The sequence below is a fragment of the Chaetodon auriga genome, chromosome 14 (assembly GCF_051107435.1).
Source record: "Chaetodon auriga isolate fChaAug3 chromosome 14, fChaAug3.hap1, whole genome shotgun sequence".
NCBI lineage: Eukaryota > Metazoa > Chordata > Actinopteri > Chaetodontiformes > Chaetodontidae > Chaetodon > Chaetodon auriga.
Window position 1 is genome coordinate 19,176,133 of NC_135087.1, and position 243,793 is coordinate 19,419,925.

The 243,793-nt window shown below is 42.7% G+C and overlaps 15 protein-coding genes, 2 long non-coding RNA genes and 2 pseudogenes across 28 annotated transcripts in view; 6 read left to right on the forward strand and 13 right to left on the reverse strand.

The window, feature by feature from the left end:
• Window positions 1-3,623, reverse strand: part of nrde2 (NRDE-2, necessary for RNA interference, domain containing) — an 11,012-nt gene extending 7,389 nt beyond the window's left edge. The window contains exons 1-7 of the mRNA XM_076749382.1: window positions 3,536-3,623; window positions 2,576-2,669; window positions 2,180-2,389; window positions 1,916-2,056; window positions 1,447-1,712; window positions 1,044-1,267; window positions 191-415 (exon numbers count right to left, since the gene is read on the reverse strand). Coding sequence (XP_076605497.1) covers window positions 191-415; window positions 1,044-1,267; window positions 1,447-1,712; window positions 1,916-2,056; window positions 2,180-2,389; window positions 2,576-2,669; window positions 3,536-3,608 — 1,233 coding nt within the window. The 5' untranslated portion in view covers window positions 3,609-3,623. The remainder of the gene's footprint in view (window positions 1-190; window positions 416-1,043; window positions 1,268-1,446; window positions 1,713-1,915; window positions 2,057-2,179; window positions 2,390-2,575; window positions 2,670-3,535) is intronic.
• A 3,826-nt stretch (window positions 3,624-7,449) lies between these two features.
• On the forward strand, window positions 7,450-10,780 carry LOC143331808 (tubulin beta-4B chain). The gene is made up of 7 exons (XM_076748980.1): window positions 7,450-7,573; window positions 7,788-7,896; window positions 8,528-8,638; window positions 8,841-9,085; window positions 9,188-9,510; window positions 9,610-9,954; window positions 10,038-10,780. Exons 1-7 carry the CDS (start codon window positions 7,517-7,519, stop codon window positions 10,183-10,185), a joined length of 1,338 nt encoding a protein of 445 aa, XP_076605095.1. The 5' UTR covers window positions 7,450-7,516; the 3' UTR covers window positions 10,186-10,780.
• A 9,078-nt stretch (window positions 10,781-19,858) lies between these two features.
• Window positions 19,859-20,653, reverse strand: LOC143331287 (uncharacterized). The gene is made up of 3 exons (XR_013078126.1): window positions 20,515-20,653; window positions 20,041-20,192; window positions 19,859-19,946 (listed from the first exon to the last, which is right to left on the reverse strand). It is a non-coding gene; the product is annotated as an uncharacterized LOC143331287 (long non-coding RNA).
• LOC143331286 (fibronectin type III domain-containing protein 5b-like) lies at window positions 20,125-31,839 on the forward strand. 2 transcript variants are annotated; one of them, XM_076748003.1, is made up of 3 exons: window positions 20,125-20,818; window positions 29,394-29,509; window positions 30,160-31,839. In XM_076748003.1, exons 1-3 carry the CDS (start codon window positions 20,665-20,667, stop codon window positions 30,571-30,573), a joined length of 684 nt encoding a protein of 227 aa, XP_076604118.1. In that variant the 5' UTR covers window positions 20,125-20,664; the 3' UTR covers window positions 30,574-31,839. The 2 variants fall into 2 exon arrangements, with proteins under 2 accessions (XP_076604118.1, XP_076604116.1); XM_076748001.1 differs by having other exon boundaries at window positions 20,248-20,818; window positions 30,094-31,838.
• A 43,279-nt stretch (window positions 31,840-75,118) lies between these two features.
• Window positions 75,119-79,503, reverse strand: LOC143331631 (uncharacterized). Its single transcript, XR_013078157.1, has 6 exons — window positions 79,367-79,503; window positions 78,022-78,109; window positions 77,359-77,906; window positions 76,697-77,243; window positions 76,019-76,581; window positions 75,119-75,903 (listed from the first exon to the last, which is right to left on the reverse strand). It is a non-coding gene; the product is annotated as an uncharacterized LOC143331631 (long non-coding RNA).
• LOC143331630 (fibronectin type III domain-containing protein 5b) lies at window positions 79,145-114,333 on the forward strand. 5 transcript variants are annotated; one of them, XM_076748710.1, is made up of 7 exons: window positions 79,619-79,940; window positions 80,100-80,560; window positions 100,791-100,902; window positions 102,474-102,672; window positions 109,073-109,162; window positions 109,310-109,500; window positions 109,876-114,333. In XM_076748710.1, the coding sequence occupies exons 4-6, from the start codon at window positions 102,489-102,491 to the stop codon at window positions 109,447-109,449; spliced, it is 414 nt and encodes a 137-aa protein (XP_076604825.1). In that variant the 5' UTR covers window positions 79,619-79,940; window positions 80,100-80,560; window positions 100,791-100,902; window positions 102,474-102,488; the 3' UTR covers window positions 109,450-109,500; window positions 109,876-114,333. The 5 variants fall into 5 exon arrangements, with proteins under 5 accessions (XP_076604824.1, XP_076604825.1, XP_076604823.1 ...); XM_076748707.1 differs by lacking the exon at window positions 79,619-79,940 and having other exon boundaries at window positions 80,407-80,560; window positions 100,787-100,902; window positions 109,310-109,443; window positions 109,876-110,474; window positions 110,590-114,333; XM_076748709.1 differs by lacking the exons at window positions 79,619-79,940; window positions 80,100-80,560 and adding an exon at window positions 79,145-79,410 and having other exon boundaries at window positions 100,787-100,902.
• A 15,063-nt stretch (window positions 114,334-129,396) lies between these two features.
• Window positions 129,397-132,795, reverse strand: LOC143331933 (uncharacterized). Its single transcript, XM_076749104.1, has 7 exons — window positions 132,747-132,795; window positions 131,756-131,901; window positions 131,211-131,330; window positions 130,937-130,964; window positions 130,692-130,730; window positions 130,033-130,132; window positions 129,397-129,935 (listed from the first exon to the last, which is right to left on the reverse strand). Exons 1-7 carry the CDS (start codon window positions 132,793-132,795, stop codon window positions 129,833-129,835), a joined length of 585 nt encoding a protein of 194 aa, XP_076605219.1. The 3' UTR covers window positions 129,397-129,832.
• An 8,321-nt stretch (window positions 132,796-141,116) lies between these two features.
• Window positions 141,117-144,315, reverse strand: LOC143332201 (uncharacterized). Of its 2 annotated transcripts, none has more exons than XM_076749515.1 (7): window positions 144,196-144,315; window positions 143,345-143,490; window positions 142,779-142,898; window positions 142,514-142,541; window positions 142,269-142,307; window positions 141,610-141,712; window positions 141,117-141,521 (listed from the first exon to the last, which is right to left on the reverse strand). In XM_076749515.1, the coding sequence occupies exons 1-7, from the start codon at window positions 144,224-144,226 to the stop codon at window positions 141,410-141,412; spliced, it is 579 nt and encodes a 192-aa protein (XP_076605630.1). In that variant the 5' UTR covers window positions 144,227-144,315; the 3' UTR covers window positions 141,117-141,409. The 2 variants fall into 2 exon arrangements, with proteins under 2 accessions (XP_076605630.1, XP_076605629.1); XM_076749514.1 differs by having other exon boundaries at window positions 142,779-142,901.
• Window positions 144,316-147,984: 3,669 nt separating this feature from the next.
• LOC143331308 (zinc finger MYM-type protein 4) lies at window positions 147,985-169,764 on the reverse strand. Of its 4 annotated transcripts, XM_076748037.1 has the most exons (29): window positions 168,283-168,359; window positions 165,723-166,332; window positions 163,134-163,186; window positions 162,896-163,042; window positions 162,730-162,793; window positions 161,376-161,572; window positions 161,125-161,249; window positions 160,639-160,873; window positions 160,258-160,473; window positions 160,010-160,160; window positions 159,666-159,781; window positions 159,199-159,561; window positions 158,927-159,077; window positions 158,543-158,718; window positions 158,252-158,429; window positions 157,746-157,859; window positions 157,504-157,547; window positions 157,158-157,296; window positions 153,160-153,293; window positions 152,938-153,055; window positions 152,573-152,824; window positions 152,325-152,401; window positions 151,870-151,999; window positions 151,590-151,741; window positions 151,349-151,463; window positions 150,952-151,203; window positions 150,750-150,867; window positions 150,557-150,625; window positions 147,985-150,357 (listed from the first exon to the last, which is right to left on the reverse strand). In XM_076748037.1, the coding sequence occupies exons 1-29, from the start codon at window positions 168,319-168,321 to the stop codon at window positions 150,207-150,209; spliced, it is 4,686 nt and encodes a 1,561-aa protein (XP_076604152.1). In that variant the 5' UTR covers window positions 168,322-168,359; the 3' UTR covers window positions 147,985-150,206. The 4 variants fall into 4 exon arrangements, with proteins under 4 accessions (XP_076604152.1, XP_076604151.1, XP_076604150.1 ...); XM_076748036.1 differs by lacking the exon at window positions 168,283-168,359 and adding an exon at window positions 169,689-169,764 and having other exon boundaries at window positions 150,750-151,203; XM_076748035.1 differs by having other exon boundaries at window positions 150,750-151,203.
• Window positions 169,765-169,779: 15 nt separating this feature from the next.
• adprs (ADP-ribosylserine hydrolase) lies at window positions 169,780-173,323 on the forward strand. Its single transcript, XM_076748040.1, has 6 exons — window positions 169,780-170,254; window positions 170,572-170,668; window positions 170,820-171,027; window positions 171,189-171,376; window positions 171,574-171,674; window positions 171,825-173,323. The coding sequence occupies exons 1-6, from the start codon at window positions 170,068-170,070 to the stop codon at window positions 172,208-172,210; spliced, it is 1,167 nt and encodes a 388-aa protein (XP_076604155.1). The 5' UTR covers window positions 169,780-170,067; the 3' UTR covers window positions 172,211-173,323.
• An 8-nt stretch (window positions 173,324-173,331) lies between these two features.
• LOC143331311 (b(0,+)-type amino acid transporter 1) lies at window positions 173,332-179,616 on the reverse strand. The gene is made up of 6 exons (XM_076748042.1): window positions 178,412-179,616; window positions 175,443-175,576; window positions 174,749-174,878; window positions 174,533-174,657; window positions 174,327-174,414; window positions 173,332-174,221 (listed from the first exon to the last, which is right to left on the reverse strand). Exons 1-6 carry the CDS (start codon window positions 179,105-179,107, stop codon window positions 173,991-173,993), a joined length of 1,404 nt encoding a protein of 467 aa, XP_076604157.1. The 5' UTR covers window positions 179,108-179,616; the 3' UTR covers window positions 173,332-173,990.
• Window positions 176,897-178,212, reverse strand: LOC143331312 (b(0,+)-type amino acid transporter 1 pseudogene; annotated as a pseudogene).
• Window positions 179,617-184,877: 5,261 nt separating the features above from the next.
• On the reverse strand, window positions 184,878-186,734 carry LOC143331935 (b(0,+)-type amino acid transporter 1-like). Its single transcript, XM_076749105.1, has 2 exons — window positions 186,039-186,734; window positions 184,878-184,958 (listed from the first exon to the last, which is right to left on the reverse strand). The coding sequence occupies exons 1-2, from the start codon at window positions 186,732-186,734 to the stop codon at window positions 184,878-184,880; spliced, it is 777 nt and encodes a 258-aa protein (XP_076605220.1).
• A 1,036-nt stretch (window positions 186,735-187,770) lies between these two features.
• On the reverse strand, window positions 187,771-188,502 carry LOC143331936 (b(0,+)-type amino acid transporter 1 pseudogene; annotated as a pseudogene).
• An 80-nt stretch (window positions 188,503-188,582) lies between these two features.
• On the reverse strand, window positions 188,583-195,862 carry utp25 (UTP25 small subunit processor component). Its single transcript, XM_076748041.1, has 12 exons — window positions 195,613-195,862; window positions 195,254-195,293; window positions 194,820-195,000; window positions 194,498-194,740; window positions 193,620-193,708; window positions 193,115-193,525; window positions 192,774-192,990; window positions 192,479-192,681; window positions 192,021-192,203; window positions 191,613-191,722; window positions 190,665-190,910; window positions 188,583-189,879 (listed from the first exon to the last, which is right to left on the reverse strand). The coding sequence occupies exons 1-12, from the start codon at window positions 195,711-195,713 to the stop codon at window positions 189,624-189,626; spliced, it is 2,280 nt and encodes a 759-aa protein (XP_076604156.1). The 5' UTR covers window positions 195,714-195,862; the 3' UTR covers window positions 188,583-189,623.
• A 4,172-nt stretch (window positions 195,863-200,034) lies between these two features.
• Window positions 200,035-204,469, forward strand: tmem151bb (transmembrane protein 151Bb). The gene is made up of 2 exons (XM_076749391.1): window positions 200,035-200,591; window positions 201,303-204,469. Exons 1-2 carry the CDS (start codon window positions 200,514-200,516, stop codon window positions 202,710-202,712), a joined length of 1,488 nt encoding a protein of 495 aa, XP_076605506.1. The 5' UTR covers window positions 200,035-200,513; the 3' UTR covers window positions 202,713-204,469.
• A 1,553-nt stretch (window positions 204,470-206,022) lies between these two features.
• mtres1 (mitochondrial transcription rescue factor 1) lies at window positions 206,023-208,543 on the forward strand. Of its 2 annotated transcripts, XM_076749332.1 has the most exons (5): window positions 206,044-206,077; window positions 206,195-206,244; window positions 207,005-207,458; window positions 207,539-207,611; window positions 207,713-208,518. In XM_076749332.1, the coding sequence occupies exons 3-5, from the start codon at window positions 207,025-207,027 to the stop codon at window positions 207,893-207,895; spliced, it is 690 nt and encodes a 229-aa protein (XP_076605447.1). In that variant the 5' UTR covers window positions 206,044-206,077; window positions 206,195-206,244; window positions 207,005-207,024; the 3' UTR covers window positions 207,896-208,518. The 2 variants fall into 2 exon arrangements, with proteins under 2 accessions (XP_076605446.1, XP_076605447.1); XM_076749331.1 differs by lacking the exon at window positions 206,195-206,244 and having other exon boundaries at window positions 206,023-206,077; window positions 207,713-208,543.
• On the reverse strand, window positions 208,369-212,944 carry bend3 (BEN domain containing 3). The gene is made up of 4 exons (XM_076749329.1): window positions 212,776-212,944; window positions 211,724-211,778; window positions 211,277-211,449; window positions 208,369-211,136 (listed from the first exon to the last, which is right to left on the reverse strand). The coding sequence occupies exons 2-4, from the start codon at window positions 211,773-211,775 to the stop codon at window positions 208,905-208,907; spliced, it is 2,457 nt and encodes an 818-aa protein (XP_076605444.1). The 5' UTR covers window positions 211,776-211,778; window positions 212,776-212,944; the 3' UTR covers window positions 208,369-208,904.
• A 7,091-nt stretch (window positions 212,945-220,035) lies between these two features.
• Window positions 220,036-243,196, reverse strand: pdss2 (prenyl (decaprenyl) diphosphate synthase, subunit 2). 2 transcript variants are annotated; one of them, XM_076748828.1, is made up of 9 exons: window positions 242,688-243,196; window positions 236,835-236,963; window positions 231,035-231,233; window positions 226,056-226,130; window positions 224,662-224,835; window positions 223,384-223,515; window positions 222,531-222,566; window positions 220,331-220,487; window positions 220,146-220,284 (listed from the first exon to the last, which is right to left on the reverse strand). In XM_076748828.1, exons 1-8 carry the CDS (start codon window positions 242,933-242,935, stop codon window positions 220,332-220,334), a joined length of 1,149 nt encoding a protein of 382 aa, XP_076604943.1. In that variant the 5' UTR covers window positions 242,936-243,196; the 3' UTR covers window positions 220,146-220,284; window position 220,331. The 2 variants fall into 2 exon arrangements, with proteins under 2 accessions (XP_076604942.1, XP_076604943.1); XM_076748827.1 differs by having other exon boundaries at window positions 220,036-220,487.
• Between the last annotated feature and the right edge of the window lie 597 nt (window positions 243,197-243,793).

Below are 243,793 nucleotides of genomic sequence, written 5' to 3' on the forward strand. Positions count from 1 at the left end.
ACAAGTCACTGACAAAAAGTAGGAATGTGACCATTTTGCAGGCTCACAGAAGCATTCAATGCTATAGAAGAAAATATGGAGGAACCTTTGCTTCTAAGACGGCAGTGTGTAACTGAATACAAAAAATACGTAATCGGGTTTTGAACGTGCAGCGCTGAGTTACATGGAAACACAAAGACTGTGCACTGACCAGTTTCTTCCATTCTTTAGCCAGAAGTGAGGGCTCCCAGAGCTCTTGACAGATCCTGAGCCTCTCCAGCTGCAGAGCGATGCAGCAGGGGTTGGTGGCCACTGCGCGCTCTGCGATGCTCAGCTTTTTCTCCAGGACCGCTCGCTGGGAAGAGCGACGGTGCTCAGCCGACTCGCTGCCATATTGCTCCTCGTTGCCTCCGAACGCTGTCGCATTCAGCTCATCCTGGAGAGAGAAGAGGAGATGGTGAGTTTAAAATACTGCTGCATCGGAATAATTCAAGGAATTACTTAATTGTTGAAGAGTCCATATATATTATTGGTTTTTCCTACCCACCATGTGACGGTCTACAGACAGTACAAATGGAGCTTAGTTTGCAATTTAACTTTCAAATTTCAACTTGAACTTTATTGTCCCCTTACGTGTGGCCCAAGGTAGCCAGTTGCTACTCAGTTGGGTTTTATTTGAGTATTATTTGCTAAAAAAAAAAAACTTCAGTGACCAGCTGTTTTTTGAGAAAGTACAAAGCCTTTTCAAAAAGCATATACGACACGTTCCAGATCTATTTTTTAAAGATTTATGTCTTCAGTAGTAATGAATGGTCTTTAAGTGCCACAGACAGGTAACACATTGTTCGTTTTGGTCTTTGGGATCTGGGATTTGTCGAGGATTAGAAGAATCTAGAATAAGGCTTCCCTTATCCTTTAATATCCTTATTACAATGCACATGGACAAACCCCTCACAAACACTGACACATAGACCTCCATACAAACACCGACATACTGTGTGGTGCATTATCCCAAGTTGATTGTAAAGGAAGTAAATATAGTGACAAAAGCAGAGTCTTTGTACCTGGTATTGTATGAATTTCACCCAGAGCTGCGTGTCTGCTGGCTGCTCTCTGAGTCGCCTGTTGAACTCTTCAGTCCTCCCGGCCAAAAGCACACTCTGCCCCGTCTGCGTGTCCTTCTTCTGCTGCTCTGTCTGCTCCGGCTGTCCCCTTCCCTGCAGCCACAGGGCCGTGGAGGAGTCATACACACCGAGGGGATTCACGGATGATGTCTGCACTCTGTCACCTGGATTGACACATTAAAGGTTTAGAGTAAGCGGTGAGGATTACAAATAAAATTGAAAATATAAAGGTATGCGTGGCTTTGTAAGTCATACTGAAATGACAACAGCTGTGGTTTTTGCTAGACTGTTTTGACCCAATAAAATCTGCATCTTCACAGCGTGTTGTGGCGAAAGCTCTTACCCGTCTCTCCTCCTTTGTTCTCCTCATCATCACCCAGTGGGAGGAAGGTTGTGGGGCTGAGGGAATCACTGCACTCGGGAATCTTGGGGATTGTAGGAACAGGGGGCTCGGACCTGAGCTGCTGGCAACTGACTGTCGAGAAGTATCTGTCGGCTGCTTCCTTCTTGGCCCTGCCTTTCTGTTTCTTATTTGACTCTGACTCCTCCCAGCTGACTCCCTGTCTGTGAGGGTCCAGTCCCAGGGACGAGCTGCCTTTCCTCTTATACCTGGAACACACAGACAGTTTCAAAATGATCTTTAAAATGATAGCCCACTACAAAAAAAAAAAAAAAAAAGTGCCAAAAAATGGTAGAACCAGGTAGCGACAGTATGAGCAGGGACAGTCACTAAGACAGACAATCCTTGAAAAATGAAAAGGTTAGGAGAAAGAGAGTGTGTGAATGGGTGTGTGTGTGTGTGTGTGTGTTACCTGGCAACATCTCCTCTGTACAGGGACTTGTACGTCCAGTTGGCTTGGTCTGCTTTACGGTCCACACAGAACAGCTGCTCTGTGGGCGACTGGAGGTCATCCAGCCAGGAGAAACGGCTTGCTAACGGAGCAGCTTGAGGCCTGCATGGATGTGCGCACACACACACACACATCAATCATAACCACAGAGCAGAAGTAAGGCAGCACTATTGTGTGTAAAATGTAGAGTGATAGAACGTGTGATGTACAAGCATGTGTCTATACCCATCTGCCTCTTTTTTCCTTTTGAGGTCACTGGGGTAAATCGTTTCAGAGTCAGATCCACTGCTGTCCGAATACGTCCCACTCTTCTTTTTGTGTTTTTTCTTCTTCTTCCTCTTCTTTTCACTCTTCTTTTTCTTCTTTTTGGGTGGAGCATAACCCTCTTTCTGCTCTTCTGTCTCCTCCTCCGCAGAGCTCAGCTCTCTGTCCACACTGAAGATTATAAGGTGAGCTCAACGTCAATGAGAGTTGCAAGAGAACACATTCAAACTAAACACCCGCCTCAAGCAAAATTAGACTTATTTGAATATTTCTCGAGTACTTGGAATAATGAAAAGCAACAGAAAAACTATTCATTTATGAGATTTCTAAACAGGGTTACAGAGTGCTTCATTGTACCTTGATTCCTTCTCATCAGTCTTCTTAAAATACTGCCTGTGAAGAGAGAGGGCATCTCCGGTCTGAAAACTCTTATTCTTCAGCCAGTCTAAATCTGAAAGGAGAGAGTGGTCATAAAAAGTGTTATTCAGTGGTCATGAGGATTGAGAGATCATGATGATTATTATCACTCACTGAGTGTGTTTACATGCAGTGTAGAATCATGTGTGTAACTTGTTTTTTTTTAAGTCATATCCTAATAATGTAGGGGATACATTTCCTCCTCTTTCATTCACAGTTAGATGGAGAAATGAAATCCAAAGGATGAGTAAATACAGCAAAGTCTAGGAAGCCTGAAACTAAACTGAGTTAATGCAGTCTGTGCAGAAAAGGCTGTTTTTCTGCATGTGGACGAGCCAAAGACATACCTCTGCTGCCAAAGAGGATCAGGATCCTGGAATAATGTTACAATCATGTCTCTGTGAAGCTAAATAACCACGTTTCTCTATGGTCCATGTCCCAAATATTATCAAAGCCAACAAGACTCAAAAACAGGAGAGTAGAGTGTATGTAAACACACTCATTGAGTTATGAAATAGTGATGTCAACGGGAAAAGGATAGCACCAACATCACGAATAAACCAGAAACCAGCAGTTAATCGCCAAGTGCCATGAAGTCTCCTGTCAAAGAACAGGTTATACACTGCACATATACACTGTAATTTAGGCGACGCAAACGCCCAACGACTGAGACACTATCATCACATATGAGGCAAACAAAAAGCCAGAGGAAACAGTGCAGCGGTATGTAAACCTCTTGATAAGACAGTAAGATAACGCTACAGTCTGCCATTCAGCACGACAGGCTAATACCAGCTAGCTCGTTGTTCACCAGATGTATCCTCAAAACTTAATGACGGCAGAGTACTGAGGCGCGTAACAGTCGATATTAAAACGGGTGCTACATGAAAGAGTGATAACCTTTGGACGAATCTTCAACTTTGTTGCTCTCTACTTCTGCGAAAGCTGGAAACAGCGCCATGATGATACACATAAACGGTCGCAGGATTATGACGTCGTTGACGGCCGGTTACCAAAATAAAATGACTTTTTTTTTTTTTTTTTTTTCTTTTTAAAGAAAAACCCCTGTTATGTTTGGGCCAGATTGTTATTATTATTTTTTGTTGTCTTATGCTTTGGCTCAAATGACCTGGAATAAGCTAGAAACGTGTGTGTCAGTACTGGAATCACTATGCCTATGCTTTGTAGCTACATTATTTCATTGTTTTTCTACTTTACTGTCCTCATCCTATCTTATTTTTGTTTTCTTGAAGACTGATTGTACTTCACATTTTAACATTTAAGACTTTGATTGTGATGAAATGGAAATGTGGAAGAAAAAAGTGAGCAATCTATTTGCAGCTTAAAGAAATCAGATGCAAATGAGTGCTTTACATAGAAATGAATATCTTCGTTATTCCTGCCAAATAGCATACACCAATGTAAAATGTTTAGTGTATTTGAAAATGAATTGATGCCCTACATTGTTTCCATCATGACCTCTTCTAATCAGAAAGAAACTAACTATATTTATTTATCTCTTTGGATATTCCCCAGTTTTACTCTGTAGTGTATTTGCCTTGAATTCTGAATGCTGTGTGTGTGTGTGTGTGTGTGTGTGTGTGTGTGTGTGATAATGATCAAATAAAGCTTTGGGAGAAAAAATTATCAGTTTTGTCTGATTTTACATATCGTATTCAGCAACATGCACGATTTAAATATCTGTAGCAGACAAGTTTACATGAGTTCTTATCTGACACAATTCCACCAAAGCAGAATGTAACTTAGACACATGCAGGGTTTTGTGAACGCCTGCTGTTTTGAATTGCTTTGCACAAGGGTTTCTTTTTTTTCTTCTTTTTTCAGGACTTTTTCTTTTTTTTTTTTTTTAACTAAAAATGTAATTATGTCAATACCATGACAGTCAGCTCCATGGCTCTCATACCTTGGATGCTTTACAGGTGCACATGTAGTCACTGTTCCAGAATCCCAAACACATTCTGCAATACTTATCATTGTTATTGTTTAGTGTATTACGTGTAGCTTTTGTAGTCCAACATCATATTATATAAAAAGAAAAACATCTACACATTAGTGTAAAGTGTAAATTATGTGTTATCCACTTTGAAAAAGACATTTATTATTTTTCCTTTTTTGCAGGTGATGCACAGAGTTCATGTTTTGTGCAGAGATTATAATCCTGCAAAGTGAACCGCTCCAGTCGTGGATGCATGGACAGGATTTGTGTCAAATTTAAGGGGAAATGCTTAAAATAGTAAGGAAATATATATTATTCTTACACAGATTTTCTGTTGGCATTATACCAAGTAATGTGTATTCTACATCAAGAATAAGAGGCAAAATTTATACCAGCAGATCACATGTTGAATAAGAGGGATCTTAGAAAAACACGGAAGAAGATGGAAGAAATAGCGTCATTGTGAAAAGCTCTCCTGTCATTTCAGATGCAGCCACTCCCTCCTGCCCTGCAGTAACCCCTTTCGTGCCAGTCCCATCACCTGACCTCCCCCACCCTTCTGCTCACATGCTCCCCGCTTCCCTCGTTAGTCTTTCAGCAGACATACCTCCCATTTCCGCTCACTCCTTGTCTAGTTTGCATTTGCCCTTTCCAGCCTTTGTTCTGCCTGCCTGAGCTACAGTTTGTTAATTCTCTGCCTAACCCCCTTTTGGATGCGTTTGCTTGTCCACCTGGTTTTGCCTGTTCTCTCTTTTTTTTTTTTTGGCAGACATCAACCTTTATTTCAACCTTTCTGCCTTTGAGTGTTGCTGTTGGGTTCCCTTACATCATCTTTGCACTTGGTTACAAAGATCTAAAGTAGAACAAAATGCATGACTCCTGTCTGTCCCTGTAAAGCAGTAACAGTGCTGTAAATGCATTATAATGCAACAACGTGTTAGTGATGGAGGTTGCACCATCCTGCAGCTTGATGAATGACACGAGCAGAATCTGAATCGAATGGAAGAGAACATGATGTCAGAGATGATCAGTCAGATGTGGGTTCCTCGTTGCAGCTAAGGACGTTAGGACTGACAGGCAGTCAAATACCTTCAGTTGCCCTGATGGCTGTTTCTCTTCGGTGGGGAAACATTTTTTTGAACTTGTGATCTGTATGTTGGAATTTTGAAATGTGCTTTAAAACTATGTTAATTGAGCGGCCAAGAGAAGCCTCTGAACTTTGCAGTTATTTTGCAATTACAAGTGAGCCCAGGCCTTCTAGTGTCCCACACTCAGGGCAATTACTCATCTTTACCATGTAGGGACAACATCAACTCCTGCAGGTCAGTCTGGGACAATAAACAGACATTCAAGTCTGACAACATTTGACTTCCGGCTTTGTCTGGAAGAACAAATTCCACTACATTAGAAGAGGTGACATGGTTGAAAGTACAGAAGAGGGCAACGTGAATACTGCTGATATTTTTCTTTTTATAAAGGGTGTTGTACAATTAAATAGCTTAATTCCTATTCTACATAGGGACTCCATCTGTGATGAAATAGGAGGAACAGACTTTCTATTATGTTTTGATTATGATTTAAACTGGCTGGTACTGGCGGTGAAAACAAATCTCTCTCTGGGATAATAAATGCAAACACAAACCACCTGTGACACTGGCAGTCTTTCACCTTTCACAGATTTGCAAACTGTCTTTTATTGTAACTTCATTCAGTAAATAAGCAAACAGTACACAACATAATACATTCAAATGGAGCAACAGGTATATACTTGCTAATCATATATCATTGATCTTGGGAGCTTTGATTGAAAGAAGAATATGCTCTGTGACCCACTTAATGCATGAATTTGGAAACTTAATACAGCACAGAGAAGTTTGGGATAAATGAAGACTTAACTGTTCTATTGGAGAATAAAATAAGGTGATCACCTCCAGTCCACTGATCATAATGGTTCAGCAGGCATTGGAGCACACTAGAAAAAGCCTTTTGTATCAGATCTGAGGCCACTCTGTATTGGAGATCTTCATTTAGTGAGCAGCATACAGCAAATATGTTCTCTAATAATTCAAAGATGAAGAGACGATACGAAAATGGTATATGTCTTATGTCCTAAGTGAGCTTTAGAATCTTGAATGGTGTCTATCCATCTGATCAGTGCTTGCAGAAAAGATTCAGCTTGGACAATGATTGTGAGGAAAACTTTGTGTTAAATAATTTGATTTGACTTAATAAACTTTTTCTTTCGATGAATCTTAAGATCAGGCCCCACGAGAGAGAGAACTGAAAACTATGCCAGCAAAATCCCTTCAGGAAACGCCCTTGTGCACCAGGTGAGTTGAGCATGTTAGAACAATGATTTGTTCATTCCTCTTCTTTCACGGAGGATTAGTTAGATAACCTACATGTGGCTTTATTAACACGAACCCACACAAAAATATGATATCATAGAGCAAATATGTATGCCATTGTTTGAGGGGATTTCCTGTTTTTCACAACATGTTCACAACAAAGCAAGGCGGTGGGGAAAGTGACGTTATATTTATGAAATAAGAGGTATAATTTTTGATAAATGTTGTCACAGATCAATCTACCACTCTCCTCTTTTTCGGCTTTCAATGTATTAATGCTGCGCAAAGGCGAGCGTTAGGCGTGTCTCTGCAAAAACGTTGTTGTGTATCGAATTCTATTTTGTATTACCAAGGCAACGCAGCCCCTGTACAACCATCCAATCAAAACTGGGAACCAAGTTTTCTCGACCAATGAGCTGTGTGATATGCTCTGACTGATACTTAGTTGGTCCAATTGCTTTTATCGGCCATCTGTAGCTGGATCGTCCCTGCCTTCTCAGGTTAGTCCGTTGCTGGAGTGTAAGAGCGGTAACAACTTTGTCTGTTGTTGTGAAGAAGTTTGAAATATCGACCAAAATGAGGGAAATCGTACACCTGCAGGCAGGCCAGTGTGGAAACCAAATTGGAGCAAAGGTGAGGATAGTTTTTTGAGTGAAGCGAGGTCTTAAGTCGCTGAAAAAGAGCGTGAATGTTTAAATTCGGATTGGGCGGGCAGATAACTTAGCTTACTTAGCAGCGAAGCTAATGATAGCCTCGGCGCCCACACCGCCGATGGGTTTGACTCGCTAAAGTATGTCATGCTAGTTAGCCGGCTAATTTAACGGTTCGTTTGTTTTTCTGTGTCTAGTTCTGGGAGGTGATAAGTGACGAACATGGCATCGACCCGTCCGGGACATACCACGGGGACAGCGACCTGCAGCTGGAACGAATCAACGTGTACTACAACGAGGCAACAGGTTAATTTCACTTGCTAAGCGTTCAGAGCTACCGAGTTCGATTACCGCATTTCTGTGGAAGCCAAGGTAGCTCAATGACACTGGGAAGGCTTGTTAGTACCGCAGCCATCCAGCAGAGGGCCGTTATCCCTCTGGAAGCCAGTAGAAATCGGCCCTGCTTCACTCTCCTTCCTAGTTACTGTCGCCCCGTTTCCAAGATACAACTGATCAACAAACCTCCAGCTAAGGAAACACTTTGCATTAGCTTTAACTTTAATATTAACTTAAATGTTTTCACACCTTATAAAAGCAAAACACATGGCAGTTAATGAGAGGCAGCAGAGGCTCATTATCTCATCATAGTTGTTCAAGATCCAGGATCAGATTAGGAAAGCAAAACCTGGCTGTATGACATGCAGTCTAACTGTTGTAGTAGTACTAGTAATAATGACAATAATGATAATAGTAATTTACAGTTATTGCTGAACAGGTTGCTCAGTGTCAAAACTGTTTACATTTAGTAAAATGATAAATGGTCACCATATCTTAGTTTAGGCCCACAAAATGCTTTTTTGCTTTGTTTGTGTAACATTGCAAAAGGTAAAGTGTTTAATGCATGCTAACTAAAAGGAGAATGTGTTTTCATCTCCAGGTGGCAAGTATGTCCCTCGTGCAGTGCTGGTGGACTTGGAGCCAGGCACAATGGACTCTGTGAGGTCTGGTCCCTTTGGACAAGTCTTTAGACCGGACAACTTTGTCTTTGGTGAGAATTAACATGTGAACATTCATGTGTGTTGTAACTCAGTAGCATTTCCACGGTCCTGTCAGAGTAAAGGAGCTGGCCTTTTTCAGTCCATGCACGGTGCACTGCAAGTTAATTGTGTGTGACTTTGCATGTATGATGCGGTCACGTTTCAAGTATCATTAGATCCAAGATTTTAATTTCTCTGTTTGCATGAACACAGGCCAGAGCGGAGCAGGTAATAACTGGGCCAAAGGCCACTACACTGAGGGGGCCGAGCTGGTGGACTCAGTCCTGGATGTGGTGAGGAAGGAGGCAGAGAGCTGCGACTGCCTCCAGGGTTTCCAGCTCACACACTCCCTGGGAGGAGGCACTGGCTCCGGCATGGGCACGCTGCTCATCAGCAAAATCCGAGAGGAGTACCCAGACCGCATCATGAACACTTTCAGCGTGGTGCCTTCACCTAAGGTTCATATAATGCACAAGAATATTTCCAAATAAACTGTGTTCCTGGTTTGCTTCTCTGTGCTTTAATGCCTCTTCCTCCCTTTGTCTCGTCTTTCCCTCCAGGTGTCAGACACAGTGGTGGAGCCGTACAATGCCACCCTCTCCGTCCACCAGCTGGTCGAGAACACGGATGAGACCTACTGCATTGATAATGAGGCCCTGTATGACATCTGCTTCCGCACACTGAAGCTCACCACACCCACCTACGGCGACCTCAACCATCTCGTCTCCGCCACCATGAGCGGGGTCACCACCTGCCTGCGCTTCCCTGGCCAGCTCAACGCTGACTTGAGGAAGCTGGCTGTCAACATGGTGCCCTTCCCCAGGCTCCACTTCTTCATGCCAGGCTTTGCCCCCCTGACCAGCCGTGGCAGCCAGCAGTACAGGTAGAGAGGCAGGAGCCTGCTTTTTAGAAGTCTTATCAGCCCCTCAAGTTGTATTTGAACACATTTGAAAGAAATCCTAATTGAATTGTCTTTTTGTAGGGCTCTGACAGTCCCCGAACTCACCCAGCAGATGTTCGATGCCAAGAACATGATGGCAGCTTGCGACCCACGCCACGGCCGCTACCTTACGGTCGCCGCCATCTTCAGAGGGCGCATGTCCATGAAGGAGGTGGACGAGCAGATGCTGAATGTGCAGAACAAGAACAGCAGCTACTTTGTGGAGTGGATCCCCAACAATGTCAAGACAGCTGTCTGCGACATCCCTCCCCGCGGCCTCAAGATGGCCGCCACCTTTATTGGCAACAGCACAGCCATTCAGGAGCTCTTCAAGCGCATCTCAGAGCAGTTCACCGCCATGTTCCGCCGCAAGGCCTTCCTCCACTGGTGAGTGAAAGATGTCAGGACAGTGGGGAGAAGTTGCCGTTCTTGTTCCTTTGTTCCTTTGAGTAATTCTGAACTTGCTGCAGGTACACTGGCGAGGGAATGGATGAGATGGAGTTCACAGAGGCTGAGAGCAACATGAACGACCTGGTGTCCGAGTACCAACAGTACCAGGACGCCACCGCTGAGGAAGAGGGCGAGTTCGAGGAGGATGGTGACGAGGAGCTGGCCTAGATACTACCCATGACCTTTTCTTCACTGCAACAGGCTGGACAACACAGTTGAAATCATCATCACGTTATTGATGATTGGCTTAAAATCAATTTGGACAAGAGTTAAACAACAACAGCAACAACAAAAATTCCACTTACTTTGTCCAGCCTGAGCGGGAGTGCAAATGGTTTTTCCAGCCTTGGTGTTTAAATGTTGTCTGTTCTGTTTTCACTCTCGTTTTTTCGCTGTTCCTCCTTTGTGTTTTGGATATGAATGTTTTCAACGTGTTCTGTTTCCTCACTTGTGTTGGCATTATTTTGTCCACTCAGTTGTGTTGTGAACTCATTTAAATGGTCACGCTTTGTCTGTTACGTCTTTGTTCAGCTCCAACTTTTGAATATATTTGTGTAAGTGAATATAACGTTGAGCAGTTCATGGCACTCGTTCCTGAATGTGCCCCTTGGCTCTGTTTGAGATTAGACTGTAGTCTTTTAGGAGAATGAAATCATTTCATTCATCAAAAAGAAAAACCTGTAAAATACACTCAACACTGTGGTTCTGGGATTTTATCCACATGAAAAGTGTAGTTGAAATTTTAATAAAGATCTTATGAGTTGGTGCTATGCTGTGGGTTACTCATACTGTGTGTACTGAGCAGTGTAACTGAAGTGAACTTACCATTACAGGTGGCTGACTGCCACTCAAATTAGAATCTACACGTTCAAATGCGTTAGCTTGACTAAATATCCTCAAGTGTGTAAATCTTCAGCTGCAGCCCACCGACTAGAGTAGCAACGTCAAGACTGAATCCAAATCCAAAGTGTTTTTTTTCGCTAATTCTTAATGTTTGAGACGGAAGTTCCATTTCTCAGTTTGTATCATTAGTATGTAGTTTCTGCAAATGTTCCTGATGCGACGTTCAGCGTCATCAGATATCCCTGCCCGAAGGTTGCTGCTGGTCAACTGGTAGCAGAAAACAAGTGGTTCAGTGCATCAGTGAACATTTAAGAGGCTGACAGCTTTAAGACTGAGCGTCATGAAATATTCACAGGGAACAGGTTGGTTTAGTTTAAATGCCAGGCAAGCTCAACTACACACACACACAAAAGAAAGAGGCTGTAGCCAGTGTTCAGCCTGTGGGGGAAAAAAACAACAACATATCCTTAAGATCAGTGGGAGATAAACGCCTGATAATAACATCCTTATATCTATGCAAAGTGAGCAGTGGATGTGTGAAGTGTCTGTGCTTCAGATCAGAGGAAGTTATCAGATGGCTGTTTTTCACTTTAACTCTCGTCAAACCACACGGGCGCACTTAGATTGTTTCACCTAAATCATTGACCACTGCTCATTCTGAAATTCTAACCTTTCTGAGTATTTGTTGATGTTTACGGTCTTGTGATGCTCTCATGAGGAGGACATCACCGGTCTTTGTGTCAAAGCATCACCTGCTAACTGCAGCAGAAGGAAAAGAGGCCTGAATATTTGACTAACAGATAACACACAGACCTCTTTATGATCTAAAGCTTCCTGTCACTTGAACTTTGTTTCTCTTGAAGGCTTAAATTTGTTTTCTGCTTCCTGCAAGAATATCATCCGACCACAGCAACATGTACGTTATATTGAACTACCTGTGGATGCTAACTTACACACAGAAAGGTTTAAGATGAGGGGGGTCGCCTTTTGCCCTCAGCCTTCATGAATATTTGGACATTTTAATACTTTGTGAGTTTTAATTTAATTTTCTTTGTTAACAAGGACACCTGATAGTCAGGCCACGCTGACTATGGCTACAAGCTGTGGAGCTCCTGCAGGTTTCTGAGAGCACAACATCGTCAGTGTGTGTTTAGAGTAGAGTCCTCTTATCGTGAGATGAAACACTGTGAGTGTGTGTTAACTGGAGGAGGTCCAGAGTCCTCAGGAGTCTTCTGTCATTGTCTCAACTGTCCACTGGGTGGAGCTGTTTCTCATCAGTGCTGAGGCCACTGAACCCTGACGGCTTGTTTGTGACTCATTTTCATGTTATTTCTTAATTACACATGACCTTTCTAGGTTCACAGGTGTCTTTTCTGTGTGTTCACCTGTGTCTTAGTAACAGTTTTAAAGTCTCAAATCTTTATTTTACTTTTTGTTTAGCTTCAAAGTGCAACATTTTCAGTGTGTACCTGTTGTCTGGAAGTCCCGACACTCATCATGACTTCATGACACCAAAACATTCATACTTCATGTTAAATAGGCCAGCCAGGGTTTTCTTTGGCCACCAGTGTGCTCAGGACACCGATGATCACAAAATATTTTTGATTTGAGGCTGAAACATCATTAACAATAGCTGTAATTATGCTCTTTTGCTCCATATTTATTTTTTAGTTCATGCACATGCATTAAAGAAAGTCTCAAGCTCTCCTAAAAGAAGAAAAGAGTGTTGGTGAATGCAGACTAGCTACTGAACACAATGTAAACAATCCAATCACAGTTCTTACTGAAGCATTTTCCCTCAGTCTTCATGGAAGAGACTGATGTTTGGTCAATCTGAGATGACAGCCTGGAGATGATAGATAACAGAAAGGGAATGTGAATAGAGGTGTTCTATACAATGTTAGTCCATTTAAAGATACTTGATGAAAACTCAATTTATTCTCATGGTGTCATTAGCTAAACAACCTGACATTTTCACCATTAGATGTTTCTGTTTGTGGGGACGTGTTTCACTGAAAATGTTCCCTTTTAGACACAGATGATCACATGAATATGTTAAGATGCTCTATGCATGAAAAGAACTTTGACTTTGTAACTGCTTTAACACTATGTTTCATCTCTAAATGTTAAACTTTAAATGTACTAAACTGAATTAGTTTCCCCTTGAAAGTTTAAATTGCCACTTTTTCCTGTTTTTCTGCAGGGCAGCAGATGAAAGGAACAAATGGCATGTTGCCATCATCAGAACTGGAACAGAAAATAATGAAAAAACAAAGTCTATGAACAATCTGAAGATAAAGTGGAAACTGGCTAGTACCGGCGGTGAAAACAAATCTCTCTCTGGGATAATAAATGCAAACACAAACCACCTGTGACACTGGCAGTCTTTCACCTTTCACAGATTTGCAAACTGTCTTTCATTGGAACTTCATTCAGTAAATACGTTAACAGTACACAACATAATACATTCAAATGGAGCAACAGGTATATACTTGCTAATCATATATCATTGATCTTGGGTAAAAAAATAAGGTGATCAACTCCAGTCCACTGCCCTGCTAGAAAAACCAGCATAGACCAGCATAGCAGGTCACCAGCAAAAACCAGCATTTGTTGTGTTTTGATGCTGGGATGCTGGTCTATGCTGGTCTATGCTGGTCACCAGCATAGACCAGCATGGGATGCTGGTTTATGCTGGTTTATGCTGGTCTATGCTGGTCTATGCTGGTCAACAGCATAGACCAGCTGGTGACCAGCATGGGATGGGATATGGCACAGGATGGGATACCAGTATACTAGAACCACATACAAACCAGAGTAGCTAAATTAGTGAAGGTAATGAAAATAAATTGAAATAAATGTTTAATCTCTAGTTAACATTCTTTTAATGATGTAATACAATAATAATAATAACAATAATAATAACAATAATATATATATATACACACACACACACACACACACACACACACACACACACACACACTGGCGAGGGAATGGATGAGATGGAGTTCACAGAGGCTGAGAGCAACATGAACGACCTGGTGTCCGAGTACCAACAGTACCAGGACGCCACCACTGAGGAAGAGGGCGAGTTCGAGGAGGAAGGTGACGAGGAGCTGGCCTAGATACTACCCATGACCTTTTCTTCACTCTGCAACAGGCTGGACAACACAGTTGAAATCATCATCACGTTATTGATGATTGGCTTAAAATCAATTTGGACAAGAGTTAAACAACAACAAAAATTCCACTTACTTTGCATTAGCTTTAACTTTAATATTAACTTTCATATTTTCACACCTTATAAAAGCGAAACACTTGGCAGTTAATGAGAGGCAGCAGAGGCTCATTATCTCATCATAGTTGTTCAAGATCCAGGATCAGATTAGGAAAGCAAAACCTGGCTGTATGACATGCAGTCTAACTGTTGTAGTAGTACTAGTAATAATGACAATAATGATAATAGTAATTTACAGTTATTGCTGAACAGGTTGCTCAGTGTCAAAACTGTTTACATTTAGTAAAATGATAAATAGTCACCATATCTTAGTTTAGGCCCACAAAATGCGTTTTTGCTTTGTTTGTGTAACATTGCAAAAGGTAAAGTGTTTAATGCATGCTAACTAAAAGGAGAATGTGTTTTCATCTCCAGGTGGCAAGTATGTCCCTCGTGCAGTGCTGGTGGACCTGGAGCCTGGCACAATGGACTCTGTGAGGTCTGGTCCCTTTGGACAAGTCTTTAGACCGGACAACTTTGTCTTTGGTGAGAATTAACATGTGAACATTCATGTGTGTTGTAACTCAGTTGCAAATGGTTTTTCCAGCCTTGGTGTTTAAATGTTGTCTGTTCTGTTTTCACTCTCGTTTTTTCGCTGTTCCTCCTTTGTGTTTTGGATATGAATGTTTTCAACGTGTTCTGTTTCCTCACTTGTGTCGGTCACCCCTAAGTGGCAACACTCATCATATGTCATCATATGTTCACATGGAAGAAGAAAACTTGGGAGCACACTGTAACAGTTTACTAGTTTTTGGGCTGCCGACTGCACAAACAGCCAATTGTCAAGATTACTTTCCTGGTATACATACATGTCAGGAAACTCTAGTTCTCATCATTTTCACATCACAGATCAATTTGACTCTATTACAGCTCGTCCCGTTCCTAGTGGGCTTGTGTTGGCATTATTTTGTCCACTCAGTTGTGTTGTGAACTCATTTAAATGGTCACGCTTTGTCTGTTGCGTCTTTGTTCAGCTCCAACTTTTGAATATATTTGTGTAAGTGAATGTAACGTTGAGCAGTTCATGGCACTCGTTCCTGAATGTGCCCCTTGGCTCTGTTTGAGATTAGACTGTAGTCTTTTAGGAGAATGAAATCATTTCATTCATCAAAAAGAAAAACCTGTAAAATACACTGAACACTGTGGTTCTGGGATTTTATCCACATGAAAAGTGTAGTTGAAATTTTCATAAAGATCTTATGAGTTGGTGCTATGCTGTGGGTTACTCATACTGTGTGTACTGAGCAGTGTAACTGAAGTGAACTTACCATTACAGGTGGCCGACTGTCACTCAAATTAGAATCTACACGTTCAAATGCATTAGATGCTCTATGCATGAATAGCTGGAACTTTGACTTTGTAACTGCTTTAACACTATGTTTCGTCTCTAAATGTTAAACTTTAAATGTACTGAACTGAATTAGTTTCCCCTTGAAAGTTTAAATTGCCACTTTTTCCTGTTTTTCTGCAGGGCAGCAGATGAAAGGAACAAATGGCATGTTGCCATCATCAGAACTGGAACAGAAAATAATGAAAAAACTAAGTCTATGAACAATCTGAAGATAAAGTGGAAACTCGCTTTGTCTGACCTCCTCAGTTCTCAGTGAAAACTGTACATTTGGATGACTTAGGTTTTAGAAGAAGAAATGGGGATCTGGGCAGAACATTTTCAACATTAGATCACAACAAATGAAGAAGGAATAACAATTAAACACTGGTCCTCCATTGTCTGAGGCACTGCGCTCAAAACCGGAGAAAGTGTTTCAATCAGGAGAGACTGATCAAGCTAATTTATTTGACATGGTGGAAAATAAATTGAAGAGTCTTTGGTCTTTGACCCCGTTGTGTCATCACATTCAGGCATTAGTGATGCTCAAATTTGATCAAACCCACAGATCACTTCAAAGATAAACAAAGGTCAATGCGTGTCCTGAGACTTTTATTCACACAACACTTTGCCTTTTTTTCTCACAGCTGTTGGGAATTTTTTGCCACATGAAGGTTTTGGCTCTGCAGCCGCACCGTGTGCCACTGGTCTGTGATCATTGCTCAGGCATGTCATTTCATCAAACTACTTTATTAATAGCAAACATGCCCAAGACATCAACTCTGTGAGTTAATTAATCCAAACATTTATCATCTTTGACATTAGTGTAAGTTTCATATTTATTCAGCCTTCCCCAACACAAAATGTGTCATACATGTTTCAGCCACAAGAGGTCAGGAGTGTGCAGAGTTCTCAACACATTTGTTAGACCTCAAGGAGTTTATCTTTGAGGTCTAACAAATGTGTTTAGGTGAGAAATGCTACATGTGAACATTATGAGGCTGCTTACAAGAAAACTAGCTGCATGTTCAGCCTCTGATTCTGTCACATGGCTCAGTATCCAAATGTCCATCACACTAAACAGCTAGAGAAGCAAGATTTGCTCAGATATTGACAAGCTGAGTGCAGGCTGGGACATGAGGGAATCAGACCTGGGAGCTCCTGACCTCGTGTGGTTGAAATTAGACTGAATATATAACATCCCATTTGTTGGAGCAAGAGAAGATTATTTCTGTTCAGTCGACCCTACTAAAATCCTTTTCTTGTGTTATGAAGTCAAATCAAAGTCAAAGGTTTTTATTATACAAAAATGTTGGTTCTCTGTATAAAATAGAAATAGAAAAAGAATGTGATGGTTTGCAAAACACTGAAACTCCATATTTGACTGAAAATAGCACAGAGACAGCATATCAAAAGTTGAAACTGAGAAATTTCATTGTTTTTTGAAAATTATATTGTCCACATGGCGGCAGAGACTCTTCCATTATTGTTCCTAATGCCTGCGTTCAGACGTGATGACACATCTTTATGGAACCAGCAGCGTGCTGTGTTATAATTGGCAGCAGGTGTGTGAGAGGGAGCAGAGAGAGAGAGGGAACAGCAGTGAGTTCAAAAAGTTCTGACAGCGAGGCAGAAGACAGTTTTCTGCTCCTTCTCAGGCTGCATCGCTGACGAGTTTTAAAAGCTTTTTATCTGTTGAAGCCTAAACGATAGTCATGAGTGTGAAGGACCGCTGCCTCTAACAGCAAAACCACAGATACAGTTTTATATCAGTTTCATCATTTCGTGTTATTTGATGGAGAATTCTGTGTCCTGCTGTACAATATCCAACAGTGCACTGAATGACAGGGCGTGAAGTTATGACTCTTGCTGAAGGAAGTAAAAAATGACAGTACAGAAATAGCAAAGATATGTTGAAGATCATTTAGAAACAGACTCACTGTTATGTGGTTTGTCCACCAGAGAGTGTTGACAAGTTTATTTTTGCACTTAAAAATGTCCTACTCAGCACACATGGTCACAGTTGGCTGTTATTTTATTTCTGTCTGCTTTTATATCCATAGTATAAGTGTATCTCTCTGACAGTGAGGTGAATTACATGGTCCACCTTTATAAGGACCAAAAATTTCCTGCACTGTAACATACAGTGAATGCAGCTTACACTTCCTGTTTGATGATGTTTTCATTCATGTTGCATTAGTTCACAATGCAACACAGAAAACAGTTTGACACCCACAAGTTGCTCCTTGCACAAGTGAGATACATCAGTGAGCTGAGCAATTTTCAAGTGTCCGAAGGTAAGACAGTGCTAGTATCAACATAGTACCTGCATTTACCCCCCCACTCATCTTTGCCTTGCTCTCTGTCCTCTCTCTTCTCTGACTGCAAGGATTTCATCAAAATATGTTTGGCTGTAGACCCACAGGAGTGGGCCCCCCTGGAGGCGATGCAGCAGCCCTGATGGTTCACCTAATGCTGCACAGAACTCAACTTCCTGTGTCCACATGAAGCGAGAACGTGTCACGTTGTGTAGATCTGCTGCTGGTGATCACCTCGCGCCCGCATTTTAGGAAATATCTGATCAGTTGTATAATGTGATGCATGCACAGCATCAAGGACTGACAGAGCTGCAAGAAAAGGAGAGAATTTCTTCCACAGCAGTCTGACAAACATCTGCTGTTTACACAAAGACGTTGACTGGATAAGTTCTCCTGTGCAGACTTGGGATCAGCTGGTCATGTTACTGTTACATTAGTCATGGTGACTGGTCAGAATGTGTTGGTTTTTGTGTTTTATTGTGTGTTTCTAAGGGTATGATATCATGGACGTTCAAAACGTGTGTTAATACAATATTTCTTATTATTGCGTATTATTCCAAATTATAACATGAATAAAATATGTTTATTATGTATGACACAGTTGGGTGAAAATATATGTTTGAATTAGAAAATTTCATTATTGTGCTTTTTATCAGAGCATGCTGAAGCTTGATGAATTCTTGGCAGAGATGTCAAATTCACCAAATCCCAGTGTAGCAGATGAGGACTCCAGTGCTAAGACCCTAATGATAACCCTCTCCACTTACACACAGACACTTGTCTCAAGAACGCTCCCACACGTCTTTTTAGTGTTCCACTCAAAGATGAGCCAAAAGTATTACAGTGCCTTTATTTTTCAAGCCTGCAGTCCAGCAGCCACTATTACTCGTCAACTTTGTCTCCATGAACTACTGTCGTCTGATGACAGAGGGAACACAGAGAGAGCAGCAACGATGCTCGGCTGTCAGCTGGGTTCTGCAGGTATTTTCCACTCAGTTGTGTACTGAGAATAATAATAATAATAATAATAATAATAATAGAATATTAATGACAGAAGTGTCAACTAGCAGTAGAAAGACAAAAACATGCCGCTAGATTTTAATACATAGCAACCTTACCTTTTAAATTTGAATAGCCAATGACTTTGTGAACATGGTGATATGCCATGTCAGGAAGTTATTTACAGCTCCAGACACAAACAGGACTATTTATTAAGATATATAAAGTCAATGTCCAGGTACAGATACTTTAAATATGAATATAGATGGCCAAAATTTAGATTTCATGAATACAGATTTAGATATTTGTGTAGATAAATATACAGTAAATTGCCTTTTTTTGGAGGATGCCTACAGCGACTGCTAATAAAGAACATGTTTGTCTGAGTAGTGGGCTGAGTTCTGTGACACGTTGGTAAAAATCCATGCTTCAGCCCGGATGCCTTGTTAACTGTTAACTAGTTAACTGGTAACACAGATGTTTTCCCACTAGTTAACTAGTGGGGGACATTTTGTCTCAGTGGTCAGATTTTGTGCTGAGCATGCTGGACATATTTCTCACGTGTTGGGTATTTCAGCTCTAGTGAATACACACAACTAGTGAGGCATTTATTCAACATGTCGGGTGTTGAGCATTTGGCTTTTACGAGTATGACTCGTAAACATTTTGGACATCACCAATTGACTACCAGTGGACATTTTGGATCTCCCAAGTTAACTCATAAGGTCAGATGCTTTAACTCGTTAACTAGTGCTTGAAATTACACGCCACTAGTTTACTTTTGAGCTGAATCCATGTTGGACTAGTTAACATGTCCAGAGGGCCACTAGTGCTTCAAAAAGCTGACTGTTTGGGACCTCGGTGCCGCTAGTGTGACACACTGAGATACTAGTAAGGCTTCAGTTGGACAAAAGAGCCACGAGTTGCTGGAAAGGAGTGACTAGCTTTTGCCTGATGAATTTGTTTGGACCCAAAGAAGCAGACCTGAAACAGGAATCAGATAAAAGAGAATTTATTAACAATAAACTACAACAAAAAGCGCACTCATAAGGAGTGGAGAATAAACAAACCAAAGGCGTACTCAGGAGGAGGGGAAGAGAACAATGGGAGCTCCGACGAAAGGGGTTTGAGGCAAGGCACGCGCTGAAGCGGCAGGTAGGCACTGTAACACAGGAGCACACGATAAGTGGCAGTTTTGGGATAGTTAGCATTAGCAAACTTCACGAGGAGAGGAGATAAAGAAGCGCAGTACTCACACTGGGAACAAACAGACCCCGCCGTGGATGGAGGAATAATCCAGCACAGGGCGAAGAGAGCTCTCTCCTTCAGTACTGTGCCTTATCAGGAACATACCTCTCAGGTGAGCCCCTGAAGGGGCGGAGCTGACTGGGTGTAGGGGAACATCCAGCTGCACAGACAAGGGAGAACAGACAGACAACAATAACACTAGGAAAAGGGCAAGGAGACACACTAGAACAGGTCAGTAGGCTCATAACAGAACTAGTGGAAGAAACTGATGTCTGATAGCAGGCTCAGTCCAGGCGCTCATAAAGCCAGCACGTTTCACTCTGCAGCAGTAGCAGCAGCTGAGCGGTGCTGAGCACCACCTCCAGCATCACCACCACCACCACCACCACCTCCAGCATCACCACCACCACCACCACCACCTCCAGCAGCGTCACATCGGGGAGACTCCAGACTGGAGTCCAGTCTGTGGTGCTCATGCTCACCGGCTGCTCGCTGCTCGCCGGCGGCTCGGGGACAGTCGAGGCTGCTGAATGAGCGGAGGTGCCGCTGAAAGCGCTGTCCGAGGTGCTGAGACGCCGACAGACCGTCGTTGCTCCTTTTCCAGTCGAGACGATACGCATGAACTGACGTGAATGCCGAGCAGCACAACACGGCACAGCAGCCCGCCGGTGAACGCAGCACCCTCGGCCAGAGTCAATGGGACCGCACGTCGTCCGAGCGTCAGAAAGATGGAGAGATTTTTGCTGCTCGTTCTCGGCTGTCTCTGCGTCTCTCCAGTCACGGCGGGTAAGTTTATGTTTATGTGCAATTAGGGGGGATGTTTCCATGGATTGTGGAGCAGCAGCTCACACAGTGGTATTTTATTGGCTGATGAAACGAGCCGTGGAGGGATTGCAGAGGCATGTGTGTGAAACGCTGCTGTCTCGTGTTGTTCAGGCTTTAGAAATGAACGTTGCGTAGTCTGTAGTGTTTGTGGAGAGGCTGACTGTGTTTGCTGCTGGAGGCTTTTCTGTGTTGCCATCTAATGAAACAAACATATGAAGGGTCACAACTGACGGTTTGAACTATTCACATGTGAGACAGCTTCACGTGCGTTGATGAAGATCACTGGGGCTAATCTGACCAATGACAAACCGTATTGTTGTCTGTCTCTCGAAGCAAAGCAGTCTCTCTGTGAGTGTGTGTGTGTGTGTGTGTGTGTGCTTGTGTGTGTGTGTGTGTGTGTGTGTGTGTGTGTGAGCCAAGCTGACCTTTGAGTCTAATTTCAGGCAGGTACTATGAACTGCTGCACACACACACACACACACACACACACACACACACACACACACACACTACTTGCACACTCTGTGTTTTGTGTTTTTTTGTCTTCACACTTCTGTACTTAATTCACACTGTAAAGAAACTATATTACAATGTGATATTCAGACTCTTTAAGCTCTCAGCATTTCTCCTGGCAGGCAGTGAGATGTTTATAAAGGACGCTGACACTTGATTTTTTGAGCTCCACTATATTAAAGGCTGAAGTGAATGGCTTTATTGAACTAGCTGTATTTAACCATTATAAGCAGTATATTAACACTTCATGACACATGGTAACACACTCTGACATAAGATTACCTTGTTATATATGTTTTATGTGTTTATTATTGTATTTGTTACTTTCCTTGTGAAGTATCCACAAGTGATTAATGAACAATTGAAGAATACCTTAATAAACACTTCAGAGAGTCATGTCTCCAAGAAATGACGTTTATGTACAACTAATAAGTAACAGCAAATATGTTTTGAAGGAAATGTAATGCAGATTAGGTTTTGTATTAACATAATTAGGAAATGTTATTGATTAATTTACCTGTAAATATGTTTACAGTTGACATTTTTTTTTTCTATCAGATTAGGCAATCATTTAGTGCACTATCTATTCTTAGTGACTCCAACATTATTCATCTTTTTATGGTTTTGGTTAGGCACTTACAGCACTCAGTTAATGTCAGGGAAAGATCAGGCTGTTTTAACACAGAAAAAGTCAGCAGCAATCACAATCTTTGTCTAACCTTAACCGAGGTGCTTTTGTTGTCTAAATGTGATCACAGTCTGGACTTGATCCTTGGATTCTGGTGTCACAGTCCTGCACTTTGTGTGTCCAGAATCCACCCTGACCACCTCGCTGACACTCCGGCTCATAAAAAGAAGTGTTTCATTCAGTCAAACAAACGTTGACTCTGAACAGTGATTACGTTTGTCAGCACAATGTGATAATGAAAGCAAATTAGCTTCATATAAACAGAATTTTTAGTAGACAAGGTTGCTTCAAATGTCCTTTTATCTGCTTACAACTAAATTGTAGTTAAATGGGTTAAATGAAAGTATGACCTAATCATTTCAATCTCCATTGATTATTTGCAAAAAGATGCTTACAGATGTTTTTGTCTCAGAGTTTATTTAGTCAGACACCTGCAGCAGGAAAACCAGGCCAAATCGATGTCGAGGCAGAGAGGTGGACTGGCAGAAGTGAGTGGGTGTGCACCACGGCACCATAAACTGTACACTACAGTGACGTCTTTACTGTTTCTGTGTTTATAGTGACTCACAAACAGTCAGTTGATCCTGGGAAAGGAAAGGTAATGTTTCCATTTAACATGGAAATGGACTCTCTAACACATTCATCTAAATGAGGCCGTAAATCCCAGCAGGCAATTTCCCCTGGTCCGTAACAGTTCTGAGTTTGGAGGGAAAAAAAGAGAAAATCAATGAATCAATCAACAAATTGAACAGCGATGCAAGTTATGCAAAGGCTCCAGGCTGTTCTGTGTGTTTGAGAGATGCTTCAATAATGAGTGAAGGAAGCTGAGTCTTTCAAGAGCTCAGAGGTTGATTTTTTTATGCTGTAAAGCAAAAAAATCTTAAACTTTGACAGCCGCCTGCCAGGTGATGAATTCTCTGTGAGTACAGTTTGGTACAGTACAGTGCAGGAGGTTAACAGTAAGCACCCATCCCTCTGCTCTCCACCACCAAATTATCATCCAATAAGAAACAGACTGTTAATATTTCTGAGCAGCATCCAGTCAGTCAGAGAGACAAAGTCCAAATTAATGCAGTTTCATAAGATTTTCAGTGCTACTAGTCACACTTTGTGGCGGGAGATGCAAGTCGGGTTTAGGTGGGGGGCCTCAATACTCAGTCAGGGGCCAGTAGTCAGTCACACAACATGTGTTTCTCTAAGGGGGATATTTGCCAGAGACAGACACAGAGATGAAGGCAGTGATGGATAGAGAGAAAGCAAATGAATGTATGCGAAGAGAAGAAAGTGCTCGCGTTCGAGCCACAAGGGAGAAAGACAAAGACAGACAGAGAGAATGTGAGTGACAAAAGGAGAGAGTGAAACATGGAGGAATCAGAGCAGGAGGATTATTCACGTTCTCCACCTGCCTGTGACACCAACTCTCCCAGGCAGCTACTGTAGGCGTTACTTTAGCAGCTGTCCCCGAGTCCTCAGCAGGGCTGCAAGACCTCCACAGAGAGAAACAGACAGACAGACGCTACAGTAAGTCTGAAGGGAGACACAGATGAGACAGATGAAAGTTATGTATCAAACCCTAATATCATATTCATAACCTCACATCAAGCTGTGAGCTCCTTTAGCGTTATCAGCACCATCCCATATCACTGCTCATTCCCTGTCTGTTGTATGTGTGTGTCAGAGGGGTGGCGGGTTCGTAACTGATTTGAGAGTAGATTTCATTAGTAGCGGGCTTGTCAAATAATCAGCCTCACGGCACTCCTTTGCCTTTTTGAATTAGCTGGCTTGCATTCTCTCTACACACAATGCTGCATTGATTTTCATACCCTGCCTTTTGACATTTAATTAGAGAAAAGTGTGTGTGTGTGTGTGTGTGTGTGTGTGTGTGTGTCTGCGTGTCTATCTGATGGAAAGAGAGAAAGATTGTGTTTTGCAATCCCCCCCGCCTCCCCACCTCAGCATTCTCGTGGCCAGCAGGGCTGGAAAATTCATTTCCTTTGAGTAAATAACTCATTTCTCTACAAAGGGACAAAAAGACCCTTAGGTGTAATTATTTGACAGTGCTGGGCTGCTGTGCACAGAGGCAGAATGGACCACCGAGGACACACAGGCTCTGCTCAACATGCAAAACATGCAGAAAACATGCACATGCAGCCTCCCACACACACAAACAGGCGCTCTGTGGCTGTTAAAGGAGGACGTCCTTAATGAATTCAAAATTAAAATCTTTATACTGACTGCCTCAAACTGTTCTCCAATTTCTAAGCTGCACTGCCCGTATTGCATATCAGCTGATCAGCAGCCGGTGTGTGAGAGGCATGAGGCTAATCAATAGCAGAATAGTACATAAGTGAGTCACAGCTTTTCACCCACCATCTCCTTCCTGCACCCAGATTCCCATTGAAGTGTCAGTTACAGGCAGAGAGCTTTACACCCCAGGTATGGAGGAGCTGCCAAAAAGCCCCAGTGTAGTAGCTGTACAGAAATATAGTGAGGAGCGTTGGAGAGACAGACAGAGATGAAAAAGAGAGACAAAACCAGATAGACAGCAGGAGTGTGTGTGTGTGTGTGTGTGTGAGGGGCAGGTTCAACACAAGTGTCCATGACAGTCTCAAAGATGGAAAGCAAAAGTGAATAGAGGAAGAAATACAGGAAACTTATGTGTAACGGTACCACCAGAGCACGACTTTGATCTCAGGAGACACAGACGGATAAGCTGTAGCTCTGAACAATGTCCTGTTCAGAACTATTGAGAGTTTCTTGAAAAGTTTGGCGAATTAAACATTCAACAGTCACTGACAGTCAGAGACCCACCAAGTGCAGGACGAAACACTGAGAAAGATACTGAATGAGTGTGGAAGAGCTGCTGTTTGTGGTTTATGTAACATTTCAAGCAGTCATATGTTGGAACATTGTAAAGACAGTGGCTAATGAAAAAGGCAATATGTCCAGTCAATTCTAAGACACGACACAGCGTTACAGTGTGACTCCGATGTGAACACGTGTTTGATAGCACTTCTAAATTATTCAGATGCTTTAGCTTCTAAATGAGGCACATTAACGCCTCGTGTTTGCCTGCTCTCCAGAGCATCAGACTGTGATTTACCTAACTTCTGTATGTGTGTGTGTATGATTGTGTGCATCAGTGTGTGTATGCGTATCCACAAGGGCGAGACCATGTGCCAAGGTCTCCTCTGACACATGCAAGGGCAAACTCCAGATCAGCATCGTGATGGCTCTATCATGGCACATTAGCTATGAATGAGGGGAGAGCTGGCATCCCTGCCAGCTGTATGTATGCTAACCCCGGAGAGCACAGCGCCACCGCAGCTCACTGACACTCAATAAAAACAAGCGGCAAGCAGTCGTAATTCCCCCAACGCTATCGTTAGTTGTTGTACAAGACATCGGCATGCTAATCAACATGTGCTAATTTATAGCCTCTGATTCTGCTGTGACCGCACATCATGGCTGCAGCACAAAAGTTTATTTTTTCCCTCTTCCCAAAGTGTTCCTTCAAACGCTTTGATGTTCACTTTCACCTGCTGTTATTGCACCTTCCATACAAAGTGTCTGTTTACCTACTATTAGCAGTGAAATGAGCTAAAGCCGTTTAAGTTGCTAAACATTAATTAGTAGCAGCACAGTGATCCCCAAAGGGATTCAAAGACAGGAACAGGAAATAACAAACACCTGACTCTTGTGTCTGCCTCTAATATGCCAGATAACAGTGGAATGTGATGTTGCCAACAGGCAGTTTTAATGTTGTTTACCAGCCTGCAGACAAACTTGTTAGCTCAGAACTGGTCCAGGGGCCTGACTGTGAGAAATGCATTTCTAAGGATTGCAGAGCTGTGTTATGGTGCTCCAAATCAGGAATATCTGGAAGCTGGAACACCACCCTGCTCACTTTCATGCTCTCTCAGTTTCAAAGCCCCGGCCGTCTGCTCAGGTGTCACACTGCATCCGACTGTCTCAGCTGACTGGGGTCACAAGTGTCGCGCAGCTGAACTGGTTCCAGTCCGAGACTGCACATTCAAAGGTTTACTCATGGGCAACGTTACCAAAAACACAATCAAACAGGCCTTTGGTAAAAGGAAAGATAAACAACAAAACATTTTCCTCCTTGGAGCATATGATGATCTCCACATGACAACACCCCCATGTTACCTGCAATATTTCCCATCTATAAATCCACTCAGATGTTCTCTCCCTCAGCAGCAGTCAAGAGCAGTTTACCGAATTTGGGAAGTGCGTGGACACAAAACAAACTGAAAGAGATCCAGAGGAGGAGTCAGGAGGGAGGGAGGGATGGCAGCAGGCCTGGAGGAGGTGTGGGAGGAGTGTCGTGTCTTTCTGAGGTCGACGGAGAGAGGAGGAGAACGTTCATTAAATAATGATAGGCTTTATGGACTAAGACTGCGTGTGTGTGTCTTCCCAACATGTCTGGATTCCTCTTCTTGACCGTTTCACAGACACACACTTCTCACAGTAACCTCTCTAATGAACGTGGACATGAAGGAGCTGTCACCCTTCACACTCCTCAGCATGGGACAAACTACAAGCTGTCACTCTGGTCATCATTGGCCTAACAAAGGCACACACACACACACACACACACACCAGGGACATCCGTCATGGCTCAAAGTCACCCCCATCTCTCAGGGTGAGGCAGACTGTGTGCCACAGCGATGGGAGAGAGTTTATGAAGACATCTGTCTGGTGTTTCATTAGAGCTGACTCTCACGCCATGTGGATATTTAAGGCCCGCGGTCACAGCCAACGTCCACTCTCTTGTCCCACAGCGTAGTGCAATCATATGGGGGAGAGGAGACAAAGATGGACAGAAAGTGACCGGAAGCTGTCGGACGTGAGGACACTCAAAGAGATGGTTTAACATTATTTTGTAGAACACTGAGGAGAAATAACAAGGACATGTTGCTTTTCTTTTTCACTCCTCTCCCCACCTTGTTGCAATCTCCTGCAATCTATATGCAATAATGTTTTTTATCATCTGTCTCTTATTTAATCTCAGCGCATCTCAGAGGGAACAAAGTCTGTTTTCCAGGAGAGACTTAAAACAATAATTCACTTACAAGTTCAAACAGGCAGTCAGCAATATATACAATAAAAGAAAGAGAAAGCAACAGAAATGCTACGCTCTACTACACTTCACAGTCCAATGAGATATCATTATTTAAAGATCATCCAGTGGGGAAAAATTCTAATTTCAAAGAGCGTTGCAGCAGGAGAAAGAAAGAGAAAAAGATGTCGACACCACTCTCATGTCTGTACAATAACTACAAAGATACAGTGAGCAGCCAGCTAGCTTAGCATAGCATAAAGGCTGTAAAGAGCTAGCCTGGCTCTGTCCAAAGGTCAGAAAATCTGCCAACCGGCACCTCCAAATCTCTCTCATTAACAAGTTTTGTTTGTTTAATTTGTACAAAAACTGATTAAGTTCAGAAGGACAGAGCTGTTGCCTTCTGTTTCTGTTTTTTATGCTAAGCTAAGCTAATCGGCGGCTGGCTCTAGTACTTACTGTACAGACATAAGACTGGTATTGATAACTTCTCATCTAACTTGTGGCAAGACAGCAAATAAGCGTATCTCATAAGATGTCTAATTATATCTTCAACACATTACTCAGGTCTGTACTGTATGAATCATTTTGTGTCACATTTACAGGTGTAGTCTACTAGCTATTTTTACGAGCAGTTCATTTTGTAAATAAACGTAAAATGCACAAACTGATTAATAAAAAAAGTCTAACTGACTGAATGAATATCCTGAATTTGATATTAGGATTAAAACTGAACTTGGTTGGCTACAAATTCGAGTTGAAGTACGGCATCTTCAGATCAACTGATTTTATAAATTGATTATTTTCTGACCTCTTTTTTTTTTTTTTTTTTTTTTTTTTTTTTAGCAAATCTGCACATCAGCATCTTCAGGCAGTGGTTCAGACCTCTGATAATTCACAGTGTATTAAAATTTAATTAGGCTTTCAGGCAATATTTGCCGTCCACTTTGTAAGTCATAATTAATTTGATTCACATGAAGTAATGATCCACTTCTATTCCACAGCACAGACAGTCAGATTTTCATGTCAGATAAAATGAAGCCCGATGTTACACCTGTACTGCAAGGCAATGATGTCATGAGGCTGAAAGTGAACAGTCAGACATTTTTTTCTTTTTTTTTTCCCAAATGATTTTTAGAAGAAAACAAAACATACAGCAGTTGAGTTGGTGTAAACAGTGTGGAAGAAAAATCCATTTCACACTTATTTGAAGCAAACTGATGTGTGTATTGGTGCACATCATCCCATCTGCAAACACACTCATACAGAGCTGTAGCCATTAGGTAGGTTAAGTCTTATTATAGAGGCTTATTTGGTGGAAACTGAGGCCACCAATCAGCACATGCATATCACGTAATTATAGAGTCAAACCAAATCATTATTATCTCATTTTGTATTTTATTCTCATTCAGAAATTACCAAAATCTTTCAAAATACTGAAATAGGTCAGATATTGTGCACTTCCTGCAAAGAGTGAGTAGTAGAATTTAATGAGGACTTCCTGAAGTCCATGTTAAGACTTTCAATCTGTTCAGCTATGAAATAGTCTTTGCATTAAAAAGAGACCGAGATCAATTGATGAAGTCATATTACCGTCGAGCTTTGGACAAGATTTGAGAGGCTGAGTTAAATTAGAGTCTGTGCGATATTCAGATCTGTATTCTTTCCTTCCATTTGCAAGGATCTGTTGCACTGTTTTAATGAGATAAAGATGTACTGTAGAGTGTGTGTGTGTGTGTACATGCAATATGTTGTATTTGTTTGACATTAAAACGAAACATAGACGAAAAGAAAATGATAATCCAGACTGCAATCCAGCCACTAGCACGGCTAAAAACATTCAAATCCTACTTTATACTTTCAAAGACTATTTTTTTAAACTTGTTCAAGCTGAGTTTAAAATTTTAACATTTCAACTTTTAGTTTAAATTTCATGAAAGATGAGACTGACATCCCAGACTGCATTGATCCGTTCACATTATACATACTCGACTGTCTGCTGAGCCTTGGACACTACCACTGGAACACTCAACACAGAATTGTTTTGTGTTTCTATACTCTGTCGCTTCCACCTTACATAATGGATTCAGCTGAGCCATTTATTCACACCACTGAATTTGGCTTCCTGCCATATTGGTGGCCATTTCTGCACCCGGCAGAAACATAAAGGAGCTGAACTTCTCATTGGCTTCAGACTGCAGAAGATAAAACAAGCTTTTGTTTCCCTCTCTCTCTCTCTCTGTCTGTGTTTGCAGATAGCTTGTCGCCTCCTGTCAATGTGACCATCAAAGCGGTGAAAGCAAACTCTGCTGTGGTGACATGGGACATCCCCGAGGGAGACCCCGTCATTGGCTTTGCCATCACACAGCAGGTGAGTGGCACACATACAGTAAAGACACAGCTCCCAGTGGATATATAGTATGTGGAAATGTCACTGAATTAAGCTGCTCCCTTGCTCAGTCACTTTGCATTATGGGAATTATCACAGGATGCTGGATCCTGTCGGACTCCCTATGACAACAGCAGACTCTGACAGCTCTGTGAAATGGGGAAAAGTGATATTATCTGCTGCCATCATGCTCACAGAACATACAAACACACACACACACACACACACACACACACACACACACACACACACATACATACAGACATTCACAGGAGCTGGGAGTGACATGACTGAGGATGCTGCAGAGTCAGTGTGGGTCACTTTCTCACAGTGGTACTGAGGTGTGTTTGAAGAGGAAGGAGAAATGCTGTAGAACTGTAATGTGCAAATAGAAATGACATGTTCATTCTACCTATATTGTGACTTGTGTATACATTCAGTACTCTGATTTCCCTCATCTTGCTTTTCTGTACCTGTTGCACCTGCTGTAATTTCACAGCAGTAGATGATGTTTTTAAAGGAATAGTTTGATATTTGGTCAAATATGCTGATTTGCTGTCTCACAGACAGGTAACGATGAGACGATCAATGCTGCTCTTGGATCTGATCTCTCCCATGTCCTACTTCAACAGAAGAAAGACGTGCGCATGCTGCGATTCATCCAGGAAGTCAACATCAGCACACTTTCCTGTGCATCATGGGAGTTGGAGGAGGAGACAGACTACATTGTGCATGTCCAGTCCATCAGCATGTCCGGGATGAGCCCACTGAGCGAACCCCTGCGCTTCCGAACGCCGAAGGAGGCCGAGACTCAGGCCTCTAAGAGTAAAGGTGAAGTGGCACAAAGAGAAAACACACAGACACGGAAATACGAACACTTGCTCAGTCATCCAGCACATCCACACACAAGACCCTCAACACAGGAGCCATCCTTGGGCTGTGTTGTCAGCCCCCTCCTTTACTCCCTGTACACCCCAGACTGCATGGCCCCGCACAGCTCTAACTTGTTAGTCAAGTTTGCTGACGACACGACAGCGATCGGCTGATCACCTATGACATGAGACAACCTACAGGAGAGATGTCCACAACCTGACACAGTGGTGCCAGGAGAACAACCGTTGGAAGGACCAAGGAGCTGATGGTGGACTACAGGTGGAAGGGAGAGAGGCTGGACCCCATCACCATCCATGAGTCTGCTGTGGAGACAGTCAGCAGCTTCAAGCTCCTCTGCGTCCACATCACTGAGGACCTCAACGGGGATCAACACACCGGCCACGTGGTGAAAAGCACAGTAACATCTCTTTCACCTCAGGAGGCTGAAGAAGTTTTAGATCCTCTGGGCCCTCCACAGAGGCACAACTGAGGGCATCCTGACTGGATGCCTCACGGCCTGGTACAGGAAGTGCAAAGCGCTGCAGAGGGTTGTGTGAACTGCCCAGAACATCAGTGGATGTGAGCTTCCCTCCATCTGGATCTTTACAAAGAATGTTGTGTCAACAAAGCCCGTAGGATAATCAGAGACCCCAGCCACCCCAACCACAAACTGTTACAACTGCTGCCGTTTGGCAAGCGGCTCCGCAGCCTCAAGGCCCGAACCAGCAGACTCCAGAACAGCTTTTTCCATCAGGCAACCAGGCTTATGAACAATGGACACTAAGGGCCTGTTGCCTGTCTGTCTGTGACTCACAGAATGGCATACACATATGAATATTTATGTATCTATACACACACAGCACCTTGTACATTTAACTGCACATTATTTTTTGTTTTATTATTCACACACTTCTGTTTTACTATTCTTCTAAGCACCATTTTAATGCCCTTACTTTTAGTTTTATTGTTACTACTGCTGCAATGTCAAAGCACACCAAAGCATTTTACACTCTCTTATACAAGTTGTTGAAATAACAATAAAGTAACAAAGAAATCTTGAATCTTCAATCATTTTCTCTTGTTTCTGTCTTGTTGATTTTTGCTCATACGCAATTGTAAACAGCACAAAGACAATATATTTAATGTTTTACCTCATCGGTTTCATTATTTTTTTTGTAAATATCTGCTTATTTCAAACAATTTAGGACAGGAGCAACAAAAGTCTGGGAAAACTGTGGAATGAATGAACAGGTTCATTGGTAACAGGTGATAGTATCATGATTGAGTATGAAAGGGGCATCCTGGAAAGGCTCAGTCGTTCACAAGCAAGGGTGGAGAGAGGTTCACCACTCTGTGAACACATGATTGTATAAAGGATATTTCTACATGAGCTCAGGAACACTTTGTAAAACTGTTGTCATTAAACACAGTTCAAATGCAAATATCTGCATTCTGTTTCTATTCACCTTTTTCACAGTGTCCCATTTTTGGACTCAGAGTTGTAATTTGTTAATTAATGAACTTTAGAGGCGCTGGAGAGCAGATTCTGTTACCTCCAGACAGACCCAGGCTAGCTGTTTCCCCTAGTTTCCAGTCTGTATGCTAAGCTAAGTTAGCCAACTGCTGGTGGTAGCTTCATATTTAGTGCACTGATGTGAGAGTTGTATCATTCTTCTCATCTCACTCTCAGCAAGAGAGCAAATAAGCACATTACCCAAAATGTTGATTGGATTTAGATTTAGATTTATTCGTCCTTCTGCAAGGAAATTGTTTCCACATTCCGTACAACCTCGGAGTACACAAATACATCAAACCGGACAGAAAACATCAAATTTGACAGATATATACGTGAATCCCACACGATACACCCACTCCCACCACATTCTCAGACTTTACATACACAAACACACAAACTCAGAGGGGACAAAACTCCTGCTGAATTTCACTTACTTCCATGGCAGCGTCCTGTAACGGCGGCCAGATGGGAAGAGCACAAAGCGTGGATTGAGGGTCTTAAAAATGAGTAATGCATTGTGATGTCCCAGAGGACAACGGTTCAGCTTTTTAAATCAGGTTGTTGAGCCGAATGCAGGAGACGCCTTGATGAATGTTTGTTTACTTGTTTTATTTGGAGGGCTGTTAGAGGAAGCAGCTCTCTGCCTCACCTCACTCATCCATCTCCCAAAAATGTAAGATTCACACATATTGACAGGCTTCACACACACACATGCACACAAGCTCTGAGCCCAGACCTTTCAGTGTTGTTCCAAAGGCTAAGACGCTCATTGGAGATAGATGAAGAGTACTGGAGTCACTCATTTCCACTCTTCTCATGAATAATGCAGTGGAGACAGCTGAAGAGGCACACTTGGCTGTCGAGTTGAGAGGCAGGTACACAGTTACATAAGAGCCCTATGGCTGAGGATGTCTGACAAGCCTGCCTTTGAAGAAAGTACCCGCACCACCTTCACCTCCTTCACCTGGGATTCATCGTCATCCTCGCACGGCCTGGAGCTAAAGAGGATGCACAGGAATGATGAAACAAAGCAGCCATTTAAATGTCATTCAGCGGCTAAATTATCCCAGGAGGCTCAATATATTTGAATATTAATATGGTTGAAACGGAGGTCTACATTTGACTTTACCCTGGATGCTGTTCTGCTTTCATCTGAAGACACTTTAGGTGGTTATTATATTTTTTATTCAACTAAAAAAACCACATGGTTGTTTATTTATAGGTTGATAAAAGCAGACATTGTAAGCTCAAGGCTCTTCTCTCTCATTCACTTGACACTGACATCCTCTCTATCCAAATCTATCCGCTTCTTCTCATATCTATGCAGTGGACATATGGGCCTTTTTATATTTAATAATATCAGTGTGTTTTAAGAAGAGGCCCAGAGCGAGGTCGGCACGTGCCTTTTCAATCATTTATGAGAGTTAATGCAGGGAGCGAGGGCAAGCAGCAAAACCCTGCTCCCCCCGGAGACCTGCAGACTCAAGGAAATTACAAATCAGCAGCTGTATAAAACATGCTGCCAGCAGGGAAGAGCTGTGGGCTCCTCTGGCTTCCAACCTGCAAGGCTGCTTTCTTTATGCATATGGAAGAGAAACGCCGATAATCCCTGAAATACGGGGCCTCTTGTTTGTGCACTAACAGGCTCACAGCAGGTTTTTCAGGTGCTAATCTCTGACATTTCTGATTAAAGAACACCGACAGAAAGCTCTTTGTATCCAGCCCAACTTCCCTGTGGGTAATTTGTTCCCTCTGCAAGTGTGAATGTTGTGTAATTGCAAACTTTCTGTCACTTTTATTTATGTAGGAGACAGGAGAGACGTGTGAAAGCAGCAAATAAAGATTAAATTTCAAGAAGTCCTTCAAAAAGGACAAGAAGATCATCTACTCAACGTCAGTTAATTCCTCCCCACCTTTAAACAGCACGGCCTTGAGAAAAATGTCCCCATTCTTCCTGGTGAGAGCAGAAGGGGATTATTGAATCCCCCTCATATTTGCCAGATAAATTGTCATATTATCGCCTCCCATTTCTCTCTAAATCTGCTCTGAAGCTCCTCAGCTTTGGGGAAAGGAGACAGCGGCGATATCCTGGGGCTGAGGAAGCCACTTTCTCTCCTTTTCTCCTCCTCCTCCTCCTCCTCCTCCTCCTCCTCTCACTCTCAGAAAAGTCATTTAATTCTGCTGCCAGCTTATCCTGTGAATAAAAGAGATGATGAGGAGGAGAGGAAGAGCTCGAGGGGCTCACGGTTGTGTTAACTTTGTCCCTCCTCTTACAGCCTTTCATGCTAAATGAACAAAAGCTTGGAGCTATAACAAGTATGTCATGATCACAGCTACAGAATAGAGGTTGTGAAACATACAAATCCCACGTACCTCTGACTTTGTAACTCATGGGCTTTCAAATGTAACTCATCTGTTGTACATGGGCTCAGAAAAAGCCATTAAAATGCTCACACATGTGCAGATACATCACTAGTTTTTCAAATTACACCTGCGCATGACAAAATGCAGAAAAGAATACAAGGTTTAGACAAAGACAAGGAAGGTAATACAGAGACTTTTTCACATTTAGTATCAGTCATCCCACTCTGACCTTACTGAGTGTCTGTCTGGGGCGGCCTAACCACAGCCTGACAGAAAAGGTAAGCGCCTGATTAATGATATTTCTCAGCAGTGGAATATTCATCTGTGTACAATCTCATGCCTCCATCAGCGCTCTCGCCCCGGCTCAGCAATGTCACTGTGACTTTGTAAAAGCTGTCCCTACTTCAGGACCATCTATTTTATGGTGCATTTACAGGCAAACAAACATTACACGCCGTTTCAGTGAGCTCAAGGGCTGCAGAGAGCTGGACAGAGAGTCCAGAGACAGACGGAGAGGTGGGAGGTGAGGTACAGTGCTCGAGGGAGTTTATCGGCAAACGTAAATGCATCTCGTGTGTGTATTTGGCTGTTTTTCACGTGTGTGCATGTGAAGGTAACATACAGACACACAAGGACAAGGATTGGATTGCAATAAAGCACACCACAACCCACCATGACAGCTTTTTCACTCCTTTCTAATTTCAGTCTTGTACTGCCCTCAGCTTCTGACAGGGGGAGCTGTGGATCTCTTTTCTCGTCTGACTCCACCATGTGAACAGCAGCAGGTACAATGAGCAGACCTGGCATGTTATCAGCATCAGCATCTACCACATTACATGCTGTGCGACATCCTCTGCAGTGTACTGTAAGTGTGTTTTGATACATGCAACAATCCTTAGCAATCACATGTTTTTTTTCCAGCTTACATAATCGCTCATTGTGTTCACTGGTAGAGAGACAAAGACAGAGGGACAGGAAGAGGTAGCATGTTGTTATCAAGTATCTGTCTGTGGGAGGTTTTAAATCTCCTCAAACACCCAGCAGTACAGGAAAGCCGCTGGGCGTCCCTGGAGGCTGTTTTACCTGCACTGTGTGTAACAGAGGGAGAGGGATGAGGAGACAGACCTCACAGGTCACAAGATCAATCTGCTCAATCCTGAGACAACTGACAGGAAAGTTAAGCAGAAAAAGAACAGTTATGCAACAGTAAGTGACATTTATTTCTCCAGGTGTTCTTCCAATCTTTGCTTTTATCTTGTGATCTTCTTCTTTTTACATCTAAAAAATATGAAAGAAAACAGGAAAATTCACAGTGAAATGCAAAATATGCTCGCTGTCATTCAGAGAGTTTGATGAGAAGATCAATATCAGACTCATGCCTGTATGTATGTTGAATACAGATCTTTATGCTAGGCTAAGATAACCGCTTCATATATAACAGGCTCATCTTTCTCAGTTAATAGTGTGTTTTAGTGTATTTCCCAAAATATCAAACTGTTCTTAATCTTCTCTCAAAACGCTGCCTGGCTGCCTCAGCTTGGCCGGGTCCACAGACCTCCTGGAGTCTTGGAGTCTCGTAGTGACTCCAAGACTCCAACTAAAGGTGTGATTTTACCACCTTAAACAAAAACTGCACATTCTAACCTTCATGAAGGTGGGATTTGCTGCATGGCTGTTGTATTAGACTACGCTAGTTTTTGGCAGATTTTCAGCCTGCATAGCTTTCAGTCAAGGCGAAGTTGAACTTAAATGGCATCCTGAAGTTCCTATTGGCCTGAGGTCAATCACAGAAATGTCTTTTAGGATAAAAAAAGGAATTCAGCCCCCCTGGTGTGAGGTACTTTCAGTGCCTGCGCTGCTTCTTGGCTCTTGGCATTGTCACGTACGTTTCTCGGTTTACACCAGGCCACACATCTCTCATGAAAATCCCCCTCACACTCGCTCCTCCATAACAAGCCCAAGACACTGTAGCTTCTATTTTTACGAGCCTGTTAGGCAGAGGGCTTTTACTTATCCAGCGCACCAGCCCAACACAGTAACTGAAAGACAACTGAGAGCACATCTGGGAGGGAATTTGATTCATAATTTCACAGAAATATTGATCATTTCGGGGTGAAAGCAGCTCGGTATGAGCAGAGGAATTCAAGAGACAGTTTGTAGCTTCGCCAGAGAAAGGAGTGGAGCTGGAGCAGTTGTAATGTTGACTGTCAGCTTGAGTTAAGATGGCCATGTGTAGCTTTCAGTGGCCTTACGCCAGCCAGGCAGAAAAAGAAACACTGTTCCACTTTCATCTTCTGCTGTTTTGGCTCAGCGTTTCTGTGCCAATGCTCGATATGCCATTTTACTTTAAACCACATATATTTCAACGGTTAAAGGGCAGAATAAACTGTCTTACAGCACATCACATAGCATTTGTTTTTATTAACATCTACATGTTAAACAGGCATGTGATCAGTTCATAACAGACATCAGTGAATGAGCCACAGGCTAAGAATACAATTCAGCTGCCACTGCTCAGATGAAAGCTGCGGAAGGGCCCCTGGGTGTGCTCTACTGTATGATCTAAACATGTTGGTGTCACACTGCTGTGAGCTATATGAATAATTGTATTAGAGTTCATATAAAGCACACTCTCCATGTGCTGAGATGGAGATAAAATCGAGCCAACAGACAGATAGCGCACGTGGATGTGGTGATTCCTCCAGGGAGCCGAGGCTCAGTGGGAGCAGAGACAGACAGAATGAGAAGCAGAGTTCACTGTATCAACAGGAGAACATTTGATGTTGTTTCTGGGGAACAGATGTACAGTGATCGCTTCATGAGTGCAGCAGCATCAGTTCAACAATGTGTGATTGTGATCGGGTTTTTTATGTAGAGGTAAATATCATTGTAGGAGCAATGTGTTGATTTTTGCTCGACCCACCATCCTAACCCAAATGCATTCAATTGACAGTTTTACAATGTGACGCTGAAACCATCAAATCATTGACATTTCTGTTCGAATAACTAACAAAATAGTAATAAATAGTTGCCAGTAATCTGTCGGCAGACTCATCAATTAATGGTAAATGCCTTCAGCACCAATAATAATGATATTTAAATCTAGTAACATTTAATCTAAAGCCTAACAATAATAATTGTGCATAATAATAACGCCTGTTACTCTCTGTTGCCATAAAGTCACATTCACTACTTTCCATTTTGTTCAATAAAAGGTTATGAAAGAGGGAAGCTATAAAGCTACAGTATATGAGCTAATGGCTCAGGTATTAACTGACTCCTGTGTCATTACTGTCTGCACACCATTGCTCTGTGTGAAAGACTTTTTACTCTGACGGAGGAGGTTGAATCAATCTGAATGCTACAACACAGTTAATAAGCTAGTTTCACCTCCTCCTGCTCTGGTTCCATTGGAAAGAATTGATTCGCGGCAATTTGTTTAAATCCTGGTGTGTCCGGTCCTTAAAGATGCTGCTGTAGTCTTCCCGAGAGACATGAGGGGGGAGAGAGCTATATTCCATGGTGCTCAGTAACTTGAGCAGCATCCTTCTCTCTGACACCTCCATCAGCGAATCAAGCTTGACAGATCCGGGCCCTCCTGATAGGTTTGTTGATCCTGTTGGTGTCTGCTGCTCTCAGCCCGCTGACAACAAAGCAGAGGAGAAAACGCTGACCACCACCGAGGACAGAGCATCTGCAGACCCTGAATGACCAGAGCCTCCTCAGGAAGTGTGTGTGACTTAAAAAGCATTCACTGTATACGTTCAGATGTAAATCAGTTGGTCAAACACAAACTCCTAATTGGCTAAAGGCGAAATTAAAGCCAGAGCTTACACACACGAGCATCCCTGCCCTACAAATGAGTTAAAACACCATTGTAAAGGTTAGGTTAGGAGAGATAATAGCTCTCAGGAGAGGAGCTCTTCAGCTTACTGATAATGTGTCCCAGGAGGAAGCAGTTTGAATCTGTATTTGTCAGGATGTGTAGCGCATACGATACGCCGAGTGTTCAGGCAGAAGGATATATTATTTAGACTGTGATGGAAGATTACTGGGGATTATTAAGAAATGTTAGGATTTGTTGTACAATACTCACCAAAGGAACACTTACTGGTCTTTCTCTTAACAGAAGATGTTTTATTTTAGGGTCCTGATGGAGCCTTTTCATTGGAGGAAATCCATCTCTTAGAGGCAGTTAGCTGGTTGGTTCAGATGGGAGGCGGTCCAAACTGCTTCCATGTGTTTCTGACATGAAATCCCACCAATTTAATATACATGACACACTTTACTGTTGCATATAAGGCCCATGATGGCATTTAGGGCCGTCCACACCAAGAACCACAACCATCAAAATAACTATAAATATATTGTTTAAAAACTCTTCTAGACTAGAACTAGAACAACAATGATATCAGAGAAAGATATTGTTTGGATCACTTTCAGAGCGATTTGATGAACCATAGAAACACTGACAGCCAATCAGAATCCATCTGAATTGACAGGGCGTCACGTTCAATATGGCAGTTTCCCTTTGTGTCATGTTACTCTCTCCTTCGGTGTGTGTGGTGTGTGTGTGTGTGTGTATGCGACTGGGTGGCTCCCTGCAATCTTGCCTCACCTACACCTGCTCCCCATACCAATCAGCCACCACAGCTGCAGCCAATCCATAATCACCAGCCACAGAAAACCACCAGAAAACCTGCTGACTCAGCTCACCTGCCAGCCCGCTCCATCATGGATCGACATGGAATGCATCCCAGCGATCATATTCCTTTTACTGACAATAAATCCTTTTTATTATTCAAACCATCAGTATCTGTGTCCTGCATTTGGAGTCCAGCCATTTCCTCAGCCCATAACCATGAAATCAAGCTCAGTCTCAGAATCAGTGGTGTTTGATTATTGTTAACAGAGAGGACGAGACTTGGCGATCATGGCCAAAAATGCATTAAATGCTTATATAATGTAATATTAGGATGAAATTACACACGAAAACTTCATTTTACCTACGCTCTTTAGTGCTGATGGGTTCTCTGAAGTTCATTTTGTCCTTACTGATGTCCTCTTTGATGACTGCCAGGATCCCATCAAGTTGATGTTCACTCATATGAAAGCATGAATAAAATTTGTCTTCAAAAGACGACGACTCTCATGACAGACGTTGGATTGTCCTAACTCCTCTCATCTTTGAAGAATTTGGTGAACTCACATCCTTCCAGTTTGCTTTTTGTTCCTCTGTACCATACAGCCGTAACAGGTCATCAATCAATATCCATTTTCCTAAGCTGCCCACACAGCTGGAGTGTGCAGCGCTTGCTTGGTGCCACCGTTCACAGAACGTTATCAGTCATCAGTGTGGATGCTCACACCATTATCCTTATTGTTATAGTTAATGTTCTTGGTGTGGACGGCCCTTTACTCTGAGCTAATTTATGAAGTTATAGACAGAGTAGGAGGAGGTGAGAAACCCCATGGAGAAATCACACAAATATCAACAATAGAATATCACACAAGAGACTGGGTTGATTGAATAAATGAGCTTTGCAGGCAGTGTTGCTATGAGGAGAGCAGAGAAACCGTGAAGGTTTGTTTCTGCAAAGGAGGTAACGTATCCCAACCATGACTCAGGGGAGAAATCTGAACATGTTACAAGGGAAAATATCCCCTTTTACTTGTATTTCTTTTCTATTTTTCAGGTTTGACACAAAGCAATGTAGATAAAAAATGGGGAAAGGGTATTACACTGGTGTTGAAAATATAATAAAAACAAGTATCAAAGCTATCATCAAACAATGAAACTGAAAAGTTACCAGCCGTCGTGGAGAGATTTCAAATAAATGAGATGGTCAGAAACACTGTTTGATTGTGAGTCCCTAAAATAAAGTGCATCTTAACTTGAAACACTGAACCTGGGAATCATTGAAGTCTTTTGTCAGTGCAGGAGCGTAAGAGGCGTTCATAGGAATGTGCAGCAGCGAAAATGACTCCATTAGTGCAAATGATAATGCTGTGTTATTGGCGGATTCCTGCTCTGGTCCAATGCCTGTTGGGAGCAAACTGCTTGCTGGGTCTCCACGGTGATGAGAGGGAGACTGGAGGTATCCATGGGAGACAGTGGGTGTGATGGGATCCCCGGGGAGCTGTGGAGGAGGTGAAGGAGAGCTTAATGTCTCCACTGTGAGAGGAAGAGAGCTTCAAAAACCAAAAGGAGAAAAACAGGAGAAATGTGGTGCAGAAGTGACACATCAAACCACTCTACCATTAATCATTAATGACATAAATGCTAAACATGGCAGGGTGAAATATACCTGTCAAGAAGTCATTAACACCATTTCACTCGAAAACCATGAAGTGCTAACATGAAGCATTACTGCTGAAGGTCAGGCAGCCAGGCTGAGACAGGTGACATTGCTAACCTGAAGCTAAATGTTCATTTGTGTTAATGGGTTTTTATTCAAGCTCCATGAACAGTTGCTGGATTCAGCAGTGTTTCAGTGTTAATTATTGGAATTTTTAACTCATTTTTGGCTAATTTGGGGAAGTGTAACAAGCTGTAAACTCAACACTACAATATCACCACATTATTAAGTTGATATAGCTAACCTAACAGTTGCCTGTTTACACATCCAGCAGACATGCAGCAACATTAGCATTAATTTAGAGTCATGTTTCTGGCCACCTGATGAGTCCAATATTCACTCCGCTAACTCCCGAGGGAAATATGGGCTCTTTAGACTCTAAATATTTCACTTGTTCAGTCGCTATTTGCTCATTTTATCTGCCGTTTGATGCCCAAAACGTTGTGTACAGTGGTTTTATCAGAGCTTTATTGCAAAGCACAGCCGCCAATTCACCACTCTCTTGATGAGAGCAGTGAGACTCAAACAAGACAGTAAAGCTGTGGGCCAAACAACCAAGACAATCACCTAAAAGATGCCAAAACTCTGTAGAGCTGAGGGGAATGGCATAGTCTCACATTACATCGCTCATTTAAAAATATTGGCTGGTGCAGCTTTAAATAAACACTCAAATGCCTCGTCAATGTCCATTTTCATCTACACATCCACAGTGAACATTATGGTGCCTCCAACTCATAACAACACCATCCCAACTCACAGCACACACACTCATCAGTGGCTCTGTTGCCTTGTCATCTTGTGTGTGTTGGACCTGGGTTGGGTCTAATTGGCTGCCGTGTGTGTGGCTGCTAATACTCTCTGGAGCCCAGAGAGGTCAACTAAGTCAGGGTTCATTAGCAGCAGATCTGCTACCATATTCCCTCAAGGATCTGTAGGTTCTTCTTCCATACTCTGTCTTTCTTTAATGAAGCAGCCACTTACTGAACACGCAGGGAGAGAGCATTGCACCAAGCAGCCATTCATAATAGCATGTGACTGTCACTCTTACAGAGATACACATTAAAATACATGTGTCCACGATAGAGAGAAGTCTCTGAAAAACTGTATGAATCTGAAAGAATGTGTCATGGTAGCAGCAGTCACTGTGTGGTGTTTGGATCCTGATCTTTGACCCACCTCATTAAAGCTCATCTGATCTCTCAAACACACAGTATCTTGCTCCAGCAGGAGAGAATCGGTGGACACTCTGATCCCCTCTGCTATAATGCCCAGCCATGTCCTATTATTAGTTTTCTCATTTTCAGAGATGGGGATGGAGGAAGTCCCAGAGGCTCTACACTTTTCCCACCATCTTTCACTGATGGGCTTCTGGTGATGGATGAGGCGAGCCTTATCCAGAAGCAGAGAAAACGAAGCTTTCATTAGACGACCTAACAAAGCAGTTGTGAGTCATCTCTGGAGTCCCTCTGCCTGCACTCACACACATTACCTGAACCCAAACAACAGCACCTTTCAGGTAAAATCAGTGTGTTGTTCTCTTGCAGTCACCTCTGCACTTTCACTCACTGAACCTTGGAGTCAATTTCCAGGACTCTGTGCGAGAGGGAAGGACTGGTTCAGCTTTAGTAGCTGCTCACTGGTTTCAACTGTAATGTCCCTCTACTGGCTCTCTTAGGCAACTTTAATGTAAAAGAAATGTAGAGAAGAGAAGAGGAGAGGTTGGGGACATGAAACCTTATTGGCCATATGGCCAATGATTATTGATTGATAGGACCGAGATGTCCCTCAGGGATACAATCAATGGAAATCAGAGAGGAAGGCAGCTGTAAATCTGAGGTGACGAAGGGGCTCAGCTTTATATGGCTAATATTGTCTGTAGGGCTTTGCATGCAGGAATGATGTGAACCTGGTTCAGGGCATTCACACAGAAGTTACTGGAAATTTCACCGTCTGTCTGGCGACATCTCGGTTCCCCAAGGCTGTTTTTGTAGCTCAGTGTTAGCCATGCATGGTTCCTCCCTTTCCATCTGTGCACGGTTTGTGGTCATGTTTAATTGCAGCGTAACACTTCATGAATGAAAGTTTAATGCAGTTCTCTCTTGACAGCTTCATGGAAAAGTTCTTTGAGTCAAGTCCCAGTCCCTACGCCAGTTATCTGTTAGTGCGCCACGAGTTCAAGGTGAATGAAGTACCACTTTCTAAGAAGTTGGTGGAGAGACTCAGCTATAAATATCCTGTTTGAAGAGAAGAGAAGAGAAGAGAAGAGAAGAGAAGAGAAGAGAAGAGAAGAGAAGAGAAGAGAAGAGAAGAGAAGACCCCGTACTTCGCAGGAGATGAAAATTATGTAGCTGTTTAATTGCCACAGCTGTAATAAAATATTCAGCATATTATAATAAAGTTGAAACTACATTTTAAGAATCTTTTTACTCTTCTGTCTCACTCTCCTCACTCTCTCCCCCCATCAGTCAGACAGCCAATAAACCTTCCTTAAATATTGAAGGAAATTTCCTGTGATTTGCCTGGTTTATAAACACACTTTATCTTCACTCATTTGCTTTCTGTTGTGTTTTTCTCAAATATGTATTTTCCTCTTAAGGGCAGCAGCTGGGGTCATGTTGACATTTTGCACACTCACTCTCAAGTGCCTGTACATTATTACTGTAAAATAAAGGCTTGTGTTCTGCTGATGCACTGCGTGTGTGTGTGAGTGTGTGGGGTTAGGTGTTAAATCATGGTGGTTGTTACAGAAGCAATGAGGCAGTGTGGCCCCGCTGGCTCTTTCCTGGTCAAGTTCATCGCTCGAGACGCATTTTAATCAGACCCATTTAATCAGTGATACGTTCATGGACCCCGTCTGTCACCACAGGGCTTCATGTAACGACTTGATCATAGACAAGACACCTCACAGCACAGTTACACACAGACACTCCGCAGCCATCAATAAGTCACATGAACACCAGGCATGCAGTCGTCACTCCAGGGTCATAAACAATGCCTAATAAACTTCAGAGATTCACACACTGTGATGAAGAAAAGTGTCGTAAAACACACCCATGCAATCGCCTCAATGAAGAACAAGGCATGGCTGCAGTTTGATAAAATGTGAGGCATTGCATTCAGCAGTAATGAAATAAACACACTGGGTTGTAAAATGTGCGTCTATAACAAAGTGTTTTTTTTATGTTGTAGAACAGACTGTAGGTCACCCCTGTGCACACACACATATAAATGCATCCATTCCAGTAATTGCTTGAGCAAAAATAAAAGAGATGTTGGCTATACTATTAGACACAGACAATAGTGAATCAATAAACTGCTGCACACATACTGAGGAGAACAACCTCTCTGTCCTCATCATCACGCTCACTCCTCTCTCTTATAGACTGGGTTGCACCAACAATAAGTAAATCCATTACAAAGTTTGTGTGTAATGTCCTTCCTAAGCTGTTACTGACAAACAGGCGAGCTACTTTCAAACTCATAATTTCTCCACTGTGAAAATTATTAATTTTATTGGAGTAACTGTATTTTTACTTGACTGTTGAGTTTCATTCCCTGCCAGCGATGTCAGATTAAAAGGTAATGATATGTTAATGTTGTGTTCACTACTTGTTTCTGCTGCCCCGAGGAAGCCAAAAAAAAAAATCGATGACTTCACTTCAGAATGAGTGGAAAATATTAGCTGACAGCACTAAACATTTAGTTTGATGTTATTAGTACTGTATTAGTAAGATTTTATAATTTGAGGTTTATTTGTGTTTTTTTCCCAGTGTATTTCATTGTCAAATAGTCAGATATGTTGACTGCATTTCCTCTGACCTCTTTAACTCTTCAGTCTAAATGAGTCATCTGTGTATCAGCCTCACTTTAGCAAGCTATCATCACAGCTATGTGACAGCTGCACCTGGTAGTTACTGGGTGGAATTATTTAGTACTAATTTCTACCAAAGAACTAGTTTGTGTGATGCAAACCATTTTAATGTAGTGGTATAGACATTATATCTTCATTTAGTAAACTGTTAGGTTTTAATAGTTTAACAAGCTGGTACAGCCGGCTGTGCTTTAAATTCTCTGTGTGGGCATAATTCAAGAAAGGTGAGCTATGAGCTGTTTATTTGCAGTTTTCAGAGTGCAATATGTTGCACGGCTCTGGCTTTCTGGTGTCTCAACTCTTGTGGTTGTTAGATGTGAGCAGCTGGTCGACTGTTAGACTGATGAAAGACAGGATGACAGCAGGATGGAGGGATGGGAGATGGAGGTGAAGTGGAGAGCGAGGGGGGGTTTGTATCAAACGCTAGTCTAATGAGCCATCTGTAGTGGCAGCCCTGTGGAGGCCACTCTGACCTGCTCACTTCACAAACTGTGAGCCACCACGCAAGATGACACCCACATACCTGTACATGTATTCCACACGCTATAATGTACTATATAGTCTCCAGAATTACTACATGACTACAAACGGTCATCAGTCAATGTTAGCTCCTCCATGCAGTGAATGTTATTATTGGGATGTGCTTTAACACTGGTTATAGGAGCCACTAACTTACCTAAAATAATGATTTTTTAGGGAGACTTACTGATACATGAGCTTAATGCAAGGCTGTGAGTAAAATTAAATATTTTGTCTTTGGGAGTGTGAGTTTAACCCTTAAACACATACTTTGATCTTAAGAGGCCTCATCTGATTGATTCATTTTCTTCAGTTAAGACATAAGTCTCTTCTACTCCCTCAGCAATTTATTTTTAACAGTTTGGTGTCAAAATGTCAAACTGTTGAAAGTGTTTTTTTTTTTTTTTCTCCAAAGCCGGCAGGTAAATCATAGCAGGAACAGTGATGTGGTGTTTTCTGTTTTCCTGTCTACACTCATTTTGTGCCACTGATTCTATAAATGAAAGAAAACAAAATAATGGAGAACTTTCTTTGCTTTGGCTTCCTGCCACATCATATAACATGGTGGTGAAATGATAACACTGACTGCAGAGCAGCACTTTCTTTTGTACTGGAGTGCTATTATAAGTGTGACAATGCTATCTAACAGGACATAAGTCATGTTGCACTGACCACAAGACAGTAACTTCAATAGTGTGTGTTTTGCGTCAATAACGGAGCAGTTTCAGTGGCTATTAACACGGATCAATATGTATAGAATTATAAAATATATGGGACTAAACTGAAAGATATCAATATCAAAATCATGTTTTTGTGGTATGATTTATGAATGTTAACATATTCTGAAAAGTTTACAGACGTTTTTTATTAATTCATTACTCAATCTGAGTTATTTAAGTGACAGTGTGTTTGTTTGTGTGTGTGTGTGTGTGTGTGTGTGTGTGTGTGTGTGTGTGTGTGTGTGTGTGTATCTCAGTGTGTGAATCTCTGAACTGTTAAGATCTTTAGGCAAAAACTCCCATGCATGTGTTCATTTTAGATATATTGAACATCTGCTCAGAATATGAGCTACATTATAGCATCACAGAAAAACGGGTAAGGTGAAGGAACATTATGAGCTATATTTGAATGAATGAGCGCTGTAAACAACGCCATTTTCCCCTCGAAATATTATATCATTTCTTCTCTTTCCACTCCCTCATGCAGTCCTACATGCAGTATATCCATCAGCTTCACTGAGGCAGGGTTACAGCCCACTGACAAAGAATCATTTCCCCATTAAAGTCTTAATAATCATTGAACTGACACATGATATAGATGGACAGACAGTGCACCTAAGGGACTTAGTGTGCTCACACCTTCAGAGGCTGATGTGCATGTAGGTCACTGAGTCCATGCAGATGAGGGCAGTGAGTCAACTTTAAATGATTCAGTTTGGCAAACAGTGAATGTATAAATGAGCCCTTCTACATAATGTATCCAGAAAAAGTCCAGAGATTGAGGTAAAAGAAAGGAAATGTCATTTTACGGCATCATAGTAGCACCATACTTAACTGTGTTCCAGTGAACTGATGAAGAACACAGATGCACATTCTTAAATATCAATTCACTCAACTCCACTTTTGTGGAAACATGGTTAGCAGCCATCCCTGCTGTGCATGTGCACAGAGGCAAAAATAAGCATCGTCTCACAAGGAGAATAGGAGGAAGCTGAAGAGGCAAATGTCAGCCTCTGTGCTGATGCAGAGCTGAACACTTAATGGAATTATTGTGCTTGACACCCTCCAAGAGCAGCCAGCAGCCACATTATCAATGCTTAGGTTGAACAATTCGTCCTTCCGTCCAATGGCTGAATAACCCAAAGCTATGGAAATGGGGGGATTACACACAATGTGGCATGAAGGGATGCCGAGTGTTTTCTACTTTCATCTGGAGCCAGTAACAGAGAGAGAGGGAGGAGCAGGCGAGCGGGAGGGTAAGAAGTCGATTAGTCAGTCAGAGCACTGAATGGTCGCCTCATCGATTGAGGAATTGTGATGATTACGGGGTTCGCTGCTGTGTGGTGATGCAATAGGCGAAGCCATCACAGCCTTTACCAATACAGGCCGAATGATTTAGACCCTGCCCCGTTAATGACGGCCATCCATTCTGTTCAAATGGCTGGGAATTTATCTAACATGACTCTGTCACACATGAATAAACAGGAAAGCACACACACACACACACACACACACACACACACACACACACACACACATATTCTGTCCTGTCAGTGCTGACGTTGCTTTTTACATCTGAACATGTAATCCAAGAAGTCGTCATTGCCTCGAAGCTGTGAATGATAACAGGCAATGAGGGAAATTTACAGCATGCTAAACACAGTCATGTATGTTTGTAATGTGTGAACGTCCCCTGTGGAGCTGTCCTGCCTCTGGCAACATATCATCAGGGCCAGCAGGGCCTCTGGCTCGGTTTAAGAATAAGATAAACGATGATTCAGAGCACCCAGACCTCTCACACTTTAACAAAGGCTTCATGATTAAACACACATCCATTTTTTAAACAGCCTCCCCACAAATGAATTACCTCTCTGTCAAACAGCGTAAGTACTCCCTAAAGAAAGATGAAGGAGGCCGCAGAGTGGAGGGCCTTCAAAAAATGACATATTTGCGCATTGCTATTCATGGTTTTCTTCCTGTCCATTAATTATGCTCCAGAGCGGTCCTCCAAAAACAAGCCTGTGTGAAGAGCTTCTCCATGTTGGACAAAAAATTAGTCCTTCTCAGGATAAAAGCGTTGACTCACCACGGTCCACAAAGTAATTAAGGCTCAGGCATTAATAACTCTGGTGAGAGGAAGAAATTCAATGAAACACAGAGAGGATTTATTTCCTCATTCCAACTTCTGTAGTGAATCTTATTTAATCTGTTTCACGCCAGGGTCTATTTTTAAAAGTGCTCTCTCTGTTCCTCACTTCCTCTCTCATCCTGGAGTACCTTTAAGGAAAAACCCCAAACATTCCTCATCAATAATGTACCAGCAGTAAAAATTATTTATTCTGTCTTTTTCTGTTTTTTCCTTTGGTTTGCAGTTTGCTCAGATCAATGGATTTCAGCTGCAGCAGTGAGGCATCTGTGTCTGCGGCTGTCACACTCCCACAGTGGAGGCAGCAACAGCAGAATACAGTGATGGTCATCTCGATCGATGGCCACAACGATGATATACAGCTCCATATATACTGTACTGCACTGTGTTAGAGTAGAATAACAGTGTGGCTGATAGTTTTGTCCTGAGGGTTCATTAACTCGCCATCAACACAAATGCCCCCTCCTCACTGTTCCCTTGATATTCCAGTTAAAGCACCTTTATTCCTGCTGATGGAATAAGTGTATATTGTGAATAATGCTGGTGGCAGTGCTCCATTGTTGCTGCCAGAGAACCTGGGATTCGCTTATTATTTTGTGGAGCTGTCAGCTTGGAGTCCTCCCATCACAGGCTGCCGTTAGTATTCCTGTGCTGATGTTGGCAGCGATTAGAGGAGGGGTGAGAGCGTGGCTGGGGAAAATGCAGGGGTGGCTCAGAGAGGTAATGGGTGCTGACTTACAGCCAAAGATGAAGGAATGACAACATTAGCTGACAGGAGGTCTGGGACAGAGGCCGGCCTGATTGGACCAGGTACACACATTTGACTTCATCTACCAACACGGGGCTGGTGCAGGTGAACTGTGGAAGTTTTGTGGACTATTCTAATTTACGTCCAAGGCCAACATTCAGTGCTCATGCAGAGAACACATGACGAATATGTGGTGGGGCAGAGAGTAAGAGTGTGGAGGTTGGGGTGTTGGATCAATGTGCAGCATGTCAGATTTTCATGCGGGAGATGAAAGTTCATCACAGACTTGGATTTTTTTTTTTATGAAGTAATGCTTCTGAAGACTTTTTCCACAACTAGTTCCACCACTGCATTTTGTTCCCATAGGACATGCGAGTCCCCACAATGTGACTGTGTAAACAAGTTTATGTCCCACAACACTAATGTACATATAGTATATTTAATTCCATTTCATGACGAGTTCATGATAAATAGTATTCATGACATATTGTATTTAAATAATGATATGCAGTATGTCATTCATGATATATAGTACTTGAATCATGTTACATTTCTTGACCCCAGCAGTATTTTTCTACTGTGTTTTGGGGTTCTTCTTCCCTGTGTTGAATGTCATTATATTCCATCATAATAGACTTCATTTGTCTGATGAAAGTAATGAGTGACGAGCCCATTTAAATTTCAGAAATTAAAATTGCGTTATTGAATTTGAAAAAGTAATTTGTTATGTGTCTAGTTAGTGTCAAAATTAGTGGAATTACAGCGATGCTTTCTCCCATGTTTTTCTTTTGTCATTCTGCACAGATGTTTAACAGGGCCACAGAGGACATCAAGAGACAGAGGGAGGATGAGGGCCAAGAAAAGGAAGGACAGTTGAGGACCCCAACAAAGATCACGGTGCAGAAGGAAAGAGGATCTTTCAGAGGTGACAGACAGCAGCTTCAACAATGTGCAGAAGAAGTCACTGAGGAAAACAGAAGGCTGAAGGCAGACCTCCAGAAGGCACGAGGAGAGAGGCTGGAGAGATGAAGAGATCGTCTCTCTGCTCTGGAGGACAAATACGCCAAAGCTTTGATTAGTGTCAAAGGGCTGAGAGAAGAGCATGAGAAGGCATGGGTGGACACCAAAGAGAGAGATGAGCAGATTATCTCTCTTCATCAGAGCTTCCACACCCGGGAAAGAAAGACAACTAGAACCTCAGCAGAAGAAAAGACAGACTCCCCTGAAACTGAAGAAGACGGAAGAGAGGTGGCAGAGCGAGGTCAGCCAGCTTAAAGAGCTCCTCGCCAAGAAGGACAAAGAGATCAGCAGGGCCAATAAAAAGACAGAAGCTCGTTCCAGAGCTCACGTTGACACCTTGGCCCTGCTCAGAAGTGCAGAGTCAGCTCTGAAAGAACACACGCTGAGGAGTGATGCTCTGGTGGAGGAGCTCAGAAAGCAGCTGGCAGAGAAAGAGGAACGCCACCCGAAGGATCTCTCACAACAGCAGGAAGCATTGAAGAAAGAGCTCTCAGAGAGAGCAGAGAGCTTCCAGAAGGAGCTCTCTGAACTCTGTCAGAGCTGGGAAAGGAGAGCAAGAGAAGAGAGAGCTGGAAGAGCTGTCTCTCGTAACAGAAAAGAACTGGAACTGGAGGCCGAAATGAAAGAGGACATCCTGCTCCTCACGCAGGAAAACTGCCAACTGCTGCCTTCCCTTATCTTTTGGATTCTAGCAGTTTATTTTAAGAGACTTCAGACTTTTGGAAGTGAAATAAAAACACGCTGTATTTCTCTTTTCAGGTGCTCTTGAAGGAGCTGGTTTCATCTATAAAGAAGAGCTCCTTCATCCCTCGTCCTCCTTCATCCTAACCCTAACGCCTGCACAGAAAAATATTGTGAAGGTGTCATTTTGGTCTCTGGGTGATGGTGATGGCATTTCTCCCCATTTTCAGAATTTTAAAAAGCAATCAATTGATTAATAAAGAAAGTCATCGGCAGATTTTTCCAGAATGAAAACAAGTATTACCACTTGCAGGTGTCTGTCTCCACCAACCAGTCAAGTTGCATTCATGTCCATATCTTTCCAGACTCATAAAACAGATCTAGTGAACACTCTGAAGGGATTTAATAAATGGTTTTAAGTGTCTTTTGCTGAAATGGAAGTTCTCGCTGAATCATTTCCAGTGAGAGTCTCTAAGTGAAGACATAGAGAAGTCCAGAGGACTGATGGGAAGAAATTTCTTCAGGTGGTTCCTAAGATACCACGTTCACGAGAATGGGACGGACAGAAATACGTACATATGCACAGACAGACGAACAGACAACCCAAAGACATAATGCCTCTGGCTACAGCTGCTGCCGGCGAGGAGACATAATTAGTTGCAGTCTTTGGAAAATAGTTTAAAGTGAGCTCCAGCATAACCAACTACAACAGTTAAATCCTGCTCTTCCATGAATGCATGACTAATAATCTAATGAGATAATATATAACAGTCAGTCACAAGTCACTGCATTGACTTCTTTTCATACTTTAAGTCCATTTTCCTGATTGTACTCACAGATTTTTACTTTTATTTTTTAACTGTGGTAACAGCACTTTTTAATAAAAGGACCTGAAACGTTAAGTTTAGGAATAGACTCTCAATTGAGGTCAATGGCCTGTGACAGGCTACACAAATGTACCACTTTCCATCTAATGATGCTGCTGACAGAACACATGCTCCCCTGAGATTCACCATGAACTGGAACTAGAATCAGGTTTGCTGTGTATCTCATTAGTGGTGAAATTAACACGTGCCTAGTCTGCACCCTCTGCCACGTTCACGTCATTTGTGACGGATGGCAGAGATGGAAAAGGTTCCCATGTCATGCCAGTGTTCACATCAGCAAGATGGTTGTATGATTACAGAGCTGGGTGTGTGAGCTTTGAAAAGTGCATTAACAATATGACACAATATCCACTAAATTAGAGTTTGATCACATTGAACGATGGTCTTTGGCTGGAGTGAGACATCAATACTTGTTTGTCTTTTCAGGCACTTCCATATTAAACTATTAAACAGTGTTTTTAAAGTGTGCTAAATTGGTATATCAGTATGATAAAACTTGAACACAACATTAGCACCACCTGAAGCCTCCTGCAGTGTAGACAGTAACAGTCAGCATAGACAAACAAATCTAGAAATGAAGCAGGCAGACAAAAGCAAAAAAAAGGCAGGAGAACCAGGACCAGACAGACACACAAGAACAGAGGCAGGACACAGAGAGACCAGTATATATACACACTGAGGTTGATGAGGGACAGGTGAGGCTTCATGTGACAATGAGTAGCAGGTGTGCAGGTGGGTGTGGAGATTACCCACCCAGACCAACTCTCAGCTGGAAAAAATCTTTACTGTTAAAGGAAGATAACCATACCCAAACTTAAAAAACAAACATTTTTCTGCTAAGAACACAGTGATTGGAAAATCATTCTGAAGCCCTTTTGCACTTTCGACTTTGATTGTGTTGTCTCGGTTTGTTCAGGCCAATGTTCAGCCTGAGGATAAACCTGTGAGTGGATAATATAGTGTTGCTAATAATTCCCATCATTCCTCTCAGATAATCATGTAGTGTGGATGAACAGCCATTCAACTGCAAAATATTTCTTAAAATCCATCCTTTGAGCTTGTGAGAGAAGCGAGAGCCCTCTTCTTCAGTGGTGTGGGTGTTTTTAAATTAGCTGCATTGCTGCTGTGGTAAATAGAAAAAAAGCCAGATCTATTTAGAATGGCCATGTCATGTGTTACCAGACTGAGCATGTCATTTTTCCATTTGAGGGTATAAATATTAAAAGACCTACATGAACATTTGAACCCAGCAACATTCAAGTTTCAATGTTAGTGATTCCTCCATATATTCAATTAGTGCACATATGTTGACCTGCCTTTATTTCAGGCAAGAAACTGAGATGAAAAGATTAAAGTAGGCAATCAACTAAGAGCTGTCTCTGACCTGGCCTTTGTGTGAACTGTAAATCTGTTTGCATTAAACAGCACACCTGAAACATCCCTTTGTGCACAGCATCACATGAAACTTTGCAACATAAAAGTCCATGTGCACACACATGCAGGCACACATACTTTGTCGTGTACATTAATCAAACAAGAACAAGAGTCACATTGAAGTGTGCACGCAAACAGATGCTCACTGTGACAGAGCCATAATTTACTGAAGTAACATGGTGAAAGGTTCACTCCATCACCGGCTGGTAATAGAGGAAACACACACACACCTGCACATTATTTATCAACAACAGACACGACTCATTTTTTAAAAATTTGCCCACTGATACTTGGACTCATAAAATTGCACCAGTGATCACGGCTGCTGCAGTTTAAATCACATTAAAAGCCAAATGAGGTGCCAAGCAAACAGAACAGCTTCGAGTCTAACAGTGTCCTCATAAGCATATTAAACATTCACCTTCTAACATACAGCAGAGGTGAACCCTGGTTTATTCTACACATGTTGAAGTTATAGTTAGATGAGTTAGATAAGAAGATTGACACCATTTTGATGCCTGTATGTGGCAGACAGACGGTTATCTTAGCTTAGCATAAACTCTAAAGCTCACTTATTAGCAGGTTATCTTGTATGTTATCAAATGTAAAGAATTGTGATTTTATGGGGATTTTCAGGGAAACTTCTGCTGGATTATTTCCTGGCCAGGCACTGTGAGTCCCTGAAGTCACTATATGTTTTGCACAGATTGAATAAACAAGATAATTTGGGACCTTTAAAGGCGCTGGCAGGTGGATTTTACCTGTGAACAGGTGTAGGACAGCTGTTTCCTCCTGATTCCAGTCTTTATGCTCCGCTAAACTAAGTGTTTGCTGGCTGTAGCTTCACATTGAAAGAACGGACACTTTTCTCCAAAATGTTGACCTTGTCCTTTAAGGCAGCCGAAGTAATTTAACGTATAATTCATTGCTTTGCAGTCAGAAAGAGTAAGCACTGCAACGGCAAAGCTACATGACCAATTTATCTTTGGGAAAAAAGAGACTAATAAGATAAAGTTTATTACAGTTCCATCATTCATTTTAAAAAAAAGACAATTTCATAATCATACTTTTGTTTCAGAGGCAGAGAGGCTGGGTAGAAGATTTAAAGTAATTATCTACTGAACATTCAAGAACAGTCTGCTCCGTCCTCAGATCCCTTTTATTGGAAAAAAAAAAAATCACATTTGGACCCACCACTTGTGTTTATTCATTGATTATCGCTGTGAATAAATGCAGTTGATTCTCCTTTGAAACACGCCGACGCCTCTGTAAGACTTCCATCAGCAGCAGCAATTTCCTTCAGGCGGTGGCCACACCACAACCTTCCTCTGCACCGCAATTGAGTAAAGCTGGGCAGAGCTGCGGGCCTGCTGAAATCATTAAACCTGCTCTCCTCTAATTGCTAATATGTCATTAGGCTTTGCCAGCTAAATGCTGCAGGCAGGACAGCTGGCTATGTGAGACAGGGCAGAGCAAAGCCAGGGAGGTTAGGTGCAGGCCTGTGAGTATGTGGTAAGTGCGAAGTTACAATTTGCAGGTCACTCATTCGCTCACTCGGGGCAGAAAATGCTGTATTTATCCAGATAATGTACATAATGGCTAACCCTGTGGGTGCAGGTGGGTGCCTTCTAAATCCACCGCTGACATCCTTTTTCGTCTCATTCGATCCATTCTCCTTGTGTGTGGAGCCCATCAATAAGGAACCACCCATCATGCCTCCATCTGGCCCAGTGGCCTTTTGACGCGGTGAGGAGGAGGCTCATCCATCAGTGACAAATGCCGCACTGTCACCTGCCAGTCCTCAGCTGGGGTGGCTGGGCGGGTGTAGTGGCATTTTCACAGGAAAACACTCACAGGAGTTCAGATAAGACTATGTATTTAGATTTAGAGCATGGTTTTTACTTTTATTTTGTAGATGATTGTTTTTGATTCCTTCTTGGATTTCGTCTCTTACTCACCACTTTGAGTGTACTTGTGTGTCTAAGAGTCAGAGCTCACTCAGGGAAATGTCACTGGAGGGCGATTCCAGACAGAATTACACTGTGAATCTTTCTCTACTCTAAAGTTTCATCTTTGATCGCTCTGAAAATGCATCTATGAGGCTCAGTCTAGCTGTCTTGGCTGTCACTCTTTGCAGGTACCTAGAACAAAGCCACTGCCTGCTTCAGTTGCCTCTGTTTTGTCTTTACCTTTTACATTTGTAGCTGCACTGAAATTTAGACATGGCTGTATGGATGGCCTTTGGTCAGTCCACCACTTTGGTCCAGACTGAAATATCTCAACAGCTGCTGCATGGATTGCCTTGAAATTGTGTACAAACACTTGAGGGCCCTGGACAATGAATGCTAATGACTTTGGTGGTGCCTTGACTTTTTCTCTTGCTCCATCACCAGCTTCATATTTGGGGATTGTTCATGAAATTTGTCACAGATATTCATGTTCATCTTAGGATGTGCAAATATTAGCAGGATAACACACCAAACTAAGATGTGAACATGGTGATTATTGTACCTGCTGGACATCAGCATTTTAACATTGTCTTTGTTAGCATGAGAGCATGCTAATGTTGGCATTTAGCTAACATAATAGCAGTCAGTGACCATGAACATGACCATGAACCTTCCTCACATATTTGAATATTTTAGAAAATAAATGACTTTTCAGTATGTAATTACAGTTGAACTGCACACAGTCATACATATTGTACATTATGGACCTCATCCTTTCTCCACAGACACTTCACCTAACTGTCACTCAAGCCAACCTCATTTTCAACTTCCTTCTCATTCCCAAGACACTCTCCCACCCGCCTTCTCCTCTGACTCTCCCTCTCACTGTATTCCAGCCTTTTCCACCCCATAAATCATTTTAAGTGTGTGAGAAAAGTCTCATCTGCACCGCAGACAGATATAGTCTGCACCGCCCCCTCCATGTAATCCCTTCAGTGAATGGAAAAGTGCTAATCCCACTATTGTGCCATATGAATTGCATAGGGAATTGTCCATACCATCACATGCTCAGCCCTGTGTTATTTGTCTTACAGTTGAAACTATGTCATGCCTGTTATATAAATATATTTGCACTAAATGCTTTAAAAGTAAACATGGCTTCTGGGGAGTTTAGCCGATTAAAGCTCCTCAATGATCTTTATCAGACACGCTGGATGATTAGATTTCTTCTACTGAATGTTGGAGGAAAACTCTGACTTTGTTATTCACGCGGATCATTGAATTCTCCTGGAAATACCGCAGCTTGCAGATGTGTCATACTGCCAAATCTCCCATCAAGCATTACAGAATTGTAAAGGTACGAATACACTGTTGCAATACACGTGATAGATGATTGGCAGGAGAGGGATAGGAATGACAGACAGACCCAAATGATTTGTTTGGTTTGAGCAGCCTTTAAGAGAAAACTCGGTAAAGAATTGCTCATTTGTCCTCCTCATGGGTGATTTCTACTGTAACTTCAGGCAGAAAACAGCACAAACTGTCAATGCTTCTGAATATGGCATTCAGATTGCAGAAGAGTGGCTCTGCTCTGTGTAAGGTAAGAGCTGAGGAATCATATTCCCCAAGCTCAAAAATAGCTCATTTGCAAGCGAGAAACACATCAGGAAGCAAGTTATTGTCCTGTAGAGTGTGTCATTAAGTCTGCCAGGGTTAGTGGCTCACCTCTCACTGGGAGCAATCACACTGAAAATGCATGCGTTATGGCTTCTCTAATGTCACAGTGTAAGCCACATTATAATCACACTAAAACAGTCCTGGCTGCTGTTCTCTGGTTCAAAACAGCAAGCACAGAAAATGGAAGCTTTACCCTGATGTTTTCACAAAGATGATGTCAAAGTGAAGCATTGTGCATTAAAAAGTAAGATTGTGGTTGTTATTGAGGAATTGGACTCTTTGACAGATTTCATGGCTTCTGACAGGCACCCCCGGCTCACTAAAAGCTGCTTTTGTTGTGTGCTGGCACATCACTTTCCATTTTAGATGTTTCACAGGTGGTTCAACTTTTCCACAGTAGTAAAAGAACAGTTGAAGTTTTGTGTGATGCCGAATAAAGAGCAATTCAAATTGAGAAACTTGGTACAAATGTTTAGGTGTGAGCACCAAAGCCATGTGGCCCTGCTGAAATGCTGAAGTGCCTGTCATGTAAGGCCATGCGTGTTCTCCATTACTCTACATACAGCGTGTGCATGTCGAGCAGCATGTGCTGCACTGTACTGGTATTTTGTATGAGCTCTGTGTCGTGCTGAGCGCGGTACAGTGTGTGCTGCTTGGAGCTACCAGATGGAGAAAGTTCTGTTCCAGCCTGCCTGCTAATGAGCACAGAGTCACCAGAAGACACCGGCAGATGCTACATTGAGAGGTCACTTCTGAAAAACATTTTCTGGGATACACTGGATTACCCTGGACTGATGGCCAGACAACACTGTTACACTGGTAGCTGAGATTTACTGCAAGGGTTTGCCAGATTGATAGGAATGCTTTGATTATAGGTTGCACAACTGGTGTAATAATCACATCTTCTGCAAAGCAAAAATTCACCAGCTCATCATCAACATCAGCTCTGTAGATTTCAGCCTGTGATGCATCACACTGTCATGTTAAAGTGCTCATATTCAGCGCACTGAACCTGTATCCCTTTCCATCACATATTGCTCTCATCTCCTTGCTCTATCTGCAGTTTGCCAAACTGCCCTCTTGCCTCTTTCAGAATGGAGTCGGTGGGCTCCCCCTCCCTCTGCGGGATTAGATTTAGCCCGGCATGTCGCTCCCGCTCATAAATCATTCGCTTTATCATTTCTCCCGCCTCAATAAAACTCCTCTAAATGGAAATGCACCGCCATCGTCGCCGGGGCTTACTTTATGAGAATAACCATATAAATCAAGTTTGTTTAAAAACCCAGCGTCATAACTTGGCGTAAAGTTCTGTGGCCTACAGATGATCGAAACACACACACACACACACACACACACACACACACACACACACACACACACACACACAGGAGGAGGCAGCCAGTTCTCCTGCTCTAACCTGACTGACTTCCCTGTGGCATCTGTCCATACATGAGTGAATTATCCGATGGGAGCTCAATCAGACAGACATCACATGGCTACAGGTAGACTCTTACAAGTCTGACAATGTTATTATGTACAATACAATGTATTGTACAATTGCGTGCGTGTAGAAGAGGGAGAGCAAGAGGGGCTATATTTAGAGCCCCAGTCAGAAATTAGGTGGGGCAGGGTGTGTGGTGGATGGGGGTCATACTAAATGATTAATATGCTCAATTATAACATTGAAACTGCCCGAAGTAATATTCTTCAAGGCCACTTCTCTGAGATTTTCCCCCTCATTTAAACAGAGATACATCTGAGCTAATCACTGTTTCTGGATAACTCCTCAGTTAAATTGATTTGTTTTATGATTCTATGTGTATGGAGCTTTCTAAATGAACGAAAAATTCAAAAACTGTAAAAAAAATCTAAAAACTGTACTGCGTGTCTGAAAGACATAAGTCTTTGCTTGTGTCCTTTGATATTGAATGAATGTGACTTCTCCAGTTGATGCAGAGCAAAGAAAGAGCTGCATCTGCAAAGAAATATACATTTTGCATACAGCAAATGAGAGATTACTAGTGTGGCGCAGTGGCCTTGAAGCACAAAGGAACCAATCAGTTAAAGTGAGAGCTTAATACAGAGCTGGCATATGAGAAGAAAGACCTCCCAAAAGGGAGAAATAATTCACTGCTTGACCATTTATCACAGAGCTGAATGTTAAAGTGGTCAGATCGCCTCGACCGCCACGTCCTCTGAGTGTGCCCAATGTGGAACAAAAGAGCCACTTTCATCAGGGAAAGAGTCTCTTTATTAGTACAAAGGACCTACGCTCATAGTTTCCCCTCGCTTGCCTCCATCCTCTCCTCTCGCTGCCCCCCGTCCTCTAGTTCATTAGGCGCCGGGTGCTGATGAAATGACCGATCTGGGTCTGACATGGCCTGGCCTGGAGAGGATGCAGCCAGAGGGGCCGAAGCTTTTTGAGGCTGATGAGGCCAGTGCGGAGGTGGCGTCTCCGAGGACCTCAGAGAAAGACGTGCTTCATTAGGGCAATCGAAGCAGATGGCGGAGCGGCCGAGCGATGGGCAGGCAGGGTCGGCGGCTTTGAGGTGACCAATCATGAGCAAAGCTCCACTTGGAGAAAGCCACTTGTTTTGCCAAAGAGCAAATCTTTTGTTTCTCACATGAACAATATCAAGATCACAGCTGAAGTTTGGATTTTGAAATGATCCTGATGGATGGATTTCATAAAAAGATGAATCAGTGTAGATCAAATAAGAAAAGCAAACCTCAAGTCACCACCAAAGTAATGCAGCTTTGATATAGACGGGACCAGCAGACATCAAAAGCAAAGCCTTTTGTTTTGGCAGACGCCCTCATTAAACTCAGTGAGTCACTCAGCCACAAGACATCGCCGTCCTATTGAAGTTCGGCTCTCTGCTGCTCCCCTGTGCTTTAAAGACAACAAAGAAAGAGACACCCAGTGTATCAGAACTGGCAAGACAACACTCTGATGCCGTGCAGCAGATCATTTCTTATTTATGATTGGCAATCCTCTTTTCCCAGCCCCGGTGAAGCACTTCTTGGATGTGGCCTTCACTTGCTTCAATTACAGTAGTGGCCGTCTCAGTGGCCAGCAGCGCTCTCTTTCAGCTAAAGAGCCTGGAAAAGGAGGTCACGCAGGGCCAACCTCGTTCCACTGCCAAATTCCACTTTGCGATTGTGTTCCTCATCATTCACACAGTAGTCAGAGTGCGCTACAGTATATTTTAGCAGAGACGCTGACAGGTTGACAGCCTGGCGCACTATTTCAGCAACGTGCCTTTTAGGCCTCCTCAGCAGCTTCAAATGAATGACGGATTGATGGCCTGCCCGCCTGATAGATGTCATATCCATACTGTACATTGTTTATGACTCATATTAGACAGAGATGTACCTGTGATGGTTACGAACAACCCTTGTCATCCATCGCCTGCTAATGAGGACTTTATCAAGCTTGGACACATTAAATAAGAAGCACTCATCTTTGCTCTGATCAAACTGATCAAACTGAGATACTTCACTTTATAAATTACTTAAGCACTTCTCTTATTTATTTGCATATTTCTGAAGGCCACTGTTTCACCTAATGGAGAGAAGTATGCTTGTGGCACCAACAGGCTTTAAATATATTAGTGCTGCAGGTATTTAGATTAAAGGCCAACAGCCAAAGAGAAACTCCAATCAGTGAAATACATTTTGCGCAGCTTTATATCACAATGGTTTAAAGCAGTTCCTGCAGATAACTAAAGACACCTTTTGTTTACTTCTCTCTCTGCAGGAGGTTGTGCTACATGTGGTGTCTCTCTTTGTGGACTGGGTTCTCAACAGCTGCTGCTGGACCCGCATGTCACAGCCTGCATCACACTGTTCCACTGTGAAGGTGGTGTTAAAGCTGGGTTCTCACCCTTTTTTTCCTCCTCTGCTCTATGTTTTCAGTTTTACCGGTGAAAATGTTTACAAGGTGAATGATAAAAATGTTTCTACTGTGTCCACATGTGTGTGCTTATACACACAACGATTGATATATCTGCAAATATGTAAGACATTCTCATCCCAGGTCAACATACACCAACACTTTAGCGTCTGTGTGCACCGTGCAAAACCTTCCTGCCAGGAAACCTTTCTAACACGTCGTTAACCTGTGAAATTTCACAGTTTGGTTTGGTTTAGGCACCAAAACCACTTGGTTAGGTTAACCACCAGTCGCTCCTTCTACGATGTCAGGCGGAGCAGTCACCACGAGCATCTAATGTCTACATACGGAATTAATTGAAAGGCTCTGGGAATCTGGGACTGAGTCTGGGCTCAAATTTATGCTCCATTGCACATTCATGTGTGTACATACATCTATGCATGTCATGTACACCCTGAAATATTTCTATGTCTCATTTGGGAGTCTAGACATAATTTTACCGTGGAAGTACAGTTTGTTCCCTGTGAAGGTCCAGTGCGTAAGATTTAGGTGGATCTATGGGCAGAATATGATATATATACTGACTTTGGTAATGACTGATGACTCTGCTAACTTTTGCTCTAAAGCTATGCTGATTTCAAACCGCCATGCTGCTACACCAAGCTAAACAATGGCTGACTGGGATGGGGATGGAACACATTTTCTTCATCCTCCTCCTTTTTTAGCATGCTAAGACAGTGGGTGAGAAAAACATTTACATCAGATGAGGTGAAGCTGTCTGTTGCCAAAGAATACTCTGCCACGTTGAGCAGATACTGCATAATTCCAAACCCTCAGAGACCAAAGATCAAGACAGCTGGCTCCTGTGTGGGCTATCACAGCTGTCAAACAGTCCTCAATGTGCAGACAGAGGACATCTTGAGTGGGGACTTCACTCAGGTAACAGACTTGTATTTTGGACTGTGAGATGAGGTTGTAAGCATCTGACAGCTACAGGTTAGCAAGTTAGACCTAACATGGCTGGTTCTGATTTGTTCTCAGGTGCAATAAACTTCTTCTGATCCATATTTAGTAGTGTGGTCTCAATCTTTATTCACTCCTACTGTTACAATCTTACCCTGGTAGTGGGACAGGTTGTTAGAGTGGAACTCCTTGCATTTTTCTTTGTGCTAAGATTTGAGAGCTTTAACACAAAATTTCAGCGAGTGCTGAGACAAAAGGTGTTATTACCATCCCTGGTCTCCACAATAACAGCACAAGCATCGAGGTGCTCTGAGAAGTGTTGTGATATTTTTTAGCTGATGGGAAAATGACTGCAGCTTGGAGTTTCTTCTCTCCTCTCACACCTTCCTCAGTAAATCTACATTTAAATCCATTTAAGCTTCTTAAAATCCTTTGATCAAACTGGATCTGATTACTCAGCATTAAGTTGATGAATCACCATCTCAGTGTCATTTCTCATTCTTGTCTTTTGTATTCCTTATTTGTTCAGCCCACCCCTGCCTGCCACTTGATTTGTTTGCTGCAGGTACTGGAGGTGGGCGTAGCAGAGGCTCATCAGCAACACTGGCAGTGCCCGGGCCCTGTGTGCCAGTGCTCCTTTAAAAGCCCTCTTGGGGCTCAGTTGCTTGGTGCTCTCCTCCCTGAGACGCTCATTTGGTTTTCTTTGATTTTTGGTTTGTGTTGCTCCACCATTCAACATTGCACCCACCCACTTCTCCACTCGTGCACCCACCCACACTGCTGATCTTAGTGATTGCACACGGCACTGTTAGTTTAAATTCTCCTCCTCTGTTGTTCCTTTCTCAATCATTTCTTAAATGGCTCGGTCGTGTGCGTCTCCCTCTTCAGTCATGGCTGTGTAACCAGTTTGCAACACATTCCTTACAAACTATTTGCATATTGTTCGGTCCCTTTTGTGCTTTCCTCTTTGCCACATATTGCTAATGGTGTAGCTGCTCCACTGTGTGTGTCAGTCCATTCAGTGCTGATAAAGGTGAAAGTGGGTTGTGTGCGCTCACATACATGTCACACTCTTACAGCCAGGATGCACAGTGTGAAACTCACTTCCACTGACCCGACTGCTCAGGTTCATCTTCCACACCCCTCTCTCTCCTTCTTTTTTGTTCATCCCTCACTTTGCGGCCACCATCATCAGTATGTGTCACTTCAAAAACAATTCCCATCCTCTCATTTTTCACTGTCGCCCACCGTCTGTGTGCATCCATCACTGTCTGCTGCCCTTCTTCTGCCTCCAAATGCACTGCTATCCTCCTGTTGGCGGATCAGAATCTGTGTGTTTGTTCTTTTGTCCGCTGGAACTCGTTCACTGCTTTGTTCTCTGGCCAAGCAAATGAAATTATTTAGTTGTTAATGCTTCAATTCTGTCTGTCTTTCTCAGTTTCCACACACATCTTACTGCTCTAAATATAAAGAATTTATGGTGTGACGTGTGTGTGTGTGTCTGTGTGTGTGCATGGCGTAACATCAAAGAGGAGAGGCTGGAGCAGTGCTCTGTGGCTGTATCAGCATGCAGCAGGCAGGTCTTTGTCAGCCCCGTGCTGAATAATGTCTAATAGGAATAACCTGGGAGACACGAAGACAATGAGGGACAAAGAAAAGGATAAAAAGAGACTGACAGAGGGAGAGAGAGATAGAAAGAGAGGAGGATGTGAAAGTGTTGACATATTTGGTCTCTGTGAACGAGTGCAATAATGTTACATGACTTTATTTGTTACATAAAGAGCCGGTGTTTATCACCGCATCAAAACAGGCAGTGTGACTGAATTATGATGCAAATGTGCATAAAAAGATGATGAGAGAGAAAAAGTGGGACAGAATGTGAAAGAAAAACTGACAAGATAAGACATATAATGATAAGACATAATTAAAGATTTTACTGACTGACAATTAATTCAGGTTTTGCATATGACTGATTGGCCCTGGAAGTGTTTCCTGTTAACACTAAACATAAGGCTGCTAGGGCAGAATCTAATTACTCACTGTGATAAATGGTGACATCGTTGAACCGATCAAAGAAGTCTGCAACAGAAATTCTCTTCATTTTTATGTTTCAATCCTCTGCATCCAGCTGGAAACCATCCTATCTGTGTCTTCTTCTCCTTTTTTCACATGTTCCTCAGGATACTGAAATCAGTTGGTGATCTTACTGTCATGATTATCGTATCATTTCCCCAGCGAGCCTCTGATGTGGAATGTGTCTCTGTTCAGCTGTAACACAAAAAGCCATTAGAGCATGTTAACAATGTACATTAAAACCGCCAAATATTTGGAGCTGAAATCAGAGTGACAGGACCGCACTGTAAAATAATTCAACCCAACACAACAATGCAATCTATGGCTTTAAAGAATATGGTTTGTGATAATTTACATGTTTAGTGGCCAGGCCAGCAGCACAGCTCTAAGGATTCATGGTCCCCTGACCAGGAACTATAAGTTTAAGTTTCCTTTGAGTTATCACAGCAAGCAGCAACTGTGATAAATTTAACGGCGACTTTATTCCACAGAAACTAGGTCAGCTTAAGTATGAGGATTTTCTTGATATTACCTCTAGAGATCAGTGCGGCAGGTAAATAAAATGTGTGTTGGGTTCATCAGCAGTACTATGTGAATTGTCCCAGCAAGTATCTGTAGCAGGTCAGTATAAATATAGGACATGTTGAGTCTGATGCACCAAAATATGTCTTTTTTGGAGGAAAAAGGAAAGGAAAAAAATAGATGGTCCGACTGGACCAAAAAGGATCAAAATGCAGAAAGAAATATTGAAATTTAATATTCCAATAAACCATACCTATCAACGCTAGCTACAGGCCGTAGAGTGTTCCAACTTCGGACCACTTTCTGTCTGGCACTGCATTTCCATACTGAGCTGTAACACCATACAGCCCCTTCACGGGCCAGAGAGTGTTAAAATGGTCAAAGCTAAAATGCTCATAAATAAGATTCTTGAGAACTGATTGATGCAAACCATTTCAAGATATGACCAATAGAAACAACAAACAATTATGAAATTGAAGCAACTCTCCAATGAAGCCTCATAGTAATCCAACAATTGATAACACTGCGACAAAAACAGTCTGGTTACATTGGCAAAGGTCCAGATGATCCAATCCAGTGAAATATTCAGTCCAAAACATTCTAACAATCCATGTAAAGCTGTTTCATCGTTTCAAATTAGGCAGCAGACGTGCTAAACTTCCATGTTCCTCCGTTATAATTCCAGTTAGCGTGCACGTACAACCTGTTGACCGCCACACTGTGACCTTTTGAGTGACACATCACTTAACCAATTAGGATCTTCCATTTCATCTATACAGCCGAGAGGAGCCTACTGTTGTCCACAAGCCCAGGACGGGCCTTGTTCTGTTCAGTCATGTATAGATTGAATCAGTTGCAACTGATTGTACAGATGACTGACACGTCTTGTAGCTAATGAATTTCCTAAAAGGAGGATATGCTGCTTCAGTGGGTCATTTACAGCTAAATCAAGCAATTCCGTGCCAATAGAGATATTACACAGCATGCAATTAGGCATGCAAATTGTGAATTCAGCATAGCATATCTTGACATGCCATTAGAAAAACACAATTTGTTGCTCTCGGCCTCAAGCCACTGTATTTCTACAGGTTTTGAGCACTGCTGCAGTCCATCATTTCAAAAATAGATTAAAAATCAAGTTTTTTCTTTGCTAAATGTTCCTCCCTGAAATCAGACTCTGTTGCCAAAACACTTCCATATGAAGAGCTCATACTACTGCTGCTAGTACTACTGTGCGAGTGTGACCGACTCAAGTTCAATGAAGGATGAACAACAGGGTGTTAAAGAGTGTAGGTGTGTGAAAGTGACCTGTTACATCAGAGACTGGACTGAGGGGGCGTTCGGAGGGAGAGAGCCTTTCGATTAGAGGCCAACGTTCAACTCACACTTTGAAGTGAGCATCAGTGCTTTGCCCGCTGCAGCTCCCCAGCGGGCTGGCTTCCTTCAACACTCGAATGCTCCTCTCTCTCCCTACTATACACTCACACAGACAAACACAAGTGCTGCTGTGTGCCACCGGAAGCCACAAAAAGAAGGAGAAAAATGAGGAGGGGAGAAGAAGATGGAAGACAGAGGCGGTAATATCAAGAAACAAATCATGTTCAGTCTCTGTGAGGAAGCCAAGACATGTCATCACACACGAGTTTCATTTCAGATTCAAACAGTGTGCCTCAGCTCAGCTGTTTGCTTGATTTCACACGGGCTCAAAATCCTGATGTTAAACTCATTGGCTCAAATCAGATTTTTTCTCTTCATGTCGGCCTGAACGGGGTGAGCCCACACAGGATTGGATTTTTCCATGGTTAGACAGCCGTGAAAAGATCAGTGTCACTAAGGCTTGTAAGTCAGGTTTGCTGTTCCTGTTCGACTGCAGCTGTAGACAAGTACAAAAACATATGATCCGACCAGCCCGACAAACACAAACATATGTGTGCCTCTGCCCTGTGGCTCAGCCCTGCGGATCCACAGTCCCTCACCTCGGAGGAAATCTCTCATCTGAGATGAACACTGGTGCTTAGTGGTTCATTTCATTGAGAGAGGCACTGAGTGACAGGTGAAAAGGATGACGGCGAGGCTGCTGCCAGACTGAGGTGGGATGTGCAGGGTTCCTGCTCTGTGTAGATGCACTCAATTTACTGACCTGCCACGACCGCAAGGCAGAGAGAAATGACAAACAGATAGTTAGAGGCTGCTCCTCCAGCTCCTTTTCTGTCTGGAATGATTTTTTTACTTGCATAATGAGTGTCTGTCATGCAAATAATGCTGCTTTTCAGTGTCTTTAATGACTAAAAAGTGAAGTTCATATGGCGGGTTGCAAGGAAATCAGCATTAAAACTGCCTGTGTAAATTGAGCATACAGCAAGTTATCCAAATGAATGATGTTAAATCCATGTGTTACAATGAGTGTGTGTATATGCATATCAACTTGTGCACTGACAGAAGCAACAAGACACTTGTACACCTGTACACTCATGCATTTGTGTGTGTGTGTGTGTGTGTGTGTGTGTGTGTGTGTGTGTGTGTGTGTGGAGGCTAAACAATGCTCAGTTTATCAATGTCTGAGATGGAAAAGAGGGTGAGATGAAGCCAAAAGGCAGACAGAGTGAAAAGGGCGGCTAGCAGAACACAGCTGCAGCAGCATCCTTGCAGCATCTTCCAACAACAGGGCAAAGACACACTGACAAGCACAAAGGGCAGGGATGCTCTTAGTTTGCTGGGCAGCTCATCATATTAACAGGGAGACAAAGCACAATTTCAAGAGAGGCACTACAGAATGCAGCAGCTGATGCTGTTTGAGGAGGCAAATGAGCGCTGTGGTGCGTCAGTAATTGTGTTCTTCAAGCCAGTGAGTCCGCCCACACAAGCTCAGTGTGACTGCTTACAGTGCAGCATGGAGGGTGCTTTTCTATTCTCCTGTAGCTATAATTTGTGTTTATTCCTCCTGTGAGCTCCCCACTCGTCTCCTCCTGAGCTTCTTCTGTGTGTGTGTGTGTGTGTGTGTGTGTGTTACAATTAGTGTATCACGTAGCCTTACCGCTGGTTATTAAGTGTTCAACAGCTATCAACTGTCAACCCTTTAATGACATTCAACAAAAGCGACAAGAAGTCGAAAACAATGTTGTTCAGTTGGAGTCAAGAAACGTACCAACCACCTCACTAATGGGTAAAACTATAAACCAGCACAACAATGACAATTAACAGCATAAACCACATGTTCTGAACACGCACATTACAAACACTATTGTACAAACACGAATGTTACAAAGTAACATTTGCAGACAATAGCCTTGTTCACTAATATCACAACAGGGCATGGAGAGGGTCAATGTTTGCGCTGCTTTTTAATCCGCCATCGTAATGTGCTCGCTGCAGGTCTGCAGATCTCATGAGAGTGTGTTGCTGAGGCAGAGACAGGTCTCAAACTAAATGAAATTTCTCCTGATTTGTCTGTCTGAAAAATGACCTTTCAGTGTCACAATGTTTGGAAGACATGTGGCTTGTGAAAAATGCTTCGGTGACAACGGGGCCTAATGATCACTCATAATCTCTGCTCACGTTAACTTCTCCCGCTGGAGGGAACAGACTCAGGACCTGTGGCTGGTCTCCTAAAGGGGCAAGTCAGTGGCAAAACCCACATTATACAGTTAGAGGAAATCACTCTTGATTAGGCCATCTCGTTTCTGAACTGTCTCTCGATTTGCTTGATGCTAAAGTAGGCGCTAACAGCTGCTAACTATAGCTGCTTAGCTCTGTTAGCTGTGCAGCTGGCTGACTCTGCCTGGAGCAGACTGGGAGCTGGGAGCACCAGGGGAGTGTTGGTGTTTACATCAATATGTCCAGCCTGGAGGAGGAGGTATTCAGGCCAGGTGTGTGTGTGTGTGTGTGTGTGTGTGTGTGTAGGCATGTGTGGGGTCCTCATAATTAAGAGTTAGCTAACTGTGTATGTGTATGGTTGATGTAAATCAGGGTAGTCTTCATAAATCATAATTAAATCAGGAAACTTTCACTCCTGCCCTGTCCTCACAGTCCTTTATGGTGTCTGCTCTTTAAATCTCTGGACTGTTTAACTAGAATTGAATTCTGAGCAGTGGGATTTTTACCCCATGCCATAAGGATCAGTTTAATGTTTTTTTTATTAATCTCCATGACAAAGGGAAAGGTGGGTCCCCATAAAGCAGGATGGAACTGGTATGGGAAAAAAGTCCTGTGTGTGTGTGTGTGTGTGTGTGTGTGTGTGTGTGTGTGTGTGTGTGTGTGTGTGTGTCAGAAGGAGGCTCAGTGACGTCAGTAGATGTGACAGTCCCATCAGCACCAAGGAGGATGGGGTGACCTCTCTCCTGTCACAGACCACTGAGATGCTTGTCAAATGTGCACTTTCATTATGTCTCCCTCTTATTTGTGTACACACAGACACTCTCATGGACACACACACACAAATAACACCTCACCTCCTCCACCACTCCTCCTGCTTTCTGAATATTCATCAAACAGCGGAAGGTGATGTCAGCCTTTTTTTTTTCAGCAGCCGCAGTAGTTTTCCTGAGTGCTTTCTTGGAGCGCTGGAACTTCAGTGACATTACAGATCAAGAATCGGACTGGCAGAAACCAGATGCACAAGCAGCTCAGGGGATTTCTCTCAATCAGTCTCTGCTGTTTCATGTCAGATGATCTGTGCATGCTTTAAAGTTTTAGAAGTGGTGGATTTCGACGAACACAGAGAATTTGTAAAATTTTCGTTCGGATGTTGGATCATGGGCAGCGCTGGGTGTAAGAAGAACATTGTTTGACCGACTGAGCAGCTCAGAAAGTGAGAGGTTTTAATTACTGAGCTATGAATCAGAGAGTTCAGTGCTCGCTCGCCCACAGAGAGTTACCTAAGCTGCGCTGGTTCTTTTCTACTCCTCTAATGATCATTTAAGGGAACATCTGTCACTGTAATTTGAGCACACTACAAAGTTCTGCTCCCAAGAGCTAATGTAAAACAATTCAAAAATGAAAGGTGAATGACCGTGTCTGCACACAGGTAGCTCACCTGGTCGAACATGGGCTCCACGGTGCTGCAGCGGGAGTCGGAAAGCTTTATTCCAATGAGGCCAGAAACAACAGCTATGCAATTGTGCTCTGTGATGCAAAACATGACCAATTAAATTGACTTCTCCGCCAAGGGAAGAAATGCGCCCTCTCCACTCTAACTATTCCACCAAATCAAATCATTCGGCTCGAGCTGACCTGAGAGCAGGCGTCTGTAACACTCACTTCGCCACAAATAGTCTCTGCTTTAGTTTTATCGTCCGCTCGCAGGGTTAGTTAAAGGCTAAAGTGCTGACCGTGGTGCTGAATCCAGTGGCTGTCTCATTCATGGGTTGATTCATAGTGGTCATTATTTGGGTGGATGGCCTGATTACCTGCATGAGCAGCTGAATAGCTCTGACCTGCAGACCTGCTCTAAATCTCACTGACTCATATAGGCAAACGCTTAAAGGCTGCAAGATGGTATCAGAAAGCCTGTTTAAAAAGACTACAAAACCAAAAGTGAAGAAAGGCTGGGAGTGAACAGATGAAGCAGTGCCAAGAGTCAAAGATGATGAAAGAAAGAATAAAGGAGGAAAGACAATAAAAGAGGAGGACTAAACTCAAACAAGAGCCAGAGAGATAAGTGGTCAAGGGGAGACACTGATTTCATTAATGAGCCAGTGATTCCTCAGAGTCAGTCAAAGAGGATGTAGAGGTTGGGGAGGCAGGAGACAGAGGGAGGGTGGAGGCAGAGATGGCAGTGAGGAGGGAGGAAGCAGAAGACTGTAATTGCATCCCTGACCTGACTTCTTTTATCGGTCCCACAGAGAGCTGGGTATGGTCTTGTTGCTTAAGAGAGAAGTCAGCTCTACCTCCTGCCTTCAGTGATTTACAATCTTATGGTCTTCAGCCTCGTTCAGCCACTGCTGCAAAGCTAACACAAGCACACAGCTACACACATATACAGTAAACTACTGCATGGAAACACACTGCATAAGCAAGTGCAGGGCTGCTCTCAGCACTGCCAGGGCTCAGCACATGCACTGGCAGGACTATACTTTTTTGAGAAATGTACAGTGTCATCAGCATGGATGTTGGCAGCTATGCAAGAAGTACTACTTACTTAAAAAAAATAAGTTTAAATGAGATGTACAGCTCAAAATTGGCTGTTTGTTATCCTCAATAAGGAAGTTTATTGAGTGTGAAATACCTTTACTGAGACATATCTATCACAAAATGCTTATTCATAGGAAAGTTTAGATAGCCTGAGTCTGCCACTGTCTGACTGGACAACTGCAGTTCAGCTGAGGGGGTTAAGCGAATGGTCAACTGAACAATCACACATGCACACACACATTTACATACTGGGCCACAGGTCACTGTACTCACAGCCAATACATGCAAACCCAACAGCTTAATAATTTAACAGCAAAATAACCAGTAAACAAAGTAAAAAATAAGAAAAAGCCAACATCTGCACTGCAATCTAACACTGCCAGCCTGTGCTTTGCGATCATCTGTAGTTTCTCAAAGTGCAAGTGGAAGTCCTGAGAAACATTTTGCGTGTTCCCTCAACGTGACATGAAATGCATTATATTTTAATAATCCACATGTCCATTTCAGTACTTTCACTTTCAATATTCTACATTTAATACACGACTCCGCTACTGCTCCCCCACCAAACAACTGTCAGGTTAGGGATGACAACCTGTCAAAACCTGCTGGTTGCATGGCAACTTGTGGCACCTCTTGAGTGTGGCAGGGATTATGTTTTGTTGTTTTCAGAGGACAACGAGGCTCTTCAATGTAGAAGTGACATGGAAAGCCACCACTGAAAGAGTGCTGTACGGTGGAGGAGGAGGAAAGGTCCCCTCTTCATCAGGGACAAATAGTGATCTGCTTTATCTGCATCATGTGAATTCAGTGTTTTAGGAATGTAATGTTAAATGCCGTTAATCACAAATCCTCCAACATGGGTTTTCCTGCGTGGCCTTCAGTCATTTGCTGGTTCCCTAAATTGCCATAAAACAATGAGAAAGCCTGCTGTCATCCAATGAGCACGTGCTGTCCGTGGTCTCAACAAAGAATATTGACAGATACAACTGTCTTTCATCAAATAGTTACAAAAGCAACAAACAAGAGTAATTTGACTGAGTAGAGAGCACACTGACAAAGAAAGGTGTTTACTTTTTGCCTGTCAGAGATGGCTCTGCTTTCTGCTGCAGTTAAAATTAATTTATTTGAATTCTCGGTCAGCTGAAAAGCTTCATCTTCCATGTTCTGCTTTAAGAAGCTTTGAGTCAGTGAGCTGCTGCCAGTTCAGATTTTCCTCATTTTCATACGGGAGCATGTCTTCACACAAAGCTGCAAATGAACTCTGAATCTGCAGCGCTGTAATGGGATTATGAGCAGGAACTCAATCATCCACGTGTGAGCAGAGCCAACGCATTCGCTCCTCCGAACGTGTCAACAGAGGGTGCCAATCAAAGTGTTCAAACTAAGACTGAGGATGAGGAGAAAAAGTCAAGAAGTTTTTTGACCGTCTTCCACGTGTGAACTCTAATTCTTCTTTTCCTCTCGCAGGTTTAATCGTACTTTTGCCTGCTGTCACAGCTCAGTTTTGGTTGTGTCTCCTCTCCCTGGGCCTGAGTCCCAATCCTATCAAGCTGAAACAGGAACAAAGAGCGCTGTTCCTGCTCCCTCCATCCCCGCGTCCACACCGGTCTAAAAAAAATCTCCTCTTGGTCCTCGTCCTCACCTCTGAGCGACCTGCCCGAGCTCATAATCCAAACTCATTTTGAAAGGCAGAAAACTCCCGGTAAGCTCCAATGTCGCGTCAGGAAATATTGGTGCGTGTAAAATATTCATGCCGGGCTGTTCTGCTGTTTCAATCTGTGTTTAAGAAAAAAAAATAATGCTATATCAGGTTGTCAATTTTAACAACTGGGTTTTTTTCTAATCCTCTGTGGCTGTAGCGCTTAGTCAGATGGAGTTTTTACTCTGTGACTAAAAGTGATAATGGCTGAGCTTCGCGCCTCAGCAATTTCAAATGAAATGCATAACAAAATGTGTGAATTGTCTCAAACAAGCATGGACTAATGTCCCCTGGCTGCAATATACATAGGATTCTATTCTGTAGGTCAACTCTAAATGAACGTGTGGACCATAATCGAGGTCCAGCTTTGAGGTTACTGGGTAACATTTGAACAACTGCCTCATAACGTTGTCACAGTGGCAGCAGACTAAGCAAGATATCAAGATGTTTTTATCCTCTCAGCTAATCTTGGACTATTCTGATGGCATTCCCAGGCTGGATGGGAACACTAACTGTAATTTTACATCCAATCCATCATTTCTTTCCAATGTTTATTATCAACACATTCTGTGTTGTGTTTTTCAGCAATCAATCAAAAAAAACTTTTCAATGGATTCTTTTTTTTTATGATTAAATTGTTGCTTTTATCTTCATGTGCTCAGCCCTGTGGGCTACAGACTGTATAATTATTCAAAACAAAGGGGAAATTCAAAAGGCTTCACTTCCTGTGCTGCAGACAGGGCTTTGAACAACATGGGGGAGTTTATATTGTACAATTTCAGACTTATATATATCTTCAGTATTTTGTAGGCTACAGATTCCAGTCCTTCTAGTGCCAAGATGTCTAATTTAACCTCTATAAGGTCACAAATCTATGAAAAATGAACAACTTCTCCACCTGTTTATTCCTGGCCATGTGGAAAAAGCAGTATTTAGAGCCTAATATAAGTAATTAAAATTTACAGAAAACATCATTGATTTAACAATTCCAAGTTAAAAATCTGTGAAATGAAATGAAATGAAAATTTATCACACACACACACACACACACACTGAGATAAACAATGTCGTCCTCCACTGGGTGAAGCTCACAGGATCACAGATGAACTAGAATGTCCATAAAGACATCAGATTTATCGCTGATTTTCTGCTTGATCTGCATTTAATGTAGTTGACTGTTAAGTCTCAGCGAGGCCAATTTCCAGAAGCAAATTACTCGCTTGGGCTGAGTCCTTTATATGTTTGCTGAGTGCTGAATCTAAAGAACACTATCATTGTGTTGGCCCAGGAATTCCAGAGATCCCTGAGAGTTCCCCTGCACTGTGGAAACTGTTGACAATTCAGTGGGCTGTCTGTGCTGCCTGAACTTAAAATGAATGAAGTCAATTTGCTTTAGCTACAGTGTGTGTGCTCCTCTATTCTGCAGCAAATTTTCTCAGATTATCAGTCAGGTAGCACATAAGTGTTCTTCATATTTTGAAGTGGAAACACCTTCATGATGCTCACACGCATCTGATTTCCAACAGCATAAGCAAGTTTGTTTGCAGAAATGGTAAAACATGGCATTAAAAGCTGATCACAGGTCTTATATTTAAATCTTTCAGTTCATCAAGGACCATATTCATGAATGCAAATTAATGAATAGATAGCCAGAAAACTGTATTGTGAAAAATAAGGAAACTATGTCAAACCAACATCAGCACAGAAATCCTTCAACACTCGTCATCTGTAAAATGTGAAGTAGCTTCAGCTGCATTACGTCCTATCAGCTTCATATTTTAAAGCTTTGTGTTTTGTATTGATGTCACGGCATTAGTACAGAAGGACAGATCGATATTGAATAACTCTACAACAATCATATTAGCTGAACAAACAGAAAAACAACAAGAACCATGGACGTGTTTTTTTTATCTTACTGCAGTACATTTAAAAGCTTGAGTCCGCTGTGGGCAGAGATTAAAGAAGAGGACAATAATTACAAAGGAAGGAAGGAAGGAAGGTCGTGCATGCACTATTTTTAAGTCTTTTTTTTCCCTAATGCTTAATATTTCTTGCATGCTTGCAATGGTTACCATGAAACAGGACCGACTGCAGCACATCTGATCAGGTCTTCAAGTGAAGCAAACATCACTGATGATGATCAGACAACAAAGGGCCTCCAGGCTGAGCTTTCATTGTTCCAGTGTCCCCAAGCTGGAAAACACAGCAGGAACATCAGCTGTGTCATTATGGGAATTCAAACATCATGATTTATCACTGAATCCTCCGCTGGTTCAATAACAGGATGGCAGAATTCTGAGAGGATAACCTTGTTAACTTGGAGGCTGCTGCCTACAGTCAGAGCCAAAATAGATCTTTTTTTGTTATTGTGGTTATATAAATGTAATTTATGGTGCTGTTACATTGCTGTTAGACTGCCCCATTGATACAAGCGTGCGTTCTGTTCAGTACAGCAGAGTAAAATTAACAGTTTGAGATCGGTAAAGCAGCACCTTGACATTGGTAGGGACACATATCCACGTCCAGTCCTAAATCCCCATAATTATCACTCATCAAGTCATCATTATGAGATAATGTCTCCAATTTTAATTTTTTTCCACACTTCCGTACGACTGCATAAGTAGTACTGTGCTGTTGTTGCAGTAGTTATACAAAAAAACCAGTATGTTTTTTTAATGGTCATTGTTACTTTTTACCAATACAAAAGGATTTTATCTATGTCATGATTATGTCATGAGCAGACATGATTCTGCTCTTTCACATCAGGGTTAGTCAGGCAGGTCTAGCTGTAGCCCACAAATATCTTATATCTAACTTTATGGTGGCACGGTGGCAACACTGTCGCCTCACAGCAAGAAGGTCCTGGGTTTGATTCTCGCTGCTGGCACCGGGGGTGTGTCCTCCACCATGCCTTCGGTGCCTGCTGCTTGAGGAAAAGGGCCTTTCTGTGTGGAGTTTGCATGTTCTCCCCGTGTTCACCTGGGGTATCCTCCATAAAATATACCCCCACTAAAAACATGCAAGAAGATCAACACCTGACCAATGGTGACGAGGAGATGGGTCCCCGGGCGCCGGTCTGGCTGCCCACCGCTCCTGGTCTGCTGCGGAGGAGGGACGACCAGGATGGGTGAAAAGCGGAGGATAAATTTCACCTCGTGTGCAGTGTCCTGCATGTACATGTGTGTGACGAATAAAGGGGAATGTCTCCCCCCGATTCTTCTTCTTCTTCTTCTTCTTCTTCTTCTTCTTCTTTACACACGAGGTGTCCCAACAGAAAACGTTTGGGAATTAATATCAGGGATGGAAGTAACAAATTACATTTAGCATCATTTTTCAAACACACTGCTTGCACTTGAGTAAAATATCTTAAGTAGGAGTACTTTGACTTGAATAAAATATACAAACACTGTTTTTAGTTGCATTTCTCTTGCTCATAATACTGTACATCAAACTCATTTGTATTGGGTCATTTTTAGAGTGTGCTGATTTCATTGTGCAAATGAAACTGTAAATTACATCAATAGACCTTAATGATTTGCCATTTAGTATCAGGTTTATTTATTTATGTTATTTATTTAGGAACATTATTGATTATAATGCATTGTGCATTGTACATATAATCATTATATATTATATTATTAACTACTTATGCATTGATTCGTCCCATGTATAAAATCGTTCAGGCCCTTGCCAGTAAGCTTCCAACCCAGCTCGAGCTCTCTAAGAAGACGAGGAAAAACTCCTGTAAATCCTACGTGCATGAGGAAAACAGAAGAAACCTCGAGAGAGGCAATTCAAAGAGAGGCCCCCTCTCCACGGACAGCTGGGTGGTTGAAGCAGCAGCGTGGTCAAAGATTACGACTGACGAGAGTAGCTGAGTCCATTTTGAAGCTGGCAGTTGATCTACATCAGCTGCTGGCTTCACCATGAACATGGAGGCTACTCGTCTCTCAGTCCCACATCTGCTGCTTCAAAAAGGGCCACACATGGGAATGACAGCAGAGTTGATCCTGGACGTGAAGGAGAGCTAGACTTTCAGCTGTTTTCTTCTGAGGTTCAGTCTGGATCACATCAGCCAGGGTTGGTCCTTAAGTCTGCTCAGGGTTGGTCTGACCAGTGGGGTGGGGTGATAGGTTCCTATCCTGTCTGCGGCAGCCGGCAAAGAACGATCCGAAGCTTCCGTTTCCCATCAGTATCCTGAGTTGCTGTGGCTGAAGAGCAGATGTCCATGCAGTGTCCCAAACAGCAACTACACCCAGCTGCCACGCTGTCATCGGTTTGGCCCAGTAACGCTGGTACAGGAACCACTCGGGAGGGTATAGTGATAGGTTCCTACAATACACATGCAATGACAAAGGTTAATGGTGAGGAACAGAGGTAGAGAACAGGCACAGCAAAGACGGTGGATTGGCTCAGAGAACCAGATTAGTATAGAAAGATGGCATACCTTCATCTCTAGAGTATAGCCCCTGTTTCAGGCATGTGCCGCAGCCAAAATGAATAATCCTGAGGCGTAGAACGTCAGAGCCAGTCTCAATCACAATGTTGTCCAGCTTGATGTCCCTGTGGAACACATTTTGGAGTGGATCTCAATGAGGGCATTGACCCTGACCTGAGGGGAAGAGAAAGAGAAACACAGACATTCGCTGACCCTAGAAACATATAGAGTGGATACGTGTGTGTGTGTGTGTGTGTGTGTGTGTGTGTGTGTGTGCGTGTGTGTGTATGTGTGTGTGTGTGTGTGTGTGTGTGTGTGTGTGTGTGTGTTTGTGTGTGTGTTTGTGTGTGTCTTGCATAGCACGTCCTAGAGGATGACTGTTGCATCTGCGGCAGCCAGCAAAGAACGATCCAAAGCTTCCGTTTCCCATCAGTTTCCTGAGTTGCTGTGGCTGAAGAGCAGATGTCCATGCAGTGTCCTAAACAGCAACTACACCCAGCTGCCACGCTGTCATCGGTTTGGCCCAGTAACGCTGGTACAGGAACCACTCAGGAGGGTATAGTGATAGGTTCCTACAATACACATGCAATGACAAAGGTTAATGGTGAGGAACAGAGGTAGAGAACAGGCACAGCAAAGATGGTGGATTGGCTCAGAAAACCAGATTAGTATAGAAAGATGGCATACCTTCATCTCTACAGTATAGCCCCTGTTTCAGGCATGTGCTGCAGCCAAAATGAATAATCCTGAGGCGTAAAACGTCAGAGCCAGTCTCAATCACAATGTTGTCCAGCTTGATGTCCCTGTGGAACACATTTTGGAGTGGATCTCAATGAGGGCATTGACCCTGACCTGAGGGGAAGAGAAAGAGAAACACAGACATTCGCCTAGCCTACGAAACATATAGAGTGGATACGTGTGTGTGTGTGTGTGTGTGTGTGTGTGTGCGTGTGTGTGTATGTGTGTGTGTGTGTGTGTGTGTGTGTGTGTGTGTGTGTGTGTGTTTGTGTGTGTCTTCTATGGCACGTCCTAGAGGATGACTGTCGCATCTGCGGCAGCCGGCAAAGAACGATCCAAAGCTTCCGTTTCCCATCAGTTTCCTGAGTTGCTGTGGCTGAAGAGCAGATGTCCATGCAGTGTCCTAAACAGCAACTACACCCAGCTGCCACGCTGTCATCGGTTTGGCCCTGTAACGCTGGTACAGGAATCACTCGGGGGGTATAGTGATAGGTTCCTACAATACACATGCAATGACAAAGGTTAATGGTGAGGAACAGAGGTAGAGAACAGGCACAGCAAAGATGGTGGATTGGCTCAGAGAACCAGATTAGTATAGAAAGATGGCATACCTTCATCTCTACAGTATAGCCCCTGTTTCAGGCATGTGCCGCAGCCAAAATGAATAATCCTGAGGCGTAAAACGTCAGAGCCAGTCTCAATCACAATGTTGTCCAGCTTGATGTCCCTGTGGAACACATTTTGGAGTGGATCTCAATGAGGGCATTGACCCTGACCTGAGGGGAAGAGAAAGAGAAACACAGACATTCGCCTAGCCTACGAAACATATAGAGTGGATACGTGTGTGTGTGTGTGTGTGTGTGTGTGTGTGTGTGTGCGTGTGTGTGTGTATGTGTGTGTGTGTGTGTGTGTGTGTGTGTGTGTGTTTGTGTGTGTGTTTGTGTGTGTCTTGCATAGCACGTCCTAGAGGATGACTGTTGCATCTGCGGCAGCCGGCAAAGAACGATCCAAAGCTTCCGTTTCCCATCAGTTTCCTGAGTTGCTGTGGCTGAAGAGCAGATGTCCATGCAGTGTCCTAAACAGCAACTACACCCAGCTGCCACGCTGTCATCGGTTTGGCCCTGTAACGCTGGTACAGGGAGCGTATAGTGATAGGTTCCTACAATACACACGCAATGACAAAGGTTAATGGTGAGGAACAGAGGTAGAGAACAGGCACAGCAAAGATGGTGGATTGGCTCAGAGAACCAGATTAGTATAGAAAGATGGCATACCTTCATCTCTAGAGTGTGTGTGTCTTGTCTGATCCATGCTCGTCTGCCACCATCAGAAAGTGCGTCCTTCACCGTTGAAATGCTGGAACTAATAACGATTAAACTGAGTTTGTCTCTGCTTTTAAAGCTGGTGCACGGAATGCTGGAACCTCACTACATTCCGGGCACCAAATCTTCAAAGAGATCAAAGCCACAGCAGCAGATTAATGAAAAAAACAACTCAAAAATTCAAAAAAAAACAAAGACATAATATGATTTCATGGCACCTGAAAGACAAACAACAGTAACTGGATTCAGTCATATCAAAACATGGTTGGAGGCCAACTCTCATGATCTGTCTACAATCATTATATGAACCAACAAACCAGTTCAACAGTGCTGCTATCACCAGACAAAAACCACTTTTCATCTCGTCTTTTACTGTATGCAGCAAATGCAAGTTTGTCCTTTGTCCTGAACTGGACCAGACTGGCAAAACCAGAAATCGACCCAAATCTTTTTAGCTTGGGGTTAACTTGCACCCATGCAATATGCACCTTTTCTATATTAAAATGTCTAAAAAATGACTGACTGTCATATATTCATTTCAATGAATGATGAAAAACAAGAAAGAAGAGTTGAGACAGCAGACTTTCGGTACATGTAACGTGGCTTTTAGTGTATTGAACTTAAACTGCTACTTCGGTTATTATTTATACAGCCTCAATATCACAAATCACAGTTTGCCTCAAGGGCCCAGTTTTTTACCATTCAAATCAGTTTCACTCAAACCAATGAGTTCCTCTGTTATAATTACTCTCAACTGGTTGATGTTTTAAGTAAAGTCGGCTTGGCCTTGTTCACAGTGTATAACACTCACAGAGGGAGTATCATTTGTTATAGGAGTGGTTTTACTTTATTACTACTTGAACACAAGTAAACGATGTTAATACTTCATCCACCACTGCTGCTCGTGGATACATGGAGGTGTTTGGTACAGTCCATCTCCTTCTGTATCCAAACTGTCTGACTCCCCCCCTCTATCTCTCACTGACACAAACACACACAGAGAAAGAGAGACAGAGAGAGAGACAGAGAGAGAGAGACTGAGAGAGAGAGACTGAGAGAGAGAGAGAGAGATGGAGGGGAGAGCACGAGTCTATAGACGAGTGAAACATGCAAATAAATAAATAAAAACAGCACAATAACCCCTCCACCAGCAACAACAGTGTTCTTCTGAAGCTCGTGAGAGGCAGGAGGCTGTGAATCGAGGTGCACAGCAGGGTGAAGAAAACACTTCTTGGGGACACAGCTAGGGGAGAGTGGCGGTCTCCTGACTCGGGACTTATACTCCCCCTGCACACACCTGGAAAGCTTGAAGTCCACAGTGCACTGCAGGGACCCCACCAGGTACTGTATGCAGACTTTATCCACTTCTATAGCCACTGCACCATACACTCTCGGGCGGGGGGGGCAAGGGGTCAACTCAGTGGTAAAGTCAAGAGGCACGTGTTTGCTTTGGAAGTGAAAAAAGCAGTTCAAAGCAGAGACTTTATCTGTGCACAGGCGACTGTTTGCGTGGGCCAGTGTATGCATATTTAATCGAGGAGTGGGCAGCAATTCAGAGCACTGGCTCACCAAGTGGGCCAGTGAAGCAGGAGGATGACAGAGAGCAAGTAGCCACGCTCGATCAAAGGAGAGGGCTTCTGGTGACAAGTTTGCATGTGATCGGCTGCTCCCTCACTGCTGTGCTTCTGGAGGCAGAAGTTTGCAGACTAAATGGTGACAGCTGTTTGTTTGATGGCTGGCCCTTGAGTTTGAGGTGTGAAATGTGTGAGATGGAGAGGCTAGAGGACAGAAGAAATATTGGCCCAAGTCTGCCACTGAATTGAAAGTGTGCCTTCTTAACTGCTGAGCAATGGAGCAGCTGGACCAGACCTGTAAGTAAAGAAAACCTTTAAAGTTTCATTTCATGTTCATTGTCTTTTCGACATTTAATGGGTTCCATTGACGGATTATTTAGCCAGCTTGTCTTGACTGTAGGCAAGCAGGCTCAGTCCAGGCGCTCATATACAAAGCCAGCACGTTTCACTCTGCAGCAGTAGCAGCAGCTGAGCGGTGCTGAGCACCACCTCCAGCATCACCACCACCAGCAGCAGCAGCACATCGGGGAGGGTTTTGGAGCGCAGTTGGAGAACCGACGACGCCAACGAATCAGCTCCAGACTGGAGTCCAGTCTGTGGTGCTCATGCTCACCGGCTGCTCGCTGCTCGCCGGCGGCTCGGGGACAGTCGAGGCTGCTGAATGAGCGGAGGTGCCGCTGAAAGCGCTGTCCGAGGTGCTGAGACGCCGACAGACCGTCGTTGCTCCTTTTCCAGTCGAGACGATACGCATGAACTGACGTGAATGCCGAGCAGCACAACACGGCACAGCAGCCCGCCGGTGAACGCAGCACCCTCGGCCAGAGTCAATGGGACCGCACGTCGTCCGAGCGTCAGAAAGATGGAGAGATTTTTGCTGCTCGTTCTCGGCTGTCTCTGCGTCTCTCCAGTCACGGCGGGTAAGTTTATGTTTATGTGCAATTAGGGGGGATGTTTCCATGGATTGTGGAGCAGCAGCTCACACAGTGGTATTTTATTGGCTGATGAAACGAGCCGTGGAGGGATTGCAGAGGCATGTGTGTGAAACGCTGCTGTCTCGTGTTGTTCAGGCTTTAGAAATGAACGTTGCGTAGTCTGTAGTGTTTGTGGAGAGGCTGACTGTGTTTGCTGCTGGAGGCTTTTCTGTGTTGCCATCTAATGAAACAAACATATGAAGGGTCACAACTGACGGTTTGAACTATTCACATGTGAGACAGCTTCACGTGCGTTGATGAAGATCACTGGGGCTAATCTGACCAATGACAAACCGTATTGTTGTCTGTCTCTCGAAGCAAAGCAGTCTCTCTGTGAGTGTGTGTGTGTGTGTGTGTGTGTGTGCTTGTGTGTGTGTGTGTGTGTGTGTGTGTGTGAGCCAAGCTGACCTTTGAGTCTAATTTCAGGCAGGTACTATGAACTGCTGCACACACACACACACACACACACACACACACACACACACACACACACACACACTACTTGCACACTCTGTGTTTTGTGTTTTTTTGTCTTCACACTTCTGTACTTAATTCACACTGTAAAGAAACTATATTACAATGTGATGTTCAGACTCTTTAAGCTCTCAGCATTTCTCCTGGCAGGCAGTGAGATGTTTATAAAGGACGCTGACACTTGATTTTTTGAGCTCCACTATATTAAAGGCTGAAGTGAATGGCTTTATTGAACTAGCTGTATTTAACCATTATAAGCAGTATATTAACACTTCATGAATTCTTCACGACACATCGTAACACACTCTGACATAAGATTACCTTGTTGTATATATATTATGTGTTTATTATTGTATTTGTTACTTCCCTTGTGAAGTATCCACAAGTGATTAATGAACAATCGGAGAATACCTTAATAAACACTTCAGAGAGTCATGTCTCCAAGAAATGACGTTTATGTACAACTAATAAGTAACAGCAAATATGTTTTGAAGGAAATGTAATGCAGATTAGGTTTTGTATTAACATAATTAGGAAATGTTATTGATTAATTTACCTGAAAGTCAGAAATATATTTACAGGCGACACACACACACACACACATATATATATATTCTATTCTTAGTGACTTCAGCATTATTCATCTTTTTATGGTTTTGGTTAGGCACTTACAGCACTCAGTTAATGTCAGGGAAAGATCAGGCTGTTTTAACACAGAAAAAGTCAGCAGCAATCACAATCTTTGTCTAACCTTAACCGAGGTGCTTTTGTTGTCTAAATGTGATCACAGTCTGGACTTGATCGTTGGATTCTGGTGTCACAGTCCTGCACTTTGTGTGTCCAGAATCCGCTCGACCACCTCGCTGACACTCCGGCTCATAAAAATAAGTGTTTCATTCAGTCAAACAAACGTTGACTCTGAACATAATCCAGCCAGTGATTACGTTTGTCAGCACAATGTGATAATGAAAGCAAATTAGTTTCATATAAACAGAATTTTTAGTAGACAAGGTTGCTTCAAATGTCCTTTTATCTGCTTACAACTAAACTGTGGTGTGTTGTAAACATTAATTTTTTCTTTATATGCTGTTTATGAATGCTAAATAATAATTTGTTACCACTGATTTCTACAATATTACAAGAACAATGATTGCATGTGTAGTAAAAACAGTGAGCAAATTCCAACAGCAAACATGATTTGTCACCACAATCAACAACAACTCTATGTCCAAATGCGGACAGAAAGACAAAGCAACAGGGCACATCAGGTCATCAGTGATCATAGACGCAGGAAGGGAACCAGTGGCAGCAGCTTAGAATCTTAGATGTAACTGTGATCATTTAACCCCAGACCAGTTTCGTAAAAAGCAGCCTAATACACCTAATCAAGACATACCCAAAGTAAACTGATAGCTGTTCTTGAACCATTTGGAGTACATGCATGGTTTTAGTCTCTTTTGAAAGGTAGCACTCCAATTGGAATTTGGACACACTGAAGTGAAGACTGAAGAAGGGTTTTATTTTCACCTGAATATTTGTTTGCAAATACTGCACACTATTTGTGGGACTTAATAGCTGGAAAACACAATGGGTCACAGTGTGAAGTCTTACCTGAGTTCAAGTTCAATAAAAACTGATAACAATACTACAGAAATGGAACATTTTCATATTTCTCTAATGCTATATCTATGTGTCCTCCAACAAAGGGCAGTTTACTATATATATTTATCGACATACATGTCTATATTTCTGTTCATGAAATCTAAATTTCGTCCATCTATATTCATGTTTAAGACATCTATACCTACATTTACTCTATGTCTTTATATGGAGGCCATTTACTGTATTTATCATTTGAAATTATGTGTAATGTCCCTGTTATCAATGAAATCCTTGATTTGAGGTCACTGAAGCTGTGTTCAGATCTTCATTGGCTATTCGAAGCGTCAGTCTTTAGCAAAATTGGTTGCAATTGGCTCAATCTTCACATGGAAGAAGGCCTTTATTCAACTCAGACTGTTATTGGCTTCTCTGGTTGCTAGGCATATCGTGATTAGTGAAATGAGGTGTCATTTGAAACCTGAGACACTACAGAGTAACATCAGTCTGAAGACACTTCCAGAAGATGTAACGTACAAGTACATCACCTGCTAATCTGAAAGGAGTAAACATATTTCTATGGATTATAGTCATGTTTTTGACTAAATGCTTTACTGCAGTAGATTGTCTGGACCTTTGTCGTGTGTTATTGATCTGCAGATCACCGAGAGACAACATCTGGTAATTTACCTCAGTGTTGCGTCAGTTTTAAACACAGGTGTTTATCTGATGTTGCCATTTATTGCGCCTCTTGTTGTGATTTTATGTTGAAATTGTTTACATCAATCAATTCAGGTGAATGTTAGCTTTCTAAAGGTGTATAATATGAGTGCAAACATGAATGTCGTGTTTGTGTCAATAGACGGGAAGAATAAAAAAACAACAATAAATTCTCCAACTGCCTGCGGCCGGGCCGTTGGAACGGTAAGGAGCGGCTAACTTAAATTTATTGGTATGTGTGTTTCATTGAATATTCCTATAATAGGACACTATCAATCAGAGTGGGAAGAGTGTTCGACTTCTCTGCGTTGTGTTGCTTTGAGCCATTGGTCAATTGTTTACATTTGCTGTGACTTGATGCGAGCAGAACTGGAACTGGACTACGGACCGCTATGGTTGATAGGTTACATAGACTTTCCAAATGTGAACATGAAGATTGTTTTATGTGTGTGTGTGCGTGCATGGATGCTAGCCTAGTGAATTGTGCCTTGTGTTGTTGCCATTGTCATTGTTACTGTGGCGAGTGACATACAGAGCCACAGAGCCTCAATTATATAAAATACATGTCGTCACACTTGTATATTCAGTTGGCAGCCCCCCTCACTGAAACACAAATAACCTCATCCTACAGTCCATTTAGTCTCTCTTCTGATATCAAACAATCTTCATCTCTAACAATGACTGTCAAATTTTACGCAAACATGAGCGAGAGGTCCTGATAAAATCAACTTTTCCCACCCTGATCTGAAACCCTGTTCAACCACATGTCCAATGACAACTGTACACCTGATCTAGGTTAACTCTAGACTGTATGTGTTTGCCTTTTGTTTTTTGACTTTGATTTTTACTGATGAAAACAAAGTAGTTTCAAACTCTTTTTCCGATGGAGGTAGTCTGGCCGGAGACTTTGCTGCATCACTTTCTCCTTTGTTTCCTTTCATCTCTCCACTGTATCTAATAAAGGCATAAAATGTCCCAAAATGTGTTTAAAAAAAACCCCCATTTCATTACAATTAAATAAACTTTTTCTGCTGATGAAGATCATGTGAAATGACCCAAATCTTCAAAAAAGCTACTAAATGGACCTTGAGGTGAGATTACTTTGTCAACTGCTGTTTTCTAGGTCAAGAATAAATTCTGAATGTCAGTGAGTCAGAAAAGATTTGACCAGTTCAGAGAGTTGCAGGCTGAAGTGTAACTATGTCACTTTTGGGTTCATAATTCAATTCGATTCAAGTTTTTGTCTCAGAGTTTATTTAGTCAGACACCTGCAGCAGGAAAACCAGGCCAAATCGATGTCGAGGCAGAGAGGTGGACTGGCAGAAGTGAGTGGGTGTGCACCACGGCACCATAAACTGTACACTACAGTGACGTCTTTACTGTTTCTGTGTTTATAGTGACTCATAAACAGTCAGTTGATCCTGGGAAAGGAAAGGTAATGTTTCCATTTAACATGGAAATGGACTCTCTAACACATTCATCTAAATGAGGCCATAAATCCCAGCAGGCAATTTCCCCTGGTCCGTAACAGTTCTGAGTTTGGAGGGAAAAAAGAGAAAATCAATGAATCAATCAACAAATTGAACAGCGATGCAAGTTATGCAAAGGCTCCAGGCTGTTCTGTGTGTTTGAGAGATGCTTCAATAATGAGTGAAGGAAGCTGAGTCTTTCAAGAGCTCAGAGGTTGATTTTTTTATGCTGTAAAGCAAAAAAATCTTAAACTTTGACAGCCGCCTGCCAGGTGATGAATTCTCTGTGAGTACAGTTTGGTACAGTACAGTGCAGGAGGTTAACAGTAAGCACCCATCCCTCTGCTCTCCACCACCAAATTATCATCCAATGAGAAACAGACTGTTAATATTTCTGAGCAGCATGCAGTCAGTCAGAGAGACAAAGTCCAAATTAATGTGGTTTCATAAGATTTTCAGTGCTACTAGTCACACATGATGCAGTTTCTCAAACATACATTACAAATGCTTGTTTTTGCTTTCAGTATAGTTTGATAGACACAGCATTATGCATTATTTATTAAAAAAATAAACAAAGCCTTCGGGGCTCTGATGTTATTCTTTCCTCGTGGCAGGTTTGTCACATGCATGAAATCAGATGAGTGATCATCACTGAACACATTTGAAGTCCATCATTGGTGTCAGAGGAGAAGCAGACGGTGTGCTGGGCTCGTGTTCATGGTCCCTCACTGAAACAGTGATGTCATGAGTTCTACTGTACACATTAGAGGCAGCAGCAGAGAGTCTTGTGGTGTATTTTTAGTCCTCTAAATGCAACGCTTCTGCCCCAGTTTTATTCAAACGTGTGTCCTTTAGACCTGCTGGGTATCTGGGGCAGCTTCCTCATTTAAGGGCTGAATCATTACTGTTCCCTGTGAATAGGCTCTTTAACAAGGCACAGAGAGGATGGGAGGTGTGTGTCGCGGGGGATGCAGAATTTCGTAAGTGCATGTGATTATCTGTTCATTAGTTTCCCTCTAGTCCATTCTGTGAGCACAATTAGCGGTTTGTAATTATTAGCTGTTTGTAATCTTGTTTGCTGTTTGCAAGAAAAAGCAGTTTACTGCACTTTTATTTCAGGAGCTCACTGCAGCACAGTTACAGTTCACCAGAGAGCCACTACTTCTTCCAAATTTGGGGGTTGATGAGGAAATACCTTAATGTTTCAACTGCATGTAAAAATGCTGGAACAACACGTACATGTTTTGTGACTTTCACTGACAGCATTTGATGATTTCACAGTACTATTTCTACCATATTATTTAGAAGGCATAAATACTCACTGGCAATCTGCCACTACAATTAGCTTAAGTTTCAACAGTAAGGAAGGCTGCATCTCAGAAATTCACCAAGCCATCTCACCCACTCTCTAATGAAAAAAGCAAGTGATGACGGCTATTTGTTACTACTTTGCTACAGAATCAGAGGGCAGCTTTATTTTAAATAAACAATGAATGAATGAAGTGTTTATTAATGTGTCACGCCAAGACACCACAAAATCATAAAAGCCAGATCCAAACTGCTGATCATGCATGTAAAACAATACCTTCAAAAGGTTACAACATCCATAAATCACTGGCAGAATATGCTCTGTACTCACACAAAGTTAGCAAAACACAAATCAATCAAAACTGAACAACCAGTCCAATGTCTGATTGAATTGAATATTTTTGTCAGCCATTTTATGGGAAATGGACTCCCTGAAATCATCACAGTTTGTACAATACAAAAGAAAATGAATCATTATCCACATCTAACAAAATCACACCGCTCACACAATCTGTTTTTTATATATATATATATATATATATATATTCTGCCAACCTCAAAAGAAGATCAGTTTCTCAACAGTGCAGTTATACTTTTGTTTGATACGCAGCTTATATGAATAGTTAAATGTATATTGGTACTCTCTTATTTGATTTTTGGCTGCATGCACACAGGTATTTTTGGGTTGCAAGTAGATCTGCGTGTAAATACAGGATGAGCTTTAGAACACAAAGATGAAGCTGCAACTATTTTATAAGCTTGACAGAGTCAGTGTATTTCTGGAGTGCAGAATTGGGGCTGAGCGACAAAAAAGAAAAAGATACGTCCTCCTCGAAGCTTTGTGTTGTCAATACTGCCCAGATAATCTCCCTTTATCTTTCTCGCACCCTGCACATTTTAATTGTCACCTGTCCTCTTACATAAGTGCCAGTAATGCTTAGTGTTTGTATCAGCACCGTAGTGGTGCTGCTGCTCTTTCCTCTGGCACCTGTCTGCCTCTTCTTCGTTTCACAAAGCCTCTTTGAGTTCCTCTTTGAGAGCTCGCCAATGGCTTAGCGAGAAGCAGATGAATAAGAGCGATGGCCTTGTGGTTGATAGCGAGTGCTCATATGTGCTAAAGCTTTCAGATCTTGTGGCAACACAAGGATTTAAGGCCAAACAGCAGCAGCTTGAGAGAAATACTTTAGATTTTCATCTTTTTTTCCTGAGAATTTTTTTTTTTTTGGGAAATTGCACTAAAAAGCTTTTCTTTAACCGTGTTTGCCTTTGTTAAGTGATGTCAGGATGCCTCTTTTTTTTTGTTAAAATGGAATGAAACAGGCTTTAGAGGACAGATTGGTGCAAGCATCTGGACACCGGGCCTGTGGGAGAAAGCAGTGGCAATGTCCAAAGACTGACGTGGCAGTGGCAGCTTGCTGGCATGTCATGTGTGCAGGTGGAGGACGAGCTGAGCTGCCGCTTAGAGGGAAATCAATGCCAGGGATGTAAAGGTGTTTATGGGGTATTGAGTGTCACAGACCTATTTGTTTGTGTACATGAGTGTGTGTTGTGATTCTGTTCTCCATCCATTTGCATGTACAGACTCAGTTATACAGAAACTCTTTGAAAGTTCCAGTCGCATTAATGTAGAGTTATTTGTTGTGGACAAAAGCAGCCACAGAGAAAGACAAAGGAAGAAAACATCATGGACACATAAGATAAGACACTGTAGTGTCTTGAAAGCAGGCATGCAGGAAAGCTTCCCAGCATGCACTGGAGCAAAGCATTTATTGACAGAAGTCTCACTTTGTGTGTTCTTGCAATGGTGCTGATGTTATTGTATTTCATTGTGCTCTACAACATTTCCACTGTTTCCACTTTTCATTCCCTGTCATGCTGTTAGTTATTACAAACAAATGTGGTTACACCAAGAGTGGATTGGATGAAATGCTCTTGTGACTGTTAGTTCCATTAAAATACTGTATAATGGTAAACTTTGACTCTCTTGTTGTTTCTAGACTGAGTAATAACTGCAGTATTTAATGAAACTCAGTGAAACCAGACTGTATTATCTGACACATTTACTCATGCACAGATACAGTAAATAAACACTACAAAGATGCAGAATGGGGAGAAGTAAGAAAAAGTGATTTCACTTCATGCGATGGTCAAATAAAGAATAGATGCTGGGTGCAGAACCACTTCAGTGTAATTCATAGATGACAAATTTGCCTTTTAATTGCTTCATTTGTTTTAACAATTTCAACATAATGGAAAACAAATGAAAATTAAATTAATGTTGCCAAAATGCGACAATTCATTATAAATGCAGATTAATTAGAACTGAATGTCATTAACAGATTCGTGGTCTCTAGCCGTATATGAAGCCACAGGTGGTCTCAGCACAACAGAAAAGATTAAAACGAGTTCACTCTGAATAAATGATCTCTTTTTTTTCCAAATGAAAACACAAATATGTGCCTTCAGGAACAACAGTTTGCAGTATATCAATAAGGCTTACGTGGTTGACTGTTGAGGTGATTTGTGTGTCTGTTGTCTGGGTCTGTTGTCCCATTAGTACACCTGAGTACCACTGGAGGTTTGTTGTGTGAACTGTCATGTGTGGTTCTATATGTACACACATTGACAAGCAGGGAAAGAAATTGATTCATCTGACTCAATGTGTAGATACGAGCATATGCATATGCCCCCCATTTGTCTCCTCAAAAGTTTTGTCTCCTGTTCCAGAAGTTGTCGCTGACACAGATAAACCAGGATTGTGTTTCTTAATCTAAATGTGACCTGACGCCTACTCATGCTGAGGTGTAAACGTGTGTGTGTGTGCTTTTCAGCATGTATGTCAGTCAGTTTCCAATGATCAACCTTTGTGGCGGGAGATGCAAGTCTGGTTTAGGTGGGGGGCCTCAATACTCAGTCAGGGGCCAGTAGTCAGTCACACAGCATGTGGTTCTCTAAAGGGAATATTTGCCAGAGACAGACACAGAGATGAAGGCAGTGATGGATAGAGAGAAAGCAAATGAATGTATGCAAAGAGGGGAAAGTGCTCGCGTTCGAGCCGCAAGGGAGAAAGACAAAGACAGACAGAGAGAATGTGAGTGACAAAAGGAGAGAGTGAAACATGGAGGAATCAGAGCAGGAGGATTATTCACGTTCTCCACCTGCCTGTGACACCAACTCTCCCAGGCAGCTACTGTAGGCGTTACTTTAGCAGCTGTCCCCGAGTCCTCAGCAGGGCTGCAAGACCTCCACAGAGAGAAACAGACAGACAGACGCTACAGTAAGTCTGAAGGGAAACACAGATGAGACAGATGAAAGTTATGTATCAAACCCTAATATCATATTCATAACCTCACATCAAGCTGTGAGCTCCTTTAGCGTTATCAGCGCCATCCCATATCACTGCTCATTCCCTGTCTGTTGTATGTGTGTGTCAGAGGGGTGGCGGGTTCGTAACTGATTTGAGAGTAGATTTCATTAGTAGCGGGCTTGTCAAATAATCAGCCTCACGGCACTCCTTTGCCTTTTTGAATTAGCTGGCTTGCATTCTCTCTACACACAATGCTGCATTGATTTTCATACCCTGCCTTTTGACATTTAATTAGAGAAAAGTGTGTGTGTGTGTGTGTGTGTGTGTGTGTGTGTGTGTGTCTGCGTGTCTATCTGATGGAAAGAGAGAAAGATTGTGTTTTGCAATCCCCCCCGCCTCCCCACCTCAGCATTCTCGTGGCCAGCAGGGCTGGAAAATTCATTTCCTTTGAGTAAATAACTCATTTCTCTACAAAGGGACAAAAAGACCCTTAGGTGTAATTATTTGACAGTGCTGGGCTGCTGTGCACAGAGGCAGAATGGACCACCGAGGACACACAGGCTCTGCTCAACATGCAAAACATGCAGAAAACATGCACATGCAGCCTCCCACACACACAAACAGGCGCTCTGTGGCTGTTAAAGGAAGACGTCCTTAATGAATTCAAAATTAAAATCTATATACTGACTGCCTCAAACTGTTCTCCAATTTCTAAGCTGCACTGCCCGTATTGCATATCAGCTGATCAGCAGCCGGTGTGTGAGAGGCATGAGGCTAATCAATAGCAGAATAGTACATAAGTGAGTCACAGCTTTTCACCCACCATCTCCTCCCTGCACCCAGATTCCCATTGAAGTGTCAGTTACAGGCAGAGAGCTTTACACCCCAGGTATGGAGGAGCTGCCAAAAAGCCCCAGTGTAGTAGCTGTACAGAAATATAGTGAGGAGCGTTGGAGAGACAGACAGAGATGAAAAAGAGAGACAAAACCAGAAAGACAGTGGGAGTGTGTGTGTGTGTGAGGGGCAGGTTCAACACAAGTGTCCATGACAGTCTCAAAGAAGAAGGTGAATAGAAGACGAAATACAGGAAACTTATGTGTAACGGGTCGGTTTAGGACCCAACTGCAGTACCACCGGAGCACGGAAGTCACTTTCGCTGACTTTGCTCTCAGGAGTGACACAGATGGATATGCTGTAGTACTGAATGATGTCCTGTTCAGAACTAGTGTCTCTTAAAGTACAAGGCGCGGCAAGATCAATGTTCCGTTTGGAACCTTTGAGAGTTTCTTGAAAAGTTTGGCGAATCAAACATTCAACAGTCACAGTCAGGCAGAGATCTACAAAGTGCAGGATGAAACACTGAGTCAGATACTGAAAGCAGAGGTGTTTAACAGAGAACAGAAGATCATACCAAGTCAAAGGCAGGCAGGTCTGGTAACTGGACTGATTGGGAATGAATCTCAGGTGAGTGGGCAGGTAGACGTGGCTGGCAAAGGGAGTGAGAGTGGAAAAGAACTGACAGCACAGGTGAACAGAAGAGAAGACAAGGCAGCAGGTAAGAGACTGGAGGGTACTGTGACTGTATGAGGTGGAATTCCTCTGTGAAAGAGGTAGTGGATACAGATCCAAAAGCTCTGGCAGCTGTAAGAATCAAATGGTGGACAAAGAAGAAGGAAAGAGGATATCTGTGTTGGAGCTGCTGTTTGTGGTTTATGTAACATTTCAAGCAGTCATATGTTGGAACATTGTAAAGACAGTGGCTAATGAAAAAGGCAATATGTCCAGTCAATTCTAAGACACGACACAGCGTTACAGTGTGACTCCGATGTGAACACATGTGTTTGATAGCACTTCTAAATTATTCACCAGATGCTTTAGCTTCTAAATGAGGCACATTAACGCCTCGTGTTTGCCTGCTCTCCAGAGCATCAGACTGTGATCTACCTAACTTCTGTATGTGTGTGTGTATGATTGTGTGCATCAGTGTGTGTATGCGTATCCACAAGGGCGAGACCACGTGCCAAGGTCTCCTCTGACACATGCAAGGGCAAACTCCAGATCAGCATCCTGATGGCTCTATCATGGCACATTAGCTATGAATGAGGGGAGAGCTGGCATCCCTGCCAGCTGTATGTATGCTAACCCCAGAGAGCACAGCGCCACCGCAGCTCACTGACACTCAATAAAAACAAGCGGCAAGCAGTCGTAATTCCCCCAACGCTATCGTTAATTGTGGCACAAGACAGCGGCATGCTAATCAACATGTGCTAATTTATAGCCTCTGATTCTGCTGTGACCGCACATCATGGCTGCAGCACAAAGTTTTATTTTTTCCCTCTTCAAAAAAGTGTTCCTTCAAACGCTTTGATGTTCACTTTCACCTGCTGTTATTGCACCTTCCATACAAAGTGTCTGTTTACCTGCTATTAGCAGTGAAATGAGCTAAAGCCGTTTAAGTTGCTACACATTAATTAGTAGCAGCACAGTGATCCCCAAAGGGATTCAAAGACAGGAACAGGAAGTAACAAACACCCGACTCTTGTGTCTGCCTCTAATATGCCAGATAACAGTGGAATGTGATGTTGCCAACAGGCAGTTTTAATGTTGTTTACCAGCCTGCAGACAAACTTGTTAGCTCAGAACTGGTCCAGGGGCCTGACTGTGAGAAACGCATTTCTAAGGATTGCAGAGCTGTGTTATGGTGCTCCAAATCAGGAATATCTGGAAGCTGGAACACCACCCTGCTCACTTTCATGCTCTCTCAGTTTCAAAGCCCCGGCCGTCTGCTCAGGTGTCACACTGCATCCGACTGTCTCAGCTGACTGGGGTCACAAGTGTCGCGCAGCTGAACTGGTTCCAGTCCCAGACTGCACATTCAAAGGTTTACTCATGGGCAACGTTACCAAAAACACAATCAAACAGGCCTTTGGCAAAAGGAAAGATAAACAACAAAACATTTTCCTCTTCGGAGCGCATGATGATCTCCACATTACAACACCCCCATGTTACCTGCAATATTTCCCATCTACAAATCCACTCAGATGTTCTCTCCCTCAGCAGCAGTCAAGAGCAGTTTACCGAGCTTTGGGAAGTGCGTGGACACAAAACAAACTGAAAGAGATCCAGAGGAGGAGTCGGGAGGGAGGGAGGGAGGGATGGCAGCAGGCCTGGAGGAGGTGTGGGAGGAGTGTCGTGTCTTTCTGAGGTCGACGGAGAGAGGAGGAGAACGTTCATTAAATAATGATAGGCTTTATGGACTAAGACTGCGTGTGTGTGTCTTCCCAACATGTCTGGATTCCTCTTCTTGACCATTTCACAGACACACACTTCTCACAGTAACTTCTCTAATGAACGTGGACATGAAGGAGCTGTCACCCTTCACACTCCTCAGCATGGGACAAACTACAAGCTGTCACTCTGGTCATCATTGGCCTAACAAAGGCACACACACACACACACACACACACACACACACACACACACACACACACACACACACACACATACACACACCAGGGACATCCGTCATGGCTCAAAGTCACCCCCATCTCTCAGGGTGAGGCAGACTGTGTGCCACAGTGATGGGAGAGAGTTTATGAAGACATCTGTCTGGTGTTTCATTAGAGCTGACTCTCACGCCATGTGGATATTTAAGGCCCGCGGTCACAGCCAACGTCCACTCTCTTGTCCCACAGCGTAGTGCAATCATATGGGGGAGAGGAGACAAAGATGGACAGAAAGTGACCGGAAGCTGTCGGACGTGAGGACACTCAAAGAGATGGTTTAACTTTATTTTGTAGAACACTGAGGAGAAATAACAAGGACATGTTGCTTTTCTTTTTCACTCCTCTCCCCACCTTGTTGCAATCTCCTGCAATCTATATGCAATAATGTTTTTTATCATCTGTCTCTTATTTAATCTCAGCGCATCTCAGAGGGAACAAAGTCTGTTTTCCAGGAGAGACTTAAAACAATAATTCACTTACAAGTTCAAACAGGCAGTCAGCAATATATACAATAAAAGAAAGAGAAAGCAACAGAAATGCTACGCTCTACTACACTTCACAGTCCAATGAGATATCATTATTTAAAGATCATCCAGTGGGGAAAAATTCTAATTTCAAAGAGCGTTGCAGCAGGCTGCTCCATTGTAAGGAACAAATAGAAAGTGCTCTCACCAAGATCAGAAATTTAGAGGCTGTATAAAAGCAAACCTGTGCAAAATTACAGGATTATAATAGAATATAGGACTTGAACATTTTCTGTTCTGTGCATGTAATCAGCAGAAGTCATGTTAAAAGTCAAAATCAGTTCTCCCTTTCATTTATTTAACTTTCTTTTTCTCCTTCTTCTTGCCCCGCAAACAGGCAGTCCAGCCATTTTACAAATTAAGATGAGTTCACCAGTCACAAGGAGCACTCCTCATCCTTTGGAAACAGTTGGATAATGTCTTCCTCTTCTCCCCAATGATGGCATGGTGATGTCATCAGGGTTATCTCAGATTGAGCACGGAAACTACAAATTTAGAAGCACCTGTGTTACAAACTGGGAGGCGTGGAGTTCAAAGACATGGGCATTTACCCTATATAATGGTGTCCAGGGAAAACCAGGAATTTAACCCAAGTGCAGACCACATGGCAGAGCAGATGCAGTTCAACAAATTTATTAAGACCTAGATGCAGGTGAGGGGGGTGAGGTCAAAGCCACATTAAAAGTCTAAAGTAGCAAACAATATCCAAACCAAGGGAGCAGTCTAGGGAGTGTAGGGAACCAAAGCAAAGTCCAAAATCTTAGAACACCAGCAAAATACTCATAAACTGACAGGAAACTTGACACTGCATATGCAACCAACAAAAACAAACGGGAACACACTGACTTATACAGACAGGGAGGAGAACTAATTAGACACAGGTGAAATGAATCAGGCAATCACAAGGGCAGGAAAACACAGGAAGTAAAGTAAAATCTGACACTTGGGGTAAGACTACAAAATAAACAGGAAGTTACAACACTGAACAGACCAGATCATGACATTACCAGGCAGGGAGGGTCTGATGAAGAACAGATTAAGTTGAATTATGGGTGTTTTGAGTTTGAGTCATACGAGGGAACAAGGGTTCTTTGAAACCTAACCCGGATGGTGCACTTCTGGTGTGTTTGTCTATTTGGGTCAAATCATTTGTGCTGGTGCCGTAGATCTGAACAATTGGTCAGAGAATGCCTGAAAATGAGGGTCTCAGTGTGCTTTTAAGTGACTTTAGCATAGATTCAAAAGATAAACTACTTTCAAATCCGTCTTCTGGTCGTGAACTGCCAAGGAAGCAATCATATCTAAGTCTTAGAAGTGAAGGTCCTGCATTCAAAATTGAATCAGTAAAAGTACAAAAGTATTATCAGCAAAATGGTCTCAAAGTATTAGTTTGTCAAAGTTATATAGAAACAAGGCTGACAAAAAATAACTTAGGTCAGCTAATGTTAGCTTACTCATTAGCAGAGAGAGAAAAAGTTTTATCCCCTCCTTGAGCTGCGACATCATTTGTATCTGGACAATTTTTGCGCTCCATCCACTGGAGTTCATTTGCTTGCTGTGTGGTTGGAAGCGGCATAAAAGAGACTTAACTGAGACATAATGACTGATTTATGACTTCTTCAGTCCCCTCAGCCCCCTCTACCCAAGATGCCCATCCCTCAGGCCACTCAGGAAACAACAAACAAACAGAGGACAGTAAACAAAAGCAACGGCACTTCAAACATCCGAGTACCCGCTGATGAAGAGATGCAGCAGGTCACCATCCTGTCAGCTACTGTTAGTCAGGCCATTCATCAAAACCTCAGCAGCAGGCGGTTGGAGACATAACCCAGAGGCCTGCTTGGATACGGTGTGCTGTTTCTCAAAGTACAGTATGTCAGTGTATACACAAGTGCTACAGCGGCCCATCATCCTATAATTAGCAGCTGTGTGATCTGTCCTCATCGCAGGACAAGTGAGCGTTAACTTCTTCAATAAATCATTGACTGCGTTTGGTGGGTTGAATTAGATTTCTATCCCACTAAAGATGAAAGAGTTGCATCACTGATAGTGACCACTTTTCCTCATCGCTATTCATCTCTCTCAGGTCTGCTTCACATTACAAATATCAATCACCCCCAAAAGGCCACAGTTATTCCTAAGAGTTGCTGTCTGCTGCAGCAAGTATTCAGTGGATACAGGCTTCATGGTTCAACACAGTTACAATATTTGAACCGAATTTGAATGAAGGCAAACAGTAGTGAGTTGGACAGTAACACTTCCTGTTTCATTCATTCTCAGCTCCCTGCATGATAAACAGCCGAAGGTATACAGTAGTTTGACATTGTGCTCTCTTGCTTAGAGTTTGATAAGATGATATTGATACCCCTCTCATGTCTGTACAATAACTATGACGTTACTGTGAGCAGCCAGCTATCTTAGCATAAAGGCTGGAAACAGCAAGCCTGGCTCTGTCCAAATGTCACAAAATCTGCCAACCGGCACCTCCAAATCTCTCTAATTGACAAGTTATGTCTTGTGTGTTTAATTTGTACAAAAACTGATTAAGGTCAGAAGGACAGAGCCAGTCTAGCTGTTGCCCTCTGTTTCCAGTCTTTATGATAAGGATTATCATAATTCTAGCTCAAGTATCTTAAGATCAACTGATTTTATACATTGTTTTCTGGCCTCTTTTATAGTGAATCAGCATGTCAGCATCTTCGGGCAGGTGTTATGTTTCAGCAGAGTTACAGGACCCAAAATACCAGGCTCAAACAGAGAGACAGGAGGCGGATGAAAGTTTAACAATTCAATGAATGTTGAGGGACTATGCGAGGGACAAGTCCAGACGAAGCGAGTCCAACATTGCTGAGTCTAAGTAGAGACAGGTCCAGGTTCTTCAGTGAGAGCAGACAGACAGCTGAAGATTAGACACCTGAACACAGACAGGAAAAAGGTCAAGAAGGCAGGTGGCAGACAAAGAAAAAAAAAAAAAATTGGCTGGAAGTGACAGGTTTTAACTGAGAAACATGAAAGATGGGACGAACTTTCAATGTGGGCCTCAACTTTATGGCAGTAGGTTTAACAATGGAGTTGATAACAAAGGGACCCAAAAACTAGGGGGATAACTTCCTAGAGTCAATGTTAACGGGAAACTTTTTAGAGGAGAGCCAAACTTTCTGACTTGGTTTATACTCTGGGGCCTCTCTGTGGTAGTGGTCAGCAGTTCCCTTCTTCTCCTCCGCCAGTCAAAGCAGAGCCACACAAGCTCTTTTCCAGATCTTCCGGCAGCAGTGAAGATGGAGTTGGACTGACGGAACAGAGATCTCCCCTTGGGCCAGCAACAGGTATCTGAATGAGGCCTCAAATGGAGTTAAGCCTGTGGCAGAGCTAGTGGGAGAGTTATGAGCATTCCTACCCAAGGAGGATGAGTAGACCAGGAGGTGGGAATTGAGGCTGACACACACACACCTTAGGGCTGCTTCCAGGTCCTGATTAGTCCTCACTGACTGGACATTGGACTGTGGATGGAACCCCAAGCACAGGCTGACTGATGCTACTTGAAAGATGAATTGTGGACCTCTGTTGAAGACAATATCCAGAATGCCATGCAGGCAGAACACATGCTGGACCAGCATCTCTGCAGTTTCCCTGGCAGAGGGTAGTTTGGATAGAGCAATGAAGGGATAACTGTTACCTTGGGAAGGGGGTAGACTGGTGATGAAATCCAATGAAATATGTGGCCTAGAGCAGCCTGGAATGGCTAGCGGTCTGAGGAGACCAGCAGATACCTGATGTGACGCCCTCCCCTGAGCACAGTTGGAACAGGAGGCAACATATTCTCCGGTGTCCACCCTCGTTGAGGGCCTCCAAAAGTGTCTCTCCAGGACCTCTAAGGTTCTATTGACACCAGGGTCGCAGGCAAACCGGGACATGTGAGCCCACTGCAGTACCTGGGGACAGACAGAATCAGACACAAATAGGCAGTTAGGAGGACCTGGGTCAGGTTGGTGGCATTGAACCTTCTTGACAATGGACTCGATCTTCCATGAACTGGCTGCCACCACACAAGACAGCAGGATGGGCTCGGGCTGAGGACTGGTCTCATCAGCGCTGTGTTGCCAGGAGAGAATGTCAGATTTTATGTTTCTGGACTCGGTGAGGGTGAAATTAAACCGACTAAAGAATAAGGACCACCGGGCCTGTTGTGAATTCAGTTGTTTGGCGTACTGGATGTATGCCAGGTTCTTGTGATCAGGCCAAACCACAGAAGGCTGCTCTGAATCTGAAAATGGCTGGAGCATTGGTGAGCCCAGAGAGCATCACCAGATATTCAAAGTGCCTGACCAGAGTGTTAAATGCCATCTTACAGTCATCCCCCTCCCTTATCCTTACAAGATGGTAGGCATATCTGAGGTGTAATTGGAAAACACTAGCTCCCGGTAGTAACTCAAAGGCTGAAGAGATTAGTGGCAATGGGTATTTATTTTTCACTGTGGCATTGAGCCCCCTGAAGTCTGTACATGGGCGAAGTGATTTATCTTTCTTGGAGACAAACAAGAACCCAGCACCAACAGGAGAGGAGGAGGGACGGATTATACCTGCAGTGAAAGACAGGTTATACAGCTGACTGGTGGAAAGGGGAGCTCCAGGGAGGAGGCTGATGGCACAAGCGTAATGAGGAGGGTGAGAAACTGCTAGTTCCTTGCTGAATACCTCCCTCTGGTCATGGTATTCGGGTGGCATACCAGACGGATCTGGGAGAGACAGGGTCTTACAGACAGAGGACGCTTTTGCTGGAAATGAGGTGGACGTAAGCAATGGTAGAGGCAGAATGAACTCCAGGCAGCATTCTTGTGACTAACCTAGTCAATATGTGGATTGCGTTGCTTAAGCCGCAGGTAGCCCAGAACTAATGGAGTAGCAGACATAACACAAACCTTTTCACTGTGATTGACAGAGAGTGTTATGGTTACAGGTGCCATGAGGTGTGTTACCTCTGCAAAGAGGGTGCCATTTAAGGTGTTAACTGTGACTGGGGTGACTAAGGGCTCCAGCAGTAGAGATATCAGAGGGAAAGGTTGATGGTTTCTGACTGAACATCATGTTGCATTGGTGGAGAAAACCATTTATCTAACTCCCCAGGAAATGGCTCCGGGTCCATAATGTGGGACTCTCTGACAACAGGCTGGGCTGGAGCTGTGGCTGCCTGGACTGGGGGTTGCGTATTCAGCGGAGGGGGGGCTGGGTTGTGTGTTAACAGCAACAACAGGTGAGGAATAGGCACCTAACCACAGAGGAAAAAGTAGGTCAGGAAGGCAGGTAGCAAACAATACTGACAAGGACACTTAGTGATTCTCTGGTTTGGTTGTTACCACACAGCAAGGCAGATGATTCGACTAATACTGGTTGAAACCCTGATGCATATATACTGTGTTGGCAGGTGAGTCTTGATTGCTTGATTGAGTGCAGCTGTGCTCAGGGGGAGAGGAGGCTGGGCCCAACCTGTCGGCCACGCCCTGCAGTGACACTCAGACTCAACAGACAGGGGAGAGACAGAGAGGAGACAAAATGAGGGGAAAACACAGGAGGACAAAAAGGGGACAAAGGAGGGGAGACTGCAAACTTCCACAGGCAGCAGTTCAGACCTCTGTCAGTTCACAGTGTATTTAAATTTAATTTGCCTTTCAGGCAATAATTGCACCTAAATGAAAATGAAAGTCCACTTTGGAAGTCATAACGGATTCAATTCACATGAAGTTATGATCCATTTCTATTCACAGCACATACAGTCAGATCTTTGTGTCAGAAAATATGGAGCCCCATGTTACACCTACTGCAAGGTAATGATGTCATGAGGCTGACAGTGAACAGTCAGACATTTTTTGTCCATTGTGACTGACACAGTTTACATTTCCAAAGGTTTATAGTAGAAAAGAAAACAGAGTTGGTGTAAACAGTGTGGAAGAAAAATCCATTTCACACTTATTTGAAGCAAACTGAACTTCTCCTCAGGTGCACTTTGATCATCGGTGCGTGTGTGTGTGTGTGTGTGTGTGTGTGTGTGTGTGTGTGTGTGTGTGTGTGTGTGTGTGTGTGTGTGTGTGTGTTCTGGAGCAACACATACAATAATTAAAGAGTCTTATTTAGTGGAAGCTGAGGCCACTAATCTGCATAAGGACACACACACACACAATCTCAATTATATCGTGAAACCAAATCATTATTGTCTCATCGTGTATTTTATTCTCATTCAGAACTTCCCAAAATCTTTCAAAACACTGAAATAGGTCAGACACTGTGCACTTCCTGCAAAGAGTGAGTAGTAGAATTTAATGAGGACTTCCTGAAGTCCATGTTAAGACTTTCAATCAGTTCAGCTATGAAATGGTCTTTGCATTAAAAAGAGAACGAGATCGATTGATGAAGTCATATTACCGTCGAGCTTCGGACAAGATTTGAGAGGCTGAGTTAAATTAGAGTCTGTGCGATATTCAGATCTGTATTCTTTCCTTCCATTTGCAAGGATCTGTCGCACTGTTTTAATGAGATAAAGATGTACTGTAGAGTGTGTGTGTGTGTACGCATATATATTTAAAATACTGCAGCAATGTTCACTTGGGTTCTGGGGGACTGAATAAAGTGCAGAACTGGGAGCTTTTCTCACTGGCCATTATTGTAAGCTCATATGGAAAGACAGAGAGACGGAAAGATTTCATTGCTTTTCATTAGCACAAGGTTGACCTCTGTGACTGCGTTATTAGGAATCCATGCAAAGTTTTCAGTGTCTGACAGGTGTGTGTTGAATGTCAAAAAGAGAAGACTTTATCAAGCCACTAGCATGACTAAAAACATTCAAATCCTACTTTATATTTTCAAAGACTATTTTTGTTCAACTTGTTCAAGCTGAGTTTAAAATTTTAACATTTCAACTTTTAGTTTAAATTTCATGAAAGATGAGACTGACTTTACATCCCAGACTGCATTGATCCTTTCACATTATACATACTCGACTGTCTGCTGAGCCTTGGACACTACCACTGGAACACTCTGCAGAATTGTTTTGTGTTTCTATACTCTGTCGCTTCCACCTTACATAATGGATTCAGCTGAGCCATTTATTCACACCACTGAATTTGGCTTCCTGCCATATTGGTGGCCATTTCTGCACCCGGCAGAAACATAAAGGAGCTGAGCTTCTCATTGGCTTCAGACTGCAGAAGATAAAACAAGCTTTTGTTTTTCCCTCTCTCTCTCTCTCTCTCTCTCTCTGTCTGTGTTTGCAGATAGCTTGTCGCCTCCTGTCAATGTGACCATCAAAGCGGTGAAAGCAAACTCTGCTGTGGTGACATGGGACATCCCCGAGGGAGACCCCGTCATTGGCTTTGCCATCACACAGCAGGTGAGCGGCACACATACAGTACAGACACAGCTCCCAGTGGACTTATAGTATGTGGAAATGTCACTGAATTAAGTTGTGATTCATCACAGGTTGTTTGCTGCCATGTCCAGTTCTCTTTACATTGCCGCTCCCTTGCTCAGTCACTTTGCATTATGGGAATAATCACAGGATGCTGGATCCTGTCGGACTCCCTGCCTCCTCTGTGACAACAGCAGACTCTGACAGCTCTGTGAAATGGGGAAAACTGATATTATCCATTGCCATCATGCTCACATAACATACAAACTCACACACAGACATTATTTGCATCACTTTACAAGCTGCCACCTCGTGACTTTATGGACACAAACGCACACATAAACATTCATTCCACTTTTGGAGACCTTAGGAACCTTAAGTAAGCCTGCATTTTGGGAACACATTGTTCTAGTGGGGTAATAAGGCACTATGAGCTCTTTAAGATAAGATGGTGCCTGACAATTTATGGCTTTGAAAGTAAGGAGAGAGATTTTAAATTCTATTCTGAATTTTACAGGGAGCCAGTGCAGAGTGGCTAATATAGGAGAAATATGATCACTCTTCCTCGTTTTTGTCAGAACACATGCTGCAGCCTTGTGGAGCAACTGGAGAATATTGAGCAATGAATTTGAGCAGTCTGATAGTAAGGAATTGAAATAATCCAACCTGAAAGTAATGAATGCATGGACTAGTTTTTCTGCATCGTTTTGAGACAGGATGTGCCTGATTTTTCCAATGTTATGTAGGTGAATAAAGGTAGTCCTTGACATTTTTTTTTTTACATGGGACTTAAAAGACATATCCTGATCAAAGATAACTCCCAGATTCTTTACAGTGGTGCTGGAGGCCAGCATAATGCCATCCATAATTGTTATATCATCATGTTTAGGGCCTAGTATTATAACTTCCGTTTTGTCTGAATTTAGCAACAAAAAATTGCAGGACTTCCAGGTCTTTATGTCCTTAAGACATGCGTGAAGTCTAGTTAACTGATTGGCTTATTTCTTGCTTTATAGCTGGGTGTCATCTGCATAGCAATGAAAATTATGGAGTGCTTTGTGATAATGTTCCCTAAAGGACGTATATATAGGGTGAATAGAACTGGTCCAAGCACCGAACCCTGTGGAACTCCATGAATGGCTTTATCGTGCACAGAGAGGATATAGTTTGATACTTGGGAACATATGCTGATTTGCTGTCTCGCAGAGAAGAGAGAAGATCGATGCTGCTCTTGTATCTTAAACATGAAGCTGCAGCCAGGAGACAATTAACTTAACGTAGTGTAAAGACCAAAAGGAGCAGCTAGCCGGCTCTGCTCAGAGGTAAAAAGAAATTCACCTTCTAACTCCTAAATCTCACTGTATAACAAGTGCCCATAAATTCTCCACTGAGTGACCCGGTCACCCCTCCAGTTTGCTAAATTGTCATTCTCAGCCTAACCATAACCCTCTACAGTGTACACCACTGCTGGAGAGTATGACGACAGAACATAAAACATCTCTCTTCCTGCTATAATCAATGTTCACATTCTCTCCCATGTCCTACTTCAACAGAAGAAAGACGTGCGCATGCTGCGATTCATCCAGGAAGTCAACACCACCACACGCTCCTGTGCACTATGGGACTTGGAGGAGGAGACAGACTACATTGTGCATGTCCAGTCCATCAGCATGTCCGGGACGAGCCCACTGAGCGAACCCCTGCGCTTCCGAACGCCGAAGGAGGCCGAGACTCAGGCCTCTAAGAGTAAAGGTGAAGTGGCACAAAGAGAAAAAACACAGACATGTAAATACGAACACTAACTCTGTTAGAACAGAGAACTTGGCCTTTTGACAATATCTTGACTGATTTTGTCTAAAGACCAATAAAAATCAATAGACACACAAGGCGTGAAATGAAATTTCACAACAGAGTGCTTCTAAAGCTCACCCCTGCTGACCACAACTCGGTAATAAAACGTGTGTGTGTGTGTGTGTGTGTGTGTGTGTTGGGGGGGGTTACATGCTTCATTGTGCATGGAAGTGCCTCAACAGGCCTCACCCAGCATGCACCCAACACAACTGCACAGTAGACCAAAATGAAGAGAGGCATTTATCAGACAAAGGGAAGAGGTAGTCAGAGCTGTGCAGGGTGGCGAATCAATGTGCTTTTGGCTGAAACCTTGCTCCATCTATTCTTCCTCTCATTTACTCTCATCTCTCATGTGAGCTGCCTTTATACATCAATACTCCCCAGGCTGTGGAGCCAGAAGGAGTCTGAAATTCTGTTATGGTGGTGAGTGGGCTGGCAGAAACATGTACAGTATAAATACAAATATTGTCGAGCACTGAAGACATGCTGTTCTCACCACTGAGGCCTAATTAGTACAGGAAGTGTTGGCTATGTGTTGTTTATGCAAGGGGAAGAATTTACAGAAATCAATAACTGCACAGACTCCAGATATAAACAAGTGCTTTCTTTTTTCAGGATTCCTCCTTTTCTGTAGATGCATGTGCTTGTTTCCTTGAGGTTGCAGATACAGTTCTCTCTCCTGCTGTTTTCAAAAGCTCTGAAGTCAGAACAGTGGCTCCAACTGATGAACAGTGCACAGAAATAAACAGAGGTGCCTCATAACCACAAACATAACACACTCAGGAAAGCAAAAAGACACAGATATAGTTTTATGGAGAGTGTTAATTAATTTTTTATGAGGGATATAGTGACAGCAGGAAAGTCATACACTCCATAAAGGAACGTTTGACATTTACATTCATGGCAAGAGTCAGATGAGAAGATTGAAACCACTCTCATGTCTGTACGCTAAACATGAAGCTACTGCCAGCAGCCAGCTAACTTAGCTTAGCATAAAGACTGGAAACATATGGAAACAGCTAGCCTAACTGTTTCTGCAGGAAACCTGTTAGCACCTTTAAAGCTCACTAATTAACAAGTTGTATCTTATTTGTTTAAGAAAGAAAGCAAGAAAGCAAATACCAAAATGGTGAATTGTTTCCTTAAAAATGAGTAGTTCATTGTGATGTTCCAGAGGACAACGTTTCAGCTTTTTAAATCAGGTTGTTGAGGCGAATGCAGGAGACGCCTCGATGAATGTTTGTTTACTTGTTTTATTTGGAGGGCTGTTAGAGGAAGCAGCTCTCTGCCTCAGCTCACTCAAAAAACTCAAAAATGTAAGATTCACACAAATTGACAGGCTCTGCACACACACACACACACACACACACACACACACACACAGAAAAATAAAGATTTCCCCGCTCCTCCACCATGCACACAATCCACAAAGCAAATCTCCACAGCGGGCAGGTCTGTGATTCATCATCCTTCACTCGCACTCAACAACTTCACAGTTTAGCACAATAACACACTTTCTGAGTCTCATTTGCACTGCTTGCTCAAGGATGTCTGTTTAATTAGTTTATACGTTGAAACAGTGAAACCTTTTGATGACAGATGAGCAGATGTTCTCCAAGTCAACACTTTGTAATGCGGTAAAAAATCAGTGTCAGTTAGGATTCAGGATCCAGCGCAGTGTCAAAATGAATGTCAGTTCATTTTCCATGAGGGCAAGACAGTCGTTGGTTTAAATCCACCAGGATATGTTGGGCTTTTATGCTGCAGGGCTTTATTTTGTTGGATTTGCATCATTTTTACTTCTCCACTATGTGAGACCTTCTTAAGAGATTAAAACAATGATTCAGTGTGACATTACCCGCTCATCATTTTGCAAACCAACAGAACCAACGTAAATAGTAACACATCAGCGTAAACTGAGGTGATAAAAAAGTTGTGTTGAGCTGATAAATCTTTTCAGAGCTTACATTTTGTCAAAGGGGCAGCGAACCCAAACAGTGGGAGATGTGCTTTGTGGTTAAAGGACTGACACACAAAATGAGGCAAAAAGAGAGAAAAAAGTTTGTCTTTTACTGCAGATAATTGCACAGAGTAGAGCGCGTGGGAGAGTGAGTCTCAGTACAGCTGTTAGTCCATTGTCTCGATATGACAGGCGAACGTCCTGAGAAGAAAAGAGAGCTTTTCACCATCCTCGCTCAACTGCTCAGCCCTTCTGTTCTGCTGTATCATTGCTGATCTCAGTGGAAAGGATGAGCCCGAAATGCTGGATTATTCCGTGTTTGTTCTAATTTCCTCTTCCACAATGGGTTTAAGCTTCAGGAGATCAAAGGAAGCGAGAGAGATAAAAAAAAATAAAAAGTACAACCTGTGCACAAAACAGAAGGGAGACACAGAAAGAGAGGAGGGAGGAACCGAGCGTGACTGACAGAGAGGAGAAAAGTCCCAAAGGATGCAGAAATCCAGCCAGTGAGCAACAGACAGTGTGTTCCGGCACAAGTGTACAGTATGTCTCCACTCTCTCCGCACAAATTACTGGACACAAACATGGAAAATTAAAAAGTGCTGCAAACTAATGCTGTCACAAAACCAGAATTGTAAACTTCGATATTGTAGCAAAAAGACTCAGATCTGATAAACGGAGAACTTTCTCTCTCTGGCCCAACAAAAAATTCTCAAAACCAACACGTAGGAGTTTGATGTGTATGTGAAAACGGAGCTACGGTAAAACACTGTAAAACAGCATCCCTCAGCTCTGCTCCATCCCACAGGACAAATAAAATGGTTATGTCCTCAGAAGTGGTAGAAAAAGTTACATGTTTTAGTATCAAATTCTCTCACCAAAATCTAGCTAAAGTATCAAAAGTAAAAGTATTCATTCATTCAGTGTTTTACTATTGTATGTGATGTTTTTGCATTAATACACTGAATTAATGTGTATGTTACAGTTTACTGCTGCTATTTTCAGTTTATTTATCTTAAGAAAGGAGAGATTTTTTTCTCAGCCCATAAAGAAACATTCAATCGTTCAGTTTATCAGTAAAATTCAATTTCAAAATCATCAAATGTGGCGATACATGGTTTTCACTGGACAGGAAGGGTATTAAAATTGTAATCTGAAAAGTAACGAGTGACTAGCTGTCAGACAAATGTAGTAATAGTTACCTCTGAGGTGGAGTGGAGGACAAATATACTTAAGTACCGGCTTTTATTATTAAGTATTCAGGAAATATGGGGACCTGAGGTGCTGTTTCCATTTTGCAGTTCAAAGTAACACATGCATACACATACATATGCAAAATGCTACTATTTTTCTCCTTAAATTTTAGCATTTTTAGGCTCAAAAATGTAAAAGAACAGGAAAAAAAAATATCCAGATTAAAAGAAAACTCCAAAAATTCTAAAGGATCCTGAGGTGGAAGGACTCAGCTGCTCTCCTCCTCTGCAGCCATCCCGTCCCTGCGTACGGTTGCTGAACATAGGTTTTGGTCTCTGTGTACTGTGGTGCAGTCATCACGAAACCCCCTTGAGAACCCCAAAAGACTGCTGTGTTTAAATGTCTGCTTCTGTACGCACTAAACTGGCACAAACTTTAAAGCTGTGAATTCATAAAACCCAGAACCTCGCCGAGCGAATGGTCAATGTGCATCAGAGGTATTCCAGCTGACCAGTTAGCCCCAGTGAGGCCGGCTGGCAACAGTGTCAGCCGCTCTGGGCTGTTGTGCTTTGATTAGTTAAAACTGGGCAACAGAGGCCAATCGATCAGCAGAATTGCTTGTTGCTAAAAGCTACTGGAGCGTGGGGTTCCTGCCACACTGGGCCCTCCAAATGTCACCCACTGCATCGAATAAGAGGACAGAAGTGCTCTCTACGCTGCGGTGAACTTTAGATCAAGCTTCTGACATCCACAGCACTCAGCGGTGCAAGAAAAAGTTACCACGGGTTGTTTCTCCGTTCAGTAGAAACCTGCAGGCATCTGCAGGCAGACTGCTGCATGTGCAAACAAGCCTAAACCGCTCGCTTCTCTCTTTGATATTTCTCCTGACGGTCATACGGCTTCAAAGATGATGATGGAGTTTAATTGTGTGAGTTGATCCTGTCTGTTGTGGTTAACTTTTTCTCTCCATCACCCTCTAATACACAGAATCCCCGGAGGCCTAGAAGAAGCCTTAACTATTCTCTTCATGTTCTGCCTCGCTGTGATCCTTTGACTCCAGCACACACTCGCAGAATCAAGCCTATTAGTGATCACACAGAACACATCTCTATTTCTGCTCATGCCTGCCTGCGTTAACGTGGTTTAACATGCCTGCCCGTATGGAGTCGGTCTGTTGAAAATCATCACTTCTTTTCCTGCTGCAGCCAAGGTCCTTATCAGCACCTGTGCTACGGTTCCCTGCTGTTACTGTAATTTAAGACACAGTGACGACAGGAGACCAGCTGACAAGTGCCAGTTTTCGTTATGGGTGAACAAAAATAGACTGAGATCCGAATGAGTAAAAGCACTCAATTCAGAGAACATTCAGGGAATAAGACCCTCAAAAACTGTGTGAGCGAGTTTAAGATTTCCGGAGTGTGAATATAGACCTTGAACTGCAGCTGTCTGAAATAAAAGAGTATGGATGAAATGGCCGAGCAGTACAGTCGAATCAAGTCTGCTGGTGCTCGACAACAGCCTGCACTGACAACTTGGAAGGCGAAGAGGGAGAAAAGAATATCTTGTCAGTGACTGTAAGACCTATATGTGGAGATACAGAGAGACAGAAGTGAACTCTCCACGTTGGCTGGTCATTCTCAAGACTCCAGCAGAAGCAGCAGCTGAAAGGAGTAAAATGTTACAGAATTGATCCAATTACGACCATAAGAAGCTCTTTGGGTAGCCCCATAAACATTCAGATATGCCAGCCATGACATAATGAATCTTTCATCTTATATATCTAAATAATATTAATGAAATAATAGTTATTGATAATTATAATTCATATTTTCTTTGGACCCTCCCCTTAAAAATACAATGCCACACTCTTCCTCCAATATCTCAAAAGTCTCCACATGTCATCTCAAAGATTTGAAGATGGTGACATCTCATTTAATTTGTTCTATATTTATGTAAATAATCATTATATGGCATCATTATATGATTTGGAATTTTTCTGATCAACTGAAGGGATAAATGTTTCTTGATGGGTTGAGAAACCTCTCCTACTTCTTAAGCTTAATAAAGACTTTAAAAGCCCTCTTGGATTAGCTGAAAAACGCATCATCACAAAGCTGGAAACGGCTGTTTTTACAGATACATGGTTCTCACAGGACAGTGACACCACAAACATGTTGGATGATCTTATAGAATAGGATGCATCGCTGTAGTTTAAACTACCCAGCAGTATATAAAACAGTTAAAACTAGCAAAAGTGTAAACATCTGCAGCAGTAAAGTGCAACATACACATTAATGCAGCAGTAATACAATAACAAAACACTGACAGACACTGTTTCACTGCACAATGAGTACTTTTTGCTGATAATACTTGCCTACTTTTACTTAAGTGAGGTTTTGAGTGCAGGCCTTTTACTTTCTCTCTCTGCACAATAAAGCCATAATAACTATTTGATCTTTTTTGTTACTCTCACGAGGGAAGGCTGAAATAAAATCTAAATTTGTGGTGATAGAAAGTTAAAATACCGTCAGCTCGCTCAAAAGCAGTACCTCCCCCCCTCCTCCCCAGATTATTACCACACTCTCCCTTTATTACCATGGAGGAAGAAATGGATCTCAGAAGCTGTTTACCCTTCGATGTCTGAATGTGATATCAGCCGTGTCTCAAATTGTGAAGTTATTCAAAATCCATATCTCTTCTGTGATCACGACATCGTGACCTGTCAGGCGTGTCACCTCTGAGGAGGTGCTTGATGCAAAGCCGCACAGGATCCGTGTGCTCCCTCCGTGCTCGAGCAACCTGGCAACTTTCAAGAGCGCTGTACTGCAGAAACACACCAGTGCTGACTTATTTGCCTCCAAGCTCAGCGTGCTTGAAGTGTCAGTCATTAGACTCAGTGAAAACACTGATTTTACAGAAAAACGATGATGCTAAAACTTTAGAGTGTAAAAGGAAAGTTATCTAAATTTTAGGTCATCAAAGGCCATCTGAGACATTGAGATGATGGACAACTCTGACATGGCTGCAGTTTCCTCTGTTCATTTCTCCACTGTTTTTCAATCATAATCCAGAATTTGACATTCTTGGTCAATCCTAATCCACCTCCAGTAACAGTCAGATAAACATGTCGCCCTTTGGCTCCTTTAGACGAAGTGACGATGGAGGAAGTGGGCCAGACCACCCAGCTGAGGGCAGGGGAGCTCATCATCATCGTGGTGGTGCTCATCATGTGGGCAGGTGAGGACAAACACGTTTACTGAACCAGGATCAATCTTTCTGTCCGAATAACAGAAACCCCTGCTGTTACCAAAGAGGTGCGTTCGTATGTGTTCAGAGGATAAGCACAGTGGGCTGATCATGAATACACTCTGCCTCTCCTTCCAGGTGTGATCGCTCTCTTCTGCCGCCAGTACGACATAATCAAAGACAACGAGCCCAACAACAACAAGGACAAAGCCAAAAACTCCTCCGAGTGCAGCACTCCTGAGCATCCGACCGGTGGGCTGTTGCGCAGTAAGGTATAACCCACCCCCCCTCCTCCCCCTGGGTGCCTCCCCCTCAGCGGCGCCGGGCAGGTGAATGGTCCTGGCCACTTCTAGACTTCTTCCACTGACACTTCATGCAAAATCATTGTGTCATGTGAATGTCAGCTTCAGGCTTCGGCTAAACACTGCTTCAACATCAAACAGCAAACACACAAGTCATGGCTTCTGATGAGCTGCTTTTTGCTGCGTGCACAGAGCCCCATACCATATCCATTCCCTGTGTTCAAACCGGTGCAGAAAACAAAAGTCAAAACAAATCTTTCTTCCGTTCACTCTCTTGCTATGAACATCAATAAAACATCCGAGTGCAGAGGCATCCTCACGCTCATTGAAGAGGTTTATTGTATGATTCCTGTGGGTCCTCCAGTCTTCTCATACCTGCCATCTTCCTCTTTCCTCCCACAGTTTCCCAAGAACAACAACAACAACAATAGGATGCCATCTGTCAACATCATTGAGGTGTGACTGCCAGGACGTCTTCTCTTTATCCAAAAGACTTTGTGTTCTCACAAGCGGGCAACCTTTTTAAGCCCATCTGCTTGTCAGGATGAGGCCGGGACTCTGCGACCCTCGGCAGCACTTACTCTTCTTTGGCGCGGGGCCTGGAGCTGAAGCTGCAGGACTCCGGGGATCAGGCACGTCCCGGCCGGTGCTGGTCCGAGAGCAGAGTCGGCAGCGGAGTGACTGTGGCGAGAGTTCAGCGGCTGCACCGTGCTCAATATCTACTGTACCATGAGGCAGCAGAGATTAGGGCCAAATGGCTCCGGCAGTGGAGAGTCTGCAGATAAACAACTCCAGGGACCAAAGCCGAGGAGCAGAGCCAGAGACCTTTTCATTCTCTGTGTCACCTCTTCTTTCAATGCGTCATTAACGACCACAAACCGGGGTGTTTCCCCTTCCTGGGTGGTACTGAGATGCATCCACTTTGTCAGAATCGTCCCCTGTATTTTAACATCATCTCCTCCACCTTCCTTTCTTCACATCTGTTTTCTACGCTTTTTAAGGTGAGCGCTGTAGATTAGATGAAGTGTGTCACTGTACTTTGACTTCTTTGACTTTTAACAAGGTGCCACCAGAACACTCCTATTTTTCTGGCATCCTTTTTGTTTTTTTCTCCAGATCCCCCCTCCGGCAGAAAGTCTTTGCCGTCCTGTGGGAAATGTTTTCATTCTGGCGAACTCGTCCCCCCCCCCCACCTGGCTAATTTAGGAGCCATTTCTTAGACGTGCTGTGATGACGCCAGAGCAGCTTTAGAGGGATCACTCGGCTCACCACCAGAGCTGAATCACCCAGTCGTGTCAGAATACTCATTCACTCATATTGAAAGGCATCTCTGGTCTGAACACATAAATACAGTAAAGTCCATAAACAGGCCCGGTTTGGTATCATTTTGCTCACTTTCGCTTTTCTCCTCCAACTTCTTTGATGCTTTTATTATAGATTTCTGAAATGTTACATTCCACATCCAGGATGAGCCCTTTAGTATTTCCTTGTGTCTTTCTCTTTGATGGATTTCAGAGCGTTCAGCAGAGGAAAAAGGATCTGCCATAATGGAGTGCATTTGTCTGATTAATGAACTTTAAAAAGGGGCTGGACTCTGTGGATGACACTGAAGAGATCCCTGACAGCAGCAATAACAGCCTTAGGAGAAGCACGGAGGCAAGGACTCAAACTGTGCAGCCTCTTTGTCCAAAACTCCACCTCCCAGCATGCAATGTTCAGACAGATGAATGAACTGCACTTCGAATATGAGGGAATTAATCCTGAGCCTGATTTGCAGGTGATAATTCTCCTGAACTTTCAGACAAAAGTCTTTCAGCGCTGTTATAAAGACATTCTGATGAAGAGTGTGGAAAAAAAAAAATATGAGCCCGGCCTTCAACCCTGAGACATCCTTATGGCCTCCTGAACAGAAGGGCTTCTATCAAGACTTTTTCACAAATCGAAGTCAACATTTGCGTTAAAACTCCATGCTGAAGAGGATAAAAACAATAAGGGATCAGCACATGGTAGTGTGCACTGCATAGTGTAAGGGAACTCGTTTTTAAGAAGGCAAACGGTGTATTTGAGGGCTGATTCAAACTCAGTTGCGCTGCCTTAAAAATAATCTTATGATTTATCTAATAAGACGGAAAGCCCCGTATGTCACGTGTGTGTCGCATCCATTCGCTTTCACATGTAAATGTGTGTGCAACGTAAAGGGAAGCACGACAGATGGGTGACATGTAGAGCAAGCGGAGGCATTTAATGTGTAAATACATTTAAGATTTCATTCTTGTTTGGTGGTGTCAGTTTAAAGAGCATTTACTGAAATATGACAGTACTAATGTGGGAAATGTATAGACTTTAATGTAAAAGAGGAAAAAGGTGATTCTTATGTTAATCCACTGCTTTCATTAATAAGCGTTTTCATAACACTCTTGTACTATTCTGTATTTCTATTATGCATCATATCATTGTGCTGTTCATGTAAAACGAGAAAAGACTTTTTTTTATGAGGAAAATGATGAAAAAAAATATTTGAAACAGTCATCCAAACATAATGGCTGACAGCCATTCAGCTGCTTGAAATCTGTACTGACATGCAGAGCGATAAACACATCAGCGCCTCTTGTTCTGCATGGACTCATCTCAGTCTGTGATACTCTGGCTCGTCATTTATTGTCAACTCAAACAAACGTGATTGAGAGAAGAGGGGGCAGTGAAGGCTACGCTTGAGCAGAGTGGGTAGACTGATGACTAATGCAATGGCAGGCTTCTATCACTCGCTTTCTCCCTCTCCTTCCACTCCTAATGAGAGTGGAAAAGCTCAAGCCTGTGCTCGTCCAATAAGCACTGATTCATGTCAGAGGCTAGAGCGGCTTTAAAGTAAAGTCACAGAGTGGGGAAAGGCAGAGGCCCCTCTGACTGATTAACTCAGACGTTTAAGCTGCTGCCAGGACAAACTTAGTGAAGCATCGAAATGGTGATCAGCAGTTCACCGAAAACTTCTGTGGGCAAAGGTTGAATCCATTTTTCCACAGGAACACTGCAGCGTAGCCGACTCTCCAATCAATACACATCCATCCTCACGGTAATGGATAATGATGACTGCCTCCCTGGAAGATTTCTTTGAACTAGGGCCTTGTCTTAACTTTGTCAACAATATATTTCTCAACAGGATTCCCTGGAGGCATTCACTTTTCATTTATGTGCCTCTTCTTTGGTTGCTTAAACGAGTAAAACTCCCAACTAGCAACATAAGAGGTTCCACTGAATATAGTTCATTCTAAACTGAGTGTGTCAAACTCCAAATTATGGCGCAGTCTCATATTTTAGCACTGTGCGTACTGTATTCATGTTACTGATTTAAAAGTCCAGTGTGTAAAATTTAGGGGGGATCTATGGGCAGAATATAGCAGCAATTTAATATAACATTCATAATTAGGACTTAATCAGTGTAGCGTTTTTGTTATCTTACAATGAGCCCTTTATAGCTACAGAGGGAGCAGGTTCTCTTACACACTTGGAAAGGGAGTAGGGAGGTGATTTGTCGCCACTAAATCTTACACACTGCTCCTTTAAACATAGAGCTGCTGCAAACATCTGCTTTACTGTTAAAGGAGTAGTTTGACATTTTGGGAAAAAAAGTTTGCTGTCTTGCAGAGTTAGAGGAGAAGATCAAAACCACTCTCACATCTGTACAATAAATACGAAGCAACAGACAGCAAATAGTTAGGATAGCTCAGCATGAAGCCTGGAAACAGGAATTTTGTTACCTTTGGACAGAGCCAGACTAGCTTTTCCACTGTATCCAGTCTTTATGCTAAGCTACCGCTATGCTAACCAGCTACTGGCTCCAGCCACGTAGTGTGCATGAGTAATAATGATCTTCTCATTCGACTCTTGGCATAAAAGCAAGTAAGCGCATTTCCCAAAATGTCAAACTACTCATTTAAGGGTCTGCACGTAAGTAATGTGTCTGAGCAAGAGATAATGATAATTCAGCAGCCTCAGTTTGATGATAAATAGCTGTTTGATTTTACATGGAAGATGGCTTGACCATATTAAACAACTTCATGCATGTTGGGTGAATTAGTGGAAGACATCTGCGTATCTAATTAGAGGCCACATCAGTCACACCTGGTGGTGCAGTGCAGTGAGGATTGAAGTCAGTCATACATGGACCTAACCATTACGACCGCTAAAGAAGAAGAAAGTGATCGTTTGGTTTCAAGTTGTTTCTAGCTGTAAGGTCATCCAGCAACTATTGGGGCTTCCTTTTAGAACAGGTTCAACTGTCAACCACGGATGAAAAGTCTTTTTCCTTTATCACGCTCAACTAATGGTGACGACTGTACGGACTCAACATTCCACTTCAGCCCTGTGGTGGCAAACCAGTCTTAACAACTGAGGACTTTCAGTGTGAGAGGCCTAAGGGTTTTTCTCATGCTGCCGTTTGTATGATAGAATACCTGAAAAACACTGTATGCTTCGTCGCAGCAAAGGACTATTTTGCGACAACAGGGCAGTAGAGACACCAGATTTTTCAAAACAACTTACAAAATGTGTATTTTGTATGAGACTACAAACATGCCTGGAAACTGGAAAGCATCATTGTGATATTATAGAGAAGCTGACGATTTCATTATGGGTTCTTGAAATACAGGAATGAGATCCACAAAGAAGCATGGTTTAGAAAAATCGACTGCTTTATTAGTGCTATCATGTTTATATTCATTGTATGAAGTGTACAGCAGTCATTGCTTAATGAGGGCTAGCATGGTTTAACTATTATGCACAAGGTTACACAACTTCAGTTATGAAGTATATGGTGTATGCTTACTTGTGTATGCTAAAATAAAATAAAAATATCTAATATTTTCCAAAGAGGTCTGTGTTTGATCTTAATTGGGAACACTAATTGGTAACATTCAAAACAAAAAATATGTCTACAGCTGTCTGGACAAGTGACAGTGAAGTAGTTTCTCAAAGAAAACAGTTTTCTGCTTCAAAAATAATAATAAAAAAGACCTACAATTCAACCTCTTACTGTTACTGGGGAGGAAAGAAGCTTTGCCTGACAAACCCTCCTGAAACATTCACCCAACAACATGGATTCAGGCAACTACATTTACTGTTGAGTCAGCACCTTGTGTAAGAAAACGTGCCTGAATATGCAATGCCTTAGAAATCAATGAGTCTGAAATAGCAAAACATCACTTGGATCTAATTTAAGTCCCACATCAGATATGTTTATTTGTCTATGCATCAATACAAGAGCAATCATTGGCTTGACTGCTTGGCTGAGCTGCAGAAAAGGTGCTGGGATTTTGTAGCTGACATGCACATAGTACATACACACACACACAGCCGCAGAAGACCTGTGAGACCTGTCAGGGAAACACGAGCAGCTTCCCCACTGCTGAGATCCCGCTCGCGTCCAACATTGTTGGAAAACGTAGAGGTGCTCAGGCTGCACACGTGCCCTGCAGTCTGCACAGCATGTGTCACGAGGCCTTCACTGACACCCACACACCTCTGCCTTCTGGATGGCTGGACAGGGACAGGCTGTACAGACAAGATTACTTTAACAGCCTGAATTATTCAGCGGATGGGACCCATGCTGATACGTTCTATGTATTCCGGCTCCCTGGGCTCACTTCTCTAAGCCTGTACCTGTGCACAGCACTCATGTACTGTGAAGTAGACTCAGAAAAAAGCTAACAAAAATGCAGTATTATTCACCAAATATTAACATAGGATTTATTACGAGTGCCTCATCAGCAGCAGTGTCTTGTCCCCACACTGCCCTGCTCTAACTCCAGGGACCAAGTCCTCCAATCAGCATATGTAGCACCTTTCTTAGTGTTATATGGTTCAAATGAGACCACTGCACAGAGAATCCTCCAAGCAGCTGAGAGTACACAGTGCTCACTGCTGTTCTACAATTAAAGGGTCACTTCACACAAAAAACTGAAACGCTGGATTTCTGGGTTGCTAAGGATAATTCACAGACCTCGCTGTGAACAGGTTTCACATTTTTTATTCCAAAGGAACAATAATAGTAGTTAAATGTCTGCAAGTCTCTAGATAATTCAGATTAGCCAGAAGATTACTCATGTACTCATTTCCCCCATTGCAACGTAAGGTATGGTTGAAAAATGTGTGAATGATGTGGATGAACCGACCTTAATAAACTATCACTTCCAGCTGACACAAAACTTACTCAGAACACATCAAAAATTTAAAGCTGTGTTAACCGTAGTCACAAGTAGGAAGCAATCCATTATTTGTTTCTTCCATCTTGATTTAAATGTCCAGGGATGACGGTTTACATAAATCTCCAGAGGTACAGGGACACGCAATGTAACGGGAACACTTCACTCCAACAGGCCTGCTAACTGTGTTCAAGTTTAGATGTTTAATTCAGCTAGCTGCTACAAAAAGGGAGGCTGTCACAGGCCAAGAGCCAAGAAATCTTCACACCAACAAGAAACGTGTCAGCACAGGCCTAGATTATTTTAATTATGCATTAAGTAAACATGAATCTTGAATATCTTTGCACTCACAACAACAAGAAGTACAAAATTTCAAACATCGAAAGTACAAAATGTATTTAAATGCACATTAAAACAAGCAGTTTCAATACAGTAAAATGCTAAGGCATTTAAAGTGGTTGAAGCCCTTAAGCGCTTGTTAGTATAATTTTCAGAACACCAAAACTCTTAAAACATGCATTAATTTTCCAGATACAGGGACATGCAAAGTTGAAACAAAAACACTCAAACAACAACTGTCAAACTAGAAATTCTACTGACGAAAAACAGCCCAGAAATTGATATGAGACCCCCTTTGTACCTCAAACATTACATTTTCCAGCATGTTGAATTCGTTAGGGGTCAACTGCATCTCCCAATTTAGGGATACTGACTCCTTTGAAAAATTTTTGGGACCTTGGCAAAACGCTTGCATGTTGTAGAGTTCTTGGCCTGCCATTCATGGAGGGTCATTGTTGGTATCATGTTTCCAAATTGTCTTTGGTAGTTCCTGAAAGTAAGCCCAAATCCGGAGCCACATATGTTATTGTTGGTTGAAACAGGTCTGCCTCAGGACTATTTCAAATCCACTCCTCTTCATCGCTATAAAGTAACCCAGTGAGGATGACATACCTGCGGGTGAGGTCAGATGGATGCTGCCACTGCATCCCACTAGTGCCTGGTGTCTGGTCAGCAACATGGTCCATCAGGTTCCACAGCTCAGTTGTGACATCTTCTGGACACACAAATGTATTTTTTGAAACCAAGATTTAAAAATAAAAATGTATGATTTTCACAGACAGTCTAGGTTGTCTGGTGCTTCTGGTAAAGGTCAGGGTCATACCTCGATCTGCTTGTGGATTCTCATTTAGGTGTCTGGAGACCAAACGGAGATACGCCTGTTTTTTCTGCTCCAAGTCCACTTCCCTCTCCCTGCATAAGCTCACTGGCCTGAAAAAAGACAGTATCTGTCTACAAGCTAGAGCTGCAACTATTAATCGATTAGTTGATCAGAAAAAAAATGATTTGCTAACTATATTGATATTTGAGTCATTTTTCAAGCAAAACTGGCAAACTTCTGCTGGTTCTAGCTTTTCTCTGTCACTGACGCAATTTTGAAGACGTCACTTTGAGCTCTGGGAAATTCTAATCAGGATTTTTCACAATTTTCTGGTAATTTAAGACCAAACAATTAATCATGAAAATAACTGGCAGATAAATAATGCTGATAATTGTTTGTTGCAGCCCCAGTGCAAGCCACATTGAGCCATACAAGACATCTCATGCATCAAACAGCAAATTCAGTGAAAGCTGAATCATACATAAATATGGGTCTATCGACACTGATAACATAGAGGGGCTGACAGGTAAAAATATGAGGCTAAATGAAAACATAGATACAGTTGCCTTCACATCCACTAAGCCACAGTAAGAACCTCCACAGTGTTTTATATGGTCATACTGCTCCGCCTAGAGGTGATAGAGACCACTACAGTACCTGTGACTGCTGGCACTGCCGACACACTCGGCAGGCTGGGAAGCTCTGTTCTCCTTTGGGCTTGGCTTGGTTGGCTTAGCATTCCGCTTTGGCAGAGGAGGTGCTGTTGGCTTACTGCAGGAAGGTTGCTGCCTGGGAACCACTACAACTGACTTCACCTTGAAAAAGCACAGAGGCTGTGTGTGTGAACATGCAGTGTGCACACTGTATACTGTACAAAATAAGATAGACTGCATGCAGGACCACACCACGTCACAGCTTACCTGCACTTGGGGAGGTAATGTAGTTTCATAACTGGTGTCCAAAGTGGCTTCCTCTCCGCCAAGTGTTGCCTGACACTCAAGGACAGAGTCCATCATACCCCCCTGCACCTCATCGGACACCTGTCTACTCTGCTCACTACTAGCATTCAAAATCACAGTAACATTGTGACACATAGAAGACTGAAATATGGGGAGACCAATAGACCACACCTCTTCAACATCTCCTTCTAAAGACTCGATGGGAGAGTTTCTGGACTCCAACAGTGGGCCACTTACAATAGGACACAAATCCCTAATTTTAAAGGAAATGTGCTGTCCAGCCAGTGCTGCTTGTTCATGACATCTTGGTTCAGATGAACTTTCAGGATGACAATCATCCTCTAGCGCTTCAACCTCACCTCTCCTAAGCAGGGGGCTAGAGGTAGCTGGGGGCAGTTGAGGGTATCCTGACTGAGAGGGGTCCTTCCCTGTCTTAAGACCCTTTATATACGACATGGAGAAATAACCCTTATCCTCCTCTACATCTTTAACATTCAGATCCATTTCTTTCTTCAGCTCCTCTTGTTCTTCCTCCACTTGCCCATCTCCCCTTTTCAATTCTTGCCTGTGTGCCACAGCGGGAATTAAAAGTGCCGTATTTTGAACAGTGTTGCCACTTGGACTTTTGCAGCTCTCTACATTATCAGGACTGAGGCACAAGATGTTGCCAACATCACAGTCAAAGTCGGGTGCAACATTGAAGAGGACCTCCTCATACTCCAGACTGTGTGGTACAGTCCCTTTACTGCCCCCTGAATCTCCTGAGAAGACACATTCCACATGTTCCGACTGCAGCTGAGAGGTCATAGTTTGTTTTATTTCGCTCCTAATAGCTTGCGTCTCATTGAACAATGCAGGCTTAGAGATGGCATATGGGGACACCGAGTCCTGTCTTGCAGAAGGGCTGGAGTAGTCCATGAAGCCAAGGTCTGGGGACAAAGCCTTTAGATTAAACGTCCTTTTCGACGGAGTCCCATAACCATCATCAAGACATGAATCATCTGGTTTCCTTTTTCTCTCACAATTGTTCATTATCTCAACTTTAAAATTCACAAATGGATAACTAAAGCGATGCAGACCATCCTTTTGGTCACCAGCGATCATCCTTGAATACACAGAAAGAGGTTTCAAGTGCTCACATTTGGCTGGCTTGAGTCTACTGAAAACCTTGCTCTTTGCGTGGGTTTTTTCATCCATGTCTGTTAAAAACAAAAACACATCAGATCAGATGAGTTAACTACCTTCAGTAAGATTATCATTTAACAAATGGCAAAATAAAAATATTACACTGATTGGATCTAAAATTAAGTGTTTGAAAGAGTTTAGAGTTAAATGTTTTTATTTTATTAGTAGTTCATCTACTGAAAAAGAATGGTTGTGCTTGCAGTTACTTATGCATTCATTATTTTGATATCTTGAGAAAATTTGCTTTGTTTTCTTGTTTACCAGGGATCAGGTGATCAACTCTAGCATACATAGATGGCATCTTGACATCTGTAGCTACTGATTTAAGATTAAAATGTCAGATCAAGGAGTACTCATTATTGATTAGCTTTCTGAATTATTGTGGCATCGTAACTTACATCTTGAATCTTTATCAGACATCTCCAAGGAAATAAAACTTTCATGTCTTCATCGGTTGTGATCCATTTTAGCGTGATAATCAGCCTTGTTTTTCTTGAGATAGCAAACCTGTTATCGAAAGAAAACAAGCTTTGCAGTCTTAAGAAGGTGAAAAAATTTACTTCTTAAGATCTTGAGATGACCTTAAAATAATAATTACAAGTGGGGCTTCCTTACATAATCAGTTATTTCAAGAAAAGCAAAGATTTTTCTGTTCATTTGAGCCTCCATAAGATTCAACAATTTTCCCCTGAACAATTGAACCCACCAGTCCAAAAAGGTGACTTTTAGTCTTACTCACACTAACTGTTTGTGCAATGGCCACCCCCTCTCACATGGTGTAGGCACTCCTTATGTAAAGCCTAATGTCTGATACAGAGAACACAAACAGTCTCACACCATATCAGCTACTGACAACAGAGAAGGTCTCTTGCTGTTTCCTAAAACAAAAATAAAAAAGCTTTCAGATGACATGCTCGGATGAAAACTGTTGTCACAATGTTCTCACTCAAAAGAAAACATGGTCACTTTTGGTTCTAGTGTCATCATCATGTTTTGGCCTTGTTATTGTCCTTTTTCAATGCATGTTCAGGCCTCACTAATAAGAAGTACTTGCTATACTGGTTGGTTTATCTTCACAAACTCAGATTGCACAAGCTTTACTCAAAGCCACAGATGGGTTCTATTTGATTAAAAATAAAAAAAATAAAATAAAAAACAAAACAAACACTTGAAATGGCGGGAGCCTGAAAAATATAATGTTAATGTTTTATGTTTTAAACTATTGGTCATTATCAGCATAACTTTGTATTGAGTGATACACGTTAACGGTTGCATTACACGCAGTGTGTACTGTTCCCTGAAATTTACGAAAACCTTGTTATTTTTTTGGAACAAAGCTAAAAGTTTCAGAAATTAAATTTGACAACGTGCTGCTAGCTAAATTAATTAGCTCAATGTAACATTAAGTTGGAAGTTCGTTGCTAACGTTAGCCGAAACTTTTGCTTTGCTCCCTTATGTGAAAACTTAACTTGCAATTAGCGTTCGTGAAATTTGCAAGTTACAATAACTAACCAGCTTGATAACAATGAAAGTGTCCGACATTTGGCTAAGCAACGGTAAATACTCCGCGGGCATCAACGCTAAAGTTAGCTAGCAGCAATACTCACTTCAGACTTAAGCTAATATTAGCTAGCTAACTTCGTTGATGTCACAACTCACTTTCAAAGGTAAATCGTAACGTTAGGTGGCTAGTTACCTTGTGAAGTGAATGCCATGGCATTGCCATCCAACTGAACGTAGAATTAGTGCTCTATCAAAATGTAACAGCACTAAAACAAACCTACCTGCTTTCATGAAGCTGCGAACTTAACAAAAAAGAAAAAAAAAAACACCTGCCGCTCATCATCTGACGTACGCTTCCGTCTGTCAGCCACGCACGCGCTTGGTACAAGAACGTCTACGACGGTAAGTTGGGGGGTTCAAACTTTTGTCTTGTTTGTGCTGCATTGTTGTTGTTCTACATAACGTAAAAAAAGAAAAAAAAAGAAAAAAAAGAAAAACAAACAGATGTACCTCATCACAACTTGTCCAACATGCATGCAAACTAACGACACAAACATAAACTAAGAATGCAATCAATTTCAAGTCATGATGAAAAAAAGCAACAATAGTCAAATGTGACAGAAATGGATCTGTTGCTCACTTTACAATTTAAACATGAAAACACAGATGTTATATATTAGACCTAGGTGTAAACACGTAGTTTTGGCTCAGCGACATGGCACTGAAAGCTGATGAGTATGAGGATGTGGACACAGTGGAGGATTGCATCAGGTTCTGTTGCAGAGAAACTCTGGATGCACTTGGATCACTGAACTGCTGAATGACAATGAGGGCCTGTCTATCTCTTTGTGACCATTCAATCAAAGGCTTTGAGGTGTGTTAACAATAAAAGGTCTTAAACTAAAAAACCTGTATTTTAATCCATTTGAAAACTGATTAAAACTCCAGAGAACAGAAAACACGAGCTCACCATATTAGCTTTTTCCTCACCATGGTCAACGTGCCCTTCAGAGGCCTATCACACCTACTGCCAGCAGATGGCACTGCAGGCTTTGCAAAGCTGAGAAAAGTTTTTTAGGCTAATCGGCTCTAGTAGAAACAGTGTAAACTGTTTGGAGAGAGATCTGTGAATAGGCTCTGTGCACAAGCCTCGTGACGTACTTCCGATTCCGCCTGAAATCGGCAAACCAGTTTCCGGTTTACTTCCCTCTCCAGTCAAAACAGCGCTAAAATAAATACAAGGAATGAAAAATGAATCAACATCCACGAAAGAAGACGAAGTATAATGTGAGAGGGACTTTTAAGTTCCAGAAGACGGTGGGTGGCTCTAATGAGCACTGTTGTGTGCCACTTTGTGCCAGCTCAAGTCGCTGTAACAGCGAGCTTAGCTTCCACTGCTTCCCGAAGGACACCGAACTTCGTGCACAGTGGCTGCAGAAAATATGCAGGACGGGATTTTCGGTAACTCAGCATACGAAGGTATGCAGCCGACATTTCGAAAATGCCCAAATTCGAAATACCCCCAAAGGGAGACGGGTTTTAGCAGCAAACGCAGTGCCAACACTGTTTGAATGGAACAGTTACACAGCAACCAAGACAAGAGCCGGTGTTTGGGATCGCCGCCCTCGACTGACATCAAGCCCAGAAACATCACCTGTGCCCTGATCTTTGTCTGACACTGAAATGGACATAAAGTCAACACAGTTAGCACAACAAGTAACAGTAAAGAACATACGAAGCAAACACAAAACTAAAAAATTAGCACGTTGCTAACGTCAGCTAGTCAGCTAACGTCACCAATAAATCACTTATCCTCGTACTGGTGAACGTAACTAGAGATGTAGAGACGAAACCCTTTTTCCCGTTTGCTCTTCGGAGCAGGGGAGTGGGCATCCACGATACGATGAACATCGTTGATAGATATCTTTGACAGATTTTGCAGGCATCTTGTGAAGTTCATTGTGATGACTAGCTGACGTTAGCAACGTATGTTCTTTACTGTTACTTGTTGTTACTTTACTGTTACTGTTACTAACACAATGAACTTCACAAGATGTGACGTGCTAATTTTTTAGTTTTGTGTTTGCTTCGTATGTTCTTTACTGTTACTTGTTGTGCTAACTGTGTTGACTTTATGTCCATTTCAGTGTCAGACAAAGATCAGGGCACAGGTGATGTTTCTGGGCTTGATGTCAGTCGAGGGCGGCGATCCCAAACACCGGCTCTTGTCTTGGTTGCTGTGTAACTGTTCCATTCAAACAGTGTTGGCACTGCGTTTGCTGCTAAAACCCGTCTACCTTTGGGGGTATTTCGAATTTGGGCATTTTCGAAATGTCGGCTGCATACCTTCGTATGCTGAGTTACCGAAAATCCCGTCCTGCATATTTTCTGCAGCCACTGTGCACGAAGTTCGGTGTCCTTCGGGAAGCAGTGGAAGCTAAGCTCGCTGTTATAGCGACTTGAGCTGGCACAAAGTAGCACACAACAGTGCTCATTAGAGCCACCCACCGTCTTCTGGAACTTAAAAGTCCCTCTCACATTATACTTCGTCTTCTTTCGTGGATGTTGATTCATTTTTCATTCCTTGTATTTATTTTAGCGCTGTTTTGACTGGAGAGGGAAGTAAACCGGAAACTGGTTTGCCGATTTCAGGCGGAATCGGAAGTACGTCACGAGGCTTGTGCACAGAGTCTATTACCCTGAAAAACCAGGAGATGGCGACATTTGATCTTACCCTAGAAAACAACGATTTCCAGCTTATGGCACGCCTCGTTATGGGACACAAAACTGTTGATTCCACAAGTCCACAATGAGCGAACTGGTCTTCTTTGTCGGGACCTTTTGATTACTACTTGTGTTATGAGAATGATGGATCTGCACATGAGCTCAGAATTTCCATGTTAAACACATTTGTATTGACACTGATGGTCTACTGAACATAATGATGTTGGAGGGAGTGATGAAAACTTTCTGCTCTCCAGTAACAAAACTGAGACAACACAAATGATGAAATACCAGTAAACGCACTAATACTAGTTCACTGTACTTATTATTAGAGTCAAGTCTGACAATTTGATCACGATTTCATCCAACTATATTCCACATATTCTAGTCTTTTTATATAAAGTTCCTATAAAAGACTGTTTTACTGATGTTCTCTCATGTCTCAAGTAGACCTCTTGATTCTCAATCATGTTTGGTGACAGAAGGCTCACACTGTTGCTTCTCATGCTGTCTGTCCAGCTGACTGGAACAGACAACAGACTCCTGACACCTGATACAGGTGGATGTCTTAAGACATTTGGGCTTGTCTTGGTAAACTTAGCTTTTTTAAAACGTTACATTTTCATTTAAACTACACTTTAAAGGACTTTTTTTCAGGTGGTCTTAGAGTAAATGAATATGATATGATGCACAATTTTCCAATAAATGTACTGGGCTGTGTGTTTAGCTAAAAAGGTATTTTTCTTGGGTTTTAATGTCATACGTCAGTCGCTGTAAGCATGAGCTAATGTTAGCTATTAGCATTAGTGCCGCAACAAGTAGCTGGTGTTAGCTAACTTAGTTAATTTTAGATAAGTTAGAGAATATGTCTTCATATAAGTCACTATGTATATGTAGCCGGTCTGGCCTGACACGCCATACTGCTATACTCTCTGCGTTGTGTTTAAATGCAAAGTGAAGGAAGGAGGTGGGACCACAGATGTCTTGCAGCCAGAAGGATTTTTTAATTCTCTCCTCAAAAGCGCATCTGTGTAAAACACAGTAATATCAGTGCAGCACTTCACAAGCTCTGATTTCTCTCATGCATACCTCTCCTCAAGAGCGCATCTCGTGACTGAGGAAAGTACCGCTTATACATAGGAAATGACGTCACAACAGAAGATCCGGACCGCAAAATAAAACACCAATATCAATATAAAAGCTCCCTAATATGAATTATTTACAGAAAATAGTCATTTAATAGCAAAACATTAACAAAACGGGAACTAGGTGTTTTTTGGTGAAATATAATTATCAAATGAACACATGGGCTACATATACATACATTGTGTACATTTAGCTTAAGTGGCATTGCTGTTTGCTTATTAACAACTAACCTTACGCGGACACCCACAGATGTGTACAAAAGCACAGCCGAACTCACATGACTCCTGTGTTGACAGAATGCTATTCCAGTCTCAGCTGGTTTCCTGCTTCTTTGTGCGTTTCTTTTGAATGTCTTGTGTATGTGTGTGTGTGTGTGTGTGTGTCAGTGTATGTGTGTGGGTGGGCGTCTTTTTTTTTTTTTTTGCGTCTGATTATTAATGTCACTACTACTATTACTCATACCACACACTAGTCTCACTGCTGCTCCCAGTAGTAAAAGACTCAAAAGACTCAAAAACAAAGAGCTTCAGGGAAGTTGTTTACCAAACCAGTACTCACACATCAGATTTCCTTCCTTCGACATTTCTTAAGGTCTCAGTATTGTGACAGACTTGATACATACTGGCTGCTATTATGAGCCATTACATATTAAGTATACCTAAATAGTAATCTAGTAGTATGTTTTAAAGTGTGAAAATAATATAGAAATAGTAAACTTTAAGTATGACGTTAACTTCACTTAAAGTATGCTTGCAGTATAAAAACTATTAAACTAGTAGCTTACTGACTGTGTGTGTAGACTTGAAGTACACTTAAAAGTGGGGGTGCCCCTATAGCTCAGTTGGTAAGGTGCGTGCACCTTTTATACTTTTAGAAACTAAAAAGTGTGCTAGAAGTATATAACTAGTAAACTTAGAGTATATCTAATGTGGTATATTTGCAGTACAAAATAAAACTTAAAGGTAAACTATTTGTGTACTCAAGGTTAAATTTAAAGTATACTTTTAATAAACTAAAATTGTTCCAATTTAGTCCCAAGAAGTATTGAAAAAGTACACTTAGAAGTATACTACCAGTACATTGATATTTGTATACTTGCTGCATAAAGTATACTTACTTGCTAAGCTTTACGTAAGTATACTTAATAAAATGTACTTGAAGTATACTTCTTTTTCATAAGGGAAATGCTACATGTGAACATTCTGAGTTATTTTAAGATCTCTTCAACTGTTAACCACAGTCTACCTTTCATTCTCTAGACTTAGACTGTTTCTTTATTGATCCCAATTTGGAAAATTATTAAAAACATCTTTATGTCCAAATGGACATTCCCAGTGATGATATTTAGGAATAAGCACAGAGGGTGACGAGGCTTGGAGCTGCTTTTTCAGCCTCTGATTCTGTCACATGGCTCAGTATCCAAATGTCCATCACACTAAACAGCTAGAGACGCAAGGTTTGCTCAGACATTGACAAGCTGAGTGCAGGCTGGGACATGAGGAAATTAGACCTGGGAGCTCCTGACCTCGTGTGGTTGAAATTAGACAAAGACTGAATATAACATCCTATTTGTTGGAACAGGAGAAGATAATTTCTCTTCAGTCATTACATTAATGTATGCCGTGTAGGAAAAAACAGTTGGAATGCAATATTACCAGTCGACCCTCCTAAAGTAATTTTCTTGTTATGATTAAGTCAAATCAAAGTCAAAGTTTTTTATTGTATATATTTTTTAGTATTTATACTACTTACAAAAAGTCAGGGATATGCAGCTTTTGGGTGAAATTTCAGAATGAACCTACAATTAAGCAATAAATCACGACAGGCTGTGATATGCGCTCATTATATCACAGCTGAAGGGCGTAGTTAACTGAGTGAGTGGTCCGGAAGAATCCACCCAAAACCTCAATGAATGAGGTTTTTTTTTTTAGTTTTTTTTTTTTTTTTTTAAATAGTTTTAGCTTTGAGTGATCACTTTATTAAGCGACTATATGTGACAATTTCGTTAGTACATAATGTGAAGAATTGTAAAATATCATTTCCATGAGGCTGTTCAGTCAGACAGTGACAGATCACCCTGTAGAGCCCTAAGTGTCATAGTCGCTGTCAAGGTGCTGATCCTGTGACTGACCGTGAACATGTTTGAATGTTGTTAACGCCTTAAAAAAAGTAGACATCAAAACCGGCTACTTTTTGCTGCGTACTGTAATAGTTGGTTGTTGTCATGGAAACATTGTTGCTTCCCTGAGGCGGAGTGATACGCTGTGATAAGGCTTTTTAGAATAGTAGCTGTGATATACGCTCATTATATCACAGTTAACAGCCAATCAGATTGCCGGATTTCACCTTTCCGTTTTATAATGTCACTGTAGCTTGAACTTGTTACATTTTCCATAAAATTCACCCGAAAGCCAAATATCCCTAACTTTTTGTGAGTAGAGTATGTGTGTGTGTGTATGTGTGAGTGCTGATGATGTGTCATGTGGTCGAAAGTTGAAGAACATGCAAGTAGGTGGCCTTTATAGTGCATGAAATTTTATAGATGTAGAGGTATATGGACGAAGAATCCAATGGAGAATGGGAGACCAGACAAAACCAGGACGAGAGAATCTATGAACAGCCTGACTTTCCTTTTCCCTGATTACAGCTGTAACTGACACATTCCTTTATTACTTAGAAGTCTGACATCAACTACGTACAGCAGCGTCCCAAAATAAAACAAAGGTCTCTGAGAACGTGAGGATCAGAGATGAATTCACCATCGCCACAGCCACACACACAAACACGCTTTGCACATCCTGTGAATCAGAGCACAGTCACACTCTCATCGTCGCATTTCATTTCAGCCGTGCTTTTCTTAGAAATGCTCTCCCTAGCAGTCAAAGAAAGGAAGGAAGAAGGTAACTTTTTTAATACTTAATGGCAATACAGCATGTTGTGCATGACGATAAAACATCTGACTGTCTTTGGGCCTTTTCTGTCTCAACAAGCCTCAAACGGGTGTGATAATATCAATAATAGCAGTGATAATATTGAGACAGCAGTGACAGTGTGTTACAGCATTTTGTTTGAAGAAATTCACCAACACGTACAGAAGTCTTTGTCTGGATAACGGCTTCCCATCAGTCCGCAATGTGAATGCTAAATGTTGGAGCGCTGCAGAGATCAACCAGCTGCTCTCACATGAAGTGCTTCCAACTCATTTCCACTGTAACACAGGTTTTATATAAAGCATGAACATGAGGCAAAAGCAAAGTATAACACCTGAAACAACAAAACAGTGTTAGCAATGTTAGCTATTAGCATTAGTGCTGCAACAAGTAGCTGGTGTTAGCTAACTTAGTTAATTTTAGATAACTTAGAGAATATGTCTTGATATAAGTCACTATGTATACATATATTGTGTACATTTAGCTTACACATAGCATAACATACATCATTTCAGTCTCAGATGTTTCCTGCTTCTTTGTGCGTTATATTACTAAGCAGTAGTTTGAACATAAAGAAGCAGAGGCCTCATTTGTTGAGATGAAGCATTTCTAGCTCAAGACAGTTCATAAAGTCTAAAAGATATTCTCGTGTATAGCAAGTAGTTAATAAATCAACGCATTTATGATGTGAATACAGAAGTAGAATAATAAGATCCCATTTTATTGATCCAGAATATTCAGGTGTTACAGGAGCACAAGAAACAGACCACAGGGGTTAGTACAGATTAAAGACAATTACACAGCTTAATACAGAACAATACTGTTGTGTATGTAAATGTAATTATGTGCTCAAGCAGTTTTTGGACCAAAAACTGCTTGAGCAATGTGGCATTGCTGTTTGCTTATTAACAACTAACCTTACGCGGACACCCACAGATGTGTACAAAAGCACAGCCCGAACTCACATGACTCCTGTGTTGTGAACACACTTTTCAGTATTTTGATTACCTTACAAAGATTGGGGACTTGAAAAAAAAACGTGATTGCGTAATAGTCAGGAGGATCTGAGAGTTCTTTTGTAACAGAAGAAGAACAGGAAGTTAACAGTTAATGATAATGTGCTGTCTTCCTGTTGCTGTTGACCATTGGCTGCGGAAAGATGTGCACAGCTCATCTTCCAACTTTCACATTCAGTGAGTAAAGAGTAAACCCCATAGGGACATTAAAGGTATCTTATATAGATCCAGAAAAGCTCTCCACCACTTATGAGTAGAGTGTTCACTACTTTTAGAGTTTTCTTAACAAGCTTTTGTTTGATAAGGAAAGCAACTCACATGTAAACAGCTGAGAGCACTGACACAGAAAATGTGACTTGATTTGATGAATGATTCTAAAATATAAATGTCTCAAGGCAGACAGTTAATAAAAGCACTCATGGTGTGTAGTTTAAGACCAAAACACATACAAGGCCCTCACATATTCCAATATCATGATATGATGCAATCCAATGTAAGTCTGTCATATGCAGTCACATCTACAGCTGCGGACAACTGTGGTGGGTTTGACCAGCAACAATAAACAGTGAATGAAGCTTCCAATCCCAACTGCGCACCTGGCAATCAAATAACAGAATTCACTTAGCATTAAATTCACCTTTGATCCCCGGGTGGGGGCTTTCTGTGTGAAGTTTGGATGTTCTTCCCGTGCATGCGTGGGTTCTCTCTGGGTACTCCGGCTTCGTCCCACAGACCAAAAACATGCTCATTAGGTTAATTGGTGAGTCTAAAAATTGTCCTTAGGTGTGAGTGTGAGTGTGAATGGTTGTCTGTCTCTATATGTTGCCCTGCAATCGACTGGCGACCGGTTTAGGGTGTATCCCGCCTCTCACCCGTTGACAGCTGGGATAGGCTCCAGCCCCCCTGCAACCCCGAAAGGGATAGTCGGTATAGAAAATGGATGGATGGATTAAATTCACCTTAGGACACCACCTTTTGAAAGTGAAAAACTGATTGCCAATGAATGAATTTAGTTTCAATCTGAAGGCTGCTAACTAGCTCCAGACTCGTGCACACAGTGACTGTCATGATTCACACACACAAACTCACATAACAGGTTCTTTATGAATGAAAGGTTTATTACTCCTAACTACCTGTACACAAATAAATGAACAAATGAATGAGCATTAGACCATTAGACCAGGTCAAGTATTAAATCGTAATCAGATGCAACACATGTTTCATCTGTTGCTTGTTGGCCAGGGGACGAGGTCGCGCTGGAGGGAGGAGAGGAGGAGGAGCAACGCTGCTTCTCAAGTGTCCGGTCTCACGGAGCAGCACAGACAGCTGATGTGTCTCGTCCTGCATGCATGTCTTCATGTCTCTGCGCGGTGGAAGCGAGTTGGTCTGCGGATGAAGACGCCGGTGGCCCGATCGCCATGGATTAGGCTCTCCTCCTCATTAGTACTTGGCATTCCTCTGCTCATCCTCCTAGAATCTTGTAGGCCTGTCCTTGGACTCAGAAGCTATGTGGACTACAACTTCACGGAGGGTTTATTCTTATACAAAGTGTTCATCAGCACCCACGTTACACGTACCAGCTGCTTCTGGGACAGTGTCCTGCGTCTTCTGAGCAGTGTAAATGCATCTCATTTGGCGACAGCTGCATATCATACCAATGACAACAGAGCATTACTGAAAATGGGCCAGATGAGGGGAACACGTGTCACTTTCTGCATCAACGTAATGAGAACATATACCTGAGAATTTCATTTTTGAATTTGTAGAGCAGGAAACCAAAGGCCACCAGCAGCAGCAGCACGGGGACTATAATGGCAACAATGTGGTTGTTGGAAATCTCTGTCAGGAAAAAAGAGACTAAGAGTTAATCTGCCAACACACAACATTTTATTACTCATCTATACAACAGGGAGACATATTCCCTTTTACACTCATCTAAAAAGACCATAAGCAACAAACAATCAGTGGGAGGCAAATGAGCTTAGTTAAGTTAGCAAACATGTGGTTACTGTATAGAAATAACTGGTTGTCATAGTGTTTAATCTCTACACCGTCCTTTTGTTCTCTGCTGTCTTTCTTTGCTTCTGGAAAAGACAATGTTGCTTCTTAAATGACAACTAATTTCAGTCTACTATTGTGGTGTTCCATTGAGTTGAGGAACTTGTTGCTTTTTCTCCAACTCAAACAGGAAGTACTAACAAATGATGCAATGTTACATTAACATCATCTCAAACTTTGATTACAGACACTGAACAGACCCACTGAGGCCTTTCTGCCCACCTTAAATCATTTATGCCTGATTCTTGTCTATTTACAGAACTGTTCAGATCTTTTTTCGGGTGTAACCCACATATGATGCAGCACTTCATATAATTTGGAACATTCAGCTGATCCCTACCTTTGTCTTCGTGAAACCAAGCATTTTCAGTGCAGTTGACTGTAAAACGAAAACACTCTTACATTAGAACATTGAGCAAATAAAAAGATACATTTCAAAATAAATGAAGGAAGACGCTCAAAATTACCATCAAAGATACGAGTTGACAGGACAATCTGACACACGGTAAATGTTTACAATGACAGTGGAAATCAGTAAAACACCCCTCAGAGTCAAAGTTAAGTCTGAGAGGAAAAGTAACTCACTTGAACAGAGAGCAGTGTAAAGCACCCACTACAGAGAGGAGACAACAGGATAAAACAGTGACATTATTATCGTGTGGAGGTCAGCACAAACATGACACTTTATCTATCTTTGGCTCTAAGTTTAGTACCTCTGATGTCAAAGTTATCACAGCTTATCCATACCCTAATTTGATTCTCAGGGGGACTTACACCTAGCTCTTAAATCAGCTAAGCACACAGTATCATTTGAATCTACTTCATGGTTAATATTTTTCAAATGCTTAAAACGTAATACCTCTGGGGCACAGATTCGCTCATGGATGATCGTGTCGATGCATTCTGAGGTGACGAGAGTGTTGAGGCCATTGCTCATCACCAGTTCGGAGGTTTTGTTCTCGTTATGTGCGAGCATGTGCTCCTGAAGTTAACAGAGAAAGAGGAAGTAACAGAAATGGAAAAGCTTCCTGCACATGTCTGTTCCAGCAATGATACAGTCTTATGTTCATCAGAGCAACGTTCATCCAGTCACCAATCACTCACGTTTGTGAGTAAAAATGGATATGTGAGTGATATTTAGTCATATTGTAGCAGTGAATTCATCCTTTCACTGCAGATCATTTGTCATAGCACAGTATAAAACATCAGTAATGGCTGCACTCCATTCAGGTGTACCTGTGCATTCTGACCTATTAGCATTGCTTACTGGTACATTTAAATTGAATAGAACCATTAATACAGTGATAATAATAATATGCAACATGTCTGTCAGGAGACATATGGGAAAGACAGAAAATATATCAGAAAACACTGAGCTCAACTGTTCTGGCTTGTCTAACTTACACTTTCATTGGCCCAGGTGTACCCGCAGTCGGACGCCTTCACACCTGAGACATGAGCCGCGTCCGAGATGCTGTACGTTGTTTGCTTTTCATCCTGAGTGACAGTGCAGTTAATGCCCTGCACACTGCAAAATTGTAGAAAGGCATCTGGAGACACAAAGAGAAACACATCACCAGAGGCAAGATTTGTCAAAAGCAGCTCTGAGCACTTATGCTAGATAGACTGATAGTTCCTCCTTTTGGGTCTAAATGTGCCAGTGCCAAGTGAAAAAACAAGAAAACAATCAAACTACCAAAACAGCTAAATAAAATGTCTTAACGACAGAGGTCAGAAATCCATTCCTTGGACCTTATGACGAACATATGAAATTAAATGCTTTTTTTTTTTTTTTTTTTTTGCTTTTTTTTTTATATAGAGAGAAATTGTAAATCAGTCAGATCAGTCAACAGGAGTGTTGATGGTGAGACTGAGAACGGAGGGAACATACACACATTGCACCCGGCTTACACGTGCTGTTATATGCAACACGTTTTCTTTGTTTGTGCTAAAAACAAACAAATAAAAGCAGTTTCAGTCCTGCAATGGTGCCATGTTTCCTCCTGTTGTGGTACACTTGTCCAAGGAAGGTTTGCTATAAATGTGCGAAATAGTGGAAATACTTGAAACGCTGCATATTGTAATTTACCTCATAAACCAGGCAGAGGAATCCTGACCCCACCTGGGATTTAATGGTAAGGTTCCCGTCAGGGGAGGCGAACAAACCCACACAAGACGGGCAGCAGTAATATATAAAAAGGTATACTTTATTAATCTATTTACAAACGTTACTAAATAAGGGCGCAGGAATACCGAGACGCGGCCGGGCAGGCAGCCAGGAGGGAGAATTACAAGTCAGGCTACAGAGCTCCACCCCACACCGTAAGAGCTAGATAGACACTGGTCTAGCATTAAATCACAGCACGCCGCTGCACACTTCCATGACACAGCACACCATACACGCTGGAGCTACTGCCCGAATTAATCCCACCCAAGGTTGTCATCCACCCGTTGCCCCAATTCAGCCTGCCGGCTCCCCGCGCAATTTAAAATAAATTAATAACACAAATAAACTAACATAACCTAACACACAAGACACAGCTACAGCCTCCCCTCCTCACGGGAACGGCTCACCTGTCTTCCTGTCTTCGCGCCGGACTGCCAGCCACCAACCACACAAAACGTCTGTAGAAAGAGACCCCCCTCACAAAAATGACCGTTTTTTTGCGAGAGAAACTTAAGCAACGGGAAAAACAAAACAAAACAAAACAAAACAAAACAAAACAAAACAAAACAAAACAAAACAAAACAAAACAAAAACGGATGTGACAGGCTTTGAGTTAAATGATTTTCAATTTCATGAAACATTAGTACTCACATGCAAATAAGACGCAGCACAGCACAGACATCCTTTCTGTAAGGCTCTCGCGGGTGTCAGGTGGAGCCGCCAAGACATACTGTAGGTAACACGCATGAGATCACGTGTTTTCGATTATTATTATTATCCTTTCTGGTGTGGGAAACAAGTAACTCACGCCATACCTAAGGAGCTGGGCAGTCGGTCTCACGTGTGAACGTGCAGTGGCACTTGTCTCCCCCTTCAACCACACCTATCCTGAGCCGGTCAAATGGCTTTTATGGGCAAAGTTTGACAGAATGCTTGCTGAATATTTCAGTCTCAGGTGTTTTTCCGCTTCTTTGTGCGTTTCCATTGTGTGTCTTGTGTGTGTGTGTGTGTGTGTGTGTGTGTGTGTGTGTGTGTGTGTGTGTGGCTCTGTGTATGTGTGAGATAAACTCATTTCATACATTGCTGAGTGCGATCCTCTCTTGTTTTTATGGATACTGAAACAACTGGCATTAACCACTGAAGTATCATATATTACTAAGCAGTAGTTCGAACATAAAGAAGCAGAGGCCTCAAGTGTTGAGATGAAGCATTTCTAGCTCAAGACAGTTCATAAAGTCTAAAAGATATTCTCGTGTATAGCAAGTAGTTAATAAATCAACGCATTTATGATGTGAATACAGCAGTAGAATAATAAGATACCATTTTATTGATCCAGAACATTCACGTGTTACAGGAGCACAAGAAACAGACCACACGGGTTAGTACAGATTAAAGACAATTACACAGCTTAATACAGAACAATACTGTTATGTATGTAAATGTAATTATGTGCTAAAGCAGTTTTTGGACCAAAAGCTGCTTGATCAACGTGGCATTGCTGTTTGCTTATTAACAACTAACCTTATGCAGACACTGCAGTGACTTAATAAGCATGTTAATGTCAAAATGTGAAAATCTATAGGGACCCTATAGAACAAGGGTATGAAATGTAATATGAAAGATATGATAGAACAGATTTTTCTGAGACTTTTTTTTTGGATATTTTCCAGACAAGCTGAGCTGTAATAATGCATCATGTTGTTAGGGGGCTTCCAAGACAACCTCATACATCCTCTTTTATATAAACTGACCTGCCTGGGTGAGAGATCATTTATAATGAAGTCAAACTACATCACAGGTGCAATCACTGAATATGCTGACCTCATGGCCAGCATATTCAGTGACTTTTAGGTACCCCACTCATGAGACTTACAGTAAACCACACACACCCACAGATGTGTACAAAAGCATGGCCCAAACTCACATGACTCCTGTGCTATGAACACTTAATTTCCTGAAATCCCTTTGAGAAATCACTGTTGTCACGGCAACTACTGTAATACACATGGGTGGCTCGAAGAACAGCAAGAAAATACTGCACTGCTTTAACCTGAGTCATTGTCAGTCAATAAAAAAAAAAAAAAAAAAAAAAAAATGACAGAGGTCAGAAATCCATTCCTCGGAGACTCAATAAGGTAGTTACGTCAGAATATGACACCTCTGGCCAAAGGGCGAGGTTGTTCATCTACTTTGATGGAGGTGGACTGAAAGTACACTCAATCATTTGTTGAGTTATGTAAAAATCTAGATATAAAGTACACTCATTACACACACACACACACACACACACACAGAAGCCACTCAAAAGAAACGCACAAAGAAGCAGGAAAACCGCTGAGACTGAAATAGCATTCTGTCAACCTTAATCTAAAACTTTCCTTGCCCAAGTATGCGCTCACACACAAATTCATTGTTAATGATCGATCATTTCTGACCGGGAAGACCAAGTGTGTACACAAGTTCAATAGACGTGAAAAAAAAAAAAAAAGTGAAGGAACTTTATGACGAACAGATGAAATGAACTGCTTTTTTAGAGAGAGAAACCGTAAATCGCTCAGATTTGACCGCGAAGACAAGAGGAGGGTTAATGGAGAGTGTGAGGATGGAGAAGGGGGAGTCAGGGCCGAACACACAAGGGAAATGAAAGAAAAATGTTTGTTTCAAGCGATTACTGTGCTTGATTTTTAACCAATCACTTCTGCAAGTGCAAGTCAAAGTCTGCCCCATCTCTTTGGAAATATTTCTCTTATAGTTCATCCAAAGGAAAACAAACAAACAAACAATAAAAACCCCCTCACTTTTCACTTTCACTTTTACTGTACACCCAGTCACAGCGCCATGTATGCAGAAAATAAATAAGATGACCTGTGAGGAAACATAATTGTTTTACTGTACTTTATCTAGCACACTTTAGGCATTCATTTTTCTGTGGTTTATAAAAGTATGGTAAGTCAGAAAGACATTCTCAGCCGACTGACTAAATGCATAGTTCAAAAGCCATTACAGTATCATGAAACTGTCTGAGAAAATTCCGACTAAAACATTTGACTAAAATCAAACAAAAACTGGATTTCACGGAAAGAATCTTGACAAAAACAAGACTAAAATGTGACTTAAACCAACTACAATTTTCAGTTCAGCAACTTAGACTGAAACTAAATTTAAAATTCTTGTTAAAATTAACACTGATATATCCACTGCTCACCCTTTCTCACTCCCATACACAAAAATCTTTTTACCCATCGCTGCTTTAGGTACCCAAGTATGGACAGTAGGAGCTGCAGGAAACTTTTCAGCAGTGTGAAAGAAAGGACAGGTTGACAGTGGACAGCTGGATCAGACAGTGCAGTACATTACAGGTTATCATCATGCTTTTCTTGAGTGTGTCATTTGTGTCATTCTTTGTTTTAGTCCCAGATTTATATGATATGTAATGCTGTTAAATATATTATAGGCAGATACATATCAAATTTGAATTCAGAATATTTGTTGACAGCCTTAAGGCCTCGTAGGCTGAAACATCACTGACACAAGTGTCGCTAATGCTCATATCCTTACTCTTGATCGTGTCTGTATTCATTTTGAAGACCCGTTCTAGATTATATTGTTTCAAAACATTAGGATGGCTTGTTAATTCTCTGAGTGCGTCTGATTATTAATATCACTACTACTATTACTCATACCACCCACTACTCTCACTGCTGCTCCCAGTAGTAGTACTGTACTGTCATGCACTGATGACTTTTTCCTTTGTATTTGTTCCATCACCAGCTCTGCTGGTGAACTCACTCTAATGACTCATAACAGAAACAAAGAGCTTCAGGGACCCTCGCAAATTATAGGACTTCTCATACGAACTGACTAAGTTCCAATCTAAGGGTCGGTTTAATGGTTTATTGTGTTTTGAATTAGATTTCCCCTAGCTTTAATTGTGTAGTGCAGAACTAAAGCTTGGCGATAGTCGTTTACCAAACCAGTACTCACACATCAGATTTCCTTCCTTCGACATTTCTTAAGGTCTCAGTATTGTGACAGACTTGATACATACTGGCTGCTATTATGAGCCATTACATATTAAGTATACCTAAATAGTAATCTAGTAGTATGTTTTAAAGTGTAAAAATAATACAGAAATAGTAAACTTTAAGTATGACGTTAACTTCACTTAAAGAAAACTTTAAAGTATGCTTGCAGTATAAAAACTATTAAACTAGTAGCTTACTGACTGTGTGTGTAGACTTGAAGTACACTTAAAAGTGGGGGTGCCCCTATAGCTCAGTTGGTAAGGTGCGTGCACCTTTTATACTTTTAGAAACTAAAAAGTGTGCTAGAAGTATATAACTAGTAAACTTAGAGTATATCTAATGTGGTATATTTGCAGTACAAAATAAAACTTAAATGTAAACTAATTGTGTACTCAAGGTTAAATTTAAAGTATACTTTTAATAAACTAAAATTGTTCCAATTTAGTCCCAAGAAGTATTGAAAAAGTACACTTAGAAGTATACTACCAGTACATTGATATTTGTATACTTGCTGCATAAAGTGTACTTACTTGCTAAGCTTTAAGTAAGTATACTTAATAAAATGTACTTGAAGTATACTTCTTTTTCATAAGGGAAATGCTACATGTGAACATTCTGAGTTATTTTTATTATTTTCACAGTCTACCTTTCATTCTCTAGACTTAGACTGTTTCTTTATTGATCCCAATTTGGAAAATTATTAAAAACATCTTTATGTCCAAATGGACATTCCCAGTGATGATATTTAGGAATAAGCACAGAGGGTGACGAGGCTTGGAGCTGCTTTTTCAGCCTCTGATTCTGTCACATGGCTCAGTATCCAAATGTCCATCACACTAAACAGCTAGAGACGCAAGGTTTGCTCAGACATTGACAAGCTGAGTGCAGGCTGGGACATGAGGAAATTAGACCTGGGAGCTCCTGACCTCGTGTGGTTGAAATTAGACAAAGACTGAATATATAACATCCTATTTGTTGGAACAGGATAAGATAATTTCTCTTCAGTCATTACATTAATGTATGCCGTGTAGGAAAAAACAGTTGGAATGCAATATTACCAGTCGACCCTCCTAAAGTAATTTTCTTGTTATGATTAAGTCAAATCAAAGTCAAAGTTTTTTATTGTATATATTTTTTAGTATTTATACTACTTACAAAAAGTCAGGGATATTCAGCTTTCGGGTGAAATTTCAGAATGAACCTACAATTAAGCAATAAATCATGACAGGCCGTGATATGCGCTCATTATATCACAGCTGAAGGGCGTAGTTAACTGAGTGAGTGGTCCGGAAGAATCCACCCAAAACCTCAATGAATGAGGTTTTTTTTTTTAGTTTTTTTTTTTTTTTTTTTTAAATAGTTTTAGCTTTGAGTGATCACTTTATTAAGCGACTATATGTGACAATTTCGTTAGTACATAATGTGAAGAATTGTAAAATAGCATTTCCATGAGGCTGTTCAGTCAGACAGTGACAGATCACCCTGTAGAGCCCTAAGTGTCACAGTCGCTGTCAAGGTGCTGATCCTGTGACTGACCGTGAACATGTTTGAATGTTGTTAACGCCTTAAAAAAAGTAGACATCAAAACCGGCTACTTTTTGCTGCGTACTGTAATAGTTGGTTGTTGTCATGGAAACATTGTTGCTTCCCTGAAGCGGAGTGATACGCTGTGATAAGGCTTTTTAGAATAGTAGCTGTGATATACGCTCATTATATCACAGTTAACAGCCAATCAGATTGCCGGATTTCACCTTTCCGTTTTATAATGTCACTGTAGCTTGAACTTGTTACATTTTCCATAAAATTCACCCGAAAGCCAAATATCCCTAACTTTTTGTGGGTAGAGTATGTGTGTGTGTGAGTGCTGTTGATGTGTCATGTGGTTGAAAGTTGAAGAACATGCAAGTAGGTGGCCTTTATAGTGCATGAAATTTTATAGATGTAGAGGTATATAGACGAATGGGAGACCAGACAAAACCAGGACGAGAGAATCTATGAACAGCCTGACTTTCCTTTTCCCTGATTACAGCTGTAACTGATACATTCCTTTATTACTTAGAAGTCTGACATCAACTACGTACAGCAGCGTCCCAAAATAAAACAAAGGTCTCTGAGAACGTGAGAATCAGAGATGAATTCACCATCGCCACAGCCACACACACAAACACGCTTTGCACATCCTGTGAATCAGAGCACAGTCACACTCTCATCGTCGCATTTCATTTCAGCCGTGCTTTTCTTAGAAATGCTCTCCCTAGCAGTCAAAGAAAGGAAGGAAGAAGGTAACTTTTTAATACTTAATGGCAATACAGCATGTTGTGCATGACGATAAAACATCTGACTGTCTTTGGGCCTTTTCTGTCTCAACAAGCCTCAAACGGGTGTGATAATATCAATAATAGCAGTGATAATATTGAGACAGCAGTGACAGTGTGTTACAGCATTTTGTTTGAAGAAATTCACCAACACGTACAGAAGTCCTTGTCTGGATAACGGCTTCCCATCAGTCCGCAATGTGAATGCTAAATGTTGGAGCGCTGCAGAGATCAACCAGCTGCTCTCACATGAAGTGCTTCCAACTCATTTCCACTGTAACACAGGTTTTATATAAAGCATGAACATGAGGCAAAAGCAAAGTATAACACCTGAAACAACAAAACAGTGTTAGCAATGTTAGCTATTAGCATTAGTGCTGCAACAAGTAGCTGGTGTTAGCTAACTTAGTTAATTTTAGATAACTTAGAGAATATGTCTTGATATAAGTCACTATGTATACATATATTGTGTACATTTAGCTTACACATAGCATAACATACATCATTTCAGTCTCAGATGTTTCCTGCTTCTTTGTGCGTTATATTACTAAGCAGTAGTTTGAACATAAAGAAGCAGAGGCCTCATTTGTTGAGATGAAGCATTTCTAGCTCAAGACAGTTCATAAAGTCTAAAAGATATTCTCGTGTATAGCAAGTAGTTAATAAATCAACGCATTTATGATGTGAATACAGAAGTAGAATAATAAGATCCCATTTTATTGATCCAGAATATTCAGGTGTTACAGGAGCACAAGAAACAGACCACAGGGGTTAGTACAGATTAAAGACAATTACACAGCTTAATACAGAACAATACTGTTGTGTATGTAAATGTAATTATGTGCTAAAGCAGTTTTTGGACCAAAAACTGCTTGAGCAATGTGGCATTGCTGTTTGCTTATTAACAACTAACCTTACGCGGACACCCACAGATGTGTACAAAAGCACAGCCCGAACTCACATGACTCCTGTGTTGTGAACACACTTTTCAGTATTTTGATTACCTTACAAAGATTGGGGACTTGAAAAAAAACGTGATTGCGTAATAGTCAGGAGGATCTGAGAGTTCTTTTGTAACAGAAGAAGAACAGGAAGTTAACAGTTAATGATAATGTGCTGTCTTCCTGTTGCTGTTGACCATTGGCTGCGGAAAGATGTGCACAGCTCATCTTCCAACTTTCACATTCAGTGAGTAAAGAGTAAACCCCATAGGGACATTAAAGGTATCTTATATAGATCCAGAAAAGCTCTCCACCACTTATCAGTAGAGTGTTCACTACTTTTAGAGTTTTCTTAACAAGCTTTTGTTTGATAAGGAAAGCAACTCACATGTAAACAGCTGAGAGCACTGACACAGAAAATGTGACTTGATTTGATGAATGATTCTAAAATATAAATGTCTCAAGGCAGACAGAGTTAATAAAAGCACTCATGGTGTGTAGTTTAAGACCAAAACACATACAAGGCCCTCACATATTCCAATATCATGATGTGATGCAATCCAATGTAAGTCTGTCATATGCAGTCACATCTACAGCTGCGGACAACTGTGGTGGGTTTGACCAGCAACAATAAACAGTGAATGAAGCTTACAATCCCAACTGCGCACCTGGCAATCAAATAACAGAATTCACTTAGCATTAAATTCACCTTTGATCCCCGGGTGGGGGCTTTCTGTGTGAAGTTTGGATGTTCTTCCCGTGCATGCGTGGGTTCTCTCTGGGTACTCCGGCTTCGTCCCACAGACCAAAAACATGCTCATTAGGTTAATTGGTGAGTCTAAAAATTGTCCTTAGGTGTGAGTGTGAGTGTGAATGGTTGTCTGTCTCTATATGTTGCCCTGCAATCGACTGGCGACCGGTTTAGGGTGTATCCCGCCTCTCACCCGTTGACAGCTGGGATAGGCGCCAGCCCCCCTGCAACCCCGAAAGGGATAGTTGGTATAGAAAATGGATGGATGGATTAAATTCACCTTAGGACACCACCCTTTGAAAGTGAAAAACTGATTGCCAATGAATGAATTTAGTTTCAATCTGAAGGCTGCTAACTAGTTCCAGACTCGTGCACACAGTGACTGTCATGATTCACACACACAAACTCACATAACAGGTTCTTTATGAATGAAAGGTTTATTACTCCTAACTACCTGTACACAAATAAATGAACAAATGAATGAGCATTAGACCATTAGACCAGATCAAGTATTAAATCGTAATCAGATGCAACACATGTTTCATCTGTTGCTTGTTGGCCAGGGGACGAGGTCGCGCTGGAGGGAGGAGAGGAGGAGGAGCAACGCTGCTTCTCAAGTGTCCGGTCTCACGGAGCAGCACAGACAGCTGATGTGTCTCGTCCTGCATGCATGTCTTCATGTCTCTGCGCGGTGGAAGCGAGTTGGTCTGCGGATGAAGACGCGGCGGCCCGATCGCCATGGATTAGGCTCTCCTCCTCATTAGTACTTGGCATTCCTCTGCTCATCCTCCTAGAATCTTGTAGGCCTGTCCTTGGACCCAGAAGCTATGTGGACTACAACTTCATGGAGGGTTTATTCTTATACAAAGTGTTCATCAGCACCCACGTTACACGTACCAGCTGCTTCTGGGACAGTGTCCTGCGTCTTCTGAGCAGTGTAAATGCATCTCATTTGGTGACAGCTGCATATCCTACCAATGACAACAGAGCATTACTGAAAATGGGCCAGATGAGGGGAACACGTGTCACTTTCTGCATCAACGTAATTAGAACATATACCTGAGAATTTCATTTTTGAATTTGTAGAGCAGGAAACTAAAGAGCACCAGCAGCAGCAACAGCACGGGGACAATAATGGCAACAATGTGGTTGTTGGAAATCTCTGTCAGGAAAAAAGAGACCAACAGTTAATCTACCAACACACAACATTTTATTACTCATCTATACAACAGGGAGACATATTCCCTTTTACACTCATCTAAAAAGAGCATAAGCAATAAATCAGTGGGAGGCAAATGAGCTTAGTTAATTTAGTAAACATGTGGTTACTGTATAGAAATAACTGGTTGTCATAGTGTTTAATCTCTACACCGTCCTTTTGTTCTCTGCTGTCTTTCTTTGCTTCTGGAAAAGACAATGTTGCTTCTTAAATGACAACTAATTTCAGTCTACTATTGTGGTGTTCCATTGAGTTGAGGAATTTGTTGCTTTTTCTCCAACTCAAACAGGAAGTACTAACAAATGATGCAATGTTACATTAACATCATCTCAAACTTTGATTACAGACACTGAACAGACCCACTGAGGCCTTTCTGCCCACCTTAAATCATTTATGCCTGATTCTTGTCTATTTACAGAACTGTTCAGATCTTTTTTCGGGTGTAACCCACATATGATGCAGCACATCGTATAATTTGGAACGTTCAGCTGATCCCTACCTTTGTCTTTGTGAAACCAAGCATTTTCAGTGCAGTTGACTGTAAAACGAAAACACTCTTACATTAGAACATTGAGCAAATAAAAAGATACATTTCAAAATAAATGAAGGAAGACGCTCAAAATCACCATCAAAGATACGAGTTGACAGGACAATCTGACACATGGTAAATGTTTACAATGACAGTGGAAATCAGTAAAACACCCCTCAGAGTCAAAGTTAAGTCTGAGAGGAAAAGTAACTCACTTGAACAGAGAGCAGTGTAAAGCACCCCCTACAGAGAGGAGACAACAGGATAAAACAGTGACATTATTATCGTGTGGAGGTCATGACACTTTATCTATCTTTGGCTCTAAGTTTAGTACCTCTGATGTCAAAGTTATCACAGCTTATCCATACCCTTATTTGATTCTCAGGGGGACTTAAACCTAGCTCTTAAATCAGCTAAGCACACAGTAGCATTTGAATCTACTTCATGGTTAATATTTTTCAAATGCTTAAAACATAATACCTCTGAGGCACAGAGTCGCCTATGGATGATCGTGTTGATGCATTCTGAGGTGACGAGAGTGTTGAGGCCATTGCTCATCACCAGTTCGGGGGTTTCGTCCTCGTTATGTGCGAGCATGTGCTCCTGAAGTTAACAGAGAAAGAGGAAGTAACAGAAATGGAAAAGCTTCCTACACATGTCTGTTCCAGCAATGATACAGTCTTATGTTCATCAGACCAACGTTCATCCAGTCACTAGACGTTTGTGAGTAAAAATGGATATGTGAGTGATATTTAGTCATATTGTAGCAGTGAATTCATCCTTTCACTGCAGATCATTTATCATAGCACAGTATAAAACATCAGTAATGGCTGCACTCCATTCAGGTGTACCTGTGCATTCTGACCTATTAGCATTGCTTACTGGCACATTTAAATTGAATAGAACCATTAATACAGTGATAATAATAATGTGCAACAGTGCTTCTCTGCTGTGCCTAACCAACATGTCTGTCAGGAGACATATGGGAAACACAGAAAATATATCAGAAAACACTGAGCTCAACTGTTCTGGCTTGTCTAACTTACACTTGCATTGGCCCAGGTGTACTCGCAGTCGGACGCCTTCACACCTGAGACATGAGCCGCGTCCCAGATGTTGTACGTTGTTTGCTTATCATCCTGAGTGACAGTGCAGTTAATGCCCTGCGCACTGCAAAATTGTAGAAAGGCATCTGGAGACACAAAGAGAAACACATCACCAGAGGCAAGACTTGTCAAAAGCAGCTCTGAGCACTTATGCTAGATAGACTGATAGTTCCTCCTTTTGGGTCTAAATGTGCCAGTGCCAAGTGAAAAAAAAAAAAAAAAAACTACAAAAACAGCGGAGACTCAATAAGGTAGTTGTTTACGTCAGAATATGACAACTATGGAGGACTGAAAGTACACTCAGTCATTTGCTGAGTAATGTAAAAATCTAGATATAAAGTACACTCATCACACACACACACACACACACACGCACGCACGCACGCACACACACACACACACACACACACACACAAGTATGCGCTCACACACAAATTCATTGTTAATGATCGATCATTTCTGACCGGGAAGACCAAGTGTGTACACAAGTTCAATAGACATGAAAAGAAAAAAAGTGAAGGAACTTTATGACGAACAGATGAAATGAACTGCTTTTTTTTTAGAGAGAGAAACCGTAAATCGCTCAGATTTGACCGCGAAGACCACACAAGGGAAATTGTTTCAAGTGGTTACTGTGCTGCCGTAAGAAAACATGCACACAATGTGTCCACCTGTTACGTGTTGGTTAAAATATACTATAAATGTACGACACGGAGGAAATACTTGAAACGCTAATGACTTCCACAATCTGAAACTTAAGAAACGAGAAAAAAAACTAACAAAATACTTACATGCAAATAAGACGCAGCACAGCACAGACATCCTTTCTGTAAGGCTCTCGCAGGTGGAGCCGTCAAGGTATCCTGCAGGAAACACGCAAGTGGGGGAACAAGTGAGGCACCACCTGCGCAAGCAGCTGAGCGGACGGTCATTGTCTCAGTTGAAGTGAACATTCAGACTAGCTTCAACCACATCCTGATCCACCTATTCTGAGCGAGGGTGACAGACACACCTCAAATGATGTTTCTCCACATTCAAGTCTCCTCTTTCTCACTCATCTGCTTATGGTAGTTGGGGATATTTTCTGTCTTAGTGTAATCAGGTTTTCATTTTTAACCAATCACTTCTGCAAGTGCAAGTCAAAGTCTGCCCCATCTCTTTGGAAATATTTTTCTTATAGTTCATCCAAAGGAACACAAACAAACAATAAAACCCTCCCTCACTTTTCACTTTCTCTTTTACTGTACACCCAGTCACAGCGCCATGTATGCAGAAAATAAATAAGATGACCTGTGAGGAAACATAATTGTTTTACTGTACTTTATCTAGCACACTTTAGGCATTCATTTTTTCCTGTGGTTTATAAAAGTATGGTAAGTCAGAAAGACATTCTCTGACTAAATGCATAGTTGAAAATCCATTACAGTATCATGAAACTGTCTGAGAAAATTCCGACTAAAACATTTGACTAAAATCAAACAAAAACTGGATTTCACGGAAAGAATCTTGACAAAAACAAGACTAAAATGTGACTTAAACCAACTACAATTTTCAGTTCAGCGACTTAGACTGAAACTAAATTTAAAATTCTTGTTAAAATTAACACTGATATATCCACTGCTCACCCTTTCTCACTCCCACACACAAAAATCTTTTTACCCGTCGCTGCTTTAGATACCCAAGTATGGACAGTAGGAGCTGCAGGAAACTTTTCAGCAGTGTGAAAGAAAGGACAGGTTGACAGTGGACAGCTGGATCAGACAGTGCAGTACATTACAGGTTATCATCATGCTTTTCTTGAGTGTGTCATTTGTGTCATTCTTTGTTTTAGTCCCAGATTTATATGATATGTAATGCTGTTAAATATATTATAGGCAGATACATATCAAATTTGAATTCAGAATATTTGTTGACAGCCTTAAGGCCTCGTAGGCTGAAACATCACTGACACAAGTGTCACTAATGCTCATATCCTTACTCTTGATCGTGTCTGTATTCATTTTGAAGACCCGTTGTTTCAAAACATTAGGATGGCTTGTTAATTCTCTGAGTGCGTCTGATTATTAATATCACTACTACTATTACTCATACCACCCACTACTCTCACTGCTGCTCCCAGTGGTAAAACCAGATAGAGCTGGTGAAGGAACGAAACTCACTCTAATGACTCAAAAACAAAGAGCTTCAGGGAAGTTGTTTACCAAACCAGTACTCACACATCAGATTTCCTTCCTTCGACATTTCTTAAGGTCTCAGTATTGTGACAGACTTGATACATACTGGCTGCTATTATGAGCCATTACATATTAAGTATACCTAAATAGTAATCTAGTAGTATGTTTTAAAGTGTGAAAATAATATAGAAATAGTAAACTTTAAGTATGACGTTAACTTCACTTAAAGTATGCTTGCAGTATAAAAACTATTAAACTAGTAGCTTACTGACTGTGTGTGTAGACTTGAAGTACACTTAAAAGTGGGGGTGCCCCTATAGCTCAGTTGGTAAGGTGCGTGCACCTTTTATACTTTTAGAAACTAAAAAGTGCGCTAGAAGTATATAACTAGTAAACTTAGAGTATATCTAATGTGGTATATTTGCAGTACAAAATAAAACTTAAATGTAAACTAATTGTGTACTCAAGGTTAAATTTAAAGTATACTTTTAATAAACTAAAATTGTCCCAATTTAGTCCCAAGAAGTATTGAAAAAGTACACTTAGAAGTATACTACCAGTACATTGATATTTGTATACTTGCTGCATAAAGTATACTTACTTGCTAAGCTTTACGTAAGTATACTTAATAAAATGTACTTGAAGTATACTTCTTTTTCATAAGGGAAATGCTACATGTGAACATTCTGAGTTATTTTAAGATCTCTTCAACTGTTAACCACAGTCTACCTTTCATTCTCTAGACTTAGACTGTTTCTTTATTGATCCCAATTTGGAAAATTATTAAAAACATCTTTATGTCCAAATGAACATTCCCAGTGATGATATTTAGGAATAAGCACAGAGGGTGACGAGGCTTGGAGCTGCTTTTTCAGCCTCTGATTCTGTCACATGGCTCAGTATCCAAATGTCCATCACACTAAACAGCTAGAGACGCAAGGTTTGCTCAGACATTGACAAGCTGAGTGCAGGCTGGGACATGAGGGAATTAGACCTGGGAGCTCCTGACCTCGTGTGGTTGAAATTAGACAAAGACTGAATATATAACATCCTATTTGTTGGAACAGGAGAAGATAATTTCTCTTCAGTTATTACATTAATGTATGCCGTGTAGGAAAAACCAGTTGGAATGGAATATTACCAGTCGACCCTCCCAAAGTAATTTTCTTGTTATGAAGTCAAATCAAAGTCAAAGTTTTTTATTGTATATATTTTTTAGTATATATACTACTTACAAAAAGTCAGGGATATGCAGCTTTTGGGTGAAATTTCAGAATGAACTTACAATTAAGCAATACATCATGACAGGCCGTGATATGCGCTCATTATATCACAGCTGAAGGGCGTAGTTAACTGAGTGAGTGGTCCGGAAGAATCAACCCAAAACCTCAATGAATGAGTTTTTGTTTTTGTTTTTTTTTAATAGTTTTAGCTTTGAGTGATCACTTTATTAAGCGACTATATGTGACATCGCGGCAGGCACCTGGAGACGCAGCAGCGGCATCTGAATATCATGACTTTGAAAGCACCAAAATACTTGCCTTAACGAATTTCGTTAGTACATAATGTGAAGGATTGTAAAATAGCATTTCCATGAGGCTGTTCAATCAGACAGTGACAGATCACCCTGTAGAGCCCTAAGTGTCACAGTCGCTGTCAAGGTGCTGATCCTGTGACTGACCGTGAACATGTTTGAATGTTGTTAACGCCTTAAAAAAAGTAGACATCAAAACCGGCTACTTTTTGCTGCGTACAGTAACAGTTCGTTGTTGTCATGGAAACATTGTTGCTTCCCTGAAGCGGAGTGATACGCTGTGATAAGGCTTTTTAGAATAGTAGCTGTGATATACGCTCATTATATCACAGTTAACAGCCAATCAGAATGCCGGATTTCACCTTTCCGTTTTATAATGTCACTGTAGCTTGAACTTGTTACATTTTCCATAAAATTCACCCGAAAGCCAAATATCCCTAACTTTTTGTGGGTAGTATGTGTGTGTGTCAGTGCTGTTGATGTGTCATGTGGTTGAAAGTTGAAGAACATGCAAGTAGGTGGCCTTTATAGTGCATGAAATTTTATAGATGTAGAGGTATATAGACGAATGGGAGACCAGACAAAACCAGGACGAGAGAATCTATGAACAGCCTGACTTTCCTTTTCCCTGATTACAGCTGTAACTGATACATTCCTTTATTACTTAGAAGTCTGACATCAACTACGTACAGCAGCGTCCCAAAATAAAACAAAGGTCTCTGAGAACGTGAGAATCAGAGATGAATTCACCATCGCCACAGCCACACACACACAAACACGCTTTGCACATCCTGTGAATCAGAGCACAGTCACACTCTCATCGTCGCATTTCATTTCAGCCGTGCTTTTCTTAGAAATGCTCTCCCTAGCAGTCAAAGAAAGGAAGGAAGAAGGTAACTTTTTAATACTTAATGGCAATACAGCATGTTGTGCATGACGATAAAACATCTGACTGTCTTTGGGCCTTTTCTGTCTCAACAAGCCTCAAACGGGTGTGATAATATCAATAATAGCAGTGATAATATTGAGACAGCAGTGACAGTGTGTTACAGCATTTTGTTTGAAGAAATTCACCAACACGTACAGAAGTCTTTGTCTGGATAACGGCTTCCCATCAGTCCGCAATGTGAATGCTAAATGTTGGAGCGCTGCAGAGATCAACCAGCTGCTCTCACATGAAGTGCTTCCAACTCATTTCCACTGTAACACGGGTTTTATATAAAGCATGAACATGAGGCAAAAGCAAAGGCACGTTGGCCTCCGTGACAAAGTATAACACCTGAAACAACAAAACAGAGGCAAGTAACAAGGAACACATTACAACAGTGTAACCAAAACGCTCCCTGACTGGCCCACATGGCGCCGCGGGAGTCGTCAACACCACCAAACAAGAACAAATTAATATTTTCATTAAATCTCAACTCAGCAACTTATATATTTATTTTTTTGGTGGAAAAGAAAGAAATGAAATTTTAAGGTTTCTTTTTCTTTTTTTTTTTTTTTTAAAAATGTAAATTATGATCCAACATTCTCTGAAATGGCAGTCAATGTAACATGAACATGATAAGATGTATAGGCATTAATGTTCAGTGTGTCCTGACTTGTCTGGGTAAGTTGATCGACCATATTTTCTATATTCTGTCTGTGTTTTCAGACAGCAGGAATACATCCTGAACTGAAGGTTTATTACGGATAACAGGAATGGATAGAAACAAAAGTGATTACCACTGAACAGTATTTTAGGCACACTGTCATAGTGCCTGTTTTTGATTGTGTGTGTCGGGAACACTTTGTAAGACTGTTGTCAGTGAACACGGGTCATTTGCAAGTGATTGCATTCTGTTTTTAATTGTTCTCCACAGCATCCCAACTGTTTCAGAATCAGGGTTGCAGATGCAGGAATACATTCAGGGAAAGGTCCCGCTGTAATCCTCATAACAGTAACTGTAACACTCCCACTGATTATAATGGGAATGTTCTAAACATTGTAAAATGAATCGAGGGAGTCTGTAAATGCTGTAAAAACTCAGCTTCATGGTTTTGTTTCGTAGGTTATATGCGCTGCAATAAGCTCCTCTTCCTCTTTCCCTCCAGGGGGGATAAGTGAAGGTATATGAGGAAACCCTGAAGGGAGAAAGGGCAGAATGGCCATGGAGATACGTGGTTAAAGAGAGAGAGGGAGAGCGGGAAGATGTTTGGAGGGAAATAAGGCCACACAGGATGAAGACCATAAAAGGTGAACGACATTAACATGAGATGAGATAAAAGAAGAAATGATGAGAGGCACTGTCAGTCTCCTCTATTGTAACAAGAAGGGTTACAATGATGTACAGTATGTTGATTTAACACCATATGAAAACAGATATTGGCTTTTCATTAAATGACCAACGTCAACCAGTCAATGTCATTTACCTCCGTGTGATGCAGTTTGTTAAACTACATATTTAATGTGTCATTTATCAAAACTAACTCTGGATGCGTGGGAAGTGCTTCTCTGTGCAGCAATGCATGAATACGCCACCTTCTAGCTGTCGGTGAGATGTAAAAGCACGGGATGTCTGCTGGAGGCGGCTGCAACACTTAAATCCCGGCATCAGCCTCGAAACCTCGCACTGTACAAGTAAATGCTCTCCATATCACAGCGTGCTGATGCAAAGAGGTGCGACGACAATAAAGCAGCACATTTATACCCAGCAGTGAACCGATGTGACGGCGCCTGACGGACGCACGCTCTCGTCAGCGCCGACTGTCCTCACATTCGCTCTGCTGCTCACACCAGGCTAATACTGCAGAAGTGTGTTTCTGAGCGTCGGCCATCACAGGTAGTAAATAAGCCTGCCAAATGTGCTAAATGATGGGCATAAGCATCACTCTGGTGTGACACTGATTTGAAAAGAACAATGGGCTGTTTAACACTCCCTTTTTATCGCATTTGTCCTTTCCTCGTGTCCCTCTTTGCTCTGTCTCCCAGCCTCAGCCTGGATGACCGATGGGTGCACGTGCAGCTTTAATCCACTGTGAACCGTTCGACATCGGAGGAGGTTTCTGTTGCGGAGAAGATCATGAGCAGGATGCGAACGAGCAGAGCTCCGTGTCACTGTAAACTGTCATCAGCGGAGCCGGCGGCTGAGGACTGACGCTGGGCCGCTTCCTGTTCCTGGTGAACCTCTCTGACGGCCAAGATGCGTGTGAGCATGCTCTGTAGAGTGCTGCTCTCGAGAGGTTGAGAAGTGTACCAGTGGGAACTGTTGAGGTCAGAAGTGGAAGTTAAACGAAGGAAATCTTACAGCATTGACATAAAGAGACACCCTGACACATGTTACTGTCCACTAAAGGACAGGGTGAATCTGCAGCATGCCAGCAGTCATGATAGGAAGCCCTGATAGTAAGTGACACACTCAGTTATCAACACTGGGTTCCTTTACTGTTAGAGGACTGACTGACCTGTGTGTGTGCACGTTCTGCTCAGGCAGGAGGTAAAACAAGTCAGTTCTCTTCTTCACCGACTCCGGGCTGTTCGAGAGCAAGAAGGTGAAGAAGACAGAGCGTGCGTTCAGTTCTATGAGTTGTACTGGCCAGTTTAGTTTCCAGTGTGTGTGTATGCATGCGTGTGTATGCATGTGTGTGTGTGTCTCACCATCTAGAGAGGTAGAACTCATACAGTCTGACAGGACAGTGCAGAGGGTTGGTGACATTTTCAAGCATCACCAGGTCTCCCTCTTCTCCTGCTGCTGCCTGCCCTCTTCTCAGTCGCTCTAAAGACAAAAACAAGCACCGAAACTCGATTAATATTTCCAAACACACTTTGCTTTTTTTTTTAGGACAGGCCATGTACCCACCTGTCTCCTCCCGCCGCGGCGTGCTGCCTCTCTGGTGTCGGAGGTAGTGGACTTTGCCGGCTCGGTTGCAGGGTTTGGAGCTTCGAGTGAAGTTGGAAAAGGAGAGGCTTTGGTGCTGCGCCAGCGTGGTGAAGCGGAAGTTCTTGGTGCAGAAGAAGAGCAGGGTGTTGAGCAACACTATGGGGGAGTAGGCGCCAAGCTGCTTACACTCCCACAGGTAGGACTCCACGACACGAGAGGTCACAACGCCACCTTGAGGAGGAAAGAGGGAGACTCGGTCATTACCAACAAATACTTCTACATAGAGAGGTCATTAAACTAAGAATTACTAATAAATTATAGTAATAATTACTTCACGGAAATACATGATTAAACGATAATATGTCAGTGATCGTACCACTGGGGAGTGCTTTAGGTTTCCAGAGTCGCAGCATCCCACTGATCTCAGTGGCAAACTGACAGTACAGCTCGTCAGTGAAGATGTTCTCTATGCGACCCTTCATGAACAGGTACTGTCCAAAAAGAGGGGGAGACAGAACAGAAGGACTCAATAAGAAACACACTAAAAGAATCAGACATGAAACCGGTGAAACAGTGTGTGTGTGTGTGTGTGTGTGTGTGTGTGTGTGTGTGCGCACCTGCTGTATGCCCAGACAGAGGTAGAAGATGCTGTCTGGGCTGTAGGTCTCTCCATTGGGCCGTCTCACTTCTTTGACGAAGTGAGACAGAGCAAAGCTCAGCTCAGCAGAGTCACACTGAAGGATGTCTTCTTTAATGTCCACTGGATTGGCTACAGGGGAAGAGAGCAGAACATACAGCCAGTGTAGAATAAAAAGTATTACACCGGGACCAATCGGCAGCTCAGAGGCAGAGACATCCTCAAACACAGCTGGAGCAGGAAAGAGAACTGAGGCTCACGTTCTCTCAGCTGTTTGTTTCGTTGTTGGACCCAGCTCTTCCAGGCTTTAACCCCGTACAGGTGGTTCACTTTGGTGACGGCTGGAGTCGCCACTGCACTGCGGTCCAATGGAGCAGTTCGCCTCCGACCCTGGATGGAGAAACGCAACGAGTACTGGACAGTGTGGGAAAAGGTTGGCACAGCTGGACAGCTGACTACAAGCACAAAATACACCTTTAAGGCTAAAATATGGATGCATTTGAAACCTTTTTGGTTCTATAAATGCATACAATATTCCAGAATGACATCCAAAGAGAGGGTGGTACTCTTTGTTAAAAGGGTTTCTGGAACAGTAACTTCCACTGTCAGCTAGAGACTCACAAACCCACCTGCAGGAACACGTGTCTGCCTACAAACTACAGTCAGAGTAAAAGGTTTTAAATCAGAGCCTGCTCATCTATCAGGGGAGTCGTACCCGTTTCCGGCCAGAGAAACCTTCTCTGGGTCTCTTCACTCCTCGCCGTGGAGCAGGTGGCTTCTGATCCAACGATTCTGCAAAAGCACACACAGACGACTTGTGAGTTAGTGTGTCTCTTAAGTATGTTTTCCATCTCCACACGGAGTTTATCCTAAACAAACAAATATGTTTGGTCACTGGCATCCAGTTTTTTTTAATTCAACAGTTTCATTTTACGGTTCACTTGAAGTTATATGATGTCTCACCGGGCGGGAAGTCGGACTCTAAGTCCATCACTGGAGAGGGGGGTTGCTCGGTGCTGGTGGTGGGCAGGTCGCTCGTCGTCGTGCTCTCCTCTGGCTCGGTAATAAGTTGGGGATCAGTCGCCTCTGTGCTCCTCTCTGAACTCGCACTCAGTGGCAGGTCGGCCTGTGCTGCTTTTTCAGTCTCCTCCTCTTCATGGATTATGGGAGTGACCACGTCTGGCTTCATGTCTCCACTATGAGAACTGCTCTGGTCTGCAGCAGACACACACATAAACACAGGCGAGGTGAATGTGAGTCACTAAGTGTTTGATATATGGCTGCTTGTTTTGATAGATGCAGCAAAAAGTGTGCATATACGACTTCACCTGCACTGGAAACAGGCCCATCTTTCTGTTTTTCTTCCTTCATAACCAAAGGCTCTGATTGGACTGCTGCATCTCTCATGTCCTTGTTCTGTGGTGGGACCACCATTGGTACAGGGACCTGCAGAAAACAGCAGAGGAGTTAACGGTTGATTTGCTGCAGCACAGATGCATGCAATACAGAAGACATCAATCACTCCGAATTCATCATGTAAGTGGACGTACAGGCACGGGAATAGCCATGGGAACAGGTGTGTGCTGGGAATACATGTTCATAGGCACTGGAATGAAGACCGGCACTGGGACTGGCACCATTAACACCTTCACTCTCTCCTCTTCTGCTGAGGGCAGAGGCGGATCTGGAAGAGGGGGATAAATAAATAAGACAGGAAGATAATCAAGAACGTTAACATTCTGAATTGAAAATAGCTATTTGCAAACCATTTTGAAAATGAGAAAGAGTACAATCGATAGAAGAGTAACCAAAAAGTCAAAGACTGTGCAGTCACTTTTGAGGACAAGAAGATTATCTGTCATTTTCAGAAAATGATTCATCAATATATTCATGTTAAAAATGGACAAAATATTTTAGTGTATCTTCTTTATTGCTGCTGACAGGTCCTGACAAAACCATTCCAAACATCATATTCATCACCCTCACGTTGGTTTGGATTTGGATACACATCAAAACTTAAATATGAGATCATGGTTGAGAACACTGGTAACCTCTGTCGTGTGTGTGTGTGTGTGTGTGTGTGTGTGTGTGTGTGTGGTAATGTTGTGTAATGTTGTAACTACAGACTGGAGGGCCTTTTCAAGTCACAGCAGATCACCGCTTACTGCAGGTGTCACACCTCAGCAAACACAATTTTTCAGACAAGAGGTCAGTGTTTATTGAATAAAGCTTCCAGTTAAATCTCTCACCCTGACACACACACACACACACACACACACACACACACACACACACACACACACACACACACACTGCACATGTATCAGGGAAGGAAAAGCTGATGACTATAACTCAAATAGGAAAAATGTTGCAGAATTTTTAATAATTTTAACTTTTGATAAAAAAAACTTCAATGTCATTAGCACTGGCCAAACCATTTGTAACCCCTCTGATCATTCTTTATCTGCCCACAGTGATGTTTCCTTCTGTATCCTGTGTTTCTGGTGTGCCAGTCACAGGTTTTCTTGAGGGGGAAACACTCTGATGAAAGCACCTCAGTCTGTGCTTCTCTGTTCTCACAGTCCGGCGCTCGCCCTGACCACTCCCGCCCGGACCTCCACTCAACAATAACTGTTTGCTTGCATTTCAAAGGGGGGGGGGGGGAGAAATAAGCACACAAAAAAACAAAATTTGACTTTCCAATTTATTGACTTTGCATGTGACAAAACATAAACCACCATGTTCAGGTTTTGACAATACTTCTCTTTAAACAAAAAAGCAGGAATGCAACAGAATTTCACAACGCGATACATGTCTGTTATCATGAAAACAAGGACAGAAAACATGCAGTTACAGCAGAGAGGTAACACAAACGTAGAACAGAAGGTTGTAAAAGGAGTTGTTCTTTTTTTTTTTTTTTTAAAGTAAACATTGGAAATGTCATACAGGGTGGAACCAAGGCAAAGCTGACGCTCTGACAGCAGGGGGATGAATGGAAGTCAACCCTGGTTCGCATGACTGCATCAGTCGTGAGGTACAGCGAGGAATCTTAAACGTTCGAACACATTCAGAAGAAACATTAACATGTAGCATAACAGTAACAACAATAGGTTAACTAGATGTCCAAATGAAAACTGCTTTCTTCACTCAGACACTAAAAAAAAAAAATATTCAAGTGGTTGGAGATTTTTCGCCTCATATGTTCCTGACGGGTGCACCTCCCCTAACAGACGGGAGCACCGGGCCAAGAGCCACCAGCTGGGAATTTATGAATGAAATAATCTACTATGGTGGCACATCTGCACAGAAGTTAGATAGTTCACTTCACTGGAGGGGAAATCCTACAGAACTGAGCCACTGTTTTACAAGATATTACAACAGAACACAGGATTATTTAATACTAATTCAGTACTCAAGTATTGTCAGTCAAAGAAGAAGCACATTTAGCAGCACAGTTGCACGGAACCTGCATTTCCCTGTGAAGGGACATTTGTCCTGTTTTCTATGACGTAAGTTTAGGAGCTTATTTCAAAAAGGTCTCCCAAATTTGGTTTGGAGTAGAACTAAAGCCTGTGGTATCCCCTTCAGAAGACGCCTTCACTGGGGCATTTCCACAGGCGCATGCATCTGGGTACACAGGTAGGCACGAGTAACCTTAATGAGCGTGAGGATCAGGGCACAAACTGTTAATGCTAGTGAAATAATGAAGGACTTTTCGGCCTGTGATGTCAAGTGATACCACACTGTGGGATGAGGGGGTAGTAAAAACATGCGTGCGTGCCGTTAAGTATAAGAACCCAGCAGACGTAGGGTGGCTGCACAGTCCATTTACACAACGTGAAGCATCAGATTCACACATTTTAAGACACGTGATTGGGGTCAGCTTTAATGATGTGAAGGTGTTGTAACGCAGATTAATCAATGAGGTAAAATTGCAAACACACTTCCTGTAAACAAATACTTATTCTGCCTTTGCGGTCAATAAAGGTTCTGGGTTCGACTTAAACAGAGAACCATAGGAACCGAAGTTAAGGTCACTGAAGTAGTGTAGGTGTGAGCGCCGGCATTTAAGCCTGCAGCGGCTTCGTCTTTGTCCGGGGTCGCGGCGGAAGACGACTTCTCGCGTCACCGGATCAGGAGGCTGCGGAGAGAAAAACTTGGGTGACACACTCGACCCTCTTAAGAAGTCAGTTGAATTTACTGGGAGGAAGTCGACACGATTTACACACACTGAGCACACACATGAAATAGGAATCGTTGGATACAGCTGTGGTACAAACTATTTAATGGTGCTATCATATATTTATTTTTGGTTTTATTCTGAAGGCTCACCTTGTGTTTCCAGTTCAGGAGTGGTTTTGTAGATCAGTCTGGTGTGGTAGAGTTCAAAGCAGGGCACGGGGCAGAGGCTGGGCTCTCCTGAGCACGTCTTACAGTAATATGTAGTCTTCCTCCTCAATGTCCCACAATCCTTTCCACAGTGCGCCTCCTCTTCTCTCTCCCCATCGTTCTCTTCGTGTGAGTTTACTCCCCTTGCCTTCTCCGCCTCTTCTACCGTTTCCTTCTCCTTCTCCTCACCCACCTCCACCTTCTGCTTCTTCTTCTCTTGCTCTTCTTCCCCCACCCTCTTCCTCTTGTGCTGTGAGCAGACCTTGCAGTCAGAGTGTGTCTCCCTTTCGCCCAGGAAATGGCGTCCGGTCAGGCGTGCCGGCACGCCGTTGCACGGCTGAGTTTCTCCCTGAGGTTTGGCCGACGGCGCTGGAGATGTGGCTGCGTCAGCAGATGGCCGGGCGGGTTGCGAGGAGCTATCGAGCAGAGCTGGTGCGCTTATTGAAACTGCTGGCCGTGAACAACGAACAGTTGAATGAACCAAAAGAAAATGAGTGAATTAGATGGCGTGTACAAAAGGACACACCAGCCATGGCCTGAAGGAGAACGGCTATTTCTATCAGTGCGCCTAAACCGAGCTACTGCATTATTTTGTTAATGCTTGCTGTGGGTGTTCGCATTAACTGGTGTAGAACTCTTGGCAACCTTTGTCTTGGCAGAAAAGTCTGATATTTTGTACTTAATAGATCAATATTAGCCCGTACAACACTGTCCACCTTGTGTCAGGCAGACTCAACGTTTGGATTCTAGCTGGCTGATCTGATCTGTGACAGAGAAAATATTGAAACATAGCAAAGTGCCCCGTAATGAAAGCTAACACTCTACCACCAAGAGCTGTTTGGTTCGATCAGTAAACATAAGGAGACTTTTGGACAGATTTTTTCCACATGCCAAGCAGGACTGAAGCTGCAGCCCCATCACAGTGCGTGCAGAGACATGTTAACGACCATGGTGGAAAAGGCAGGAAACTGTATAAAACTGTCGACACAATGTCTATCAAGACACGTTAAAATACTTAAATGCTTGATGTTTCAAACAGCCTTAATACCCACGTGGTATTGGGACACTTCTAGTGTGAGGTAAATCTTTGCAGTCTCAGCGTCCTGTGTGTGTGTGAGAGGCGCTACACTACCCAAAACTTGAGTTTTCTTGTAGTTACCTGCTGATCCAGTGGAAGGTCCGGACAGCTGGCAAAAGCTCCCTTGGTCCATTGTGAAGGGCCGACACAGAACTGACTTGTTCTTCATTTGACGTCGACGGGACACAGGCACTCGCATGGCGTCAGTCTGAGTACTGGCCTGAACACAGACGTTAACGTTAGAAGGGCAAAAATAAACAAAGGAGATCTGATCTGGTCCTTCCTCATAAATATCCTGCAGTGGTTTTATTTCTGACCAGATCTCAAATGAGATATTCAGAACTATGAATATTTGCTACAATTCTTTTCAAAAGTTGAACTTAAGCTTTGAGTCTGAAACACACACTCACACATACAGAGTACATACATGGTCTAGGTTCTTGCCATCGACGTTGGAGGTTGGAAGTGCTCCTATAAGAGAAGAAAAAAAATAGAACCACACTGAATCAAACTCTACCATAAATATGTCCTGTATCAACTATGAACTCTGATCTTGCATACACTGATTAATTTCACTATACTAAATGTCTCTACCTCTTACTAGAAACAGTGAAGCACTGCAAAAGTTGTCTAGGGAAAACATTTGGACTGCTCTCTAAACGAACTAACCAGTCAGAGCGGTATCTGCTGACACGCTGGGCTGAGTGGCCGAGCCGTTGGCCAGTGAGACCACATCCGCTATGACAGGATTCATCTTTGAGGAGTGGTGGGGCTGGGTGGGGGCTGGGGGAGAAGAGAAATACAGCAAAGTTACAACAGCTCTGATGCGCATAAAGACACGCGCTGCTCACGCTTCCTGAAACCATCACGTGTACCAACAGTGTCACAATAATACAAACTATGTGTCTGGCAGCTCATCGTGGCTGAATATGAACAAAAGGCTCTGTGGTGTCTTCACCTACACTTACAAACTGTAAAACAATGAAATGAAAGTATAGCAGTGCATACTGACCTGATAGCTGATAGAGTGAACATTAACCCTGCTCTCCCTCCCTTGCTATGTAAAAAAGTCACACCTGTACGAGCCAATAAAGTGCATTATAACTAGCATGAGCTTCTTGGCATGGAAGCAGCCCGAGCACTCAATATCAGCGTGATGTGTGAACACAACTTACCATATGGCGTTTGAGGGGCCGTTCCAGTACCGTTACTGCTGGTGTGCTGGCTCGTCTCAAAATGCAGGTAGCAGTACTGCAGCAGGCAGGGCAGGTTGCAGAAGTTACGGACTGAGCCCAAACACTGCAGCTTCTCCGTCATGTAGCCCTGTTTCCTACAACTGTCACATCTCCCCATCTGGACAGGAGAGGAGGGGGCAGAGAAGGAAACATATTGAGCATACAGTAAAGTACTCCTCTTGGGTTCCATGGCATACAATGTACAGTGTTGTGGGACATCCATCTGCTTACCCCGTAGTAGAGTACAGTGTACTGGGACATGCAGTGGGGTCTGCAGAACTCCTCCAACCTGCCTCCGTAGTGGCTGTGCAGCATCTTCTGGCTGAAGCCGGAGCAGTAGGTGCAGGGACGCCAGGGATGATCCTTGTTACGAGATGTCAGGTCGTGTTTTAGGAGTAGTTTACAGCCTGCAGCACGGGATGGGTGGGGTATTATATTATACAGAGCACCACAAACATGCATTTCATCCAGTGACACCAACTCAGTTTGGCATTTTGACCTGTGCTGATTATTCATTTAAATGTATGGAAGGCCAGAGCTGCAGCCGGTCACAATGTCAGGCCTCTAGCACCGATCATTACACTTTAATAAGCAACAAGCAAAGCGTTAACTCACTTTCACTGCAGAAGAACAGGTCCTGTTGGTTGTAGCTGATGGTGTCGAAGAGCACTTTCTCCTGTTTGCAGCACTCGCACATCATCAGGATATTCTTCTGGGTTTTATACTGCTCGCAGCACGTCCGACTGCAGAACATGCAAATACGACCCTGCAGGCGAACATCATCATGAGCACGATCACATCACGGTGAGCGTTAGACGTATCATGCTGGTAGCTATGAGCAAGAGTGTGTCTGCGTGTGCGTGTGTCATGTGTGCTGTGCTCCGTACTTGGTGACTGAATAGCAGCGGCTTGATGTTGAAGTGTTTGCTGCACTGATGGCAGGTCAGTTTAGAGGGGTCACTGGGTCCACCCTCTGCTGGTTTCTGAGGTTGACCAGCTGGGGCTCTGGCCTGGGCTTGTCCCGGGACAGAGGGGGAGGACATGGCTGGGTAGGGAGGCACCAGTGGGGGCACTGAGGTATGACTGGGATGGTGGCCCTGGTAGGGGACTGAAGATGGGTAGTCCTGAGGGACGGGAGGGACTGAGCTGGCTCCGGCAGAGGGGCCCGGTTTGGGGGCATCTCTGAGGGAGGGGTCCCTGAAGAAGGAGGTTCCGTTGATTGGGTCTGGATGAGAGATGTGCCCGGACTTCTGTAATGACAGGAAGAGGAAAAATGTGTTAAATCTGCAAAAAGACGAGGTTTACACCAACAGATGCTTCACCAACAAAGCTGGTTCGATTCAAAAAGCTGTACCCTGAATATCGAAACACAGTCATAGGAGCAGAAGTTACGAATGGTGCCGTCCACCATGGCAAGGTGATACTGAGGAACAGCCGACACTTTGCACAAGCAGCAGGGGAATGCAGTACCTGTGGGGAGAGAGAAACATTCAAAAACCCAACCGCTGCTCATGAGATACACTTTCCCTGGCTCTGATTGTGAGATCAGTCGCAGTGATGTAAATGAAGATGCTACCTCTGGTATTAATGTGCATTAATGTGGAGCATGAGCATATTTCTCATCAACCAGTGTTGCATTAAAGACTGCATGTACCAGCTAACCCTGGCGTGAGTGTGTGTCTCTGTCCTGTGTCCTACCAGTGAGAACGTGCTGTGGCGGCCGACTCTGTTCCACACAAGCAGATGAGCAGTAAAGCTGAACTTTGCCCTTCTGGTCTCGTTCCATGACAGTGGAGGACACTATCGCCATCTTGTGGCAGCAGGCACACTCTACCATCTTTCTGCAGGTCTGTGCGAAAACACAATCAGTGCCGCAGAGGCTTACACGCGCACATTGACTTTGTGATGCTCCGTGATTTCTGATTTCTTTTTTAGCAAACGCATACCTGTTTGTAAGTGCCGATGCAGGTAGGACCACAGAAGTTGAGCTGAGATCTTTCGATTGTGAGCGTCTGACAGGAGCCTGAGCTGCTGTTACAGTAAAGGCCGCAGCCTTCACAGCAGTTCATGGCCAACTGCCGCATCTTTCGCCATGTTACAAAACAAGCATTACTACAGAGTCTGTGCAGGCGACCTTGATGGGTGACCTCATGCTCAATCACCTGTGGAGATGACCACGGTCAGACACAAGAGCGAGAGAATTAGACTTCAGAGTGAGGATGCAGAGAGCCTGACTTTGATTTTGACACAATGCTGTTGACTTGGCGTATCAGGTGACTGAACACAATCTGCCTTTACTGTAAAAACCAGCCCGCTGTGTCTCTCACCCTATTGGAGACTTTGCAGACACTGCAGAAGGGTTTTTCGGGCTGTCGCTCTGCTGGTTTCTCAGGCGGCTTCTCGGGCTTCCTCTCCAGTCGTCTGTCGGCCCATTTATCAGGAATCTTCTCACACTGTTTCTTCTTGTGTCGAAACACAGACAGACAGAACTGGCCACAAAAGTGCATGTAGGTGCTGTCGTCTGCGGGAATGGTGATCATGTCCCTGGGCTGAATAATCTCTCTGCACAGAGGATAGCACAAGGAATAAAGCGACACAAAAGTATTTTACTAAACACGTCATCAGAAGCTTTTGCTGTCATCAGTCTGGTGGGAATGTCTGGCTGCCTTGAGGCGCCCTTTACACTTTACAGTTGTAAAACCAGCTCTGTGTGTAAACATTGACCTAACATTAAGGTAAGATGCAGCAAAACAGCCCAAAGTAAACACAGTCTTGCTTTAGAGCAGGAGCTGCCTGTGGTTCAAAGACAGTACCTGTTGCACTGGAAACAGGATCGGTTCTTGTTGGCTGGAGGCAGATGGCCAGTCAGACAGACAGTGGAGCAGAAGAGCTGCGTCGAACCTTTTCTTTGGAATGCTGTTTGGCCTTTCAGCAGAACCTACAGCCATTTGCAGAACCATGACGCATGGAAATGAGAGGATATGACAGTCTACGTTACTGCTCAAAGTCAACTCAAAGAGTTAATGTTTGACATTATTAATAGTAATTAATAAGATAAGATTACCTTAGAGCAGCCACTGCAGCGAACACTGCCAGGAACGGGGGGCTGAGGTGGGCGGGGGGGTACTGGTGCCAGGGCTGGTAGTGAACTTGGGACTGGAACTGGTGGTCTGACAGGGAGGGGAGTCATGGCTTGTAGGACAGTACCTCTACTGGGGATAAAAATGGCCGCTGGAGGGGGGGCCAGGGCTGACACTGGCACTGGAGTGGATGAGAGGAGAAAGGTTGGTAAAGCCAAGAAACTCCATTTTTTTTCATGCATGTAAAGTGTGCAGTTTGAAACCACGGGCGGCTGATGCCTCTGATACATTTGACTCAGGAAACAAAAAGGAGAAGAAGAAGAAGAAGAAGAAGAAGAAGAAGAAAAAGAAGAAGAAGAAGGGATACTTTATTGATCCCTCATGGGGAAATTCACTACTCTTGCTGAGCAGTGACCCTTTCACAAGAAAATGTCAGACAAGAAATATGATGATGAGGAGCTCTGACAAGACATTCTGGAAGTGCTGCTGAAGGCATGGATGCAGCGCACGAACCGACATGTGTGCAAACATTCTGACTTCAGTGCAGTCTAGCAGGCACACATAGTGACCTAACCCGAGTGAAAACACAGAGTTAATGTTACTGACTAAATCCTTTCAGAAATAGGTTTAATCTTCAAAGAAAACATGGTACTATAAGTAGGGAAGGTGGTGTAAGGTGTAATTTAAAAGGGTGCACGTGCAGCCTCCCTCAATCTGTAACATGTTAATGCACGTGGATCTGGTCAAGTCTATAGCCACCTGCCAATCATCTTCATCTTCAGCCGCGAAAGAGGCTGCAACGTAATCCCTCCGGAAGTCTGGGCATCGTCAAAGTACGTCCAATAAAAGTGTTTGTTTCTGCCACTGACAGGCTCAGAATATTATTGTAAGTGTCTGACATGATAGAAAGGATCCCTGCAGACAGACCTTTCTGTTAAAGAGTCAGATTCTTTCTGTTTCACCAGAAACAGCTGTTCTATCGCTCTGACCAAAGCCGCCAGACTGCATTTACATAAACATTTCATCACCGTAAAACACACTTCTCGGTTTGTCTTTCCACTTTTCCAGCAATCAGCATTAATTCACAGAGTTAGATGTGAAAACACTGGGAGAGGAGCGAGAGCGTGGGTGGACATCAGAGAAGCAGAACCAGAACACTCTGGAATTGTTTTCACCGGAGAAATGAAAACATATCGGAATTCAACTGATTTTCTTGGTTTAAAAAAAACGGTGACTGAGGAGTAACGGAAATCCTGCCCAGGACACAGTGTGACCACGACGAAATGTCAGCTGTGATGTTAAAATGAGAAAAATAAATAAACAAATAAATAAACTCACTGGTAGGGGATGCAAAGGTGTTCCCTCCACCCACAGAGTAGACAGAGCTGATCCTCAGCTCCTCCTGAAATGAGATCACATGTGGTTAAAGTGGTGAATCATGGCTTCCCCTCCATTATCAGCATGAAAATGTACACACACTGATAACCTTCCCTCCCCCACCCACCTCCTGATGCTCCAGCTCCTCTTTGATCTGTCTGATGGAGCTCTGGGGCAGTAACGCAGCATCGTAACCCTCATCAATGGGCTCATCTTTAATATTGATAGGAGACATCCGGGGATTACTGTCCTCCATTGGAGCTGCCTCTGACCTCTGAAAAAAATAAAGAGTGTTCATAATTACCTGCTGAAGGCTCATAAATGATTTCAGATGCAGGTACTTGACAGTGTTTCCAGATGCCTACCTCTCCCTGCTGGCTGTCTTCTGTCTCCTCCGTCTGGTTGAGGATGCCTCCATCTGACAGGAAGGTAGAAAAGAAAAAAGTTCAATTAAAACATGAAACATTTCACTCAAGAGTTTACAACTACATATGTTCATGGAGTTCATGGACAATGAACATGTTTTACAAACAACTCCAGGGCACACTTGAAACTGCTGAAAGCTTTTTACCCTGCTTTTCTTTCTGTGGGACAATCCTGGAATATTCAGCTCACGGTCTGTTGTCATAAATGAAAGTTATCCACCTTTAGTGCTGGGCGGTATACTGGTTCACACCAAAAAGCAAAAAAGAAAAATCGAACCAAATGTAACTTCAAGGCGCGTTTGCTAGAGGGACTCCCTACGACAGAAAAAGCAAACAATGGATTGAGATTACAAACTATCACTATCCACCTGGCCAAGGACATGGTCCTGCTGAACACTGTAGAAAAAGAAGGCTTCAGGCAGATGTTCAAGACAGTGGATCCCAGGTTTGAAATACCGAAATACCAACTAACTTGGTAGCATTGCAGAATGACGGGGAGAGACTCAGCTAAAAGCCTCTACCAAGCATTGACACCCAAACGAAACATAATTCATACCCTAAGAAATTATATGAGCATGTAACAAAAAGACGAAAATAGCGTATGTCCACTTCAGAGCGTCTGCTGATTTCACCACTTCATGCAAACCACACAAGCCTGGTATCATATGAAAGCAGAGAGTCTGATGATCACGAAGATGTCTGCCTCCTCACTGTTCGACGCAAACTCGGTGAGCTAGCAGCCAAAGAGTAGCAGAAAAAAACTTTGCTAAATCATACAGTATGTCTTACCTTTGCTGTTTTCTGGTCAAAAGTTATATTCCAGCTCGAAAAAGGCTGCTAATGTCTCCTCCTATGAGTCTGTGTTAGTTTGAGATCAATCACGAAGGTCCTGGTTGTTTACATAAAGGGGGGGGGGGTGTCTAGAGTGGGGGGAGTGCTCACATGAAATATACTATCTCTGGGGTTACTTCCTTCTGGATCTTATTTGGTGTTTCTATGGTGAATTTGGGTGCTGCCCCTCGATGCTCTTGACTGGTCAATTGAGGCGTCGATCATCAAAATCGACCAAATGGTTGCGGAGCTACTGACCAGTGTAACTGTGCAGTTATTCATACAGCCCTTGTGGTTTCAGAGCATTGTAGGATTCTGATTCCTCACTTCAGCGGAACCATGAGTGGCTCTTCCTTGTAAACAGCATCATTTCCTGGGGCCATGCAAACCTGTATTAATACTAGTGTGGAATTATTCTACAATATTCACTCATCGTGACAGTAAAATAGACCATGATATACATTCTTGGTCATACCGCCCAGCACACACCAAACTCTGACACACCCTGCCCATCTTAAAGACGTGTGCTGCCTAAAGTCTTCTAGTAAAAGCTGCAAACAACCTATTTAATAAAGACATATCAAAATGCTGAGACAAAGCAAGCAAGCTACCATTACCATGTGACACCACTCTCAATCTTGTCACTCAGTCGAGTTATATGCTGGGAGCACTAATTCAAAATGTGTCAAATAAAAAGTCGCAGCTGCTCCTTTTAAGTTTTGCTTTGCTCTGAAGTCATCAGGCTGTGATCTCTTCCCTGTGAAGTGGGTGTCATATAAAAGGAGAAGGAGCAATGTCACAAAGTGGGTAAAATCACTGATTTATTAGGCACAACATGTCTGCTCTCTCTCAATAACTGCCTCAATTCAACACGCTCTATTGGCTTTTGGCTGCTAATAAAGCCCCTCCAGCCTACAGTGCCGACTAAGTGCACAAACTACAGGTGATTTGTGGCCACGGTCACTTAAAGGGCCACAACAGCTATTCAACATTGTACTTCAATAAAGATGACAGACTTAAGATGGTCACAATCAAAGCAGCAGAGGCTGAGATATCCAGAGTTTTAGTCTCGAGTACACTGTAGGTCAGACCCTCACAGCTCTGGAGCGTACGTCTCTACCGTCCTGTGAAATCCGTTTGAATGTCTTCCAGATTCTGTTTTATTTTTCCACGTTCTTGGTTTTCCTGCCTCTGAATATCTGCATGATATCTTCGACACATCGTCGTGTGTTGTGGTCGTTGTTTGTTGAAGTGATGCCTCCTGCTCAGAGAACCTCTTCAACACGACTCTGTGTGAGAGTGAGACACTGAAACCCTGCAGCCTAGTTTCTATTTGTTCAGCTTAGACGCTGTGGAAAAATGCTTATGATGCTGGGAGAATCCCTGATTTTTATAAGCTGCATCAACATTTTGGCAATTTCCGCAATATTCCACATTTTATGGTTGATTCTGCTTTAATTATCAAATTCATCGTGGAAATCATGGGGACCTACATTTCCTGTAATGCTGCTCGTGAGAGCCTACCCATCAGCTAAATGCCCATTTCTTAGAAACGCCACACCATCAGTTTGGAGTGTGAAAGTGGTGGCGTGTTCCTTTGGTCTGCTGGTGTCAGGGCCTATGAGGACACTGTGATTCAATACAGTGAACGGACACGTGTGATCGACTCTCTAAATTCTGACGTGTACGTGGCCTTACCTTGGCTGTGCTCAGGCGTGGGGTCCTGGGAGGAGTGGGAGGTGTTAGCAGACCCACTGCTCCCTTCCCTCTCTTGCTCCTCCTCCACCTCCCTGGGCGGATGAGAGAAGGGATCGCCCCGACTTATGTTGTTGCCCACTCCAGGTTGGCTTCTTTTTCTGTTTGCCTCACCCATTTGAGCATCCTCCTCCAGGCTGCCCATTGGCAGGGCAAAGTGCCAGTCTTCATCATCTTCCAGACCGTCCAGCGCGTCATCGAATGCTGCCCCTCCTCTCCCTCCCCTCTGTCCTGCTCCACCTCCTTCACTGGTTCCCATAGTAAACAAAGAGTGTCGCTCAGAGGATGGGGAGGAAATGCGAGGAAAGGACGGCTCTCCCATCCCCTCATCCATCTTTTCCTCTTGCCTGCTGCCATTGCTATCTTCTTCTTCTTCCTCTTCCTCGTCTTCTTCTTCTACCTGTTGGTGTTCCTCTTGTCCTGAAGTTTTGTCATCTCCCTTTGTCTCGTCCGGACCTCCGCTCCTGGAAGACGTGGCAGAGCCCCTGGAGGAGTCAGCAAAATCCCCAAGGCCCATCACTTCGTCAAACACCCTGGACAAGCGCTCCTCATGCTGCGAGGGAGAAAAAGCTTAGCTGAAAGGGGATTTTAAGGGGCGAATAGTCACGTTTGGAATGAATGATGCACTCTAATCCTCTATTCTGGACTGTCAAACTTAATAGCTACTCATAACATCAAAGGGAGCAAAATTAGAAAAAGAATAGTTCAAGTGTTCGCTGAGCCACTGAGGCAGTGACGTGCATGTTGTATATTGTACTCCCACTCCTTTTCTGTACATTTCAGTTTCTCCACATTCTACATTCCTTCAGGAGAGCTGGGGAGAAAAGACATTTCAACTACAAAGGGTTACCTATCAGTTTAACTGTTTTTCATGGAGATGCTTATCCTTTCTTCCAGCTCCACACCAGATAAAGGCGTTAAAACCGTCAGGATTGGCTGTTAACAGATCTCAAGGACCGGACAACACTGACAAGTTGTAAATCAGACATTCCTGCAGCACTGTTTTGTGTGTCCGTGTGCTTTCTGTTCTACCACATCAGGATAATGCAAACGATATGTTTGATTTAACTTTGGATGTTCCCACAACACCAAACTCATAACTGTATGGTATCAAGGTGCCCCTTTCTATATTAACGAGTGCAATCAGGTTTGAAAAGCGAGACAAACCTCCACCTTACAACAATGCCACAGTGATAAACTCTTTGATCTCAGCTGCTCGTGGGAACAGCCATTTGTACATCACAACAGTATTTTTCACATCGATTACAAGCGCTGAAAGATACATGTGTCGATGAAGATTCAAAAATGACGGCTCTTCTCCATTTGAAAGTCAAGCCAATGAGACAGCATGCACACCCCCATGGCCCTGCATGTGGGGCACCTAAATGGACAGCAGCCACCGTTCACTGTATGAAATACACCTGTGCTTTTCTGGTCTATCACATGTTAAAATGCTTATCGGTCCATCTGCTGCACATGTTGGAGCTCTGTCCTCATCCTCTGCAGGTTTGGCTGTATAACTGTTGAACACAGTCTGCCAACAGCAAATAGGTACCCGACACAACTGGCTGGAGAGCCAACTCTGCCCATTACCTTCAGCGGCACAAGCTACAGAATAATAACCAACAGTGACAGTAAAGGGCTCAACAATCACCACAGTCTACTGTCAGTATACATGACTTTGGTGACATATGTTTGGCTCCTAGTGTGTTTACAATTATACTGTTATAACGAGCTTGTATCTTGGTTACTGTTTGGGCTAACATGATGAACACAACTCCTCACAATAACACCAAAAGCCTCGCCTCACTGACTATGACCTGTTCATGTCAAAGTTTAAGGGATCTGGCAATACAAGACTTGATGTGATCGCTGTCTTCCTATTGATCACAATGGCTACAGGCTTCATACCGTCCGATCAGTCATATGGAGGGGGCGCCCCACCAAACTCTATTTAAATTCAGCAATGCACAGCTTTCAGGCGTATTGGTGAACTTTTACAGACGCACACGCCCCCCAATGAGTTAAGACAGTGTGGTTCGTTGTAACTGTTCATAGCCATCAGGTGAAAGGAGCTTTTAAGTGACTCGCAACTCTTAACTTGAATGAAATCAACACTTTTTCATTGTTCGCAAAAGCCATCCACAATACAAGGCTTTGTGGACCCGCAATCAACTGCAACACAGATTTACAGAGCTGGATTCATAAAAGCTTTTAGGGCTAACAAGAAGACCTGCGTTATACTGTGCCCAATGTGCTCTTTTGCTGATTATCAAATTGGCAGTGTGTATAAACTGAGCTTGTCGTAGCAGCATGCATCAGTGCTGAATAGCAGCAAGCTAGTGTTATAAGCTAGCCAGCTAACGTTAGCTTAAATATGCACATCTCGACCGGAAGCGAGCCCACAATACCTAAATGCCACATTGTGTAGCTGCATCAACTCATCAATTCAGCTCGCCGCATGATGGCAGCTGTAATTATATTCTAGGTGTGTATTCCTCACCTTTAATCGCTTCAGTCTAAATTCCTCTGAATCCGCCATGTTTTAATTATGCTGCAGACGCCGCGCTTCGTTCCAAACACCCACCCACCTCTTTTTTTCCCAAGCTTTATGGATGCAAGCAGTTACCAACAAAAAGACCGATGCTGTGAACTCAGTAAAAAAAAACACGAGCTGGCCGGACGACACCAGCAACTTATGGTGTAACGACTGTGTGCATAAGACGACCCCCTAATGTGTTCGGATATACTTTCTGAAGATAAGACATATTTTACACAAAAACCGGCAATTTAGCATAAAGACGACGACGAACACGAAACACTTTTGTGGGCAAGATGTAGCATTACCGTATTCTGAATGGCTTTTACTCCTGAAACTGTAGGTAGTTGTCAACGACGGTGGCTTTCCTTAGTTAAAATGGTAATTGTGCTGCACAGACGTAGTTTGAGTATTTGTTTTTACTTTCTCAGTCCTCAAATGTACAACTCGTCCCCATCTTTGTAAATTCTAGAAAAATGTACCGTGCCATATTCTGGTCATTACGGTAATTCCAGCTTGGCGTGATCGCAAAGCGCCGGCTGCAGAGAAATGACAGCTTCAGACTTGTCGGCTTGTCTTGCACAGTGGTTTATTCAGCTTGACGCACAGAAAACTCAATGCACGTCCTCCATTTTCTTTTCCCACGATCTGGGAAACTTGTGTTTCAGTTAATACCATACATAATTGATAGCACAAAACTAAACTGCAAATAGAAATAAATAGAAATTTAATTAAGTCTCTCTGCAAAGCCATCCATCGGGGTATGAGCTGTACACGGGGCATAGTATATTTCTGACTGTAATATGGTAAGTTTTGTCAAAAAGATGTCCGTGAAATAGCGCCGACAAAATGTCAAAAACCTCATACTGTATGCCAAAACAGGCCTAATCACTTTTATTTCGATGCAGCTGTAATCTGACTCTGCAGATAATTGTTTTGGGTCAGAGACATTTTTGGAAGTCATTTTTACTGGAAGGGATTAAAAAAATCTCGCAATTACGTTTATTAATTTACTGTTCATCAGTCAACAAGCTGCCACGTGTGGACTGACTATTTGTTCTGTGCACTAATTAGACAAATTGCACAAGGCAAGCGTCAAGACCACAAAGAGAGAGGATATTGCCCTGTCCTTTGTCCTCAGGTTCATTACTCGACATCCTTTATCTATTTGATTAACTACTGTTAACTCGGTGAGGAACACGGTTCATCCTGCAGTCCCAGCGTCAGAGCTCCTGTCCAGCAGGGGGCGATCTTACCAAATGTATGGCTCTACCGTAAAACATGGTAAGTGCGTAAGCCACAGTAGTGCGCACGCTACAAGAGGCGAGGGCGCAGCGGTAAAAACAGCAGAAAATGGGCAAACAACTTACCTGCTGAAGTTCCATTTGACATGTTAACATCTAGGCACCGACAATGAGCGTTTTCATAAAGTTGCGTCGCGTTTATTGTATCCACGTCGGTATTTAGTGAACGTTCTTGTGTAGAAAGAGATAAACCGCAGCGGACTGCAGCCTGTCTTTCCGCGAGAACCCGGTCTATGAGCGCGTATTTCTATGCGCGCCAACCCGCACCTTTCGTCGAGGTCAAACTGGCATCCAGACGGTCCCAGGAAGCAGTCGAGAGAGGGGCTCCAGTCGACGTTTGTTGTTGTTGTGACTGGCGTTGAACCCACTCCCTGTCTGACAGTCTGGTCAACGGACCAGCGAGTGTCTTCTCGGTGTAGGTCGAAGTGTCTCCACCGGCGGATGAATGGCAATGACGGCAGCGAGAGCGGTGGCAGCGGGGGGCCCGGCGTCTTTGTCCCGGTTTCGGGGCGCGCTGGTCGCGGCTGTGTTGGGAGACTGTGTCGGCGGAGAGTTTGAAGGAGCGGAGGAGGTGCCCATGGAGAGTGTGTTGCAGCACCTGAACAGCCTGGACGACGAGACCAAAGGGAATGGTGAGTGAGAGGGTGTGAATGAAACATTACAGAGTGGCTCTTTGACTTCGCTAACCTTCACCATACTGTCATACACGCCGAGCTGTGCTGCAGAAGAGCACCTGAAATCAGCTGCAAAGTAGGCTAGTACTGCTCCAGGCTGCCATTACTCAGATCCCCGATATGAAACAGGGCCAATAAATGGATTGTTGCAGCTACACTGGTCGTTACCAACACTTGCTTTTAAAGACAGACAGTGCAGAAATACATGTGATGTGACGCAGGGTGTTTTTGTCCATCGTGCAGTGTTCATATTTGGGCCCTCTCGTGTGTGTTAGGTATCCTGGAGTACAGTGACGACACGGCTATGGCACGTTGTGTGGTCCAGTCTCTGCTCACCCGTGCTGGCTTTGATGAGCAGGACATGGCTCGCAGGTACATGGATGCACACTGCTGATGGCTTCTATGCACAGTTTGACTGTATTATGGTGCTCGTGAAATAGACCGAATGTAGCATTTACACACACACACACACACACACACACACATATACACAAACTGAACCAATGATGTCTCACCTCTCTAGGTTTGCTAAGGAGTACAGTGCATCCCCAGGCCGTGGTTATGGTGCTGGAGTGATCCAGGTGTTGAAGAAGCTGTCCTCCCCTCAGCTCAGTGATGTGTACCAGCCAGCCAGGGACCAGTTCAATGGTCGAGGCTCCTTTGGGAACGGGGGGGCCATGAGAGCGGCCCCCTTCGCTCTGGCTTTCCCTGATCTGGCTGATGTTAGAAGGGTGAGCAGTGGGCATCCTTTGGGCAAAACCCACACCCATGGTATCATACATGTTGAAGCTGTGTGCATTTTATGAATTGCCATGTGTAAAATTTCAGTAATTCTGTAACATGTTTAGCTGAAATGTACTATTTGTACTTTTTTTTTTTCCCCTCTCTCCAGTTTGCCCGTCTGGGGGCCATGCTGACCCACTCCTGCTCTCTGGGTTATAATGGGGCTGTGCTGCAGGCATTAGCTGTGCACCTCTCCCTGCAGGGGGCACTAGACCTGCCTCAGCAGTTCGTCAGCAGGCTAATCACAGAGATGGAGGAAGTGGAGGGCAATGAGGTGACACGCAATGATGCCAGAATGTGAGTGCCAGATGAATAAAGGCGGCTGTAGCACTAGTCATGTCTGTCTGAGGAGGTGAGAAATGTGATCTGACGTTTGGGGTTCATTGTCAGGAAATAATGAAGGATTTATAAATATGTAATGTCCAATTTAAGCTTTATTGTCTTTAGTTTTTTTTTTGTTGTCAGTCGTCTTTTAACATGTTGTTTCTGTCCAGCTTAAAAGAGGCAGAGAAGCCGTTCTGTGAGCGCCTCCACAGAGTGAGAGACCTGATGGACAGGAGTAAGGTCAGCATAGAGGAGGTCATTTCTGAACTGGGTCAGTATCAGTAGTTTGAGCTCTGACTTTGTTAGATTTATTCTTAAGGGTTTGGAGGACTGTGTTTATGTAACATTTTTGCATTGCGAGCAGCTCATATTCTAATCTGACTTCTTTCCTTATCACTCAACTTCCTGTCTTTCCTTCCAGGTAATGGCATTGCAGCACTCCACTCAGTCCCCACTGCCATCTTCTGTGTCCTCCACTGCCTGCAACCACGGGAATGCCTTCCAGAGAACTATGGCGGCCTGGAGAGGACAATAGCGTACAGCCTGGCCCTGGGAGGGGACACGGACACCATAGCCTGCATGGCAGGGGCTATTGCTGGGGCCCACTATGGCATCGAGGCTATCCCTCAGTCGTGGATAAAGTGCTGTGAGGGGGCGGAGGACGCAGACATGAACGCAGAGCGACTTCACATGCTGTACCACCAGTCATCACAAGGAGGAGGGACTGGGGAGCAGAGCTGTGGAGACGCAGCTGAAAGCCAGTCAAACGCTTCTAACGGCACAGAGAAGAAAACTGGAGCTGAATGACTCTTCAACTGGAGTTTGACAGAAGGACTCTTGAGCACACACCACACACACACACACACACACACACACACACACACACAAATTACACATGTTAAAAAAAAAAAAAAAAACTTTTGTTTTCAGACTGTTTTGGTTAATTAGGAACCTGTGATTAAGCGCAAGTTACTTCAATATTATCATTATTGCAACATTATTTTACCTGTCAGAATGGCTCCTTTTCTTTGGATCAGCACATATTGAGAACCCGGCGCTTATTTTTTTTGTAAAGGGCAAATTTACTTTAAAAAAAAAAAATAAGAAAAGAAGGTGTTTGTTAGGCCACAGAATAAAGAAGCTAAACAAACACAAAGTGTCACCACATAGACAAGATTGACAGTCATACAGATCATCAGTCTGTGTATGCATACATCATACACTTGCAAACACACACCACACACACTTCTCCCTTCCTTCCTCTTTCCTGTCTTGTGTTGAACAATCTTTTGTCATGTGAAAGTTGCACTATAAATTGGCCATGTCTTGTTTTATCCTTTTGGTGGATAACATTTTATTTAATAAACTTTTTTTTTTTTTTTAAATTCACTCATAATCTGTATGAGTTTTTATTTTGAATTTGAAACCCAAGAAGCAAATTTGTTTCGGGGGAAATTTACTTTAAAAAAAAAAAAAATAAGAAAAGAAGCTGTTTGTTAGGCCACAGAATAATGAAGCTTAACAAACACTGAATTCCACTGAACTCTTAACTAACAGACTGCTAGTATTAGAAAACAAGACGTTTCCCGTCATGCTAGTCGCTCTGTGAAGCTGTAGTCAGTGTTGCAATGAGCTACATGCAACATGCTAATAATTGATTGTTTAGCAGGTGTAATGTTTACAGGGTTCACCATCTTAGTTTTCGTGTGTGAGCATGCTAACATTTGCTAATTAGAATTAAGCACAGTTGAGGTTGTTGGAACTGATGTTGGTGCTGTAGATAAGAAGCAAATTCATCACCAAAATAATTGCAATTCATTGTGAGAGAGACATAAACGTTGCCAGAAAATTTCCTGGCAATCCATCTACAAATCGCTGAGAGATTAACTTCGTGTTCCGTTAATACAGTTTTCCAAAGCCACAGTTCTTGATGCATCATTTTACTAAAATCACACGTCGCAAACAGTTCTGTGAAACAGTAACACATATTTACGCCTCCACAGTTTTAGAGAGGTTAAACAAGGTACAGACAGAAAAAAAAAGCTTACAGCAGCATTTAGCTTTTTCAGTCCCTGTCGATGATACAGCAACTCTTCTTCCTCACCCACCACCTCTTATCATTCAAGAGCATGTCATTAAATTGGAAAATAGTTTTTCTTGGAAAATTTCTTAAAACTAATGAACATTTATAACAAGACAAAATAAAATCCACAACAGGAATCGTCAGATCTTTAACTGCATACTCTATTTGGACACTCACTGGATTTACTTCTGAATTATATTTATATCCATGTGCTCTGCAAATTCAGTAAGAATATCAGGAAATAAAGCAGTACTAAATGCACTTGCGCAAAAGAACAATACATATCAGATTGCCTGAATTAAACATCCAACTTAGTAAATCTTAAGCACCTTTTTACAGGCACATCATGGTTACCTGCATAATGTTCTATCTGTATGTGAACAGTACTAGAAAGAAATGGCAGGTGACACTAATTGATTGTAAACTGCAATACGTCATGAGTATCCTTGCTAAAATAGGTGTAGTTATAAAAGCACAAGCAATTACACCTTAGAAACTCCCAGATCACAGGTTTTTGTCTGCTGGGGCGACCTCTAGGAACAGCTGCAGGAACACTGTTAACTTGGTCAGCAGTCCTGTGCAGAGCTTGTAATGGATGAGGGGTATGTAGAGTATAGCTCCACTTAAGATAAATACACTCACATAGAGGTATTCAATCTGAGGTTTGTCTATGATGGGTGCCAGCACAAGGAATATTGCCACAATTATGACCAGTATGGGGAGTATAATGGGGACCTGTGGAGAGAGGAAGAGATGTGTTCAAGCGAAAAAAAAAAAAAAAAAAGACAAATGTGTGTTATGATGATGGTGTTTTGAGTGAAAAGTGTGTGTGACACTGACCCTGTATGGCCTGGGGAGCTCCGGCTTCTTGATCTTGAGGTAGAGAAGTCCACACAGGGTGATGCCGTAGAAAAACCAGGCAGTAAAACTGACAAGAGCGATGAAGAGGAATGTCAGACAAATACAAAATGGTTGCACATCCTATATCAAAGTAATAAAGAAGGAATATCAGTATTAAATACATGCAAAGCAGACATGGCTTTCACCTGAAGAAATTGACAATACTCTGGAAGTCTCCAGGGATCAGCACCACCAGAGAGACGAAAGCGGTGAAGATCAGGGCTGGAGCTGGAGTCAGTCTGTGCACATGAGCCATGGCCAGAATATCTGGCTACAAAATGAAACAAGTATGGGTGAAACTCTGTGACAACATTTTATACTGAACAATCCAACACATGTTGATAAGCTAAAGAGATTCTCACCAACTGGCCTTCCCTGGCAGCAACAAAGCACACGCGGCCACCACTGAAGAACGTCCCGTTCAGTGAACCAAAAGCAGACAATGCTGCAGCCACAGACATGATCCAGCCCCAGTTCCCTAACACCTTATTCCTGTGGATCAAGGTTGAAGTTCTCAGAAAAGCTGCAACAGCATCATTTCCAGCTTTCAAAAGTCACCTGCTATAGGTAGGAAGTATATCAAGGGGTTTGGGTACATTATCCTGATTTTTCTTTACTGTTCCTGATTCCTAAGATCTGACCTCATTATCTGACTTTTAACAGTGTTCATGTCAAGTGTATGCTTCAGAATTTAAAATAAATGCATGGTAAGCTCTCTGGGTGTGCTTCTCCTCCTGTCTGATGACTGAGCTAATTAAAAGGTCTTATCAGATCAAAAGGGAACTCCATCGATTCTGCACTTCAAAGTCTGTTCACAGGTCTTGGGGAATGCTTCTGCATGTGTGACAGAAGGTGAATGAAGCTTTTTGTGGCTCCAGATGGAGCTGCGTGAAGCCAAATAATTTCCTGCCATCATCAGTTGGGGCGGAAGACCGAACATTTGAAAATGAACAAAATTTGGGGCTGTGGAGTTACAGAGAAGAGGGCTTAACAGACCTACTGTCTACACCTGTCTACATGAATCTGTGACACAATCTACATCAGGCGCTGTCTTACCCCCAGGTTACTGCTACTGCGCTGGAGGACATGAGCTCTCTCGGTGTCAACACTGTCAGGTAGCTCACATTCACCATCATATATAAGGCAGTCACCATAGAAATGGCTATGACAATCGCCCTGGGAAGATTCACCTGGAGGAAAAAAGGCAACATCATTCTTATATTCTGGTCAATATGTTAACATCTGGAGCTACTATGCTTACAGAGTGAAACATGCACTGAAATTGACACTGTCTCTATGCTTTCCCCAGCAAAATCTTTATAATTTCAAGCCCACATTTTGCACAAATGTTTCCCACTGAAGCTGGAAAGCACCTGTGCATCGACTCTTCACACAGTACGTGCAACTTAACAAAGTGGTTGGACTGACTAACACAATGCTTACTTCAGTACACCAATGATTTATTCAAAGAGCAAAACATCTTCCAAGCTCAAAATGAAATATTCAAGATGAAGTGAAGATTTTCTACACATTCATTTACTGGAGTTTACTAGAGTTACTGGAGTTGCGCTACCTGTGTAAAAAAGCACTACCCTTCAAACCCCTTAACAACAAAATCTAAAAGTAAAAGAATATTTCACAGTGTAGGAGATTAAGTTCACAAAGCAACAACAAAAATGACTGAAATGTTGCAGTCTTCTCCACAATGCTTCGAGCATTCAGCCGGAGCTGTTGAACCTCTTCGACCTGTTTGCACAGCAAGTGTTATCTTGCAAAAGGTTTAACCTTTGACAGTAACTTGACACATCTCTTTTGAAGGCTAAAATTCCCACTACAAAGTTCATATTGTCATCACACACTACTAAACAGAAGTACACAAGTGCATAAGTTAAAAGCATTCGTATCTCTGTGGGGAAAGATCTTGGCAATGAAATCTGTTCTTGGAATGCTATTTCTTCAACTCTTGACAAGTGGATCAAATTTACTGACCCACAAACGTCAACAGTCATTGTTTCGCAACACGCACTGAATTTCCACAAGAAATACAACCAAGATTTTAGTGAATAAACAAATCAGTGACAGTTTAACTTGTAACTACATAGAAAAGCCAGCTGTGCCTGAAAATCACCTGCTTTTTTCACCAAAAAACATTCTGTGATTTGCTGATTGATGCTATGTTTTCACTTTTTACATTCACTGCACACACACATTATAACAGTACTGGCAGGCACACACCTTTGTCACAGCTAGATAACAGCACAATTACAGCAAAAACCACACCTTGAGTGTCTTTGTGCAACTTAGCACCGACACATATGACAGTTTGATTACTGGTCTATACAGAAGTTTTTTAGCATCTTAACTCAAGCTGTGAACAGGTATACAGTCAATACATTGGTGAAAGGGCTTTGAAATATCAATTAATCAATCAATCAGACTTTAGCACCTTTCATACATAGCAATGAAACACAAAAAAACACAAACATTCCCACCCTGACCCCCAACACATCCATTCCCCACAACTGGATCCATGTGCAAACATTAAATGACTATTTTTAAAACATGAAACACGATCATAGCTTTTCAGGAATCTGCAATGAAATAAACATTAAAAGCCCTGCAAAATCCTGAACAAGGCATCATCTCTCCGGTGACTAGAGAGACTGGTTGAATACAAAATAAATTACAGAATAGTACATAATATAAATACATTTTCACCTCGGGTCTTTTTAGCTCCTCTGTAGCATAGTTCAAGTTGGACCAGCCAGCATAAGACCAGAGTCCTTGATAAAAAGCCATTCCTAGAGTGCTCAAAGAGTACTGAGTGCCTTTAAATGCATTGTCAACTTTCAAATTTTCCACAATGACACTGCTGTTCTGTGTAAGCTCCACTATCCCTCCAATTATAATTAATGTCAACGCCAGCACCTTGGCCACCAAGAAAACCACTTGGATTCTGACGGCAATCCTGACATTCAAGATGTTGACTATGGCAACAACCAACATAATCACAACTGCAGCACACTTCACTATCAGCTGAGGAGGTTGGCAGTCCGTGTAAAACAGTGCTGTCACATACTCTGCGATGCTAATTGCCATTGCAGCCATGCTGAACGGCTTCACAACCAGGATGAAAGTGAACGCTGCAAAGAAAGCAGGACATGAGCCATAGATCCTCAGAATGTAGATGAAGTCACCACCAGATTCAGGAATAATTGTCCCAAGCTCGGTGTAGGACAGCGCCGCGAACATAACTACAACTCCTGAGAGAGCCCAGATCAGCAGACTTGCTCCAGGGCTTCCCACGTAGGCCAGAACAAACTGCGGGGACATGAATATGCCAGATCCGATCATAGTTCCTGAAACAAGTGCTACACCACCAATCAACCCAATGTCCTGCTTCATTTTCACGGCTTGAGGTTCTTTGTTCGCCATGGCCATATACAGCAGGTTAGAATGAGCGAGATGAAGATACAGCCTTACAGAGGACACACACAGATAAAGAAGAAGGCACACGCTTGCAGATTGCACTTCTACGCATATCAGATTGTTTGGCAAAACAGTAACTGGACTCAAGGCAGTGACAGCTGTACCAATGTAGGTTGCTGGAATTTGATATGAACTCCACTGCAGTCATAAATCTTTATAGAGTAAATCCAGTTCTTGATTCTAAGATCACATTTGAACTTATCATGTAATCCTTTTGCATACCTGGATATTCTAATTCTGGTGTCTCTATTCTGTTCTTCAAAACACTAACCGCTCATTGTGCAATTTTTGTATGTTTTAAAACAGTGAGAACAACTTGACATAAGATGCATCATGTTCTCGTTTTGGTCAATGAGTCACTGATCTTCCAATACAGTCAATAAACAATTAACTAAAAGTAAAACGTGTGACCTTGATTGTAGGCTGACAGTCTAGATTGGACAGTTGATTGCATGAGAATATAATCTCATAGATTAGATCTGAAAAGCATAATTGTGTTTTTGAAATTTATGAATAGTAAACAGTAAAACTCTTACTTCTGGATGTTTCAGCTCCTCAGTTACATAATTCAAAGTGTTCCAACCATCATAGGACCACAAGCCCTGATAGAAAGCAATGCCGATTGAGCTGACACCAACATTTGTTCCCTCAAAGGAGTTTTCAAAGTTCTCAGTGTGTCCCTGGAAAAGCATCACAACACCTCCCAGTACGATCACTGCCAGTGCCAGCATTTTGACCACCATGGAAACCACCTGGATGGCAGTGGTCAAGCGGACGCTCAGACAGTTGATGCTAGCCAGCACCATTATAGCTACTGCAGCCACCAACTTCACCACCAGTTGTGGAGGGGTGCAGCCATAAAAGGGGGCCACAACATATTCAGCAAAATTCAGAGCAAGTCCTGTGGCACTGGCAGGTCTCACAATGACGATATAGCTGTAGACAAACGTGAAGGCCACTACTTTTCCTGCCGTCCGCAGAATGTAGATGAACTCTCCTCCAGACTCTGGTATTACTGTGCCAATTTCAGCATAGCAGAGTCCCGCCAGCATGGAGATCAACCCGCTGCAAGCCCATACAACAAAGCTGGCCCCGGGGCTGCCGATGGCATACAGCACAAACTGAGGGGAAATGAAAATCCCAGATCCAATAATGGTGCCAGCAATGAATGACACAGCTCCTACTATACCCACTTCCCTCTTCAGATTGAGTCCCTGTTTGTTGGTCTTCATTGTTAGAGAGCTGCTGCTTCCTTAAAGGCATTCACAGTTTGTTCTGGACAGGCACACTAAGGTGTAGTGTTAGTGTTTGTCTTGGACTTTGCTCATTACCTACATGTCCCTTAAACAATCACACATTCACTTTTTACAGCAAAGATTGTTTTACATTTATGGGTTTGTGTTGAAATCACCCGAACTAAAACTAAACTGAAATAATACTTCTTGGTTAGAAAAATTAATTTACATTAACAAAAAAAAATAAAAATAAAATAAAAAAAAAATTCATTCATTCATTTTTTTTGTCATTTTGCCATTGAATGAAGCCCTTTCATACTATAAGTTCACAGAACATATATACAAATAATTGAAACAGAAGCACAATTTGTTAATATATTTTGTATGTACAGTGCTAAACAAATTTATTAGACCACCACCCAAAGTAAGGTTTATGCCACAGCTGCCCTAAATTAACAGCATTGGTAATTATTTAATAATTTTTTATGTTTCTGTAATGGTTAATACGCCAAAATGTAGAAGCTCTTTAACCAAAATGATATTTTTGATGCTAAAATGTAATTGTTATTGTTATCCATTAATTTTCAAATTTAATGATTTACAAAAAAATGAAAAAATAGTAAATCACATTATTATTTCTTGATTAATATGTCAAATTATAGTTACTTACTTGTATTCCTGAACAGAAAAATTAGTTTTAGTGGTTGAATGTTATGCTTGATTAATTTCTGACTTCTCAGAGAAGCCCAGTGAGCCGGCTCAAATTTTGGTATAAAAAAAGGTGAAATCAGTTTGAAATTCCTCATTCCCAGAGCTCACTGAAAATGAAAGAGTCCGCATTAAAGCACTTCATGATGCTGGATGGTCTCTGAGACAAATAGGGAAAGACATAAAGTGTCCTCACAGTATGGTCAAGTATGCTTTGGAGTCAATTGCCGAAACTGGTACTTACAAAATACACCAAGGAAGAGGCAAGAAACGAAAGTTAACTGAGGCAGATGTCAGACGCCTCAAGGTTTTAAGTACTAGAGACAGAAGGAAGACCACCGCTGATCTTCAGGCAGAGATGAATGCTTCTAGATCAGAATCTGAGAAAGTCCAGAATGACCATAAGCAGACAACTGACGGAACAAGGCTTAAAGGGAAGAATAGCTGCTAAGAAGCCATTATTGAGGCCTGCAAACATCCACAAATGCCTCAGATTTGCCAGGGAGCACAAACACTGGACTGTTGATGACTGGAAGAAGGTACTATGGACAGATGAGTCCAAGTTTGAACTCTTCAGTCAGCATCGTCGTGTTTATGTCCGCAGAAAAGCTGGAGAACGTTGATGCCAGATGCATTGCACCCACAGTGAAACACAGTGGAGATTCCATTATGGTATGGGGTTCCATTTGTGGAAATGGCATGGGCAAATCAGTGAAAATCGACGGCATCATGAACAAGACCGTCTACCACAACATCTTAGTGCATCATGGAATCCCTTCTGGACTGAGTCTGATTGGGCATGGGTTCATATACCAACAAGACAATGACCCCAAGCATACTTCAAAGCTGTGCAGAGACTATTTGACCAAGAAAAAGGAATCTGGAGTACTGGAACTGATGGACTGGCCAAGTCAAAGTCTGGATTTAAATCCTATTGAACAAATTTGGGATTTAGTAGATTCAAAGATTGATCGCACAAAAGTTCCATCTAAAGCAAGTCTGTGGGAACAGCTAGAAACTATTTGAAACTCAATAACAAAAGAGACTGTTGAAAAGTACAAATAAAAACAATGCCAGCAAGAATGCAAGCTGTTATCAAGGCCAAAGGAGGCCATACAAAATATTAAGTTTTTTGGTTATTATGTGTGGAAAAAGGACTATTTAGTCATATCAGTTTATTTGCCAAATAAATAACAATAACATTTTTAGTTTTAAACAAGATTTTGAAAGATTTCTAACATATTTATGTTTTCTCGACATGTTTTTATGACAGGTGGTCTAATGCAGCTATATACCCAACAACTTTTCAGCAGAACATCATGATATTAACTGAATAATTAGGGTTCTATTCCAAGTATAACAATTGCCACAATTACGTATATAATGCCATTTTGGAATGGCATAATGGAGAAAAGTGTGGTCCATGCCTTCCCTCTTCAGATTGAGTCCCTGTTTGTCACTCTTCATTATTTGACCACGACTGTCTCATCAAAGGCATCTACAGTGGATGCTATGTATATCCTCTGCAATTGGTGACAGATTAACAGCTTACTGCCAGGTGCCTGCAATGACCGTGTCACACTGAGCTAACGTGTGTGACTTTGTTCATCACTCCCAGCAGTATTCTCTTATTCAGCAGTCACACTTTCAATATTTAAGAAAAAGATTGGGATATTTGTGAGTTTTTGTGATTACAAAGTCAAGTCATAACTGCCTGTTGCTCAAGAGTAGAAATCATGCAGTATTGATGACCTGCTGAAGAACAGAATTGTTATGATCCTGTAGACCTGTCTGTTCCTGGTGTTTTCTTTTTCCCTTCTCCCAGTGTTACGTGTTGTCTGTCTGTTTTCCCCTCTCTGTTTAGCTGGCCGTGTCTCTACACCAGGCCAGCTCCACCTCTTCAGGTGTATACCTGATCCGCATGACCATGATTAAGGCATAGGGTAAAAGGGGAGAGCTCCCTCCTACCTGTTGTTGGACTGTCCTGAATCCCTGGTGCTGTCTTCGTTCTATCAGTGTGAGTACTGCGTTTGCTATCTCCTCTCCTTGGGAGTTGTGCTAATGTTTAGTTTGTTTGGACTGCCACTTAATGTGTACTCTGTGTTCCAGTTTTCTATCTGCCACGTCAATGTGTGCCCAATTTGTCAGCGCTCCCTTTCTTTAATTCCACTCACCTTTTGAGTGTGCTTTATTTTGTTCGTTTCTTGTTTAAAATAAATCATTTCTGTTTATTAATTCCCTCTCTGGTCTGCATCGTTGGGTCCTGAGAAATCATTCAGGCGTTCTGCCTAACAAGAATATGGACCTGCAGATCTTATTTGAAAGTGTCAACACATGATCATCAGTACTAAAAATACCTTTCATGCTCAGCAGACTGAGTCAAACAACCTTTTGCTGAGATTTTCCCAAATTTGCTTTGAGCTATTGACTGTCCTCAAATAACCATCTTTTGAAGCCATTCGAATAATCTTTTGGGTTTGATGGTGGTATATGTTTTCTCCATCCATCACTCCAGTTGTACAAAGATCAAATGGAATGTAGCAATGGCCCTGGCACTTTCCATTCCTACAGAGACCCCCTCAAGAAACCCCAAAGGACACAGATGTAAGACATCTCCAAATCCACAAAACACATGGAGACTGAATGGGTAAATTTCTACAACCTCTCCACTACAGTTGCAAGAAAACGAGCTGGTCCGCCAGTCTGTGAACAGGACAGAATCAGCATTTGTCCTCCAGAGAAGAAGACCTTACGATAACATTTCTTGTGCAGACTGAGCACTGTTATACCACAGTAACTGAATCACACCCTTCAGTCTTGTTTTGTAAAAAAAATGGGAACCTAAAAACCCCCATCTGTAACACAATGGTATAGAGAAATCTTCAGAGACTACCGAACTAGATGGGTGGTGACGACAGACAGGTAATGGTTGGTATCCTCTGAAAATGGCCGACTTGCTGTTGATGACATCACATTCCTATTCCCTACTCACTCTATGGGTTCATATTAAGTTTCTGGTTTGAATTTCTTTGGAGGATTGAGGACATATCAACTAAGAGACTTGCAACGTAGCCCTCAAAATCCAATAGGGACTGCTCGAGACAATTGAGACCTGACTGGTTACTATCCAGGTGCCTGACAAGCAATACAATTTCAGCTGATATCAGTAATACTCCATTAACTGATCATAAAGCAATTTATATCTCAATAATCTTGTCCATAAGTCACACCCCAGGTTTCCCCTCTTAATTACAAAAACGTCAGACAACAAGCCAATGAAATGATCAAAACGTTTCAGAACAAAGCAGAAACTCAGACAGCTTATAGGAGGAATCTGTAGCTCTTAGAATATGAGTTGGGAAAGTTTGGCAATCTAGCCAAGGGATCTGACACTGCTGTGAGTGGTTTGTGCTTTTCAGCAGAACATCATGATATTAACAGAATAATTAGGGTTTTATTCCAAATAAGATATTACCACAATTACGTAGATAATGCCATTCCGGAAGGGCAAAATGGAGAAAAGTTTGGTCCATGCCACTCAAGTATTTCCTGAGTAATAAAGCGAGACAAGTTAGGTTTACATTAATTCACAGGTTCAACCCAGCAAAGTCTTTCCTGAAGAGATCTACACTGATCATTGACTCTGACTGCTCATTTTATAAAAGCTCAGATGAAAATGTGTCACATTTTGGTCTAACTTTGCAGAGTTCATCCAGACACATTTCATGCAGATATCTCATGACAGATTTTTCTTTTTGTTTTAAGGACATTTTCTTTGGTATGTTTGATTTTAATACAGAAAATGAAGGAATATGTTTTATTACTATTTTTACTTGCTAAATACCACATCCACAAATGCAACTGCAATGGTTCTAAACCATTCTATCCTGTTTTTAAGAATGAACTCAATGAATATGTGGATGCCTGAAAATATTGAAAGAACTTTATAGCTATTAGCACTGTGCTATATGCAACCTTTGTGACCTGGCAAGACTGACAGTGATGCATCTTTGACTGAAGTTGGTGCTGTGAGTTAAACTTTTGGATGAAGACTCTTGTTGCCCTTGGTTATTTGCCTCCCTCTTTTCCTGTATCCCCAGGCCTTGTGTTGATGATGATGATGCATCTGATGTGTCTTTGTGTGTCCTTTATGTATGGTTTGCTTTTGTCCTTAATTTAAAAAAGTATCCCTCAAGACGCATTTTAGGAATTGAGACATTGTTCAAGATGGTGCTCTGAGATTAATTTCCAGATCATAGGCAGGAGGATGGAGGAGGCGAAGAGGTACAAAATAAAGGAGGGACGCAAGGAAAGGATGCAAGTCAGGGAAATGTGGATGCAATTTAAGAGACTCTGGATATACCCAAAGAATGATTTGTATGGAATACATTGTGTGTTAGGAAGAGTGTGCACAGGTGTGTAAAATGTTTTTTCTTCTTTGATTAACGTGTGTGTTTATGATTGATTTCTTTTTCTTTTCTTTCCTTTTTTTTTGTAGTTCAGTTTATGCTCAGTTGTTTAATACTGTATCAAGCTCAAGCCTGCAACAAAAAAAATCAGAATCTTATTATCGATGTGAAAACATATAGAAATTTCATTAATGGTGAATGTTATACACCCCAGTGCATTGTCTCTGCAAGTCTAGACCATTTATGTAAGAATTACAATTTTTGCCTCTCATATACAGTGGACTAGAAGCATAAAGTTGGAAATACTCAAGTACAAGTATCACAAATGTGTACTTAACTGCAGTACTTGAGTTCACCCACACTACATGTTTGGCTTTACCATGTCTGTCTAGCAGCCTCCTCCACCAAGTGATCCAAATTACTACCAATTGATGATGAGTTGACATCTCTGCTTCACCGGAGTGTCCAAGGCATACTGCTGCAGATCTGATAATACAACTGTAAAGTCAACCAATCAACCAAGTCTCCTGGTATAAGGTACATGTTCTAACTTATACTTGAAAATGCTCTTAGCTTTGACCAAGCCATGACTTAAACAAAATGTGTAAGACCCCCATTAAAGGTTGGTCCACCATAGGCTGTGTGAGTGTCTAGCTCCCAAGCAGAGGTGTGGAGTACTCTGACAGCGCCCTCTCCAGGACTCCACCCAGAAACTCACAGAGAGCCATCCTCTTTATGAGACACAGTAAAGTACAATTGACATCTCATTACTGGGGGAAATTCCAAACACAGCAGTGCTCAGCCAGCTGTGCTTGCTCTGGCTCTTTCTCCACCAGAGAAGCCACATTCCACATTCACATGCTGACAATCTCTCCTCTAAGGCCTTGTCTGTTAGGGGAGCTCATTCTCTCTATTGTGTGGAGGGGTTGCTCTGTGCTCCTGATGCTGATCCACAGACAGCTTGGACTTGCTTTTAATCCAGCTCTTTGCCCAGGACTGTCCTGCCTTGGGTTTCCCCTGCCAGAGGCTACTGATCCTGGCAACATTGCTTCCAGGATCACAAGGTCCCATGAACCCCTCCACCACAATTAGGTAAAGACAAATAATTAAATGAATTGAACTAAAAAAAAATAATATGAAAGCTGATCAACAACAAGTACCCGAGGAAACAAATGGGACACTTCTGTGGTCTTGAGACAAAACGTGTCACCCTGCAGAGAGCTCCCGGAGACACTTCTGAGAACCATGTGACTTATGAGCAATTCAACCAAGGAAAATGGCAAAACAGTGACTGATTAAAAGAGGAGGAAAAGTGGCAACAAGAAGACATCAAACATGTAAATGACTGTTTTCAGTTCTTCTGGAAAAAAAGAAGAAAGAAAAGAAAAACAAAACAAAACAAAAAAAACTCACTTTTTGCACAACTTCGTAGCATTGTCTTGTAGCACCTATGTCAAGTTGGACCAGAAAGTTGCGTTACGGCACTTATTCTTGTTGTTCTCTCTCGTCTAGAACCTTGCTTGTGCTGTATGAAAAATCTCATATGTACGTCCCTTTGGATAAAAGCGTCTGCCAAATGAAAAATTGTAATTGTAACTGTAAGATTTTTGTGACTTCACAATATGATGATTCTGGTGTCTTACAGCAGTGGCAGCTGACCTAAAGGTGGAGGTCTCTTAGCCTCAACTGCTAACTTCACAAGTATACTATTTCTCTTGATCACACCACTTAAATGACTTATAGTCAATTGAAAGCGTGCAGTAAATTAAGAAACTGTAAGTTCATTGTGAAAACAGAAAACAGAAACTTACTTCTGGATGTTTCAGCTCCTCAGTTACATAATTCAAAGTGTTCCACCCACTATAGGACCACAGGCCCTGATAGAAAGCAATGCCGATTGAGCTGACGCCAACATTTGTTCCCTCAAAGGAGTTTTCAAAGTTCTCAGTGTGTCCCTGGAAAAGCATCACAACACCTCCCAGTACAATCACTATCAGTCCCAGCATTTTGACCACCATGGAAACCACCTGGATGATGGTGGTCAAGCGGACGCTCAGACAGTTGACGATAGCCAGCACCATTATAGCTATTGCAGCCACCACCTTCACCACCAGTTGTGGAGGGGTGCAGCCATAAAAGGGGGCCACAACATATTCAGCAAAACTCAGAGCAAGTCCTGTGGCACTGGCAGGTCTCACGACCATGATGTAGGTGATGACAAACATGAAGGCCACTACTTTTCCTGCCGTCCGCAGAATGTAGATGAACTCTCCTCCAGACTCTGGTATTACTGTGCCAATTTCAGCATAGCAGAGTCCCGCCAGCATGGAGATCAACCCGCTGCAAGCCCATACAACAAAGCTGGCCCCGGGGCTGCCGATGGCATACAGCACAAACTGAGGGGAAACGAAAATCCCAGATCCAATAATGGTGCCAGCAATGAATGACACAGCCCCTACTATACCCAAATCCCTCTTCAGATTTAGTCCTTGTTTGTCAGTCTTCATTGTTTGACCACAGCAGTCTCATGAAAGGCATCTACAGTGGATGCTATGCGTATCCTCTACAATTGGTGATAGATTAACAGCTTACTACCATGTGCCTGAAAAGACCATGTCACACTGACCCAAGGTGTGGCATACCTGTTTTTGTGACTTTGTTCATCACTCCAAGCAGTATTCCCTTATTCAGCAGTTACACTTTCAATATTCAAGAAAAAGATTGGGATATTTGTGAGTTTTTGTGATTACAGCAAGTCATAACTGCCTGTTGCTCATGAGTAGAAATCATACAGTTTTAATGACCTGTTGAAGAACAGAATATGGACCTGCAGATCTTATTTGAAAGTGCCAAGACATGATCATCAGTACTAAAAATAGCTTTCATCCTCAGCAGACAGCAGTCAAACAATCTTTTGCTGAGATTTTCCCAAGTTTGCTTTGAGCTATTGACCATCATCACATAACCATTTTTTGAAGCCATTTGAATAATCTTTTGGATTTGGTGGTGGTATACATTTCCTTCATCAATTATAAGACACAGCTAGGTATAATGTGACCAAACACAGCAGTCTGTTTAGGCTAAAACCAGTATTCTGAGAAGCATCTTGTCAAAAATAAGGCTAAATCTAATCTTACCATGTCAATATACTATATAGAATCACAATGTTAGTGGAGATACAAGTTCAAACCACCGATGAATTGCTTTCAGTGTTTTTCACCTCAGAAGAAAACATTTATTACTTTATTTCTTTCGGGTGATGGTGAGGAGATCGGTCACCTTGACATGGACAGTTTAATTGGTCCTACTAAACTCCTTCAGTGCAATAACACTTAACACCAGGCATGTCAAACTCATTCCACAAACGGCCATGTGGCTGCAGGTTTTTCCTCCAATCAATCAAGAGCACGCAGTCTGACCAATCAGCTGTCTGAAGACTGAGATCAGCTAATGAAATGAGTCAAGTATGGTGAGCTGCTGCTTGGTTGGAAAGAAAACCTTCAGCCACTCGACCCTATGTGGAATGAGTTTGACATCCCTACTTTACACTGTCACCCCATATACCCTTGTACTTACCTCTGGGCGTTTCAGCTCTTCAGTAACATAATTCAGATTGTTCCAGCCATCATAGGACCACAGGCCCTGGTAGAAAGCAATACCAATTGGATTGATGCCCACATTTGTGTTCTCAAAGGAGTCTTGAAAGTTTTCAGTGTGACCTTTGATAAGCATCACCACACCTCCTATAACAATGACTGTCAAGGCAAGAACTTTAGCCGCCATAAAAAACACTTGGACTGACATCGACAGGCGAACATTAAGGCAGTTCACGATGGTGAGCACGATAATTGCACCTGCAGCCACGCACTTCACCTGCAGCACTGGAGGGGCGCAGTCTGAGTAGAAAGGAGCCACGACATACTGAGCAAAACCCAGCGCCATGCCAGCAACACCAGCAGGCCTCACAAATAACACCGAGCTGAAGATTAACATGAAGGCGACGACGGGACCAGAGGTCCTGAGGATGTAGATGTACTCCCCCCCTGACTCTCTTATGACAGTACCCAGCTCAGCGTAGCAGAAAGATGTCAGTAGCACCAGTAAACCACAGCTTGCCCACACCACCAGGCTGGCTCCAGGGCTGCCGATGGAAAAGAGCACAGTCTGTGGGGTCATAAAGATCCCAGCTCCGATCATTGTCCCCCCAATGAGGGACACGGCTCCAATCAGCCCCACTTCCCGCTTCAGGCTGAGCTTCTGCGTCCCGTCGTCCATAATCACAGCAGTGACACAATGGTGTCTCACACCAGTCGTATGGAGAAAGCGCTGAAATTCTGTGGCTAAGGTCACTCTTGTAGTAACTCAGGTAGTTAATAATTATGTGGGTTGGGCAGACAAGTGAATGTATTTATTGCAGCCTGTCAGTTTTCTTGCACCTTATCTTTTTTAGGGAGAGCAGTGTCTGCTGTGGTGGCCCCAGGCAGTTTCAGGAGATCAGAGATGCAGAACACGTGAGTAAGCTGGGCTCAGAAGTCTACAAATCAGACCTGGGAGGCCCTCTCATTCCCTCCTTCCCCCTTTCTGTTTTGCAACCACACACAGAAGTACTACTTTAAATTCTTCTAGCTAATTCCTAAAACACTATACATGAAAATGAAGGCAACACATCCTTGAGTAATAAGAAACTATTTTATATTGGGTATGCCACCATATTACAAAAAGCCTTTACAAGCTGTACTCTACATGACAAAGGGGCTGTTACTAAGTACTGAACATGCAGGGTGCCCAAACTTTTTCCTTTTTTGTCATTTTGAAGCCATAAAAGATGGAAAAAAGGCAATCTTGCTTAAAATATCAAAGAAATGTGTCACATTCATCTTTTATCTAAACCAGGTCACCTTTTACTCGCTTAGCTGTTCCCAGTAACAGAAATTCTGAGCCAAACTTTTGCATGCCTCTCTAGGGGAGATAATAAAAATTATGAAATATTTCTACGCTGAATCAGAAAAACACCAATCCAACCAGTGAGTGATGTTTTTACAACATCTTATCACATTGATTCACAATTTGAAAACACAACAATGTTTTATGATCTCTTCACTTTATGGCTTTACTTCTGGATGGTTTCCATCTCCAAAACATCAAACAGAGCCAACAACTTTTTTGGGTTTTTTTTTACCTGTGGTAGGTAAGAGTGACTGCAGCACTGTCCAAATATAGTGGAAAGCATTCTCCAAATTTTCCAAGTTGCGCATTTGTCTGATTTCAAACCAGGTATCCTGCGATGCGATGTTAATCCACGTTCACAGACCTGCATTCAACATCCTTCTTGTCACACTCAATCCAGGGTCATCCTTAGTTTCGTGCAGTGGTCCCACTTTATCTGTCCAGCTCCATCAAGGGGCTTTATCCTCCCCTCCTGTAATAAAGAGGTGAACAGTCTTGTTGGAGTGCAGCATCTGTCCGGCGCGCTGGGCTCCGGTGATGGCAGCTAACTTGTGGGCATCGTAGCGGGAGTAGAGGGCAGTGCATGTCCAGCTGGCCTCCCCCCCCTCACCCCCCGCTGCCAGCATGTTACACACCTCACTGTAGAAGTGGGGGAAGGAGGGCAATCCATAAAATATCAGGTTCTGGATCCCTTTGATGGTGTACCTTAATAAAAAGAGTCGGAGACCAAGTTAAGACATTATAAGACCATTTTCATATACACTGCTGATTATTGCTGTATACCGCTGGAATAACCCCACAAAATAAAAACACAATCCACTGTTGAAGTGAGCAATGTCTGCTGACCGCCTGCAATCTGATATATAAGCACTTTATTGGTAAGCTACAGCTGACTATTTAAGAAAACACGTACTTTCCAATACCCTCAAAACCTAATATCCTTTTTTTTTCTTTTTTCAGGAAACTGAATTCAGTGTTTTTATGACCTGCAGACACACTGGAAATCAAAAGAGGTGTTGCAATGGCTACTTTAATAATGATTCTATTAGCAAACCTTTTGAAAAGAATAAACAATGACATCATTGTTGGAGGTATAATTTGAGTTAAGAGGTTTAACTTTGAACTCTGTAAGAAACGTCACGTGTGTCCTTCAAGTGTAATAACAATTGGTGACATGTTAACTCTTAAAAGGTAAGAAAGATTACGGTCTTTAAACCCTTTACTGCTGATGCTGACTCCAGGAATCAACACCACCAGAATGCTCTTACTCAGTGATATTTATCCTTTGGATGCCTTTGTGTTTTGGTGAGGTCCAGTTTGATCCACTAAACATCTAGTGTCGTTCAGCAGGAAATCCACTGCTACAGGAGAGCTTCACTAGCTGACCGACCCTGAACTCTACCTGAAATCCTGGATGGAAAGACCAACCCCCCCTCAAATCAAACACAGAAGCTAGCAGGCTAGCAGATGGAGCATTAAAAAGAACTGACCTCTTGTAGAAGTGGAAGCGCTCAGTGAAGAGCACAAACTGTTTATCCCCTTTCTGGAAGAAGTGTCGCGCTCTGGACACCTCTGACTTGCTGGAATACTCGCAGAGACTGGCACAGTTGATTTCTTCTTTCTTCATATAGTTGCGCAACCGGATGTAGTCAAAGTAAGACGGGATGTAGATCAAAGTGTGGGACATAACTGAGTCCCTGTACTGAGGCAGCACTTTATCTAAAAAGAACTGAAACCTACAGGTGGAAACCGAGGAAATAAAACAGTTTTAAATGTTGTGGCATCAACCAGGTATTCTTCAAGATCTCTTGAGCTGCTCCTTGTAATTTAAATAATGAAAGTCACATAAAGAAAGGACGCCAATGTACTAATAACATACAACCACCACAAAACAAAGAAAATTATTTAGACAACTGTTTCGTATACCGGATAAAAGGCAACCATAGAAACTAACAGGCTGAAAAGGGTAAAGAAATGAGAGATATCAGTGTAGAGAATGAGCTCAGGAGGACTGTGTTAGTGTACGTGTTTCTTCATGGGAAGGGACAGGGAGCAAAAGAAAGTAGTGCGTTATCTCAAAATCTCAAACTACCAGGACTGAGAGATGTGCTTAGAAATCAGAAAAAAGACAATCTTATAACCCCAGAGCCTAAATTGTGTTTTTAAATTTTCTTCAATGATAGCTGTCTGTACAACCATGGGTACTTTGCATACAGGAACTACTTAATTACTTGCTAATTGCAATGCTCTTTACCGCACCAACTTGCCAGATTGTAAACAAATAAAGGCTAAAAAAACAGGGCTTCAGATGCAGCCTGCAGTGTAACTCGTTAAGTCAATGGCAGCACAAAACATCTGAAAAGCCTGGTCTATCTCATAGGGTCGACAAGTTGTCTGGCCGTGGTGGCACACATTGGTTCACCTGTGGAAGACCTTACCGAGCATCATGGTCCATGAAGCTGTCAGAGGAAAACATCTGAAACACATGAGGCAGCTGAACCAGCACCTGGCAGATGGAGCCTGTTTTTGGTATGTTCTTAGTGGCAACCTGGGGACAAAAACCAGACAGGGAATGAACCTTAAAATACAAAGAATGTTTGCTTTTACTCTTGATCTTAAAAGGTCAGCAGGATAGCTAAGCAGAGCTCTCCTGGGATATCCAGCTGACTACAGTAAACAACGTAGTGTGGCTACGGCTCCAACCACTGAGGATTAACTCAATCTGTGAGATCATTTCTGCCTCTGAGTAATGTGGTCGACTTAACTGCAGTCTGTACTGAATGTTCTGTCCCAGGAGCAGGTGTAATGCTGTGTATAAGGTACACAAAGTGTATAAAGTGCAGCACCTGTCCACGGTAGTTGGCACTGTGCTTGGTGAGGATGCTGTTGATCTGTGGGTCCTGGATGGAGCTGAACACCAGCGTCTGCCGGTAGTGTTTGGTCCAGTTGTTCAGGTTCCACATCCTCACCCTGGAGAAGTCCACTCCATGGGAGTCCAGGGGCTGCAGGTTCATGTGCTTCATCACATGCTGTGGAGGGCAGATCCATGTGATTTTTAAGAAGGCATCAACTATTTATTTTATTTATAACGATCTACGACTCCTCTAACCAGAGTCCTTTAGAAAGACGAAGTCAAACTTTAGCATGAAATGCTCTGTCAAGGCTCCAGTAGTGTTTTCCTCAGTGTGTACCTAAACACTAACAGCAGATGGCGCCACATCCTTCCCAGCAGTGAAAACGTAAGGCTGCTGAACAGATGCCATCACACATTAATGTGTCATGTTGATCAGGCGAGGGTTCTTACCAAGACATGCTCCCAGTTCTGCATGAGGAAGACATCCGCCTGGTCCACCACCAGCAGCTCGATTGAGGATAGGAAGTCAAAGTCTCTCTTACTTTCTCCTTCAGCTCCCAGCACTGTACGGAGGCCCAGCGGTGAAGCAATGATGATGTCTGAAGAATAAAAGGGGGAGTACAGACGTATGCTGCTCTTCACGATGGAGAGACCTGGTGAGAAGAGAAGACAGCGTCATGGCCTTGGACAGAAGAACTTAAGGGTTTATCCAAAAGTGGACTGACTTGTGTTTGTTGAACTGTACCTATCCTGAAGTGGTCATCCACGTTGCCGGAGAAGATGGCGTTGTAATCATCTGGTCTCTGCAGATTGGATGGCTTGTCATCTGCCTCCTCTCCAAACTCTTCCTTGAACCTCTTCTTGTTGCTGACCACTATCTTCTTGCCTTTGGCCTCCAGCAGGCTGATGAATGTCTGGACAACTCGCAGAGCCGAGCCTCGGAACGGAACCAGAATCAGGACCTGACACATTCACAGCGGTGTCCAGAAAGATATTGAATATACACTCAATGCATTAGCATTTCATTTGGAACTAACAACTCTTAGTATTTAGTATTAGTATTTCATAATGTATTTAGTAATTTACCTTGGGTCGGGTCAGTCCTTGGTCTCTGGGTTCATCCTGTGGCTCAGCTCCAGCTTTAGCCTGAGTCTTCTGCTCTCTTAGCTGTGCGTTGTGAGCCAGGACCTGGGAGTTGGCCTTCAGCACGTGGTTGAGAACGTGAAGGCAGTATGCACTGCGAACCTGTGGGCCCTGGTTCAGAGGACAAGTCTCTGGGTAATAGAGGTCTCTGTAGGAGCCCATAAGAGCTAGCAGTTCTAGCTGTAATGGGGTGATCTCTTCAGTCGATCCCTTAGGGTTGGAGGTCTGGTTCAGATCCTTCCAGCAAGCCTCCAGAAGTTTGTGGAAAACTGGGAGGTTTGTGTCTTTCTGAGGGCCGATGGATCCAAACTTTTCCAGGGGATTGGTGGAGAGTAAAGTGCCCAGTTTTGGCCACTAATTGTGGGGAAAAGCAAAAATATTGAAGTACACAAACTGGGAGAGAACAGGAAAAATGCTGGTCGATTTTGTCAACTTGTGCAGTTAATACCGTGATCTGAGCCTTGGCTTTGCTGCCAGATGTTATCTTCTGCACATCCTTTTCATCAAGCTCCGTGTCCAAATGCTGTAAAAACATGTCTGCATATAAAGAAGAAAACTGTTAAGAATACAATTTTTATTCCCCAAGATTTCTGATTGAGCAAGCTCTTCACTTATTTTAAAATACAATGACATAAAAATCAAGTCACTGATCCAGTATCTGACCAAATGTGAAATATGGTCACGATCTCTAGATGGTTTGTTAAACAGAGCCATCTGGGAAGGGGAGAGCGATAGAAAGCATCATGGAAGCAGTTTGGACACATCCCAAGCACTTTAAAAATGCTTGGGATGTGACTGAATGAACCATCTGTCTATCACTGTGTATCACAAGCTACCTTCAACCAATCAGATCAATGATCCATAGGATGTAGTAGGAGTCTTGCTGAAGTCAGCTCATAGAGAAGTGAAAGCGTCTTTTCACGGAGAAAAGCCTTCAGTGTTTCAGTGCTTCTCCGTTTCTGTCACAACTGATGCTACAGCAGCATCTAAGCTCACCTCTCGGGGAGCCACCATTGTTATTTTTAAATGAAAATTATTAGATATGAAATTAGTGAAATGCTGTCATAGAACATCAATTCTTGATTTATGGCCAAAATGATGTTTAATGAGGTCACAATGACCTTTGACCACCAACTTTTAATCACTTCATGGTTGAGTCCCAGTTGTAATGAAATTCCCTCCAGGCCTGAGGTATCACATTTACAACAACAGGACATATGGACAACCTGGACAACCTGAAAACATAACACCACCAGCCATAGCTGTCGCCATTGCGCAGTCATAAAATGCAGAATTTCATCTGAATTTTCTGAACTCTTCTCTTACATTTGCTGTCTCTGTGCTCTGCAGAGCTTTCAGTGCTATCAGCTTGTTCTTCCTCATCCATGAAGTTGGTCTCCAGACAGAACTGGGTCTCATGCTCGTTGTCAATGAACTCTTCAACTCCAGCCTCTTTCTCCTCCCCTTCTACTGCTTCGGTCACAGCCTCGTCTACATCCTCAGGTTCTTCCTCTTCCCCTTCATCTTCTTCATCATCCTCAATGTCATCACCAACTTCATCACTGTCTCCTGTGATAAAAAGCACAACACTATTCAGCCAACTGTGATATTATGGCATGTACTGTAGTGTTGGAAATAAACAGCTCACCTTCACCAAGAAGCTCCTCTTCTTCCTCTTCATCCTCAGTGCTCTCCTCTTCACTCTGGTCGTGACTGGTTTTTTGGCTGAGGGTTGACAGAAGTTTCTGATAGGCCGTTTTCTGCTCAGGTTCCTCCTCCTCCTGCTCTAACTCATCAGACTCAGCGTCAGAGTGCTCTGGGCTTGCTGGCTGTAACAGAGGTGAGGACAGAAGACTTTTCAGTTTGTAATATCATAATACTTCTATTGGTAAAATATTACAAAATTATCTGGAGTATATCAGTGAATTTCTTTTATGCATCAGATGGCAGCTCCTTGTTTCTGCTCCTGGAAACGTCCTTCATCTATGTGCAGTGACAGTTACTACAGCCATCAATCTATCAGACATCGCATGAGTTGGGTTTCATGACTTGTAGCATCAGGAATTGTACACTTCTACTCACCAGTTCCACTATTTCAGTCCGTTCAGATCTTGCGTTGACTCTGCGAGAAAACATGTAAATAAACACAATGTCGCATTCCATCTTAGGAGGAACTACAAACTGCATTAAAAACATGGCAATTCAGGGGTGAATATATCTACCGTGTTTATAATTTTAGTGAATGGCCTCATTCGCACATTAGCTTTACGTTTTTGGGTCTTTTTTTTTTTTAAACAAATAACACATAACTAGCTAACACAGGCTACCCACTGTGTCTGGCTGGATGTGAGCACAGCTTTCTGAATGTAACTTAGCTAGCCGGCTAACGTAAAGGCTTCATTATTCCTTTAAGACATGCCGGAGTTTGCTGCACTGCTTACACATCATGGAATGGATGCTCCTCTCCAAATTCCTTCAAGTGTTTCTTCTGTTTTTTGGATAAATTTGTGAAATGCTGCTTATTCTGCTTTCTTTTCCCCATGTTGACACTACGCTGCACGTGTGGTCCTCCAGCTTCTTCGGTAGTTGTTGTGAATCAGCAGCAGTGTTGCCACCATCTACAGGTCCGGAGGAGAACTACAGGCTTGCACTTTGCTCCTGGCCGCTGAGGTGAAGGGGTTACTGCTCACAGTGAATATACAATACACTTAAAATCCCATTATTAAAACTCAGAATACCATAGTAAAAGATTGTATACCTTAAATTTAACACAGATTTGGACATCCATTTGTTTAAAAGAAAGCTAAACGTGTCAAAGCTGACACTGACTGTTGATGTTTTTAAAAAGAGGCTCAAGACCCACCTTTTTAATCAGGCTTTCAATTGATTTGTTTGATTTATCTTATTCCTTTAATCACGTTTCTTAGCATGTCTATCTTTGTTATTTTAGTTGCATGTTTTAACAACATGTTTAATTTGCTATTTATTTCATTTACTCATTTTATTTAATTTTATGTTTATGTCTTAGTCCCTTGGTTTTTAGCTCCAGTGTTTCCTCATGGGGGTCCTTGGTTTTTAGGTCAAGCGTTTCCTCATGGGGGCCCCCCCTCACTGGGAAATGCTTCTGGCCCACTGATGGGGGCGCTGCTGAGGGGACGGCTCTGGCCTGGATGGCTGGAGACCTCCGCACCCTGGTGTGGGGCCTTCTGTCTGCCTGGGTCGGGGTAGTCTCGGGCGGCGCCCCCCGGTCATGAGCCGGGGGCCCTCTCAGTGTGGATGGCCCCCACAGGTGGCTTACTACTTATCTTATCCGTATGGGTGCGTGTGTGTCTGTGTGTGTGTTTCTGTATGTGGTTATGGGGGCGGGAGGGCTGGGTCTTCTTCTCTGTCATTTTTAGCCTCTGTGAGGCACTTTGTGTTGCTTTTTAAGTATGAAAAGTGCCATATAAATAAATAAAGTTTGAAGTTTGAAGTTAAATCATCATGAGTTTGAATAAAACCACTTCTTCACAAATCCCTCTGTAATTTTGCTGTGAAAATACAAAATAGACTTCACTGCTAAAGAAAAATGCTTCCTTTCTCAATAAAGTAACACATCTGCTCTATGCAGAAGTAATTCAAGAGTTTCTTGTGGCACCAAGCAGAAAATTCTTATGGGTTCCTCTGTGCAGCAGGGGGATTTGTCAGTAAAAGGGAAACAAATTGACATTTTTTGCAGTGATACTAACAATGGAAAATTAAAATTCTGGTGACGCTGTTTGAAGGTACACACATCAGCATGCATATTAGTAGCATATTGGCTCTTTGTTAGTCATCATGAAGCACTTTTTACTCTGCATGACCATATTCTACATTTACTACATCCATTAAATACGAGCTTTCCCTGAATAACCTCTTAATTACGGCCTATTGATACTAAATAATGAAGTTCTTGTACATGAATGACATTAATAAGTGCAGTTAATAAGTTCTTCATAATGAATAATATGCTATTAATATGCATGCTAATAAGGAACTAGTTAATAAAATACCTCCCTTGATATACAATGTGACCAAATTTCACATATTTCTTGCTTTTGCTTGCAAGTTGGTATATATTTGATAAATTTGTGGGGGTTTTTTTTGTTTTTTTGTCTTATAAAGGGACAAACAGGTGTAAAGTGCACAAAAGGTTACCTGTAGTGTTTTAAGACATTGCATGAATTACAGGGTATAGCCTGATTGTGTATCTTAGACTAGACACAGGTCTGTCTCCTGTTTGAAAACTAACCTTGATCAATTATTGAACAGGGTAATATCAGTTTACTGTTTGCCTGTTTTAGCTGTTACCATGGCAGAGGCACATCTATTATTGACCATTTGGGTGTCCTGTTTTGTACTCAGGGTATTTTCAGCTCATTTTGACACATCAATGGGGGTATTATCGTTTGATAATTGCATACCACCATGGCTTTGGCTGAAAGAGCACTTGTGGCTTTTCTGAATGGGATGTGAAACATGTAAGACACTCTTGTATTTCAATGGAGGGGCCAAGGCTGAAAGAGGAGAAAGAAAAGGCTGGGAAAACAGTTAGGTTCAGAGTAGCATCTGCCAACAGCGGCCGGGTCTTGGCGGAGGTGTTCAAGGATGAAACGGCCTGGTGCGGCTCAGTGTCGGACTCAGTGGACTCTGACTGCACCAGCAGCCCAGAGGCAGAGCAGGGAAGCCCACCTCCCACCAGCGAGGCCAACAGCCATCTGAACGGCCTGGTGGTGGAAACCGCTCAGGATGAGAACGGCTGCGAACCCGATGACCTGCTTTTGTACGCCAGTGCCAAGAGAGAGATGCTCTTCAGCAACAAACGGATCAATATCTGCAGCAAGAACGGGACCATACGAGGAGTGAGGAACAAAGTGAGCGCAGGGCAAGTGCTTTTCAACAACCTCTCCAACATGTACTCTGTAAGTAGCTGTGGCATAGGTGGAGCCCAATTTTTCTCCTTTCTTGTTTTTTTATTTTTTAAATCATTGATTGGATCATTTTAGCCAATAAAAGCAATTAAAGGCTGTTCCTTTATGCATGTGGACATCTCAGAATTGAAGACGATTCAGACTTTGAATCCCTGTGAAGAGCATTGACCTTGGTGAGGTGCTTGTTTAGTCATAACCTTTATTTTCTTTCCCTTTGAGGGTTCCCTACGTCATCAGAAAAGGAGACCCTGGGAAAAGGAGTAAACTGTTTGGGAATAGCAGTTTGACACACTGCAGTCCACAGGAAGAAATAGCCCTGTGGCTGAAGATCATCCTGCAATTTGCTCTATACCAGGACTCCTTGGTTAACTTACTTCATTTAAGTATCTGCTTAAAACCAACTCTTCAGTGTCTTCGTTTATTACTCCTACTACATCCAGAGGACTGCTGCTTTACAACAGGGGTCCAGTCTGTTCAAGTTCTCTGACTCAGATTCACCTCCCTCATGAGGATGCAGTAAATATATAAGCACATATTAAAGTTCACACATTTTATTCATACTGCTAAACTGCATTCATGCAAAGGTAACTTCAACAAACTAACTAAACAAGTGAGTTCCCTCGACCCTCTGAGACTGAATGGATTGCTGAAAGGATTTTTGTATTTTTTTAAACATTGTAAGAATAATTGTGACCCAGAATTTCATATGATTTTGATATTTGTTGGAGTCTCGTTCATAGAATATAGCTGAATTATGTGAACATGCACGTTTTTCTAATTATTTTTTAATGATGTTCGTAATAGATTGGGTGAACTTCATAGTATTTCTAATCCATAATCCCATGTGTAAATTATAACGATATAAACCTTCCTTTGTTTTAAGAGGTAGAAATATGCATCTGACTCATTGCTCGATGGCAGTAGGTTTCATGGTGGTTATGCTGGTTTCTATTGCTGCCTTGTTCATCAACTGTATTTAAAGGTTTTTGAAAACATTATACATTAAGTGGTCTATGGTACTCTCATGTTAGAGCTCTGTTGAAGAAAGCTGTGATGATGGCCTGGATGATTCATTAAGTTCAGATCAGCACTGTTGGAGCCTCCAAAGTTACAATCTGGGTTGCTGACAATGAAGCATGGTTTTGTATAATAACAGTCAATTAATCCTGGTGGAATGTAACTCAATACATTTACTCAGCTAGTAATAAATCTGAGGTACTTGTACTTAAGTATTTGTGTTTTATTCTACGTTATACTTGTGCTATACTCATACATTTTGCTCTGTAGATCAACTATCAGGTGTAGCTCTACTTACAGGACCCTTTGAATGCAGGATCTTTCCCTCGTAGTGAAGTAGTGTTACACTGTGGTATTAGTATTAAGTAATAAAGAATCTGAGTACTTCTTCCACCATCTCACCTCACTAAACCACAAGATATATCTTGGTGAAGCCAGTGTAGTTGCATCATGTACCATTTGTTTCCAAAACCTATATTTCTGAATACAAAGTGAAGCAATGATTAATAAATGACTTGATCAATTTGTTGTATTTAAGTTTCCATCACATCAGAGCCTTATTATAATGTGAATGACTGTACACATTTTGTGGTTTTTGTGTCACATCCTCTCCACTTTTACCAGCATACCAGCGGGCATTTCATTTCGTCAGGGTTGGAAGAGAAAAAATCACCCAAAATCGAAACCACATTTTTTCAGTGGACCACCACCAAAAGTGTCACCTGATCTCCACTTTCAAACCTTGATCTCTGCAAAACACCCGTCTCTATGCGCAAAGAGACAGTCTCCACTGCCACACCATCCCTGGAAGTGCCCGGTGTTCAGACTCAGTTTTAGGGTGGACTCTCCCTTTAAGTGACAGATTTATGCAACAGCGTCTCACCGTACACCTGCCTCAGTCAGCACCGTGGACAGCGACCCTGGCAGCTCTCTGCGGAGCGCTGATGGCGCCTCCTGCACACACACACACACACACACACACACACGCACGCACAGAGAGACAGACACACACACAGCGGGCCGTGAGGGGCAGGGCATGTTCATTCTCTAATGACTACCAGGCGAATACAGCGTAATCTACGATCATGTTACTGCGGCACTGACACATAAACCCGGAGAAGGCGGGATGCGGACTTTCCTCTAGACACCCCCTCTGTTGTCTTTTTTTTTTATCCGTGTCAGACCCCCGTGATTTCACCCATCAACATGCCTCCGTCGACTCGCGGGGGCTCGAAACGATCGCAGATGTAATGCGCGTCTGACAAGTAGCTCGTCTTGCTTGATGGACTCCGCAGAGAAAAGGTAGTGAAATCTCTTCCTCTTCCTCTTCCTCCTTCTCCACGCCCTGTCATTATCATCCAGAGCTGCCCAGCACCATGTCCCCTCCAGCATCGGCCGCGACGGCGAGTGAAAGCAGCACGACCACCGTCTTCGAGGAGGACACCAGAGAGGAGGTATTGTTTTCTGGCCGATGCGTTTTGCTCTGTCTGTTTGTTGGATCTTGGCGCAGGGCTTTAATCAATCCATGTGCACATGCAGCGAGCAGAATGTAACACACTGCAGGTGATTTTGTTTTTCTTTCCCAGGGATTTAGTCTCCTTGCTTCACAGAGGAAATATTCTATAATCTTCTAGCCTACATTGATTCATTCCAGAGGAACATGGTTGCCACATGTGATTAGTAATCCCAGCATCTTTACCTGTCTTTATCATCCGCGTCTGATTTGTTTTCATATTGCTCCAGCACCTAACTATAAAATGACATGACATGTCAACAAGAACTTGTGTCTGGTCCTGCAGACTCGTTGTCTTTGCAAGGGAATTTCTAATGTGAGGGTGTTACTGCCATGCTTGTGTGACCCATTCATTACATGTTGGTCCAAGTCTGTTAAAAATCCTTATTTTGATTGGTTAGAGCTCATGCCTCATGGTCTCAACCATCGCTGGTTCAATTCCAGCTAGTGACCTTTGTTGCATGTCACATCTCTCTCTCTGATTCCTATCTGCCTCTTTGCTTTCTAACAAAGACAAAAAGAATCTTAAAAATTGTTGCAGTGATCAGTCACAGGTGATGTACGCTGCAACAAGGACAATGACATTTTAAGTAGCTGATTAATTAAATGATAACAGTTTTCCTCTTGTTTTGTGTGTGTTTTGACCCAACAGCAGAGACCCCTGAAGCAATCTCTGAGCAAGTCACTGTGCCGGGAGAGTTTTTGGAAATGCTTGCTCCTGTCCATTCTCATGTATGGCTGCATGGGAGTAATGGTTTGGTGTCATGTCACCAAGGTGACCCGCCTCACCTTTGACAGTGCCTTCAAAGGGAAATCCATGATGTACCATGACAGCCCCTGCTCTGACGGTTATATCTACATCCCCCTGGCCCTACTGGGCATGCTCTATTTAGTCTATCTTGTGGAGTGCTGGCACTGTCATGTGAAGAATGAGCTGCAGCACAAAGTGGATGTGGAGGGAATCTATGAGCGCATCCAAAGGATGCAGCAAGCTAAACCCTGCATCTGGTGGAAGGCCATCAGCTACCACTATGTTCGCCGAACACGACAAGTCACGCGCTACCGTAATGGAGACGCGTACACAAGTACCCAGGTTTACCATGAACGTGTCAACACCCATGTGGCAGAAGCTGAATTTGACTACAGTCACTGTGGTGTGAAAGATGTTTCGAAACAGCTGCTGGGCTTGGAGAAGTCTGCTCTGACAAAGATGCGGTTCACCAAGTGCTTTAGTTTTGCTAATGTGGAGTCTGAGAATTCCTACCTTACGCAACGAGCAAGGTTTTTCACTGACAATGAGGGCCTTGATGACTACATGGAAGCCAGGGAGGGCATGCACCTGAAGAACATTGACCTGAAGGAGTATGTCATGGTGCTGTGTGACCCAGAGCACCACCCCTGGTATCTGTCCCACTATGTCTTCTGGTTTGCCTCATTCCTCACGTTCTCCTGGCCTCTCAGAGTCTTCACCGAGTATCACACCGCATATGTCCACTATCGAGTTGAGAAGCTCTTTGGGCACGATTACCTCCCTGTGACCCCATGTGATGATCGGCCATATTGGCGTCGTATCCCTCGTGTTAACACCATTGACAGTACTGAACTGGAATGGCACATTCGATCCAACCAGCAGCTGGTGCCCAGTTACTCAGAGGCTGGCCTGATGGACCTGGCCCAGTGTCCGACCAGCTTCAGTGGGATACGTCAGAATTGTGAGCGCTGTCACAGAGCCATCAGCTGCTCCTCAGTGTTCTCCAGGAGCGCCCTCAGCATCTGTACTGGTGCCAGCTCCCGCATCCCCTTCAGTGGCAGTCGCTTCTCCTTGGCGAGGCGCTATGGCTCCCAGCGCAGCTGCTTCTGGAGGAGCGGCAGCTTGGATGACCAGGAGAGTCCCAGCGAAAACACCCGCTGCCTATCAGAGCGCCTCACCACAGATGATGAGGGACCCCCAGACTATGAGGATGCACTTTGCTACCCAGTACTCATTGTCCACTGCAGTGAGAATTGCCACAACCACAGGTCTTTCCACAGAAATGGCTCCTGTGTGGAGACTTCTTTATGACTATGCAGTCACAACTAAACACGGTGGCATTTCTGTAGCATACAAACACTTTGGACATCAGAAACAGTGTGTAAATGTGAGATACACAAATTCATGCTGTGTGGTCATACTATCTGAAACAATGCCTGAATCCTGAATGTGTGAATCATCAAAGCAATAACAGTGATTAGTGAGTGGAGGAAAAAGTGACAGTGGTATGTGAACCTACGAGGACACAAAATTAGATCTGCCTGGCTTAGGATGAAAACCGAGCAGGCAACGACTGTTACACTGTACATCACCGTCATATCTTTTGAGATCTCATATGTACTGACTGAAACTGAAACTGAAGCTGCAGTTACCTCATAAGACCTTTTCAGAGGCCACGGACAAGATGGGCAGGTTTAAACATCTCATTCATTCAGTGAAATCTCAGAAACAAAAAACCCCATCAGAGCTGAACAGTCAGATAAAGGTGGAGATTTTGATGATTGCGTCATCACCAACAATGGTGGGGAGGAGCTTCTACATGCTTAACCTACTTCTAAGTACTGTAATAACTGCGAAAAGAAATACCATCGTCTCCAGTGAAACAGTAAACACGTTGCGTTTATGCATATCACGACACACTGGTCAATAAGGAAACCTCCAACCCAAAAAGAGACTAATGAACTCGCGGATACTCTCACTCACTGTTACACCAGTTTGGGATGTTTGAACATTTTCATGACTTGTGTGAAGTGTGTGTAATTTTGCTTAATTCTTGTACCTACTTTTTATTATCGACATATCTGATCTATTTGTACTTCAGTTAGAGGCTTTCTGGATTTCCCAGAATGCCTTTTGACAACTGCAAAAAACAGGTGTAGACTTACTTTGAGCTGTGGGTTTTATGTTTTGGTGGAAAGTGACAAAAGATAGACAGAGGGTTGCTGTTCTGACTGACAGACCTGTTGTGGGGCTGCATTGCATTCTGGTCTATTGAGGTGACTGTGGGGTGGATTATTTAGTATAATTGATGTGCTTCTTCTGCAATGGATTTCTCCATGTTTGACTGTTGACTGTTGGTGCTATATGGCAGCTTCTGAGAGAAACACAGCTTTCTTTTGGATGTTGATGGACTAACACCTATACATGATGTTTACAGTTGATGTTTTTTGAAACATTTTGTCCTACAAACCTCCACTCTCGATGTTGGAAGTATCTCAATGTGATGGCACATTGGGTACTCGCTATGAAATCAACAAAACAGAGTCAGATCATTACTCTGCTTTAACATTGTTAAGGTGTCTTAGACTGGATTTTTGCTTTAAGACTTGACACATAAGATTTGTCTTGAAACTGTCCCAGAAATTGGAAAATTGTTGGAGCACTAACACTGTCCAGTCATATGAGACACATTGTGCAAGTACACTTTGTCTTAAATTAGACTTTTTTCTACCCACTGCCACAACGAAACCTGCAGGCAGCTGTGGCACACATACACGTCATTACATTAATCTAGTGGTCAGATAAGACAAGGACAGGTTTACATTGAATCTATTATACATTTGATCAGGCAAATGTCACATCAGTTGCTCGATTTAACTGCAAAAAAAAGAGAGAAAAGAATACGGTCATTAAATCCATGCTCAAACTTGCATGATTTCCTTGGGATAAGACAATTTGTTAAAAACCCATAAAACATACCTGAATGTACACCACCAGCATATATGATATAATGTAGTATATGTCCATTATGTGTCTAAGGAATAATGCTCCATGTTTCATCTGTAAAATGGTGATTTTCAGTGTCCAGTGTATAACGAATGTGCTCAGAGCACAGTACACATCAACATGGCATCATGTTTCCTAAAGAGACTTTGGACGTGGTCATTGATCTGACGGATCCCTGACTCTTTGAGTGGAGTTTACAGGCAGTATATGCAAGGATGTAAATGCACTTAATGTTTACACATGGACACCATACAAACTTTATAATCCTGACCTTTTCTACAACATCTAACAGGAACTTATCGTATGCATCCTAGCAAAGTAACATCTTGTTCTTACATTGTTTTCAATAATGTAGTGACACCAGTATTATGCACTTGAAGTGACACTAGACATTATGAATTGTAGTGAAGCTGAATGTTGATGTAAATTCCCTTAAAGTAATAAAGTATTCAAGCTAATATATTGACAAATACATACTGTAACTGCTCAGACATTAAAAAAATACAAGACCATTTAAAGCTTCTTGTAAAATGTTAAAAATGTTCTTGTTGTCATTATAATCAAATGGGCTGTATAAATAACTTGATTACCTTTTAAAATATGTTCAAGTTTATCTTATGCTGGAAAAATAAAAGTTGCAATAAAAGTCTGGGGCGAAGCCATTTATATTTAAAACATGTTGCTGGCTTGGATCCTCAAACTCGCTGGGAAAATCTGGGTGGAGGCTATTTCATGGAGAAGCTGCTTCTTGGACGACAATGGATGTTTTTCACAGGTGTAAATAGAAGAAGAATGAAGGTTGAATTCCACTTAGCTGCTGTGGGTTCAGGGTCCTGGTGTTGGGCTGGCTCATCGTCATACTGGCTTTGGGACACCTGAGCAGAACAACATTAAAATTATTGGTTAACACCTGTGCTTTTTCCTACACTGACAAGTCAAAATCTCTACTGTGGAAAAGGCCAATAAAAAACTGAATGTAATTTATTACACGATATAATGATTTTAATTTTGTTTTCCGGTGAGTTATAGTCTTAGATACTTGATAAAAACCATGGCAAATAAATATTTAAACTATTGGTTAAAATATATTTGAAAATGACATGATATGAATGTGTTGATCTGTCTTACAGTGGCATGCACAATAATAAACTGATTCCTCCAACAAAAACCCATTTACCTTGACGATAGCTTTCTATGGTCGAAAAACTATTTATTAAACTGTATTAGAATAAAAGAGAAAGGTTGACATTAATATGGCCACGTTGTGTGTCTTTGCATTAGTTATTTTGGCTTCGATTAAGAGATTAATTGGACATTGTGTAATATCCGCCCATAATATCATTGCTGGTAATGGAAAGAGGTAGACAAAGAAAAGGCTGAGACTGACAGACAAGGAGGTTACTGTTCATTGCAATGTACATTTAAATAGTAGTAGACTTGGAAAGCGTCATGCTACAGTTTAAAAAAGAATATCCTGGTAAATTTTCACTGTTTTACTTTAAAACACAGAAACTCTGCTGCAGTTTAGTGTTCCCTCATTAGCTTGGCCAGGTAATGTAGTTCTCCTCCAGTGCGATAGGTGGCAGCACATCTACATCAGCTATACACAAGCGGCGCAGTCTGAAGTGGCGACGAAGTACTGTAACGAGCAAAGAAAGGTTATTCCGTAGGTGAGTTGACCACGAATTATTTACTGCATGCCAGTAAAACCATATTAGCATTTAGCAAAGAAGTATGGCAAGCTATACTCTCTCTTTGTGTGTGTGTGTGTGTGTGTTGGTTAGCAGGCTCGTGGCGGCTTGCACGTGGACTGAAGTCACCACTTTACTGAAGAAAAGTAAAGCTAGCTAGCTGTATATGCTTCACCTCGGTTTCAGCTTCAGCCTGCAAAATGCCAAACTCAGACAAGCAGAGACAGCCGTTACATCAAATTACGATGAAAAGGGACACAAACAGTGGCTAATATTAAAGGACAAAATATAAAATTCCTCAAGCAGGATAGCGCAACCTTACATAAACGTTTGTTCTGGGCTGGTGTCAAGTGTGGGCATAAAAACATCATATCCGGAAAATCAAGGAACGCAATCTGACATGATTAGTTAAGCCCCAGTTTGTGCTTTTCTTGCTAACATTGTTTGACAGAATGATTAGTGCAGCAGTCTTGCAGAAATTTTCCATGAGCGAGACAAACCGCTATAACTAAAATCAGGCTTTTATTTTGAAGGTAAAATTCGATTTCGTTGGATAATGTCGCAGACTTTGTAATAGTTTTACTTTGAATCAAAGGTGGTTTAGCAAGCAAACAAAAACAGGCATTTATCTGATTAAATATCACAGTCAAACAAATGGTGAAATTATAGGAATAAATAGGGTATTATGGGAAAGCAACTCTAAAAAACTGAGCTTGACAGTTTATCCCTGCTCTTACATTGACTCCTGATGGTAATAGCTCATTCAGTTATTCCGAAGTTTTGACTCTTGAAGCTAAATGCATATCAATAGTTCATAATAATTGATACCACACTGACATTTACTTAAATTTGTCACAAGGTCAGCTATTTAACATAATGCTACCCAAACTATCCGTGTGGTTTTAGCGACTGGGTGGAGCTCCAGCATGCAGAGTTTGGTGGTGCAGGCGCTGGTCATGAGGCAGCTTGGACGGTTGAACCCCTGCCACCTGCTGGCTGCTGGGTATGGGCTGAGACAGACTGAATGGTGTCCCAGGGCAATCCACACACGTCAGCTGTGGGGCTGTGCAGCTTTCCCCGCGCTCGGCTGTCACAGGCCTGCTGTCCGCGGCAGAGACGCTGTCAGGGGTTGGTCTGTCCATCATCTGAGGTTTAAAAGCAACAAAAAGAAAGGTGCTGCAAGGGCAACACAGGAGGAAGAGACGGACGATGAGGATGAGAAAGACCCCGAGGACAGTGATTATGAAGATGAGGTGGATGAGGACCCAAATCTACCAAAGGACTATAAAGACATGGAAAAAGCTGTCCAGTCCTTTCGCTATGATGTCATCATGAAAGCTGGCCTGGACATGGCACGCAAGTGAGTGACTACCTGTTGGCTGCTCTCACAGATTTGAAGGCCATCTTTTCGTTAAAAACTTTTCTTTTGTCTTTCAACAGTAAAATTGAGGACGCCTTCTACAACGACCAGCTCAGGCTAAATGGACAGAAACTCATCAAGAAAAGTAAAGCGGTGAGTGATGTTTGATTACAGGAGACATATTCCTACCCTAAATTCTTACTCTTTCCACTTGTGTCTTTTATCTCATTACTCCTATGTTGTTCTTTACTCAGGTGAAAGTTGGAGACACCTTGGACCTGGTGCTGTCGGAGAACCGAGAAACCAACACTGTTACTCTGATGAGAGTCATCCTGCAGAAGGTTCTTGGCGAAACAGCCACCACGGAAAAGTACAAAGTTGCCATAAGGCGCTGGAAATCCATAGAGCTTTCTAAGGATGAGGCCTTTAAGCCATGAACTTGAATAGGACAGTATTGACTCTGATGCCATTGGCCCGAGTAGACACCTGCAGAAGTGAATGGCATCAAACAAGAGGCATTTGAACAGTCTGCAACAGGGTGGATTACAAAGGTCTAATGTGAAGGTTAACAGTTCTCAGTGGGTGTAGACATGAAGCAGTTGGTTGGGAGAAAGATTTTGAACGTTTATCTTTCTCCACTATACTGTGAGACCCTTCCCCCCAATAAAGGTGCACTTTGAGGTTGTGAAATTTGAAAATCATGTCCTGATAACTTGGCTGATGAAGAGCAAGTGACTGTCTTGCAAGTTTGCGAGTCTTCATCTGCATCATTAACTTTGTGGTATATTTGACTTCTAATATATTTTCTGTTAATCCTGATTGCATTTTGTTTTATTGAGGCAAAAAATATAAGAGGGTAAGTACTAGTAGTAGTACTACTATGGAAAACAGTCCAATCATAAGTCACGTGCATAGTTATTATTGTGATTTTATTAGAAATAGGTTATCATGATCCATTGTCATGTTAAATTGTCTTTATAATATAAACTTCTATAAGAAGGCTTAACATAAGCACATTGTTATTAAAACAGTGGTGGCACAATGCTACATCTGTAACTGCAATGGAAATATATCACATCACTGTGATTCATTTCTATCCGTAGAGCATATGTGTGAGCTATGCTATTAGCTACTATCATTGTTATTGTTTTTAAGGCTACAACATTTATCAACAAAGTATGTTAGATAAGCTATGACAGTTTTGGCTTATAAATAGAAGCAGTTTTAACTCTTTATCCAACAATAATAAGACTACACAAACTACAGCAGCTACTGCTGTAGTCCAAAGGTAAAATATGACTAAGAATAGTACTGAAGAAACTCTTGAACAGCTTGGCTTCATCCTACAGAGGACAATTTGTAAAAGTTCAACAATGCGGTTTCAGCTTATATAATGTGCAATCATTTTAATGACAAAAAGTGTTGCCTAACTGAAAAGTACTGTAACTAGGACACAGTGCTCGACCTCTTGGCCTTCTTAAGAATGTCACATTTCTTGCGATTGGGGCGCCGGCAGCGTTCGTCGATGCTCGGCACGCATTCATAGTGCCACACCTCCTCCATCTTATCCACAGGATACACTGCTTCCACATAGTGACGAATCAGTCTGAGGCGGACCGGGTCAAGCTGCTTCTTGTTGCAGGCCCCTGAATGGTTGTACTGCAGCCGCAGGTTCTCCTGGGTGAAGAGCTCAGGGAAGAGGCGTACTAACAGCCGGGCGGCAAAGTTCCCAACAGAAAGACTCTGCTGGACGATTTCCCGCACCTCAATGTCTGAGAGCAGGTAGACAGAAGGTACAGGGAAGTCCGGTTTGGAAACAGTCAGTTCGTCCAGGGGAATCTTACAAAAGTCTTTGCTACTTTTCTCAGGCGGTAAAGAGGGAATATCTGGATCCTCCCTCATGCTATCTGGATTCAGCTGGTTCAGCTGGCAAAGAAAGTCCTGCTCCGGCTCTTGACCGTACACTTTGCGCTGCTGCAGGTAGGATCTTCTCTGCTCCGTGTCGCGTCTCCTGCACCTCTCGTCAAGTTTGCCCACAAATTCCAACATCCACACTCTGTCGTTGTTGGCCCGAGGGTACACTAACTGCACATAATGACGGATCAGATTTACACGGACAGGGTCAAGCTGTTTCTTCCCAAGAGAACCGCTGCAGTTGTACTGCTTCCGCGTGTTCTCGTGGGTGAAGAGCTCAGGGAACATAAGCACCAGCAGCCGAGAGGCAAAGTTCCCGATGGACAAGCTACATTCATAGTTGTTCTTAAGCTGCTCCCTGGATAAGAGGTACTCGTGGGGAACAGCAAAGTCAGGAAGAGGGATCTCCAGATTGTCAAAATCCACAGGCGTCAGCAGCGACTTCTTGGACTTGCGACTGGGCTTCTCATAATCACCCGCCTCTGGAACCTTAATGATAGAAACATCTTCGGGAAGGCTGGCCAGGTCATAGCCCTCATCGTTGATATTGTCAGGTTCGCTCCCATTGCCATTACTGTGAGGACCCTCCAGTGCGTCCTCCATATGCTGAATGCACACCTGAAGCCAGCTGTCCTCAGGCACATCCGGAAAATTAGCCTCCATGTACTTTCTGATAACCTCCATCTTGTCAGAGTCCAGAATTAGCTGTCCAACACTACTGAAACTGCTGGAGCCTTCTGGCATTTTCCCCTCCTCAAAAACCTCAGGGAAGAGGCGGTGCATAAGAAAAATAACAAAGTCCTCAGGGGAGGAGAACTCGTCCAGCTCCTCTGTGGCTTGCGTATTGAAAGCAAGGTCTGACACAGCCAGGCTGCTCTGCTGGTTGTCTAAAGAGAGATGCTCCTCCTGGCCCTGCTCATTAATGAAACGATAGGTCTGAGGATGCTCAGCCTTTATCCCAGCACCTGTGATTGTCTGCTTCCTGAGCAGCCGAGCACTCTCCATGTCCCTCTGAGCCCAGAAGCGATTAAACAAGTCATTAATCTGAAGGAGGCATTCTTCCTGCCAGACGCTATTGTTCTTGACCGAAGGGTAGCATACCTCAACATAGTTACGGATCAGCTGCAGATGGAGAGACTCCAGCGTTCTCTTGCTTGCCATGCACTCGTGAGAGCACTCCCTGGCTTTGAACAGCTCTGGGAAGAGATGCACCAGCAGCCGACACCCAAGCTCCCCGGCACTGGACGTCTGCTCCATCAGCTGATTCAGTTCGTCGCTTGTCAGCAGATATTCGGGAGGAGGCTGGAACTCCGTCACCATGTCTGCTGGTTTGATCTGCTTCTTTATTCGCATGACCTCAAGGGTTAACAAGTCCACTTTGCTATGCAGTTGCGTCATGCTTGAATTGAGCGTGTTGAGAATGAGGAACATCTTCTCAATCAGCGGATAAAGACTAGAGTCTGTGGACGAAGCCTGGCCCACAGCGTCCAGGGTGGGAAACGTCTCCAACGTGCCATTTTCCTCTGAGCTCTGGAGCTTGGATGAGAGGATGCTGCTGTAGTTGAGCTGATTCCCGGCACCTGGACTGGCCTGCTGCTCCAGATTTGGTGTGTTCCTCTTCTCCGAGATCCTGTGGGAGATGCTGAAGAGAGGCTTTCTGTAGGAGACTCTGGATTTCTGCTGGCTGCAGTCCCTCTTCTCTCCAGTTGTGGTGAGGCAAAGAGGCTCATGTCTGCTGCTCTCATCCATCAAGTGCCGTCTCATCTAGACAGAGTAAATAATATTCATAGCACAAATATACTATAAGAGATGCGTTGTCTTGTACAACAAAAAGGAAATGCAAAGTGTCTTGTGTCGTATACTGATGTTTTTAGTTCGATAAAGGTTAGCTGAGGTTAGCTTACCTCACCAGAGAGTCTGACTCTCTTGCTGCTGGTGGACTGGTTTGTGTGAGGGCCCATCTCCGCAGAGGACCGTTTCCCAGCCTCAGTGGCCCCAGGAGATCCTCTTCCTTCAGGAGGCTCACAAATAGCAAAGTCCTCCATCTCCTCCTTAACATCCAGGACATGCTTGTGTTCTGCAAATTAAGAGAAATTCCCATTTCCTTTGTTAAAGCATTTGCTTTGCATTTATAAATACTCGTGAAAGTTAACAGTCAAGATATTCAGAAAACAGGATATGTGATTGGACTTTTTCCTTCTTCTATCTCAATGCTGATAAGTCTCTTAAAGGTGCAGTTAACGGCGACATAGTATCAGAAAACTCAATGTGTATTTCTGGGTTTTTTAGCTGGATGACAAATCATTTCAGTGGGAATTTGTGCCGTTGTAGATACAGGCTGCAGAAGTTACCTTTCTCAAGCATTGCTTCATCTGAAACTTCTCCATGCTCAGAGGAATTCATAGCCTAGAAGAAATCAATCACAAACATGTGAAGTAATAGTAAACAGGGCAACACAAATCATCTAACAGCAGAGCTGAAACAACTGGGAGATTATCTGACTCGCCACTTGACAGAGAATTGACAACAATTTTGAGACTGACTCATCTTTAACTCAGCAGTAATGTATTAAAAGCAAAAATGGCAAAAATCACAATGGACTCTGGGAACTAGTAATTGGCGGTTTTCACCATTTGATAACTTTATAAAGAGCGGGCTTCATCAAGAAATGAGTTGGTACATAATTTGATAGACTAATTAGATTTCACACACACACACACACACACACACACACACACACGCACACACGAAAGAAAGAAAATCCCACAGAAAGTTGGAACCGGGACACTGGATCAATAATGGTTTCATTACAATGTGCTTTACTGATCACATTCACATACTGTACGTTAAAAACTTCCAACTGCTCATTGCAGTTTACATATCACCATGTGGTAGCTGCTATTCTGCCGTTATGACAAACAGCATGTGATCAGCTGCAGGCACTGGGATGCAGCTTGAGCTTTCGCGCTGCCAAGTACGTTCAACTGCTATAAGAGAACATGATGCAATGCCAATTCGTTTTACTTTACCAAAAAAAAAAAAAAAAAAGTCGGTACATTGTCGCTGGAGTGTGCTGTGCACGCTGCTGTGCACTGCGCTGCTGCTCGGCTCCAGCCTAATCACCAGCTACTTCCTCATTCTTCCGCCCATGAACCTTTGAACCAAAACAGCAGACAAACCAGCTGTGCGAGTGGAACTCCTGACAAAGCCCCGTCCCAAGCGTGCCATTTTAACACCGACATGAGCCCTGCTGGACATCGGCGCACGGCGTCGCTTTAGCAGTGCAACATTTTGTTTGTGAATTTTAATGACGCGGCAATGTTTGCGTTGACGAGTCCCCCCTCCTGCTCTCACTCGTGTGAAATTAGCGGTAAAAGGCGCGCGACGGGCGGTTTGAGCTCACCTTTACGAGTCCATGCAAGCCGGGAGGACTGTTAGCGATGCGCTGGGCATGTCTGCGGACTGTCACGGCGGTTTATTTGCAGGTAAACGTTGTTCTTGTTGTTGATGTTTTTTTTCTCGCTCGGCTTCTGTGCTTTCTCGCGTGACGTGACGGTGCGCGCGCCTGCTGTGTCACTTCCGCACAGCTGTGGGGAGAGGGGAGAAAAATAAACCGAGCTGCTGCGACAGGAACACCGTCTCAGTCAGTCAACAGCGCTGTTCAATCAATAAATCAATAAATACATAGATGAATAAATAAATAAATAATGGGCCCATCTACTTTCCTACAGAGTCGTGACTTTTTGGCTCAGCTACATGTCACTTTAAAATGCGCAAACAAAAGAAACTTTTCATTTATCTTCCCACAGCTCATTTTCTACTATTATGTCATTGCCTAGAAATGTATACTTCTGTTTATTGTGTGCACACTTTGTAAAATGAGTGGTGTAACTTAACTACATTTACTGAAATACAATTCTGAGCTGTTTGTATTTCACTATGTTAGTAATGTGGCGGTGTTTCAGTTTTTACTCACTGCTGTTATCCGTTTTAAAAACCTAAAACCATAAAAAACACAGTGAATCAAACTGTCCAACAGCATTTAAAACAGCTAAAACCACCTTGGCCAACTGCAGCATTAATATATTTACATGTCAGTCAATCAGTAATAGTGATCTAATATATGCTCTTAATACTTAACAAGAACTCTGACAGGTCATTTTAATGGGTACTTTTCTCTTTATAGTTTAGCTGATAATACTCATGCACTTTTACTTATGGAAGAGTATTTTCACTTTCATTTTCAGATTTGCATGCCAACTTTACTTAAGTGAAGGATCTGAATACTCTTCCACCACTGTATGGGATGTAGAATGTCTGGATAATTCCTTATACATCTGGTCCTAAATACTGATCGGCTCAGGAGGTTTGATAGCAATGTCATTTTTTGATGAACAATATGATATTGCTATGGGTCAGTATAATAATAATAATATCGTAATTATGCCTATAAAATACAGTATATTGTAAATGACTGTGCCGTAGCTAATCGGTACAGTTGCTGTTGTGGTGTATTTCTTACTCTGAGTGGTAGCTATTAATGAAAATAACATCTGTAGGAATTAGCCTGATGCATGGAGTCATACTCCTAGAATTCTGAAACAAGCTGTGGTATAACACAACGTTAGTTAGTAAGTGATTCATTTATACCTGCACCAACATACATTGCCAGGAGAGTGAGGTTTTCAAGCTATTCAAGGCCTGTCATCAATAGTCATCATTGGACGTCAGCATACTACACACGTGCAGGACAGGAGTATTGTAAAAACAAAACAATAAAAATATTGACGTTTTAAAAAAAAATATCTGCGTGTTTAATATTCTGTGTTTATACCCAATGCATATATGCATTTGCTTAAATTTAGATTTGTCAGAAGTAGATGTCTTACTTTCACACTTCCTCTACTCATAAATGTTGTTGAGTAAAACAAAACCAGAAGTAGGAAGGAGTGATACCTCTTGTTTGCACGGACGATCTCTGCTCACCTTCACCGCAAAGCTCACATTATTTGGGCAACAGCGCCCTCGAGTGGACACAGACCGCAACGACATGAGAATGAGCCGTAATCAAGACTGTCTGTGTAAACCAGGAGGCTATAAACAGGTTAAGTGCCTCTGACTCTTAAGTACACACATCAGAAGATGAAGAAAACATTGGGAAGATTCTTTAATTGATAATAACTTAACAAAGACAGTGAAACACACTGCAGGAATTCTTCAAACCATACAAATTTCTCATGAATTACATTTTTTTTTATACTGATGAATGTTTTCTGTATCTGGCTTAAACACTTTATATTACATTAATGATACTGCATCTGATGTTGATTATCTCCACCTGGGACTGATTTTTACCCATATCCTGATCATCCTCCATGCAACTATTTATGAACTGATGTAGTGAGCTTTAAGTGCTACACCAACAACAGCCAGTGTTGTGTTGACATGATTTATACGAGTGCTGCAGTACCTTCAGTGAAACTTCTCTCTATAAAAAGCTTTGTACAAAACCTTCCTGAGCTGAGTAAAGCACATGGAAACTCACTTTGGGAGCCAAGCAAAGAGACAAACCACAGAACCAAACTTGACAACTTCAAATCTTAATCTGAAGTCAGTTGGGTACGTGCGCACAGTATAGACTGCAGAGTGCACAGAAAGCTTTAATGTTCAGGATTTTGGCTGTTCATCAACTCCGTCCCAATTCAAAGATTTCAGGGCTAAAACTTTAAAGAATGAATGGCTGTGAAGCATATTAACTTGGAGCTGGTGGCAGCTGAAAGTGAAGTGATGAGTAAGACAGTCATTTGGAGCTACACCGTACTGTTGCAGCAGAGGGAAACTTTGATTTGTAGATGCAGCAGCCATTAAGCAGAGCTGATTACTTGAGCTGGTAAACTGGTTTCCTCTGATGGACAGAGAGTTCAGTCAGTGAGAGATGAACCGGAGACCTCAGTGCCATAATTCTGTCTTAATCATTGACTATTTCATGCACACACTGGCACCCAATGTTCTGTTCCCAGCCACAAATATGTCGATACAGAGATGATATAACAAGACAACGTGTGGTTGGTGTGGTTCTCATTATTCGACTAATGAGCTGTCTCCATGGCAGTCTGATCTGTCAGCCAATGAAGCGAGCAGGCCCTGTGCAGGGGGAAGCAAGGCCCAGGGTCAGCCAGGCGATGGCTTGCGACGAGGGGCCGGCGTGCAGCACTTAGCGCCAGGAAGAGCTCGTTAAAGTGTCATTTTTGGCCAATATGCTCGTCTGTGTCAAAGAGGCCAATCAGCCATACTGTTCACATCGCAGGAGAATGACTTTCATCCATCACTGTCAGCTATATGATGATATTAGCAGGTGTTTACGGGTAGGCCATTCAGAAGAAGATGAATGGAGGCTCTAATATCTCTCCACACTCACATTCAGTCAGTCATTTTACATATGGGCTGATGCCTAATAGGGTCACAGGGGCTGCTGGGAATCTATCCCAGCATGCACTAAGACAGGGAGGCAGGGAAACACCAAGGCCAAGGCGTCAGTCCATCACAGGGACAGAAAATTGCTCATGCTCATATTGTATATGAGACACTCATCTGTATGGCGTTGAACAGCAGTGATGTTCTGCTGCAGTGTGGAGACCAAAGCAGCAATAGGTTATCAGACCGCTGTTCACTATGAAGCTACAGAGAAATGTGATTGTTTCAAAACATTATAGGAACATAATTTCATTACACATTAAACTGTGCAGCAGTGCTCAGATAATGAGGCCAACACTGGCCTATGACTGCACTGTGTATCAGAGTGTAGCCAGTCATGTCATCCATTGTGGATCTGATTAGGGTTCCTTACTGACCAAAGCTACATACAAACTTTGAAATGTAATACTGCACCACTTTCCTTTAAGCTCTTCATAAGGTCTTAAGCGCAACTAATGGCTTTATTAATAAATCATTCTTAAACACTTACAGATGTTTTATTAATCAGTTGAGTCATTAATCATAACATGTTGTTGGATGCCAGGTTGTGAAAACTCCCTTTGACAGACATTTATTCTCTCTATTTGATAATAATACAGTTATAAATGTGCGCTCTGAGTTTTTTGCTTTCTAATAAGTCATCAGGTCTGCAGTTACAAATGTTTGCAAATGATCCTTCCAAGTTGAAGTTGTGAGGGTTTTTTTTTTTTTTTTTACAACTTGGCATCACAAAAGTTATTATAGATGATTTATGAAACCTGAATAATCTCTGATAAACCCTCTGAAAAGGTGCCACAGTGCACTCTTGAGTGCATGTGAGGAAATTCTTATTTGAAAGTGCTGAATGACAAGAATCGTCTGTGCTTTTCAGTAGGAAGGTGGGCCAACCGGACGTCAAATGATATTATTAATGTGAGTTTCAGTGGAGAATTGTGGCATCCCCTGGTTACATAAATACTGTTTCACAGCCTGTTCCACCCTGGCAACAACAAACTGCTTAGTAGAAACAATAAAATACTGGAATTATTTCCCCCAAAAATGGGCAAATTTACAAAACATTACCACAAAAAACAAGTATTAGTTGAAGGTAATTTTCTTTACAAGATCCAAGAACACTGTATCTGTTCTGTCAAACTGACGCGTGTGTGTGTGTGTGTGTGTGTGTGTGTGTGTGTGTGTGTAATGGAATCTGTGCTGACCGACTCTCTCCACAGGACCCTGCTGTAATTACACCACTCATCGTCTGGGCCGGGCACACTAAGGCCGCTGTTACCCACTTCATGTTTTGCATGTAAACTTATAGTCTTGCCAACTCTTGCTTTCATGATACCCAAGACTCTCAGACTGGAAACTGTAAGCAAACACAGAGTCAGGTTTCTGCTGCGCAGGACATAAACCTCTCTCCTTCCTCGTTCTGCTCTTTATTTGGTCTACGCAGGAGATATCAAAAAGATTCGTGCTGGCAGGAGCGATGTTGTCAGGGAAGAAAAAAAGCTACAATTTCTGTTCTACATTAAACATTTAGCTTTACCACTGGAAGAGCGTTGTTTTCCTCTTGAAGTCCAAGACAAAAAAAAAAGAAACTCATCCCATCAAATCCAGTTCTGCAGCTCCTGGTTGATTTCTACTGGGAGCGTCTATGCAACAGTTTCATGGCTCAGGCCAGGCCTCATCTTTTGAAAAAGTTCTGTTCAGTAACTATATTTGTCATTCTGGCAGTGCCCCAGCCTCCTTCCTTGTTTGGTCCTTTTAACTTTCCATGTAACTTTCCTCATGTCTCCTCACGGCGAGGATAAATATTTCATGAGGAGCCTGAGGCTTTCCCTGGCACATGCTGTACCTCGCTGTACCCAGGAAGCCCAAGCAGCGGAAACCAAAACAGTAGAGGAAAAGGACGTGCAACCCAGCAACAGACAGGGGCTTGTTTTTGAAATAGTTCACTCCACATCACCATGTCTTCCACTTTAGCCCCACCTTCTTCTTTTATGTCCTATCATCCCCCCCTTCCCCCCTCCTCCAGCCGTCTGTGTCCTCCTCGTCCACTTTTCTCTCTCCACCACGGCTGCTCTGCCCCATGTTTTGTTTTCAACGGTCTTGCTAATCGAGGTGTCCGATTGGATCACTGACACGAGCGCGAGAGACCGGAAAAACAGCAATACATTTTTCTAGCTGTGAATCATTGCTTTACATGGTGCAACTTGAATGCAACTTCAACTCCAAAGCTGTGCTGGAGTTTTTCTTCAGGGAACAAGTCAATAAACGAGGCTGGAGTTTTAAGCCGCGTTAGCAGCTCTGTGTGTTCGTGCTTTGGCGAGGCTCAACGACAGCTGAGGCTGAATGAGGGGACTGCCATTAGCTTTGTCGAACAGTTTAAAAACCTGACCCGCTGAAGTCAGAGGATCAACCAACGCTATTCCAGTTCATCCAGAGGAGGACGTGAGTGCCTGGGTCAGTTTTCATGGCAATCAATCCAAGAGCTGTTGAGACATTTCAGAGGATCACCAAAGCCAATAAGATTCATTCCCTGGAGATGGAGAATGTCTCTTAAACACATCACAGCAGTCATCTATCTAATATAAAGGAGATATAACTCGTTTTTTAATTGAAATTGTTTTAACCTTCTGTATTATTGCTGAACCTGAAATGGTCCAAAAGGAATATTGGTCATTTATCACAGGCATGTCTCAGGAGGGCCCACCTCTGCCAGGACCACCCAGTCCAGAGGGAATGTGACCTATGGCCCTCAGGCCACCGTCACAGGGCACCTGTTCAGAGGACTCTAAAAAAAAATAGGGATCTCTTTTATCCTAAGTGTTACTGATGTGCTTAATTGCAATTAGCACTCTGGCTACATTCTCTGCATGACCCTGGTCACACTCATATACATATTTGTTCGAGGTATGAATTTCCATTTCCCTGTACCAGTTATGTGATTTATAGTTGATGGCATGGATGCTGTCATTATGTGAATCCTTGGTGCTCAACAAATTCCCTGTAGTGGCACAATAAAGGTAACCTTAAACCTTAGATATTTCAGTCTGGACCCACCCACACTGCTAGCATGGCTAAAAACCATGAACTGGGTGTGCATCATCAATTAGGATGTTCCAGCTGACTTTTCTGTCATGTCAGTAAAAATAATGCTCCTTTTTGAGGCGTCTATCTTTTTTTTTAAGTCAAATGTGTAACCGTATGGGCATGTCTTGCTCATGCCAACCTTCTTCATGCAGATTCAAAGCCTCATGATCTGATGTGGGACCAACATGCGCTGCAGAATCCTCTTGGTTAGTCGAGTACCCTCAGTCTTTTTTTTTTTTTTTTTTCCCGTCCTGTCTCCTGTGCTCTGTCCTTCAGGTGTGGCCTGACTGTGACAGACAGCTGCCAGCGGTGGCCTGGTTTCACACCTTGGCTGTACCCCCCTCCACATACAGCAGCCTGGGAAACCACAGGCCACCAGGCTGGCGCCAGCCTGTACGGCTTAGAACAGGGCAGCCGGCCCAATCAATACCTCTGCATTTCCTGTCCATTTGCTCAGGTCTCTTCATTAATAATTACTGCTTGGCGGAGCTTCAATGCGCTCGCTGGCTGGGCCAAGGGGAGAGGCTGTGTGACCTTTCCCCGCCCCTGGGTTGACTTGGATCACATACACAGGCATGGGGACAGACATAATAAGGCAACATAGATGACATTACTCCTGATTCTTGCCATTTCCCCCCTCTGTGGATAGGATAGCACGCCAAATGCCATTCAAAAAATACATATTTTTGCAGCTGTGCTTATCAGCAGGGGTACATACCTAGTAGAACATGACTTTGAGACATTTTCACAACTGGTTTGGAGCTTCTCTTCAATTTGGCAAACACCCACTACATCCAGCAGCTACGATTTCAGCATCATCCGAGGTGTGCGCTAACGAGCAGAGTGAACCTGGGTGATTCTAAAAAATGAAATTTTGTTAGAACAAGCGCCGCTCGGTGCATCGTTTGCCGTTCATGGCGCATTTTCCAGATGACAATAACAATTCCTCAAAGCATCTTAAATTACGTTCTGCCTGGTATGCGCCTTTGCTGATAAGCAAGGTAACAATGAAGCGCCAGGGTTTAAAATGCAGCTTGGTGCGATATTTTCGCCGCACAGGAGAGGAAGGGTATGTACTGGAGCCGACACAACACATGACATGATGCTGAAGTAATGTATATTTAATTCTCTTTTTAATGACCATTTATGGATATAGCCATTTCTGATGCACACCGTCATGCACAACAGAGCAGAACTGTTTTTCCAGACGTGAGCCAGTACCTGGCTCAAAAGAAGTTCATTTGTCTCTGAAGTGTCAACCGTTCACTGGTTCTCATCCTGTTGCCTCTGCAGACAAAGACACTTCAGGCATTCAGAGGCACCAGTGTGTGTGTGTGTGTGTGTGTGTGTGTGTGTGTGTGTGTGTGTGTGTGTGTGTGTGTGTGTGCATGTGTGTGAGAGTCCAGGTCAAAATTTGGTGATGGCGGAGGCGATGTTCTCCAAGGCGGATCGAGCCTCGGAGGAGGGGAAAGCCTGGATGGCCTCCAGAGCCTTGTTGCCATGGTAACAGCATAAGTCCACAGCTGAGCTCACGCCTTTCTCCGACTTAACTGCTGCCAAAAGCTGTCGAGGGATGAAAACACACGTTACTTTGTCATGTTAGTGTCACTCTTGTTACTATCCAGCTGTCAACACAGCAAACTCTTAAGAGCCGGGGAAAGTTAGCGTACGTACTCTTAAAGTGAGGTCGTACATGAGCAAAGCATTTCTTTTAAGGACAAAAAAAAAAACATTGTACAACGCAATCACATATTTTCATGCTGCCCCTGGTGCCACTGGAGGCAGCTTACCACATTTAACTACAAGGGAAACATTTCAGGCTCATCATGGTGAGTTATATTTAGAAACCTGGCAGGCCCACTTTGATGAGAAGAGGGGAAATGCACTGAATGTTATTTATCTGTAGGTTCGAGAGGGGCATGTCACAGCTCTCCTGTCTTTTCAGTCAACTCATTGTGGCACCAGACCACATGACTGGTGCACAGCCAGTTTTTGCAACAACCCAGGTAATAAAGTGAACTACGTGCAGAACACAGGAATTTCAATTCCTTGCCCGTCCAGCAGCTTTGACAGTTTCTGATGACTTCTTATAATACGTGTCCTGTATGTTACCGGCTGACTGCTTACATTTGTCAATGACCTGAATTCAGATATGATTTTTCTTATGATAGCTTGTTTAAAAGCAAATTAAATCTCAGAAACATATGCTTTTCATGGATGAGGAAGTGGAAAACATCAAGTCAAATCAGCCCCAACCAACAGCTTAAGAATACAGACTGGGTGAATTCGGGCATCTCCTTACGCTTTACTGCTGGTGTGCAGGGAGATCTTTTTGCTGAGGGCGTTTTAGCTCATGAATTCCGGAGGTGGAAAGCCCCTTAGGCCTTTCTTCTCTAAAAAAAAATTCCAGGTGTCAAACTCGGCATCATCCTGGCTGCTTATTCAATTTAGAAAAAAGTCTTCTCCCTCATCTCACAAACTGTTATGCTAACCGTGTTTTGTTCTGCATTAAAGCTGAGGTTGGTAACGCTGCAGAAACCAGAAGCAGAGCAAGCTTTATTTTGAAAGTATTAAACTGAAAAATCCCCTCCCCGGCCTTCATGCCTGCTTCTAAAGCCACTCTCCCAAAACACATGAATGACCACTGCCTGACGACGGCTGGATGACGAGTCCACGAGAGGAGTCATGAGAAGACTGCTTCTTTGATAAACGCCTTCAAAAACAATATTCACTTCTCATACTGATCAATTTTACAGCTGGCAAATCTGTTAAAACGTGTATTTTGGAGATGTCTCCTACTTGGGGAAAGACTAATATACTGAATGCAAAACAGAGTAACATGGGAGTTTCTGGAAGCCTTTATGGTTGTTTATCAGAGTTAATGGGATGAAAGCACAAGCTAAATCATGTGGGCAATTTGTAGATGCTACAAACGTACACAAAGTTCCTCTAATTATGGGCTCCCATCTTTGCACTGAAGCAAAGCAAAGTTTTACGCTCGCGGGCCCAAGGTCTTTCTTTTTCCTCCCCAAAATTTCATCCCTCCCTCTGTCCTGCTCTCAGCTTTCCTCCTTGTGTCCCCTCATCTCTCCTTCCCTTCAAACTTCTCCCCATGTCCCCTTTTCGACAGGTCTGCTGAAGGAGATTCTCTCACAATGCCACTGTCTCAGAGCCTCAGTGTCTCCTCCACAAATAGGCCTCGGTAACTAATCCTTCCTGCTCTGGTTTCAGACGGGACCAGATAACCCCCCAACACCATCAGACCCCTCCTCTGTAGCTTCGGTCTCTTCTTGCACCCCGACCGCCCCCCCCCCCCTTCCCTCACACATTGACTTTGGAAAGCTCATTTCTCAACTTTGATATAGGTTACAGTGAAAAGACGTCCTGTTTCTTTTTGATTGCTCTGCGAGATGCTGCGCCAGTAAGTAAACAGGTGAAAACAACAAGACAACACAATGAATAATGGACGGAAATGTAACACAAAGGCAACAGAGGCTCTACACTGGGTAAGAGCACAGCTTTTATGTAACCTTATGAAATACAGAGTTCATAGCTGGCTGAAGAGGCACATTCTGTACAGAGGAACACATAAACCAGTGGTCTTACCTTTGAGTAATCCAGATGGTTTGTACGTGTTTTTACCTTGTAGAGTGGAGAGAAAAGGGTAATCATCAATTAAATTGAACTTTATGCCTTAATTTTATGGTAAAGAACTAATTATTGCCCTTAAAAAAGGTGCAGTGTGATGAAATTAAAGAACTGAACAAATCAAGAACACAAAATCCCAAAATATGATTCTCCTCAAGATACAAGGATATAGGGAAGCGCAAGTCAGATTAAGGCTTTCTTCAATTTCCCACATTTTCATGGTTGCTAGCGTTGAGTAAGCTCAGTGCATCGTCTTCATGGCGGCTCATATTCCAACTATCTTCTCGCAGGTTATCACAAAAAATGCTCGCCATTCTCCAGCGAAGCAGTGAAACAAACCAAGCACACCTGCTGCTGTATTTAGGCACAGCAGTGCTCAGAGCTAAACGCTAATGCTAGCAAGACAATGTGCTCACAATGACGATGCGACCATGCTGATGTTTATTAGGTGTAATGTTAGCATGCTAATTTTTGCTAATTAGCGCAAAATGCAAAACACAGCTGAGGCTGATGGGGCTGTCATTAGTGTTACAGGTATCACCAAAGTGATTCCAGTTTACCCTGAGGGGGACATGAATATATGGAACAAATTTCATGCCAGTCCACATCCACTGTGGAGACATTTCAGTCTGGACCAAAGCGGTGGACAGCCTGACAAATGCCATTATACTTTACCTTCGAGACTTTACTAGTTCAGCTAAGACAGCTGTTCATTTGATGCATGTAACATGGCCAAAATTACCAGTGAGTGAAAGACTCCAAAAACCAAAATGAATGCAGCTGCTGCAGGGGTGCCGTAGATCATGTGTACCTGCTGCAGCTGCTCATGCCATCTCTCAGTGCCAACGATCTGACGGTGGAAAACCACCGGGGCGGCGCTCAGACTGAACGACACCGGCTCTCCCGCGCTGCTCTTCACAAACGGCTGCAGGTCAGAGTTCAGCTACAAAGGGGAGAGCACATATGTCAATCAAGCGTTTGTCAGGCTCAGATTCTACTTGGGAACCAATTAGACTAACCCAGTGGTGGAAACGTGAACAGGTGAGCGTGCATGCTGCCTACTGACACTCTGAGCGACCCTGTTAATGAGCAGCATGAGGAACGGTCTTGTGAAACACACAGCTAACCCGATGAGGATGGTTCTCCTTCAAAGACCTCATTTCTGTTTCCTCCCATGCTGAGACTCCCTGTAGCCACTGAGGCCTGCAGACAGGCAGCTACAGGGAGCCACAGCAGGAGAGGACGTACTGGCACAGCACGACGAGCGGGACCATTATGAATGACTTTAAGGCTCGCACCAAGAAGATTCAGCTGAAAGCATCTGAACCTTGAGAAATTTGTCTGGATGTGAGAATAAGAATTTTAACGCACTGGCAGGATAGTATGAAAAACATTTATCTTCATGTGCACTTTAACAGGACTTCTGCAGCTATGGTGTGAAGCGTTTGATCAAAAGAGGAGTGGTGGTCAAGAGGGACAAAGTTTCAGCACCGTATCACATTTGGTTTCCAATCTTTAATAAGATATTGTCCCAATTACTGGATTCTTTCCTGGAAATTGCATTTAAAAAGTGGGAGTTGTTATACATTCAAGGACCGCAGATATTCCTTTTGAATAGAGAGAGTAACAGTGTAACATTGGCTCCTACAGAGAGGGTCACATTATGGGTCGCTTGTAGCCTTAATGTTGCGAGTGAGCTGTTTTCTTTGCTTCTAATAGACCAGGGGCTGAATCATCTGTCAAGAAGGCAAAAACTCACCAGCACAGAACAGAATTATGAGGAGTGAAGTGAAAAATTCTATCAGCCAGAGAAAATAATGTGACGGATAAACATAAACATGGAAGCAAATGTGGAATTTACATTTGGCCTAAATGGAAGCATTTCATGTTTCGAGGATGACGACTCTCTGAGTATCTCAGGAAACTTACAGCAGCTCACTCATAGTAAGAAGCTGATTGCTGACGAAGCATTTAACAGTCATTATCTCAGAAAGCGCCCACAGGTGTGACCCTTACTGATTTATCCTCCATGGATAAACTGGACTTGGTGTTGACTGAGTGCTTGGTGGGACACTCAGATGAGAATTACCTTGTTGCACAGTGATATGTGCTTGCCGTACTTGTACGCCAATCTCTGGGACTCCCTGTCATGTCTGGCGAGCTGCATCGCAGCTTGACAGCTCTTCGCCAGCAGCGCCCCATGGGACAGGAACGCCTGCTCCTCCCACACCGCCATGTCGAGGACATCCGTGAGACCACCCTCCTGTGGAGCAAACCGAGACACCGCGGGCCTGAGCCCTCACTGCTTCGACTGCACAACTTCAAACTTCCGCCACAGCGCCTCAATCACAACGAGTCCTACAAGCTCTTCAGCTATTAACAACAGAGGCAAGCTGGGAGAGGGACACAACGCCAGAGCAGGAAAAACACTTTGGCAGCTCTGCAGACACTTTGAATAAGTTCTCTTACGTCCAAAAATGAGTCCAAAAATGTAACATTATAAACACCACAGGCAAAGCAAGGTTAAGTAGACCATCTCTGTACAGATGCACAGTGACAGTACAGTGGAACACCGTGCTGAAAAATGAACTAGCTGTCAGAACCATTCATAGAGCAGCGTTGAACTTCTAAGCTGCACACAGCCGGAACCAACTTCCTGATCATCTAAATGGACGACAACCTTTCCTGCGGCTTGTGAATGAATTCCACTGCTCAGTTGTTTTATTTTCCTGTTAAGGCATCGTGTTGGCGTTACTGTGTATTTTTTTTATTGCTAACAAATCTCATGAAAAAACAAAAGCCAAAAATGCATCCACCCCCACCCGGTCTGTGACACCCATCCCCAACACCAGTGAGATCTAAATCTTCAGGAGTGTGTCACAAATGCACAGTTCCATTTGTAAAAAGGCACAATCATTCCTTTAAAGATGTGATGCTCTGTGAGTATGTCCCGCAGAAGGAAGGTGTGCATGTGACTGAAAATGAAGACAGGAACACCCAGTGTGGCTCACTGATGTTCATTTAATGCTGCTCATTTAACAGTTTCTGGACAACTGGAGCTCTACGGCACAGAGGGATCAGATAGATTAAACAGATAATTCATTGTTGGTTTTGGTCTTTTCATAGGATTTATGGACAAAAGCAAAGCAATAGAAATAATAGCAAAAACACTGAATATCACTCACCTTTTTCTTGATTTTACCTTTTAATTTTTCTACATTTTGAATTCATCTTGTAACTCAATTTGCAGGTAAGGAGCTTTGTGTATGAAATGTGCTCTACAAATGAATTTGCCTCACCTTTATTTTCCATTTCAAGTCATCATCATCTCATTTTGCCTCACTGTTTTCACTCTGGATATTGTATTTGTGGTGTAGGATTCACTCTGCCACGCATTTTCCTCCCATAAACACTTATCACAGATCGTTCAGCTCCACTGCCCCACATCAAAGCCGGACTACACACGGAGAACAGATGCTTTACCTCAGTGTTATTGTAATTCTCATAGTAGAGTCCTTGAACTATATCGCCGATGGCACTCGAGATCAGCTCAACAACCTGTCAAACAGAAAAAAATGAGGCATTATCAGGCAGCAGGCATCCTCAGGAAATCAAAGTCTCACTCTCATGCACAAAGTTAAATGCTGGGTTTGATCTGCACAACAGGCAGCATGTCCATCAACAGCCACGAGTCCCGTTGAAGCGTCCTTGGACCCGGGCGCTGAACCGATAACCTACATCCTCATTACAAATCACTCCGGCTAACAGCATCAATTAAACTCCTCAAATGCAGATGTAAATGAGGTTGATCAAAACTGACACGCTACTCAGTTCATCCGTGACATTTGTAATTAAAAACCACAATTTCCCCGTGATTGAAGCGCGAGCTAGCAGCGCTCTCATCTGAACAGCTGGTTCGGCAAATAAATCAGAGGTGAGACGAGGGTCAGAAACCAGGTGAACTGCTGCAAAGCCAGCTGCTCATTACCAGGCCAGAGGGGAGCTCCTGTTGATTTCATAAAGCAGACCCCGGCTCGCCTTCATTCATTATACTTTGTATTTATAGAGAAGTCCAGTCGATAGAGACAGATCAGGTGTCCGTCCTGTCTGAGGGGCTGAAATGGAGCTAAAAGGCAGATGGTGAGACGAAATCAGACTGTGTCCAGAGAGCAGAGGGGTTAACAAGGTTTTGGAGTGATGATCTGACGTCGGGGGCCTCTTCGCTCTCCTTTCTGTGTGCGCAAACTATTTCAAAATTTCTTTCACTTGGTGCTTTTGAGCGTTGCAGTTTTGTAATATGAATCTGTAGATACTTGCAGTATGTGTTCACTGGTGGTGAAAATGAGAAAGAACCACTTCTTTTATCACCAGCACAAGCTAATTAATATACTGTCGAGGAAAAGATGTCCTGCTTTTAGACACCTGGCATTATGGAATATTCAACTCTATAAATTAAATAAGATTTAAAAGGCAACTCAGAGGGAAAGCCTCATTGAGGTCTGAGTAGTTTAAGACTGCAGTTGCCCATTTCCTCTTACAGGGGGCATGCATGACTACATTTTAGCTACCAGTGGCCCCTTATCAACCACCAGAAGACAGCGAGCACCTTTTCAAACGTTTCTTCAAAGTGTGGATATAATGAATGAGTAACAATCCGAAGCTGATCTCTCCGTCCTTCATTCACAGCCACACAGAACGGCCCGGGCCGACGAGTGAAGGCCACGCCTGTACAGTTCCGATGAATGAGGTTAAATTTAGAGCTCCTTCAGCTCATCCCAGACATCCTTGGTTCATCAGAAAAGTCTGGTGACGCTGGCTGCTCCGTCAGCCTCGCAGTGCCCTTTGGGTAACCGAATCCACCGGGGGAAAATATTGAGGAAACCCGAGCTTCGCCCACAGACCTGGAAGGACAATGTGCCTACAGTATTACCAGATGTGGTGTCTCTGCCTGCCTTGGGAAGTGGGGGCCAGTGGGGGTCTTTTTTTGGAAAGTATCAGATAAGCTCTCCCCCTGCCTCCCCCTTACTCCATTCCCAAATCCAGCCAGATCGTGTTTTGCCGACAGGTCTGCGAGGGGGGAGAAACCGGAGCTCCACGGTGAGATTACTTTACAGTTTATACAAGTAGAGGCATAGGTTTCCTCTCAAGGCCACGACACACAATCCCCATCGCTCTCACTGCCTTAAAAGAAGAAGAAAAAAAGAAAAAGGCTGGTTTATGAGAAAAACTTCGAAAGCTGCAAGAACGACTCATCTGTCACCGTGTGTATTAGGAAGCGGTACAATGACCACACACACACACACACACACACACACACAAGCTGCAGGAGAGGAGAGACAGTCCGCTGTTCAGCAGACTGTCAGCTTTCACAGCAGACTCAAACTGCCCTCAGCTTCACACATTTCGAAGCTGTTACAGTTATAAATATCAGACAATTAGCAGATTTTAATGAGTGAAACGGAAATCGTTTACAGCCTTTATTGCATTCGCCTGAGGGTAATTCTGAGTTGAAAATCTATTTGTGTCCGTTTCTTCATCCCGAGGAGCTGAAGCGCGGATGCAGCGCTGGTTTCAGCCTCTCACAAAAGTTGTATAACGTCTTCTGCGGCTCTTCGGGAGCTCAGGAAAAATAAAAAAAAATGGATGAAAAAATAATCCTGATGATGTCATGCTGGGCGACAGGGTGGGTCAATGAAAGATGCATTTCAGTTGCATCATGGGAATGAGCCAGCGTTTTTGGAGCTTGACCCACACTTAAAAAGCAGAAGTCAGGATATCTCGGCCTGCGCTGCTTCGATTTTGATCATTCTTTTTTAAGAATGTGTCTCTGCCTGAACATAATGGAAGTACAATGCTGAAACATGAAGGTTGATGACGATGCACAGAAATGGCCACACCCATGCCCCCCCCCCCTCCCTTTGGCTCACAAAAATTCCAGAAAGTCTATGCAAATCCTTTTTTTTGATGGCTTCCTGCAAACAGTGAGACTGCTGTAAACTCAAGTATCTGTTTGTTCTGGAGCTTCTGACCACATCACACTGCCTGTATGCTTGGCTGTCATGGCACTGTAGGTGTTCTGAGCACCTCTTAGACTCGGCCGTCTCCTCCACGCTGGCTTAAGAGTTGAGGTTTATTTTGTCAGCACATGAAGACCACGTGATGCAGCTGAAACTCCAGAACAAGCAAGTATGTGAACCGTAAGTGGAGGCTGTTTTTGTCAACTGCTGTTTCCAATGTTATTCAAAAACCTCAAGGAAATGATGTGCTGCACAGGAAAAACACACCTTTTCCTGAGGTGAACAGTTCATATCGCATCACGTTTGACGGGATTTTTCTCCGGCCAAATTTCCGAGATTTTAGCTTCTTGAGATAAAAATCACATGTACAGATTTCCTTTCGTGTTCACCAAAGCAAACTGCCACGTATTTTGTTTAGGCTCGGTTACAAACCAGGACCAAAAGTCAACATGAACTCACAAATGGGATGTGAAGTGAACTGGATGTCGGTAACATATCCTCCCACCAGTTTAAAAAAAAAAAAAAAAAAACTTAGGTCAAAACAAATCCCGTTCCTGTAACTTAAGCTCGACGTGATGGACTCTTCATTCCTGTGTGCAATAATCTAATTTCCCTCCTGTCAATAAACCGGTGAAGAACAGCTTGGTGAAAACACGGCTGAACACGAGCATCGGTGCATGCTGTGGTCTGCCCTCGGCTCATTCTGTTTTGCTAACCTTTCCAAACATGAGTAACTGCTGGCTATCAGATGTCCATCTCCTTATTAGCCTTAAAAACTTCCACTTTGCAGACGTTTCCTGCGGTTGCTTCAGATTACATTCACGCTCCTCATAAACAGCACTGCAGGTTTGTTTTGGGGGGGAAATAAGATGAATGGCTTTAAGCTTTGCTGCGTGGTTCCTCACCTTGACGATGAACCGCACTAAAGGAACAGATGCTCCGAAACTTCCATTCAACCAATGCCAGCTTACTTGGTGTGAACGCACACTCGACGTGATTAAATCATCATTAGCTCCAGTCATCAGCACATCTACCATCATTTAATTCTCAGTGTGTTTTTTCTTTCTATCTTCCAGGGAAACAACAATATCAGTTCTATTACAGTAATTTGTAGCTTAGCCACACAGTCACAATGGCGTCTCATGGTGCTCTCGTGGTACTGCCGCAGTGTCAAAAGCTAATGAAAGCCAATTAGCACTGTAAAGGAAGTGCCACACCTTTAGAATTACCTTCAATTTACAAAGGAAATGCTGGTTCCTTCGAACTCCTGCTATGTTTCCCATACAAGAAGCACCATGGATACCACTTACATCATATTTGGGAGGGCGTCTCTTGGCTGCCACACAGCAGACATAAACCCAGACTGAGTGTGCTGAATAAGAAGCGTCAGGGAAGGCGATAAGGGCTGGTGCGGCTGATGGCACGGGGGGGGGGGGGGGGGGTTATTTTGATCCACTCGGGCAACCACATTCTGACAGAGCAGCGTGGTGACAGCGTCTGTCAGCGAGGGGTTACCAGGCGATGTAGTAGATATGATCTGTGGTGCACTTTCAAGACCACCACCACACACACACACACCCCGAGCAGAAAACTCAATAAGAAGCGTCCCCGTGGCGCACGTGTTGCTTTTAGATCAGATTTAGATTTTAATCATTTTTAGAGGCCTAATGAGGTAAAACCCAGTGGAATTTCACAAAACAACCCCCCCCAAGAACAACACACACGCGCACACACACACACACACACACAAAGTATTGATTTGTATTGGCTGATTTCTTGTTGAGAGGGAGGCTGTTCAGTAGAAAGTGAGCTATTCGTCCTGCTGATGTGTCCATTAAAATAAAAGCTGTGTTACCTTAAAGGTGTCAGTGCCACATTTTGATCAGCAGAATAGTTTGAATTTACTAAGAATGTGTATCACACTGATACACACGACACAAATGATTCATCTGGTCCACTAAGTTCTTGTCGAGAAACGATGTTGTCCCCCATTTCCAGAAAGACTACTGGACAAATCTGACACGTGGGTGGCAAACCAGAGGTCTTGCATCAGGCTTATCTTGTTGATCATCTAGAAGACCCTGCTTCCTGTGGCCCCCTTTGAGCCCTTGACCACGAGGTCAGGAATCACCAGGCTACACCATGTAAATGAAGGTCGCAGTGTGTTGCAGGAATCTGAATTTAATGAAGACAACGTCGAGCCACATTCTGCACGTGTTACAGCAGCGGGGCTTCATAGTAAGAGAGTGACGCTACTGGACTGGCCTGTCTGTAGTCCAGACCTGTATGTCCAGCAGGAATGTGAAATAATGTCATGTTCAAAACTTCAAAGAAGCCAAAGACCACTGGGAGCTCATATTAAGGCAGCAGTGTTTCTCAGTAAAATCACTGATGTCAGGTGAGATATTTCACAGGTATACAGTCTGTGACTGTCAGTCAGGGTACCTTAGTGTTATCCAGTTGGGCGAGTCCAGTGCAAGCGTTTGCAAGCAGGAAGTCGCCACTCAGGACGGCCATCTTATTCCCAAACTGCATATCCTTCAGTGGGCCGTCTGAAATCGTCCACTCCTTCAGATCGACTATCCCACGATGCACCAGGAACGCCGTGTGGATCAACTCTGTGATTTCTGCCAAGTTCCGCTGGCTATAAACAGAAAAACAAGAACACATTTAAATATGACGGGTTTCTTGTCAACCACTTGTAAGAGAGGCGTTCCAGAGACTTGACAGTTAGAGAGCTTTTTGACACACACTTTCTCATTGTCTTTACGCTGCTGAAATATGCAGGAAAACTCATTCACAGCACCACGTGCAGGTGTGCTGACCACAAAGGAATCAAGCACGGCACAATGATTTGTAGGCTGCATTCCATCCCTCCGGCAAAAAGGGGAAAAACATCTATTTAGTCAATGAAACTGCAATATTCAGATCTTTCATTTGACTAAAACATACAACACTGCTCCAAACAAAGACTGTAGGGATCATCACAGTTCATTCAGCTGCTATCTGAAACACTGACTGAGTGCGCAACTTCAAAGAAGAAATTACTGTGTATCTCGACATGATAAGAGATTTCTCTACAACTACAATTTGGTTCAAAAACCTTCCAGTCAAAATCAGTACACTCGAGGGCATAAACCGGCAGACACATCAGACATCTTGCTGCACAGCACGCCAGGGGTTGTGTTAAAAAAAGAAATTAAACTTATCATTAGGAAATAACAGCCATTCTTGATTATGAGAGAAAAGACATAAAAGTGGTATTGAATAGAGCCTTTCAGAGCAGCCTTAGGGAGGATATAATCAAATGTTGATTCAGCCATTGGTGGGGGATAATTAGGCCCCTCTCCATATGGAAGGAGCTCGCCACGCTGCGACAGGAGGGATCCATCCAGACAGGGTTGGGTGCGCTGATAGCCACTTACGACCTTCTTTCAGCCGCTGTGAGAACCTGATGAGCCAGTCATCTGCCTTGCGCTCCAACCCCTTCCTATACACACACTCCAACATACGCACACACGTATCTTGTAGCCAGGTAATTGCCATGTTCGACGTCGGCGTGGAAAAGATGTGATTAAAATTCAATAATGTCATCTATTTCGCCTCTCAATCACACCCATTGTCTGGTTGGTTTCTCTGCTCGCTGACGCAGAGCAACAACACAGTCGCCCCAAATGAGAGTTAATAAGTTCAGGGTTTAAAGAAAGGGAAATTAACAGATTGACAGTCGTGCTCTCAAGGTGCCTCCGAGTGATGGCCACACTCGACAGGCTTCAAGAGGAGAACGCGCTGTTACGACGAGGAAAGCGCGACGAAGAGCTGCGGCTGATTTCAGGTCAGAAAAATAACATTTGAACATTTTTATTCGCAGTCCAAGGTCAGCATCGTGGTGACTGTTTACCTGGTTGTTTATCTTGAGCACAAAACACCAAAAATGGATAATCTGTGACACACCTGTCATCTGCTCATGCTGTTGGCCTCCCATCACAGTGGAAAACACTGTGACCGCAGGTCCGAAGACTTTAACGGGAGTATTTGTGTCAATCAGCCATTACACTGCGGCTAATAAATGTTTGATAGAGCTTCTCTCAGTGAACACGGTGACAATGAGATGAAAGCAGGCCTTTACATGCGCACATGCATCTAAAGATGAGAAGATAAACACACTTATTTGCATAAGTTACAAGACATTTGAGTCTGAGATGATGGAGTTTCTTTGCTGACTCAACACAACACGTGTCAACATTCTGAAAAATATCCAAGCTATTGAGTCCAAGGACACTTCAATAAAACTCTATGGTCCCAAAATAAAACATGGATGCAATTGTTTGCAAATGAACTGTGTTTACTGACAGTTTAACTAAGTGTTCCTCAGCCCATGTAGTAATTTCCTTTATCCAATCGTGTTCACAGAGTGGTGAACCTCTCTCCATCCTTGCTTGTGAGTGACTGAGCCTTTCCAGGATGCTCCTTTCATACCCAATCATGATACTATCACCTGTTACCAATCAACCTGTTTACCTGTGGAATGTTCCAAACAGGTGTTTTTGGAGCATTCCACTACTTTTCCCAGACGTTAGTTGCTCAAGTCCAAACGTGTTTGAAACATGTTGCTGCATCAAATTCAGAATAAGGATATATTTACAAAAATCACTGACGTTGATGACATAAATGGTTAATTATCACATTCTTTTTAGGGTTTTATTGTTTTATACAATGTCCCAACTTGAACTGGGGTTGTAGACAATCAACAGTTCAGTCAGAGATTCGGGGGTGTTATGCTAGTGGTGACTAAGCTAGCCTCGAGCTTTTTGTCTCAAGCAGAGACAAGAAGCAGCCAACAGAAGTCTGGTAAAATCTCTTCTTTAACGCCCCACCACCAGACTGTTGTAGTCTAACTTGTAGTGTTCAGCCTCAAGTGACATCACGTGAGGCAATTCATTAGACGTCACAGAGTTCTTTCTGGAGCCACAGAAGGCCTTAGACAGCTTTTTCTACACATGCAGTAGTGTTTCCCAACACCTGTAAACAGACCTTGATGTGTAAAATGGCTCCAAATACTTAAATTCCTTTTTTTTCTGAGAAAAATTGGCTAATATCAATATAGTATATTGTAAATTTTATGGAAAAAGCTACTGAGAAACAGTTTTTGAATAAAAGAATTAGACTGGGAATGTCTGGCTTTGCCAAATCCACCAAATCAAACACCTGACAAATCAAGGTCATTATGTCATTAAATAAAAACCCTAAATATCTAATGTTGCCATACAGCAGTCCTATTCATTGATTTGTAACATTGCTAAAAGATTTCAAACAGACAGCAGTGGTGACATAAAAAAAATGGAAAAGCCCTGACAAGCTCTTGCGGTATTAATTTATTAATTTCATTTATAGGGTAAATGGCTTTGTAATGTAGTTACTTTGATTTTTGGATTTTGAAGCACTGAACAAAGGCACAGAGCACTTGCCTCCAAACACACCAGACAGTCGAACCCCGGTGCATACACATCCCAAAGCAGTGCATCCAACGTAGCAGTCCTGATCAGTAGCAGTGGAGCTTGGGGAGGAATAAGGGGGACAAGGGGGCCGGTGTATAAATAGCTTTGGTGCCCAGTTGCATAGCAACCGATGCCATCTTGCTGAGGTGTAACGCCCCTCACCACGCCCCTTGTCCTGACTGTTCTGTTCCATTTTCCTCCCTCCGCAGTCTGCCTCGCCATCAAATACAGCCTTGCAGATCTGAGCGCGTCCCTGTGTGTGATTTACAGAGGTGGCCTGTCCATCAGATGATCCGCGTGATGTGTTCAGTGGCGTGGCTTTCATTTGTCACAAAGAATTAAGAGGTGTGGTGTAAGTAGGACTATGTGTGAGTGTGTGTGTGTGTGTGTGTGTTTCTATCTATCTATCTATCTATCTATCTATCTATCTATCATGGTGGTGCTTTGGTGAATCATCAGTGTCAGGCAGCAGAGTGGGAAATGTTTTACAAATGCTGCCTGTCAGGAGGGAGGAGACCATCCCCCAGAGGTTTCAATCACCCCCCCCCCCCAAACCCACCCCACCCCGACTCCCTCCATCCTTCCATCTCTTCCATCAGAGGTGCTAATGAGCCCAGGAGAGGTGGAGGGATAGCTGGGTGGGGGGGGGGAGAGGGCTAGATAGTGCAAATGAGGTGATCAAGTCACGCTGTGTGTGCGTGCATGTGTTTGGGTTCGCACTATCCATCACACACGAGTGAGGGAATGCTGCATGTTGGATTCAGTGATCCAGCGTCGCAGTGATGCGAGCGCCAGGTTGCGACATGAGGTGAGTGTGTAATAACTCGTTCTGTAGTGACACATAACCTGCAGACACGGCTTGGCCTCGCAGCCTGAAAGGGACGGGACTCAAGCGCTTCCACGCGGCGCCCAGGTTATTCCAATTAGTTCTAATATTAGGATGGTTCTGCACAGACAAGGCTCCACTACACATGTGCCTCGTGCCAGCTAGCAGTAAGAAAGAAGCCTTTCAGGCACCCAGCGCACAGCCACGCCAAACACAGCAGTCACTTCTGGAAACCACTTGGCACACGCTCACATCCCTGTTGTGAGCCGCATGCTGGAAGTCAGCATGTGTAAGAAAGCCAGAGAGGACCTTGGGGTGCTACCTGAAGCATTTTAACAGCAGTGCATCAATATCACATTTAACAAATTACATTTAAATATGAATACAAAATGCACTGCGGTTTGTTAAATCTATTCCAGAAATTTCATAAACCAATTTTTCTAATTTATGCTATAACAAGACTTAAGAGTCCACAACCACGCTCACTGCTCTGTGAGGCTCTAATGCTGAAGTAAATGTAATAATTAGTCAGAGGGTGTCAGAATAATAACAACACAATCACACGAAATGAATTGCAAATGCATGTTTTGCCGCCAACAGAAGCTGTTGTGTAGATATGTTAGCATGCAAATTTCCCAACATGCAAACTTGCACTTAAGAATAATTGAGGCTGATGGAAATGTTAACAGTTTTGAAACTATTAAGTCATAAACAAAAGTACGGAACAAAGTCTGACCTAATGGTGGTGAAATAGAAAAAGTAAGGGGGTCACCAAAGTTCAAAAAGACGTCAACCTGCTGATGCTGGAGGAAAAGTCAGGTGGTCACCAAAGTCATTATGAGGCATCTTCTACGGAACATGAACACACCGAACCTATTGAGGAGACGGAGAGATATTTCATTGGATAGGTGATGACCGGTCAGTAGGATTCATCCTCTGGGCACCATGAATATCAATTAAAGCCACTAAGGATAATACTTTCAGGCTGGTGCATTTAAGCTTCCATTGTAAGAAGTGATGCTCATTTATATGCAAATATTCATTGGGTGAAACTGCTGCTGGATGCTGCTAAATGATGGTTACTTTGTGTCCCGTCAGGTAATTTTGCCATTTAACAGACAGTTAAGTAAGTTTTCAGTCCGGCACATCTCCTGGTTATGAATGCAATTTGAATATGAAGCAGCGTGTGCGGGGCCGCCACAAAAGAGCCAACTGAGGGGACTTTCTGAAAAGCATTTCCAATTACGCACCTACAATCCAAATATAGCCAAATAAAATAAAAATCATCCTCTCTTGTAACTGTGGCCGTATTGCCCACGCGCTCCATCTTATTCGCAAGATGATGCAGTGCTTCATTTACAGGAATTGATATGGACGATAACCACAGAGGACAAGATAGAATTCCCTGACACAAGGGTTTTATTTCAATATTTATCCTTCAGTAGCCATGTAACAGGGACAAAAGTGGCATCGCCTTTCTTGGTCTGCTTGCCATGCACATTTACGGTCCTTCAGTGCAATGTTACACATGTCCGTCCCCCCCCCCCCCCCCCCAAAGAGCACATACATGAGAGTGGAAATATGTGGAAGCCAGAGAGATTGTCAAAGTCTGTGGATTTGAATTACCAGCTTGGTTTTAATGTACCAAAGCAAGGAATTTGCTCGGTGGAAACTAGCTGTGGTACGATATGGCCATAACTCCTCAGACCACTCTATGACTGTGATTGAGGTTGAACATTTAAGAATATCTTCAAGGGCACAATGTCTTTTATACAATGTTTAGCCCCTTAATTATCACAAAAGCAATAAGAACCAACTACATTTTTCACACGTAGTCAGATCCTAACTTGCCATCTTGCAACTCAAACCATTGTAAAATAATTCAAACACCCAACAGTGTCAATAACTTCAGAGAATGTACCTCGGGTAGATGCCGCTCTCCATGTCCTGAGCCAGGAGATCGGAGGCCGCGTGGCTCGGCCCTGCAGCTTTCGACATGAGGAGCACGATCATTCCCCTCATCTGAAGGTTGTTGTCGTTGACAAAGCCCCTGCAAACAAACACCACCGGCGGATTAAAATACAGATAGACAACCATCAAAGGAACGCCATTTATTTGGTTATTCGGTTCGTTTTCTTATAATTTAATAAGGATACATGGTCCAGGATGCTCCAATCAAGCTGTGGAGGAAAAAACTTTTTCTTTGTAGTGTTCATAGCCTCTCCATTTAATAAACAGAGCAGTGTGAAGTCAAACCTTGCTAATCAGTAGCAGATTTTTAAAAATGGACAACATGCAGCATTTATGTTTCTAACATCTTTTCCTACACCCTGCTCCCTTCTGTTGTGAAGAGGCTGATTCCAGTTACACCTGCTCCCACTGCCACACTTCACCCTGTTTTAATGAGCAATGCTTGAGAACCAGCGTGGACAGCTTGAAAACAGCCAGTATGCTTCGCTGAAATGTTGTAGTTTAAACAGTGGCTGAGAAATACGGCCGGCCAACATGTTTCCATTGGCCAAAGTGAGACTCTGATTCTGATTTCAAGCAAAATCCAATAAGGAGGTACTCAGCGTAGCTCCCCTTTTAGCTCTGGCTTGGTCTCCACCAACTCCTGAGGAAAACATCTGACTCGTTAGCTGCTAGCTTGTTCACTGGCTTGTTGCTAACTGTCTAAAAGATGCTGAGGGGAGCTGCATGGTTGTGTGCTAATTCTCTGCGGGGTGATCACTGCGAGCGATCCAGTTCATAGCGAGACGCAATGAAGAAAAAAGAAAATGCTAATTCAAAGCACGGCGCGATATAAAACATGTTGTATACAGTATGTACCATGCAGTAGCAGCTTAGCTCTGCACATTGGTTTGATGCTACTTGATCTTTTCTAAACAGACTTCAGGTTTTGGCAGTTTATCGTAGACCAGTGCCATCCTGTTGGACAAAGAATGAAACAAAACGACAAAACGACTACTGCCACATGATGACACCGTGCAAACTGCACTAAAAGCGCTGAAGGACTGTTGATGGTGCATGGGAGAAAAAAAAAATTACAGGAATATAATTAATCGGTGTTGCTGCAGGACTGTATGTTTCTTTTGGGTTTGAACGCGTTCACAGAAACACACGCGCACACACGCATACACACACCCAAAAAAACACACACGGAGCTGCCTGCGTGGTGGGCAGATTAAATATCTTTTTCCTCTCTCTGGAGAGCGGTTAGACAGAGCACCTCTAATCCTGTCCCTATGGGAGCCCCTTGTGCCATGAATCACGCTCTCGTTAGGGGCTCCAAGGCAGACAAGCGGCCACGCCCCCCCCTCCGCTCGATGCCCAGACACTGGCCTCACCAGCCCACCACCAGCCCCGAGCCCCCACCCTCTCTGACCCACCCCTGCACCACAGGGGGAGGTGGAGGAACCCGAGACAGAGTGGATGTGAGAGATAAAGCATGAAGAGAGGGAGGGGAAGGCGAGGGATGGAGGGAATAGAGGCCAGACAGGAATGAGGATGCGAGGAAAGATGACAGAAGAAACACATTAGTGATTCACAGTGTTCTGCTACTAAAAGGAATAAAAATACACATACCCTGAAGCTTTGTTCCTTCCCAAAAAGACACAAAACATCTCACACTGCTTAACCCCCCCCCCAAAAAAAAAATTTACGATACAGCTGATATTATGTCGGGCTGTCTTTCACCACAGCTCGGGAGATTTATTTACAGTCACTACATTTTTTTAGTTGGAAAATATAGACTGGCCTGGCACAATGATGAGCGCAGACGCATCAGCCACTGAACAGAAAACAGCAAAGAGCAAAAAATTATGGAGCTGCTCCCCTCTTGGGGAGTCCGGGTAAGCCAGTGGCCTGAGGGTGGCAGATGATTAATATTTATGTCACTATCCACACCGGCATACATCAATCAATCACAACCGCCCTCCCGCAAAGGGGTGGGGCACAGATGATGTGGAAAACGAGAGATAGCGAGGGCCACAGAGAGGGAGAGGGGGAGAGGGAAGAGAGGAATGGGCTGCTGTCATTTTAAAGGGTTGTGAACAGGTCACCACGCCTTCTGCTCCGCAATTACAGTGCAGGAATTCAGGAACTTTAGCCGCCGTACGCAGGGGCTGGAATTAATGCATGCAAATGTATGACTGCACATGTGTGGTGTCACATTGATCCTCTGCCGGGCTCTTTTTTTTGCCAAAGTGCTGAAAGAGTGAATGAATGAGTGTACCTGTGCAAAGCAGATACCCTGATAGATTCTGATCCATTTAGAGAAATCACAACGGTTAGTGCCACGTTCTGGGATTTGATTCTAGCAATTCCAAAGAAACCTGGCAGGTAGTTCATCAGATCCTGATAAAACATGAAGACCCTGAAAACACTTTTTCTTGTGTACTTTGATGCACCAATCAGGATTTAGCGACGTTTCAGTCAGACTCTGAAGACAGTTGTGGGGCTGGTTGCGTCTCTTCGCAGGCCGCTGTCATTCAGATCTGATTGAGCGACACCCACAGAGCTCTGAGGAAGCAGATGAGCTGATTTTTTGAATGCTTAACTCTTCATGAAGTGACACTTAAGGGTGTCCTGCGGGGTATTTGTTCATATTCAATAATACTGTGCACTGTGCTCGTCCTCGATGTCCAAAACATATACCCAGGTTTTAATCTAATAATTGAATTGTTTACATTTGTGTTTAGCAGCTAGAAGTCATCTGCTGCTGATGTCTTGCTGTCTTTTTTTTTTGGCAGATTATCGCCTGTCAGTCAACCTTTAAGGATGTATGGTTTTTTTAATCTCTCAATGTTAAGTATTGCTTTTTTAATCACTAATGTTGTAGATTTCAAATCAAATTTCAGGGGCTTCAGCTCAAAACGTTCAGGGTGACGCAAGAAGACACTGTTTTTGTAAATATATGTCAAGGCAATAATAACTTTTAATATCTTGACATAAATTAGTGTTGCAAGTGCGTCTGTCTCCTCAGTGAACATTTCTCGACTTGATCTGGTCTCAAATCAAAGCACAAATTTATTAATTTATCATCTCCTCCTCCCATACTCTCCCCTTAGTGTTAAAAAGCTGTTTTTTAAAGTCCCCCTCCACTCAAACATGTTGTTACTTCTCTTGGATGTTTTGAGCCTCTCTGTGCTGAATGATGCATGTGCAGAGTTTGACACTCGAAAGCTGCTTTCACGGTCATCTGCTGCAGGGGGAGAGTTTGACGGTGATGTCATTTGAACTCATTTTAATGAGCTAACTGAAACTGTTTTGAGGAAAGACAATGCAAGTCCAAACGTTTTTTTTTTTTACTTTCATGCAGACTGTTCAGCATTCATTCATGTCCACACTGTAGCTGAAATATGCAGGCTTATACTTTGAGACTAATCTCAATGGTCATTTTATTGATCAATACATTAAAGGTAAAAAAAAAAAAAAAAAAAAAAAAAGGTGAGAAAACAGGAAGGAAACACTCGTCTAAGTCAAACTCTCAAGGACTGTCCTTATAGCAAGTAAAGTTTCTTCTCCCGGGCCGCAGTCCCCTCACTGTAACTCCACACTTTGGGGCAAAGTTAGCTGAGCTGCAGTTTTTGAGAATGAAAGGAAAGGAAAAACCGAAACCCAACTCCACGAGGGTCTGCCTGTCTGCTATTGTGGATATTTTTATCTGCCGCGCGTCTAAGGCGGAGACACAGTGGGAAATACGAACCAGCCAACCCAAGCTGACAGTGAGGAGTCAGACTGTCAAGAGGTCTGCTCCCCACCACCACCACCACCTCCCCCGCCCCCTGCTACAACACCCAAATGGATTGTCATATCAGATTTAGGTGTATAGGTTATTACACCCTTGGGCTCCTGTTTCCAACACACCCGTCTGCATGGCGGGATTGAGTTTGAGGACTCTCTCTTCTCGTTCTCTTTCCTTGGTTCTCTGAGTTCCCGATTTCTTGGATAGAACATACGGAAGCTCAGGCAAGTCCTGCGATAAAGCGAAGAGATAATATTTGGAAGATGTGACCTGTTCTAGCTCCTCCCTCATTACAACACAATTGTGGCTTTTGCAGTTGATTCCCAAATCAGCAAACAATCTCGTCTTTTGCCCCCGTCTGCAGGAGAAATCGATATGCATTATTTCCCTTAATCCTGATATTTAGCTCAGAGAAAAAACAGGACTTATCGAGCCAACTGGCAACAGTGCTACAAATATTAAGAGCTGACCTTGGTTTAAGTGCAGTCATGTCACTTTGGTTAATCTTTCTTTGACATCTTTCTCTTAAAGTGAATCATTCATGCAAGGTCAAACCAATTCATGATTTTTCCTTTTACTCCCTTTAATTAAAATTTCCACATTGACCAAAAAACGTTCCTGAGAGTTGTCTCTTACAATTTCAGCAATGGCTAGCGGCCCTGCTCTCCATGTCAGCATGTATTTAGTCTGATTGACATACTGTTTATCCCCTGCTGAAATGTTCATTCCTTCTACTTTCTTTGAACCTGTTTCTCGTTGCTTGCTGAAGTGGTTTTAGTTGGTATGATGTCTTGCAGGTTACACAGTGTGGCTCTGGAGGCATTTTGTGGTGGATTTGTTAAAGGTTCTCTGTGGAGTTTGAGCACTATGCAGCTCTTTTTCTATGAGTGGGTCCCTGTTTGTTTGCTGACACACGCAGGTGCCGTGATACACACTCCTGCCAATTGTTCCACACTATTTCACTGAATAACAGGTGGCGTAACACACCGAGATACGCAGCAATGCAGCAGCAAAGGCACTGATGAAGGCTGCAAGCTAGTAAACATGGATAGAAACTATTCTGGATTTTAAATACTTACAAATGTGGTTTTGCGGAGGTTTTATGAGGAAAGAAAGCCATTCAATACATTTGATGGAGCTCAAGCTTACAAATAAAGCGCTGAGGTAAGACACACTGAACATAAATAAGACTTTAGTTTGTTGTGCCATGCAATTAAAAGGGCCCCTTTTAACAGCATATATGGGACTGTTTTTTTGCATTTGGGATTTTTTCTGAACATCCGGCACATCCAGCAAGGTGTTGGATTGGTATGTCAATCTATGAAATCCAATGAAAAAGAGAGAACCAGAAAGCAGCTGGATTTACACATCTGGTCCATTCAGTTGGGATCAAAACTGCTTCTAGCATCCCACTTGAAGGAAAGACACCAAATGCTTTCAAAGCCCTGGACTCAATGCTGAAGTAACTGCACCTATCCAAACTGACGAGTTCATCAACTGAACGCTTCACCAGTGGAGTGAGAGGTACAAATCAAAGCTGAGGGAAATGTAAAGTTTGATTAATAACACAAAGATAGGTGGTAATGCTGTCTGTCAGGGTCTGAGCTACGAGTATGATCCATGTAAAATAATAAATACACAATATAGCACGTGGCAGCCATCATAAGAGACAGCAATCACTGACAATAGCTGTTACTTGACTTGACCACATGACCTCTGGAATGTCTGCAGGTGGTGTCACGTGTGTTGACAAAATGAATATCAACCCCCAAGGAAATGAGCTGTCAAATGACCTGCTGAGTGCAACATTCTCGTGAGCTAAATGATGATGACGTGACAGACAAAAACTAGATTTACCTTATTTTAATGGAACACTACATTCACTCATAGACTATTAAATAACAACCTGAGTCCTCCTCAAAAGTTTGTCTATCTTTGCTCATACAAGGTGTAGTGTTATTTTGCCAGATTTTTCAATAGAGTTTGGTTTGGAGAGGAGAGAGCCGTGAGTCGGAGATGCAGTGTTACCTTGCAGTGTTGAGTAAAGGGTGTTGAGTCCCGATCAGCTTGCTGACGTGCATGGCAACATTAGTGAGCTCATCGTTGAGCAGGCAGCGGAGATTCATGAACGACGTGGGGTACCCGACAATCTTCTCTGCGTCGGAGACCACTTTTGTCCAGGCTGGAGGTCCTGAGTTGGAGAACAGACTCAGCGTCCGCTGTCCTCGGCTGGACAAAGCCTTGCAGGACAGCCGTGACCATGTAGCTACAAGCATTTTCTGTCTGACTGTTATGTTGTTCTAGTTTTACACAGCTGCTTCAAGTGCCATGCAGGTACTTGCCGCCATAATTAAATTTTAATACCAGATTCAACCGCGAACGCTGTGACGCGTTATTAAAAACTGTCACATTCGTACTGATACTTTAAATACGTGTAATTCGCTGTCCTGGTAGAACCAAACATGCTGTCACTGTAAGAAATACAATCTGTGTTTCATAACACACGACCTGTCACTGCGCGCCGCCATATTTGAAACGTAATACGTTACGTCGTAAAACGTCAGGACGTACAGTTGCGAAATTCCGATACGACCCTTTCTGGGTATAGCACTTCCGGCGAAACTCCGTTAAGAAATCAGTCAGTTTTACTTTTCCATGTGTTTTTTGCCAAAGTTCCAGACAAATTGATACTAATTGTGCACTTTTAGTTTCCAGTGTTTCATTCGGCAAATGTGAAACTTATCTCTTTAGCTTCGTAAAAATAAACTACACAGTTTTACTATACAGTTTGGTTCGCACCTGACATCCCTGTGCACCCAATGGAACGATGGAATAAGGCGTTTGCGGAAATATGAAGCGCGTCAGTTATTATTGTTGTAGACGTCTCTACAGTTGTGAAGCCATAAAAACATTCACTTACCAGCAACAACCAGATGCCACCCACTGTGGCCAGCCAGCCCAGTATCTGTAGGCTACCTTATACCCTGCTCAAACCTTTACTACTCAGTTCAGTTAGGTGGATATTATGAGCATATTCAAAATGTCTATACTTTGGATTTAGTAATAACCTAGTCAAACCAGTTAACAAGCATTGAAATTGTGTTTTATTGTATTTAAACCACCAAATATTTGTT

Coding starts and splice junctions, on each gene's coding strand:
- tmem151bb (XM_076749391.1), top strand. CDS start 200,514: ATGTCCCCTCCAGCATCGGCCGCGACGGCGAGTGAAAGCAGCACGACC. Junction 200,592..201,302: donor AGGAGGACACCAGAGAGGAG/GTATTGTTTTCT, acceptor TTGACCCAACAG/CAGAGACCCCTGAAGCAATC.
- adprs (XM_076748040.1), top strand. CDS start 170,068: ATGGCAATGACGGCAGCGAGAGCGGTGGCAGCGGGGGGCCCGGCGTCT. Junction 171,377..171,573: donor ACACGCAATGATGCCAGAAT/GTGAGTGCCAGA, acceptor GTTTCTGTCCAG/CTTAAAAGAGGCAGAGAAGC. Junction 171,675..171,824: donor GGAGGTCATTTCTGAACTGG/GTCAGTATCAGT, acceptor CTTTCCTTCCAG/GTAATGGCATTGCAGCACTC.
- bend3 (XM_076749329.1), bottom strand. CDS start 211,775: ATGAATTCCTCTGAGCATGGAGAAGTTTCAGATGAAGCAATGCTTGAG. Junction 211,450..211,723: donor TGAAGCAATGCTTGAGAAAG/GTAACTTCTGCA, acceptor CTTAATTTGCAG/AACACAAGCATGTCCTGGAT. Junction 211,137..211,276: donor GAGTCAGACTCTCTGGTGAG/GTAAGCTAACCT, acceptor TACTCTGTCTAG/ATGAGACGGCACTTGATGGA.
- LOC143331630 (XM_076748706.1), top strand. CDS start 80,407: ATGCCGAGCAGCACAACACGGCACAGCAGCCCGCCGGTGAACGCAGCA. Junction 80,561..100,786: donor CGTCTCTCCAGTCACGGCGG/GTAAGTTTATGT, acceptor CTGTGTTTGCAG/ATAGCTTGTCGCCTCCTGTC. Junction 109,444..109,875: donor GTGGGCTGTTGCGCAGTAAG/GTATAACCCACC, acceptor TTCCTCCCACAG/TTTCCCAAGAACAACAACAA.
- LOC143331308 (XM_076748035.1), bottom strand. CDS start 168,321: ATGGCGGATTCAGAGGAATTTAGACTGAAGCGATTAAAG. Junction 161,573..162,729: donor CACCTTTGCATCCCCTACCA/GTGAGTTTATTT, acceptor CATCCACTCCAG/TGCCAGTGTCAGCCCTGGCC. Junction 152,000..152,324: donor GTTTCTCTGGCCGGAAACGG/GTACGACTCCCC, acceptor TTCTCCATCCAG/GGTCGGAGGCGAACTGCTCC.
- LOC143331311 (XM_076748042.1), bottom strand. CDS start 179,107: ATGAAGACCAACAAACAGGGACTCAATCTGAAGAGGGAAGTGGGTATA. Junction 174,658..174,748: donor CTGCCAGGGAAGGCCAGTTG/GTGAGAATCTCT, acceptor TTCATTTTGTAG/CCAGATATTCTGGCCATGGC. Junction 174,415..174,532: donor AGTATTGTCAATTTCTTCAG/GTGAAAGCCATG, acceptor CGCTCTTGTCAG/TTTTACTGCCTGGTTTTTCT.
- LOC143331935 (XM_076749105.1), bottom strand. CDS start 186,734: ATGAAGACTGACAAACAAGGACTAAATCTGAAGAGGGATTTGGGTATA. Junction 184,959..186,038: donor AGGAGCTGAAACATCCAGAA/GTAAGTTTCTGT, acceptor TGTCTCATAAAG/AGGATGGCTCTCTGTGAGTT.
- utp25 (XM_076748041.1), bottom strand. CDS start 195,713: ATGGGGAAAAGAAAGCAGAATAAGCAGCATTTCACAAATTTATCCAAA. Junction 192,991..193,114: donor AAGGACTGACCCGACCCAAG/GTAAATTACTAA, acceptor TGAATGTGTCAG/GTCCTGATTCTGGTTCCGTT. Junction 190,911..191,612: donor TTCATGGACCATGATGCTCG/GTAAGGTCTTCC, acceptor TTCCACCTGTAG/GTTTCAGTTCTTTTTAGATA.
- LOC143332201 (XM_076749514.1), bottom strand. CDS start 144,226: ATGTCTGTGCTGTGCTGCGTCTTATTTGCAT. Junction 143,491..144,195: donor GTGCTGCGTCTTATTTGCAT/GTAAGTATTTTG, acceptor TTGTGTCTCCAG/ATGCCTTTCTACAATTTTGC. Junction 141,713..142,268: donor TTGGTTTCACAAAGACAAAG/GTAGGGATCAGC, acceptor TTTTCCTGACAG/AGATTTCCAACAACCACATT.
- LOC143331933 (XM_076749104.1), bottom strand. CDS start 132,795: ATGACAACCTTGGGTGGGATTAATTCGGGCAGTAGCTCCAGCGTGTAT. Junction 130,965..131,210: donor AGCGAATCTGTGCCCCAGAG/GTATTACGTTTT, acceptor TCCTCTCTGTAG/TGGGTGCTTTACACTGCTCT. Junction 129,936..130,032: donor TTCAAAAATGAAATTCTCAG/GTATATGTTCTC, acceptor TATGATATGCAG/CTGTCGCCAAATGAGATGCA.
- LOC143331286 (XM_076748001.1), top strand. CDS start 20,665: ATGCCGAGCAGCACAACACGGCACAGCAGCCCGCCGGTGAACGCAGCA. Junction 20,819..29,393: donor CGTCTCTCCAGTCACGGCGG/GTAAGTTTATGT, acceptor CTGTGTTTGCAG/ATAGCTTGTCGCCTCCTGTC. Junction 29,510..30,093: donor GCTTTGCCATCACACAGCAG/GTGAGTGGCACA, acceptor GCTGTCTCACAG/ACAGGTAACGATGAGACGAT.
- pdss2 (XM_076748827.1), bottom strand. CDS start 242,935: ATGCTTGTAGCTACATGGTCACGGCTGTCCTGCAAGGCTTTGTCCAGC. Junction 231,234..236,834: donor GAGAGCGGCATCTACCCGAG/GTACATTCTCTG, acceptor TTCTGTTTATAG/CCAGCGGAACTTGGCAGAAA. Junction 220,488..222,530: donor ACCATCTGGATTACTCAAAG/GTAAGACCACTG, acceptor ATCCCTCGACAG/CTTTTGGCAGCAGTTAAGTC.
- LOC143331808 (XM_076748980.1), top strand. CDS start 7,517: ATGAGGGAAATCGTACACCTGCAGGCAGGCCAGTGTGGAAACCAAATT. Junction 9,086..9,187: donor GCGTGGTGCCTTCACCTAAG/GTTCATATAATG, acceptor CTTTCCCTCCAG/GTGTCAGACACAGTGGTGGA. Junction 9,511..9,609: donor CGTGGCAGCCAGCAGTACAG/GTAGAGAGGCAG, acceptor GTCTTTTTGTAG/GGCTCTGACAGTCCCCGAAC.
- mtres1 (XM_076749331.1), top strand. CDS start 207,025: ATGCAGAGTTTGGTGGTGCAGGCGCTGGTCATGAGGCAGCTTGGACGG. Junction 207,459..207,538: donor GGCCTGGACATGGCACGCAA/GTGAGTGACTAC, acceptor GTCTTTCAACAG/TAAAATTGAGGACGCCTTCT. Junction 207,612..207,712: donor TCATCAAGAAAAGTAAAGCG/GTGAGTGATGTT, acceptor TTCTTTACTCAG/GTGAAAGTTGGAGACACCTT.